Source organism: Plectropomus leopardus, chromosome 15 (assembly GCF_008729295.1).
Source record: "Plectropomus leopardus isolate mb chromosome 15, YSFRI_Pleo_2.0, whole genome shotgun sequence".
Taxonomy (NCBI): domain Eukaryota; kingdom Metazoa; phylum Chordata; class Actinopteri; order Perciformes; family Serranidae; genus Plectropomus; species Plectropomus leopardus.
Window position 1 is genome coordinate 9,491,926 of NC_056477.1, and position 288,358 is coordinate 9,780,283.

At 38.8% G+C, this 288,358-nt stretch overlaps 10 protein-coding genes across 16 annotated transcripts in view; 7 read left to right on the plus strand and 3 right to left on the minus strand.

The window, feature by feature from the left end:
- Positions 1-81,019: 81,019 nt before the first annotated feature.
- On the minus strand, positions 81,020-152,425 carry ccser2a (coiled-coil serine-rich protein 2a). 4 transcript variants are annotated; one of them, XM_042501614.1, is made up of 11 exons: positions 151,856-152,423; positions 137,433-137,566; positions 131,895-133,396; positions 131,599-131,810; positions 113,363-113,456; positions 108,990-109,095; positions 108,686-108,866; positions 106,001-106,066; positions 105,773-105,892; positions 99,954-100,100; positions 81,020-84,167 (listed from the first exon to the last, which is right to left on the minus strand). In XM_042501614.1, the coding sequence occupies exons 3-11, from the start codon at positions 133,351-133,353 to the stop codon at positions 83,433-83,435; spliced, it is 3,120 nt and encodes a 1,039-aa protein (XP_042357548.1). In that variant the 5' UTR covers positions 133,354-133,396; positions 137,433-137,566; positions 151,856-152,423; the 3' UTR covers positions 81,020-83,432. The 4 variants fall into 4 exon arrangements, with proteins under 4 accessions (XP_042357548.1, XP_042357547.1, XP_042357549.1 ...); XM_042501616.1 differs by lacking the exon at positions 137,433-137,566 and adding an exon at positions 90,204-90,288 and having other exon boundaries at positions 83,994-84,167; positions 151,856-152,425; XM_042501613.1 differs by lacking the exon at positions 137,433-137,566.
- A 16,684-nt stretch (positions 152,426-169,109) lies between these two features.
- ndnfl (neuron-derived neurotrophic factor, like) lies at positions 169,110-182,554 on the plus strand. Its single transcript, XM_042502721.1, has 4 exons — positions 169,110-169,130; positions 171,544-171,790; positions 174,692-174,816; positions 180,466-182,554. The coding sequence occupies exons 2-4, from the start codon at positions 171,612-171,614 to the stop codon at positions 181,905-181,907; spliced, it is 1,746 nt and encodes a 581-aa protein (XP_042358655.1). The 5' UTR covers positions 169,110-169,130; positions 171,544-171,611; the 3' UTR covers positions 181,908-182,554.
- A 1,291-nt stretch (positions 182,555-183,845) lies between these two features.
- Positions 183,846-186,252, plus strand: dnajc9 (DnaJ (Hsp40) homolog, subfamily C, member 9). Its single transcript, XM_042502576.1, has 6 exons — positions 183,846-183,890; positions 183,998-184,179; positions 184,907-185,047; positions 185,356-185,610; positions 185,748-185,834; positions 185,932-186,252. The coding sequence occupies exons 2-6, from the start codon at positions 184,006-184,008 to the stop codon at positions 186,040-186,042; spliced, it is 768 nt and encodes a 255-aa protein (XP_042358510.1). The 5' UTR covers positions 183,846-183,890; positions 183,998-184,005; the 3' UTR covers positions 186,043-186,252.
- On the minus strand, positions 186,003-198,115 carry fam149b1 (family with sequence similarity 149 member B1). Of its 2 annotated transcripts, XM_042502573.1 has the most exons (16): positions 197,660-198,115; positions 196,833-196,949; positions 196,120-196,264; positions 195,238-195,386; positions 194,937-195,080; positions 193,989-194,150; positions 193,719-193,900; positions 193,470-193,612; positions 192,410-192,478; positions 191,015-191,127; positions 190,523-190,747; positions 189,372-189,495; positions 188,976-189,101; positions 188,182-188,263; positions 187,408-187,545; positions 186,003-187,238 (listed from the first exon to the last, which is right to left on the minus strand). In XM_042502573.1, exons 1-16 carry the CDS (start codon positions 197,704-197,706, stop codon positions 187,156-187,158), a joined length of 2,049 nt encoding a protein of 682 aa, XP_042358507.1. In that variant the 5' UTR covers positions 197,707-198,115; the 3' UTR covers positions 186,003-187,155. The 2 variants fall into 2 exon arrangements, with proteins under 2 accessions (XP_042358507.1, XP_042358508.1); XM_042502574.1 differs by lacking the exon at positions 192,410-192,478.
- A 317-nt stretch (positions 198,116-198,432) lies between these two features.
- On the plus strand, positions 198,433-206,149 carry ecd (ecdysoneless homolog (Drosophila)). The gene is made up of 14 exons (XM_042502750.1): positions 198,433-198,636; positions 198,737-198,981; positions 199,215-199,332; positions 199,450-199,537; positions 200,356-200,534; positions 200,976-201,168; positions 201,441-201,569; positions 201,700-201,825; positions 201,978-202,063; positions 202,177-202,280; positions 202,744-203,002; positions 203,547-203,614; positions 203,698-203,897; positions 204,757-206,149. The coding sequence occupies exons 2-14, from the start codon at positions 198,777-198,779 to the stop codon at positions 204,991-204,993; spliced, it is 1,992 nt and encodes a 663-aa protein (XP_042358684.1). The 5' UTR covers positions 198,433-198,636; positions 198,737-198,776; the 3' UTR covers positions 204,994-206,149.
- si:ch211-248a14.8 lies at positions 206,147-212,698 on the minus strand. Of its 2 annotated transcripts, XM_042502751.1 has the most exons (5): positions 212,621-212,698; positions 211,545-211,594; positions 210,727-210,928; positions 207,887-208,187; positions 206,147-207,575 (listed from the first exon to the last, which is right to left on the minus strand). In XM_042502751.1, the coding sequence occupies exons 1-5, from the start codon at positions 212,621-212,623 to the stop codon at positions 207,169-207,171; spliced, it is 963 nt and encodes a 320-aa protein (XP_042358685.1). In that variant the 5' UTR covers positions 212,624-212,698; the 3' UTR covers positions 206,147-207,168. The 2 variants fall into 2 exon arrangements, with proteins under 2 accessions (XP_042358685.1, XP_042358686.1); XM_042502752.1 differs by lacking the exon at positions 211,545-211,594 and having other exon boundaries at positions 212,621-212,680.
- Positions 212,699-220,171: 7,473 nt separating this feature from the next.
- On the plus strand, positions 220,172-236,697 carry p4ha1b (prolyl 4-hydroxylase, alpha polypeptide I b). 2 transcript variants are annotated; one of them, XM_042502059.1, is made up of 15 exons: positions 220,172-220,421; positions 225,851-225,933; positions 226,361-226,457; positions 226,600-226,751; positions 227,896-228,033; positions 228,423-228,662; positions 229,146-229,363; positions 229,465-229,641; positions 230,363-230,433; positions 233,168-233,267; positions 233,429-233,482; positions 233,580-233,645; positions 234,724-234,792; positions 235,911-236,007; positions 236,223-236,697. In XM_042502059.1, the coding sequence occupies exons 1-15, from the start codon at positions 220,408-220,410 to the stop codon at positions 236,291-236,293; spliced, it is 1,647 nt and encodes a 548-aa protein (XP_042357993.1). In that variant the 5' UTR covers positions 220,172-220,407; the 3' UTR covers positions 236,294-236,697. The 2 variants fall into 2 exon arrangements, with proteins under 2 accessions (XP_042357993.1, XP_042357994.1); XM_042502060.1 differs by lacking the exon at positions 230,363-230,433 and adding an exon at positions 231,382-231,452.
- A 173-nt stretch (positions 236,698-236,870) lies between these two features.
- Positions 236,871-264,264, plus strand: actn2b (actinin, alpha 2b). Its single transcript, XM_042502057.1, has 22 exons — positions 236,871-237,042; positions 238,064-238,394; positions 244,418-244,532; positions 244,734-244,853; positions 244,960-245,046; positions 245,187-245,274; positions 245,529-245,607; positions 248,834-248,915; positions 249,185-249,270; positions 249,517-249,609; positions 249,921-250,151; positions 251,161-251,308; positions 251,698-251,848; positions 256,322-256,430; positions 258,072-258,212; positions 258,924-259,106; positions 260,771-260,905; positions 261,248-261,427; positions 261,645-261,791; positions 262,741-262,806; positions 263,337-263,495; positions 263,707-264,264. Exons 1-22 carry the CDS (start codon positions 236,963-236,965, stop codon positions 263,863-263,865), a joined length of 2,970 nt encoding a protein of 989 aa, XP_042357991.1. The 5' UTR covers positions 236,871-236,962; the 3' UTR covers positions 263,866-264,264.
- Positions 253,741-255,038, plus strand: LOC121954515 (formin-like protein 20). Its single transcript, XM_042502061.1, has 3 exons — positions 253,741-253,829; positions 253,927-253,985; positions 254,098-255,038. Exons 1-3 carry the CDS (start codon positions 253,807-253,809, stop codon positions 254,901-254,903), a joined length of 888 nt encoding a protein of 295 aa, XP_042357995.1. The 5' UTR covers positions 253,741-253,806; the 3' UTR covers positions 254,904-255,038.
- A 3,022-nt stretch (positions 264,265-267,286) lies between the features above and the next one.
- Positions 267,287-288,358, plus strand: part of ryr2b (ryanodine receptor 2b (cardiac)) — an 85,907-nt gene continuing 64,835 nt past the window's right edge. Inside the window, exons 1-26 of the mRNA XM_042502345.1 lie at positions 267,287-267,334; positions 270,362-270,481; positions 271,404-271,508; positions 272,739-272,813; positions 272,952-273,030; positions 273,180-273,292; positions 273,735-273,858; positions 274,619-274,715; positions 274,805-274,879; positions 275,354-275,510; positions 275,646-275,810; positions 275,922-276,043; positions 277,727-277,910; positions 277,988-278,123; positions 278,878-278,973; positions 279,133-279,251; positions 280,247-280,380; positions 283,131-283,372; positions 284,181-284,373; positions 284,569-284,788; positions 285,033-285,137; positions 285,328-285,431; positions 286,627-286,710; positions 287,311-287,470; positions 287,707-287,854; positions 288,147-288,355. Of these exons, the coding sequence (XP_042358279.1) occupies positions 267,287-267,334; positions 270,362-270,481; positions 271,404-271,508; positions 272,739-272,813; positions 272,952-273,030; positions 273,180-273,292; positions 273,735-273,858; positions 274,619-274,715; positions 274,805-274,879; positions 275,354-275,510; positions 275,646-275,810; positions 275,922-276,043; positions 277,727-277,910; positions 277,988-278,123; positions 278,878-278,973; positions 279,133-279,251; positions 280,247-280,380; positions 283,131-283,372; positions 284,181-284,373; positions 284,569-284,788; positions 285,033-285,137; positions 285,328-285,431; positions 286,627-286,710; positions 287,311-287,470; positions 287,707-287,854; positions 288,147-288,355 (3,414 nt within the window). The remainder of the gene's footprint in view (positions 267,335-270,361; positions 270,482-271,403; positions 271,509-272,738; positions 272,814-272,951; positions 273,031-273,179; positions 273,293-273,734; positions 273,859-274,618; positions 274,716-274,804; positions 274,880-275,353; positions 275,511-275,645; positions 275,811-275,921; positions 276,044-277,726; positions 277,911-277,987; positions 278,124-278,877; positions 278,974-279,132; positions 279,252-280,246; positions 280,381-283,130; positions 283,373-284,180; positions 284,374-284,568; positions 284,789-285,032; positions 285,138-285,327; positions 285,432-286,626; positions 286,711-287,310; positions 287,471-287,706; positions 287,855-288,146; positions 288,356-288,358) is intronic.

A 288,358-nucleotide genomic window follows, 5' to 3' on the forward strand; every position in this document is an offset into this window, starting at 1 on the left:
TTGTTTGTCATCATTGTCACGACACTAAATATCAAACAAAAGCTAGAGGCTGTATCATATTAAATTGCAATGAGCTGTAAATTTACTATTTCTCAACAGAAGGCAGAAGATAATGTTATCTTGGAGCCTGACTGAGCAAAGCCTCTCTCCCACGAGGCTGCTGCCTCCGACTCATTCAGACTCACCCTTGGTCTGGATAAGAGTGAAGATTGTCACCCTGCAGCTAAATCTGGGGACGTACACATCACCAGAAGTACACATTCAACTTAAAGGAATCTCAGTCGACTGAGGGGTCTCAGACTGATGATTCGAATCTTTGATTTTCAGAAGGCAGCCCTATGAAGTGGTTTTATTATTTTCCACTTTAAATCTAAAATTACACCTATTCTTTTCACATATTACAGGTAACAGGTGGTTAAGAGCCAAAATTCTCCATCTTTACTAGTAGTAATATCAGGAACTTGAAAATAATCTCATCACTGACCTCGTGCAGCACTGAAACACTGGTGTTTTCACTGCAACAGGATTTCTTCAACTTCAAACTTCATCATTATTTAAGAGATCAGGTTCAACAAATACACTCTGTCATTACTTATGCACGAGAAACAGATGTTGCCATCATCATCATCATCATCATCATCGTCATCCTCATTATCAATGGTACTCTGACTAAATGAGTCAGTGGGAGGTTTTGTGTTCGTGGAATTGCTGAATTCCTATTTCTTTCCTATGTACACCATCACTGCAGCCACTGACCCACACTGTTGGCCTAGCTCAGGTGTAGACTAACATCTGCCTCCTCTGATACACATGGAGTCACCATCTGCTCATTTTCACCTGAAGGCAAAGAGTTTCAGCAGGTGAAAACAATGAAAGTTCCTGGAGTCACGACTGCAGCATGATCCCTCACTGCAAACACTGCCAACTGTGTTGACTGGTGTGGCACCTGGCTGGAGGTTCATGCAAAGGTGGCAGAGTGTTTGTTCAAGTTTTCAAGTAATAACTAAGGTGGCTCCACTTGACTGCACTGTGCCCCTGAAGTTAAAAACTTCAAAAAGGACGGAGGGACTTTAAAATTGCTTCACTCGAGTTTGTGTGTGTGCATGCTCTTCAGCGTACTCGAGTTAGGAGATCTGTCTGCGCTCATATGTGTGCTGAGATTGTTGATTTGCCCTCGTCACCTTTCCCGTCCAGCAGTCCTGCCTGCCAGTCTCAAACACGATCCTGTAAAGTCTCCATGGCTGCGCTCAGAGGAACCACTGACCTTGTTCTGAGAGCTGAGCTGAGTCCTGTCAGAGAAGTACTTCCTGTTTTTGCCTAACACAAACAGTCCAATGACACTACTTTATGTCAAGACTCATCTTATGACATGGCCTTTTTCACCTTCACATCAGATACAGCACATACAGAAGCTCCGTCTCTCTTTGCACGCTTTCAAAAGAAAAAAAATCCAATTCCCCTGGAGGAGCTACTGAGATTGCTTTCATCTGAAGCGATTATTGAAGAGGTCATTTTAAAAGACAAGTCCATTTTTAAACATTGCGTAACGCAGAATAAAATGAATACATGTGTATTTCGATGTTTAAATACAGATAATGTACTGTGCATGGAGGAAAATCAACTAAGTGACTCATATTACTTGTAAAACCAAAATCTCCATCAGTTTTTCACATAGCACATTATCACAGTAACAGGGTCTTTGTAATTATACAATTCTTCCATACATGACTCGCATGAATAGTCTGTATAATTAGCACGTGTGGGCAGTGTGAGCCAATCTGCTGTAAAATAACTTCTATTCTCCCTGCGGGGAGATCACTGACCGTCTGTCCAGACTGCCACAGCAGCTTTATTATCCATTCACTGGGCCATCATACCTTAAACTACATGCAGGGCTTTGACTTTCTTGTCCTGAGGGAAGCTCTTTGCCTTTTGTGCCCCAAAACTTTAAATTTGAATGACATGAATTTGGTTTCCATATTAATTACTTGGAGTAAGAACAGCGCCCCAGTTTTACTCGATCCTAGAATGCAAAACATCCAAACATGATCTTCACAACATGGGTTAAGATAACCAATAATATATATGGCTTATGATTTTATACTATCACCCTTGCTTCAAGGCAGACCATATTTTTCAGGTGGTGAGAATATTTAAGGCCCATCTGTTACCTACAGAGCCATCTATAGACAACATAGTAATTTACTCTTTAAAGTACAAGAATAGCAGATGGGTAGATTTAATTAGGTGACATAAATTGACTCAACTACATGTCTTAAAGGGAACAGTTCAACATTTTGGGAAACACTTAATTGCGGTCTTAGCTAGATGGAGATGGATGAGAGGATTGATATCATGTCGGTAGAGTATATATGAAGATATAGCCAACAGCTGGCTACCTTAGGTTAGCATAAAGACTGGAAAAAAGAGAAAACAGCTAGGCCCTTCTACCAGCACCGCTTAAAGGTCCAGTGTGTAGAGTTTATGGGGGATATATTGTCAGAAATGGTAGAAAATACTCATAACTATGCTTCCATTAGTTATTAATACGGGATGCATGATATTGGATTTTTTTGCCAATATCTGTGTGCGAAATGTATAACAGCTCATTTGGTGATATATATCGATACATTTTACATTTTTATTATGCATATTCCTATCGAGATGGCCCACCAACAGATAGAGACATGACATGCAATGCTTTTCAATGTATGTAATATTTATTCATTGTGCAAAATAAGAAAAGCATGTTGGCTTATTCCAATCATTTTTAAGCCAATATCGCGCAATATTGATGGCGTGCTGATATTATCGTGCATCCCTTTTTATAATCCCCTGACAAAACGAATCGTTGAGTTTTCTTTACCTTAGAATTAGCAACTTACATGTATATACAGAGTGGTTTCTCTTACATCGTCTGCTGTGCAGTATCCCAGAGCGGACAAATCAAACACTTGCTCTTTATATGGTTTTATATATATAGGGTTATTTCCTTTTTTGTGTTGGCCACCCTCTTTCTCCTACATGCTTGACACAGCTCTGCAACCTCACCACTGAATGCAATTAAATCCTATACAGTAATCCTTTAACGTCTCTTATTAGGACTTGACATTGCATTTCTTAAATCCATATAAAAATTGCAAAAACAACATACATAACTTCCCGAAAAGCACAAATATTTTCTTGGCCATATTTCCCAAAAAGTCAAAGTTCTTCGTCTGATAAAATCCATTAGGTTCTCATACTGGCCACATTTGGCAGTTTTAGAATATATACATTTTAAAGCAGCAGTAAATACAACTTCCTTTGCCCTTGCTCGTCTTCTAACATCTGTAAACCAGTGAAATTTAATGCATGATTAACAATAAACTTCAACTTCTGTTCAAGTGTTGGCAGGAAAAACAAGTTGTGCTGTGCATAGTACTGTATGCAGGTGCCCCCAAGGTACATAATTGAATACAGTTTTAAATATTAGTCAATAAGCAGCAGATGTACAAGGTTAAATGAGTTTAACAACAAACAAAAAGCAAAAAAAAAACGAGTCTGGGAGTCAGAGGTTTAGACTTCAGGCTGTTCACACTGAAATAATTTAACATGCATTATTTTTAATAAACACACTAGCTGATCCAGAGGAAGGTTGAGAGGGTAAACAAACTTGGTAAATACACTGGGAGTGTATATATTTGCACAGACTATGAGTCTCCGGTGCTCTCTACCAGAGCCATTTTCATCAAAACTGCTTTTTGCTGCCTTGATATGTTATTATTAATAACTGCTTATGCTCCAGTTTCAACAACAGTTTTAAAATGGTGGCCTGAACGCAAAAAGCTGAAATTTGAGTGATGATAATAAAGAAAGTGGTAAAAACAAGACTAAGGCTAAGTGTCTATATAGCTTCTGTTTTTTTCTGGCAGAAAAGTGCTGCTGACAGGGCCATGGGGACACCAGTTTCTTTCTGACAAGTTCAGACATTTTCAACTATTCACACTCGAAGCAACCAAACAAAAAAGTCTGAGCAATCTGAGAAAAGCAAAAAAGATGCTGGTTGCATCGTTTTTTACTCTAGGCAGGCATGTACGATCTCTCCTCATTAGGCACAATTGAAAAAAGAAACTGACACTAATAAAAACATGTTTTATGTACACAGCTTAAGACTAAATTCATGCTAACAGCTCTGTGAGGCTGTACATCAAGGCCAACAAGCCGCAGTTTAGCAAATATGTTTACCATGATGACTAATTCATTAGGGTTGTCATTTGGGGACCATGAATGCCTGTACAAAGTGACCAGGAAATCTATCCAATAGTTGTTGAGATATATCGGTCTGTACCAAAATGGAGGACCAACCGACCGACTACTCAGCTGACCTCACAAGTGGAATTAATTACTCAACTGTTTCTTGAATAAGACTAAAGGCTCATTTTACTTAATGCAAGACTCGTATCGGACATGGATGAAGCCCTTTGTCTATACTCTGCGTACATTTCATTTGTGCACATTTTCTGGAAGCCTATGGATACAGACAAAACGTAGTACTACCGCTGGAGATTGTTTGGGGAATGTAGAATAGTTTGAGAGATTAAAAAAAAAGCAAATATTAAATATTTTTAAAAATTGTGGGAAGAATTGATAAGAAAGTGAAAGAAATTCTCAGTCCACACATTGCAATATATTTAAAAGACCACCGCCATCTACATGGCCTCCTTTGTTAAAAAGTACGTCTGTAGAAGAGGTCGTTACAGGTACGATCTCTTCTACAGTCAACATGTTTGTTGTCATGGAAACTTATGACTCTGCCCTCTAGCGCCATCTACCTGCTATATCTATGCCATTATAAAGGACGCATGGAAGTATGAGGGCAGCGACGTTTGATGGATAGAACAGAATAAACTTCATTGTAAAACAAAGTAGGAGAAATTGAGTTTTTATCCTCTTGCACCATTGGGACTAAAATAATCCTAAACATATTGCCTTAAACAATGGTAAAAAAAAAAAAAAAAAAAACTGCATTTCATCCCTGGCATTATAATAAGAAACACTGTTGTTTAAAATATGTTGAATTTTTCATGAAGCAAAAGGGCCTCTGCTGTGAGAGTACAGGTGTTACACAATGTTATTTCATATTGGTAAAGCTGCGTAAGTGCCTCGCTGCTAAATTATGCATTCTTCACTCCTTATTAAACTATTTGCTTGTCCACCAACAGTAGGTGTTTGTTAAACCTGACTACCTGCATAAAAATATCCAAACTTTGAAAACAATTGCTTTGTGTTAAGAGTTGTGGAAATAAAGTGTTTTCTCAAGTGCGGTACCTAAATGTGAGAGATTGCCCTTTTCTATTGAGGCAAAGACATTTGACTTCAGCATAATGTCTGCATTTTAAAAACAGCCTCCTGGCCTGTTTAGAAAGTCATCCCACAGAATAATCAGAAAAATATTCCCCAAGTGGGAGTAGAGTGAACAGAAGTGTGGTTATCTGTACACTTGACAACATACAGTGGATAGCTGAACGACAGTAGTTTAGAATTTCCTGTGTATAATAATCATAGCTTATAAGGTCAACTAGTGTCCCTGAATCAACTTAAATCAGAAAACATTGTTAAAAGCTGGTGTGGGGTTTTTCTAGCTGCTAGCCAGTAAACAGCATTTAGCAGCAGCAGGTGTATGGAGCGGAGGGGTTTAGGGATATTGCTGGCATTATATTTATCTTTTTATTATTCTGAACAGATCTGCTGAAGAGTCCAGACTAAACAATGAATTTATCCTGCTAACAAGTGCTGTCTGTAAATCCAGCACCTTATGTAGCTTCTTCCTCTGAGTCATAAACCTACACTGTTGTGTGTGGTTTAATCAGATTTGATTGGAAGTGCTGACACCATAAACAAAAACAACAAGGGATTGTCGTCACCCCTGCGGCCCAAACTGCATTTTTCCTATAGACTAACAAGACAAAAAGAGATATGCCAAACTGTTGACGTGTGTGTGTGTGTGTGTATACATTTATATTATATATATATATATATATATATATATATATATATATATATATATATATATATAAGGGAGAGAGAGAGAGAGAGAGAGAGAGAGAGAGAGAGGTAGATGTGTGTGTGTGTGTGTGTGTGTGTGTGTGTGTGTGTGTGTGTGTTTAAACAATAAGGGTTTAATCTTTGTTACACTTTTTCAAAGCCCTGAAGAGTAATTTCTTTCTGAATGATGTCACCACTGTGAGTGAACATAGTGCTATGCACATTTGTGTTACGTCCTGTAAACAAGGATGTTTGCCAAGTTTATGTCAAAGCCATACAGACAAGCAAAATGAAAAGTAAACAGAATAAATGACACTAAGGCAGGACTTCTTTTTCACACATCAGCATATTTTGATTTTTATTTATTTTTACCATGTCATTCTACACTAGAACAACTAGAAACCATCTTCCAATCTTTTAACCAAGGCAGTTTTAGGATTGATTTTAAGATATATTGCTTGCTTTTAAGGTTTTAAATTGTCAAGCACCACCTCAATTCGCAGAACTTCAGTCTCTTCATAGCCCAGTGAGAGCACTGAGGTCTAATGATCAGATGTTCCTCGATGTTCTTAAAAGAAGACAGACAAGACAACAGTGGTTACTGAGCATTTGCAGCAGCTGCCCCTATCCACATAAAAACTGCCCAGAACATAGAAACCTTTAAGTCACTGTTGAAAACCCACCTATTCTTTTGGACATGAGATTGATCTGAACATGATACCGAGATCTACTTCAAGCTCTTTTGTGCAGCAATTTGTCTTATGTTATGTTTCTTGTTATCTATTGTCCTCTCATTATAATGTCGAGCAATTTGGTCAACTGCTGTTGTTTTAAATGTGCTCTACAAATAACGTTTTAACTGAATTGAATTGAATTGATTCGAAATACAATTACATCACACCAGCAGCAACGCCAGCCTGCGACTTCAAATGAATGTGGTCTTTAATTCCTACCCTCATATTTCTGGCCCCTCGGCTTTCATGGTGATCTCAGTTACACACCTGTAATGTTTCGTCACTATATCTTGATTGATTGTGACAGTATTGTGTTGACAAAACTGTCCACAGACAGTCAGGCAGGCATATAAGTCCCCAAAACAGTTTCTTTGGTGGTTCTTGTTACATAAAGTGTCTCCAGGGACACATTTTGTCACGATGACACACTAACACTAGACCACCAAGGTGAAAAGAATACTGGCCCTGCTGTCGCGGTATTATGTTCACGTTGCTGTTCAGCTGTTCACATAGCGCGGCTGGGCCAGAGGGATTATTGGTACTGCACATATTCAGTCAGTTGCATAACCCCTGGTTTTACCCAGAAGCTAGAAACTTTTTAAGCATATGTGCCAGGCCAGCAATTCTCATTGGACTAAACAGGCGCTATGCTGGGGCCCAGTATCCAGTTCTAAACAATACATCCTTAGAACACAGCCCCCGGTCAGTTTTGTCCATTGACTGTTCCACTTAAGTGTATTCAAACAACATGGATGTGTTCTCAACAATGTCGAAAAATGTAAGAAAGACAGCATTACATTGGGAACTTCTACAATAAACAGAAAGAAAGAAGAAAATAGTAATAAAATCGTGTTAAAGTGGCCTGAAGATGTAGACATTAAGGTCCATTCTGATGTTCAGTTTTTATATCTGAGTGGTCTCCAAAACTACAGTTATAGCAACCATATGTAAAGAACTCCTCCAATAATACTACAACAAGCTCACTACATTTTATAAGAGACAGCCACCAGGAGGGAAATCTGACCTTGGAACTGCTTAAACTGCATGACAGCTGACCAGAGTTAATAATCTTCAATTGCAGCATTATTCTGAAACAACTACATGTTCAACCTCTGGAGAACAACTTCGACATGTCAAGGAGAGCTCATGAAGCACGCTCAAGGACACTACACTGTTAGTTCTAATGAGCTGTCATGCTTGTCATAATAAAGGAATGTTACCCAAACGCAGAAGTGTGGCACTTTTATGTGTTGTTAATTGTCTCTGGACAATAAACTAGATCTGTGATGGAGAAATAATTGATATAGATTCAAAATTGTAATACCACTTTTCTCTTTTCATTTGACTGCTCTGCCATCCAAAAGTCCTTAAGGAGATCAACTGATGAACTGTTTAATGGAGGTGGCTGGATGCACTCCAGGTTTTATGTTAAGGTGTCACTTTTATGTATATAGTGGTTTATGTGAGTTTAAGTGTCTGGTTTTAGCATATGTTTTATATGTGTATATCATGTATTTTATGTCTTATTTTCAGGTCTATTCTCGTCAGTGTGACCTGACTGCGATTTCCAGTTTCCAGCCTCTAACCACCTGTCTTCTATTAACTCTTGAGAGAGAGATGCTGTGGTACACAAGGGAAATACATATACAGCACACGACGCCTACACTATCTGGCTCAGGTATGAACTTCCCTAAAATAGTAGCATGCATGTGTCCACATATGACCTCAGGTCAACTGAGGAAAACAAAATCATAAATATAGCGACTACAAGAGGTATTTTTATCCTGTCATATCCTCCTCTCCTTCACATCAAGCATGACAAGCCCCATCTGTTTCTTAATTAGCTAGTGTTAATGTCAGGGAAGACGACTGCAAGGAAGTAAACATGAATGTAAACAATGGCAAAAAAAGAACTTTAAAAGCTATACAAAGGTTTCATGAAGAAAGGGATGCATTCTAAATATTTAGTAAACCTTAGGATACACAGTGTGTTTTGGTGAATAACACCAAATGTAAACAGAGACCTTTTTTTTTTCCTTTTACAAGAAAACTTCACAGGCACATATAAGGGAAGCTAGCCACATCAGTAGTTAGTATTAATGTATTTACATATCTGACATTTCTGCACGACAGCATGTTTCTGCCTAGCAGTATGGCAGCAGTAAAAAGCTTCAACTGCAAGATCAATTTGAGGTTTCCACTTACTTCACTTGATTCATTGTAAGGACTATGAACCATAGGAAAAACCAATCAGGGGCAGAATATGGCAGAGTAAGGTGGTTCAGCCTAAGAAATGCACTTTTGCAGCCAGAACTTACTGCTGAGAGAGGCTGCCTGGAGCTCTCTTCTGTAAAAATGTGTATTGGGTGAAGTTAAATTAAAATGTTCTCATGATGTGTTCAAATGTTATTTTGTAAAATGTAGTCTTTGGCAAGAAACTTAAATAAGTACAGCTGTTTGGGTTGGAAATGTGTTGTTTTTGCAGTAATATAGGCATTAGAGGGCATTATGATCTACTAAGAGAGAAAGGCTTTTGAAGCAGTGATTAAAATAATGTTTTGCATGTGAAAGATGGTTAATTTAAAGGTTGTTTCATAAATGTGCATAACTGAATTTGTGGTCATTCAAGATGATGATAGTCATGAAGGACTAGTGACTTTAAAACAGTTTCATTCTTTTTTCTATAATGAAGATTTTTTTTCCATAAATAACGAAAACAATATACACAACAACAACAAAAACATTATCAGTATTGGCTATCGGCCAAACCGTTGTTTTTTTACATCAGTATCAGACCAGATTTCACAATTGGAGCATCCCCACAGTTCACTACAAGTACAGTTGGGTCTATCAAGATCTGATGTCAATTCATGGAACTCTGTTATTTTTTATAACTGTAGCGACAACCTTAATTTTCTGATCACATCTTAGTATTCTTGCGGTGCACTGTACGCCGTGCCAAACAAAGCCTCCCAGGTGAGTCAGCACTGCAAGGGCCTCCGACCCCTCGCCCTCTCTACAACATACAGCCATCAATAACCTGTGCATGCTTTATAATGGGATTAATTAGGATGAGATAATGACTTTGTTGTAAAACCAAAACAATGCCCTTAGAGCTCAACAGGGTCAATTAGCCATGACCTATGATTACCTCAACAGACTGCTTTTGATAAGAGGAGCTCTCTCTGTTTCGTTGGGACTGTCTGTTGTTTTGGCAGCCATGTACTGTTTTGCTTGGTATTTTAGTTCTTTTTGTAGCAACTCTGTTATCTTTCACCTCAGGTGAATCACAGCGATGTACTATATCCATCCCTTATAATATCCTCATTAAATCATTCATGCCACATATGTTTTTCCAGACAACATCAAAGTAAGAACTCTCTTGCTGAGCTGCGTAGCATCCACCTTATTCCACGCTTAGGTCAAATGAATGTGGCACATCCATTTTCCTTCCTTCATGTTGCTGGAAAACATATTAATATTTATTATGAGGCCCAATATATGTGAAGTTGCCAGGTTCCTACCTGAGCAGAGCAGTATTAGCTGTGTGATAAACAACTCCTCACTATTTGATAAATAATCCAAGAGAGACACCGACAGAGCAATGAAAGTTTTATGCCCTGTGCCGCAGAGGCTCTTTCTCCTACCAGACATAACTCGGGGAGCGGGCAGAATCCCAATATTTCTCTATTTCTTTCCATCTGTTTTCTACCGCACTATGTCTGTCTGTTCAAATATGTCTAAAATGCCTCTTTCTCTCTTGCTAGTTTTGTCTTGAATGTTTGTATTCAGAGATATATTTATTTCTCCTCGTGCTTGGAAAAAAAATGTTCTCTACTTGCCAACAGGTTGCTGTGCACCCACACTGTATGAGTCCCGATATACTTCTTCTCCCCCTGCAGCCTGCCAGTTAATGAAGATGCTATTTCTAAAGCATGTCTCCAGTGCAGGGAGAGCAGAAGAGTTAACTGTCCAAATTGAGAAAAAACACACATTGTTTTGGCGGATATCTAATAAGCATGTGATGCAGACTGTTGCATATTTTGGTAAAGTTTTTTTGGGTGTTTTTTAAGAGCGGCAGCTTGTGTGACCGTCTGTTTAAAAATAAAAGAAACCAACCTGGGAGATCCATCACTTTGCTGTCTTTGTATTATTCATCATACACATTCTTCTATAAAACTACTGAACTATAACATCTGTAAATCTTATTCTCTTTTGCAGCCATACATACTTTTCTTTTTTTTTAAATATTAAAACACTTAAAATTATCATTGTGAAATCAATACACAGTTTGGCACATCTTCCTGTGCATTGACAGTTCTCATGGGCGTATTTGTATATCCTTGCTCACTTTGATTTTTGAGCCTTCTGAGGAAGTGAATTATAATCACATGATTATTGAGGGATTATTTTTAGCCACGGCTGCAGGGATGGCAATGTTGGTCTGCCAGTAGGTTGATCTACCACTTTGGGCTAAAGTTAATTGTCCCAACATGTTTGGTCTCAATATTTCAGCATTCATGACAACTCTGCTGTTGTTACTTTACAATGTATGAAGTTTAAACTTTTTACATATTACATTCAAAACAATAACATTTAATACGTAGTTCTCTGTCATGTTGATTTTCATTGTTAATTGTTTAGTTGTTGGTTATCTTACTGATTATTTTGATCACTTAAACATCATCAGTCACTTGAATGTGCTGCCATCCACCACTGCAGCCTCTGACAGCTGTCAATAAGCTGTCATCTGTCTGCTGCTCAGTCAATGTGACGTCTTGTCCCCTGCGCAGGGAATTGTGGGTCAAAAAAGCCAGAAGAGCACGTTGACTTGCATACTTAAAAACATGACCAGATGCAGTGGAAAATTCTGGTATTTTTAGCATTTGACATACTTTTATTGAACTGTGCTAAATCATTTTTTTTTCTGGCATACTACAGTATGGTAGTGTGGGTACTGAAACACAGTTAGTCTTGTTGGTGCATACATCAAAGTTACTTTATTAAACCTTCTAATATTACAGTTTTGCGGCGATAACACTAGTGGCGAGAGAAGCTAAACTCTCAGCAATCCCCGAAACACAGATGAATGATGGCAGTCATTATTGCACACTGTTGCACAGCTTGTCTGGCCCGACTGTGGGCATTTAGATTACCCAGACAGCAAATTTTGTTTGTGTCTTCACTTTAGAAAATGGTGCATTTTGAAGGCTGACTGAATGTGGCTTTATTTTCGCCTGCCAAACATCATCATGCAATAATCTGAGTAATTTTTTGTCAGTCTCAGAGCACTTGATAGATCATATTTTAAAGAAATATTTGAGATGAATTCGATTTTAAATTGTTTGAAGATATTTTCAGCATACTCTACATAGCTTCTTTTTTTCATACTGCAAGAGCATTTTAACAACATCCTGTCATTGCAAGAGATGGGCCCTGCCAACCACCCAGAGCTAAACAACTATTATCTAGCCAAAATATGCTCAACCAAAAAGTTTGCTTTTTTAGTTGGGTATTTTTCCCCAACAGCAACAGCAAACCAGAGGAGTCGTTAAATGCCATTTCAGTCTGTAGCACCAATATGTTTACCATCCTCCCACCAAATGGCCTACACAAACATGACAGTGTTGTGCTGTCGAGAAGTACCAGCCTTCTTTAACAGGCAGACAGGGTGAGTTTTACTCATCTTTTGGGACTGAGTGATGGACAGACTGCAGCCAAGTCTGTGGCCTTTACGTGTCCTGGCTACCTCAGCTTCAGGCTACATGCATTCCTAAGAGGTGAATCCAAAAACGTCCAAAGTTGCTGTTCCACAGCGATGAAACTTACCACTCAGTTGGACAAGGCTTCTATATCTACTAAATGGCTTACTTAATATTAAATTACTTCCTATTAAAATAGTAATTATCTACTACTGGGGGAACAAACAAGAGTAAAACAGAGTTACAATAAAATCTGTGACAATGAATTTGCCTCTGTCTGAATATCTTTTATTACATGAATGATATTAAATGACAAGTGGCTCACAACCTCACTCTCTAATGTCTTCAACATGTTTGAAAACACAGTTTTGTACTGGAAAATTTGTATTCCACTTTTAAAACTGGGATTGAACAATCTCTATATTACTGAAGACACATACTGTCAGCCTTTTACTAATAACGTATATTACTTTTTAGAAGTGCTGGGTTTGATTTTGTTGTGAACTTGCAGATTTTCTGCATTTGCACATTTTCTGCATTTTCTTGGACGTTTTTCAAAAGACAGTCCTTATTTTGCTTGTGTTTTTTCCTAAATGCCACATATACAGTATGTGTCGTCATTGTAAAAGCGGTGAAAATGCCTTCTACATTTGCTTCAGTTTTCTTAAGTTGCACTGCACTGAGCTCTTTCATTCATTCTAATTATTTCAATAACAACTACACATTCCATTGCCTTGGTTGTTTGGTATGAAACTGATGAAACAGTTTAAACTGAAATGACTTTTATATCATCATTAGCAGGCCTGTTTAAACTGAAGTGATTATAAAAAAAGATATCAAGAAAAGCTAGGTTTCTTTGAACAAAAATACTATTTATCATCACTGCTTATGGTCTTTGGACATATTAATCACATTTCACCTAAGATTCCAAATGTTCTTTAAATATTTACTTCAGACAAAGAAACTAACAGGTTTAACTCTTTGCTGGAAAAACAACTTTTTCGAGAATGCAATAAAAAGCATTTATTGTGGCAAAATCCTGCTGGTGGAGAGAAAATTGCGAGAACTGTCTGTATTTACTCCTCAAGTCTATTTTTGTGCAGCTCTGCCAGACAGAATGGGATTGCGGGAGACCAAAGAATCAGTTTCTTGTCTCCCTGGACTCCCTTTTTCTCATTGTCTCACTTTCTCTCTGTTTCCCTATTCTTTCTGTAATGACTATCTTTGCAAGTTTATGCATTTAATGTGTGAATATGAATTTAATGATTAAATTTTTTCATTCAAGACTGTGGCAGTTAGAAAAGAAGATATTCAGGCAATCCTCCAATTAAAATGCAGATATCTTTTTAATTTGGCTGTTTTTAGAATAGCTGCAGACATATGGCCACACATCTGGTTATTTAAATACAGCATTTCAGAGGAGCATCACTGACGCAAACAAAAAGTGTACATGTGAACATAATATTTTGATATCTTGTTCAAACATATTGACATTTGTTATGTCATGCTAGGATGTTAGCATGATGAAGTCCAATGAGGCCACTCTGTTGATGCAGGAGAGATGCAAACCTGACCTAAACCTGGTATAGTATCATTTTGGGGAGCAAATTTAGCTTTTATAGAAGGCAAGAGTAGTAGAGACAGAGAGAGGGACAGCATACAACAGAAGTTCCCGGACTGGTATAAAACCAGGGACGTAGTCATGTGTCATAAACACCAGGATACGAGGATGCCCTCATATTTCTATTTTTTACCTCGCACTAAAACATAAAACAACTGCAGCAGTGATAAATTTTCACAGTTGTTAAGTCTGCTGTCATAGTAGTACAAATGTCTGTCCAATGCTTTGGCGTCTGTTAAGTCTTTGAACTGTCAGATCTATTACTCAAACTGACCCTCCTGAATCATATTTCATTGGCTTACCCATTCCTAAAACACCCACAATCACTTATCCTGAAGATCATTTTTAAACAGAAATTTTGCCACCCTTTATGTAGATGTCCAATCATTCTTTATGGTAAAGAGGTCATTTGAAGTATTACACTTTTTAATGCGTACTACATTGATCTGTTGTTCTTCCTGCTTCCAGGCCTGTCATTAAACATGATTGTGGCATAGTTGGAAGCAGGAAAAACTACAGACTGGATTCCACCTCTGGGTAGCCAGGGGTGTGCTATAAATGCCGCTAAAAAACAGAACTTACTTGTTTTCTTTTCTTGTTTTGCAAACTAGTTAGGTTTCTAATTGCAAAAATGGCTGAGGCTGTGGCAGCTTTGCAAGAAGATGTGGTCATCAGGGGCTCTCCAGGGCCTGACCGACCAAGAGTGGGGATGAGAAAATATACTATTTTATCGCAGATTGCAATTAAAAAATTAAAATTAAAATTAAAAAAATGACTGGGAATGTCCTCACAATTGAAAAAGCTGTCTACTTCACTAACATACAGTTCTATATTGATTTCCTGATTATTTTGAATTGCCACATTACAAAATCTTAAACCTGTCACCTTTTGAAGGCTCAATTGGGATTGTTTGATTGTTTGCTTTTCACTAGAAAGTATGCAAAAAAATATTTGCTTCTTAACGACATGCGAGGTAAAGTGAGTCCACTATGTTTTAGTGCCACTTAAAGAGTTGTATACATATTTGACGACAATCTGGATAATATCATTAATTGTAATTATTTTTTCCAGGATAATCATGACATGAAATCATACTAAACCTTGCAGAGAGCAAACAACAGCTGGTGGTGCCTTTACTTAAATTGCTCTCCAATGCCAGCAGAAACTCAATCGTTTCTGCTGCAATAAATTTCAGCATGGGCAGTTTTTGTTGGGCACTGTCATGGACCCTGGGAGAGCCCTTGAGAGAGCATAAGTGCGCGTAACCAATGTTATGCATGAATGTTTTACTCCTCACTTGAAAAGAGGTGAGCTGGAGACCTTCTTCAGGATCCCGAAGGTAAACTGGAAAAGCTAACCAAGACCAGCACGGCTAAGAGGGCAGGTGACCACTGACTGAGCATTTCTGTCACCTAACGCTATTTTGTTGAGTTGCCCTCTAGCAAAATGCTCTGAGTAATATAATATGTGCAAAAGTATACATTTTGGCCAATGTAGTATTAGTTATAAGCTATAGGTCACATGTAATGCATTCTGGTACATGTAGGCACTATAAGCACCACCTTGCAAGCAGGGGAACTTGCATTCTCAGTCAATATAGTACACATTGAGAGACACTCAGTGGACATTCACATAAAAGATGGCAATTTTTTTCCTTTAATCACTGAGGTTTTCTTTCGGTCTGAAAGGTCACTACTATAAAAACAAAAACTGTACATCTAAATAAGTGAATTTTAACAGCTCCAGTCCAGTTCAATATCACCTATAACTACAACAGTAAACAAATTTTAATTGGAAAAAAAAATGTAAAACATTAGAAGCCTTTTTAGGAGGAGAATCTATGTGTACAGGTGTACCTAATATAGTGGACACAGGGTGTATGTGTTCTCTAATGAACAAAGTCAAGCATTGCCTCTGGTGGACAGTATCACTACAAAAACAGCTGCTCCCTTTGCTCCTGAGTGTCAATCTCTCTCATTATCTACTCAACGTGCAACTTCGTGTGTGAAGAATCACTCTAAGACAAATGAGTGATGGGCTCTAAATTTGTTTCCCACAGTATAAGGCCAAGTGGGACTTGACAGGGCCAGGGACAATTCAAAATATTTATTGCATATAGTCAAAGGCAATATTTGTCTTTAAGAGACTGTGTCCAATCTGACGAATTGTGTTTGGGACATAGAAGATCTAGAAATAATTGGTACATTCTTGGTGGTGCTTTTGGGCCTTGTAGTGCAAACTGTAGCACGCAGCCGTCACATGAGTAATGGAGTTAAGCAGACGACCACGTAGCTTGAATATTAATCTCAAAAATGTGGCAGATGTGGTCACTCTGTACGAAGGACGCAACAGAAATTTATTTCAGGAATGAGTCAAATGACAAAACACAGAGTTACGGACACACCCTCCCCCTATAAAAACAGGGAAAGACATATGTAATCACACACAAATGCACTCACACTCATAAAATAGACGGCACAACTTTCACATGTCGTCCTTCATCGTTACTGTCCCAAGTTCAAGTTATCTGCATTTCAAGTTCATGCTGACAGTTTGGGCGAGTCAGCCTGTCCTCTACAAAGCAGACCAGAATTGAAGAGTGCTGTATGTGTATGTGTGTGTATGTGTATGTGTATGTGTATGTGTGTGTGTGTGTGTGTGTGTGCATTGTAGCTGACGGAGGACGTGGGAGGAGGGTGCCGTGCCTGAATCCCAAGTGCCATCAGTTCCATAGTTGCACGCAAGTGTGTGCCAGCAGGGCAGAACTAAACTGCTGCAAGCTTCAGTAGCTGCTCTGCCAATTGAATTCAAAGTGGATTTAAGGTGAATTATGAGTGTCAAACTGGGATTAGCATCACAAAGTTGGTTTGCTTATTTAAACGCCTGCTCAGTAATTAAAACTCTTAACGCTCTTAACGTTCAGTGTTCACAGGTCGAACAGGGGGCACTGGGGTTTCTCCTGTTTACCTTTTTCCATTAAAGCAAGACAGACAGGTATAGATGAATAAAATGTCGAAATAAATAAAAAATAATGTGTGAACCTTCATGATATCAGTGGGTGTGTGTCATATTCTACAGGCTGAAAAGAGGATGGAGAAGGCAACAATGGAGAAGTCAAGTGAGAAATTGTCAGGAAAAAAAGAGCATGCAGTGGTCTTTTTTTGGGGGGGTACATATCTTTAAAAACAGAGCAAAAGTTTCAAGGTAATCAATGTAATCAGCAACTTTGTCTCTACTGTCTGTTTCTGCTGTGTATTGTGCAAAGCCTGTTATTGATGACACATCCTTAATTCTAATTTTTCCACTTAAAAAATGGTGTAATCATTTTATTCCTGAGGCTTCTACCCCACATGTGCCAAACTTAAGGTCTGTGGGCCAGATGAAGCCCTGGGCGTATTGTGATCCAGCCTGCACATTATTTTAGATTCTCTACATATTTTGGCCCAACTAGCTGTGGTGCTACACAGTGACATGCATTCTCTCAACCAATAGCAATACAGCAATATGTTGAGTCAAATCTCAAAGTGATGGAGCTGTAAAGGCAAGTTTAATCATGGGAGAGGAAATCAGGGAGGCCATTCACAGAGGGCGATTTTCTAAGACGCTGATTGCTGAAGCGTGCAACATTGTATGCCCCAACAAATGACAAGCATGTGCAAATATCAGTCTTGCAAGAAATACCACGGCCAGTTGAACTATGTCAATTCAAGGCACTTTGGGAGGAGGAAAATTAATAGCTCGCTAATAAATGCCATTACATAAAGAGGTAGTCTTGGTAAAGTGTTGCACAGATCTTATGAGATGTGTGAAGAATTCACCAGTTTCATGACTAGGAAGGGGAAAGCTCTCACTGAGCATGAGGATGAAAAGTGGTTGATTTTGCGTCAATGTGTGACATAGTGGAGCATCTTATCATCCTGAGCTAAAATCTGCAGTGGTGCAAACAGCTGATTGAGGATATGCACAACACAGTGAAAGCCTTTCAAACAAAACTGCATTTGTGAGAGTACCGATTACACCCAGAGTGTGGTAAAAGCGCCCATGACCATAGAGATGTGCAGTAAAACCAAAGTCAATCAAAGCAGAATTTAGCAGGAGATTTGCTGCCCTTGAGATTCAGAAATTCAGATTTGAGCTTTTTACAAAACAATTTGCAATTGAGGTGAACAGTGCTCCAGAGCACTTACACTCAGAACTGATAGAATTACAGTTCAATGGTGCACTGATGTCCAAGTTTGACTCTGTTGAGGGAGGGGAATTCACACCATTCATCCAAATGCCAAAGCTTCACATTCAGGCTGGTGCAATTACTTGTTTTGACAAATGTTCTCTGTGATGATGATCACCAAATGCTCTCACAGACCAACATCCTGCCTCAATTCTTCTAGTGGCTACTGCTCAGTACTTTAAGCCATGAATTATGAACTTGCATGAATGGAAGGATGTCAGGTGTCTGGAAATATGCCAATATTGATGCATCATGACTGTGAAATCGGCTGCATGTGATGCTTGCTTGACTGCAAAGTGAATTTTTAAGTTTGAGGGTTTTATGTGTAGCCAATTGTAAGTCAGAAGCCAAGACTGACTGGGACATGTAAACTACATGGTTAAAGATATTTTTATTTTTTTAAAGAAGTGTCGCAACTATTGAGCTGTCATACTCAGGTCTGTGAAACACGCTACGTTAGACTTGTATGCTTAGTGGACCAAATTATACTGTACGTGAAAGTCTATATGGGACATGCAACAATATAATCAAGATTATTTTTTGTTTCTTTTCTCAAAAAATAATAGCATGTCAATAAGATATCTGGCCCTTGATGTGATTCTCATTTCCCAGTGTGGCCTTCAGTGAAATTGAGTTTGACACCCCTGATGTGGACTTTTCATGTAAATGAACACAGTTATGTTTACATTCAGTGCTTCTCATTGAAAACACTTTATGAATGTGAATAGGAGGCATTGCATGTGATTTTCTTTCATAAAGCAATTTTTGTAATATCAAGAACAGGGTTATTTAGGGCAGTGTTTGTGGCTAGGAGGATAATCAACAGCAGAAGTTGTGTCACCAAGAGCTTAATTAACTACAGACCTAGCAATGGGATTGCTCCGGCCATAATACAGCGATCCACGATTTAAAACAAATACTGGCCAGGGGCATAAAGTGAGGAATGCGAATGTGCCTTTCCCTACTTCCAGCACCCTTGCTCAGACCAAGCCCATCAGCAAACTCAGCCTCTACTATAAAATCTGACAAGCTGATTTTACTTTTAAAAAATCTAGAAAGCCAATTACCCAATTAATCTTATTTTATGTTATTTCTAAGTTTACTTAAAATTTACATTTGCTTATTTTTTTGATGTTGTTGCAACTTAAAAATAACATGTTTGACTAAATAAATCTTTCTAAGTTTTAAAAATTTCAATAAGCCAAGTTTACTGTGCTATAAATCTGTATTCTGTCGGTTGCACACTAGTCAGTCATATTATTTTCCAAACACGTTAAGAAAAGAGAACCCGCAGATCTCCAAACTTCATCATTGGCAAAATCCTCTTCATCATGATCAAGTTAAGTCAGACGTAGTTGATTTACTGAAGTTGCCAACACTTAGAAAGAACAAGGTCATTTCACTTGTCATTTTAAAGTTGCAACAACTTCACAAAATAAGGTAAACACAGCTAAATTTCAAGTAACACATATAAAGTAAACACAAATTAAAATTTATAGTTTTATAAAATTTCCTTTTTCAAGGCAATCCATTTCCAAGATTATTACAAGTTAGATCAAGTTGTCAGGTTTTACAATGTTCATTGTGATCTCAACTACACAGGTGTAAAAGTTTTTCAATCTATCCTGCACGATAAGGAAGTTATTGCATTGACAAAATCTGTCTACAGACATAAACACAGGGCAAAATACTCAAAACAGCTTTTGTTGAAGTTCCTGCCACATTGGGGCCCCAGAAAATTCACTTTGATGTCGCACACAGACTCAGAAGGTGAAAACAACACATGATGATGCAACGTAGGCTGTTATTTGGTCAGTTGACAGAAAATAACTTGCAACAGTGGAAACTGACTGTAATTTTTTAAGAAGAAATGCTGGAATTTTAGTGGATCATGTACATCTTTGAAGAATTTGCAGATTTATTTTAGATAAAGTGAGTAAATAATAAACATAAATATTAATATTATTTAAATAATTAAATAAATATTATTTAACATATTTAATATTAAATATTTCTTCAGGGTTTGGATTGCAGGTCAGACAAAAAATGCAATTTAAAGACAGAAAACTGTTATGACCACAACTCTTGATTAAATTGATTAAACTGTCACAATAATTGATTGCAGTCCTTTAATTGCAGCTCTAGCATCTCTGTGAACCTTCAAGTGGAACATGACACACAAGCACAGGGATCTGCTCATCAAAACATCTCTGTAACACCTTTGGTGGTCTGAAACTCAACAAGGAACCTTTAATTATAAAATATGTATGAATTAGGATATAAAGGCATTTGTCTGTGTTTCTACATTGTTTGAAAACATTTTTCCTTGTTTTATGACGTTTTATCGACTAAAAAAAAAATCTTCAAAAGTAATCAGCAGATTATTAAACAATAAAACTGATGATTTGATAAACAATGGGCTGGGTCAGGAAATACACTCGATAGAAATTGAACAGAGGTCTGATCTAGTTCGATTTTTTTATATGGACTCATTTTCTTGGAATATTCCCAATTACTACAACTATTTTAAGTCACGCTAGTAAATTCTAGATAAGTGCATCTGATTGTTGATTCCTGACAGCTTAAACCTGACGTTTTAAATTATCTCCCACTTGGCCTAAAAAAATGTGATTTGGCATAGCTTTGCGCTCCACTCAATGAATTTACTAATTAAGTAATTGCACACAGTTCATAAAAGCCTGCAGAGAGTTCTGTCACAGCACACTGAAGAGGGCGACCTGCCAAACGTCTGTGCTTCAGCCCCCCTGTGCTATTTATAAATGTGTTGAAACAGTTTTGAACGCCTCAGCATCTTTGAGAGTTTGGACCTCCCTCTCAAGTTCTGTTTCCTCCAGCTCCAGCAGCGAAACGCAACATGTCAGGTGAGAACAGTGGAGATCCGTGTTATCCTCCTCCTATTCTCCCACACACACCCACACACACACACACACACACACACACACACACACACACACAAACACCTACTGACCGGTTTGTTCACTGCAAGACTGCTGTTATAGTGCCCACGGCAGGGCAGATGTCCCTTCATATGGACAAAACCAGAGAAGGGAGAGAGCTTAGATCTCATTAGCAAATTACTACATCAGTTCATCAGCATCCACACCACGGAGCAGCCTCGGGCTCTTCCTCCCACTCGCCATCAAAAGTTTTCATCCTCATTCAGGAACCTTTGTCTTAATGCTTCTTAGAAGGAAAAAAGCAGGACATAAATCTGAATCCAAGTGACAGGACCTTTCTGCTTGCATACTGAAAAATTCCTCTCTTGTTATGACAGGTGTCTTTATTTTTTTCCCAATGTCCACGCTGCTCTCTCTTTGCATTTATGTAAAACTGACTCCATACAGTGCCTTGCTTATTGCCTTACGAGCAGACGTTTCATGCCTTGCCTATTAATTCTTAATCCTGCACTAAATGCAACAATCTGCAGTGCATATGCTCAGAATAATTAATGTCATCATGCCTTAAACATGCATGTTGAATGTAAAAATTAGGTTAATGTATTCCTCAGGAGCTACACAAGAAACCTACTCCCTGTAAACATAACTTTATTGTTTAGGTGAAAAATAAATAAAAACAACATTATATTTTCATTCACTCAGTAAGCCCTGTACAGCATCTGAATATGAAATTATTTATAGTAGACCAAAATACTTGTTTTGTCATTAATGGATTAAGAAACAGTGTTGCATTTCTGATTAGATTGACATTTCACTTGAAATTGCTTCCTAGAATTCGTGCAGTTTCCCAATCTGAAATGAACAGAAAACCCTAAAAATGACAAAACTCTTACATAAAGCCCTTAAAGCTTAGCACAAATGTACTTGCTGTCCAAAAAAAAACATGAAAACAAGCTTAAAAAACATCAAATATAAGCCAAGCTTGTGATAATGTTTGTGCTCATGTTCCCACTGCAGAGAATAAACAGCAAACGCATCAGTCGAGTCAACATATTAAGTGAAAAATTCCGTTTTCTGACTAAACGAAGCATTTCTCAGAAACCATTTGACAACAGTCTCAACATAAAGCTTTGTGCATGAGCTCGCATGAACTAAGACACACACTCACAAGCTCCATATGCATATCAGCCATTTAAATCTCTGCAGCATGCAGTTCTCTGACTCTATTTCTCTATTTACTGGAGTTCATAATTGCATACAAAATAATCATCAATGATGCAGATCAAAACCTGTTGGTCCACAATTTATCAGGTCAGCTGTTTAACATGCACACGAGGCGGGTACAGGTACACAAAATATGATTTAGAATTTGATTAAATTCTCTCCCAGATTTCCATTTTGATTCCGTTTCAACTAATTATCTTTCTTCTCGTGAAAAAACTGGAGAGCACCATCTATGGGAAGTTGTTCCCATAGAAACTGCTCTCAACGTGTCATTTTCTAGTGAAGTCAAGTCATCAAAAATTAGTGAGTGTAGCTGCCAAGCAAATGAGAAAGGAAGAAATCTAAGTAAGTGAGGAGTAAGGTCAAGGTGTGAGGCCACTGCTGAGACGTGTCAGGGTCACTCATGCTTTAATAAAAGTTTTTAATCACATCGGCTCACTGAATGACTGGATTTTCTTTTCTTGCATATAACCTGTAACCCATGACTCTAGCAACTTGAGCGTGTTTACAGTTTTGTACTCACAATACTTATAAAGCAAAGCCTAGTTTTTCTTTTTAACACTGGTGTGAGGCTTTGTCGGCGACATTCCCTCCCTGCAGATTCCTATGGGACTCTGATCGATTTGAGATGTTTATCTTCAGTGTCCAATCAAAGCTCAACATCGATTTCTTCTCCCCGTCAATGAAGCTGTGGCAGCTCCAATCGTCCTTTCCTTTAACCAATCTGCCAGGAAAATCTAACTTGTCTCATGCTGTCAAAAAATGTCTCCAAGAGAAAACGGTCCTCATCTGAGACATGGATCTGTGGCAGCCTCTATCATTCTGCAAAACAGCCCAAAGAGGTTTCTAAAAGACTCTCATGTTATTGTGTGAATTTATCCAGGGTTGCTGGAGGGATGTCAAATGGAGACAAGAATACCTTAAAAAAAGGGGGCGTCAGGAAGTGACAGAACTATTTTATACTTTGAAAAAAATAGTTTTGCATCTATTTCACATTTTGTAGGTGAAACACCTGTCAAGAGCTGTTGTTGGTTGAAATCAAACCTCCATAGCCATAACAATGTTGGACACCAAAGGACAGTTTCTAAAAAAGGACCAAGATTATTTCTATGAGATAAACACAAGACTGATACTTGATAACACTGTTTTGTCTACAATGACATCTCTGACTTCCTCTTTTTATTTTTAATTTGATTATTTTTTTATGTTATTTTTATTTATTTAAATTTTACATTTAAATAAATTATGCATGCTCCTTGCACTAAACAATGCACATATTTGTTTAGATGGAGATTCTGTATGTATATTTTGAAAAAATCCCCCCAATAAACAGAAGTTTTAAAAAAGGACCAAACTGATGCAGCAAAACCAAGAGTTGGTCTTTTTTTATTGTTCCTCTTCTATTTCTCTTACTTCCTAAGACTAACCAGGCTTCAGTGATATGAGGCACAATATAGGCAAGAATTATGTTGCATTGTGCAACTGCTTGGATTTTTTCTGTGGTCTCATTGAAAATATTCATCTGTATTTCAATTCAAAATAGGGTCTTGTTTTTTCTTAGTCTGTGTTACTTTAATATGCAAACACTGGGCGGTAATATGTGTAAGGAACCACATATGTTGTGGCTACATACGGCCCTCAAGACAGGACTTAGCAAAGAGGATAAAGATGTAGCCACAACATATGTGGTTTTTCTTTACACGTTTGTACTTTTGCCATAGTACCAGCACCTTGACTAAAGCTGTGCACTGGCATTTTTCTATTTTTGATATACTGGACAGTAATATATTTGGCATTTGTCCTACATGTCTCTACATCCACCTTAAAATTGGGCAGCTAGCCAAAAGGCTTTAAACATTTCTTTTTTTTTTCACATGTGCAGCCATACTCCCTCAGATTAAACTGACTTTTGTTCTTGTATAAATCCCATCCAAACCTCCATGTAACAGCAGACACAATATTATAGAAAATCATCAAAGACTGGCTGTGAGGCAAGTCTCCTTTTTTTAAAAGCAAAAGTATTTAGTTGTAAGTCAAATATCTAAATTGCTTCCTTAAGGTGAACTTAAAGCTGCAAGTAGAATAAATGCTGGACCATAAAATGCGGTCAGGACAGGCAAGAGAAAAAACTGATAATGCATGCACCTCAATAAAAACTGACTAATGTTCTGGTTAAAACCATAAATAATCATAACAGTGGCAACCCCAGCGTGAATGTTAAGGCACTAACTCAGAGACTTTGTGCTGAAAACAAGAGGCTGAATTAAATTATCATTATTATAATTTGGCAATGAAAATATCAGTCCCTTCAGATGCTGGTGAATGTCTGGCCTCGGGCACCAAAATGTCCAAAAACACAATTTATCCTCCATCCAGTGCTAAAGTGATTACATAAAAACTATATACATTTCATTTGAAACTGCTCTATTTTCTCACACTCATATTAAAGTACGTGAGCAATTTCCTTGTTATGCCAACAGCATACTTTAGCACTTCAAATAAAAACTCTTATTTAAAGTGTCAGCTACACAGAAACAACCAGTTTCTCATTACACAAAATATAATTAGAATATAATTACTTTTTGATACATTCAGCTTTTCAAAAAGATTACATTAGTTCTTATTTTAAAGAATTGTTCGTTCAAGGTTCCCAGCAGTTATGACTAATTTATTCAATTAGTTAAAAGCAATTGAATCAACTGTGCAGATTAGGTGCTCTCGATCTTGCATTTCAGCTTAAATCATTGTCTCACCTTGGGTTTAAACATGTTTCCTCACTGAGAAAAAAACATAATCTTTAAAATGAATATATTTGCTGAGAACTCAAGGGCAAATCAACAACTAAACATTAAGCAGGGCTCTGAATACATTTTTTGTTGTGCGTATGAACTGCTGCACCAAAATCTTTTTTTCACTGTACAATTTGGTGTATTTGTCCTCCTTTCTCTGCAGCAAAATTTCAGCAAACCTCTGAAGGAAAAAATGTTTTTATTGTGAGAGTTTAAAAAGGACATTTTCAATCCTTTGCAACATCATTTGAGCCGACTATCCCCAGACAGAAATGTGAGGGAACATTTTGAGGTGCTTCTCAGCGACCCTCAGATGGTAATGTTTTGTTTTGTTGTCGTTTTTAATCTTCTCAGGACTTATTTGGTGACGCCACACATTTAACAAGACTCATTTATTATATGATGTGGAATGAATAATAGCTATAATGAGAGTCTTTCTTTTTCCTATTTGGCTGCTCTAAGTACCAGCATCCTTTCAACATGAAAAGATCTGCATCAAAATCCAAGCAATAGCTGGCTTGACCACAGTGTTGTACGTAATGTTGGTGCTGCGCTGTGCGACTCTGCTGAGCGTTCTGTGTATGTACTGCAACATTATCAGTTCTAAATTTTTCACTGCAAAGAAAATGGATGTGTGTCGTGAGAGCATGCAGAAAGTGAGTCTCATAATCAATACCTGAGAGTCAGCAGCTCTGCAAAACATATTTTCTGTACCGAGTTACATGCACTGGTGCATTTAGAGCTGAGAATAACGTGAAAGCTCAACTGCATTGCTATGCATTTGCACATGGCATTTCGAGCTCCATTGTGTAAATGTGCAAGGTATCCCCTAAATCATTTATCTCCCCCACACAATCTCTTTACTGTGATCGAGAGCTGGCTGGTACCTTTTTTCTTTTAATTGGACTTTGAGAAATAAATCTCAGTCATGATGAGTAACAACAGTGAGCGACTTGCTCAAGGATATCCTGAGCTATAGAAAGGTCGGTGAATTTCGTCATTTTGGATACAGAGCTGAAGGGAGATATATGCCTTTTTCAGCGCTCAAAAGAAAGGCAGTATTCTACACAGGAAATGTGCATCAGTCAAAACATGTGTCCTGTCTATTGTCAGCAAGTGTTTTTTGTCCGGTTTCATCGTTGGTCACTGGAGATTTACATTGTTTTGAAACTGTGAACAATGTATTTATTATTTTTTGGAAACAAAGAATGTCACATTTGCACATTTATTTCCACTGAAAACTATGACAAATATTAAAAAAGTAAAGCTGATTATAAAGTCTTTCCCATTTTTAAATCATACACAGGACTACTTCACAGCATTTAGAACATAACATTCTGTATGCCATGTATGTCATCTTATAAATTATGTCAAAACAAGGTTTTTACGTATTTTAATGAACAAAGGGTTGTATGGGTTGAGGGGCAGGATAATAGGCAGCGTAGGCAAAAGAAAGGAATTATGTGGCAATAATCTTAAAATCCTTACTTTTTGTAGTGTTAACCGTTTTTGTCAAGCTCACACTCAATTAAGCCCCCCACAATTCTGACATCATCTTGGCAGATTTTCAGCAGATGTCAATTTCTTGTTTTCTTATCACATTACAGGCAATAAAAAAATATTAATAAAATATATATCTGCAGACTCCCACAGATTGTGATTCTGGATTGCTACTGCAAAATGTACAATAAATAAATCAGCAGATTCGATTTGGGTTTACGGAGAAGCCTTCAAACTGAAGGCTGATAATTACAGTTTTATTACAGGTGAGGGAAGAAAACTCTAACTGCTGTTTTTAGGTACATCAGCACAGGTGAGAGGCATTATCATTAATTCATTATTAAGTGTTTGGAATAAGTACATCTGTGAGCACCTAGCTCTGTGCACTCTTCCATTTGTTTCTTATTGAAAAGGCAGTGTTTAAATGAATTATGGTATGCATGACCAAGCAGAGCCACACACACAATTCATAAATGTCAGCTGTTATTTCAAAGATGTATGTATTGTGGCAGGGTTGGAATTCATCATTTTATACTTAAGTTTGGTTCCCAGCATCCCCCCAATGCCAAATTGTCACTGTTTATATAAAATCTTCCTTTAAATACTTTAAATTCTTGCTCCTTTATCTGCACTTAATGACATCTCAGATGACATTTTACGGCTTGTGATTCGACCAAACGTCACTAACAAAAGTAAATTTAAAGAATAATGTACACAGTTTGATGCTCATTGAAAAAAAATTAGACTAACTAACTGACTTCATTTAAAAAAAACTCTGTGCACCAACTTGGCAACACCATTCTCCATTAGTGCACTACCTGACACAGACTTTCTTGCTCCAATTGACCTTTTTAAACTGTCCTAAGCTACCTTCACTAAAAGTTCAGACACTGGCAGTACATAAGAATACCAAGCAGCCAAACTTCACAATATTCTCCACTGGGCAGATTTAGCTGAGATCACGTCCAGTTAAATTAAGCCTATTAATGAAGTCTATATTAGGTGACTGTCATCAATGCACCATGGGACAATTCACAATCTGTTCTTGTTGGTGTCTCTGTGGGAATCTCTCCTTTTTCATAACAAGTAGTTTCCACGGCCAGTGATCAGTTTTCAGAAACCTCTGTCATGCTCCAAACTTCTTTTCTGGAGTTAACAGAATCTAACAAGTCATAGCAAAGTGACTAATTTGTGGGATGAAGCAATGAGGCAGCAGTAGGAAAATCATCTGTCTTCTGACAAACTGATGTTTGCAATTTTGCGTGAATAAATTCATAGTCACACAAACAAGACAACACTAGCAAAGGCCACTGACATATTGGAGACCAATCCAAGTCTATACCAAACTATTTCTATACCGTGTTATTTTAAACATAGAAAACATAGTGCCATAGTGATGGCAAAACTGCAAACACCACAATTCAACAACAGTTCGGTTACATCTACAAAGCTATTCTGCACTCGGGAAACAAAATAGCAGAAAACAGTAGGAACAACAAAAACAAGTTTCTTTTGTCTAGTACGGCACCTTGGTAAAAAAACGAACTATAATAACCCCCCCAAAAAACCACAGAGCTTCAGCTTCACGGGAGGCCAGAAACTGCCAGCTACTTAGAATGTGAGCATGCTAAGCACGCTGTCAAAACTGACTGTTGCAGACAAGAAAAAAAAGGCTTTTAGTTATGAAATTAAAAATAAAATTGTGGCTGGTGCAACTTGAAAATCACATTTATTTAAATTCTGAAATCAACCCAGTTGTCAGAAAATAAGTTGCATTGTATGTTTTCTGCCAAGCTACAATCTCAGAGGCTGAAAAATAAAGCCAATGCGGAAGTGCCAAAATCCGCAGTTCCTCTACTGGCCACTTGAGGTTTACAGCCTTGTACAAAACGCATATTTAAGGAGTGATCTGCTTAATTATCAGGCTGTCTGTGAGGCATCACAACAATCTGGGAATCAGATCCAACCTTCACTCCTTCACAGATCGAACCTTTCATCCAAATATGGTCACTTCTGGCCCCTAGTTACAAGATAGCGACAGCCAAAATGCCAAACTCAAGGCTTCAAAGTGGCATTCCACAAACCAATGGATGCCTTCATAGTAGCTACATCCCTTATCTATACAGTCTATGGTTTCGGCAGACACATACACATTACATTTCTACATTATTATGTTGCAAATATGTTGTAACTTTACGCTTTAAACATGTTGTTGTTAATGTGTGGTTACATAAAACTGTAAAATTTCATGTTTTGGCTAAAAATAACTTGTTTGGGTGACACAATCCCTACTGGAAACTCAAAAAATAACCCAGCAACAAGTTGCTAAAAAACAGACAAGTGTGTAACATATTTGTGGTTTGTAAAAAATGTAGAATGACAACATTTTTTTTTGGTGACCGGGCTGCTGCAATTTTAAATCTATTAATCATTCAGCTGTAAATACTGTATATTTTACCATTTACTACATAGAGTAAAGTAAATGTTAGTGCCCCCTGATCATTGCTACTACTTTAAGTTGCATCGTCTCTTTGTAGGTCTTTGTGATGTAATTATGAGACATTCTTGCTAGGCTTTTGTGTTGCAGCCTGTGTGAATAATGTGTCCCCTCTACAACACTGAGTGTGCTCAAATATTGGTGGCATCATTGTCAGATCAGTTTATTTTTCTTTCTGTGGTTCATCACTTGATAAGAAACAAACTGTCCAAAGAACACACACTCATGCTGACCCCTGTTGAATTTGACAGAAAGCGGAGAAGGCGGCTCAGCATGATCTCATGCTGCGATGCAGTAACTGTCCTCTTTATGTGCACATTTGAACTCAAACACAAAATGTGTGGGATGCACTGAAGTGCTTTAGAGATGTGTTTTGACGGAGTTTAAGGTAAACAGGATCACCATAATGATGCTGTGAAAAAATACATATAATTTGGCCTTCTAAACAATTTTATATGATGGTTGCTGTTAGATTGGCTCGTCTGTCGCACAGTGTTTGAGTCAGTGGATGATTCCTCTGAACAGTGGTGGGTGTTACAAACTCTGAAAGAAATGGTTTCTGGCAGTTCCAGAAGCAAACTGAGTGCACATTTGCACTTAAGCCAACATTTTGAACCTGGGTGTTCATTTGTTTAATTAAAGATATTGTAGGCTGTTCGATAAAAGACATATTGTATGTACAACCTGCTTATACAAAAATAATTTATGGTTTAAGTCTCCGAGTGATGTAATTTAGAACAGTAGATAAATGTTCTTTAATTAACGCTGACCTTACAATCTTTTGTTTAAAATAAAAAGGTATATCTGAGCACAAACTTGTGATGAACACCATGACTAAACCTCACCAGTTACAAAGCACTTTGTGGAATTAAATCAATCAAAGAATTAAAATCCATTATCATGAAAAAGGTATTCCAACTACAATTTGGCGTCATCTTAAAATTAAATATTTTGTAGAGTCATCCTTTCTGCGAACAAAAAAGTAATTTGAAAGTTAATTATGGCTCATCTTGTCTGCCTTGCACTTAAGTATAAAAGACGAGACATACCAAACTGACATCAAAGAGCAAGCAGGGGTGAAAGCTGACTCTTGCGTTGCACACATCAGCTGTTTATCAGCCAAAGAGTTGCACATGAACCACAGAGACTGCAACCGACAGTCATCCAGCCCGTACATTTTGGGCCTGCATGAGGCAAATATCTCTCCACATCAGCAGACAGCGGTAGTCTGTAATCATCATTCAAAAAAGTCATGACACTAGTTAGCACAGTAACAACACAATCTAATGTCAAAAGAAGAAAGCATTTTTTCCATGCACCAATGAAAAATAACAGCATCAGGAAATATTTCTGCTAAAGAGCTCAATGTTTAAAGAAATGCAGCCTTACCTTGAAAACAAGTTTGTATTTCACTCACTCTTGACTTGAGCCTTTTTGTTTACTTTTATCACCTCTTTTTCTACTCTGTGCTGAGCTGAAGTGCAAATCTTGATATCATTCTGCTGTCTGTGACGCTGATTTGACATACTAAATTGGCTGGGAAAAAAAGCCAACAAGGGTAAACAAGGGAAGCATGGATTTATGCATGTGTGGAAACAACTGAGAGCTTGACCCCACAGTAACCTCACAGCTTTATTACTAAATAGTATATGAACCCAATGTTTCCCAAAAGACTCACTGTCTGCCTCAGCACTGACCATTGTCAATCTTATTATTTTCAGATGATACACGTAAGAAAAAATACTTGTTACATAATATTCTACACATTATATGATATTATACTGTACTGTACTGTACTGTACTATACTATACTATACTATACTATACTATACTATACTATGCAAATATATCCCCCTAAATCCTACACATTGGACCTTTAAGGTTGGATTGTATTTAAAACCTCATTAGTTTTTAATTGTTTTTTTATTAGATAGCTTGATTTAAATTGATTTGATGAAGTTTAGAGCAAATTTTAGAGCAAATTTCTTGTAAGGCTGCATTTCATGTTTTTCTTTTGACAAAAATTAAAAAACTTACAAAAACATATTTATATTCTTCGAGTAATGTCTCAAAAAAGCTATCATTTTGGTATCTGTACCGTGCCAAGGACTTAGGTGGATGTCTGGCCTAGGGCAACAAAATAATCTGAGAGAGCTCTGGTGGCGTCATTCACTATTCAGCAACAAAGAAACAAACTCCTAAAAAAAAAAAAATCCATCTGGCAGCTCCTATTTACTGTTGGCTGCTCACTGCTCCAGACGAAAAAAACACTTTGAAGAAATTTAAATGCAGAAGACAATGTCCCAATTGGAATTAGCAAAATTAACTGATAAGGTGCACTAAGACAGGTGAAAATATTTTGTGCTTATCAATATAACCAATGTTGGTTAAACTGATAAGCCTGCTGACTCGTACAATGTCAATGATGTCAGGAACTTTAATGTTCCCTAAAATTGTGTTGCAAGTCAGATTGCACCAAAATTTAAAAGCAATCATGGAAGACAGGATGAGCATCACAGGCAATGAAACCAGTTAAGAATGCAAAGTGATTATTGTTGCAGTGTTTTGCAGTCAGATTGTTATGTCTGTGAAACAGGCAGCAGATGGAGGGAGAACAGACAAGAGGGAATTGAGCACGAGCTACTTTACTGTTGCCAAAAACTTCATAATGCCTAATGTCATCACTTTACAGATTAAAATAGGTCCCTCTCTCCCTCCTCTGGATAACTGATGGTAATGATGGCAACATCAATTATGTCCACCCACCTTCAGACAGGTGGCCCTGTGCGGCCGGAACAGACCTTTTGAACCTCATCAATAATGTTTATATTCTGTTTTTGTACCTTTTATGCAAATAATTGTTGTCCTGCAGTTTATCAAATGAAGTGATCCATCTACCAAGCAGTATAAGACACTATACGTCATTGTATGTTTTACTGCACATTGTATATATGTATAAACTTGCAGTAGTTTCTGCTTAACTTCAGTGACACAATCAGGATATTTTTAACAAAAATGGGAGCTGTGGCTCAGGAGGCAGATCTTTCATCCACTAATCAGGAGATTAATTTGATCTCTGGCCCCTGCAGTCTACATGTCAAGGTGTCCTTGGGCAAGACACTGAACCCCAAATTGCAAATGGCAGTTTTGCATGTGAATGGTTATCGCTCCTGATGAGCGGATGGCACCTTGCATTGTAGCCTCTGCCACCAATGTGAGAATGTGTTTGAAGGGGTTGTATTGTAGTTCTAAAACACTTTGAGTGGTCACTAAGACTGGAGAGTGTTTTATAATGCAGTCCATTTACCATATAAACTAACTGTCACTTTAACTATCCCCTAAAACTGGTTTCTGACTACATTATAAAATTGAAATCACCCATGCAGGCCCTGAATTATGCCTAATTTTACCTATGCAATGCCTAGTTTAAGTGGTTGTTCACAAGGGTCAGGAGTTAAGAGCCATCGGCTCAATTTAACTTCAAAATACAGCACTGCTCATTGTCGTCACTTCTAAATTGGTCGAGCCTCCAGCTGTTGGGATTTTTTGAGGTGTGAATACTTCCCAGACTTATATCTTGCAATGAAAAACTGAGTTTACAAGATTTAAGCTGGCTTTGTGATGCTGGGTATTGCTGGATATACAAAGTCCCTCACATTTAGAGATAATCCATGCAGACTGTCAATCCCAGACAAGCAGCGGCTTCCTGAACTCAAGGATTCCCCTCACAGTTGTCCGGGGTTTCATATATCGGGTTAATCAGAACAACAATCCTGTTGTGTCCACCGCCTGCGCTGTGCACCACATAACTTCGGCTGACAGATGACTGTGAGAGTACTTGCAGCTCTCAAGGGCCGTGAGCTTCCTCTCCTTTATTATAGAGTCCAGATTTTAACTGTTTCTTGTCCACATGGATGCCACCAGGATTGACTTGAGTAAAGCTTTGAGGTAAGGTGACCTGGCAAAGATTGGGCAATTACACACCTTTGCTAGAAAACAGATACTCAAGCATTGAGTCCTAGGAGTCTGTAGCCTAGACATGCATGTTTCTGGTATCACATTGACAAAATACACAGAAAATTTAAGATCACAACACCAGAAGAACACTTTTTCAGCACTAATATCTTGAACAACAGCCGTTCAAGATCAATGTGTCAAAAGCAGGGGAAGCATATGTCACAGCTGACTGCCAAACATCATTGCCTCGGGAAAACAGGAAGGTAATGTGATGGAGAAGCAATCTCTGATCACAAAGCAGCATCACCAGGGAGACATACGGTCACATCAGCGCACATTAAACATGCATTAAGTGCATTCTCCTGACACTTCTCTTCTTTTGAATGTCACTATCCTTTTTTTTTGTCACTGTTGCGGCACAGAAGTCATTTTTCTCTTCCATATGTTCCAACACAACATCTCAGGTGGCTATGACGTGCCTGCCCTACATTATGGAGGGTAATCTCTTAACAGGTGGCTGCTTTGAAAAGGTAGAGCTACAAGACCGGGAGAAGAAAATCAATGCCATTTAAATCAACAAAGCACTGGACAGTCTGCAGCCTGTGAACATCATAATGTCACAATGTGTACATCATGCCCGCTCCTGTTTAGAAGCCTGAGTTGGCAAAGTGAACGAAATCACAAGGAATTGAAAGGATTTTCTGCTTGTCTGGGTTCTGGGTTTTCATATAGGACAGACAGATGAGCCCCTGAGAGGTATTTTGTTCCCTGATAAAGAAAAAGTTGGTGTAAATCAATAAATCAACACTTTCTTTTCTGTCGCTTTGATTAGTTTAGGTTACAGAATGTTTCAGCATCATCCAAGTCATTGTTGTAGTTTTACAGTCCACAACTTTGCTGTTTTGGTTAAGTTTTGTCAGCATCCTTTACAGACTCTGCAGGCAGCTTTTTCTAGAAACAACAGTCAAAACCCGTAGTACACTAACTGCTCAACAATTAACATGAGCTGAACAAAGACTGTGTCAAAATCACACAACATACTGTTCATACTAAGTGTCACATAAAGTAGGGCATTTACACAGCATAGCATAGTATGTGTATTATTTGTGTTTGCAAGAAATGCTTAGATGTTTACTGCAATAGCAAGAATTTCTGAGTAGGAGATGAGAGTTTACTGGACGTATTTAGCTGCCCCACAAAGCATTACGTCTCTTTAGACTGTGAAACTGCTGCTAACAGCAGAGTTTTTTAGCCAAGCCAAAGGCTGTTATTATATAACTTTGTTAAGTTTGAATGTTTTTCGAATCACTTTTTTCTGACTCTACTGATGGCTAAGCAAGTCCACCATCAGTCTTGCGGTAGTCACGACGCGTCTTGCTTGAGTATGCTTCGGTGTAAATAGTCATAGTGAACATAGTGAGCCTTTCATTTAGTACACAGTATGCAGTACATACAGATTGAGTATGTAGTAGGCATTAAAATATAAAAATAATATGTAATTGCAAACACTGCTATAGTGAAGCATTTCATAGCTACACATTCGTCAGGTGTCCAGAAAAATGTCTTCAAATGAATGACAATGTTTCTCTGTAACAGCTTGATGTGTAAATAAGTAAGTTAGCCAAATCGTATTGACATTCGTCAAAGGTCTTGATATGAATTTCCATTAGGTAATATATATTTTGACCTCACTGTGCATTAGCAAAGCATTTTGTATGTTCAGTTTTTGTTTGTGGAAAAAAAACCAACTCTCAATTCAACATAACTTTCAACATTATTGATACAAATGAAGATAAAGAATAAATTAACTTCAGAAAACTAATCAAGGACTTTCAAGAGACCTATAGTAGTGTATAAAGTATGTGTCTCTAAAGTGTTTCAAAGTAGGAGTTGTATCAGCAGTGTCCCTCTGAAGAGCTCTCAAACAACAAAACATAAGCCTTATGTAGTCTTGCATATGTCCAGAGTAAAAGGCCAGTCAACAAGGGAACACATGCATGCAAAGAAGAAAAGGTAATTTTATTTAGAGAACAGTGACGAAAAAAAAGATAATAAATACTGAATAAGGAATTACCATTTGTGAGGGAGAGGAAGAAGTTGGATAACAAAAGTCTTATTCAATATTTAAATATCTATTAATACAAAATACAGAAAAACATGATTTATGCACTGCAGGCAGCACAAAGGGGATGACATTAAACGTGTTAAATCTACATTGTCCATGTTCATTTTATTTCTTTCACTTTTCTCAAGTTTTTATTCATCACTTTCTCAGACTGTAACTCAATATTTTTAGTTTTTTCTCTTAATATTTTCCTGAAGTCTTTTGGGGCTCCTTGCAGCATGACAGCACTTGATGTATGTCTCAGAACTGTGAAATCTGTGGAGTCCCCCTCTTAACTTGTTGGGGTCACATCTCTGAGTTACCCCACATATGGGACCACTTTTGTCTCCACTTTCTACATTGCCCCGAGTCTCTCTCTCAGTCTCTTTTATTTCTGTAGCTTTTCATATTCAGTCCTGTTTAATGTTGCTGCCATTTGAGGCTGCTACATCAATGATCACTGCAGTTTTCAGATTCTTGGCCAAGAACAACCATGTTCAGTTGGTTGGTCAGTGCTTGGCCATGAGATTAGATTGGACTGGAAGAGCTACAGCCCAGTTTTTCCTTTGGTTTAGGTTCAGTTATCTACACCAGAGGTTTTTAACCAGAGGTGAAAGTTAAAGGGGGTTGCAAAAGATGACACGTGTCAAAATTCTTACTCTTTCTCTAAGTTATAACTCAGTCAAAGCTTGACATGTACACGGTACACATCTTTAGATTTAGTGTGATTTACACTTTTTCTGCAATAACACAAGTATTTAGTTACACTATTCAGTATCAAAGATATCTTGTGATAGTTGTCCATGGGTTGTATTTTGGAAGGCTGCAATTAGTAGCCAATGCATCGACAAGAGTAAGGATTAAAGCGGTCCCAAACGGAGGTAGGTTGGGGCTGTGGATGGGTCAGGAAATGGAGGAATTCCCTGAGGAGTCCAGTGGTTGAAAGCATGTGAACTTTGAGTCTTTTTAAGGTACGTCCTCACCATATGTCTTTTCTTAAACCTAACCATATTAACTTTACCAGCCTAAACCTAAATACACTCAACCATGTTTCTTTTTCTAAACTTATCCACAGTAACTTTACTTGCCAAAGACTGACCTTCCTAATTACCTAACTTTGCGTTAAGGACATAACTTAATTCATGTGCCAGTAAATTAAAGGATATGATTCAAACTGTCGAGAGTTCATTTTTGTAGGATATCATACTAACCGTTGTATGAGGATACATCACATGGTTATATTGCGAACAATAATTGCCAGGGATGTAACAAAACCAAAAACAAAACGGTATGATATTATCATATTAAAATCTCCATGATATGATACTTATTACAACAACAAAAAATAAAATGATGACTTAAAAAAATGCCCTGTATTAAATAATAAATTTGATGCGATGTGACTATTTTCTCATTGGATCTGAGCCTATTTTATACACAGAGTTTACTTGCCGCCCACTGACATTTAATCAGTACAGCACAAATCTTGATTTATCAGAACAGCCTTCTTCTGACTGTTTAAACACTGGGTAACTAGTTGTCTGAAGTCATATGGAGTCATGAGATAAGACTCTTTCTTCTTATTTCTTTCATATTGGAGGTCGCTAAGCGTGTGTAGATGTTAAACGATCATGAAGGGACAGCACAAATACATCTGATAGCCGTTATGTAAATCAGCTGTTATTACTATTAATATTTCAAATTCCATTAAATACACCATGGTATATGTTTGGGTTTCGTTTACATAGGCTATGATGACTTAAAGTAATATCTTAGCTGTCGATTATCTTCTGCCCTGAACCATGTTGCATGTTAATTGGGTACGCACATCATGTCGAATGGGTTCTGTCTCTTTTTTCAAATGGTTTCAGATCACTGTTATGAAGGGACACTAGGTTGTGTATATAGGATTTTTTTTATAGTAACTGTGGTGTCTTTCATACATAGACTTTTTTTTCCATCTCTCAAATTACTTGATTAGTTTATAATTAATCTAGGTTGGCATCTATTGTAATTTAATTGTTTTTAATGACATCTATTGCACATCTATCCAGTTTTTCCTTAGTCAATGTGAGGGTCTAAGGACAGAGGGATGTCGTATGCTGTAAAGCCCTCTGAGACAAATTGTGATGTGTGATAATGTGCTTTATAAATAAAACTGACTTGACTTGACATTGACATAATTCCCATAATGTCGAGTTTGAAAGGCTTTTTACATCAAATTTAAAAAGCCTTTTGTGCATTGCGCAGTACCGATTTTGTTTAATGGTTTTGCCATAAAATAGTGAAAATAACGGGGTGGGGGGACATCCATCATTATTCAAAACACAGTCCAAAGCCCAAAGATATTGAATTTACAATCACATCAAATAAACACAATAAATAAAAGCAGCAAATTTCTATATTTGAGAAGCTGAAAGCAGGTCCATTTTTTGTTTTTGGTTGAAAAACGTTTTTTTCATAAGAACAGTCAGCTGTTATTTTACTGTGGATCAAGAAACCTGCTAATCTCACATTTCTATTATATCTAAGTAATTATTTTCCAGATTTGACTATTTGTAGCTGACTTTTTCACACTTTCTCTCATCATTGTCACCTCTTTCACTGCAATAAAGCTGGTGCCAGAACTGATTTAGGCATATATAGAAATATGTAACATTCTGATGTTTCTCCACAGTAACACACCAAAAGACCTTTAAAGGATTGTCCCTGACAGCTCTCTCTGACACACGCGAGCATGGTGACTGTAGCATTAATGATTAAAATGAATGAAAAATGGAACAGCATGGAGGACTAATCAGGGGAATGGATAGGCTGTCTGTAGCATTCTGCTCCGCTACCCACCGGTCAACTCAATCAGCTTTCAGAAGAAAAGGTGGGGGGGACACAAGCTCTCTACTGACTGCCAAGCATCGCCATGGCAACACTCAGTCTTCTTACCAATATTCTCTCTTTTTTTATCTGTGTTTCTACAAATCTTTTTAACAACCACGTTCATTTACATGGTTTTGTAATTATTCTCCTTTTTTTCCAGTGCAAAAACATTTTAATTGCAGCTTCAAATAAGGTCCTCTTTCACTTGTCTGTTTTTGTTCTTTAAGGAAAAAGAAACACCTGAACACTTACTCCTTGCAACACATGTTTAATAGAGACAAAGCTACCATCATCTTAGGCTAATTACTATAAAACTTCACACAAATATGTAACAGTATATAATGATGACGTGATGACATTTTGTATCCAAGAGGGCAATGGTTAACTGTGACATTATAAAATTTTAAATAAAATATTTTTCTGGACATTTTTCATTGTCATATCTCAGGAACAGAGGAGGACACATTTGGTCAGATACTCATTTTGTGACACTATTTTGGGTGCCCACCTTAAAACTCTGCTGATTTTATAGATCTTCTGTGATGCCAGGGTAAAGACGTGTGTAGAGCATCCATGTTTTCATTTACAGACATGGATGTAAGGTGTAAGTGTAAACTCGACCCGCAGAGGCATACAACCACAGGGTGGCAATTCTAGTTTTCTATGCATTTTCTATGTAATTCAATGAATTGCGGATTGTCCGTTGTTTTGGCACCCTGAATGGTTTAAATGGTTAACCACGCTATCCCAGAGCTTATCAGCCTATTTGTGTGCATCTGTGGATATATAGGTGTGGTTTCATCTTTTCAAACACTGGCCTGCCGAAGATCCAAATAGGACCGAAACATTGTCTCTATTAAACTTGTAAGGCCTGAAGTCCTCATGTATGCTGTTTTTAAAAGCCCAGAACTACATGATGTGTGCAATAATTCTCTTTTAACATGTTTTGTTTTTCTTAACCATACCTCACACTATCATTACTAGCTGCTAGCAGTGCTGAGTACAGTGCAATTGATACAACACGGTTTACTAAACTTTTAGGATTACACAAACACACAAAAATAAAAAAAAAAAGCTGGCATGTATATCTCTGCAATTTACAAGCTACAGTTTTGAAAAGTGCTTAATGTAGTAGTGTTCTTTGGGATTCTTAATTATAAAATTGAGATAGATGCTGCAATACTAGATCTACAATTGAAAGAAACAGATGGATAAATAACTGATGTTAGATACTGCTTTTAAGGAGTAGGAGTATCGTCTCAGTGAAAGAAAAAAGATAAAATACAAATACAATTATAGAAGCTGATGTGGGGGTAGATAACAGAATAGCAGCCTTTCAGAAATTCTAATCACCTCCCCTCCAGTCCCCTAATCTGTAAAGGAAGATTTCTCACAGGTTTTAAACATTAAAAGGTTGCCATTGTTAACTTTTCTTAATATGGGGAAAGTGCAGCAAATCAGATCTATAACAAACGAGACAAAATAGTATTTTGAGACTCGGCAGAAACAAAGGAAAGTCTAGACAACTGACTGAGCAAGACAGGAAAAGACAGCCATGTCTGCGGATATCCAAGTATAATGCTTTCTCCTAGTTTCTCGTTACCACTTAATTGGTAGTGTTTACTTAGGAACTGAGCTTCATTTGTCTGTATAATGAACCAGTAGCAATACTGCTGAATTAACACTGCAGTGCACAGAAGACATCGACACAGACTAAATATCCTGAACTGCATTTGTTACAGCATCAAAGACATGGAAAATCCTGCAGCGGTTTTATGTTTTCACCATCCATCTCACTGATTGAAGCACTTATCCCTCATGAAAATATTCATTATCCCTGGGGTCTGCAGATGTACTGCAACATGTGTTAATCAACATGTGTTGTACAGTGTCACAGAAAAGCCAGTATAAGGTGGCCAGATCAAACAAATCCAAACAAATGGAGGCAAGTCACTAATAAAGGCCAAATGTAAAACACTGAGGAAGGATTTAAACTGGCTGCTCACTGTTCTGTTTAAAGTACAGGTGGTACATCTGTTTGAGTACCAGATTGGTATTTGTAAAGGCTTATCAGCAGCAAACAGCAAAACGATTTGTCAGACTTACAGACATGTTTGTACAACTGGAAAGTTCACTACGGTTGCATGTTAAACATTAAAACTACAGCATTCACGTTACATAGTAATCTACCAGGAAAGTCTGCTGATCATGACTGCCCAACGCTATGTCTTACCGGATGACATCGTGTTGCATAATTCCTGCACTGTTTTGCCCCAGCCCCCTTTTTCTGACCAACTGATTGGTAGAGTTGGGTTGATTTTCAGTATTGCTGGTCCGGCCCAGTGTATGGGTGTTTATACCCATTTGATTTTATGCAAAATGGCTGAACTGACATTTATCATTATGACAGGTTCTGGAAAATTAGTAGCCTACATCAGCAACCTGTGTTGAAGGCATCACTGTGCTAAACCCAACTCACAATGCATTATTTATAAGCTATATGACAACGTGATTAACATAACATTATGCTTGTTTGTAGACAGACTAACAAAGCCTCTATTATCCGACAGGCCATGAGCTAAGCACATCAATGTGAAGTAAATCAAATTTCAGTAGAGGTCGGAGGTGGAGAAGTGCAGTGCACATTGTATATGTTTAATAGAAAGTTCATGTGTGGTTTTTTTTTAATTGGATTGACAAGAGCAGACACGGCAAAGTTAGTTTTTCAAGAAAACTAAAGCTGTACCAATATGGCAACAATTTGGCTTTGAAGGCAACAAATGAAGTGTTCTGACTGGATGCAAGCGAGGTGATGTACCATCTTGAGCTTAACTTTGGTGGGCACCATGTTTGTTTTTTATTTCTGTCGCTCGCTTTGAAAGCACCAAAATGGATAAGAAACAACTGATTCATCAAATTAAAATGAGGAGTTTTCTGTATGTTACCTCATGTCACTACAGAAACCTTAATAAGGTGGCAAATAGCTGAAGGGAGATCGCCAGGGAGCTAAACATTTCTGGTGAATGACCGCTAATAACAACCTACTTGCTGTTGGCTATACTTTATGTGAATTTCCAGTAAATATCACAATATAAAACCTTTGCTTTCTATTTAAAAAGTAGGAAGACCCCCCCCCCCCTACACTTGTGCTGTCCTATCAATTCAAGGCAAAAATACCTCAAATAAATATATCTAGTCATGTTTTGTAACACCTGACTGACTTTGGACACTTATTAAACAGCAGTTGAAAACTGCTTTTGATAATTGCCCCGCTAAATGCTTTCATGGCCTCTGATGGCTGAAGATAGATGTGGTGCGGTAGATGCCAGTGCCATTGTCAAGAGTCCACAGGTACACAGTAATTTCCCTTTGGCAAACATGCACAGGTTTCACTGCCAGCTGTGTAGGCGACACTCAGCCGCAATGCACCTCACTGGCCACCGAAATGGCAGAACTAAAGAATGCGGTCTCTCTGACGTGGTTGATGACTTACACTCTAAACCTCAGATGTGCCTCCCAGTTCCCAATCACCCGAGAATATATGCAGCAGCGGTGGTGTTAAACTAATGTTTTATATGCAATACCTTTGCAGTCTTGTGGCAATACGCATTTAGAGAGGTGTCAGGCAGAGAGTGTCCAGAGGGTATGCCTCCTATTTGCAGCAAAATCAATTAGATCAGCACATACTGTATTCTCTTTAGAAAGATGGGCAGCACAGAGCTCTGTCAGCAAGATTAAGCATTGCTTTTTTGGTTTTTTTTCTACACAGTTAGGAATTCTGATCATCAGTGGGAAATCGACTGTCTCTCCTGCAAAGACCAAAATGACCCATTGCTCTGTGCTTGCAGGATATTATGGATATGTATATATGTATAAATGTATACTGTCTGGAATGCACTGGTAACAGACGTGGTGGCAGACAAAACAAAGTAAATTATAGGCTTTACTGATGAGCATCTGATGAGAACATTGCATGAACTTTTCAGAGGTGTAACAGTCTATCTTCTTAGTCTTTGATGATGTAACACCGGAAGAAATATTTTCAAATATACAGCAATTATTTAAAGAAAAAAGGTTTATTGATTTATGTGTCTAGATTAAACTAAGTGGAAGTGTACAGGTCAGCTTCAAGTATTATTTAAATGTTTGATATCAACACTGAGAGAGAAAGAGGACTTTAATTTGTCACCTATTCTGACATCCTTTTGAAATGGGATCCTGTATCATGTAACAACAAAAATTGTGTCAGAGTACCTTAAACTTTTATGACTATTGACTATTGCTGAATCAATCAAACACTAACCTGAAGAGTGGAAATGATTCCAGTAATAAAAAGGCAAAATATCATTCTCAGGAGGAAGCAAGAGTGTGTTTAGTTCCTCTCCAGGAATTGACTGAAACCCAAAAACTAATCTCAGTTCATCACAATTAAATGTTTCCAAGTTTTTTTTTTCCATTAAAATAAAACTTTTATGCTTTAAAATCTCTCAGATGTACCTCTACTTCTCTGTCTCATTAGTATGTGCCAATCTACAAATATGCAAATTTGTTTGAGCCTCGATCTCCACCGGCCCCTCAGCTGCTCACCTGCAGCTCAAGCATCCTTGCTCACCTTCAACTCTGCTCAGCGCTACAAGCTAAATAACGTGATGTCAAACACAAAAAACTAATACTGTGTTGCTGATGTTAGATAAATTTTTGTCAGCTCTGACAAGTTACAGAGGTAGACAAACTTAGCTTGCAAAATACTGATACATAGCTTAACCTGGCTTCCCAAATTGACAAGATTGGTTCTTCAGGTTTTGTGACATGTCAAATCCTTGTAGTCAGAAGCCGTGTTTTTGAGACTTATCATTGGTATTGATAATTTGCCAAAATTTTGATGCAATTTATGAAAATTTGAGTCTCCCTCCCATAACAAGCATATTTCACAGCGCCTAAGCTGGAAGAACAAGAAAAAAACAATGTCACTACGTTTTGGCATCATTTCACGAGCACGCTGCTGCTGTCCTCTGCTCTCTGTGTTGATGTATCATCGCATCAGCTCCTCCACACACCTAGTGCAAGTTACATTGCCTCTTGTCTGCTGTACTCTCTGAGACTTCGGGCTGCTCTGTCGGTGTCTGTTTGAAGCTTCGACTAGTTTGACTGCAGAAAAGCAAATGACAGCTATTGACTGCAGTCATTTTTCTCGGTCAGCCAAGCTTGATCGAATCCTCCAGTGCTTTTAGCGTGTGATGTTTTTGCATCAAGCCAGCCGTCACTTGCATCTCTGTGTTCAAACCACCTGTTAAGGCATTCAAAAGGCCCTTAATACACATTTATAACTATGTCAGCTTAAAAAAAAAAAAAAAAAAAACAGTATGGAAATAAGACTCATTTGATTATATTCAAAGAAATCTAAAGCACATCACCTGCTTTCCTTATAGATAAAGAACTTCCAATAAATTGTGAGGGAAATTATACAGGAAACTGAGAAATTTAACAAAAACAGCTGGAGCAGAGCAATATCAAGCTAATTAGTGAGACACTGTCTTACAAAAGGATACAATTTTTGTTTTATAGCCGTATTAAAGAACTTCCTTTGATTTTAAAAAGTGTGAAGTTGTTTTACATCAGATTTATTGATTTTTATTTATTTATTTTGAGTTGTATTTGTTTTTAATTATTAAAACTGTATTAATCCACCACGATAAGACATTTTCTGATGGCAAAATGTGCTTAAATCATAAAACAAAGAATTCATTTTTTGGGAAACATTTAACACAATCTGGAAAAAATAAAAAATGGATTTCATAGGGCCCTACAAGTAGCACATTAAAAAATACCATATGGAGATATTAACAAGGTTAAAAACACCTTGATTGTCATTGTAGGGGATCTTACTCAAAAACCAATAAAGACTCCACTTGGTGACATGATTTGCATAGATATATTAGATATTAATAATATATTGGCACAGCTGGTGAAAGGTGCACCTGAAGAGACACTCTATCAATCGGCTCTGTATGAACTCTGACAGTTATGACATGAAGTATGGCAAAGCAATGACATCTAGAAAATCTATTGTCTTACTTTGCCCCCATGCAACTTGCAATGACACAACCCTGCAGTAAGTTACTTTTTTCCCTCTTACTTGACCATCTGTTTTATCACACCTACATGTAGATTTTCGTTTTGATGTGGTTGGCAGGTGAATTGCACAGTATAAAAAAAAGTTGCTGTCAGTAGGTGCTGCGACTGATGCCTTGTTACACAATTTATAGCTCAGCTTACAAAAGAACGGCAGAAATGTTATTTCCAGAGCAGAAATGCAAAAAGGGGGGAAAAAATGACATCCTCTGAAGATAACATCAGAAGAGTCTGTTTCTGTCTTTTTATGCTGGGCAGAAATGCTTGAAACTGTGTATACTCTCAGATTTTGTGCAAGACATTGTTGAAAGGAACATATCTGCATAATGACTGAGCCACAAATCATTAGAGGTCATCTGATGACCTTTTGATTACATAAACTCTTGTGTGCCTGAGCCTGTGGCTTAACCCCTTTTGGCTTTTGAATGATATTAATTGACTTTGCATTATACCCAATCAATTTAAATTCAGATGTTGTACACTGTCACTGCACATAATTTTTCTTTTGGCTCAGAGCAATACACAGAGCAGTACACTTCACTGACCTTTGGGATTGTAACTGAAGTGTACACATCTTAAGTGTTTTCTAATGAGGAAACAACCAGAAGACACAAACACAAATGTTACCGCAATAATGCTTATGTCAAATAATCACAGCATGAGGCTCCATTTTTTCTATTTTCACATTTAACATGAAAACTTCAAGCCAAAGTATTTTTTCCATCACAGTGAATGAATAACAGACAATCAAGTAGAATGCACCGATTTATTGGCTGCATATGTGGGCCAATATTTTGTTGACTGCTATCGGCCTATTGGCAAATAAGATGACATTCACCAATGGCAGCAGCGGATGTTTTTCTGTTGTGTCACATCAGTTTTGTGAAGGCTGAAAAGCAAGCCTCGAGACCGATGGAATCTCATCATTTGGGTACAATAGATAACATGTCTGGGATAAACGGAGATCTTCCCCAAGACACACTGGGACAAAGGACACAGTAAACTCTCTGTCGATGCGTCATTCTGCTGTTTCCCAGATAAGACTGCATTGTGAACAACAAATCTGAGTTGACATCTGCAGCTGGAGAGCTAGTTACTGTTAGCTGTTAGCAGAGGGCAGCCAGAACTAACAGCTGACAAAGGTTGCACTAAATTATTATTATGATGTGTTCCAGCTCTAATGAGTATTGGGTAAAAGTAAATTATAGCACTTTTAGAATGCAGTCCTTTAAAATGTGTTCAAGGTAATATTGTAACGTTTTTTGCAGGAAACTTGAATACTGTTTGATGAGAAATTTGTTGTTTTCACAGCAATGTAAAATAGACTTTGTAAAGAGAACTATGATACATTAGATAAATACATTATAAAAATGCGTTTGAAGCAGTTTTTTTAAATGTGAAAGGTCATTTTAAAGTTTGTTTCATAAATGTGTGAAAATGAATTTGTGCTTATTCAAAAGCAGTGTAATGACAAACTGAATGACTCTAAAACTACGCAGTTATTATTTTTAAGTGTATTGTAGTTTTGCAAAAGGGGGAGTAAAAAACAACAAAAACAAATTCCTTAATACAATGAAAAAAATGTTAGGTATCAGCTACTGGCCAAATAGTCATTTTAAACATCTTTATTGGCCAGACTTTCACATTCACATAAAGAATTAAACATTTTAATATCCAGCTAATCTGCTTTATCAGGCCTGCCTGGGTGTGTTTTGTCCATATTTGATTTACTAAATGACCCCCTACATAACCCAAACTATTTTAACTTTGGCAAAATATAAAGTAAGAAAAAAGCAGAGAAAATCACATTTAACAGCATAAAAAATTAAAAGACTTGTGTTGTGCAGTGCTGATGCTGTCATCAGATGGGCAAATGGCTGAATGTACTTGCATCTTGAAAAGTGTTTCATTAGCAACAGCGTATACCCAAAACTAAGTTCTCTGAAAGGGCTCATAGATGAAAACCACAAAAAAGAAGTGACAAGGTGTAAAAGGAAGCACATAGTGAAAGGAAAAAGACAGCACTCACAATACTCATAACTCTTCAGTGATAATGAAATGTTTGTACCTCTCCAATGTAGTGTTTATGGTGTTTAAAAATTGGTATGGTATCATGAGAACAGTCAGCAGTGGTTAATTAAAAGCGCAAAACACCTTCAGGCTTTACAAAAAAAATTCAAAAGATAAAAGTCTTTTAATCAGCAGCTTGAAACTTTGACATTGTCTTGCCTTGCTGAAAACTGAATACAGCCTTGAAGAGGTCACAGTATTTTAATTTGCACAGCACAATAACTTTTATTTAAAGATTGTAATGAATCATTAGCTTACTACAAGGATAATGTTTCTTATCACACTATGCCATCAACTTTTCTTTTCTTTCTTTTTTTCAGAACAAAAACAGCCATTAAGAGTGGATGTTTGACTTAAAATGGACAGTATATTTTTCTGCAGTTCAGAGCGACTAGTCAGGTGAAAATACAAAATAGACAAACATACATCTAAAGCACTTTGTCTCAGCCACAGGGGAAAATCCATCCATCACCTTTATTACAACTCTTCTTTCCTTTTATGCGCTTTTGAATATCAAACCAGCAGCCCATGGGACACTGTGACAACAAAATACCCCGTCACTATCCAAGATAAATACAGAATAACTACAAACGCAGGCACAGTAAAGCAGATACAGCGGGAAGTCACTGAAGATGTCATTTAAATACTTTTTTCCACATAAAGACCATTAATTTTTGTATCTTTTTAAGCTACTCACACAAAATTGCAATGCCACAGGCAGCCTTGCGACAAGAATTAAATGTTGACATTTAAGTCTCTGCAAATCACTGTCGGATAAGTGACGTTTGTGACACCTTGGTGAGATGATGCCAAACAGCAGACAGCAGCAGATCGCTGTTTGAGATCCACAAACAAAAGCAGCTATTTTCAACAAGACACCTCGACTTTTCCAGCCATGTTTGTTGAGAGAAAACTGCTTTCTTTATTGACACATTTCCAGCCATGTTTGCAGGGACCAAACTGGTATCTTCAGCCAAAGCATGATCTCCTCCAAACTCTAACCAAGTGGTTTTTGTGCTTAAAGCACATGTAAACCACAGTGCTGTCGAGACCTAAACTTCCAACATATCTGCTACATATAAAATATGAATTTACCACATTGAATGTACAAATGGAACATATCCATGGTTTGCGTTGATGCAAAAAAGTATTTTGGCAATTGGGTCTGATGTCGTGATCCATTAAAGAAGAAAGTCACAAGAATTATTCCAGGACATGATCTCCTGTTAACGTGACATTTTGATTTTGTAAAATTAAGACAGAACATGTTAATTCCTGACATTTAGAGGTGTTTGTAGCTGGATTTTATTATTTTTGGACAGAGCTGGGCTAGCTGTTTCCCCTGTGTCTAGACTTTATGTTAAGCTAAGCTAACTGACTGCCAGCTCCAGCCACATGTTACCGTACAGATGTGAGCGTGGTTTCAATCTTCTTAAACTCCCTGTGAGTACACAAATAAGTGCATTTTCAAAAATGTCAAATTATTCCTTTAACTTCCAAGCTCATTTTATCATCTGCAGTCAAAACTCTTGCTTCTGTTCTCTCCTGTATCTGCTGTATTGTTCTGTATCTGTTAAAAAGTGTGGCTCTATAAACACAAATAACACAAACAGCTGTTGTTAACAGGAAGTTGGTGCCTGGGCAGATGAGAGTGTTGTTTTTGGTGCCATGGCAACTGAGACCTTTCGAAAGAATAGCTTTCAAACAACCAATTTTCTCACTAAAAGTCAAGGTATTCTCAAAAATATCCTCATTATAAAAAAAGAACTTTAAAAGGTAACTCAACAACAAAAGTTTTCCTCTTACTTGTGTCCTTTCCAATTTAACAGACCTTAACTTTTGTTGAAACCTTACCAGTGCTTTAAAATAGCCTGTGTACACACCCAAGGGCTCATTTAGTCAACTGCTTTATCCTCTCTTAACGTCTCTTGTCTCTTGTCCCTCCGTGAGAGTTTGTCGTCTTGATTTTTGTCTCCTGTGTCTCTCCTTTGTCTAGGTCTTATTGGTGCATTTGTGGATTTGTGTTCCAGGTCTTTACAAGTTAGCAGTACCTGGACATTGCTCTCTGATCCACATTTTTCTTTTACATTATGTTCGCACCCTTTTGTAGCAATTCTGTCCTCTATTTCTCCATGTTGTAATTTTAATTTAGTATTTATGTACCAGCAATCCTAATAGCCAAATTTGTGATGCGTTAACTGGCCATTTTTTTCTTATTGATTGACAGACATTTGCACACTATGACGGATTAACTGCATCACCATGTGAGTGTCACTGGTGCCAAAAACACATTGAGCGCACATGTTGTATCTTCCAGTTTGTAAGTAAATGATGCCAGGCTGCCTGGCCAAAAGCAGTCTGACATTTGGCGTTAATTTCAGATATATTACAGAAACAAAGAGACTGTTTCCCCCTATGTATTTCTACAATAATAATTTTTGTCTTTTAAGTCCCCCCCCCCAAGATTAAATTAATCATGATTATCGGATATTAAAATAAAATTTACTTTACTAGTATATGAAGAAAATATTCATCAAATACTCCTGTATTTTCAAGTAAATTACAGTTATTAAAATGGACAATAAAGCCCCTTCTCCAGTGGGCAAAAGCAACTCACTAACACCCACTAACTTTTGTTCTTGTGTTTTAAGGGAAAGGTTGCAATATGTATTCAGTTCTGGGACAAATGACTTTGCAGAAATCACAGATATTTATTGGCTCCAGTTCTGATGGGCTCCAATCGAAATGCATGGAAGTATGCACCCTAGTAGTTGACTAATTTTTGCCGATTTGTAATTATGATGCAATGACAGGCTGCAGTAAAACACGGTCCGTCTCTGTTCAACTAGCTCTCAAACATCGCTCAAATTGTAGTCGGCAACATGTTAGGTTAAGTAACAGATATTCTGAAGAAATAATCAATGACCATAGCATTTTCACTGGCCTCCATGCTGCTTTCTTAAGTTTACTAACCATTTTTTTATGGCCCGTTAATGACATCAAATGTGACACACCAGAAAAACATACATAAAAGCATACTTGTCTGCTGCAGTCATGTACACAGCTCTGGTCTATTGGCAATTGGAAAGGAGTCGTTTCTTGCATTTAAATAAAATATGCATACATGTTTTAATTTTGATGAAAAAGAGGTATAACTAAAACTAATTCAGAAATTAACCATTTTTTTAGTAATGCTGGATACAGTGTGACAAGATGAAAAACCTTCATAGTCATTATGTTTTTCTGCACAACTCGATCATACTTATGTGCCAGCGCTCCCAGTCACCAAATTTATGACCTTTTAATTGGCCAGGTCTCCCCTACCCAGTGATTGACAGACACTTGCACACTATGATGGATTAACTGCATCATCATCATGTGAAATTCACTGGTGCCAAAAACTCATTGAGCACACATATTGAATCCTCCAGTTTGTAAATTAATGATGCCAGGCTCCCTGGCCAAAAGCCACCTGACATTTGGCTTTAATTTCACATATATTACAGAAACAAATAGACTGTAGGATGAACCGCACCTCGAGCCAGCTGTGAGCTTCACCCAGTATGAGGCCAATGTAAAGAGACTGCTGGACAAGACAGGAACTATTATAAGGATGTTTAAAAACAGGAGCTGCAGGAAGTATGCAGTTTCTCCTCAGCGACTGCACAACCAGATGGTCTATCGCTGTCAACATGGATGCCGGCTCCCTTCAGGTCAAAGAAACACTCTGTGAGTTGGCTGATGGAGAGGAATGACGCAGTCTTCTCGCCAGCAAGTGACAAAAACTAGAAGCTCTCAAAGAGCTCCTCCTGGTTCTTGCAGGGCATACAAAATGCTACAGAGTGACAGTATGTCCCTCTCCTCCACGGGCCCTGCTTTGTTTCACCTCACCAGCCACCTGTCAGATTTCTGTGGCAGCGCAAGATACAGAGGCTTAGCTGCATTATATGAAACGAAAACAGCTATGTGTCAGAAACTCTGTAGTTTCTGAACACAGCTGAAAAAAAATGTCTCTCAACTCACAGCAGCAGCATGTTTCTTTGATCCTACAGTGGCAAAGAAAACACTTGTTGTTAATGAAGACGTTTGGTCCAAGAAACCACTGCACATTTCTGAAGAGTACTTCATCCCAAGTGCTCGACAAGAAAATCTAGACAAGTCAGATACATGCCTGTCATTTAAATGTCACTTACATTCATAGAAATTGCTACCTCGAGTCCTGATAATTATTTGTGACAACTTCAGCTTGTCTGCAGTGGAGTAAATGAATGCTGCACATATACTACAGTCCTGATGCTTGGGTTTAACAGTCGGCAGCAGCTGAAGGATATTATAATGAGCATTTTTACTATTTTCTGGGTTCCTTGTGGAATAGCTATCTCAGTCTAAAGCAATGACAACTGTGTCTGGCAGCTTTTATCGGCTGTAGCTAGCTAGCTAATTAAATGTAGGTTCTTACATTAACTCCATCAGTTGGTTGAAAACAATGTCTCCTGCTTACTTTGAAAGGTTTACATGACTTCATGCTAAAAGACAGAGACTAATGTTGCATGTCCAACGCAAAAACTTAGCATCTTAACAAGCTGGTGATCCATTTAGAGGCATGGGAATAAAGCAGAGCCATTATTCTTGTTTTGCAGTGTAGAGCTATAGGTACTCCTCTTATTAAAAGTATGATGAGGAAAAATGTAACTCAGACTGTGTCACTCCAACATAACCTTGTTTGCCTGCTCACCCACATTATTTTTATATTTTTAAACAGTAGCTACATTTTACCTTACAAGCGAAAAGTCGAGTAAAGATCAAGACAGAGTCACAAAGGTTGCCCTCATATTAGGTACCATATATTTGTACTGTGGCTGAGAACAACAGCTCCACCTCTAAATTTCCCTCACTTTCACTTTAGTAGCCGAATGTTGTTCTGTATTTGAGAACTCTTCGTTGTTCTACAGTGTAGAAAAGGGTGCTGCAGATGAACACTGCTGCCCTGGGGACCAGCTGAAGGGACTGGTGGAGCAGCGAGGCCAGACTCTGCCCCTGGCCAGAGGAGGAGCCACTGGTCAACAAACTTCCCATTTTTTTAATCTTTTTTTGTGTGGGTGTGTGTGTGTGTGTCCGTTTTTATAATTCTGTGTCCCCTCTCTAAATAATATTTTTGCAGGTCTGTCAATGAATAAATTATCTGCCACCACAAAGTCATTTTTGGGGCTGGACCATTCATTTGGAGCATTATTGTAGTATATACACAGTTAGGTTACTTATAGTGCACCCGGGGCAAAGACAGCGCAGCAGAACATCAGGCACATTGAAACTGAAACTTAACCATTAATTCTGCTTGGTCTAAAAATGTACTTTCACTTACAAACTGCTCCTTTCACCCATCGATGTAATCTGATCAGCTGTGGACGGACTGACAGATCAGTTATCCACCCCACAAGTGACAAACTGCTGCTGAGGAAAAAAAGAAGTCTGCTGCGCTGTGCTCATGGACCTGCAAAAACCTCCGCCTTTAGAGAGCAGACACAGAATGATACACACCGGCATTTAAAAGATGCCAAAAAATCAAAAATAAATAGAGATTTCATATTCCAGGCCACCTGTTCAAGTGGACTGGGGCACAGATTTAAGTACTGTGCAAAGCATGGTTTAAAGTGTTCACACATATTAAACAAACTGGACTTTGTGGTTATGTGTATCCGGAGTTGGGCCCCAAGTCCTTGATGTGAAAGCCCAACATGACCCTAAACTGATAACATCCAGGACCAGCTTCCAAACAGTGAGGACGCACTACACATTGGATGTAGTTAGGGGGCTTTTTTTTAATGCAACCTGTAACTTACTGTAGATAGTGAGTGGTCTGTTCTCTGGAATTCGAAGTAAGTGTCTGTTGCTTTATAGTGAGCCGACATTTGCAGCTTGTGCTGAAGCAGATAAACAGACTGTTTAATCCATTCCTCACACATCTGCTCTTATGGAGAAACTGTGTATTAACCCCGTTTGCCCAAAATTAAATTCAGGCATTGGGTAACAAATCTGTTCTGCAAACAGAAGGTGATGAATTACAAATTTATAACTGAAATACAACGCACTCCTTCTTACAATATGGAGAAAACAATCTTCCAGAAAGAGAAAAATCAACAACACAGCAAGATCTCTCGTCTTTGCACGCTGCAGAATAAATGACGTCTGGGACTTTAAGGTCCACAAAAGCTAATTCTTGTTCAGTTATCTCTTACAACCATTTGGAGATCGCAGTGTGTGAAGCTCTCTGCTGATGAGACTAGAAATGGGAATGTCCCACACACTTCACTTGGCATTCTGAGAATCACTCTGACAGCCAAAGTACTGTTCCCTGCAACCATCTCATTACCTCTCTGGTAATTTAAAAGCAATAGTTTGGTTATAATTACCCAGTACTGTTGCAAGGCACATTATCGGAGCCAGTATTGGATGCCTAGCCCCAAGTTAAACTCCCTTGGCTGAGCGATGTTGCAACAACAGCACATTATTTCCAAGGTCTACAGCAAAACTGTCTTTTCTGGGTATCAATAATTTGTCAGGGAGCTGCGTTCTGTGTTACAGTGACTCCCAAATTATTCCTTTGAAGTGGATTGTGAGGCTGTTGCCTTCTGCCTCCCCTGACAATACCCCTCTCCGTCTCCATCTCTTATTGTCTCCCAGTTTCTCGTTCCCTCTCTTCACAGATCATTATGTTAGAATTATTGCTCGCTAGTGCTCTGCTCCACATCTGTCCCTCCGCTTAAATTCGGGTGGCCGACAACAGCCGTGTTTGAAGTCCCTGCGGGTGTGGCTGAGCTGGGGCAAAGTGGCTTATGGCTCACTAGTGTGTGTCCCCCCCTTCTCTCCTTCCCTCCCTCCCTCCTACACTGCACTCATTAGAACAAAAGGAAAAAAAACACTAGGCAAGCAGAGTTAACTGGCAAAGCATTAAATTATCAACGAGAGCCATAAGAATTGGAATTAGCTGACTTTCGCGGAGTGGTAATTAAAGCAGGAGGCTGTCATTTGAAGTTAACTATTTCATTAAACACAAACGGCAGAGTCACACAAGCTGAGGAGGTAACGAGAGGTCAGCTGAACCGGATCTGCTCTCGCACAGACCACAGACAACCACATCTGAGAGCGGATGTGCAGGTAGTATTGAGCAGCTCCAATTATTATACGCTGGTGGTTCCTTGCTACTGATTAATTAATAGATACATTCCTATATTATATACAAATATATCACTGAACTCTGTCTATTTCTATTTGCTGTTTAACATTAATATGCCCCCTGCCATGAACGCCACGCTTTTGTTTGTCTGAACGCATTTGATTTACTTGCATTTTGTTCACACCTGCATGCATGTAATGAATTTATGTACTGTATTTATGTACTGTATGCCTCTGGCAGCTCATTATTGTTGGAATTTATTATCCTGCATATAGGTAATTTGTGTAATCAAATGCTTTAACATGCAGTAAACATCACATGAACAGTACCATTATCTACATAAGAAGATAATGACAATTTCTGCAGTTGTCGTGTGTCTGCATTTCTTTTCTTTTTTTTCTAAGGTTGTGGAATATTACAGAAAGTGTTTTCTGACTGATGTTCGACAGGCAACAGAGCAAAAGCCCGTTTCTCAAAATAACCTTATTGATGTTTCGTTTGAATATTCCTCTTCATGAGGGAAGAACATTTATTTAATAAATTATTCACCAATTTAATTAGCATTTTATACACTTTGATTAAATACACAATTTTAAATGGCAATTCAATAAACGTCATGCATTTATGAGTGGAGCAGGATTCCTCACACTTGTGTTGCCTTAGACTATAGCATGCATGGTAAAGAAAGTTATTTTGATTTATCATTTTGAGTAAGTTTTCAAGTGCAGATGCCACACATTTCCTAATTCTAGCCTCTCAAATGTGAGCTGCTCTCTGTCACCTTCTATGATAATTAACTCCACAGAATATTTTGGGGGTTTGTTAGATCAACAAAAAAGGAAATCCAAATGTGACCAAAGCACTTTAACATTCACCCATTCACCCATTCACAGACACACACACACGCACACTAGTGGCCAAGACTACCGTACAAGCTGCCACCTGTTACTCACTCACACAATAAAGCAATTAGGGGTTCAGTATCTTGCCCATGGATACTTCAACATGCAGACTGGAAGAGCCAGGGACCAAACCACTGATCTTCCGATTAGAGGACAAGCTGCTCGACTTCCTGAGGCACAGCCGCCCAACACAGAAAATTATTGTCACAATAATCAACTATGAATATAAGTATTGCTGCAGCAATTAACCTTTAGTCCTCTACAACAGCAAACTGAATATAATGATGATAATATAATAATGATAATGATTGTTGGTCAGAAAAAAACAAGAAGGACAATTTTCACTATTTTCTGACATTCTATCAAGAAAACAAATAAAAATGTGCCCAACTATTTTCATGATCATGATCAGTTAACTTCTTTCAAGAAAAGCTGCCATATATATATATATATATATATATATAATATATATATATATATATATATAGAGAGAGAGAGAGAGAGAGAGAGAGAGAGAGAGAGAGAGAGAGAGAGAGAGAGACAGATGATATTTGTATTTATTTATTTTGCATAATAAAACCACAACAAAAGGTACAGAAACAGATTGTGCAGTTGAGATAAAAAACCCATAAAAGATAAACTACAGTATATGTAGTATGGAGCTGCAACAATTAGTCAGTTAATAAATTAGTTGATTAAAAGAAAATTATTAACCTATTATTTTGGTTATGGTTTTTTTTCAGTCATTTTTCAAGCAAAAGTGTCAGAATTTGCTGGTTGTATCTTTTTTAAATATGAGAATTCCCTCATTTTCCCTCATTTTCTTTGAGAATTTTTCACAATTATTTGACATATTATAGACTAAATTATTAATCGATTAATCATGAAAATAAATAAATGTGGTAGATTAATCAATAATAAAAGTAACCTTTAGTTGCAGCCCTCATGTAGTATATGCAGTATATTTTGCTTCTTGTAATGCTGTTATAGGGAAAAAAAATGATGCTCTGGGAGTTGTTTCTCCAGGGGAAATCCTTGTCTGAAGTTTTTGAAGCCCGACACAGAGGTGAGAGTCAGACCAATCAGAACCCTTTACATCAAATAAAGCACATTATTTGCTCACATTACTGTTAAGCTGTTTAGCTACTGAACTTTAGTTGAGCTGATACACAATTTTCTCTGCACATTTGAGTGTTTCTTCCCTCTTTTAGTCGCACTTTCTCTGCCAAGACAAATTACAAAAAAACTTCAAGACGATGGAGCAAAGAGTTGCTGGATCGGAACACATCATTTAATGCACATGCGGCCGCTACATTGCCCCTTTGCCCTTTGCGGGAGTGGATGAGTGTGAAAGTTAGGGAGAAGTCGTTCCCAGGCCTGTGCTGATAAATATTTCAGGGACAGAACTTCGCCTCGTCTCTCTGCATCAGTTCACTGTGCCCCTGTTCCTCTGCCACACTTGCGCTTACAGTACAGACACAAACAGGAAAACACACTCATGAGGACAAGCTGTATTAAAGAGCTGCAGTCGACAGATAACCTTTTTCTGCTGCCCGCTGCTGTTACACCGCTCCTGAGCCACAGTTACAGTCAGAGCCGGAGGGAAGAGGACAGGCAGAGTGAGGGGAAAGTGGACAACCAATGAATTTATCCTATGTGTAATGAAGGGACTGAACTGAAGACAGACAGAGAGGCTTTGACGTGTTTAAAAGCAACCATCACAGCTAACAACTTTTTATCAATTACTCTGCTAATAGTTTTCTTCAACTTATCATTTGGTCTCTAAAATGTCCATCATAAGCACACAGAGTTCTAGGTGATGTATTTAAATGTCATTTTATCTGTTTAGACACAAAACACAGATTCCAACTCTGCAAATGTGAATATCTGCAGTTATTTTCATTTTGACTTGCTGATGATAGTTGATTAATTTGTCGACTGACAGCTCTACAGATCACAATGATATCAAAATAAAGAGAGGCAGCAAACATTTTACAAGTTGGAATGAATGTCTAGTATGCTTGCCTGATTAGCATTTTAGAGTCAAAAAATATAAAAATTGTTAATGCTTGATTTTCTGTTGTATAAGCTGGTATTGGCAACTTTTGTGTCCCCCTTTGGGCAGTGAGTGTAATGATATAAACACTGTTGACGTGTTTAGAAGGTATACCTGCAGGCGAAAAATGTAACTAAAAAAAGCTCATACACGCTCAGCCCTTTTGCTCCGTCTGGTTGACGTTAAACGCATCCCTCCCGGTGTGCAAGAAAGTCTTGCAAACTTCCAATAATAAAACCCAAGCATACTGAGAAATTCTGAACTCCTTTGGTGAGGGCTTGAAAGTAACAGACATTCATTAATATGTAAAAGTCTTGCACTTTAGCTTTGAGCATTATAATGTCAAGTGCCCATTTTTAACTTAATCGCATCATCACAATTTGCATATCAAAAAATGCTCTAAGTAAAAGGGAAGATTTCTCTGAACAGAGTACAACACATCACAATTGGTCTCATCTTTTATGAAAGCTTCATCAAAAATTACCAATTCTCTCCTAATTAAAAAGAGAAAAAACTATTTACATACTAGAGTCAACAGTCAGAAAAAAGTTTGTCTTTGAAAAGTTACATTTTTTAACGATTTCTTACTGAAGGGTGAATCTGTTCTTTTCTGAGATTTTATTCAGAATGTTATAATACAGTAATACTAGATGTTGCACAGGTGCTATGGGACTTCATAGAATCTGGCCTCTGTTTGCTCAAATACTGTTCAATACCTTACTTACTTCAGAGTAAGTCTATGTCCTGTTTTTATCTTGGGATAGTCTTAAAACTCTATCTTTGCACCGAAAGTCATTTCTTCACATGCTGCACCTAAATCATATTCAGCGATGCAGAAAATAACAGCAAGAGCAACACAAATAATAACAATCTTTAGCTATCCCATCAGAATCAATCAGAAAATAACAAACTGAGATAAACCATCAAAATGCACATACTTTATTAACTCCAGAAACAACTGCAGTCCTCTCATGTATACACAAAGTGTCCACAATGATGGACTGACTGACCTGCAATCCATAGATCGGTGAGGAAGAGAAAGATTCCCACAATCACACAATCACAATTTTTTTTGTCTGATGAAGGGTCCAAAAGAAAGTATTAAAAAATAGTAAAAAGTTTTGGGGAAAAAGCAAATTCTCACATTAAAAGAGAAAGGAACTAGATGTTTGACATTTCAAACATATCAATGACGTATCAAATAGTTGCACTGGCTAAAGTTTTTTGCTTTGACTTCTATTAATGTAAATATTGATTGCACTATGGCTATAAAATAATGTCATTATGTGCATCCAGATTGGTTCCCTATAAGACTTGCTTTCTTGATGCAATTCTGTTTTCCAGCGGGTACGATCTCTCAGGAAAATGAAGGTTTGATTTACTGCATAAAGAAAGTTTAGAAACTTTGGCACTACCAAAACATGAAGGAGATAGCGCCTCAGTAACTGTCCTCAGTTACCAAAGAGTATCAATATAAGTTATCTGCAGTTACTATCACCTGTAGTAGAAACAGCTGACAATGGAACAACCAGAGAAACTGTTCAAACTGTGGTAGTTTTTAGGCTCTAAGGAAAATGGAAAGCACTCTTTGTGACAGCGGCGCCAACATTAATATCACGTAGAAAGGCTACTGGATTGCGAGAATTGCCTTCCAGGAAATGACAAAGAAAGACAGAGAAAAGAAAGAAAGAAAGAAAGAAAGAAAGAGGCTGAGATGGAGAGACACAGGTGCTGAGTCATTTTGACCTGTGCGGCGGAGGTCATATCATGAGTCACTGCGGCTGAGTGACTCCTCTGTCACTCGACATGCAGACGAGGAATATGTTGAGACATCTTAAACGGACTTGAAAGGGATTTCCTCTGCTGCCTGATGGAGTTGACACTTTTCTACCTCTGTGCCATTTCTGTGAGGGCACTTTACGCCAAGCGTCAGTCTACATCACCCCAACCTTTCCAATGTGTCCGAGACCATTGCTTGGTAATTGACAAAAATGTAGTAGGCCAAGGCCAAAGTGACAACTGAGAAAGTCTGCCTCAAATCCTAAATGGGCTATCTGGGGTGAAACGGCAAGAGGGAGCAACTGAATATCACAAATTACAGCTATTTCCCCTGAAACCAATTTCAGCGTTTTGTACCCTGAGTTGAATCCTAAATTTCGTATTCATTGAAAAGCAAAAGAACTTGCCAATACTCTGATGGACTGTTGTAGAAGAGATGAATTCAGCTGACAAGTGACTATATTTACCGTGGTGTTTGTGACATCTGTCTGACTTCCAGCCGTCCTCTAAAGCTCCGCCTTCAAGCTGTGAGCATCTCTAAATTCAGAATAATTAAAATCTGAATGTGACGTACGACTTTTCTAAAACTGATCCATGAGAAATCACTGGAGTTAAAAAAAGAAGAAAGAAAACAGTACCTTACAAGCCCTAGACCACAGCAGTGGTCTTTGTACCTGGGTGCATATTTCATTTGAATCTATCAACTCAGAAAAATTATTTTTTCTGCATTTACTTGAAACACAACCTCAGAAAACACTGAAAGAAGTATTTCCACTGATAAGAGAGACCTCACATTAAACTAGGCCATCTAAACAGTAGAAAGATGCAAATACTTTTGAAATGGATGCTACATGGCTATGGGGAATAAAGAAAAATGGACTGTGGCATTGGCTTTTACTAAAAAGATAGAAAAACTACCAGAATGCATTAGACCAATAAACTCTCCCACTACTGGGTGACGTAGTAAAATAATCTTGGTTTATATTTGATCAGCGCTGATTACTTTTACTGTTTGATCCCAGTGTTTTTGGCTTCTGTTTTCATTGTGCAGGAAGCAGTGAGGCACCCACCTCTTGGTCACAAATGCTTGAAACAAAAGCAAAACGGGGCATTAAAATAACATTACATTTACATTTCTGAAAACATTTTAGACAAGAATGTACCCAACTCAGAATGATACCAGTCAAATCTAATTTGGCTGCTCAACGATTTGTTTTGTTTTCTTTACAAAGTTTTAAAGTTTGACGGGTGTGTGACAGCTGCATCCATGTAATATAGAATGCAAGCTAATAGTGCTAAAGGCTGGTCATAAATGCGCAATATTTTCTGTCAACACTAGATATCAAACAAAAGCCAGAGACTGTATCTCTGTCTAGCCGCAGTGTGCCTGCAGATGCAAAAATGGCGTAAGTCAAGAGAAAAATCTGAGGACTCAAACATCCCCAGAGGTACACTGCACAGAAAAAAATGAAAGCGGCCCTACGAAATAGGCAATGCACAAGCATAATCTTGATTTATATTTGATCAACATTGCCTAGTTTAACTGTTTGTTTAGATTTCCTTTCAATTTTGGTGGCCAATACGAAAATGCAAAAGTACAGAGTGTAGTTCTAGTTACAACTCCAAGAGCCAAGGGGGGTTAGGCACTGGTTAGATGAAGGGAAGTTTACCACAGTACCCACACATACTAACCACATTGCTTTGATGCAAAGCAGGTTAAAAAATAGGTATCATCACGGTCTGTTTGGTCTGAAAAGCTACAAAACATTCAGTTCATAACCTTAAAAACAGTTGTCTATGTATTGATTTTGCTGTGGGATATTTACTTCAATGGATGTATTTTTCTTCCTTTAATTTTTGAGCAAACTGTAGTAAAGGCATTAATAGCCCTAATGTCAGGTTCACTGCCACAAAATAATCAAACCATGAGGAATTCAAATGAGCAGGTGAAGGCTCTTACCGCGCTGAGCTCCGTGAAAGAGGGCCAGGCAAGGTCTCTCTTTTTAAAAGACAGTTTCATGCACTTTTTACATGCCTGAAGAAATTTATTCAAAGTCTTTGTTCAAGGATGTATGAACTCTTACAATCTCAGTGTTCCACTTATTCAGGCCATTGAAGTGCGAGTTATTTTCCTTGCTGGCTCATGCAAGGAGTCATTTGCTCCCTCTCCATCTCGCTGCATTGTGTTGGCCTCCAGGGAGGCAGAGTTTCATTATAGCCAAAGCCCAGTTTAGCATGTTTGCAATGGCTCACATCGAACTGTTTGGCCCTGGCGGATCACTGTCTGGTCCTTCGCATTAGAGGGCTGCTGTTAGTAGCTAAGTGTTTGCACCTGCCAGGTAATGAGGGCAGCTTTGATGAAGCTTAACCTCGTCTCTTTTCAGGAACCTTCCATGTGTTAAAACCTTTTGATCCTGAGAACCTTTTGGGTTTCCGACTGTCTTGTTTTTGTATTTCTTCTCATTATCTCCTCCTCCATGTCGGCAACTCTCTGGATATAGATGTTTTTAGCGCAGACATTGATTTATGAGTAAATGTCAAATATGACTCAGGTACTGCAACCCACAAAAAAGTCTATAAACATGACTGTAACAAAAAAATTCTGTTACATTTTTTGTACTTTAAATACCCTCAAGAGACGTGCATTCAAAGCATCAACACTTTGTCAATAAGACTAAAAGATAATATATATTCCCTGCAAAGATATTATTCAACCAATACCCTGAGAATCTGTATCTCGTCTCCTGTCAAACAGCATACCGATGCATCCGAAAAATGGAAAAGCGCCTGACAGATGTGTACTGGCAAGAAAACGCTCTGTGATTGTGTCTGTCCATCACGCAACACCTTGTTTCCTGGTCTCACTCAGGAGAATATGGGAGAGCTACAGAGTCGGTGTCGGAGTGTGTTAGTGTGTGCCTGGGCTGACACGACAGCGTCCTGAATATTGGACAAGTCTATTATGTGTTGCGAGATAGAAGAGGATTGTGTGATGACATCCAGCGCTCGGCAGACAGAGGAGGAGGGGTTTATATCTATCTAATTTCTGTGCGAATCACATAAAGGTCTCCAATTTCTGAGCATTTATTTGAGTGCTTTTTCTTTTTGTGCAGATGCTCCCGCGTGAGCCTCGAGGCTGCAGATAAACCACCTACACTCATTCTGAGCAATGGGCCAAGTCTCCGCAGAGCTTTAAGTATAGATCTCCAGCGAGTCCCCAGTTGTTTTAAGGGTCTCTCAGGCAACAGATGTGCTTCCAGACCCCACTTAGCCAGACACAGACAGCTGATCCATGCAGGGGAGGAAAGGCCCCACAGAGGTGATGGAGATACCTGCCACCGCAGCGGCACTGGCTGATCCGTTACTGACAAACACTTTCCCCAGGACATGAATCACCTCCCCGATCCAACAGAGCCGGGGTGGACGAAGAGAGAAAAGACAAAGGGGGAACGTCCAAAAAGGATATAACATGCTGAAAAAGTATTTGAAGATGTGTCCTGCTTTATGCAAAGTTTCAAGGTTGGATTTTTTCTCTTTTTTAGTGTTACGTGGATGAAAAGAATCCAGGGCAGCTTTTCTGCTTCGAAGAGAGACATTAAAACGGCAATAACATCAGCATCCGTCTCTCCTTTTCCATAGCCCTGTTAGGCAACCTCTCTTCAATTACAATACCGAAACATCTCAAAACATTCATCTTAACTGCATTAACTGTGGTCAAGAAAATCATTTTACTCAACTGAAAAAATATTAATCACCCACTGGTACAATCTGCTAACAGAATACTCAGACTTGAAAAGTTCACATCTACCCTAAAGGCAATATGGCTCATGTCTGTCACCTTTTCTGCAATTCATTCAGAACTGATCCCTATCTACACCAACCACACTTATATTTTTCCAACCCAAAATAGCACAATACATAATACATGCTCAATATTCCCAAACGTGACCCCCCCACTTTTTAGGTTTTGTTCTTTTTTGTTTTGTCACTTGTTATGCAAGTCCGTGTCCTTTATAGTGCACCACTGTAATTTGTCCTATAATATGTTGATGAATGTTCAAAAGTAAAATAAATTTTAAAAAATGTTTAATAAAAGGGGGGGAAATGGTCAAAGCCCTATGTATCTCAACATGAATGAGTTGCCGTGTTTAGAATCTTTTTTTGAGCATGCCAAATAAAATAAGAGAATAAAATAACATAAAAGGAAAAAAAACAACACCAGAGTGCCTATAGGACTTATTCAGTAAACCATATAAATATTTCATGTCCAAAAAGAAGAAAGAGGAACTGAATACTTATCAAATTCTATCCCCTTTTTCTATATTTTGCCCTTGTCCTCCTCTGAATCACAAGGTGCATCCATGGATATCTGCAAATGCTGCAGCAATATAATTAAATTCTGTCTTTTTGCAATGTTGCATTTAGGCAAAATGTTTTTCTATCTGTCTGGCTCTCTTTTCAAGTGGATTAGAAATGGTTTCTTTTTTTTTTTTATTGCTGTCTTTCTTTAGCGGTCATCATGTTGCATCCATTTGAGTGGATGTCAAAAGGAAATCAAAGAAAGGCTTTTACAAGAAGACGCTGAATTCAAAAGTAAAGCCAGACAGACGTCATGTAACGGGGGGGGACTTTGTCTCTGCACATAATATTTAAAGCATCCTCACCTAGTTCTCCTTGTTTCAGAGGATTAAATGTGTCAAGCAGTATGTATCAGCAGTGGGGGAAGATTATAGAAGTATTTTCACTGCTGGAAACATGGTCTTTTTATAAAAACTACTTCAAAGTAGTGTTATAGCTGAACTTTAACATTCTGATTCCTAAGAAATTTAAAAACAATTGTCAAATTTTTGCTTATTACAGTGCTATAGGAAAACTAGTTCACTAAAAATAAACAAGAAAAATTTATGGTCCACTTAAAGTGATGTAGCACCTTAAGTTAAATATTTAATATATGTGTTTCTACTTATTGGAGTAGCAGCTTTATAATAAAACCTGAATACCTGCCGCAAGTTGTGCATTCCTTAAAGGTTTGACAGCGGACGTAAGCAAAAGATCAAAATGTGTACTCAAAATAAGCAATCCCAATCAGTCAAAAAAGGCATTGAATACTGATACTGATCCAATCTGGACATCCCTGGAAGAAAGACTAGAGGAAAAGTTTGTGGTCTTTTATGCGTTTCAGCCTGTGATCAGTCAATATTTTCCTCGTCTGCTCTGCAACTGGCTGAATGAACTTCCTGTGACCGATCAGACTGGATAGGAGGAGCTCAAATTAAAAACAAAAAGTTCTCTTTCTTTTTGCTAAAACTGATGGATAAATCCTACATAATGTGCTCAGTTTCAAAGCAACTGCTCAGTAAGGAGGATCAAGTTGACATATTTCTTTTCACGGTGCCAACAGATAGGACAAACACACACTCTATACCTTTGACAGCAACACCTAATCTTTGTCAGCGTGCAGACTGCTGACATCCCGCTGTCAAGGATGACATATAGTATATTGCGAAAAATCAATGAATGGAGAGTTACAAACTGTTTGTCTCTCATATTAAAGCTGGTGATGTTAACTGTTTTACTTGTAAATCAACACATACATTTTAAATACATTTTCAGTTTGTTGTATGGAAATGTATCAGTATCAGAATTCAATGTCTCAAAATTGCTTCAAGTTGTTCTTTCTATGTTTTTGAATGCTGGCTAGAAAATATGCCCGAGGCCAAATTTTAATAATTAAAAAATGGAGATAAATGATTAAAAGGCCTTTATTTTTTAATATGGATCACTTTTATATAACCCATCAATCACTGAACAGTTTATCCCTCTTACATATGTGCTAAAACAATTATTCATTTAATTGATGACTCTGTTATAGTCACTTATTCGAGGAAGAAGCCTTGTGGGTTCCAGCTGCTCAAACACGAGTATGTGCTGCTTTTCATGGTTTTCTGAGAAAGTAAACGAAAGAGCTTTTGGTTTTGGTTTTGATCTCACGCTCTGGGAACTTGTCAAAAATTCCCCTTCACAACTTTGTGACACTTTATAAACTCAACAACAGGGCTGTGCTGAATAGTTTGAAGCCTCAATGCGTAATTCATGACTTTGGCATTAAAATTCTAAACCAACATTTGCATGTTGTGCAGTTTGTTTGTTGTGGGCTTTTTTTGTTTGTTTTTTTTGTTGTTGTTATTGTTGTTTGTTTTATTGCATGTCTATTCATCCTGTAGTGGTCTTCATCAGTGGTATTCATCGGTGGTCACTGCAAAGGATCCAAACATCTCCAGTAACTCCAAAGCATTGTGAAAAAAATTATTGTAAAAAGACCGAATTTCCCAAATTCATAAGATATTTTTATTTAACAAAATAGTCTCCTTTGATCTGCAGTGGGCTTATTTGTAACATTGTTACCAAAGTTACAGCTCCTACCCGCTGCATGAGTAAGCGTCGGACAAACCAATTTTTCCTTCCTATTTTATGCCTTTATTGGATTAGCCTGCTGCCTACATGTATTTATGCTGATGAAACTGATGAGTTTCATTTTATATTTTTTTACTTTTTGGGGGATAAAATATGATGAAAGACATTTGAAGCTTCATTCCAAAACCTCAACTGAAGCTGTGATGCAAAAAGAAATTACATTTGGTACAGCCCCACTCAACAATTAATTAAATAATCAGAAAAGAAATAGTTGTCAGATGATAAAAATATTTTGTTGCAGCCCTAACTGACATGCTTTGTTCGATTTTAAGCATTTGCATTATGTAGACTCCACCTATATACTGAAAAATACTGAAGATTAGAGGTGTCGCAATATACCAAAACTGACACCAACTATGATTTTAAAAATGAAATAGTGACTATAATGTTAATAATATATATGATTATTGTGCGTAAATATTACAGAGCCTTTTCCGTTTCTTTCTGCTCTCGCTTTGTCTCCCTTACCCAATGCAATCTAGTTGCTATTCACTGTGCAGTGAGCAAAATTGTTTGCTTTTGTACAATTTTGTAAAGTTATGGTTACAGACTCTCTCTTCACCTCCCTACACTCCTAATTTAAGTGTAACTGATTTGCCAAAAAAGAGACAAAATGCACAATAAACTAAGTTAAAGATGAGTTTGACTGATGCATTTTTTATTCAAAGTTTTTATAGATATAAACAGAATATTGTTATCATGAACTCTTTTTGCCCCGATAATGATTAGTAGAAATCTAATGCTGTGCCAAGCAATTTTGCAGACTGTAGAGAAAAAAAATTTTGATAAATTTTTCAGCATCCACATTTTGAAACAATACTCTAATGAAACGACCCAAGGAGAGGAAGAGCAAGTGAGACGGCAATTTCATACACAAGATCCTATCAAAGACTCAATCGAACAAGAGCGTTATATTTCCACATCTTAAAATGGATAATAAACTAAACCCATCATGAAGTCGTCCCGGAAGACTCACATCGAGTCTCAGACTGTTTGACCCTCACAGGCAGAACTGGGACTTATTTCATGTCACTAAATGTCACAAAATCTGAAAGAACATTAAGGAAGAGCCTAAAAAAATCACCCTACAAAGAAAAACTGTGAAGCTATTCTTAAAAGAGTGCGGCACTCATCTCTGCTTTAACTAATTATTCAAGGCCTCAGCCACTTAACATAAGAAAGCCGAGCAGCTGTGCTCTGCATTCCAAATGGACTAAAATCTATGATATGACAAGGATTTTGAATCCCCCCCGAAATGAATTTATGTCATTCAGGCAAACAATGTTATTCTGAATTAAAGTATGCCATAGACTGATGACTGATTACTTTTTTCACCGCATACGCTCAAGACTGCTACATTCGGCCTGTCCTTTGGCATGAATATGTGAACCATTTTTTTTTTAAACCAGCCTTCATAGATGTGGTTATAGTGTCTGTCTCTTCATCTTGTTCGTGTCTGAATGTCTGTAATCTGAGCCTGTGTGTGCTTCACCGTCTGTGGGTGGCTGTGTGGGAGAGTTTAGCTACATTATCCTCGAAATAGAAAAGACGAGTTTAGCTTCACAAATGCAGGTTTGAAGCTTCAGATTGAACACAACAACACATTAAAGGCCAACGATTACAGCTCTGTGCAATACAGTTACTGACCTAAGACCTTTCACTGTGATTTTTTTTTTTCAGAGTTTTTTAGATTTCAAACACACTGACAACATGGGAAACGTAGCCTTTTTGGGTGGTATGGTGTTGCTTTAACCCCAGATGTTGACACTCCACTTAGATGCACTTAAATTTACAATGGGTTGGTTTAATCTTTCTTCACATTCTGACACTCTTTGCAACTGAAGGCAGCCAGGATACTGTGTGGGTTACCAGTCAGCACTCAAGGTTTTCTTGCTCTCTTTTTCTGTTGTTTTGCTTCGTTCCTGCTTGCTTTTATTCAAACTAAAGGAGAAGCTCTTGACACAAGAGCTGGAATTTTGTCCTTCATTGACTTAAAGACATTCTTAGCCAAAAGACTGTTAAAAAAGAATGTGATGTTGACAATCAAGGTCCAACTGAGGTTTAAAGAGGTGCAATCAAGTGCTTTGAGGATTTTATAAACTCATTGACAGATACAAATTTTTGGTGAAGAGTTAAATTTTGTCCTTTTTTTAAATCAAATATTAGTTTCATCGACCTTGAGCTGCAACATTATGATGCAAAAATATGTGTCAAAATTTGTCTCGTAGAAAAGCGGCAACTGCATGTCTTTTATGGGCTCATTTATGCGACATTAAGATACATTTGCGGACATGAAACATTATAACAATACCTTTTAAAATTTAATTTTGCAAGTACTCTATCTAACTTCCTTATAACCTTATTTTATTAAATGTTGTTACACCCATAGTGTATTCAGCTTTATTATATGACAGTAGCTACTTTATTTAACTTAACTGTAACTGCAGCTCTTTTTTTAATTTATTTTAGTAGTTAAAAATAGTTTAAAGGATTTTAAAAAATATTGCAATATATACCCTGTATCGCGATAGGCTGAAAATATCATGATAAAATTTTAAAGCCATATCGCCGTGCCCTAAGAGTAGCACACATCAGTTTACACAAAGGATAAGTGACACATAGCAATAGATAGAAAAAAGGAAAAAGACACAAATAAGATTAAGGGCATTGTTGTTGGCAAACCTTAATGCTGTGAGTTCTAAAGTTTAGATGATTTCTTTTAAAAAGTTCAGTTGCAAAAGAGTTCATTTAAAAAAAAAAAATTGGCAGAACAGCTCAGTGCACTAAAAGAGAAACCCTTAATGTGCTAACTGGCTAACTAGCGTCTCGAATACCTTCTGTCGGTCTTCCCTTTAAATGATGAATATGCCACCGCCGGCTCCTATGGAGAGTTATTTTGTCTCCCACAGGCGCGGAACATGTGTGACGGCTGACCATTGGCTGTAATTTTTGCAGTGAGGTCAAATACAATTTTTCAGCCCAGAGACAAGCGACGTGAGGCTTCAGCCTTCTTCGCCTCTTGTTTTTTGTTGTCTGTTTAGTGTGTCTGGGTCTTAAGGCTTGGTTTCTATCAAGCACCAGTGTTGCAGACAGGGAGGGTTTGGCAGCATCCGCGACTCTTTGTCTGCATTCATTTTGTGCAGACAGTCCTTCAGCCGCCTGTTTTTCTCTCATCCACGTCCTTCCTGAGAGGAAGAGTCTAATATGCTGCAGAACAGGATGGCTTATTTAACCATTATCAGAACGCCAAGTACCAGACACTCAATTGCTTCTTCCTCATTCAGCCAAATATGCTACATAGACATCATCATGCTTTATCAGTGCACACAGTCTGACATTAAAAAAGAAATAATCATGATTTTAAAAAAGAAGCCTCCTTATTTCCAACAAAAGGCCAGGCTGTGGCCCTCCAGAGTACTTTAAGATGATGTGAGAAACAGTCTGCGTCGAACACAGGCAACAAGTACAAACACTTACAACAGGTGTCAGTAACTAATTATAGATATAAGCATTGCTACAAATAGTGATTTTGTTATTTTGTATGTCAATTAGTAGCTTTTGCCAACTAGGTGGCAGACTTGTAGTAAAAGAGGTCTGGCACTCTCTTTCATACCCAAGTTTTCAAATTAAAATGAGACAATTGGAAGTCCAAATTGTCTGTAGAAAAAACCATGACAACAAGCCAAAAACAAACAACCTCCAACACAAGATAGTTAACAAGGATACGATGAAGTCTACAAATAGCGGGCTGATAAACAGCTCACCAAAATAACTCATATGACTGAGCTTTGTTGGGGTTAAATGTCATCAGCGTATCTCAATTTGAAGGGACTTTTGATGAGATTAATCCAGGGTCTTGTCCATTAAATTATGGTGTAACTATTCAGTCGTCAGTTTCGGATAATGTCGATTACATATTTTGTGTCATCCCACAATCTCCTTCTCTTCATGTCTTGTCAGCTATCTGCTGTCTTTTATCTGATAAGTGCAAAATTTGCTAAGAAAATTACAAACAATGTAAGTTTCTATCCAAGTCTTCAAACTTTTCTCTAAAAAGATTTAAAATTACCAGATTGTTCTGTTTTATAATTTGCCTTTCCAAACTTAGTCACCAAATCCACATTACTGACAACTGTCAAAATCTTTTTGTGTAAATAGCACCAAAACTCAACCTCACAATAGGGGTGGGTGATATATCAAACATTTTTTTAAAGCCAAAGGCATGAGACTCACTTTGGGGTTTTGGTTCTCTCGCTCTCTCCTATGGCTCGCTCTCTCTCTCTTTCACACACACACACACACACACACACACATAAAGACTAACAACACGATAAGTAACAGCAACTATGGATCACCAGTGTCACTTGCAAAAATTATTTAATATATGAACTTGAGAGCTTTAAGTTGTCCAGCTTACAGTGAATAAATCTTGACAGGCGGCACAGTAACAGTTAAACTTTCTGCCAACTACTCTTGATGGAAAGCTTCAAGTTCACAACAGTACAGTAACAGTATTTTTATTATCGTTATTATAACATTACTTTATTTAACTATATTATATGACAGTAGCTACTTCAACTTAACTGTAACTGTAGTTCATTGACTAATTTTGTGTTTTAGTAGTCAGTAGGTTAGTAGAGATTTCAAACTACAAAGATATATATCCTGTATTAGGATATAACCTAAAAGAAATTGCCCCCAGCCCTACCCCACAATATCGTAGCAATATTTATTTTGAGGAATTTGGTAAAAAAAAAATATTATGAAACTAGATTTTCTTCATACATCCCAGCCCTACTTCAGAAACAAATCTAAGATACGGTATTCTTCAGGTAAATTATCTTTCCTCCACACAGAATTAAATACTGCACCTTCAATGTATGCAAGGACATATTTTTTTCTTATCTGACATCTTGCAAAGCCAACAAATACCCCTGACAGCAGGCAGTGGTAGACGGGTGATCTGTAGGTCATTAAAAGGTGATCACCGCCGTATAGTTCAAACTGATCAGGACAGCTATGCATAGCAATGAGAATCTGTGAGTGAATTAAAGCGTCAAGAATGAGAGGGTCCTGTCCTGGAGGAGGTAGAAGTCAAACAGCTGTCAGGGGATCCAATTATGGTCATGTTCCTCTGCCATCCCACAGCGCACACTCCTGACGCTGTGTATTCCCCCCCAAACCCTTCCCTCTACACTCAAGTTAAGCCGTCTCGCCTGCAGCGTTTGTGAATATTTGAAAGTATTGCCGGAGGAGGAGAACGGGGCTGGCATTTCTCCTTCAAGAGAAGTGGCCGAGTACCCTGGTGGCAGGAAGTCTCTGTCTGAGAACAAAACACAAGTCAAAAACACAAAAGGCCCTCTGTGCCTTTGTCACAGCTTAACTGTTTAAGAAACTCTCTTCCGCTGTCACAAAAGGTTTCGACATTTTAACAGCGACAGAAAGGTGGATGAAGAGGACTTAAGAATACAAACAAATCCTTGATTAAAAATCGGCTGCCACAAGTGTCTGGTATTCATTTGGATTTTTTTGGTTCATCTCTTTGGGACAGAGCACATTAATCAACAGTGGCAACTCACTGGAGTAGATATAAAAACTCATTAAATAAGTTGCAATTAATATATTTTACCACACATGAAAATGCAGTAAAATCTTCTTGCACACTAAAACTACCTCCCACACACTACTGAGTGCAGAAAGAGCGGCCCGCAACCAAGAGGAGTTAATGCTGAACACAGGAACCTGTGACATACCAGCATACAAACTGTGCTATATTATTTCACTAACCCTGTTTAAACTGACTGAGAAGCAAAATAGCAGCTGTCAGCTTTGGCCTTAGCAAAGACGTTCTGCAGCACAAACAAGTGCAATATGAAACTACTTATTTGGTCGAGCCTCGTCCCTGCATTACCCCTGCAACGACACGCCAGGGATTAAAATCACATACTGTTCAGTAACCATTAACAGTGTCCTGTTTACCTTTTATGCACCACTCGCTGCTATAGGCACACTCTGCACTGTACAGAGGATCGTTCGCAAACTTCTTAAAGCACCCGCCTCGAGGTGTAGTGCAGCATCATCCATGTTTATCAGCCACTCAGTAGGACAGTCAGGTTTTTATGAGTTTCATAAAGCAGAGGTGAGCCACATTTGCAACAAAAACGACAACTTACACAATGAAAATTAAATAAAACATTCCTGACCCTGAATAGGGGAAGCCAAAGCTTCAAAGGGGTCATTATTATTCAAGATATAAACTCAAAAGAATTTCAAAGGCTAAGGGCACAGTGAAGACCTGAACACAAGCTATAATTATATATATATACTTACGGTTGCTAAAAACCTCATCCTGCATTAGTAAATTACGCAGTTAAACAACCAAATAATTAGCAGAAGAATGGCAAAGTGTCAGGGAGGAGAAACACTGCTTTAAAGACAAAAAAAAGAAGTACTAAAAATGTAGAAAAATGCAAATGCAGACAAAGAATCACATGAAAAAAGTTCATACAAAAATATTATGAGAAGTCATCCTGCATGCAGTATCTTACACAAACTTTCTGCAGTTATTGGGTTAATTTATCAGTAGTCCTGCACTGATATTATTATGCATATATATAAATAATTCACAGAAACTTTGCTTAATCCTTGACAACATCATTCAAACAGGTGACTCTTTTTCTGTGCTGATCCAACAGAGCAGAGGCGAGATAAGGACTGATGTGTGTGACGGCAGGAATGTGAGCTGCTGCCCTGCTAACGACAGCTGCAGTGCAGCGCTGCCATGTTTGGGAGAAGCAACCATACCGCTGTCTCGTTGTTTAGGCCGGATTGTGTGAACAGTTTAATCATTCCAAAACCAGAAACCCTGAATTACCAGAAGCATCCGGATACACAATAATAAAGCAGCAGCCAACAATGTAAGAAGACAGAAAAAATGACTGAATCAAAGTGAATAACTGAAGAATGGATCACATTTCACTTTTATAATTCCATGTGACAAATAAATGATGGATCAAAATGAAATATCCATAATATACATCACAGAGGTCATCACCTTATTCCATAATAAAAAAGGGGTCCCTTAAGGGAAAAGGTTGGGTGCCACTGATTTACACGATCATCTAAATTCATCATAATGAGGTATTTCCTGGGGTTAAATCCTAGATATGTAAATCGTAAAAAAAAATATACGCTTTATCTAAATATCAAAGAATATTAGTGTTTTTACAGTACTGCTCAGTAATGGAGACTAACTTTTTGCAGTAATTAATTTACAAAATATATGTAATTGTAATCAGTTACAGTTACTGAAAAAACAAGTTACAAATAAAAATCTAGGGATAAGAAAGGGATTACATATAAAACATATTTTCTGTAGAATGTTTATATGATGAATAAAACATTAATTCTGTTGCTTTACATCTTTTGCCATGCAGGAATGCCTTCTTTTGGCATTTTTTTTTTTTTTTTGACAACTTGGGTCAGCAAAGCTGTTGAGACAAATATGAGCGCAAAATTCATGAACTGATGTTTTTAGGTCTTTTCAGCTTTATTGGCCTGACAATAACAAACATAACAAACATTTGTTAGAAAAGTAATCAAAACATAATTAAATGTAATGAGTAGCAGTCAATTACTGGTACTGCTCACAAACTTCTTAATTGCAATTATGTACATCAGGTACCAGTAAAATATTTTCAAAATGCTTTAAAAATGACAGCATCTGGAATAGACTGCTGTGTGGTGTGAGCAGACTTCACCCAGTGACACAAAACACTGTATCACAACATCAACATACTGCAATCTTGCTTTATTTATTTACAAACTCCATCCAGATTTGCTGCCCAAATCCTTCAGTGACTCATTTAAAGCAAATTCGTAAATCCATTCTCATTACTCCTGACATTCTGATAACTTTCACCCCCCTTTTTGCTGTACCACACAAGCAAATTCTCATTCAATTAAAAAAGGGTTCCTTGCTGTGGAACCTGCGTATCGCCAAAACATCATCATCTCTCAGTCACTTCAAGCATGAACTGGGGGCCAACCAGTGACTCAAGCCCCCCGACCGCCTTCATTAGTATGTTTTACAGTCTAGCGCACATGCATGCGCACATAATTGTCTTGATCTTTTTGTTGTTTTTTGTTGACTCCATTGTATATTGTTGCATCAAAGTACTGTTATTTCTTGTATTAATTGCATTTTGTTGTATAACCTTCTGTGAGATGTTTTCATAAGTTTAATTGAGTTTGAAACCTCTTTGGCACCATGTTTTTGTTTCTTTCTTTTTTTACCTGTTTTCTGTTTTTAATGGTACAAATAAATAGTAACTAAATAATAATTATAACAAAAGGCCTACCTGTCAGACTGAGATATTTGAGATATTTGCCCCTTAAAGGTAATCTCCACCAAGCCAAAGTTTGAATCTACTATTAAATTTAAAACACGTCTATCAAACATGCAAAATTTGTTTTATTTAAGTAGGAACATATGTTTAATTAAAGGATGTTTAAGCTAAGGGTGGCAGATAATGCCATGACATTTTTGAGGCAGTGATAAGTACATGAACAGACAGTGCAGTGAATAGACTGAAAGCTTAATGCTGGCAAAGAGTGCAGCAGGAGTAAATAGAAAGCAGGAGCTCAGCGCAGAAATGTAATTATGATATGAAGAAGAGCAAAGCAAGCTGTGACATTAAACCCTTTGATTTCAGCAGATCTTTTTTTCTTGTGTACGACAAAAAGCCCCATTGATAATATATCATATATTAATATTAGTGAGAAATAACCATGCCATTGAGCTGTGTGCAGGACAACAATAATATTTACACATCTAAAGGCAATTTACATAATCATTTCAAGCCAAGTTTACAGTGAGCCTGGAGAAAATCCCCCAAAACAACAACAACAACAACAACAACAATCCAATCAAGGGGTAAAAATGCCTGAAAACAGACTCAGCCCAGAACACTTAGCCTATAATGCTCAAATCGCAAAAGAAGTAAATAAACAACATGAAAGCGTCAAAACAAAATACACACGCCAAACAACAACCAAGGAGGAAATCAGCCAGTGCAAGATAATTCACGTGTCAACATATCAACACAAACACTGCACACAGGGGCCAACAACTCGCAATATGCAGCTTAGCTTAAAACAGCAAGCCTACCTTGAAGAAGTGAAGGGTGATTTCGGACTTGGTCAGCGCCCAAACTGCAGACGTAGCGGTGAGGAAACTCTGCTTCCGGTTTGAAGTCCTGTTTGAGGCCGCAGCTGCTGTGGTTAAAGCTGACCAGCAGATCCAACTTCATCAGAAGAGGCTCCATGTTGGCGGGCGAGCGTATTCACATCCATGCGCGTGAACTGGAGCAGCAGCTGTCTGCAGAGAGGGCACAGTTAGCGGGGGCGCACAGCTGGCAGAGCAGGGCGAGGGCACAATTGGTGGACTAACGTACCGCCATTTTTTGAAAACGGTGCTTCGGACAGTGGAGTGGTTCAGGTGCAGACACGTGACATCACCACGCACACCTGATTTGCCGCTCAGGCACATCTAACGCTGCATTCACGTGGTGTCGAAATAATCGGAATAACAAGCTTCAGAGTGGGAAAATTAACGTGAACGCCCCCTCGAGTCAGAATAAGCATTAAGTATTAATGTCAGATATTATATTAATTTATGTATTAATATTTCAATAGCTGTAAGGATGCAGCAACAAGTCTGGCACAAAATCACTTTGGAATATCCTATAGGCCTCAAACTGTTTGTTTGTTTTGTTGTTTTTGTTGTTATTGCTTGTTTTGTTTTAACTATTATTTTATGTTAGTTTTTAGAACAGGCAAGTTATACACAAAGACATTATGACATGACAGTATAACACAAGGGAAGACTAAAAAAAACATTTGGGAAAAAAAAAGAATTAACCAAAAGTTCGATATAGTCCCACTTTTCACTAGAGCAAGTCTTCTTCCTTGTCATGTAATGTTGTGCTGCTTTGTGATTGTTTTTCACAATGATTTTTTCCAGAAGAAATTTACTTCAAACTGTATTTTCCAGGAATCTTAGATTGGAATTTGTTCTTGATTGAGCTTTAAATCTAGATGTTTTACATAACAGTATAATTGCATTTATTATCCGGGCCAATTTTCATTCTGAATCCCCGACATTATGTTGAAAGCAGTAAATTTCAGTCTATGGAGACACCTTTTACTTACAAATGTTATTTATTAGATTTAGTCGAGTAAAGCAATATTTTAATTGTTTAAGGGGATGCACTGATTCAACAACAGGTCTGGGACAATATCACTTTGTAATATAAATATAAAGCTGTAATATAATCACTCACAATATAAAGCTTCAAACTAATATCAAAGTGTTATTTACATACTCTGAGCAATGAAATACTGCATATCTTTTTTTGTGGCATCCTTGTTGTTTCCACATTATGACATAAAGCTCATGAATACGCCAAAGTAGGAAGAAGAATTTCTCAACTGGGAGAATGAGAACCTCCAAAGAGTACAGCAATTGTTGTTGTTTTTTTTACCACATCCAATATGTTGTTTTAAATATTTAGAGTATTTACTCACAATATAGTGTGTTTTTAATTTTTTTCTTTCTTTTGATTCATCTTATATATATATATGTGTGTGTGTGTGTGTGCGTGTAATATTTATTTTTCAAAAAAGTTGGTTAAAATATTATGAATATTTGACTAACAGCTGGAACATACAGAATATAAAGTGAAAACTAGATGTGGAGGGTTTTACCACCCTGCTGTTAGAGTGCTCACAATAAAACTGCATAATTGAAGAGCACCAATCGTAAAATTTTATATAGTTTCCATGTCACACCAGAACGTGCACTTTCCTCAATATTATACATAAAATGACTCCACCAAACCTGTATTCTCTGAGTAGCAACCTGCAGCACTTGAACACAGTGAAAATCTTCTAACACATATTTGACAGTTTATGATAAAAGAGCCTGGCTTCCTTTCAAGAGAAAACCTTTTGCACTCCATCTCCCACTTTTCTAAGTTAATGACAGTGTCACACTACTCCTTGCGCTTGGCAGGCTGTTATCGACCCATCGTCTCTGAAGCGTGTAACCTCATTAGTAAGTGGACTATATGCAAGGTGTACAGAGGCTGCATAGTTTGTAATGAATAGAGATGAGTTATGCTACTTAGTTTCATTTATTTGACAAGAAAGGAAATGCCTTTTGCTTTAAGCCCTAAAAGCAGCCTCTCGGGTGCCTGAACATTGCTTAAATTTCTGTAAAAGTGCCCCTGTGACACCACGCTAGGGCTTTGTGTCTGCCTTTGATGTCTGCTGAAATTAATAGGAAAAAAAGGGTGGTAATTATTCCAGAAAAAACAACAAAACATCAGACAAAACCACATTAGTTTCACAATCATACTTTATTTCCATAGAAATACAACCTGTAGACAGCGAAAACAAGGAAAAGAAACTGAGAATGAGGTTTCTCTTTCATCTTGAACTGAGGTCAGTGGCTTTATGTTGGCGCGTGTAAGCGTTGGCGAGGGTCTGTGATCCAGATCAATGAACAGAGTTGGCTCCCAAAGTGATTCTTTCCATCATAGGACCATGGATTTCACCTATGGCCTCTCACTGATAGCACAACACCAACTACTGCTCTGATGTTTGACATTTTGCCACTGACCTACAGCTAAGAATTTAGGGTAAACACGTCTGAAGTTATTGGTCTACATGCAAGCAATTTGAATGAAAACGACATATTAAAGTGTGACAAAGTTCCGTTTGACACTGACAGAAGATTAGCTGTAACACCCTCATCAGAACTTTTTGGTTCACCCTTTATTGCTTTCTCACATGGCTTCCTAGAAAAATATGATTACCTTTGCAAACAGAGACACACTGGGAAAGAAGAAAGAATAAAATAAATCAAAAGGTATTGTTAAAGTAAGTAGCTTTTAAATCCAGTTTAATGTTCATTCAGCATTAAAAACTAATGTCATTTAAAGTGCTTCAGATAAGAATTTTCAGAAAGCTTTATTTGCTTTTTGCATTTGCATAAAAGGTTGCTTTAGTGTAGCGTTCCCTCATGTTTTTGCTTCAAACAATATTGCACAGTATACTGGAGACAGTGCTTAACAGCCAAAAGCAGCTGATGCTTAAGATTATGTAGTGATAACTACAGTGACCTTGCATATTATGGGAAGAAAATATGTAACAATATATAACAGCTACACTATGGTATGTGCTTTATCTGTTTACACTTAAAGTGGAAATTCAGCGATGATGAAAATGACAACTGCAACTCTTGAAAGTGATGTAAAAGTACATCAATGGACTCTACGTACTGTGTCTGCAGCTGCTTTGACAACAAATATACTTAACAACGAGTCAAGTATAAGAATAGAGTTACTCTGAAAACAGACAAAGGCATATTTACAAGCTTAGGATTTTTCACTTTAAAACCATCATCAGAAGCAGGTAGTGGCTAAGGAAACGTCAGCTTCTCATGAAGGTTTTAACCCTGCATGAACTATTTTTTTGGCCACTTGGAAGCAGCAGAAAGCAGGGATACACCACAACAGATTATCACCTCATAAAGTTTATATGGGGAATGTCTTAACAAGCAGTCATTTAGCAGATATGTTACATTTGCTAAAAGTCATATTTGTGTCCACCTGTCAAGTATTTATTTTCCTTTTAGCTCTGTTTTGAAATCATCTTTATTTATTTCTTTGCAGTATGACACTGGGCAAGTGGTATAAATTGGTTTATTTATGGGCAGATTATGATGTAATGGGCCCCTAGGCTCAGATGCTTAAGAGGTCCCTTATACTCCTAGGGCAGGTGCAACATTGTGTTGATTCTCCCTACAGAAATGAAGGGCCCAAATTGCAAAGTACTCAGTGAATCTTTAGCAAAGTTCTGTAGATAAACTGAGGGGAAAGAGAAACTCTTAAAATGTACTATGATGATTTCTTGCCTGTGACATCTTCAAAGTGAATATTTAGGCTATTCCCTCAGCTTTTCTTTATTTTAGGACTTTTGGGGCTCTGTTATCAACATGATGTGAAGCCGTTTGACAAGAAATGTAAAGTTAAAAACAGCAAATTCACACAGAGGCTCTGGCTTAGGGCCCCTGAGTCCTTGGGCCCAGTAGGCCTGTTCGATAATACACCCACAAAGTTATCAGAGTTTTTTTTTTTTTGCTTTTCCTTTTCTTTTGCTGAAAGCAACTGCCTGCTGCATCCGGAAATTACATTACTGCGAGTGAACCAGAACAGTAAAGTTGTGGGCTGGAAAACAGGCCCCCAGGAGGTCAGCCAGGTTTTGAAGCCAATTTTTGTAGTGGCCAAACAGTGGATCTGCAACTCCCCGGTCTGGTCACTTCATGTCAGTGGGCCCAAAAAGTCTTTTTCTTATTGACTGACATTGGTAAGGAGACATCTGTAAATCTGTGGATACATTTAGTAAGCATAACAACTGCCTCCAAAATGAGTCGTTCCACTATGAAGATTTAATTAATTTGTTTTGATAACATTAGAAAAGTCTAGAGGAGCTGTATGGATAAGTACTGTTATCCCAATTCAAATTAGTGGAGCACTAAACCGGACGTAGCCAACCTCTGTTGTGCCTATGGGCCCAATGATACAGAAGCAACATCAATCATCTGGATAATTTCATACCGTGGAAATAGAGCTTTTTTGGCTTCATGTGCCACTAAGCAACTTTCAGATAAATGAACAGGGTCCTGCCTTCAACGCTGTATCCATTCTCTTAATACATCCATACTGTAAAACCAAAACCCCAAAACTGTTGCATGTCTAAAAATAGATACGACCTCACATTATGTCAATCACCTTTCACACTGACTCTGAAACTTGAATCTATCATTATAGTTTACAAAACTTTGATTTGATTTTCTGCATTTTTGGTATCTATCAAAAGCCTTTAGAGAGTGGTTTGACCAAGAATGTGGAAAGAAGAAAATGTGGCAGCTGGACACATCAGTGATAGGAGAGGGGAGCACAGTATCATTTTATAACTTAGATGGCTCACTTTTAACAGTTCAGACTGTGATGTTCAGGTGGATGATGATGACATGGAGGTTGATGAGGACCTCACACAGACACACAGACAGAAAGCGAAAGTGAGGCCACCAAGACGAGGACAGCTCAGTCCCTTCGTGCAACTGCAGTGCCAAATACAAGATGCAGGTAGAGAGTGGAAGCAGCCAGGGAGGTAGCTCACCTCCAGTGGGGAGAAGTAAGGGAGCAAATTTGTCTCGTATTGCGAATTTTCACAACAAATAGAGCAATAAAACCCATCAGACACAGTGTGCAAGGTTTCTGTGCAAAACAGTTTGGTTTTGTTTTTTTTTATAACAGATTAAAAATATGTGTCAGAGAAAAATGGCGTTAATGTGAAAATGCCCTTACAGTGGGTAATGATTATCTGTGTTTTTCACTATGAGCATTTTCTTTTGTACAGAAATAGTCATTTGATACATATAAAAGTATAGATTATAGCAGCTTTAAATTAAAACCAAAAGCTTGAAACCACAAATATGCCTCTGTTTGCTTGTTTTTTTGGGGGTTTTTTTTGCAGTAACTCTACTACACATTATAAATATAAGTGGATTTCTGAGTTACAAGTCAAATAATGTGTCTCAATTGATGTGCATCTTCATTACATTGCATAAAAACATCTTTACAAATAAATAATGTGTGTTGAAATGCAGTCCTGCACCGTTCAGAGTAATAATATAGAGCGACCTGGCCCCTTTTCCTGTTGCTCAATGCAGCTTAATAATTTGTGAGTCTTATCGCAAAACAAAGTGAATCAAGATCCTGCATTAGAATTGATCTGAGCTACTACAGAGAGCCCAGTTGTGGTTTTGTTATAGCATAGCTAGCAAGACTGATTGGCTTGACTGCTAAACTGAGCAGGGGACATTGATTTGGAGATAGGGAATAGAGCGTGGGGAGAGAAGGATGTCACTGCCCTGCTTTCCCTGGCATGGGTTTGCCTTTGGCCTGTGGGCAGATACATCTCCCTTTCTCTCTCTCACACACACACACTTCCAAGGGAGAAACACTGGCAGCCAGAGGTGTCTGGAGACGCACATATGCACACACACAAACACATACAGCGGGCAACATTGATTTCCTGTTTGGCATTACTAAGCAGTGAGTGCCACAGCTGAGGGGATTGGGCTATTCACCGGACCTCAGCGCACACAAACAACTTTGCTGTGTAGTGTGTGTCCTTCTCTCTTATACACACTTACCCAACATTTTATAGACAAACATTCACAAGCAGAAACCAGAAACAGCTCATCCTGATCATAGTGCTGTCACTATTTCATCTCTATGTCTATTATTCGTTGCTCTATCTCCTCCCGCTCCCTTCTTCTTGTCTCTCACCGTGCATCTTTCTCATCCTCTGTATCTGCCCGTCTCTGTATTCATTAAAAGAATGGGCTTTTCTTGGCTTTGTATCGCAGTGTTGACTGCTTAGCTGGTTTGGCACAATGTTGAACCATCCAACAGGTAAACACGTCTCATCAGCCACATGGATCCACATTTACACACACTTCCAAGGTAATCTAGGGATGGCCATATTTTCTTTTTGGGCTGCAGTGGACAGATGGATCAATGTGTACTTGGAGAGCTCATTTTGTAGGAGCTACCAAAACAACGCAAATGTACTTTTAAGCACTTTGCTACAGAATTTAAAGTGTGTGTATGTAGGTGTACTGAGAGGCGTGATCTGATGTGTGTGTGTGTTCCCTCTGAGCTTCTTGTCTCTTTGAGTTTTGTCAGAGTTCCTGTGCTCTGCCTCTATGTAACTTGTGTGTCCAGATGTGTGTGTGTGTGTGTGTGTGTGTGTGTGTCTCTCTCTCTCTCTCTCTCTCTCTCTCTCCCTCTGTCTCACTCTGTCTATGTAGGGTGCATTATTGGACGCAGTAGACCGGACAGTGCCGGAGGCGTACACCAAGTGGTCACGCGGCGTGACAGAGAAGAGAGCAGAGTTGCTGTCAGAAGGCCTTTTTAACACACTGCTGCTCTCCGTTCGGGGACATTTCGGGAGCGTTTGACTGCAAAAGGGCTCCGCAAAGGAGAGATAAACACAATTCTCAAAAACTCCCTCAGAAACACCACTAAAGCCCTGAAGGCTCCCTACCTGAAAATACTGCACTAATACCTTTGATGTTCCCAAAGAGCTGTGCAGCAGAAGAGCGAGGGGGGGGGGGGGGGGGGGGGGGACTGCTCAGACACTCAAACATACATACACACACATGCGCGCGCACACACACCAGGCAGCAACTTCACACACCTAATGAGTCCCTGTAAGCTGATGTTTCCATGTGTGGGTCATTGAGGGAGGCAGTTCAAGGAAGACGTTTTTAATTGTCTCAAAGTTTTTTAATTGACTCTCAAATTCCTTTACTTTAATGGCATTTTTCTCAACCTGACTTTAATTTTCTTCCATCAAATAATAATTTCTTCAAATTAGGTTTTTTTTTTCTTTTAAAATGTTCACAACACATTTGTTAGCACTAGAAACAAGTGACACTTACTTTTTTCACTGGCAGATTTCTTTGTGTTGTGTCTGTCTGTTAATTACAAATTACAAGACTGTACGATATTAAAGCAGCAGTGTATAAGATTTTGGAGGATTTAGTGGCATCTGGTGGTGAGAATTGCATATTGCAACAAGCTGAAATTTCTTTTGGTGAGTATTCCCTCTGTGTTAACAGTTCAGGAAGTTTATACATGGAGCCGAAATCTTCTCAGAGGTCTCTTCCTCTCCAAACAAACAGACACAGTGATTAGAACTGATAAAAACATTGTCACATGTCAGAGACAGGCCGCTAGGCTAGCAAATGTGTGCTTACTTGTTTGCTCTGATAACATCAATCTTTATACAGATGTTATAAAAACAAATTTCAAGGACTTGTGCTTTTTAAGCACTATTTTTCTTTTTCAATGACTTTACTTGAAGTAACTCATTAATTTTCAAATATATATATTTTTAAATTAAATATAAATAAATGATGTGATCAATGTCTCTCTTTTCAGTGAAGGGTGATAACGGGTTCAGACTTCATGATATCAGTGCGATTATAGCCTGACACAGCTTTCCAAAAATATCAGTTTGGGTCATAAATGCCAATGAATGCCATGTTGGACAATCAATCATTTTATCCAATATAGTGTGTCATAGCAGACAACAACCGCCGCTGCTTCTAGGACACTTTGGTCAAAATATAAGAGAGCATTAATGCAACATGAATGCAGCAGTTTTATGTTAAAAAATCTGTGTTTTTCGGACACAGCTCATTGCAGAGGGGCTGCTAACTATGGTGGCCAACATTAAAACGGCTCTGTCTAGAGCCAGTGCTTGGTTTGTCCATTCTGGGCTACTATAGAAACGGTAACATAAACTCTAGTTGTATTTTCAGCAGATTATAAACTCAAGAAAACATACTTATCATATTATATTCTATTTCTGCCCATATATCCCCGAACTCTTACAATCTAGACCTTAAAATTAGCTTTGCTGTTTCCTCACTCTCATAATGCATCATACCTCCTGTTACTCTTCACTGTTTCCTCCCTGTAAATGGACAAAATAGTCCTGAAATAACAGACACATGGAAACATGAGTGAGCCTACACTGTACCTGAGCAAAGTTTGTGAGTGCTTTATTACGCTGCTCTTTTCTGCTACATTATGAAAGCTGATTCCTCACTTGCACACTTTCTCCTAATCATATCTCCAACCCCAGCATAGTGTTACTTTTTAGAAGCCAATATTTTCGTCTGAGCTGTATATACACCAGAGGTCAGAGACCCTATTTGCTAATACGTGCAGGTTCAGGATGTAAGCAGAGCAAACTGAACTAGAAACATGTATGGACCTCACCTCTGTGTCTCTCGCCTCTCACTTTCATACACAAACACGTATTTTCATTCTGGGAGTGACAGCTGTGGAGCACTTTGACGCATTTGTTTTTTAAGTCTGCCACCCCATTCCACTTTTGCTGTTATTTTATTCTTTTTTTCTTTCTTTACCACTTTTTGTTTTTGCCTCCATCTTCCCCCTGGCCTTCTATTACACTGCAAAGGTCACATTTATGCCACCTCCATGTTTAAAACCAAATGCACCTGGGTGTCAGAGGGCACAGCTGTGTGAGGACAAGTGAACTTAAGACTTTTGAATCTGTTAACAGCCAGCGGGTCTTACAAAACAAAACTAAAGCTAACTTCTCTGAATGTTAACACATACTTTTTTCCCATCAGCAGCATTCATGTGCACGTGCAAGGCCTGTAACCTGGACAATTCTTCTTCCATAGATTCTAATCAATCTGAAAACTGTCATATGGATTGTTACGTAGATAAGATCCTGCTACATACTACATATCAATTAGTCAGTCAGGCTGGAGTTGTAGATGCTAATTTAGAAACAATACAGCAGTCACAATACCAATGTCAGCGACACAGGCAGTCCCTGAATTGTCCATATTGGTTAATGAGCTCAGTGTATGTTCCTTTGACACTCACAAATTAAAAAAATCACACTGTTATTATGGCAGGGTAGAGAAGGGGATGGATATAAATGTCAGAGTCATTCCAGTTTTAAGTTTTGATGGGTGGGAATAAGCTCCTCAGGGAATCTTTGGCTTGGGGAGGCATGAGCGACTCAGAGGGATCAGGAACTTGGTTGACCCTGGGTCTTTGGGGGTCCCCCGGTCGGGCTGCTCCAGGCTTGAGTTGGAGCACCGTGGATCCCTGCAAGGCTCCGGTGCTCTGCGATGCTCAAGCAGTGAAGTGCGACACACACTTGGAGCCTGACCCTGGGGTTCAACATTAAAGCAGGGAAGGCCTCTAGACGGAGGGGGCAGCTGCTTGGCTCGGTTAGCCAGAGGCCCTAAGAAACAGCCCGGCTTCAGAGAGGCAAAGCCACCAGTGCCCCCTGGCTTGAGTGCAGGGAGAGACACACGCTTGTGAAGGCGAGGAGGCTGCAGCATGCGAGGGCTAGTCGAACCAGCACATTTAGGAGTGACAGAACTCTGTGGTGTTGCAGCAGGAGATCTCCGGTCATGCTGTGCTGCAGACTGAGCTGCTGATGTTGGACTGTCTCTGGCAGTTACCTTCTGTGGAGCCCCGGGGCCTGGGCGACGCAGGTGGGTGCCGAGGAGATGATTCAGCTTGTCGGGGTTCGCTGGCCCAGACACATCTGCAATAAGGTCTTCAAGAGCACGATCAGTGTCTATGTGAGTTCCTTCCTCTGATCTGCTTCTTCTGAGTTCACTGTGGCCCTCGGTGGGGGGAGTTTTTGCTAGTCTTTCCTTGTGGAGGTGCTCTTTGAGGCAGGGGTTGAAAGGCTGTAGTATTTGAGGCTGCAGAGAAGAGAAAAGATGTATCAATAAGATGGAGCAGTCCGTGTATAATGAGGTACAACTCTATTTTTTTTTTCGTGTTCCAGAAATGGCTGGATTTAAAAATTCCCCAGTTTTTAGCGTCTTTGATCCCTGTGGGATTCAAGCTTTTGAATATTTTACTGCTGCAACGGAAATTTTGAATCAAAAAGCAAACTGGAAATTGTGCCTTTCTTTGACTTGTTTATTTACTCTTTAATGTCATAGCCCGTTTCCACTGCCAGTCTCTGAACTATTCCTAGAATGGGAGCAGCAAAGTCACAGAGGAAGCCCTGATTCAGCACTTAAAAACAAGCAGAGGAGAATAACCTTGCCGTGTGAGAGCCTGGGATCTACTGAAGTCTTTGACTCCTTTTGTGATTGCTGCTGCAGAGTGGCTTCAAAACACTCAAACTGAGAGTTACGATGCCAGCTGCCTATGCAGGAACGTGCTGAGCTCTTAACCACATGAAATTTAGACCAACCGTGGTGTTGTCCTCCACCAGCGGACATACAGGGTATAAACACAAAATCATGAACACCTGTACGATGCAATGCAATTCAATAGCAACCCTACAACAATTACTGTCTTGGTGAAGCTTATTGTGATCAATATTTGTTGTGTTAGAGAGCTGCTAATTATCTAGCACAACGAAAAACAACAAACTACAGCTTCAAAAGAGTCGAGTTAACATCTCTCTAACACAGACACATAATAAAAGTCATTGTGATTCAACAGTTAGCATTCATCTCAAAACTCTTGTATTGAATTGATTTCTGTTGTATAAGTGGTCATGATTTATCTGTCCACTCAATACACATAATGTATTTGTTTTAGATTGAAAAATTCATAAATACTTGTATAGTGCCAACACATTCTCACTCCCTACTCAAATATGACAGCTTGGTCAGTGGCCCTATGCTTAAAACTATAATGCTCTCGGTACCCCTCCAGCATCAGTTCTGGAAGTGCCAGTTTCTGTTTATAATATGTTACAGCATCTTTCAAAACGAACTCAAAACGAGCTTATCACAGAAAATGCAGGTTTCACCTACAAAAGGTTTTGGCAATGAAACAACTTGGTTAGGTTTGAAAAACAGTCATGGTTTGGGTTCAAATATTGTTTTAAGTACAATACATTAGGTCTATGTTCTGTGACAACTATAACCTGTTTTCTTCCAAAATTAGTGTGTGTATGCAGGCTTTTGAAACATGGGAACACCTACTAGAAAAAGGCCTGGACCACTTTCCCATTGCCAGTAGATTAAACTCAAGCTGACGTTTGGTTTCTGATGGAATAAGAACTCTTACCTAACTCGTAAGGACCACTGACCAGGCTGCTGTATTTGACTCTCTGGGAATAAGACTAGGTTGAGGGACTTAAGATTTAACCTTGTTTACAGCAACTACTCTGGACCACACTTTCAGATAAGCAGCAGAATACAAGGCCAGCAGTTTTTATTAGTCCATACAACAACCAGCAGAGTTGCTCAGATCAGATAGAAAGTCGATATTGAAGGATATGTGAATATCTTACAAAGTACATGAGTACATTTCTTCAATAGCTTATGACTTCAACATTTATAAGTCCTTTCTACCAGTTCTTATGTTAGCCTTCTTAGTTTGAGGCTGAATCTGTAAGGCATTGCTGTCAGTTTTTACCTCAAGAAATCAGAGGACTGGCCTTTTTTCAATCTACGTCCTTTGAGCAGAACTTAAAGAATCTAAATCCACCTGGACACATCTAAAGCTGCTGAAAAGCATGAACTCAGTTTTAGCAGAAACATGCCCTCTGCGAGTTGAAAGTAAAGAGATCTCAGAGGATGTGAATATATAGCTGTGCAGGTCAAGCTGCTCTGTCTGCTTCCACTATCAGTCATTTATACTGTGAGTGGGAGTGGATGTCCGAGGCCACAGCTCCATCTCCTGGTCCCCTGCCACAATGCGTCCTCTAGCCTGCCACAAAGCCCTTGTCCACCTCTCAGTGTCAGTGTGTTGCTTCATGTTTTTCAAGCAATGGCATGCTGTTTTTGATGTCAAATTATGAAATTTAAGGAAGGCAATACAAAGGAATGTTCTTGCTTCTTTTTTTTAATAGCTCTGATTGGCCTGTTTTTCAAATCACGACTATATTATTAGCTTTGACATATAGTACAGCACTTATTTTCCGATTTACAAGAGTTCAGAACAACATAAAAGGCCTCTTTCAAAAAAATCACAGGTGTTACAAGAGTAAATCAACTCATACATTGTAGCCTTGCCTTATTTTCAGTTTGAGGTTCACCGTTAAAAATACTAACTGAAATGTTCATTTTTCACAAGACTGCTGTTAATATTTGATATGTTTGATTGTGAGGTTTATATTGAGTGCACGCATTCATTTATTGGCTCATCTGGAAGACGCCTCAGACAGCAATGGCAACATGCAGCCTCTATAGGTCACAGTCAATAATTATTGGCAGCTACAGCTGTCTGCGACAGATCCTAATAATTAGCAGCAATCATTCTGAGCTTTTCGCTGCACTGCCAAAAAGCAAATATCTCAGTTCACTAATGATAGCTATCACATGAATAGACATTTGCTTTCCTACCAAGAAAGATGCCAATTTGAAGCACCTGGAAGATGTCAGGCCCCACCATAACCAATCTGTTCTCCAGCCTCTCTCACCGTGAAAAATGGCTACGGGATTAGAAAAGCAACATGCAAGAATTTGAATAAGGATGTATAAATGAGCCACATTATGTCTGCCAGAAGACAATGTGATTGCAGTGCATAAGCAGATCAGAGTGGCAATATGGTGGCACTCCATTTCAAAGCTAGATTAGACTTTGTAGAATCATTTAATATAGTTGGTTGTGAAAACGGTGATTTGGATCGTGTTTAAGCGGTGTGAGAGCAGAGGATTTGTGATTGCTTTGATTTGTCTTTTGCTTGCTGTGCTTAACTGCTTTGATAGTGGAGTTAGACTGAAGGCGATTGCTCAGGATAGCAGTAACACACATTCACGTCCCATAACACAGGGGGATTCTCAAATGTTATTCCTTTCAATACACCCCAACCAAATCCTTCAAGGTGAACACCTAGAATAATAAAGCTCCCGTTCAATGAATTAAATACAAAGAAACAAATCCACATAGAGAGATTTACCCATGCATGCCCGACAGTTCTTACAGTCTTATTTCCATAGGATGGAAAAAATTAAAGGTATACTACACATGAATTGTCAGTTACTGTTTGTAAACAGTATCACCAGAGAAAGGGAAACCCCAGATTCATTTTGAAACACATTTTCTCATTTTTTTGTGGCTTCCTCTTTAGGGCCGGGAATCTTTCAAAAAAAAAAAACAGTACCATATCAATTATCCTTAAAGTGATACCAATACCAATTGAGTGAGTCATTCATCACCCTATATGTCAACAGAGTGACATGTAGTGGACTTTCTAATGTTTTGATGGCATCTCGGCATGTTGCACTGCAATCTCTGTTAAATAAACTGTGCCCAACTTCACCACACCACAGACTTTTTGGATGGAAAATTAAGCTGCTGCTGCGGGACTATGCGCTCCACACCATATAGTCCACCCAGCCACACAGACACAGTGACAGGGCTAACTGTTAGCCATTGTTATTTAATGGTTATCAAAGTGTTTAACGGCAGAGTCGATACATTTTAGTGTGGGTATCTTTGTTGGGACCATTTAATGGCTCAGAGTTGAATGTTAGACCCCGCTGCTATGTTAGGTTGTGCTGACTAGGCAGATGTTGAACGTTTTGCTGGGAGGAGAGCAGCTCTTGAGACAGCAGCAACAGAAAGTATACTGAGTATACTGTAGTATACTGAGTTACTGAGTATACTGAGTTGGAGCGCTACAGGATGAGACTGCAGGTGCAAAAAGAATCGACTTAACCGCTTGACTGGAGATGCTTCAATACTATTTGGTACTGGGCTATTTTGGTTGATGCATGATGCTTACAGTCTGACACCTGGTCACTACCTTTTTACAAGTACTGTTCACACCCACTGTGCCAAAGAGAAAAGAAAATACAGGCAGAGTTTAGTGTCTCTGTAGATAAATACACCACCACACCCTTCAAATGGGTCTTGAGCAATGATTGACAGGATTTATTTTAGTATGAGTTTATAGATTGTATCTTAGGGAAATCCTGCACAGTATACCTTTAAAAACACCAAAGAAACGGATAAATGAAATATTAATAAAAGAATAATAAAAATGACCACCATTAAAATGTGTCACAATTAAAAAGACCAGACCAATCTTCCAAGCACAAATACACAAGACCAAAACTCAAAACCATCTGAAAATCCAAAGCAAAGCATGCACACGCAGATGTAGAAGGGCATGCTTCAGTCATGCCTCATGACACCAAACCACAGCCCAGCGTGCAGGAGGTGGTGGGGCAGCATGTATACTGCATGTTAAAACAAATGTTACTGTACCACGCTGTGTCAGTGAAGTACTGCACTAGATGCTCCACTCCTTGTCAAAGGCATTATGTGTGGGGAGACAAAGGTAGAAGAGAGAGAATATGGGAGATTCAATTTTATTTATTGAGTGAGGGAAAGCAGGGATGAGGAGAAAAAAAGAGTTAAAAGGTAGAGAGTGAGGCTGGAGTTAGATGCAGAAGAGACAGAGTTGTTTTGCTTATGAAATATTAAATCCAGAATCAACACTAAGCTCATGCTTGCGAGAAAAGGTCACATATTAGCTCAACAAACAACACATTTCAATGCAAAACATAATTACTTTATCCTTCATTTAGCGCAACCTGTGTAAAGAGTTCAATTTCTTAACTGATTGCAGAGCCAGCAATTTCTATTTTCTATTCTAAAGACATTCATTACTGACAAGAACTCTTTGCTAGTTTGTTCCCAGTCAGAGTTCCCAGTGGGAGGTCAGAGCAGTCAAATCTGTTGTTTATCATCATATATCTAAATAAAACTGACTATATTCTACTAGTATCACTACTTCTTTCCTCCAAATGTTTTTCTTCTACTGTACAGATGTTCTTCTGTGTTTTCCTTAATGAGATCATACAATCTACTGGTGAAAGGAAATGCACTGAATATTTGGCTCATATTCTGTCAAAATAGTACACCTGTGCCACATTTTTTATCACCTTCCCTCTCGCCATAAAGCTGAGCCCCACCGGGGATCAAAGGAGCACAGCGTGTGCTCTTCTCTTTGTTACTGCCTTTTTTTCCTGCTCTTCGCTCTCTCACATATGTGTATTTTCTGAAGTCTATTTACCCATTGTCTTTCCCTGCCTCCCATTCTTTCTACCTCATCAGCACAGCATAAAACAAAAGCTTTGTTGGGGGATTCACTGTTGTGACTGCATTATCATTGTTTCTGCAGGTCTGTATTTTATCAATAAAGTACAGCTGTTTTTGCTGTTTACAGAAAAAAATAGTGCTGATTTCATTTACATATCCAAAGCAAAGATCATGTTATGGCCAAATGTAGTATTTGTTCAAGAACAGGAGATACATACTCTGTTGGAACAATTATATCATTCATTCCTGTTGCTAATTTGTGCAGATACATAATTTTTTTACAAACAGCGCAGGGGATTAAAGTTAGGGTTAGAAAAGCAGGCATCTGCTGGTTTTGGAAAGCAGATAAAGTGGGCTATAGTTTCTGAGTGATCACAGCTAATAAAGGAGAACTGAAGCTATAAATGAGCAGTACAGGGAGAGGGACACCAGAAAATGAATTGCAAAGAACAAGAAGTCAGACTGTGTTTAGCAACAAACAACTGTTTTGCATGTTACTAATCTTATTCCAAATTAATCTTAAACTAGACATACAAAACAAATCCTCCCGTAATTGCACGGTGGAAAAAAAGAAAGTCTATACTACCTGGGAAAAAGATGTGTCAGTGGTTTAGAGAGTTTAAAATGGAGATAAAGTGATTTTTCAGGCTATTTAAAGACCTATGGATAAATTGTGAGAATAGATGGAGAAGAGGCTGCAAAGGATGTTAGTGACTCACTCTGTCTGCGCTGGGGCATGCTGGTACGGGTCAAGCCCTGGTGCTGTGCCTGCCACGGGGACAGCAAGGGGGCGGTCAGCACACCCTACACAGAGAAAAACACAAAGGACAAAAGGCATGACGCACTAGAACACACACACACACACACACACACACACACACACAAACATGCTCACATAGAAAACAAACACTCACAGGCATAAACACAAAGTTAATTAGTGTGGATAGCGCAATTTACACAGCACAGAAAACACACACACAGGCAGGCATTCATACTTAACATTAAGTTTAGTGATCTTATCCCACGCTGTCTGACAGTATCATAAATATTCTGCATCAACTTGTTTCAACTATTCACTAAAGCTACATACATATATATGATGTTTACACTGAGTGAATTATTCAACTCAGGATCCATTCTCACTGTGGCAGCGCTATTCCCTCAAACAGAAATATTCAATATGAAGGTCTTTATTTTTTTATTTTGACTTCAAATGAAGTTTTTGGGTCTACAATTACTGCAAACCATACATTTAGATGCATGAATAATGCAAAAAAAATTAAATGAGGACTTTTGTTATTGTTTTTACATTTATACAAGTGAAGAATTATATAATTTTTTGTCCAATATTTATTATTTGGTAGGAGTTTTGTATTTACCATACATGAGTGGTAAAAACTGCGATTCAATGGAATTTAATATATTTCTAAAAACATTTTTAAACATTTATTAAGAGCCAGTGGTATTAGAACACTGAATAACAACATACATTGTTTAAGATGTATATGGAGCTGTGTTACATCACTTTTTATAGCATAAAAGCATAGTGTTCTCTGCAGTGGACAGATACAGTATACTCTTTGTTGCATCATGCCCAGTAGAGTGAACATATGTACTTTCACTCCCAGAAATTAAAAAAATATTATTAATCTCTTGTACATGTTTTTTTCTAATGTCTTATTCATTATTCTTTTTTTTTTCTTTTCTATTTTTGCATATCTTGGTTTTTGAGAATACAATATTGAAGAATAGAAACAGTTTTGAGAATAGAAACAGTTTTTTCTTGGGTACTCAGTGCAATATCTCAAAATGACAAAGATATACAAAGATAATACTCAGTAAGTATTTTATCAAATCTTTGATGGTCTATAACCTGGTCTTTGTGACATCCTACTACAGCTTACCTCCTATACCACCCGCCATTATATTTTGTATATCTGCTAATTCATAATTTAAAAAACCCAGGAGACATTCTTTCACATAATTTGACACAATATTAAACTCAATATCCTATAAAACATTCACTATCTGGAGACCTCTAGTTGTCTTAATATTGTTTCTCTCCAGGCCAGCTGAATACCAGTTTTCCTCCTGCTGTATGATTGTTTTTACATAAATATAGTCAAATCCATTATCAGCCATTCTTAGTGCCAAAAGCCTACAATCCTTCATAGAAGAGCACTCCATCACAGCAGTGCAAAAGACAAGGTGACACTGAAAAGGACACCTTTTTCAACCATCACTCTCAAAGTCGACAGGATCACTAGTTGTGAATTTGATATATGTTAACTGAATATGCTGAAGATATTTTTTTAGTCTCTTCAGCACATCTGTCTTGGGTTGCACAGACAATTTTCCAACACTTACAGTGTAATTAGTTACAGAGGGTGACATAGGTATTTATCCCCTAGGATAACAACAGCATCTAACTAAGGCACAATGTGACAGCTGGAATCACTGTAAGTGTGGCTCGTGCATTTCTACATAAATAGTGCCTTTCAGCCCATTTTCTGTCCATGTCTGCTGTCTATATGTTCATTCACCATTGTCACATTTTGTTTGACCAGCATCTGTACCTCAGTGCACAAAGATGCACCTGAATGAACACAAGCCCTTAAATTGATACCAAGCCGATCTTCAGGTTAAGTAATTCAAAGATCCCTGGCCCCCATCGGGAGAAGAAAAGTGAAGAGGCAGCAGGGCCATCATGTTAAGCAGACAGACAGACTAAAACCTTATCAAATACTACTTTTTCCCTCAGTTGTGGAGAGGGCCACTGCTCAAAAAGCACTCTAATATATAAGAGAGAAGCAGTGAATCTGTCTGAGGGAAGAACAGATAGCGAGAGATAGAAGACGAGAAGGGAAGGTAGCAACTTCCCAGCAGGACCAACCCAAGCTATTTCAGAGCCCTCCTAGTGTGTTTGCTAGAGGGGCTAAGAATGAGTTCCCCTTAGCTGTTCTCGACCATGTCCTTCCCAGAAAACCAACAACTGCTTCAGCGGGAGGTCTTGGCAGAAGCCTCCCGTCGAGGCTTCATTTGCAGAAAAGAAAACCTTTGGCAATGAGAACAAGAGGCTATGTTGAAGGGCTCTCGAACGATTCTGACAGTGTCTGGCAGCTTTATTAGACCTCTGTAGCAGCTTAGCCCGTCAATTTTTTACAGTTTTCCATTGCCGTAAAGACTCTTCAGTGAAGGTCTGACAGAGATTTACAAGAGAAGGGAGACAGAAATTGTTAAAATATAAAAGTTTTTCATATTCTGTCAGTTTCATCAAAACTTCTTTCATTGCTCGCCCACCAGTACAGAGTGATATTTCTCTTCTTATCTGTGGCACATGCAACCCCTTCTTGAGGGTTGAACTATGGCCCTTGCACTGAGCAACAGCCGAAACCACCCACACATTACACCCTCCTGGCAAAGCCTCCGAGGTAGCGGAAGAAGCCCCTTTGGGACAACAGTGGAGTTAGCAGTGACAAGATCTGCAGTGCATGTGGAAATCTGAGGAAAACAAATGCAAAAAAAAAAAATTGAAAATATATACTATATATTCAGCTCTTTAAATGGAATACTGCACTCCCCACATGCCTCCAAATTAACCTTTCAAAACGCCAAAGTACCACAATAACTCTAACAAATGAACTGATCAAGGCATCGGCAGATCAACAGCTCCTTTGTTCAGCGAGTTAAAGTTACTGTTTTGAAGAGAGCATAAATTAAGTTTCACTTTCAGTTCAGTTGCCCATTGGAAAACTCTTTCTGTTTGGGTATTACTGAGCCTACAACTGGATAAATGGAACTTGGATTATATTGCATGAATCGTGTGAGAGTTTGTGAACAGATGTTTTGATATAGTTTTGCTGTTGTTAAACCCGGTCACCAGTGACTCCAATTCATTGAGAATTTTTTTAGTTTTTGGATTCCTTCTTTACCGTGGAGACATGTGGGGGAAAAAAAATAAACGTGTATTGTTCCCAAATTTAATGTGACACAGGATGAGTAATTGATAAACAAATGGTAATGGGGAGTGAAGTATTCCAGGTTTTGTATTCCTTAAACAAGCAGTATCCATACTGTATTGTAAGTCCTTAAGCTCACAAACTATATATTTAAAAGAACAACGCCTTGTGATTTGTAACAGTAATGCAAAAAAAAATGGGAGAATAACCATGTGTTTGTGGTTCCCTCTGTTTTAGGAATTAGTTTAGACTCCCTCCTTTCTGACTTAAACATATAGTTACTACTCAGAAAACACCTGGATCATTTGTGTAACTAAATAGGGATTAAAAGTATACTACGCAGGCTGGTTGGTTAATGTGTGTTAACAGTATTGCCAGCAAAAGTAAAAGTAAGCCAAACCCATTTTTTCTCATTTGCTATATTTGCATTTTTCTTCTGCAGTGTCTGTGACTTTTGCAGCTTCCTCATGGATGTGCGCTGCTTACGATCTGGCTTCTGCTCACTGCCTTTTTCTAAAGTCATGACTTCACTTTCATGCTGTGTCCAAGAATGTCCCAAATACAGCAAAACAAGAAGAAAATATAAAACATAGAGGGCAGATTCTCTGTAGACACATACAACACCAAACTCATATAATGAGTCAGAAGGAATGATTGATGTAGATTAACTTCTACATTAGTCTATGTTATTTTGTCAGGAAAATCCTTCATAATATACTTTTAATAATAAGAATCATTTTTCTTTCGGTATGCCATTTTCAAGCTTGTGCATAAAAAAGTATGCCATTAAAAAAAACTTTGAGCCCTGATGACATTTAGCTGACAATATAAAAAGACCTAAAGGGACAGAACAATAATAAATGACACATAAAATAGAGCAGCTGTTTTTTGAAATATCATTCGCCTTGACAGAAATAATGACACAGACGTAGCATTAGTCGAGGCTCCTCTGATAGTGATTTGTTAAGCTACTTTGTCTGTGCAGACTCCCAAAGCAGATGGCAAAACTTGGCAAAGTAGGACAAGAATTTGAAAGTCAAGTAAAAGTTGTTCTTTGTGATCCTACAACCTTTTCATCAAATCACAACAGTAATTCAAAGAAACCATGATGCTAATCCCCTAATCCACTACACAGAGTTCCTCATGGCTTGCTATGACTAATACTTCAGGTTTGGCCACAATGTCTCACTTCACAGACTTTGGCAATTAAATCCTTACCTGCCTGGGATGATTCTGCTGCGTATTGTTTATTAATGAGTATGTGTTTGTGATGGCGAGTGTTTGATGCAAGGGGGCAGACACAGGGAATGTGGGCGAAGAGGTAAAATCTGACTCTGAGAGGAGAAAAATTGTTCTTTCAACCTATAGTTTAACACTGATTACTAACCATGTTCAGCCCGCCAGCCTCTCCCTTCTCTGATCTCTCTCTCTCTCTCTTTCTCTCCCTATCATAGCAAACTGATCTGATCTGATTATATCTAAGCTAAGAAGTAGAGAGGTGACGTCGTGGAAAGAATGACAGAGACAAAAACACACAGAAAGAAAATAAATCACTGAAGCACAATGGAAAGAAAGAAAATAACGCAGTGAGAGAGCAGGGGTGATAAAAGACATGAAGGGAGGTGTGAGAGGATAGGAAGGTGAAGAAGACGATGTTTAAAAGGCACAGAGGGAGTAGGAGGGTAGCTGTAATTATCTCCTCTATCTGCCGCTGATGAAACACTGCCTATTGTGTTGCCATTGTTTCACTGCTGCCGCTCATCTGCGTGTTTGTTTATCTGGGTTATTAACAAGGTCGGCTCCCCGGTCCTCAGTCTGCTGAACTCATTGTGAAGTCACACTGAGTGTCCCCCGCACTTGAGTACAAGGGATACATGTGCCACATCCCACTGACACACAAAGAAAACACACACACACACACACACACACACACACACACACACACACACATATGCAGACAATCAGTGTAGTTTTCTATTGTGCTTCATCTGAAATCATACTGCTCATGTTTTATTTGTTGCGAAAGCAGAGACAGCAAAGAAAACATTTCTGCTGCTATGATAGCTCTAGGGAGCTATTCAAAAGGGTTATTTTTCTACAAATGACATTTAAGTAGTTTCTACTGTCACACTGCATGTGTGTCTTGCTGCGACAAGTGCATCCACTGTTTCTCTGTGTCTTGTGCATTGACAGACATACAGTATACTCATGCCATATTGTAAGATTTTGTTTTCTTTTCTTTTTTTCCGAAGCATGCTTTGGACCCAAAATTGGTTTGTAAGAAGATTAAAATGGGAAGCTGCAGGAGCTGGTGCCCAAAGCAGTTGGTTAGGATATGATGCCAAAGCCTCCCTACAGACTGAGAAGAAGTTAGATGAGTTCATCACTAATGGTGAAATTGGTTAAAGGAACAGTGTGTAAGATTTAGAAGGGCTCAGTAGCATCTAATGGTGGTCTGCAGGTTGCAACAAGCTGAAACTTCGCGATGAAGAAGATTAATTACCTACACGGGTCTTTTGCTCTCAAAAACAGAGAGTTTAGGTGATTTAAACTGGTAAAAACATTAAACTAAGTCGTTTCTCATAATAATTCAGTGTAATGCTTATGCTCTTTAGCTCATTGGAGACAGGCTGCTGGCCTAGCACCTGCTAATGAAAGCTCATCTTTTTTCTCTAGTAACTTAAGATCCCGACATGAGGAGGTTTTTACTAGAATCCGAATCATCTGCAGAGGTCTCTCTCTCTCCAAAACAAACAAGCTCACTGATTTAAGATGTTAAAAACACTCAACACTCTTGGCGGGATGGGCCTGCATAAAATGTAAAAAATTGAATGGCCCTATCTAGAGCCAGTATTTGGTTTTTCCATTCTGGGCTACTCTAGAAACATGGCGGTGCAACATGTGGGACTTTGTAGACAAGGACCCGCTCCCCGCTATGTAGATATAAACAGCTCATTCTAAGTTAAGAAAAACATGGTGATTCTTATTTCCAGGTTATTTGACACCTTATATGTATATATATATATATATATATATATATATATATATATATATATATGTATGTGTATGTGTGTGTGTGTGTGTGTGTGTGTATATATGTATATGTGTGTGTGTGTGTGTGTGTATATATATGTATATATATGTATATATACTTTTACATCATATTCCATTTTTGCCAATATATCCCCCTAGATCCTTCACACTGGACCTTTAAACTTGCCTACAAAGTAATAGACCACAATTTTTTGGTTCTTAATGAAATACAATAGGAATGAGGAGAATTTATCAATTACCTGAAGATGCTCCGTGCAGAATTAACTGTGCACCAAAAAGAAAATGTCCTTAAACAGCTATGTCCATGGATCTTTGGCCCCAAGCTTTCTTCTAATCTGAGCACAAAGCACAGCAAGATTTCTCCTAAATCCATGTTCGTGTGCTGAAAAGACAGCCAAGAACGCAACTCTAGACCTCTCACCATAAGGGTGTATGTTTTACCCCCCGTGGAGCACTGATAAAGCAACAAGATATCAGCATTAAAGTTATATAAAGATTATAGCCACTGGCCTTTGACACCAGAATTATTCTTGGTTGATCCTTCTAGCTGAGCACTCAAAAAAATACTATCAGAGGGCAAGAGCTACTCCAGTGCTCTGATACAGCGGCACTTTAAATGTCAGAGGAGCAGAAAATCAACAGGAAAGGGCATTTCAGAGAGCCAAAAAAACGATACCAGATTATGAATTGTGTGTGCGTGCTGGAAAAGTATTGAAAAGTGAAACAAAGACTCGATGAATGCGCGTGATGGGAAAAAGAATAAAATATTTGTGTAAAAAAAGAAAAATGGCAAGGGTTAGAAAGAGAATAGCTAGAAAGAGACTTGGAATAACACGTCGAAAGATTGTGTGAAAAACATGAGAGGTGAAAGAGAGGCATTGTTTGAGGAACACTGTGAACCCGGGCTCGCTGAAGGTGCTAAACCTGTCAGCGCGAAACCAAGAGCTTTGATACCATCTCAAAAGTAAGAATAATAGAGAAAGCAACATCCCTTTCTCTCTGTTATTTGTTTACTCTGTGCTCTCTTTTCTTGTTGCCTTGTCAAAAAAAATGCAACAAAAGAAATCGCAGCTAACCTTTGGAGCAATTGCATGCTCTGAGAAGTAAAATGCCACTAACATAATGTGTTTGTCCCCACAGTGCTGCAAAACAGTGGGGGAAATGGTCTCCACTCTGGTAATGACACAGCAATGTAGATTAAAGGGAGAAAAAAGGGAGGGTGGTGACAAAAAAATCTAAAGCCAGGAGTAGACAGAATAGAGAGAAGAGCATAAACTCAATCTGACCATGTTTCAGTGTGTTAATATACACCAGGCTCTTCAGGTCACAGGTAGACGGTCTCCTCATTGAGATGCTTCCCATAGAGCACAGCTAGCCCTGCTTTGATGGTTGCCATAGCAACTTTTAAACCATATGCTATAATGGTAAGCTGGGACCTACTGTAGTTACTGGGCTTGCTTGTTTTTTCCTTTATTTTTTCCCTCTGTATTTCATGTGTTCTACACTCAAATAAAATGCACTTTTAAAGAACAACCTTGGTATTTTTCAACCTTTACTATTTTCCAATGTGTTTTTGTTTCTAAGTGAAAAATAGGTACAACAATTGGTCCAGTATTGAGAGAGAGTGCTGCACTTGGCATCTGTGAAACAGCCTGCAATGTCACCATTTGGTGCATTTGTGCACCATCAGTTTACTTCATTTAAAAGTTTTTGTTTGACACTGACAGGCTCAGGATGTTATTGTCAGTGTCTGTCTGTCTTTATGAAGAGGATCCCTACAGAGATAAACCTCTTTTTTTGAGTAAGATCATTTAAGTTTTACCAGAAACATCCCTGAAATTGTCAAACTCAACAGACTCCATTTAAATAAACTGTGATTTTCACCTTTTCATCATCTTCACCTTTAAAGTTGACATAAACAGAATAAAACCCAAAAGAAGCATCCTGATTCATCTTTTCACAGGTCCAAATATCAGCAACTCTTGTTTGGCTTAACTAGACCCTTAATTCATTCAGTTAGATGTGAAAATATGCTGGCTCAATACATGCTTAAACTACCGATTATTTAACCCTTTGAAACATGAACAATCGGCTTGATTTCAAAAGCATGGGAAGAAGGCAACGGCAACAAAAGGCAACAAAAAAAATTTTAAAGGGGGGGGCAAACGAAAATAAAAGTAAAAAAATATACAAGACAAACAAGATTTGCAAGAGGTACCTAAAATTATATTAATTCTGTAACATAATTTAAAATATATAATTAAGATAATTATATTTATACTTTTTCCTTCTTTTTTTTCCTGGACATTTTTCCCTAGCTTTTTGAAAAATAAATTTTAAATCTACTAACTTCTTGCAATTTGTGAAATATTTATTACCAAATTGTGCGTTGCCTTTTTACCATGTTTTTGAAATAAATCACTCAGGATTTAAAGGTACAAATACTTGTGAAAGGCATCTGAAAGCAGCACAAAAAAAGTGATTTTGCTCCAGATTTCAAAGGGTTAAATGGAGTCTGGTGGCTTTGCCATTGGTGATTTCAGGGCTATTTCTAGATTAACAAAAAGGTCTATCTCTGTAGAAATCCTTTCCATCATGTTGTCAGAATAACAATCTGAGCCTGTGAGTGGCAAAAACAAGCACTTTTATTGGACCCAAATTAATGGTGCACAATTGCCCCTAGTGGTTACCTTGTCACCTGTTTCACAGCTACTGCACCAACAAAATATTTGACCTCCATTAGGCACTTGCTGGCACAGGGTCCAGGTTGAAAATACTTTATAGTCTGCCTTTTTTTGTGAGTGAGTGTGTGTCACACACACAGACGAGAGCAGGTCAATTAGGGGAGTGTTTACTAGGCACCCTGCCTGTGGCACTCTTGCTATTGAATCGATACTTGGCTGCCACACAGTGTGCAATTGTGCCATGATACTGAACACATTGATATCTATCCATCTTAAACTGCTCTCTCTTGATTCCTCTCATGAATCGGTCTCTCTTTTCCTCCCACCCTCCAACTGTTCATCCTCTCTGAGTCACTTGAACATTAACACCAGCCCCACAACTCCCTGTTCAGTGCGAGATCTGGGTATTAAGGGTGTGAGACAGAGTGACAAGCCCACTGACAACATAATAAATTGTATTCCATAGAGGGGACATGGTGTAGTCATCGAACAATTCAGACAGGGCTGGCTGGAGGGAGTCAGTAGATAAATGAGAAACTGGCTGAGTGAATTAGGCAGAGTGACTCAGCAACATACTGCACACATGCACTTGGTCATCAGTGAATCCCAGTGTGAGTGTGAAACTGAGATGTGCACCACTGCACCAGGCAGGGAAACACATATTAACTTGCCTTTACTTGATCATGAACTCACTTTCAAAAATCCTGCTCTGCAAAACAAATGTGGGCACTTCAGAAATGCTGTAATGGGTGCTGTGAATGTTTGGACTTACAGCATGGCTCGGTGGTCTCCAGTACGTCTGTGTGGCCTTGTCATAGTGATGCTGCATCCGTTTGTCCATCTGTCTGTCGCCCTGTCGTAGTGAAGAGGGAGCCCTCTGGTGGTGGCACTGACACCTGACCGGCCGCCCCTGAGCAGGCTGAGGGGGCAAGATTGAATGAATCAGTAAAAGAAAGCTTACTACACAATAAATAACTAACTATTGTCATAATAATGTTGTCTTTGTCCTAGGCCTCCTTTTCCTGTGTGTCCATTCATGCTGGTAACAAGCTAGTCAGTCTGTAAAGCAGTCAAATCACAGTCCAATTAGAACCAACTCAATGTAAGCATAAATGGCTTGAAATAAAAAAAAGTGTCCTTAGCAGATACCTGCTCATATACCTCAAAGAGTATGAAAACAAGGAGAATTCATTGTTGGATTTAATATCTCACATTTTGCTTTGCCAGATGTCAAAATACACAACCTATGCAATAGTAGGAAAACCACCCACATAGTTATATAATATCTAATATAATAATACCAATAAACAGAGAAAAAAAGACTACAATTGATTTTTTTGAGACAGTATCAATATCAATGCAATATCTTCTGCATGTCGCTGCTTTTAGATTCAGAAAAAAACCTGATGGCTTTTTTTTTTTTTTAAATCAATGAATATTTTTATGCCGAGGTAATGAAACATTGTTATGTATCTCATGCTTCTCCACTTCAGCAGATTATTGTGCAGTTTTGATTAGACTTGACGGAAATGATGACCGAATCAGGGAAAATCAAGCTCACACTGTAAATGGACAGAATCCCCTTTCAATGGTATCCTGCAGTAAATTCAGCTCACTGACATTTGCCTTATCCACATCACGTTCAGAGAAAATTACTTTCTTTCTCATCTGTTAGAACCACTTTGACCTCCTGATGGGCGTGATAGACAACTCAATCCAATAATGGAATAAACGTCAGAGCAACTAATGCACACAGAAACATTTTGTAAGAATCTGTTCAAGGAAGAGAATGTGAGACTTAGAAGGATTTAGTGTTTCTTCTTGTTAGGATTCCTTCAAAGTTCATTGTTCAGGAGGTTTTTACAATGAGCCATGTTATTCCCAGAGGACTCTTCCTCTCCAAAACAAACGGACCAGGTGATTAAAATCAGTAAAATCAGTGAATAAAGCAGTTTCACCTTTCAAATCAGTGTTGCTGCTCACCATGTCAGCGACGGGCTAAAAGTGCTACCATGATAAAAATGTACATATCGGTCAATATTTATAATTATTGTGCTAATTATTGTGTTTGAAAGCTGATTTTAGACCCTCAGTCACAGTTGAAGAAACCAGAGGGTAAATAGTGGTACAAACTATTATTTATTGTCAGATAATGACGATCATTTGTCAAACAGCAGAGCATTTCCCAAGTCAGAGATCAATTCAAAACAACTATAATAAAATAATGTCAATAACTTAAACAATAAATAGACAAAGAAAGGACAGTTCTGGTCAGCAGAATGTCAACCTCTTTGTGCAGACTGTTTAAAACACGAAATGTAAGACAATATCTAGTCTCATATTACGATACTGATATATAATACAAAGACATTGCCCAGCCCTACCAGCACCTGCTAATGTGTGCGCACCTTTTTTTTTTTATCTGACAACTTAAGAGCCAGACATTTAGGAGGTTTTCACAAGGAACCGAATTTTCCGCAGAGGTCTATTCCTCTAGAAAACAAATGGACCAGGAGATTGAAAGCAGTAAAAAGTTTTTTTATCTAAAAAACATTGTTTTTTTATGCTCTCGTCACTGGGCGGCTGCTAACTATGGTGGCCAATGTGAAAATGGGAAACCAGGAAAACACGAAAATGTGAATACACTGACCTAAAGCCAGGGTTTGGTTTGTAGGAACATAGCGGTGTCACAGATCTCTATCTGCATATAAATGGCTCATTCTAAGGTAACAAAAAACAATTCTTACTTTCAGGTGATTATACCCCCCAAAAAATATATATCCCTCTAAATCCTACACACTGTACGAAATCTCATATCGTTTTTCTTCTACGTGAATAAATAACAAGAGCAACTTGTAGTGAGGCTGCGGCAAAATCTGACAGAAATCACTATTTTTTTCCAGCTTTGGTGAAAACCTCAATGCAGCTCAAACAAGAGGAGCGAATAATCATGAGCAGCTTGCCTCAGCAGCGGTGGAAGCAGCATCGAAAACTGCATTCTGTCAAGTCAGACTGAGAAATCGGTTTTCTGTCTTTGATAGCTCCAGTTTTCTCTCTCCCATTATTTCATTTTCTCTCCTCTCAGCCCTGCACACACGCACGCACGCACGCACGCACGCACGCACACACACACACACACTATATATGTACTGCAACAGACTTTCTCCCTGCCACACACAGCTACTCTATTGTTTTCTTATTACTCCATTATGTTCAATTCAGTCAACTGTTCCCCCCTTCTGTCTCTCAGCAGTTTCTCTGTAACACTTCAGCTGCTTCTGTATACCTGACTCTTAACCAACTGTAATATTGTCTCTTAACCAATTTCAAGGACAGACAGCAGGTCCAGTAGCCTTTGACTTTCTAATTCTAGATATCATGTGAACCAGATGACTGGCAATCTCTACAGACTCTCAACCAGTGTTGCTCTAATTGGTAATTTCTCACAAAGAAAAAATTCAGAGCACACTGAAGCGATCCAAGCCTGATGCGTTTGTTTTTTTGGCTTCATCGTTGTTCAGTCCTGTCCTGCAGGGACATCAGAGGCCATGAGAACACAAACCATCTGCAGCATCTCTCTCTAACCTAACTTTGGGTGCCTACATAGTGCTTCCAGAGTAAATATCTCTGTGTCGCTCTTATCTTCTTTCTTCTCTCCCCAACATCCTCACTTTTTCAGCCTCTGCTCTCATTAAAGTCAAAGATGCAAAGATCTGAAAATATGTCCTAGCTCTTCCTCAATCTCCTTGCTTGCTGTTGGTGAGGGTGCAACCATATTGTGCTCGGCTGAAGGAACTGAAGTGGGCGGGTGCTAATTCTAATTGGAGGGATAGTATGCAGCAGGGCTGGTGGCCAGGCCTTGCTTTGACATTTTGATATTTTTCGATACGGCGGGGATTTGAATAATGTCAGACAAGCATACGTGTGTTTGGCTAACAAGCGAGCCTGGTCAAGACACTAATGAATGTTAGAGTGGAGATGGAGCCAGCTAAAAGCAAACAGAACAGAGGTTATTGGTAGGCAGTTGTAACCATGCAAGAACACGCACTAGAGTGCATGTGGGAGTCCAGAAATATACTCAGCAGACTGAACTCTCACCTTTGATAAAGGGTACTACAGTATGTCTTCAGTGATCACTAGAGAGCTGAACAATGAATGCATCATGTGCCGTCCACACTGTGCTTTTATCAACGCCTTTCTGTCTTCAGTATGCTGCAAAGCATGTTATCATATGTTTACAGAAAGTTATTTTTCCTTTCCTTGTTCGCTCTATTCCTTCTTTTAACGCTTTGTCTTTATGAAACCTGATAAATCTTGTATTGGTGTAAACAAAAGATAATGGAAACCTGCACCCAGACATGCTTAACCATCTCAGATCTGTGAAGAGAATTGGTGTCACAGAGGTGAACTATCAGAAGAGAAGCAACATGCACATAAAAGAAACATGACAGTAATCAACAAACAAGCGCACTGAAGCTATTATAGCCCTTCCTATACATGCTTAAGGGTATACATGCCTGGATACTGTAATACTCAACTGAATATGAACCTGTATTGATATTCTACATGTTGTTGTGCCATCCACAGTGTAGGAACCTTGATCATTTACTTGCCAGAGATAAGCATCTCTGTGGATGTCATTTGTAGGTACTTTGTGTAGAATGTTTACACGTATACAATATTTGAACATTAAGAGCAGTTGCATAAAGAGGATGCTGCTTTTTTTCCCCTTCGCTTGCGCTCCTTTATAATAGCCTTTTACAACAGCAAATATGCATTCTTTCAAGGCAACATTAAGTCCTTTCATTTGTGTCTATTTTCCATAAGTTTGTACCAGGTAGGAACCTCCAGAACAGACAGAACAACAGAAATAGGTTTCATTTGTCCCTATGTGACATATGAACAGGGGGTGAATATTTATAAAGCTCACGCATTTGCATTTTAGTTAGGCTTAAAGTTATGTATAATTAAGACCATGGTCACTTTGAGTGACAGGTGGATTCAGTCTGTTGACAAGTTGCTATCACCTCAACAACGTTGGTTAGTAGTTATGTTAAACACAGGGTAACCCTAGATTCGAAAAGTATAGGTGAAGCTATAACTATTTCAGTGTGTTTTCACCTAATTCAAGTTAAATGAACATTTTGATCACCTAAAAAATCTTTCAGATCAGTCAGATGTTCAGTTTTTCCAGTACATACAGTTTTTCACTAGCAAAGCCTAAAATTAGAATTATCATTATCACAGCTTACCATGGCCTGTAAATGGACTGCACTCACCACTTGTCACTAGCATTACGGTTAGTTTAACGTTTTAGGCTTCCTAACGAGAGACCACATTCAAAAGCGTGACATCATGGTGACTACGGCCATAGTTTTTATACAGTTTTTGGTTTGCACCATAGATTGTATAAATAATGGATGTGGCTGAAGTGGCGACAGCCATTGGTTTGTGGACTCCATTTTGAAGCCTTGAGTTCGGCATTTCGGCTGTCTCGATGTTGGTTTTTTGGAGCCAGAAGTGACCACATCGAACCGCAAGGGGTGGATCTGACCTAGAAGCCAGTAGATTATCTGCAGACAGCCTGTAAATTATGCAGCCTGCTCTTACATATGCCTAACTTTGGGCCTTAATAAAATACAAACATATGAGTTATAAAAAAGTGAATCCCCTGTACAAGTGTCATGAATGTTGAAATTAGCTACAGAGATCAAAACTGTTTTTTGTACCAGGCTTTAAACATGTTTATTTTTATTCTAAGTTATACTTTTTAAACTGGAGACTACGGGGATTCTTTTTTGGAGCCAGTCTCAAGTGGCAATTTGTTGAATTACACCATTTTTGAACTTCCACATTAACTTCACTCTCTGGCCTTGGAGGTTGACACTTGGTATCTAATATTGTCATTTAGTTTCTCCATTTTTGTTCTTTCTGTCTGCTCTGTAGACTTATATTCAACACTAATTGTATGCTACAAAGAGCAATACTTGCTCTTTTGCTCCTCCTCAAGTTTTTGTTTTTCCTTATCCAAGTCAAAGGTGTAAGAATGAAGGATGCCATCTGTTGTCCTTTAAGGTAACTTTGTGATTTACACAAGCAAGTACTCCTCTCAGTGATGATCTTGACTGTCTCATTCAAGACTCATTTTTACAACACTAAATACAATTTAAGTATCAAACATTAACAGCAGAAATAACACATACTGTACCTTATGAAAAGAGTAAAAGTCAGACACTGTACTGTTTGCTCCCAACAAATGTAATTTAACAGAGCACATTTACATTTTACATTACACTGTAATAGAGATCTTTGTCAGGTAGTGTCAAATCTATTTGTTTGCAAAAATCAGAACAATGTGCAGATCTTTTCTCAGACTTTGGCCTTCAGTCTGTTTTTTAAACCAGCATCCTCAAAGTTGTTTGGATGTGTGTGTCCTACACTCTGTTTTAATGTCTGTTACAGTCCCAAAGAGAAGACAGGGGATCATATATTCCTAAAATTGAATACACTCCAACTAAATTTTCCACCATATGGTTTACAGTCCCCTTTTCAGACTTTTTACTCGTATCGCTCCTGTTAACAACATCTCACCATTTGTTCGCGCTGATGTTGTTGTAGCTGCTGACACTGCAGTGTGAGCTGAGCAATGGTCTTGTCTCGACTCCTCAGCTCCTCTCTGAGCACCTGCACTTCCTTAATCAGCTCCTCCAACTGAGAACACACACACATACAGTATAAGGTAGAGGTAGCGCACTACCATATATATTCAGCATATCCAATCAATCACTGCTGTAAACCCGCCAAGGTGAAGCTTCTTACCTGTGATGCAGTTGTATTGTTTTCAATCTCTTCAGGAACATCTGCTGGAGAATCGGTATCCTCAAGCTGGAAACAAACAGGCACACAAAAGCACAACCGCAGGCACCCACGCACGCACACACACACACATACATGCGCACACACACACACACACACACACACACACACACACACACACACAAAGTATACAGTGAGCTAGATCAATGAAAATCGCCTTAGGCATGCCTCAAGAGCAATATTCCGCTCCGGTAGAATATCTTTACTCTTTAGCACATATACTCCACTGACCCTGAACACATATACTCTGCTGACCCTGAACCGGTATGTTAGATACCTGAGGCAGAGCTGAGAGTGTTTGTGAAAATTCAATACATTTATTTCATCAGGCGTAAAAAAAAAAAAAAAAATGTCCAGGGAGGCTGCTTAAATACGTACTGTGCAGCACCTGTGTAAGTTTTTCTCCCAAGTAGACCCAGATCTCATCTTGTATAGAAGGAATATTGGTGTGACACCTCGATTACTGTGTGATTAAGTTTTTACTGATAAATCACAGGTTATATCAGAGCCTAAAAATTACATCTGGCCAAGAGGAACACAAAATGTGTTCAATTTCTAATTACAGTTATCTGAAATGGAAAAAAAGGAAAGATTTCACATTTGAAAAGATGTATTCAGCAAATGTTTGGAAGTTTAACATGATAATATTAATTAAATTGCTGTTTTATGGAAAACTATCAAATTGTTGTTGACAAATATTCAGTCAAGTACTTAAAAAAATATGTCATTTCAACACCTCAGCTCCCCACCTGCTCCCCATTCAGGTCAGGTAAATTACTTCAGTTAGAGCCAGTATGCCTGGCTGTCTGACTGTTTGCACAATAAAGCAAAGATCAATTAGGATTCAGCAAGGCTGGAGGCTCATTTTACATTTGGTGCCTTGAGCTCAACATCATACTAAAAAAAAGAAAATGCAATTAAAAACGAGTTACTAATGGGCTGACAGAAATATTTTCCCTCTTGAGGCAATACAGCCACAGCATTTGACTAATTGCAGTGAGCACAATGAACACATCTGAAGGAGACATTTGGTATAAATGCAAACGCAAATATCACTTTTTATGCTGTAGAGGGTAAATTGAGTCGAGGCATTCAAGATAATTTCATTTCGCACAGTGTTCAGTGTGAAGTGCTTCTGCCTCTGTGCATTTGGGCGATTTTCAAGATGGGCTTGTGCGGTTGTAAGAGTGTGGCTTTTTGTGTGTTCATCTCATATGCAAGAGCGCGTATATAGCAAACATCTTTTTATTTGTCTCCCCTCCTTCTCTTTCACCCTGTCTTCTTCATTTTAAATGTATTTCGCATAGTGATGGATGGACAGAATAAGATCTATTAAGCAATCAGTTCAACACAAGCACGGATATGTATACATTCATATTAGCCTATGTGTGCAAACATGCAATCACAAATGCACAACACAAATTACATACTGTGCATTTAAAGAAAAAGAGGCCCACAGAGCATCTAATAAAAAACAAAAAGAAACCTGCTGTTACACTGCTACAGAACATTCACACCATTTGCAAGGACCTCCCTGTCTACCTTGATTCATCTGTCTTAACATCTTTCTTTGTTTACATACAGTATCTGTGTGCATAGCAGCAGCACTGTGTGATGACAGGACTTATTTAACTGATGTAATTAAACATTTAAAAATATTTTAATGCTTAAAGTGGAACCATATTAAAAATTAAAACTAACTTAGTCCAGTTTTGTTAGAAAATACTTTTCATGCCACTCACGCAGAACACCTGAGGACAGAGATGCTGTGTACTCCTGGCAAACTTAAAAAGACTATTCAAACTAACCCCTCCAGCAAACTAATATAAAACTACATCTAATGGAAACAACAGCAGCTAAAATGGAACATAAAATCCAGACAGTTTACAGTATGTGGCCTACTTTCAAGACAAAATAAATGCTTGAGATTGGAGACATGGTGTGCATGTGATTTGTGCATGACATATTCCAAGAGTGATGCAACAGCATTAGAACAATGGCAAACACACAAAGTCAGAGTTTTGTGTCACTCATCTCAGTCTCAGACAAATACGACTCTAGGTGTTATTTAAAGACCACAGCTACAGTGATATCCCCAAAGAGCCTGTGCAGTGTCTGACTTTTCTTAGTGAACATCATTACTGTCATTGGATGTAAAACTTCCTGCTTCAAGAAGATGTATAAAGACAGAATAATTAGACTATATGATGTTGTCAGGTAGAATATGTCCCCTTGTTGAAGGTTACTTATTGCATATGGCTCCTGATTCTTCTCCTATTTTTCTTATTTCTTTCTGGGTTTACTGTAAGCTTTGTTTGTTAAATTCCTGTAATTGACAGACTATCCTTTTCTTTTGTTTATATGTGTTTTGAAAAAGGGCAGGTAAAATAAGATTATTTTCTTCTCCCTGCTCCTTTTCAGTCATGAAATGTGTATTAGACTTGTTTTGAGTGTAAATTTGATTGTTGTGCATTAACATGAGTGGAACAAATAAGAATTAATTGAAATGTGTGTGTTGCTGTTCTCTAGTACTGTATGCATGCATGCATATGTGCAAGAGTGTGCATGTTTTGTTACATGCAAGTGTTTGTGTTCATTGATTCATCTTTGTGCAGATGTGGGTCTTACCTGTAGTAACGTCTTGAGCCTGAGCAGCTGTTTCTTGAGCGAGCTGCAGTCCTGAGTCATGTGTTCGAGTGTGAGATTATCCAGCATTGCCATGTAGCCATGCTGCCTGCCCTCAGGGGGGATGGGCCGCGATGTGATCCTTGAAGCCTTGAGACCATCGTAGTGCTGCACAGCATGGGCCCTAAGAAACAGTCACAGAGCGTCAGGTAGTCAGAAAAAGTGAATGATGCTGGCTTTGTGTTTTTTCATTTCTATTTTTACTTCTTTTCTAGCAACATGTTTAAAACTTTCAGGCCTAATTAACCTGTCATTGTAGAAGTGATCAGGTCCGCTCCAGCGATGGTGTCTACGCCGCTGCCCCTGCCGACCGGCCCTCTCTGAGCGCTCAAAGTGGGACATCCTATCAGCGTCTGTGTAAGAAAAAATTCAAAGCACAGTTAGCAAGTTAGCAAGTTAGTCAAAGAAGTGTATGTCTGAAACAATAAGAGATAAAACATCATAAGCACTGTGCTATCTGACTAGAAATGTATCAAACCAGTGTTTTGGATGGGCTGTAGATGCAAAGGATAAAAGTTCTCTTACTTGTGGAAGTGAAAACTAGGGTATGTTTGTGGTTGCAGATAAGCAGCATTTTGCAAAGGTTAGAATTTGTTTTTCTCTATTTTCTCTGCCAGTCTCTGTATTTTTGCTGCCACCACACAGCTACACACACACACAAAAAAATGTAAGACTCTGAGTCAATTCTTCAAACCTTGTGGTGATAAATACTGCTGCGTATATACTCTATTCTAGAATATCTGCATAAAAATCACGATCTGATCCAACTCATTCTCTATTTCTGCCAACTGTCCCCACCACCAAATGCAAACACGTGCTCACACACAGTGACAGGCCATTTCATTTTCGAGGAGGTAAAAGGACACAGTATTTGATAACACTCAATAGCATACAGCTGTGAAATGAACCGTGACCACAACAAAATTGACAACTAACAGAGCGTGACCCCCAGGAAATCAAAAGGACCTTTGACTTTCTATATTCCAGATAGTCTTTAGGTTGAGGGCAAAGAGAGAAAGAAAAAAGAGAGACAGAGAAATACTGGCAGATTGGAAAACCCAATCCTAGGAAGCAGCCATGGTGGTTAAAATACTTTACCCTGAGTGTCACCACATAGCACAGGAGCAGACAGCCTGTTTCATTCTTCACTGTTACATTCCTGGAAACTTCAGCACTCCTTAAAACTCGAAAAAAAAAAACTTGGTACCTAAACGAAAAAGTAATGCAACAGGAATATATTCCAACTTGGGGGGATAATCCACAAAGGCAGAGAAACTCAGACGGAGAGCAGAGAGAAATGACTCCTTGTCCAGTCAGCTGGTGAGCAGTTAAAGGGCCAGATAGAGAAAGTCGCCCCAGCTCCCTCCCTGCCTGTCTTTGTTGACAGCCTTGTTTTTCTGGGAACTCCCTAGGAACTGGAGCTAGGGAGAAATGACTGTGGTGGTGTTGGTGAGAGAGCAGCTGAGGTGGCTGGTTCGTGTCCAAGCTCGACAGTCACCAGCTGAAGCAGGCTAGGGAGAAAAGCCAGGGCCTCGATCCTCAAAATATAACATGAGGCCCCTTCTACCCTTGTCCTTTCCCTGTTCTGTTGCAGAGTCAGGGTGTCTTTAGGAGGGAGGAAACACCCTTTCCTATTCCATGTCTCAGGCCTGCCCCGTGTGCTGAGTCTAACTGGACTCTTCAGCTTGTCTTGCTTTCACTCTGACTCTCAGGACACTAGTCCCAGTCATGACATAGTGCGCTATAAATATGGCTGCTTCCTGAAAAGGAGTAGGAAGGGACGACACTCCAATTCACATTCCTCTGGAGTGAACACTCCCCTCCCTCTGTCTTTCTCCGACTCCTTCTCTCAAAAACAAGGAGATGACTGTTTACAAACTTCAGAATGACATCAGGGGTGTACAGCTGCCTCACTAATGTATACAGGGTTCGCGAACATTTTAATGGACACAATTTCAAAACTTTTTCATGACTTTTAAAGGACCCATAATCAGTGCTGGATGAAGTAACAGACAGCCACACTTGAGTAAAAGTACAGATATATTACCAGAATATGACTTGGGTAGAAGTTAAAGTCACCTATGAGAATATTACTTGAGTAAAAGTCTTTAAGTATCTGATATCTAATGTACTTAAGAATCAAAACTGATATTATTATGATATTAATTGTACTTAAGTATTGAAGGTAACAGCACAAGTAAATGCTGGTAGTAAAAAAGCAAGTGTGCAAAACTGTAACGAAGTATTATTACTTTGTTACATTACACAACTACCCATAATAAAATTTTGTAAAACCATGCCATTGACTGCACTCCTACCCACACACAAACACACACACAGGAGAATCTCACTACCCAAAACACATACCCACATATACACATAAACTGTCTTAACCCTTTGAAACCTGGATTGACATCACTTTACTTGTGCTGCACTCAGACTTTACTCAGTACTTGAACTTTGAACTCTAAGCAAAATAGTTTGACTTCTTTCCAAAACATGGGGGAAGAGGCAATGAGAAACTGAGAAAAAAAGTGCTGCAAATTGCATGAAATTAGTAGATTTTGATAATTATTTTAAATAAGCTAGGGACAAATGTATAGAATACTGTATTTATAAAATATTTTATTATATATATAGAAAATTATTCCACAGATTATTATTATTATTACTATTATTATTATTATCATTATTATTAATTTAAAGCACTTTTAAAAGTCATTTCCTTTTCTTTTACTTCACTTTTCTTTTTCTTTTTTTTGTGCTAATTTTCTTGTATTTTATACCCATTTCTTGATAATTTTGGGGGTATTTCTCCTAAAAAAGGAAGGCTTGGCCGATATTAGTCATGGAAAGTAAGAGCCATGAGTTTTCCATTTGTATCAAGCAGAAAATGAGTTGTTAAAGATAATTTGCCTTATCTGACATGGCACGTCCTTTGATGAATAAAAAGATATATCATGCAGCCCTATGTTGATGCATATTAGTGCTACGTTTTGTTAACAGCTCATTCAAATAAAATAATTTTGCAGTTCTGTTACATTATGTGGTAGGTCATCTCCGGATGAGTACTATAACAATTAACAGAATTACATACAAAATTCCAGATTTTTCCCAAACTTTCAATAATTTCACTTATTCCATGACTTTTCCAAGCAAGGAAAATTAGATTTTGACTGACTCCAGGTTTTCCATGACTGTGCGAACCCTGTGTTTGCCAAGTTGAAAGTTTATTAGGCACACCTATAGCTAAAATAAATGCAGTCAAATACAAAAGCCCTGCAATAGATCCTACCCCCATGAAGGTTGTAACGTTCAGTTTTTGTTGAATCTGTGTTAGAGCGGCACTGATCTACCTTTATGGTCATTTTCAAGGTTGTAATTTATATCAATGACAGTAAACTAAATAATAGAAAAACCTCTCAGTGTAACAGAATTCAATAGCGACACAATCTACAGCCTCCAATATGACCATAAAGTTGAATCCACACCTCTCTAAAACACTTTCAACAAATGCTGAACATTATGGCTTTAATAAAGGTAGGATTTACTGCAAAGCTGTTGCAGTGTAAAGGGTACCTAATGTACTGTCAACTGTATTTGTGCATGGGTCCTTGTGACTGTGGCTGTCCATGTACTTGTATGTGCACATGGAAGTACACATGCCTTATGTATCATATCAGTTATTTCACGTTATAGTGCTAGTGCATTAAAAGGAAAATTAGCTTCCTAGAATCCATTATGTTTCACGACAGGTGAAGCCAATATCCCTCAACCTTTTGCTCCCTCTCCCATTCTCCTCTCATGTATGTGACACACCATCTGGTTGATCCATAATAATGTTAACACTATTATTATGTAGTAATAATGTGACCTGATTACCTCTGACACCAACAGAGATTTTACTCAGTTCCAAAGAGATTAGCTATTGATCAGGTTTACAAATTGAAAACAGAGATAGATATGATATCAAGATAGGAGTGGGTGATGTTACATGAAATAGTTAGCTATTACACTAATCAAGTCACACCACACTGCTGTTGTCAAGGTAATCAAATAAACTCTGCCCTTGCTAAGCCTGTGTATGTGCACTGTTGAAGTGCTGGTACCATGTGTGCATCTGTTCAACAGAGCCTGACAGTTGCCTAAATGCTGCTCCCAGTAAGCTGCCTACCTGTCACTCAAGGCCAGTTTTGTGGCAGTATTGGAGTCGTAATTAAATAACTCTTCAGCAAGTAAATAATACAAGAATAATAGCACATAATAGACAACAAGGTGTCCATTAAAAAGATTTTTAATGGATGTTGCAGAGGCAACTCTTCACCCAAGGCAAGGCAGGATTCAATTTATTCAAGCCATTATATGCCATAAAAGAATATTGCTGGAAATGGAATGCTCAGACCTTGGTAATGCATTAATTTACAATTATGATCAGAACTGTTTTGCTGGAGGTGTCCACTTATACAAAAATAATGGACAACCTCCAGCCAATGAAAGTGAAGCATTTGCCATGGCCTTAGAATAACCTCACAAATTTAAATCCCGTGTTAGATACACGCAATTTGTATATGTGTGTGTGTGTGTGTGTTTGTGTGTGTGTGTGTATGTGTGTGTGCTGACCATGCAAGCCATCCTCCGGGAGGTCCACATCCAGCATGAGGTCATCATCGTCCAACTCTCCACTTCCTGGAGGGTCAAGGTTGTTCAGGATATCCTGAAAACCACGAAAATCACAGGTACCAATCTCTTCATTGTTAAGGCATTAGATGACATTACAGGCATATTATAGGCACACTGTGAGTGCATTAGAGTCATTATATCATTTTGCCTCCGGGCAGAAAGGTATTTGTTCTGTAAGAATAACTGCTGAGGGGGAAATATCGAGACACCAGGGGCTAAATTTATGTAACTCTATTGATTCAGAGAGAGAAAAAATGCATAATGCACAAAACCACAAACATACAGATGCAGTATTTTCCTGCTATTAATAAAGCCTTGCACGCATATCAATGTCACACATCATTTTGAAATTGTGTGTATGCACATAACCCTAAGTCCCAATCCTCCAATTAGCCAGAAATAAATGTTCAAAAAACTCATGCACTGTTTGTATGTATACCTCCGAAAAGTATTGCACCAGAATTCCAATATACTGTAACCCGGTGTCAGCATGAGCCAGTAGTTTATATATAAACCATGTGATTAGGCATGCTGCAATTGTGATGAATGTGCTCATGTGAGTAAAGAAGGAAGTAGTTTATAGAGCGAAAGTCTAAGGGAAGGGCGTGGTGGATGGATCAATCACACACAGGACTTTGCCCCAGGAGACCAGTGTTTGTGTCTCATGTAAAACCAGGTGAACTTTGAGTTATTTAAGATATGGTGTCACATTACATTAAATATGTAACTCTGCAGTAAGTACGTAATATGACAATGTACAACTAGGGCTGCCCCTTGAAAGTCGGAAATTATCAGTCAACTGAGATTGCCTCAAGTCGAGCAGTCGTTTTGTTTTTTGCTCGTCAGGCCAGCATGTTGTGCAGTGTACCACTGGGGACAATTTGGTTCCCAGATTTTTTTGCCGAGTGAGTACTCTTGGCTTTCATGCTACTTTTTGTTCTGTGTGATGCTCATCAGTTAAAATCTTTCTAAAAAATCTTTAAGCTTAAAATCTTTAATTTTATCCACATGCCTGAATTGAAAAATGATGTTTTTCTAATACATAAAAAAATTAAAATCTGCCTCTGATATCATAACTGTTCCCTTACTCAACAGCTAAAAATTAACATTTTTATTTCTTTGCTTCTTTTTAGGAGGAAAGAGATCAGACCTTCTGCTTAATAGTGGTACATTTACAACGCATGGCAACTTAATACAACACTCTCTGGCTTTTGTTCGATATTTAGAGTCAGCAAAAGATGTTTGACCCCTTGAAGACCCCTTGTTAGCGCTATTAGCTTGTTTACCGTATTACATTAATGCTGCTGTCACACTGCACATACCAAGGAGCCCAATCAAACTTTAAAACTTGTATGGAAAACAAAACAAATCATTGAATACTCAAATTGATTTGACTGGCATAACTGTCAGTCAGGTACAGCCCTATGCTCGACCATGTTTTAAGTTAAAGGAAAACAGCAATGAAGCTACATTTGTGCATTATTTTTTTATGTTATTTATTTATTCCTTTTTTCATTCACTGTTTTGATTAATTTAGTCATTAATAACAACAATTTATGTAGCACCATCAATTAGTTTTTTTCTGTGATATTGTTTCACATGATTTTCTCTCTCCAACCACTTGCATTATTCCATACATCAAGAGATAACAGATGCAGATAACAGAACAGGCTTCTGGAAAAATATCACTCAATTATGAATGATAATACAGAGCGCTTTGAAAAGCCAAAAAAATGCTTCTCATTACAGCCTTAGAATATATGCAGTTAGTCTGACTGCAGCGCTGCTCTCTACCGAATAATTCAAAGCATACCCAACAGCAAAGGACTGAATCAATAGTTCAAAGCTTTATTTTTCAAGGCAATTTTGTGCTTCATGAAACTAAATTGACAGGGCTTTGACTAAAAGACACAAGCATAAAATTACTCATTATGGGAAATCTCATGTGTTGCACGATAACTGGCTGGTACTCAGTGTTTCAGACTTAATGAAGAGGGAATAATGAAGGAAACAGAATAAACAAAACATACTTATGCAGTCCTCTGAATACTGTCAGCCAGGATGTGGGTGAAATCTTTGTTGTTTGAAATGCCTGTGAACAAATCAACCTGTCTAATCTGTTTTATTCTCCTTCACTTCCTCTGTCCTCAGATTTATGTCTCTCCTCCACCCTGTTGCTTACTTCTCCCTAACCTCAAATCTCCCACCTTCTGAATGTAAGCAATAAATCATGGTACATTTTTAAAAAAAACATCTATTTAACCACAGTGGATTTAGAAGAATGCTTGTTTTTTTAGAAACAGCCTACACTTGCACAGTTCTGGTGAAATGTTAGTGATATCCTGACACCAGAATTGCGACCCTGTGATACAGTACTGAGGTGTAAGTACATTTTTTCCTCTGCTCCAGACATTTTAACTGCTTCTTTTCAGCTGCCTGACAGCTCACCTGTGTGTTTGTTTGTGTGTGTGTGTGTGTGTGTGTGTGTGTGTGTGTGTTAAAAAGACTTGCACCCTCTATACAGTGCACCAGCCACACAACAAAAGCAGCAAAAAAGAAGCAAAAAATCACCAGCTGCGAGTCCTCCATCAGTGTCTCTGCTGTATTTTTCCAGTCACTGTGAGGTGTCTGACAGAACTCTCTGCTCAGTACAAAATCATACACTTAGGCGTGTAAGTGGAAAAACACTATAAAGACTCTACAGGCTAGAGTAGAGAGCTGCAGTGTTAAAATTAAATTATATCAGTTCCGTCTGAGGGATGATACCCAAACGCATCCAGTGCTGACAGCTTCTCAGACTGTTGGTGCATTATTACACATAATTTCATCACACTTGTCTGTAAAATGTGGCAAAACTTTAAATAAGGCACTAAATAAATGTAGTGTGATAAATCACAGAGTTTGAGAACAAATCGTGCCTTTTCAGGGGTTATTTATATGGTTGCAAAGTAATGCATCATCGTCATCACATTACATTTGTCTGTAACAAAGTAATGTAGCTAAATCATCACCGTTCTAAATGCAGTAATCACTTAATAGCTTGTAAGTAAACAATTATGTTGTTGCTGTGTTACAGTCCTGCATTTTCTGAATGATGGGCAGATAGAAAAATAAAATTCTCCTCCAAATATTTCAGTGCACCTGTGGAGAGGCTCGTCAGCCTGGGCTGTCTTGTGCGGACTCCGAGGAGGTAAAGGTTGTCTGACAGACAATTTGAGACTCATGAGGTATAACTGCTGGTTTAGTGATACAGAACATGTCAAAAAAGTTGGACAAGCCAACTATAAAGCCACTCACAGTTCCACCATACAGTTCATATGTCATATAAACATGTTTTCTTTCCTTTTAAGTCTATCATCATCTAATGGTTGTTCGAAGGCCAGTCTTTTTTAATTTTGCCTATTTGATTTATTATTATTATCAGGCAACTTATATTTGTTCCAGGTGTCATTAAGGGTTAACCTGTTTCACATTGTCTTATATGGTGACATCATTTTATTTTGAGGCAGTTGTAGCCTGCTGTAGTGCTATCTTGATTCTCCTGATTGTTTTTGGTTGCTGTTACGTTGCTTTATGTAAGGTGTTAAGTTGCATTGTTTACTTTTTCAGCTAAGTGACAATGCATCGCAGGCAGAGTCGTCACTTTTTTGAGTGACGACCCCAACGCTGATCATAAACGATTGCCAAAAACAGGCAATCTTGTGGGGTAATGCACAAGTTATGGTAGATAGATCTGCATTTGTATAGCATCATTCCAGTCTTCCCACCACTAAAAATGACACATGATGACACATTACATTTCATATTCATCCATTCACACACATCTATACACTGGTAGCCAAGGCGACTATAAAAGGCAGTAATGTGCAACACAGCTAACCACCCACATTCTGGAGTTTGGTATCTCTCCAAGTATACTTCGACATGCCGACTGGAGGAACATAAATTTGAATTGCTGATCATCAAATGACTTTCGGCAGTGTAATATAGTAATGCAATATTGTTTTAAAAAAGTAACAAGTAATGTGCAATTCATTATTTTTGAGTAACTACCCTAACACTGATCATGTTCCCAACTTATTGCAGAATCATCTATATCATTATACCATCATTATTGTGGGAAATGTATTGTGATAGTGTATCGTGAGTTACATTAAAGGTTTGATTGCTTTTTTTTTAACTTACATTCTTTTAACATACTGTGCACATATGTGCCTTGCTTGAGGATCCTTCAACATGTGAGCAGGAGGATCCAAGGACTGCACCACCAACCCACACCATCATCTAAGCTACAGCCAACCTGTACTCTATAAAAGAAGCACCAAATGACCATATTTTTTTCCTTTTTTTCATTCTCATCCTCACAACATTCACAACTTGCTCTGTGTCCTAGCCTTTCATTGACTGTCTTTGTGTCTTAGTGTAGCTTCAGAGGAAATGACATTTCACACAGTCTGAGGTAGTCATTTAGCAGAGCAAACCACACAACAGGAAGGACCTGTACTGAGGTTAATTATTGAAATTGCATAGCAGCAAATGTTAAGTAAGGCTGTGCTCTGTGCTATTTTGCTCTGCTTTTTTGTTCTCTTATTGTGTGACCCTACACTCTAACCTCTTCCATGGAGAGGGAGAGAAAAACAATTCTGCCACACATCAGTCCATCATATTGTTGTGGAGTAAGTCAGTAACTTAAATTCATCCTTTTATGACGAGTGTAAGGACTATTTTGTTTAATAATAAAATCCCAATAACTGCCTGAGTCGTGGACACTCTGATTCATCTGCAAAGTCAATATCTGTTATGAAGCGTTATTTAAATGCATTTGCGGCAACTTGGAGCCAATTAAATTGCAGCTGTTGTGCTTACTCCTGCTGAGAGAATAATGATTTGACTTGTAGGAGTATATGAGTTTGACACATGACATGCTCATGTTCGATTCGTCTAAGACACCCAGGGGTGCTGCATCAATCCAAAGCCTCCAGCATTAACAGCACTCAGAATCATAACAGCGGAGGAAAGGTCTTCCAACTTACCCACTTTCATATCATACACTCTGCTCCCACCGTAACATCAGATGAATTTTCAAACAAACACGGCTGGATCAAACACTGATTAAAACCTTCAAAATCACAAGGAAAGTTTTGAGGCTAAACTTCTCTCTCTTTGACAGTTTGCCCTCAGACAACCTGGGTGTCTGCATGACAGACTTGCAGAGAGAAATAAAAGCTCATTATAGGAACCCTAATTCTTTTCATTGCTTCCTGGAAAGTATCTATTTGGGATATCTGGTAGACATTTGGCTTTCGTGAGCTGAATATGGATTAGCATCATGGCATAGAATCAACCAAAAAGGCAAAGTCAGTAACTCATTTTCAATTCAAACTTCTTCAGAAAAGCTACAAACTTTGGCGTTAGGTAAGGGTGTCAAATCAATAGTACCAGGGAGAAATCTTTAGACTGACTGTACTTGTTCCCCTCAGACGTCTGTCTTTCTTGTCTATTTTGTCTCTCAAGAATTAAGCCATCTTTTCAACCCTTTTTATTAGTTTGCAATGAAATCTCAGTTGAGCTATTCTATCAAAGGGGAGGTCTAGAAAACAGCACAGATATAAAACAGATATTTTTTGCAGGATCATTACTTATTTGAAGGTCAAATACTTTCTAAAATTTCCTAAGAAATACTGAAATACTGCGAGAAAGCTTATGCATTGTCTTCACATAGGAATGGACTCTGTTTGGGGGTGATGTGCTCAGCTGCTGTTGCTGTATGTCTCTTGTGTGACATTAGCACCCCTACTTACCCCTACACTAACAGTGTAATTTGTAATACTCTATATCTTGGGACTCACTGGTGGTTTTGATGGAGGATATGTCCTCTATCCCAGTCATTTTCAGATGCAATTGTAATCCATTTACCCGACTCATTTGCAGCTCTTGAACTAAGACCGTTTTTCAACAAAAAGTCTATTTTCATTGTCTGTCTTAATGAATATAACTATTGTGAGATGTGTGAAATGTAGGATAATCCGGGACAACCACTCTAAAAGCTTTATTGGTCTTATTGGCTTTTACAGGAATAATTAGGTGTCCGCTGTGAGTGTAAGAGAAATTCATGAGTGCTGGGAGTCCAAGCATCCAAATAATGATACCAAACTAGAAAAGAAAATCTTGAAGAAACAAAAAACCAAAAAGATGAATACCAGAAAATCTTTATAAAAAAAGAGAATATCTATTTTTCATATTGAATTCTTTCTCCTTTCAACTTTGGCTAAAATAAGCTTCCTGTCAAGGTGTACTGCAGTAGAGAGAACAGTAAAATAGTATACCACATGCTGTCAAAAATACTGGTACTGGCAAGGTCTCAAAAACTGAAACAAATACTGACCTATTTAGAAAAGCTGGAGGAAAACATGGAGGAAAAAAATACAGCATAACTCATACTCCTTTGGAACAGATTGTGTGTTAAATTTGCCAATTTTCCATTAGTTATTCTGATACCACTACCAACACTGGAGATGCCTATGAAACTGTCTAAAAAGCTGGACCTGGTATCAGCAAGTATGTGAGTCTACGCACCAATCCACAACCTCTAAAACTTGAAAACAGTTTAACATACAAATAAAACGACAGTTTTTCCAAATATCATTTCCTTTCATTGTCAGTCACTGCAAGTTGTGCCTTGCAGCACCTGGCAACTACTGTTTTAGAGTGGTGATGGAAAACTGATTACCAGTAAAGAGCATTATATCAGCTGTAGTAAAATGTCAAATTTCATATTATGTACTTGTACAGGTTTTACAAAGGGTTTAACCTGAGCAACGCCATGTAACAATGATTGCAATCATTTCACATCCATACAGGGTTATAAGGAGACAGCATTTTTTTTTTAATGTAATGGTATCCAATTAGTACTTGGTATCAGCTGAAACGGAAGTTCAAATATCCTAATCAGTATCGGGAAGGACAAAATGGTAAGGGAACTTTTCTATTTAGTACAACATGCTGTAATTTCATGTGTCTTTTAATAAAAGAAAAAAAAACAAGATAGATTAATAAATTATACTTTTTTCTTTCTAAATGTTACAGATAATGACACTCAACATTTGTTTTACAGTAAAAGCTATTCAGGGATGGGAAGATACTAGATTACTGTATACCCCCTGTTCTGCCAGGTAACTTAAAATATAGATCTCATGGAGAAAATGTTTGTGTCTTACTAAAATGTGATAAAGTAAGGGAAATTCAAAATAAGAGCTAGTCTATAATTATAACTGCCTAAAATAATAGTAACGTATCTCTTCAATTGATGTGAATGAAAGTTTTTGTTATAGAATTAAAGTAAAGGGTCATAATTGCCCAAATTGACTTTATTTCACTGAGTGGCCCCAATGTTGCTGCTGGTACTAAAGTTTTAGATTGTATTGTTGTTATGCAAAAAAGTTTGATAACTTCCTCCTTCACATCTGACTAGAAATACCCAGAAAAATATTTATACACATGGCAATATCCTTTCCATTAATGGTTCATTTCTGTTGTGTTATTCTATGCACAGGCAAACATTCAGAGAAAAAAACAGACAATGCCGAGGAGGCAAGCTGAGAGAAATTGTTTTAATGAATGATGGCAGCAGCAGAACTGAGCAAAATAGAGTCGGGTAACCCTCAAATCAGCAGTGTGATTTTCTCCGCTTTATCTTTTTCCTATTTCGTTTAGTGCATAAGATGTGCATATCTTTGAAAAGGGGACAACAGTGTGCCTCCTGTGCCACAGTGTTTATACTTCAGACATAAAACCACACACTGTCAACATTGGAGTCCTGCTGCCTTCAATGCTAAACTAGAAGTCACCTAAGGTGTCTGTGCTGTTTACACACTGCAGTATTTTATAAGATGATAACAGTCTGAAAAGGGTTTGTTTCTTGAGTTTAAGGTGTAGTTACAATTATCAGAAATTTAAGTAGTTCAGTATACAATTAGTAATTTGTTCAGTTTAATTAAAGTCCTGTCCTTTGAGAGAGTGAGTTATTGCAATCTGTATGCTTGATTCAAGATTCAAGAAGGTTTACTGTCATTCCAAAACAGGAAAGTCATGAAAGAGAATGAAACTAGGTACTGAGGTCCCAGTAAGCGACAATAAAATAGTACACTCAAATCTACAACCAGCAGAAACAACAAATAAATACAATGAAATAAAACTATAGTCTCAAAACAGTAGAAATTTAAAGGTGCAAATGCATTATTAAATATAGGTATATATATTCAAGTGTTACTGATATACTATATAGAGTTTTTTTTTTAATTTCCTCATCTATAAATCATGAAATGCATCACAAAATTTTTTTTTAACTGTTTATAGACTAACTGTTTGCCAATAATGTAATCCAAATGATTTCTAAAAAAGCCACTGAAAAACCAAAGCTGTCTAGAAATAGGAGATTGTTGTGCAAAAATCTAAAGAATATTTTCTTTCTTTTTCAATCCCTCTGTATATATTTGGCTGTTAACTAAATTAAACATTCTCTCCAGAAAGATATGGTTACAGGAGTTATACTTTTACACAAGCCTTAGTGACTAAACTGACTAATACAGATACCAAACTACATCCGCCAATTAAATCACCATGCAAATAGAAGTGTGCATCTTCTGTTAACTCACCTAGCTTCACTGAGCTAGATAATGTTACAGCTCAACCGACGAGGATGTAATTAATGTTTACATCTTGTGCTGTGACAAACACGAGCCTCTTCCTACTGCATGGTGATACAGCTGGCGGGTGTAGTTTGGTAGAAAGAACATAGTTCCTACTTGAAACCTCTCACAACAAGGTCTGTGGATTATCTTAAATAACTGGGCCCTGTTTTCTGGAAAAAGTCATTGCTGTTTAGTTTTTCAAATGTATTTTTTTTTTTTTTTTTTTTGTGCTTTGGACACTACAAGCTGAGTGCCATCTGGTTCAATTATATTCCGGAGAAGGCAGACATATGGCTGACATCTCCGTTTGCCAATTTACACCAAAACTAGATGATAAATAGCACAACCTGTAAGCAGAAAAATACGTATTTTTTTTAATTTGGGCTGAACTGCTCCTTTAAGTTGTGGTATAATGCACAATGCTCCATGTATTATGCACTAGAAAGCAAAAACTGAATGAGTATTACTGAGTAATAAATAATTCAATGTGTCACTTTTCCCAGTAATTAATTGTCTGGCGGTAGTGATGCTCGTCTGTTTTGACATAGTTCAAACAGTCTCTAATGACAAACAAGAAAAAGTTAAATCTGCTGTCTTTGTTTCTGTGTTTATTTGCTTCCTTTTAATCATTTAGTAGCAGATTCCAGGATGCTAATCCACAACCTGGATAATTAATTTTTGTAAATCACGTCTAAAATGAAACTTTTGTTTGAAATAATACTGTAAAATATTCAGTGTCATGACTAATCATGTAACTGCAAATAAAATACAGTCAATAAACTGATTATGCTTAATCAGCCAAATCTTGCCAGCGAAAATATTCTGCTTTTATGTTGTCAATCAGCTAACATGTTATTGCCTTTATCTCTCATCGGGGACCAATAAGCAGCCAATTTAAGATTTACAATTTGTGAGGGCCAGTTGAGAGACAAACTGGTTATAAAAGGAAGCTCGGTAATGATCTGTAGGAAAATAATCATCTCGACTGTGGTCGGAAACTAAAGGGACTCATGATGGATAATGATGGAAGCATAGGCTGTAATTTAGGGAATGACTCAGCAGCAGTCATCACAAGCAAAAGCTTGTATCTTGCCTGTGTGAGACAGTCTCTATTGAACACACTGGATGCACCAAAAGAGGTACAGAAAAAACACTGTTTACCTGAAAGGGCCTCTGCAGTCAATTTAAAATCAAGACAAACAAAAGCAGGTAAGCTATAAGCCTCATTAATGCAACAGCATAGCCGGTTCACTGGCAGCATGTTCCATAAATGGCTAAGCACTCTGCAGACAAAAGGCTTAAGCACCTCACTCATTTAACACTAATGAATTGACCTGCCTCAACCTGGCTCCACAAAAGCCTAAAATTAGAGGAAAAATAAATAAACCAGGGATAAGAGGCAGCAGTAACTCTGCAGTTTTGGGGAAGCAAAGGGAGAAACCAAATTATAGAACCAACAGGAGTTTGGTTGGAAAATAGAAAGAGAAAAGTGGGGGTGAGAGAAGGCCAAATGGATATAGCATCCACAGAAGATACAAAAAAATGCATAAGTAAAGAAAATGGCACAAAACCATTCAGTTATCCAACAGCAGAACGGATAAGAAATGACAGAACTGTAAGAGGCAAAAGGGAAACATTCAGGCGTTTTCCAAGCAAGGTTTCATGCTGTGAGGAGGGACACTGTCTGCCAGTAACTGAGCTGTAGTGTAAAGGGAGATTTTTCTTCTAATGAGAGACACTCCAAGACACATGGATAATGAAATCAACAGAACAGTTCTTAAGGAGACAGGACCTCCCAAACCATAAACTTTTACTAAGCTTATTCTTACATTTACTTATCCATTTAAAGAAACAGTGTGAATGATTTAGTGGCCTTCAGCAGCGAGGAATTGTAGATTTCAACCAACTGAAGAATTCCTTCAGTCTTTAATGTTTAGGAGGTTTTTACCAGGAGCAGAATTAGCCGCAGAGGTCTTTACCTCTCCAAAACAGACAGACAAGATGTCCAAAATGGTAAAAATACTAAATAAAGCACTTTAAGACTACAAATCTGTTTCTCCGACACCGTTCCAGTCATTGCAGATGTCCTGCTAGCCCAGCACCTGTTACCGTGCGCTCACTTTTGTTCTCTGATAACTTCAGATGCAGACATTGAGGAGGTTTTAACCAGGGGCAGAACTGTCCCCAGAGGTCTCCTGCTATCCAAAATAAACAGACCCCATGATTTAAACTGATAAAAAAAATTGAAAAGTAGTTTCACGTTTAAAAAAACTGAACGCTGCTTATTGCAGAGGGGCTGCTAACTACAGTAACTGATGAGAAAATATTAACAGCCCTAACTAGAGCCAGTTAGTCATTTGTCCATTCTGGGCTACTGCAATGTAAATAAAAACAGCTGATTCTAAGATGACGAAAACATGACAACTCTTATTTCCAAGTGATTATACACTAAAGAAAACATACTTATTATGTTATATTCCATTTCAGCCAATATATCCCTCTAAATTATACACACTGTTCCTTTAAATTTCTGACTTCATGTAAAAATGAAGCATAGCATTTGACACTACATGTAATGCAATAAAATATAACAACTCTGCATGCAAACTGTTTATGTAGTTGATGATAATGTGGTAGAAATGTGTTGATTCTTGTCATATTGTTGACCTGGTAAATGTTTTATCTTAGGATGACTAGTGTTTGGTAACTCCTTGTGTTGAGAGGTAAATACTGAGAGGAAGGCAAAACATTACCTGTACTTAACAATTAAGCATGGGAATCAAGAAGCTGTTCCAAATTGTCTGATCCATAAGAATTGTTTGCCCAAGAGCTTTTCAGTTCCTTTCATTGACGCCTGCACGTTTTCTGACAGTTGCACACAGCAAAACAATGACATCAAACTTTTGCTCCTATGCTGCTGGAATCTTGCAACAACAAGGAGTCATGGCGAAGAGGAAAAAATAGTCCAAGGAGTGCCTTCCTTTTAAAAATAAAGATGAAAACAAAGCGCTGCTTATAAATCTATAAAGTAATATTGTCACATAAGGTTGGAACACCAACACATGCTGAAACAACTTTCTACACTATATGAGTTTAAATTATAGGAATACCATGTAACTGACACTCTTCGTGCCACTGCTTTCCAAACCGAGCAGCACGTTCGTTACAGAGGGTAAACATCCTGTTAAAATAACATTAGTGCCACACAGGCTGGCTTAGCATATTTTTCTCTGACTAAGTAATCGAAATGAAAACAAATTTTGTAAAAATGTAATTTCATCAACTGTGTTCAGACTCAGAGATAAGTAAACAGTTGCATCGGTGCTGATAACATGTGTTAGCCTACTTTTTTCCCCACATGGAAAATTGATCAGGAATCAACAACTGGATAAACTGAGATCAGACCAAATGGATAATGGCATTGGTGTCAATAAACTGCTAACTCCATCCCTCTGACACAGTTCAAACCCAAATTATACATCATATGCTTACACAGGTCGTATGCATTGTACCGCAGTGTAGCCCACTGCACAGGTGTTGCTATTATTGTGTCCACCCTTATGTAAATAGCAGAAAGCATCTATCTCACTATTTCAGCTTCAGCTCTTCTCCTTATCCTGTGCATTTAAGAAAGCTTGTGAGTTGCCACCCCAAATGAAAGTAATCTGAAATTCTCCAAAATACTTCAACCATTTAAATATAAATTGCGCCCAGATCTCCTGATGCTATTGATGAATTGCGCGGAGGCCCGGGAAACATTAACAGTCACTGAGAGAAGTGGCCCTCCATTTCACAATGCCAATTTTGTAAAGCTGGTACTGTACCGAGCTGCATGGTGCATCATGGGAATGTTATTATCAGCTCAGGTAGCCCACTCCTTGATTTTGCACAGAGGCATAAGAATGCAGATAGAGCCATATATAGCCAGAAAAATACTGGGACACACAAACTAGGAGCACTAGTGAGCACATGCACATGGTAATGTCTAAAGGATGCACAGTGCCTCCAAGTGGACTGAGGACACCACTGCAGTGTGGCAAACTAAGCCTGCTTGGAGCTGAATATCTCATCCATTCTTTCTTACAGAGAAGAAACAAACACACAGTTTTGCTTACATAAATGCTATAAACACTAGCATCTTTTCTAAATAGAAGTTTATTTATCTTTTTTTTTTGCTTAGAGTCACAATTGCAAGCCTTGCCTTTTTTTATACATCATGGGCCTAATTACCCTGCATTTCTTTTTCTCTGGCATCAGATTCAGAACGGGAGGCTTTTCAGACGCTGTAAAGCCTGGCATTTCACTCAGCTGCAAAGAAACTATGATGTACATTGTTTAATGCTTTGTCATCACTAACCACACAGATTAGGATAAATCCAAAGGAATTACAAATCATTTTTTGGATGGAGATAATGCTTTGTCTTTCAGGATTATATTCATGGTTTTCTGTTCATTAAGAGGAAGTATTTACTCTGTGAACAAGGGGGGAATGAATAAGAGAGAGAGCGAGAGACAAACAGATGGAATGAAAATAGGAGGAAAAGGGGTGGGACAGAGAGAGAGCTCAGTGCATCCAATTACAGTAAGTGGGCTCATTTCCTCTAATCAAATAGCTCGGTTAAACATCTCAAAGGCAGATTCCCCATGGAGCTGATCTTCACACATCAACAATCAGTCACTAAGTCTCTCCCATTTTCCTGCTGGTTCTATCCTTTTCCTCTTCACTCCTATTTTCCTCTCTTGCTCCCACTCACACATCAGACCTTCACTTCTCTTACAGCAAGGACTGCCAACATTCCCTTCTTTTTGTTTTCACCTCTCTAAGAGATGCTATTTCTCCTCTCATTAAGGTAATGGGAAGAATTTCTTTCCAAATGTTTCATAGAAAGGTTATACACAAGCTGCATTCATTCATTTCTCCACGGATTTCTAGTGGTGTTGGGTTTCTGTTGCATTGGCCTCAGGCAGAAATGATGGTTGCTACTGAAGTTATAAGCCTCCAGTTAAAATCACAGGGGACACACTTCCTCCAGTTAAACATGAACTAGTAGCCCTGTGGCTGTTTCATCCTGGTAGAGTAGAAAAGGATTGATTTTTTGGCTTTATATCTTTCCAATCACCCACTTTTGGCACAATAATTTCAATTACATGATTGTGTGATGAAATCATGTACAATAATAATAGCCTAATCTTGTGTAGAACTGCAGTCAAATCATGTGGAGAGTATCTTTTACTTTTGAACTGTTTGTTGTCTGATCAGTAGAGGATGCTTCTAGGACTGAGGAGGGCACTGCCATCAGGGAGTCCTGTCTGGGTGGGTGTTGCACATCAAGTGACATCAACATGAATGCCAGGATCCAAGGTTTCCCAGCAGAGCACTGCATTGTAATGAGGTGATCAGAGTTATCCAATTCACCTGTCAGTAGTTTTAATGTTTTGGCTGATCAATGTATCTAGGATACATTTTTAAAATTCTTTTAGTTATTTTTAATTCCCTAAGTGCTTTAGCTTTCTGTTGTTATGTACCAAAGGTTAAGACGAGCAACTTACTTCATTTTCGTTTCTAAGAAAGCTAGAAAATATATATATTTTTATGATCTTGCTTTTATTTTATTTCACCTTTTTCAAACATCGTCATTACTTTTTGATATTTCTTATATTCTTCTTACGTGTCTTTATTTTTATTTATTGCTTGTTTATAGCACTACTTTATTGCGAGTACTATTCTTTTTTATTAACTCTGTTGGATTCTATTGTTGTATTGTTTTTACTAATTGTGTCTCCTATTTTTAAATAATAGTGACATTGATTTATTTGTTTCTCTTGTTCAACACTTTGAGCTTTTTTTCGTTATGAAAAGTGCTACTTAAAAGTTAAGCATTATATTATATATATTATTATTATTATTATCATTATTATTATTATTATTAATTATTATTATTGTTATTATTATTATTATTTTTATTATCTAGAATATTGTGTACACATTTAGTGAAGTACACAGATTTGGGTGGACTGTGCAATGGGGTAATACACAAGCTATGGTCTGAGTTATTGTCTCCCGTCTGCTATTGTGGAAAGTCAGTCACACTTTGCCTTTTCAAAACATCAAACACGTCTACCACATGATGACAGTTCAACTAATCTGCTACACACACACATGCACGTGTACACACACACAAACTTCTTAAGACATGGTGAATGACTCTTAATCAGATACACATGGCTAAAGCACGTGTGCTTGCACTGACAGCACCAAAGAACACATACAGACAGAGCATGCACACACACATACACACACACACACACGGCTGTGTCCTCCTTTTCATGTTGCTTTGGCATGCTCTTTGGATCGATTTTATCATGAGATAAATGTTCAGTGACTTGAAGCTTGTTAAACTCACATGGAAAAAGCCATAAACACACAAAGCATATTATATCATTTCTAATCCAGCTCATTTTAAGCTCTTTACACATTCCTGAGATCAGGTGCTGTGCTTGAGGGATACGGACAGCCAAAGCGAAGGCCAGCGATGCTATTAACACACAGTTGGTGGCCAGGTCAGCATTTCTCTCGGGGAGCAAGAGGCCTTGGCATGAAACCAGCAGCTGGACGAAACCTCCCGACAGTTTTGCTTTCCTTTTCAACCTTGGTTCTGCCCGTTTAATCCCTAATTATAAAAGGAAGGAGGAATTATTTAAAAGTGGAACTGATTACTGAACTAAACTACAGTGTGTGTGTCACGCTGAAAAGGCCTGAAGTTGTAACCAGGAGGCAAGCCTAAAGTGTACAAGTACACTTTATGTGCTTGATAATGGCCTCAAAGTATATTAGCTGAACAAAGTCAATGACCTATTAAGGGAAATTAAACCTGACATAACAAATAAGGCCTGCACTACTTTACATGGCATGTCAAACACTTTGACAGAAGATGTTTAGCCTTTCTAATCACAAACCAAAGAATGACCATTTTTTACAGATAAAAGTACCATAAATGTATATAAAATAGGATAATATTGATATGGGGCATGCAAACATAAGTTTTATCACACCCACAGAAATCATTTAGAGTAAACATATTCAGTCAGTTTACAGTGTGATTAAGTGTAATCTAGGTTTGGCTCCTGAAGCTAACATAAGTACATTATGGTTTTAGAAATGTATATTGCAGGCCTACATTTTGAGTCTTTTGATGCTTAGACTCTCATCTGTAGGATCCATGGAAATGTTACAGGAAGTCAATTTGTATAATGCACATCAGACCACTCTTGCGATGTCACGCCCTTTACATTTATTTCAACCCTCTCCCTTTTTAAAACAACTGTACTCGGAAGTGGATCCACTTACTCACAAAAGCCTATTATTTGCCAACTAGAAATCAGTTTAAGCTGCAACAGCTCAAAGTGTCCTCTGAAGTTTTTAGCCTTAGTAACCGTATCATCGCTAAAGCGTTTTGGCTGCTCTCCACCCCTTTCCCGTTTCTGAAATATGCTACAGAGCAATCTGCCAGTTGACATTAAGTGAAAAGGAGCGAAGAGCATGAGGGGCTTGTTGGCAGATGCTACAACAAGAGTGCTTACTTTCCTATCAGCTTTAATATAAATGACTGAGATGTTATACTTAGAAACATATCAGAGCTGAAACTATTATGTTCACATTACAAGCAAATATGGCCTAAATCCAGTTTTTTTGCTCTCATATGACACAGATGTGATTTTTTTCAGAGCAGTGTGGGCACAGACATACCATTTTTTTCACCAATCAGATTTTCATGGACAAAATTCCAAAACTTTTCCATGGCTTTTCAAGAACCCATAATACGCATGTGATGGAAAACAAACGTCATATATCAACACATATTAAGTTACGTTGACCACTTTAGAAAATAACTTTCCCATTATGTTACATTCCATGAAAGGCTATCCACAAAAGATTACTGTAACAATTTATTTACACATGACAAAATTCCATGGCTTTTCCCAAACTTTAAATGATTTTTTTTTTTTTTTTACTAATTCCATGACTATTCCAGGCCTGAAAAATGTAACAGCGAAATTCCATTACTTTTCTCAGTTTTCCATAACCATGGGAACCCTGAGGGTTTATCGATGTCATACTTCACTGTGCAGGTGCAGATCACTCACCAGTGTCAGAAGGGTCTGTTCAAACTACAGAGTACAGGGACAGTTTTGCCTACATGCTGTGACAGTGTTGTAGTGAGGCGCCTACAGAGATACGGGAATGTAGCCCTGGAAATCCTGAGGTTTGGGAAGAACTGTTCCTCCATGAGACCCTCCACATCACAGCCCTAGCACTCCTGACTCCTCGCACAGCTGCACCCACACCTTTCTCTCCACTGAGCTACCAGGTATAGCCCGTTATTCCAAAAACAAATGCACATTGCCCTAAAAGGCTGTTTCTCTGAGTATACATTACTCACTGCCCCAAAAAGAAGCCAAAGGCTAATTGTTGTTAATATTGACATTATCCAACCTTCCTGCAATGGCAGTTTTCAGGATATAAAGCTTGCACCACTATGTCATTCATTTTTGCTGAAATGCTTATTTTGTAAATGTGTTTTTTGTTGTTCCAATGTGTGTGTGTGTGTGTGTGTGTGTGTGTGTGTGTGTGTGTGTGTGACATTATTGGTTGCATGTGAGGAGTTTCACAGGAGAGATCCGTTCGCACTGATGTCAGATATGGGTCACTTGATGACTGAACAGCCTAGGCAATACGATCGGAGAGGAAATAATGGGAACAGAGCATTAAGCCCTGTAATGTGACTACAGATTTAATCAATTTACTATCAAATAGTCAGTTTAAAGAACAATCAAGCAATATTTATCACTGTAGCTAGTTAATATCAGATATAGTTTGTATTACCTTTTCCCAAAATGTTTTGATTTCTGGGCAGCTCAAAAGACAGTGGAATAATGTGCCTTCTTCTAGGTCACATTTAATACACAGATCAAAATTTTTATTATCAAAGCAATGTAACAGAGAGGGGGTTATATATGTACGCATAATCCAATTTGCATCAACTTAAATTGGGTATTAATAAATATGGGGGCAATTTATTTAGTTTCTTGAACATCACCTACCAAGATATATGGACAAATGAGACCATGAAGTAATGCATTCAAGCAATGCAATATTACTTAACATAACTGCTACCAAAGAATCATATGAGATGTGTGTGTCTTTAATTTTTGTTTTAATCTGTTTAGTTTTCCTGCCTTGGTTGCGTTTTCGTTTATGCAAATTTTGCTTGTATGTGTATTTGTTGTATTACATTTTCCTAAAAAAATACAATAAATATAACTGGGGGGAAAAGAAGTGCAATTGTCATGATTATTTTTTTTCCCCGACAGCTTCAAATACTTTGAACGAAGACCCGATTTTAGGACCAACATTTAGCAAAGGTAATGTTTTTTACATTGTACCCATTTATATTAAAATCATCAAAGTTGGAAACTGAGACTCACCATGCTGTTGAGCTCCGAATCATCATAGCTGTCACATGGATGTGTCCCAGGGCCCCCAAGTGGCTCAAGACCATCCTCATCCCACATGTATGTCCCACCAGAGCTATTGGAGGGTGACATCTCCACAGACGAAGCCTGAAGGACGTCACCTTGCTCTGAAGACAACACCAGTGGTCCCTGGGAGTCCTGCATCGGGCTCTCTTCTTTATGCCCTGAGGAGGATATATACACTGAACAACTGACACAAATGCAACACAAAAACTTTGTTGAATTTCCTTTCAGTTCAGTTATTTTACCTGCCAGATCCATAGTGTCCCAGTCAAGGGTCTCGTTGAGAAAGCTGTGTAGGCGCGTTTGAGTACTGCTGCCAGTTTTTCTGTTGTCAGGCAGGTCCCCATCACTGAACACATCTCCCACACAGTCAAAGTCATCGAGAAACTCCTCACTGGTGTCGCCTCTGTCTAGAGATGAGGCAGAAGATACTGACATGTCCTCCAGAGTCTCTCCTGCTGTCTGGCCAGAGCTCTTTCCAAGCAACCCACTCCCTCCTCCTTTTCCTCCTCCAGAGCTCACATCACTGTCACTGTGTGAGTCCGCTTTGTCAGCCTCAACAGTCTGCTCAGAGTCTGCTGCCATCCCTAACAGCCCTCTGCATTCAGGGGCAGTTGAAGGTCTGATATCCCCCTTGACTCTACCTGGAAAAAGAGGCTTCTGCTGCTTGGCCTGCCCAGATCGAGCAAGTCTGGAAACCAGAGCTCCCCCACTGCTGCCCAGTGATTTGTTAAGCACACAACTGGGGAGCAGAGGCTTCCTCAGAGTGCTGGGAGTAGAGGGTGCTGGAGGGATTGAGAGGGCAGGCAGAGATGAGGCAGCTGAAGGAGTTTTACTGTACTCAAGTCCTTTAAGTCCTCCACTGAGACCTCCTGAACTTCCAAGGCTGCCATTTAGCCCTCCGAGTCCTAAACCCACTCTTCCATTGCTCAGCTGAGGGGGTTTGAGAAAACTACTTCGAGGAGGTCGGAGCTGAGTGTTTGCTAAAGGCTTGGCAAGCTCCACAGCGCGGTTAAAGGAGAAGGAGCGTGTCATAGGCTGGCTGGTGGGCGAGGGAATCTGCTTGAAGTGAGTGAAGCTGTTCGAACGCACCATGTTGTCCACTGTCAAGGTCTTCAGGCTGTCACTGGACTGGGACAGGCTGTCTTGAGAGCTGCTTCTGGGAGAGCTTGAGCCTAACCTTGGTCGCAAAAGGCGGGACTCTGAGCCTGTTCGAGCCGGAATGCTGGAGCCATTATTGCCAATTTTAGGACCACCATTCAGTGGGCTTTGGCCTAGCTTGGTCCCCACTTTGGGGCTCATTTTGACAGATTGCTTGGGGATCGCCTTGGGACTGGAGACAGCCACCATCAAAGCACCTGACCTCCGCATCTTGGGTGTCGCTGGAGCACCATTCTTCGCCTCCTTTGTTAGCAAGGGAAGCTGTGTCTGAGCCTTGTCTTCAACTACATCCCCAGGGCTGGTGGGGGTGGTGGGGCTCAGAGGGGTCGTCCCTTCGTCTCTCTTCCATTTCAGGGAAAAAGGAGAGGTGCGGATTATGCCATTTGGGCGTGTTCCTGGGGGAGTGGTCTTACCGTCCTGGGTAGGGGTGGTTGGCTGTGTAGAACCATTGGACAAGGGGCTAGCGCCACCAGTCGAGGAGCGTCCGCCGAACTTAGGCAGTCTAGATACCATGGCAGACCTGACAGGTGCTTTTTCTTCCATTAGATGCCAAGAAAGGCATGGAGGAACGTGGAATTATACACAACTGGGGAGAGAATACACACAGAAAGACAGTACAAGAGATTATTAGATTTAAGTAAGTATGATTTCACTTGGGACACTTATAAACAGCCTTGTGTTTTACATTGAATGGTAAATACAGAACAGTTGTTCGTTTGTTTTTTTTGACAAAAAACTACAACTAAGTCTACTATAACAAGCTCCATAACAGAAAGAAGAAAGTAAATGTAAAGAGGAACACATATAAGCAAATGAAGCCAGACACACAAACACTCACATTTGTGAACAGCCCTTATGTGTAATGGTATAATAAATACCTATAAAGATAAACACTAATAACACTAACGGTAGTCCTGTCCACTGGGCACAGTGGCTGCATGTCTGCCCTTTTAAAAGATCGGTGACTGTGAGGAGCATTAGGGATTAATCTGGCGAGCTTACAGGGTGACTTGAGACTTTGTCACGGCAGGTCTGGCTTGATGTATTCACGAGGTCATGTGAGAGAAACAAAGGCTATATTAATCTCTTTCTTTATAGAACTGATACTCAGCCATAAATTTCAATCACTCTTGGTGAATCTGATGTCTCCTAAAAAACATTACCCTCTGTTATCCATTTTTGGAAAAAATGGATATGATTTAAAATTACTTACACGAAGGTGTTTCTCTGAAAAAAGAAAAAGCTTCTTAAAAAGTTTGTTATGGTCTGTTTAAAACCATGTAATTGTTACATAAAATCTCCTGAAACTTACGGGTGAAAAAAAGGAACAGACAGCACATTCCTAAAGTGAAATTAATAGACTTGTGAACTGTTTTCAAACAGTTTCACACATGACCTGACCTGCAACTGGCACCGGTTTTGGACGATATGGCGCCAACACGCCTGGCCAACAAGAGAATGGGCAAACAGATAGACAACGCCTGGGGGACAAGGGAAAACCAATGCTGGGAAGGTGGCCAGCACACTGTGAGTGGTGAATGGAGGACGTACAGCGTGTAAAGCCAATGGAGGGAGAGCACAGGGCCGTTTCCTGTTACTCATTGTTAAATTCATTCAGTTCCAATCGGCCATGTGACAAGTGTACATGTGTTGGTGGTGCACCTGCGTGTTGCATCCATCTGGCTAGTGCTGGAAGATTATGAATAGGAAAGTTACTGAGATCCAGATGGCTGGTGCAGTTAGCAGAAAGTGATCCATCTGCACGAGGGAGCAAAGCAGTTCCTAAAAACTGTCTGTGGACCGTTGCCCCGACAGAAAATAAATGAATGTTGCATCAAATACTCACAAACACTAATTAAGAAATGCCTGCTGTACTATTGATCCACAGTAGATCAAGCAGTTTCTCCAGTGAGAGTGGATCTTTTGACAAACAGAAGGATATAAAGATATAAAGGCAGATACTGGGGCAATAATCCACTCAACTTCTGAATGGGTGGGGGAGGGGTGTTGTGTTACAATGTGGGTCTCCTATCCTGGAAAAAAAAAAGCGCTGTACCACACTGCCCCACATTCCCATGCACAGACACACGTGTCTACAATCAAAGAGATTCACTCATCACTACGGCCACAGAAGTCTGGCTGTGCCACCATCCTAATCTGCTTCATAAACACACATGGGCACAAACACAAAAAAACTCACAGTTACACACACAAAATCAGGTCAGCATGTGCAGGCAGGGCAACCAAAGCCTCTTTGCCCCGGGGAGGGGGTGGTGACTGTGTGTGTCTATGTGTATTTAATGGGTAGCAATTAGATTAGGGGCTGTCGTCACTGTGAATGGCCCCAGAACCTCTCAAGTTTCATTCATATCCAGCGTGGCAGATCACTACTACAAAGCAGCAAATCCACACGCTGCTGTGGCAAGTGTTTACTCATCTGGGTCATCTCACTCATCACCAGGCCACTGGACGATATCTGTCTGTAGTGCTGGTGTTTTATTTGATGTTTTTTTTTTACTAATATTTCCATAAAGAAATCTCACATCCACAGCTTCTATTCTTGCCACATTCTAGTTTGTTTTTAGAAATACTGGGCTGCTGCATATATACAGAGGTGCATGCAATGAAAAGTTCTAGTCTAATGTTGAGGTCTCAACTCTGCCCCTTCCTGAGCGTTCTTATTTTTTCTTATTTTGCTGTGTTTGAAGCATTATTAGGCACAGTGTCTTATGAGGTCAGGACTTCACAAAATCATAGCTATGAAAATCCCAGACACAATTCTAAAAAACACAAATATAGTGAGGCAAAACCGAAAACGGACAAAGTGATTTAACCTAGACTACAGACAGTGAAAATCTGAAAGAGCAAGACACACCAACCAATCACAGCAGATTGGGCTTTTTCGAGAGGGTGTCTTAAAGAGATAAGCCCTCAAACAGAGTGTTTCAGAGAGAGGCTGATTACAGGTATATTCATGCAGACAATATGAGAAAAATAATGTTTTTTAACATTAGAGTATCCAAACATGTTCAAGTAGAAACCCAAAATACAAGAATGAACCTGAAAATAAGTATAATGTGGGACCTTTAAAGATCCAAGATTTAGAGGGTATATTGGCAAAAATGGAATATTACATGACCTGAAACTAAGAATTGTGGCTCTTTCTTTACCTCAGAAAAAGTCTTTAATATTTGTGTATGGAGTGGCTACTTTTCCACAGAGTCCACCATGTTGTTATACAGTAGCCTAGAACGGACAGACATAACAATGGTTCTAGATAAGGCCATTTGCCCTTTCGCGTTGGCCACTTTGGTTGCTGCTACATGCTTGGCACACAGAAGACGTTTTAAATGGATGCAGCATTGCAACATTATCAATGGATGCCACTAAATGCTTCTCACAAGACCTTAAACAGCAAATGTCATACCATCTTTCTCACGGCACGTAAGAGCTTCTCTCTATAATGTCTATGTAGCTGTCTATGTTTTGTTGTTGTCCCGTCTCTGTTGATTTTTTTCTGTTTTATGAATGACTTGTCTTGTAATGTGTTTTTGTGTTGCTAAACAAGAGCCTGCTGAAAACCACTTTTAAACAGGTCAGGCCAGTTTTAACTGCAACACTTTTGATGTTACTTTTTATCCTTTTTCTGTATACATTTTTTAAAAATTAAATGAAAAACATCCACACAAGCACTTTGCCCAAATGAACACCTTTTCCCACAAAAATATTACTTGAATCAGTAAATATTTTGACAAAAATTAGAAAGCAAGACAAAGCATCTGATCAAATCTGGTTCTGTTACTCATTATTACAGACACAGTATGGTTGATCCCAAGCCCTGTATTCCTAATACTGCACCACAAATAAACAACAAGATCCTCACTGACTGACACACATTCAGAGGTAGGGCAGTAAACCGTGCAGGCCATCTGTCAAACGCTCATATCTGCAGGCCTGCCCCTCCCCCCAGAGAACAGTACTGTAAATAAATATCCCAGAGCTTCACTAACATCCAGCACAAGGCTTGGACTAGCTCCTTACAATGGCCAGAAATGTGCCTCTTGTGGCTTTGCACTGCATAGGAAACAAAACATAAAACCTTGACAGTGTAAAGGGATGAATAATTTAAAGAACGAAAACTGACGTCCAAGTTATAACCATAATTGCATACAGTGAAAACATAATGTTACAGTGAAAGTAAATTATGTGCACGGCAATAAGAAACCCTCTAACAAGCTTTGTTGATGTTATTTTAACCTGGTTTGACGTCAAGGTCTACAGAGATAGTTTAAATAATTGAGTTCATCTTTGTTTTGTGGTCTAAATTCTTAACTACACTGAGAATTGTTGAAAAGAGTTTTAACTAAAGTCCCAAATCTCAATGCAGAGAGACTGAGGATACAAACAAAAGAAAGGGAAGACAGCAAACGGACAGGGAGTGAAAGGGATTACAAAGAGACAGACAGATACTGTTAAATAGTCAGTATGGGAGAGAAAGTGAGACAAGACTTCAGGCAGACTTTTCCCACAGAGAAATCTTCTGCTAGACCTGCAACTTAGCATCTCAGCAGTAATCGCTGTGTGTGAAATGAGCAGGAAAGTAAGATGACATCTTTTCTTACTCTCTGTCGTACAGGGAATGGGAGCTCTCTGTCTGTCTGCCAGTGAGGCTATTTGGCCTTTCTTCATTTCCGACTCAGAGGACAGCCAGATGGAAAGCACCTGGCAGAGATGCAGGAAGACTGAAAAATCGGATCTGCAAGAATAAGGCCGTTCATTACTCTTCTGGCAAAGCTTTTACTTTTGAACTGCACACACACACTACAGAGATGCATTCTTCAGGAGTAACAGGATGGATGCAGATAGGATGCGACAGGCCGAGGGCTATGATCTATTGGGTCATTGGGGCTACGCATGAATGGAGGTGCTCTAATACGCACAGTAAATCCCCCATCCTACTGTGTATCCCCACAGCCGGTCTGTCCCCATCTCCCAGTGCTCATAGCTCCCTATCACTACAAAGTCTCAACACCATCTCTCAGTAGCAGAATGCCAGGCGACGTCTATCTTTCCTCTCTCACCTTTCCTTCACTCAATTCTGAAAGATTGTCAAGAGGACAATTTTTTAGACTTTATTAAGACTGTGGAAATCCCAGAGGGGATATGGAGTAGGGCATGCTTTATATCAAAACAATACCCCTTTTAATTGTATTTCAAAAAGAAAACAGTAACTAAAAAAACTGTGGGAAACAACATGAGTCCTTTACTGGTAGCAGTGAATACTAGCTGTTGATGACTTGTATAGGCTACTGCATATTATTACTATATAATATAAAACATTACTATACATTACTGCCCAATATTTTATCAAGCATTGCATCTCATTTTATCTTGTTAAAGCATTTTGCTAGAGGAGGTAGAGTGGGCACCCCATGTAGCAAGGCTACACCATTGCTGCAGTGGCCGCAGGTTCAATTCCGGCCCTGGCCCTTTGCTGCATGTCATCCTCCCTCTCTCCCCCTTTCACACTAATATCTGTCTTATCAAATCAAGTCAAAAAGCCCAAAAATAATCTTAATAAATTATAACCTCCACCAATCATGTTAAGGTTTTTAGTTTGTTTTGTCTATTTGTCAGCAGCTTTATAGAAAAACTATTAGCAATTTAATGAAACTTGGTAGAAGTGTCTAGCATAGGCCAAGGGAGAACCCTTTGAAGCTAAACCAAACCACGCGGTGAATACAATTTTTTTTTTGTCAAAGTTGGTATATACAGCTGTACCAAGATTGCCTGCACACAGCTCTCACCACAGATGTCATAAGCAAACACGGAGGGGACTAAGCAGAGTTAACATACTAACAACTGCAACAGTGCTGACAGAGCTAACAGTGTTTATTGGTGTTAGCTCACACTCACCAGGGCAGCCTGGATGGGAAGTGTGGGCGTATGCTTCTCTAATGATGTTGTCCTGCCATCATGGGTCATGTTGGAGCAGGGGGCTCAAAATCACTAATGCGCATATGCAAAAATAGTTGTTTGCCTGTATATTAATGCTCTGAATATTGTATATTTCACCTTCAACATTTGGAGATAAGGCACTTGGCCTTGGTGGAGGTCTGCAGTCTCTAAGAGCCCTTCAACTTAAGATGTATTCTCATGTAAGATTAAAACAAACTTTGACGTAATTGGTCACTAAGATTTTGTTAAAGTTATTGTGTTATAGCTATTATGTTATGGATAATGTAGTTTAAAGAAACAGATAGGTTTGAAACATTGTTTAGAAGCAGAGGTGGACCACCTCTGTTAACATCATAAAAAGGGAACACACTTACAAAGGAAAACATTAACATCAAGCTAAAATGAGCAGTGCTATTTCACACAGTACATGCCATTTATCAATGTTCCTATTGTTTAGAACGTCATATACAAACTATTTCCTGGGGGAAACCCTTAATGAGAAGATATTTTTCTTAGTTTCCTGCAAAAAAACCCTCATAGTATCAGTACTGTGAGGTACTTTTGAGGTTTCTTCATTTACTATAAGGTGAAGGGGCTGAAAGCAGCAAACAGACTGAACCATGTTTAATTTGTCTCATGAAAAAATTAAAATTAAAAAAAAACTTTATCAAAGACGATGATTACTTTTTCTCTGTGGTGGCTTTGTTGTAGCTAATATTTTCTCTGTGTGGCTTAATTGGTATCTAAAAAGCAAAGTCTTCAAAACCACTTCCCAAACACAACAGCAGTGTTTGTAACTGTAGAGGCAAACAAAAAGTAGCTTCAGCAAGACTTAATAAGCAAAGCTTCTCTTTTGAATAAGAAACAGCAATTCAAGTACATGCACTGTGATTAAGCTACATAAGGAAGAGATCTATGGAAAGGGAGAGACAGTAGGGAGACCATTAAGGGGGAGATGTGGGATGTGAGATGTGGAAGGCAGCTCCAACTGCAACTTCAATCTTTCTTTCTATATCATTCTGTCCATCTCTGTAAGTCTGTCTTTCATAGAGTTGTGACAAACAATTATATGGATCAATAGTTATTAACCCCTTTCCGAGGAGCCCAATATGTCATCCAGCTGGCTCCTCTATGAGATATTTTTTATAGGACCTCCCCAGACACACACGTAACCACTATCTCAGTCCCTGTTGTCTCACTCAGTGTGGACTCCAAACTAATCCAAAGGTTTCTTTTAACCAATCATGTTACAGATCAGTTTAAAAAAATATCCTACTGAATCTATGTGCCACTTCATTTACATATATTGACAGAGTCCAGTGTCCCAGTAGAGTAATAACTAGGCCAGTCATCTGGACAGAGTGGTACTGAGCCACAGCTCTGTCCCTGAAGAGATTAACAGAGTGCCATTAGAGCAGGCTAATAGAATGAGACAGGGATGAAAGCAACACTGACGCTAGGCTAATGTGTATTGAGTGAAAGCAAAACCGGGCTGAGCTGCACTGATGCCTACAGATGCTAATCCAATGAGACGACATAGTGGGGTTTGGTAATGCTGTATACTAACTGTGGTAGATCACATGGCAAAGATCAACTGAGGAAACAGACAGAAAGTGGAGAAAGTTAAGGTGTGGCAACATGCTATAGTAAGTCCAACAGTATGGACACATAGCTTGGACCAAAACAAACAATGACACATCATATCATGATTTTTTGCTCATAATATACCACTAACAAGTAGATTCGAAAACATTACCTTGATTCAGTGAATTAATGTTGACTAGTCCAATCATTTTCATCCCAGAGTCAAGAGCTACACCCTGCCAAGTCGCTCTGCACTCTGTTTCCTCCATCAACTAAACTGAAAGTAAGACAGCAGCCAAAAGAGAGCAGAGAGCACAGGAACAGGAAGACACTTCAGAGGTTGATCTGTCTGCTGCCTGGCTCTCTCCTTGCATGTGTGTGTAATGTGACGTGTGTGGTGTGTGGCTATGGGCGTGTGGGTGGAGAGAGCAGAGCCTTTATGGGTGTGTTTAATATTTGATAGGGCATCTTTAAGAGCCCCACCCAGTGCACTGCAAGAGGAGAGGAGAGGTTTGGAGAAATGATGTTTTGGAGGAAATGCACTAAAAGATTAAAGAAAAAAACATTACAAAGACTAATTTCCAGCACTAAAGAGATTATCTGTAGCAGGAAACATCGGATCAATTATCCACAATATGGTACAAAGTCTAAAGACTAAAGCCACATAATCCTCCCGACTCAACATTTTTTATCAATAAGCTAAAGAAACAGTTTTCAGTGCACATGCTGCAGTCTTACAATGTCATGAGATCACCAGGAGGGATAAAAAATGGGAATCAGATCCCGCATAGCACCGAGCTTTACACAAAAAGTCACTCCAGTAGAGAGGTGGTTCTCGTAAAGATTCAATGTGAGTTCAATCTCCCCTGCTCATTTCATGGTTGACGGCATACTGGTTCCACTCAGTCAACCGTTTTCTGTTTAGTGCCAGCAGTAAAACCATACAAGCATTGCCAGTTCCTCAGTATCGCCTGTTTATAAGAGTCACATGCCTTTATAAATCTCAGCATGGAGTCTGATCCAACCCACATCAACAACTATTAAATAAAACACAGGGTCTGTGAGGACTACTTCAGCTTTTAAAGTGCTTCATGTTATGCTTTTATTAACAAGCCTCGGTCAAAGTCAGCTGTTAAACATCTACATTTTATAGAGCTTGTTTGCAATCACTTCACATAAATATTATGACACGCAAAATTCATACAAAGGGCCGGAAGTGATAAATCTATATACTGCATGAACTGGATTTTGACAAAAGTGACTACATAAAAGTGTTGGATGAACCTGCAGGCAGCTGGTACTATTAGAAAATTAAAACTCATGTTGTATGGGTTCCATACAAGACCAAGAAAAGTGATTTTTTCCAAAACCTCACAGCTTTTTTCTAATGTGGACACGAGTGGCGTTACAAATTACCTCAACCTCCAAACTTAACATTACTAATATAACCTGGTGAGCAGATGAAAGCGTAAAACAATGTAGTGGACTAAGACTATTTTGTGCATGGTTGGGTCCATGATTGAAAAGACTGCTGTCCTGTTTTTGGCAGGTGAGTAAAGTTGCTTGAGTCTAACTGTCTTTATTTTTCCAATCTGTACATGCCTGAAGACTAACATTCCTAGCTAAAGTTAGCCAACTTTAGCTACTATTTTCTCCCAACTAGGTCAACCGTTCCCCGCAGGGTCAGGTAAAATGCTGTTAAAATCTGGTTTATGGGACATTGTCACAGCTCATTGTAATTGCATCCAACTTGAGGCATCTTTAACACAAAGTTATAACATTTATTTTTTTGACTTAAAGCAGCCCTTGTTTTTTTTCCCACATTTTTTATCGACTGGAACAGCTGTGAACAGCACAAATCATGCATATTTGTGTAGTGTTGGTAATTTCTGCCTCCAGTTGCCTGCCCTCCATCTGGAAAGGGAACTGACGTACAGTATGACGATTTGAGAGCTAATTCTAGACTGAAAACATTTTCTGCCACTTTGAACGGTGGAAAGTAATTTTTTTGCTGTGCAATCTTTATTTAGGATGTACGCACACAACTAAAGTCTAAACCAAAAAAAAGAGTTATTCTAACTAGTCACAACCAAGAAAAAACACTCAAAAAGTCCTCATCATCCTCCCTGACTCATCCATAAGAATAACTGCTGCTGTCTTCTCTGTGAGGTTTGACGCTAGAAGTCTTGGCAGGATTTAAATAAAATCTAATTATCTTCACTGTTATAGCAGCCCAGATGTCCTATCACCATAATCACATTTCTCCTCACACCACTCCTCTCTGCTCTATAATTCACAGCCTGAGATACATGCGAATATCTGTTCCCCTCTCATGTATGACTTTCACTTGAACCCCACAGTGAGAGGACTGCGGTGCTTTTGACAGCTCCATTTAATTCTCACCTCCTGATTGGCCAAAAGGGCTGGAAAGGCTGATAAGTGTCGCCAGGCAACAGCGCAAGTGCCAATCACTGTCAGTGAGGTCATTAGAGTCGTTTATGTAGACGGCAGCTGAAGGCAGGGCGGACAGTCAGCCGCCCGAGGCTTACACTTCTGTTTGAAGCGTAAACTTCACTGAGACCACAGGATATCATATTATTGATTGATCACACAGGTGAAACATCACACACAGCTGCTGCAAACAATGTATTAATTTTAATTGGATGATAAAACTGTTTCACCTGAACTGACTCCATGGCGCCATTGCTGAGAAAACACAATACTGGAATTTAAAACTTCGATACAATACCTTATACTAAAATATTGTTATTGACTACCATTTTTAATTTCCTGTAGAATTTTTATGCACCAATATACCCTTTTTCTGCATCAATTTTTGTTGTAAATGCCTTTAAATTTGTCAAAATAAAAGTCCTACTTTTATGATTTTATAGGGGGAAATGCACATTTAAGGTATATGCAGCCCCCTCCCTACAACTATCAAATGAGACCAGCCTTGGTTTCAACTCAAAACGTCCCATAGCGAAGATCACGATAACCTTAAAGTGCATGTGCATGTTACATAACTGTAAAGCAGCTCCATCTTGTCACTGGGGAAATGGATGTGTGAGATCACTTTATTACATTTTATCTGCAGCACAGAATTCATAGCGCAACATCAGATAAACATTACTTGATAAGCTGAAAATAGATCTATTGAAATGTTTATCTTCAGCATGCAGGAAGCCATGCTGTTGTAAAAGCACATTTTATTATCTGTTATTAAGATAGACAGTTAATTTGTCAGTATCATATCAGACACAATGAAATGAGTTAAAGCATAATATGAAGCAAAATGTCATGTTTAACTAAACTTTCATGTTTTTAATCATAAAAGCACATAATGTATAAGATTAGCCCCTTAAGAGAAAGATTAATCCTTCATAAACTCTGAGAGGGTCAAAGCTTCAGCAACACTTACAGTATATGAACCAAACTTCATTGCAGCATAATCGTGTTTAGGCTTGTGACTTTAAGGAATATTTCACCGATTTTCAGACAGTTTTTAATCAAAACAATGTGGATAGTTTGTAAACTTCCCTCCATCTAACCATTGCCCAGATGTCCTTTCTCCCCCCAAAGCAAAACTCTTCCAAATGATATGTTTTACGTCATTTCGAGGAATTTTGCCGGCTCCTGGCTGTTGCTTGAACTACAGGCTGTATTTCCACATATTCTGCCACCAATGCCGCCAGCAGTGCAGAAAAAGAGTAGCTGATCAAGGGAGTTACCTTAAACTCAGATGAAATCCCATCAAATTGTAAAACTAGGCGGTGCTGATCGAATATAAATTAAAATTATGTTACTGCACTCTCTTTCCCCACATTTTTCCAGAAACATATTTAAATGTTGTGTTTAGCTGTAAGAGTGAAAGGTTATAAACAGGAAGTGGGCACCATACTGCTTCCTACACAGTGAAAGTGGAGGCTACATGAGTGGAGATCAAAAAACGAGATCACTGGCCACCATTGTTTCACATGAACCAGTCCATATTACATCACCCGCCAGTGGGAGCATCTGGTAAGGTGTGATGCATTCTGGTAGTTGTTGGTTTTCCACATCTTGAGCAAATGTGTCCTTTTTTTCTGTTTTCTCTGCTCATGTAGCACCGATTTCAAAAGTATTTGCATCTTTCTACTGCATAGGCAACCAAGTTTTTTGTGAGGACTTTCTTTGTATTGGTGAAATACTTTACTTTAATACTTTAAAAATGTTTTCTCACATGACTCTTGAAGAGAACCACAAACATTTACATAGCAACTAGGACTCAGGATCACATGCAGAGTTTATGTCTAGTTCAGCAACCGCCTGCCTCCCAAGGAGCTGTTCTTTGCTAACAATGATATCACTTTTTTACTGTACCAACGGCTTTTCTAGACACTGACTAAAAGTTCATCTGGAACATCGCCAGCTTATCTACTAACTATGCTACTTATTGGGCATTTATTTTACTGTAACTTATGCCGACTCATTTCTTATCTCCACAAGTTACATTTCAAAACACACTCCTGTTATCAGAGGTGAGAGATGTGGCTTTCCGAGAAAGAACTTAAAGTTAAGGCCCTCAATATGTCAATATATCTCATTATATAGTCTCAGAAATAAGCTTTAAATAGATCATGTTCCTTGTGGATTAATCCTCTGTGAATGGACAATACACTGCTACTTCCTCTATGCCTAACTTCCCTATTTTCCTGTGCCTCCTTCCTTTCCACTCACTTCATCAGTCTGTCTCCTAACAAACGCTTCCCTCAAACACTACAGCACATGTTTGTACAGTAACTAGCAAACAGTCTCACATGGAACCAGGAAGAACAAGGCCTCCTCACATCAAATAAGGCCACAGTTGGTGGTAAACATCCATCAAATGCCTTTGTTTCCATTTTTTACAGAGTTTAGAGCTACTGGGTCAACTGATGAAACTAGAGAGGAATCTGTCCAAAAGAGTGTCAGATACAAAAGCGTAACCTTTCTATTCACCTCGGGAGCCGTCTGGGATAAACTGACATTGGTGTGCTGTGTAAATTGCTTTGAGCACAGAAAGGCACCCCGGCACAATGAAGTCCATTATTTGGTGCTGTTTGATGCTGCAGTTGAGCCTGCCATGCAAACACAGCATTTGAATATTTACTTAATGTCTGTGCAGGGCACTGGGACAGCATTTGTTTTTGCCTTTGAACAGGACATGAGTAATGAGTCATATGTCACTTCAGTCTCTACAACATCTCATCCATCTGATCCAGAGTTTAACTCTATAAGTGTGTCACAAGAAATTCCCTGTTATCCTGCATAACATGAATGTTTAGGAGAGACAATGATATGGTATACTGAGTGACCACAGAGACAACAGAGACAATGTGGAAAATGAAACTGGTACAGTAGCACAAGACCAAAGACTCAGACATGCTTTATAAACTAGGCAGTGGTCTGGAAACAAACCATTATGTCTGCGAAAAACACTCATTTTGAACAGCTGAATGCAGCAGATTACACACTGTGATTGAGAGTGACTCAGCAGTGTTGAAAGCAAACTTTCACCCACAAAACTAAGCTCACAGTCTAATGCACATGAGTCGTCTAATGTCTCGTCCCAAGGACAAAAAGACTGTACAATATCACATGACTCAAAGCCTCGAAGGATTACTGCATGAGATGGAAAGGTTTTCAGGAGAGCCACCCTATAGCCTGGTGTTGTGCAAGCTCAGTGTAGTTACCTTACCTGAAACTAATAAGTAACAAAGGAGCTGGATGAAGCGGGGCACACACTTAATTTTTCTGTCACATAAGTTGATATGAGCCACACTGACAGCTGGCATAATGACAAGTACAGACACCTGCTGAGGCACAGACTGAACCTGCCAACCCTCCGCCCTCAGTAAAGGAACAGCATGCAGTTCAAACATCAAATAAAGTACTCTCATTTATGACAAAAGCACTTTCCTTCGCCTTATCATAATTTTCTCTCACTCATTTTTATTCAAAGGCCTTGCACATTCACACAGGTGTTTTCACTTACAGCCGATTAGGCCCCTGTTAGAGGGCACATTCAGCCCTGACAAAACATGGGAAAACGTTTTGTCGTTTTGCTAGCAAACTATGCAGAATTTTTTATAAAACAATATATAGACTCACATAAATGTTACAGAAAACCTGTGCTCTGTCTGCATTTTGTTATTTTGCTGAGGTGAGTAAGTCATTAAATTAATATGACTGACTAACAGCTATGTATTTCATATAATATTATGACATCATGTGACTAAAGGGTACGTGAATAAAACGGTCATACATTTCCTTGTCTGTGAACATGATTTCTGCCTCAGCCATATCCAATAGCCTTTCTTTGCTTTTCTATGACCTTATCAAAATCTGTCAATCATTATTGTTTTGATTGAAAAAGGGCAGATAATACACACTGTGGGTGTGAAACTTGTACAGAAAATACTGAGTTGAGATTTTTGTCTTGTTTATTTATTATGTTTACATTGTCAGCTAAAAAACAAATATTTCAAACACTCTGTCCAAAGAGTTTGACATGCTGCTGTGCTGACCCGAATTAAGATTTTGACATCTTTTTTTTGTCTGACTTAATAACGAAATAACGAAAATAATAAAGAAAATGTTATTGTGATAACATTTTTAGCAATATCGCACAGCCAGAGTAAATCTAACTCAAAGTCTGTTGCACACTGTTTTAAAGAAACATGTCATTCAAACTGAAACAAAGCAAAACCGTGCATACCGTCATCAGATTAAACGTGCCTCGGGTAGATATTGAGCAAAGATGTAAGTTGGATAATGCCAATCATGCACAGTTTGTACACACCCAGAAAGGCTGGACAAAAATCTAATCAGGCAAATGGACCATACCTGCGTGGGTGTACCATGGTAATGAAGGAGCTTTAGATTCAGCAACTCAGATTATTATTGTTAATGTTATTTGTAACGCCTCTACCTTTCCAGCTATGAAAAGTCAAAAATGTCTGATGTGAAACAGGCATATTCCAAGTTGAGTCACATATTTCTGACATTTAAGCAACTGCTCATTGTTTCTTTGCAATACATGTCGTCATCATCAAGCCAATAATGGCACACATCTGCTGCCACCACCATGCATTGTGCTCAAAACGACACCTGTGCAAACACAATGTCTGTGGCAAAAGAACAGGGATAGGCACTCATAACATAGTAAAAAACACTCAACCCATGTTGTATATGGAGCTGTTTTCTGTGCAGACACCATATAACTTTCAATCTACTATTAAAAAAACAGTTAAAAACAGTGCCACATATCATAGCACAAACAAGAAAATTGTAAATGTATCACCCTCAATTGAAAAAACATTTTCTGAAATGTCAAAGCACTTCAACGTTGCTCTTCATCTTCTACACATTAGAGCAGGGCTTGACAGTGTGTGAAATATTCTCTTTTTTCCTTTGCCGAGCCATCTTTCACTGTCTTTTCCCTATTGACCTATTGATGCTGTAATTTCTGCCAACATTTTTCATTACAAACTTCAAAACTTTTACTACTTCAGGGTATATCAATCACCTGGCCAAAAACTCCCACAGAAACATTAAAATCAATCGTAAAGTAAACTGTGAATGAGGTAAAAAAGTACTCCTATATTAGAGGATTTTGATTTTTTTTTATTGAAAGGGCCTTTCCTGAACTCTGAAGGGCGTTTTTGCCCAAAGCACCTATCAATTTCTGACCCTGTGTCAGTGCATCTGAGATCCTGTGTCTACACTCGGCTACACACGGAGCTATTCCAGGCTCTTAACATCTGTGGTCTTACCGAGGGAACTGATAAGCGTGGCTAAGTATAGCTCTAATGATAGGCCACATACAGGGAGAGTACAGGGCAGGGAGGATCAGAGAGGGGTTAAATCGATTCACTAGGCTCTGAGCACAACAACACACATGAAAACATTCACAAAACTATGAGCACAACATCCCGGATTGATTCTGAACTTTAGTCATTAAGTTAGAGCCTGTTCAAACAAAAACTCCATGTTGTTTCAATTTTAAAAATCTCAGAGAAATGACGATGTACAGTAAATGCTAAAGCGGAAAGGATGCAGACAGCTCATGTCTGACGGTTTGAAGGGCTGTTAAAAGGATAGTTTGAATTTTGAAGAGGGGCTGTATAGAGTAAATATCCATAGTAAGTATATAAAAAAAAGAGCTGCTGTTACCTAAAAACAGGAGCCGCTGGTCTACCATGGTTTCAGTCAGTTAGTTACTTTATGTTATTGTGTGTCTGGTGAATCCAAATGAACCCTTTTGACCCTTTAAAATCCGGTTTGATATCACTTTTCATGTGCTGTGTTGAGACCCCTTTCACAAGCTATTTAACCGTTTAAAACCTGAGCAAACTGATTTGATTTCTTTCTGAAATATGTAGGAAACAGCAATGACCAACGTGGCAAGAAATGTCCCTCAAATTATAAGAAATTAGTTAAAGGTGATGAAGAAAATGACCTGAAAACAAGTTTTAAAACGGGGAGGAATTGTTAGAAAATTATCAAATAAATTAGGAAGAATATGTCCAGAACTATAACTGAAATCTATATTTAAAATCATTATAATTAAATATTTAAAATTATGTTACAGAAAAACATACATTCTTCCAAAACATTCTTTTTTTTTGGTCATCTTCCTTTTTGTCAAACTGCCAAAGTCACACAAACAAGCCAGCTGATCGAGGCAGTGATAGACCAACAGCTCCTGTGTTAAGCAGTGTTAAATCACTGTTTTTCTTAATGGAGTCTGGCTCTGAGGAGAGCAATATAACAGCTTCATTTCCTTTTGGAATCATTGTTGGACATTAAAATACTCCAAACATAGCTAAAAAATGTTTTGCTGCTGACCATGTCCACAAAAGTAGATTGCTTAGCCTCCATGTCAGACTCCAGCCTGCTTTTCCAAACTGGGGGTGTGCCGACTAACATCTACTGTATGTAAATATACTGTCTATGGATAAGAACCCAAACAATCTAACTTGACATTCACCTTGATCTATACGAACTCCATCGGTCTGGGATTTCTGACATTGCCTCACAAATGACTCAACACCTCTCTGTCCTGTAAACAGTTGCTTTTAGCATCCTGCAAGCACACTTTAACACCTTATCTTGGCCTCAAGGTCGCCCTTTAGGGGCATTACAGTGTCTTGGAATGACTAGTATGCACAGAGTAATGTGTATCCTCACACACAGCTAGACGCTGACGGTTAGAGCACACATGAAGACAGGCAGATAACAGAGACACACTTTGGGAAAACCCTCATATATTGAACTGCAATTTGGGGGGTCTTTAGCAGGCAGGCACATAGCAGAGACATTCAGCTGTTGTTGGGGGGAATCAGATTGTAAACGCACCCTCAGCCGAGGTGGCACTCGAGGACCTATGCCAACAGGTGCCTGAGGAACACACACATGGATTTGCATGTGTGTGTGTGTGTGTGTGTGTGTGTGTAAACGCAACCCCACCCTAACACTGAGGCACACCAGAGGAGCGTTCATCTCACTTACACTGAGAGCAATCAGTCATGCCTTATCCTAACGTGTGCTGGTGTGTTGATACCATGGCGCTTTGCACTGTCTGGGGCTATAGAGAGCACAGCCTAAAATGGTACACACACATAGTTATGAGACTTGACTGACAGCAACTTCAGTTGTGGTGTAAAAATATGAATATGTGAGGCTGCACTGCATGGTATAAAAACCCTGGTTAAATTTGAACTCCAGTCTTGAGTCGTGCATGAAGGCACATGAGTCATCTTATGTTACCCTTTAATCCTGACATGTGCATGAGGAACACACATCTAAGTGGTGTGTAACTCAACAACACAGTTCCCCTAACACTGCATAATCTAACAAGTTGATTTTACTTTTTTTTTTAAATCTAGAAAACCGATTGCCTTGAAAAATGTAGGTAAATATAACTATTAATCTTAATTTTTTCATCCTAATATTTAATTGCTATGTTTACTTAAAATTTAGTTACATTTATTAAACTTTGTGATGTTGTTACAACTTGAAAATGACAGATTTTATTAAATAAGTCTTTAGCAACTCAGTACCTCTGTGCTATACATCTTTATTCTGCTGGTTGCATACTAGTCAGTCATATTGGCATTTTCTTAAACACGTTAAAAAATAAAACTTCTCCTAACTTCATAATTGTAAAAATCCTCTTTGTCATGATCGAGTTACAGCAGACTTTGATGGGGTAGCATGAAGTTACAGCAGACTAACTTGGTTTACTGAAGGTGCTAACACTTAGAAAGAACAAGGTAATTTCACTTGTCATTTTTAAGTTGCAATGGCTTGACAAAATAATGTAAATACAGCTAAATTTCAAGTAGACAGATTTAGATTTCTTAGATCTAAAGTTAGCATGCATGAAGATTTACAGTTCCTTTTTTCAAGGCAATGGCTTTCCGAGATTATTTCAGTATATTCAAGATTTTACTGCGTTTAGTATTAACATCTGAGAAATACAGAGAGACGATGTGACATGGTGAGACACTTGTCAAGCACTTCAATATTTTTCCAATGTTTATCTACAATGAGACCAATGTGCACAATTATATAATAAGTAACTTTTTATAGGCTTATTACATAAAAGCCTGCTCATACTCATTCATGGTACAGTGACTCTTTCCAGGGCATGTTATGACTGTGGGGGTGATGTTGTGACGTTAGAAAACATGGCCTCTTCTGCCTCAGTGGGCATCACTGAGACATGCTACCCCATCAAAGGCATGGGTTTGTTTTTCTTAATCATTTTAATTAAAATATACATACAAAATTTGTGTAGCTGTCATGCTCTGTACCAAAACATACTCAATTATAAAAAATAAGAATATTTAACCCTTAACCACCTGAATCAAGTATTTGAATGCCTTTCATGAGCATTTAAACCTCTAAAACCTGAGAAAAACAGTTTGATTTCTTTCAAAAAATATGGGAAACAACATAATAAGCGACTTGGCAAAAAAAAATAAAGAAAGAAAGAAAAGTAAAAGGTGATAAGGAATTGATGTGAAAATTAGCAGGGGATGTTTTTTTACATATGAACAGAAAAAAAGGGAAAAATGTCCAGAATATTACATTTATGATGTATTATTAATGACCTATTGGAAAATATGTTTTTTAAAAAAGAAAAAATAACATAATTTATTTTTTAGAACTTTCTTGAGGTCATTTGCTTTTTTTCTTCTTCTATTTTCATTCCATTTTATTTTGTTTTTTATTATTTTCATTTAATTTTCTTGTAACTTTTTTTTTTCACCAATGTCTTGCTCGTTTTGGGGCCATTTCTTGTTAAGTTACTCTTCGCCCTCTTAACGTGTTTTTGACAGAAATTTGTATGGAGTTAACGCAATATAAAGGCAGCCTATATCCCTCACAGGGTAACTTTAATTGTTTTCCAATCATTTTACCATCATAACATAGCTTTTATAGCCTTGAACGTGTACAGTATGATTGCACTCACCAGAATTAAGCAGTTAAAATCATGTTTACAGTCTCGACGATGGGTCAGCAAACAGTCCACTTGTTCCTTGTCTTCATAACATGTTGTAAAGTGAGGAAGAGGCAGCCCAGTCTTTCACTATCCGTTTAAAACTGTCTTTGAGCGTTAAGATAGACTGATGAAGTGACAGTTAACGTTAGCCCCATAACCAACGCTCATTACACAAGTTCAATGAAAAGCTTTACACTTGATGTAATACGAGTCCCGTACAATCAAGACGAGCTGACTGGAAAATATACACCAAATATGTTGGGAATTTCTCGTATTTCCATGAAGTACTTCCACTTTAAGGTTACAATAGCCCGGAGCTACTGTACTACTGAGCTGTTAGTTTCACTGTCACGATGTCAACACCGACCAACTGATGATACCGAGAGCACTACCGACTGGAAAACACGGTCCGTAAAGCCACGCGAAGATACAATCCACACGTGTAAATGCTTAAAAATATCCCCATACGAAAGAGTCTTGCAATTAAAGAAATCACAGTGGAAGACCCAGTGGGAAACCACACGGTGCAGACTGACTTCCCAAAGCAGTTTATCATTCAGACATCGTCCTCTCGCTTCCAGCTGGGCGGAGCGTTTATGATGTCAGCTGGGTCTCAAAGGGTGACACCGCGTGCTAATCTCAAAGTGCTGCTTCGCGGACATCTGCGGGTTATTTTTAAAGCTGTGTCCGCGTGCTTAGTATTATTTTAATGACTTTTACGGAATAAACACGTTTCAAAACGTAGCTTAACTCACCGAAATTTAACTAGCTTGTACACTACAGCCCTCTCTTGATGTGACGTCAGACTATAATAAGAGACACGTGCACAGTTGTGGCGTGCACGCGAAAGTAATAACAGTAAAGCACTAGCAGGATGTGAAATTATTGTTATCACCGAGTGGTGGAAAAAAGTAGGCTACATGTATTCAACCAGTGGTGGAAGAAGTATTTTGATCCTTCACTTAGTAGAACCCCACAGTACAACGAATTTGTACTTAGTTACATTTCAACACTGTACTCAACTACTGTATTAAGGTACATTTTTGAGATACTTGTGCTTCCAGTGTTTCCATTGTTCCGCTGTAGGCTATACTCGAGACATTGTTTTGTTTGTCTGTTGTTGTTTTGTTTTGTTTTGACTTCACTATGCTGCATTTATCTGATAACTTTAGTTACTTTGTAAATTCTGCTGAATAATACAAAATCCAATCAGCAAATAAATGTATTTGTTTATCCCCTGGAGGGTATTTACAAGCTACCCAGAAAAGTAATTCAATGTAGTAACAGAGTATTTCTACATTGTGTTAATGCTATTTTACTGAAGTTGGAGATCAGTTGAAATAATGGTGGCACAAGTACTCAACTTGTGTCACCAGTGTTATTATTTCATGCTTGGTATTAACCCCTGATAGCACTAATAAAAATTTGATGTTAATCATATTGTAGGCCTAGTGGTAGTACCACTTTCTAAATAATTGTTTTTGAATCAAAGAAATCATTAACTAATGCTTTAGATCGTTTAGTAGCAACTGAAGTGACACATTTGGGTCATCAGGTTATGAAAAACACTTTAGGCTGGTCAAACTGTCTTAACGTTTATCCAAACAGCTAAAGGGGTTTTAACAACATGTACTGCAAACTAAAGCTGTTGTTGTTTACCTGTCTTACAGTATAAAGCTTTATAAAGAAAAATATTTATGCAGGACTCAGTTGCAACTTCTACTTCCCTTCAACTTTAGTTAGATTCATTCATGCTTGTTTGATCATTTGTGTACGATAACCAAGCATCCTTTTGGTATCTGCCTAAAATGTATTAGATTTAGGATTAGCTTTGGGCCTCTACTGACCTTCTGTTTGTGATCATTTCTGTCATGCAAACTTTACAAGACAACTGGTGAAAACAAGACCCGCCTTAAGGATGCTCTAATTTTGGGTGACATTGTGATTTGGTGGTGTTTATTCCCAAACAACTTACTATTTGTTACACTAACTGTGGGGCTTTTAAGGCCCCTGAGGGTCCTGGGCCCTGGGACAGTTGCTCGCATTTTGCCTAAATTACCCTAAATCACAACAAACAAAACACTAACAAACATGCTGCTGCTTCACCAACAGGATACACACACTTTTCTCAAGGCTATGTTTATTTTGATATTTTCCTGTTTTACTTATTCATGTATTTCTCCTCAATTTAATATTCACTGCTTCTTCCGTACTTTGAGAGACGCTTACTCTGGGAAAATGTTTAAAGCATGGTTTCATTAAATATTTTAAGAGGAAACTGAGTCAGAAAAACAACTTATGAAACTAAAAGTGTTCACATTTTTATGGCCTTCCTTAAAGAAGAAACAAACAGACGACTTGTTTGATTCAAAACACATTTTTTGATTTCTACCTATCACACACTGAAACTGTTATTGATCATTATAACCACTAGAGAGCAGTCTTATCCCTATTATTGTATTTGTCAGTTAATGTTCTCAGAGGTATCCTTCCTCCACACACATGCATTTCCTTTTCCTTCAGGTGTGTGTTTGCATGTGTCTGAAACATGAGGCGAGCTTGCATGTGAGAACGACAGAGAGAGAAGAAGACAAAGTGTGACCATATGTTCTATCTGGCTTGTAAATCTTCCTGTGGACCGGGGCCAACTTCAATGCAAACCAACCAAAGTCCTCCCAAAAAACATCCCCTCTCTCTCTCTTTGTCAGCAATTCAAGCTTCTCCTGTCCCTTCCCTCATATTCCTCCCAAGCAGCATTCAACTGCAAAATGTCTTAAACAACAGAGTTCAGCTACCTGTGCACTCACTCTGCTGCAGTCAGCAAGAAGCTAAGTGAAGGGAGGAAAGTCAGACAGATAGGGAAAAGCAGAGGAGGGGTTAGATAAGGCAAGAATGTAAAAATAAATGGATCAAATAAAAAGAAAAAAGTAAGAAGAAGGCTGTAAAAAATAAAGGATACACCCTCACAGGAGCCGGTGAGACAGAGACAAAGGTATCTGGAAACAAGGACAAGAAGAACACTAACAAGGGAATAACAACAGAAGAAAGCAGTGATAGAGGCCCAGGTAAGATGTTTTTTTTTTTCAAGCATCCGAGAGGAGACAGAATGACTTCTTAGACTGTAATAACTTCCTCAACTGAAAGCTGAATGTCCTCTCTGTGTAATTCAACCCACTTTTTCCTCCTTGATGGAAAATAATTGTTTACTTGAGGCTCAATGAGCTGTATTGTTTCCTGGTACATTATCGGAATGACTGGAAATTGAGTAATAGTCGTGTAAATGACACCACAGGAGAAATAAGCAAATAATCCATCTATTATTATTATTACCTACTATTGAAGCATCATCTGGGTAAATTGATAGTCCTTTAGTGCTATTTATCTCTCGTATTTAACTCAAACGTAACTGATATCAAGAAATGTAAACGTAGAGCTGCTGAAATTAGATCCAGATATTTCTGATATTCCTTTGTCAGTATATGTTCTACAGAAATAGCAACCACAACTCTGTCTGCATGATGAGAGTCTAATATTTTCTTCCTGCAGGAACATTTCTCAATGTCCTTTTGTAGCCTGTTGGATGTTTCAGTCATGAACCTGAGCTTGACCTTGTTTCTTCTCCTGAGTCTTCACACTTGTACATCCATGGTGAGTTTAACTTTGTGTGTGGCTTCTGTCTAAATTTTCTGGATATGCACTAAAAACTACAAACTAGTTTGGTACAAAGCTTAAAGGGACACGTCATCCTAAAATCAGAAAAACATATTTTTTCGTTTTACTTGTAGTGCTATTAATAAAACAACATAGTTTTGATATGAGATGAAGAGTGTTTGAGATATCAGCCGTAGAGATGTCCGACTTCTCTCCAATATAAAGGCATTCAAAGCGCCAAAAAATTACACTTAAAAAACAATGTCTCTTTACAGAAACAGGGCCCTGTTATTCAAGATAATCCGCAGATCTTGTTGTAAGCAGTTTTATGTTGGAACTATTTCCTTTCTATCTACCTACACCTGCCAACCGTATCACCACTTAGAAGGAAGCGTGCATCTGCCGATAGCTCATCTAGCACCACTAAGCCAGCTAATGTGCATGTGCTGTACCCCAATTGTGTGATGACATTTGAGACCGTGACTTCTCTTCTTTCCACCCTCCTTGGCATTCGGTGAACACATATTGGAACAGGCTAATGAGTGCCCAGGTTATCACTGAAGAGGCCCCACCCTCAATTCCAGCAAAGCATGCGCAAAGAATTGTGGGCACTTGGTCCTAGAAGCATCCTTGACATTGGGCCTTGAGCGGGATTCAATGACTCCTTGAACTGCAGCCATTTAAGCATCATTCCTTTACTTTGAAAAAAACCAGCTGTTGGTGGGCGCAGTTCAGTAGAACGACAGTAGTTCCAACATGAAACTGCTCACAACAAGGTCTGTGGATTATCTGAGTAAGCGGGTCATGATTTCTGTAACTAGACTGTTGAGTTTTCCAAATGAGGTTATTTTGGAGCTTTGAGCACCACAAGCTGAGTGCCATCTAGTTCAATTATATTTGAGAGAAGGCAGACATCTCTATGGCCAATTTCCCCAACACCCTGTAACTCACACCCAAACAATCTATATGTAGCACAATAGGTAAGAGGAAAAATATGCTTTTTTTCTGTCTCTAATGATAATAATTTTAAAAAGATGATCGTGGATTGTTCCATAAACAGTGCTACAACTGAAACACTTGGTAAAGGATCATTTTGCAAGACATTTAGTGCACATAGTCTTCCTTTACCTGTCTGCTGTACCGGTCATCAGGATTATTTTGTGATGGGTGTTTGAATAGCAACTCATGCGCTATGGAAGCATGGCTCGAGTAATTTAGGTCAGAGTTGCACCTGTTTCCCATCTCATCTGGTAGGACTTTGGGGGCAGATGTGGATTTGGCGCGGACTACAAAGTTTCTGGAAATACAAGTTTGGAATTGGGGCGTTTAAAGAGAGATGGATGTGATATAGAACGCATACCATTTTCATTGTGGTTTCATTTGATGTTTTTTTTTAAAAATCATGTAAAGTAAAAATGACTTCAAGAAGTTGACATTTTTTGATTGTTCTGATTGATAATAGCCTTCCTCGGCTGTGATGCATCACATTGATGAAAACACAAACTATCGCCATGTGGGGACACATCATTCTGGCTCATGATCCAAAGTTTAAGACAATAGGTTTACATTGACAAGTAAGTTTTTACCTGAGTATAGTGCATGCCTATGGAATGACATGGAAAAAAAATGTGTGTGTGTGTGTGTGTGTGTGTGTTTCAGGGAGGCAGAGCCCAGCGCAGACAGAGACAAGCAGAGGAGAGCCTGAGACCTTACATTGGCAGAGTAGAGCCAGGTAAGACTTTAATATACCGTACATTAAAGGAACGCATTCCAGTTATATAGTAAGCTCTCTCTGAGGCCATTTGCTCTCTTCCCAAAGTCCAAGATACAAAACAAGCATCATGAGCTGCAGCAAATCATTTTTTCCATGTCAAGTGAGTCAAATATGTTTAAAAAATGTACATGCTAGCACACAATAAAGTCACCTTTTAGAAACTGGCAGGGACAATTCAGAGTCAACAAAGTTAGACATATGTTAAAGATAGATATATATAACCACGTATGTAATAAAAAGAATATAATAATGCAATAATAATGAACAAAAAACATTTAGACTTTTAACCCTCAAAAATAACTAAGCCATACTTTAGAAAACATAATTTTTTACATATTTGTAAATTTGTATTGGCATTGCTCTACAATTTAACCCCAACAGTGAAAATGTATCTCCTTCAAATCTCTGTTAAGCTTTCGTATGAGAAAGTTTAAATGATGCCCTCATCCAAAACACTTTTAATCAGCGCTGAGAGCAGAGTGGTTTTTAGAGATGGTCTGTAAAGAAAACACAGACGTGAAACAGAAAAAATATGCAGTAACAGGAATGTTTCTTTATGTTTCAGAAAAACTTTGTGAGCTGCTGAAATGCCACAGTCCAGTGGGATCTTGGTGCCAGGCAGTTCAGGAAAATGGAGTCCTTGTCCCCAAGTGTGTTTGTCCTCAATCCTGTCCACGGTAAAAACAAAAACAAAAAAAAAGATAATTTCCTGTTTTTGAACAAAAGTGTACTCAGATTTATCCTATGTAAAGGTGATTAATCACTGTCTCTGGATTTGTTAACGTTACCCATAAAACTACAAAAAATATGTAGATGTGGAGATGAAATCATAAACAAGAGCGATCCATGTGCGATCCATCCTCACATAAAATTTTGCATTTGGTCACTGGCTCATGCGATCAGGCAGAGGGCACCAGTGTGCAGCGTTCTAGGAAAGACCTATGGGAATGAGTGTTTGCTGCATAAAGAAGCCTGCAGAAAGAGACGCCGCACCGGACTGGCTCACGCAGGCCCCTGTCTGGGTAAACACACACACACACACACACACACACACACACACACACACACACACACACACACACACACACACACACACACACACACACACACACAGCACTGGATATCACACACTATCTTCACTGTGTGCTGCAGCCTGCCAAATGAGCTCCTTCTTGATCAGTCCCCAAGGCTAAATGCACTGAGGAGGAGTTAGGCCAATTTCCATATCGTCTCCTGGACTGGTTTCTGCTCCTGAGTCGAATGGGGGAGTCCTACGCACCTGCAGCCCCACCTCAGAGCTGCCTCAGCCATGCCCAGAGGACACAACTAGCACAGGTAGCTGAAACTTCACACTTGAAATGAGCCTGAGCAGCAGACTTGCAGACACCAAAAGTCTGCACCCACAGGGGGAGAAGATGATGTAGTGAGCATGATGTATGATCTCAGCTTATGATGACGCAAATGAAATCAATATCCACAACAAAATGTTATGCTAAAAGAACTATCGCCGGAAGACTAGTACACCAAGGGATCACTTTCACTCCCAGCGTAACCTAACACTGAACATAAAGTTGTTTTTGACACCAGACACCATCGTCGGGCTAATATACAAACAGTGCTTCATGCAGCGTCTGGCGAGAAATCGATGCCAACAGCCCACAGTAAATGGCAAGTTCTTGTGTTGCGTGTGGTGTGGTCATCCACAGATTGAGACAGGGGCTCTCAAGAACACCTTATATAAATAGGATTTGGTCAATAATCACTAAATTATTCAATAAGATGGTGAATGGAGGGATAACTTAATACCCTCTCGTTAGTTGACTTTACCTCCTGGCCTCAAATGAATTAAGAGAGCTCATGCATTCTTTTGATGATCTGTAAATATGTTTTTATGGAATTGCACTATTTTTTGGCACCTCTTACATCTTCAACACCGTGCATACCTCCTTCATTAAAGGACTGTATTTAAATACTAACTCTAGCAAGGAAAGAACTTTTTGAGACTGTACATGCTAGCAGCTCTGTAAGGCTATGAGCTGAGAGCTAATGTCAGCAGTAGGTCAGCCCCATGTTCCCTTGGCCTTGTGATCCGTCATTAATGTTTTTTCTATCCCAATGCTAGCCTTGGCATGGCATGGTGGGAATGTCAGCTTTGTAGGAAAGTATTGGACAAATTTAAATATTGGCATGATGATGGTGCTACATAAATATTCAGTGGATTACAAAATTCAACTGTGTAACAACTTTCATGGCAATCCATTGAATGGCTGTTGAAATGTTTCAGTCTGGATCAACTGACATAGGTCAACCTAGAGCTATGTTGTAAGCATTACTTAAATTATATATCTTGAAATGTTGCTCTTTTTCAACAATTATTTTCATCTCTCTTCCTCTTCTTTCTCTTTAGCAAAGATTTACCATGCTGGACAGGAACAAGGATGGCAAGTTGAGCCGCAGGGACCTGAGGAAGCTGCGTTACAAGAGGATGCCACTGGAGCACTGTGCTGCGACGTTCTTTCAGTCAGTCCCACCTTACACGTTAATGTCCAGCACATTCTTATCCCAAGGCGTCGCATAATGCTACTTTGCAGTGGACTTTCGCATATGAATATTACTCTCTAGATATCTCTCTGCGTCTGGTCTTTATGCTCTGGGATGCTGCTACTGTGATGTCAACACAAGCATATGGTGGGACTACACTGCATGTGTTTATGTTTAGGCAACAACAGCGCATGGCAACAAATACAGAGACATCAAAAAACACTAGAATGTGTAGAATAAAAAAACACTGCATTCATGTGGGAAATGAACACAGTATTCCTGCACTAAAGTCCAGGGTTTGTTAGACCCATCCTACCTTCCACTTACTCCTCACACTCCTTATACTTATATTACATTGTTAGCGGGATTGTTTCAACCTGATGCCATCCTAGCGTGTTTCATGACGGGTTCCATCCAGCCACGTTGTTAAGTGATGCGATGAATAATAATACCGCAACCAGTTCTGTCCAGCAGCATTTCATGTGGACGTGAAAGATGGCTTCTGGCGTCAAAATCTCACACCAAAAGCACTGTCAAAGCGGCTGTCTTTTACGAGTTTGGACTGAGAACAGGCTGTAACGTCACAGTTCTGCCTCCAAAACTTTTTTATCATCCTAGCCTTTTTTCTGACAAATCAGAAACACATAACATTGTTGCATTCACACATGATTACTAATGATTCAGTTTTAGAGTTACATATATTTCTCAGGATGCCAGCAGCATGTAGGAAAAAAATATCTAGGATTACATGACCTATTTGATAAGTATGTAAAATCATACTGACCATAAGGTGACTGAGCAGTCAATAACGTGAGGGCAGTGTTGCTCAGCATGTTTATATCACCAACACCTTATGTCTCACAAAGGTTCATAATGTGCACCTTCTGTCTCTTGCAATATGTTACTTTCCAGCTAATTACTGAAACACCAAGGGTTAAAATGTCACACGGCGATGCATTTCGCCCCCGCGCTGTGACCAAGTTGCACCTCCCACCATGCTGTTCTCTCTGCACGCCATCTATCCATTCATCCTCCATGCCAGCACCCGCTTCCTGTGTCCTCCTCCCCTTCGATCTCATGACCACACCATCTCTCCATCATCTTACTCCTCCTCCACGCTCAAGCTCTTCTCTCCCCTTTCTGTGCTTTCATCTTCAAACATCCTCAGCCTCACTCTGTCAATCCTTCCTTCATTTTCACTCATTCTTTCATGCGAACATCTTTCCCCCTTTTCTCCACCATCCATACTCCCACCCAACCCCCCTTTTCTCTGCCAATCTGCAGTGACAGGTTTTTGTGGGAGTACGACTGACTGTGTCAATGTCAAGCCATTCCCAGCAATGATAATGTTTATTACCCACTGTGTCTCCCGCTGCCCATGGATTAACACAAATTGAAGGAGTACCCTTCAGAGATGCAGGGTGAACTGAAAGACAATGGCTGTTGAAGGGCCCCAGTGCAATTGTTTCCATTCATATCTGTCATGTTGTGTGTGCATGAGTGCATGGGTTTAAATGACTGAATGTGTCGTGAAGTTACTATGTGGTATGCTGTGGTGTGTTTGCAGGTCATGTGACCGCAACAGGAACAGGAAGGTGACCCTGCGAGAGTGGACAACCTGTCTGGTGGATCACTCCGAGGCCTGGTTCTACCATTTCATGTGTTAGTTAAAACTTTTGCCCAATGTTCCTGTAATTCCTCATGATGACAGACAGATGTTGATGAAGGTTAATGCTAACTGAAAGCCCCTTTTGACTGTGATTGATTAAAAGTAGTCTACTGTATTTTATGCAGTCGATGAGGAGCAAAGATTCTCACTCAGCTTAATGGGATAATTTATGATACATGTTCTTCCATACATTCTGCCTAAAGTTTCAGTCCAAAATTTGGTGTAAATCATGAACCCTCTTATTTGGAAAATAGTTTACTGGATTATGATTACGGTCAAATCAGCAATTTAGGATTGCATGTTCATGAAAGTGGTGGGCCACCTAGAAGCAGATTTTAAAAAAGAAGGTTAAAATAGATGCAGTGGAGGCCAAGACATCCTGACTTTTATTGACTTTGGGGAAAATTTGTTGGAGTGTAGCAGTGCTCATGATGAGTAAAATGTGCTCAAGCTCGATTGTTTATCCTTGGTGTCATCTCAGATGTTAAGATCAGATCTTTGTATCTTAAATTTTATTGTCTAAATTTGATCAGACGCTAAAAGTTAAGATAAGTAATTCAGATCCGTACAAAAGCATCCCACATTTGCTACTATAATTTTTAGATGCCAATTGGGCTTATTGATTTTGAGCAATTTGAATTAGAAAAATACTGTATATACACTGTAAGTTCTTGGACAAATTTCTCTACTTTATACTATTATTGACTATATAAACTCAGAAAGATGGTTGTCAATGTAAAACATTTCAGTGCTATATATAATATTGTATTTAAATTTAAAGATATACAATGTAGGATTTTCCTAAAAAAAAAAAAAAAAAACAATATATAAAAGTACAAAAGTAATCCCTCTCAATCATCACTTGTAACACATTATTAGTGTATAGCTGTGTATTTTTCTGCAGAGACTCTCCCCTCTGCCCCTTTCTTATTTTCATTTTATTTTCTGTGCTTGGGACGTGTGTTTGAAGGCGAGTATCTCCACAGCGCTCAGGTGAGGTTGGGGGCAAAACCTTAATCAGCAGGCGTTCAAGAGGCACGGTGCTGATAAAAAGCTAATATAGTGAGGCGAAATGCTAAACAAAAGTGAATCTGGAATTGGCTTTCACTTTCAGTTAAGCTGGCGAGCATGTTTACAAACAGTAACCGAAAATCCTGCATAGTATACCTTGAAAAATTCAGTAGTGATTACATTTTATGATTAGGAATCTGTTTTGTATGTCAGATTCAAATCTTTCATATTAATTTTTTGCCCCTTTAATAACATGGACATTGTCTGCCAACAAAAGACCATCACCTTCAACAAACAGAGCCTTTACTAAGCCAATAAAACTGATTGTTGATATTTCTTGGTTTTATCCACAGCAATGAAAATGGGCTCCCGCCAGCTGTGTCCTACAATCAAAGAGAACTACCTTTGACACGAGAAATGGCCATGAACTCCTTTCTGCATGTCGTTTGTACTGTAAAGAATTCGCTGAGGAAAACATCATCAAAGTTACCTGATTTAACAGCTACTGGATGGCACCTCTACACACTGCTCACGCATCTCGCTCACACCAGCATTACAGCTCGTAACACAGTGATTTACAACCTCATCAGTTCTGAAAGTCTGCTGGCTGTCTGTTCATTCATGTGTGTAAATAAATGTCTGGACGGACTGACCGGCGGCCTTGTTAATTACATTAGCTGACATTTGTACATTTGTGTTGTAAAAGAGCAGCCACAACAGCCATTATTAAGTAGCAAATTACATGGCATGCTTTGAATAACCAATTAAAAAAAAAGAGGGCGACAGCAGTGCAGACAGACAGCGTGATGTACACTGAATGACAAACTAGATGGGAAATAAAGATAAAGGGGAAGAGAAGCGCTTAGTATGGGATGACGTGACCGGAGAAGAGACAAAGAGATAATAAAGGGGGTGAAGGGGAGAAGTAGAGGAAAGTGTCATAATGCACTGAAGGAGAGTGAAGGAGGGAGGCAAAGTGACTGAAGGAAGGAGAGAGAAGTATAAAGTGTGTTTGTGAAAGATGGGAGGAGGTAATGCACTGTAAATGGGAGTTGAGAGTAATGGAGTAATGCATAAAAAATGGATCAGAAATGAGGGAAAGACTGAGAACGGAGAGTGAGAGGGGGGAAGGGATGTCTGAGAACGCGGGAGGAACTGAGGAGAAGAGAAATGCAAGAAAAAAGGTTTTGATGCTGCAAAATATTTCCTTTACAGCCGACTGTAAACAGCATCTGCGAGCATGATGCAGAAGAAACACTTGACCTCTGTCAAGGTCAAAAAACTTGCATGATGCAAGCTTGCTGACTTCTTGTACCATCTACATACATGCTGCTCTAATAACTCTTGTTGCATCTTGTTTGTTTGCCTCTGTTTGTGTGTGAATCTGTCGTTTCGCTCGTGTTGGTGCTACAAGATCAATGGGAGGATGTGTGTGTGGCCTGGGGTTGGTTCTTCTTTGGTATGACTGGTTTCTCTGGACTAATTAGCCTTCAAATTTACCATGCCTGAAGGATGAGGAGGGGGGTGAGACAGAAAGACATTGGAAAGAAGATGAAGAAAAGGGGGGTGAGATTTCAGCACTCCATGCGAGATACAGATTCAGCGTGAGGCAAATGAGGACCGCTTGCTCTACATGTCGTGCAAAAAAGAAAGTGCATCATCATGAATATCAAAACAAGATGTTTTCATTCTTTTTTTTAGTTGGTGTTTTTAACAAGGCCATCAGAACAAAACAGATATTTTCAAATCAAGAGACATGTTCACTATCCTCTCTTTTTTTAAACAAAAAGTGCAAAAAAAACTCCTATCAAACGAAACAAAACATGGGGAGATATAACTGATACAAAGACAGCCATTCAGTGTAACTTCAACATGAGACATGACCTGGACAACACAAAAACAATCCAGGAAAGACAAAGGGGAAAAAATGCCCTCACAATACCAATTACATCAGAATCTACCGCTCCATTATAACAGGTGCCAGAATCACACTAGTCAGACATTTCCTCTATAAGGGCTAAAAAGGGGCCCTGTACTTGTTCAAAAATATCTTCTCCTAGTATTCTGTATGTATCACTTCAATCCATTCCTCAAAACAAGGACTAGATAATTTACTCTCAATATTATTCTACATCCTGATAAACAGAAAGGAAATCCAGGTGCTGCAAAAATCTGAAAAGAACAAGGAGGAAATAATCTGTAAAAATGACCCAGATGATGAAATGATAGATAGATACATTGACTGTAAAGTCAATGCCCTTATTCAGACCAGAATACCTTGAAGCATCATGCTGATGGATCCAAAAAACCTTACTCTACATCCTGTAGTTGTAGCCAGACAGACCCATGACCTCCTCTGTTCATTCATAATGACATTATCCAATAACAGACCCAAAATATATAGAGCTGGAGATTTATCCAACTGCAAGTGAAACAATTTATCCAAGAGAGTAATACCATCATCCCACAGGAGCATTTTTTTCACACAGAAAACTAACATATGTGCAAGAGTACCAACTTCTTTGATGATGTTTTCATTCCATCAGAGTTTTACTTAAAAACTTTTGATAAAGTGGAGTGGGCCCAGTGGAGGGCTGCAGTTCGTCTCGGCGTACGGAGTGAAAGAAAAACAAGTCTAAACTGGGTGAAAAACATGGAAAACAAGCAAAAATGAAGAGATTAACTGTACTGAAGTGAACTGTATTTGCTAATGATGAGTGACCTGCGGAACAGCGAGCTGTCCGTCTCGTCTCTCCGCGGTGTAGAAATACAAAGTCCACGCCCCCACTACCACCTCCAACAAACACCTCTCTTCAATCGCTCACTGTTTCCCCCGGGACTACTTCCTTTCTCTGAAAAAAATAAATAAGCTGTTGGGGCCACCCCTGGAGGTCCAGCACAGCCTACACACCTCCTCCTCCTCCTCCTCCTCCTTCTTTGTGTGTCTTCATACCCCCCTCCTGTGTGCTAATAGATTCCCTCTCATTACCTCTAGACCACCATCTCCTTCCATCCCCCCATCCAAACACAGAGTTGTGGATTGATCCACCAAATCCCACTTTACCATCCTGTCTCTCTCTCTCTCTCTCACACACACACACACACACACACACACACACACACACACACGGTTCACCTCTGCTCCTACTGTCCTCCCCTGTCACACCCCATTTGGATATTAGAGGAGAGATATCTTTGTGCCACCCACCTCTCTAACCTTGTTCTCTCCCCTCCTCCTCCTCCTCCTCCTCCTCCTCCGTTTGGTGCTGATCAGAGATCTGATCTGTGATGGCTTGCTTGCATCACTCTCCCTCACACATTAACACACACACACACACACATACACACTCCCAAGGGACTCTGACAGCACAGGAGCAGATGGGCGGCTGGTGATGACATGTTGTTAAAAATAAGGATTCCTGTTAACCCGTTGTCAGCTAGAACACCCTCCATCCCTCCCTCATGTCCCCCCTTTTCATCTCTCACTGCCAATTTCTCTCTATCACTGTCAGTCCCTCTTCCTCTCTTTCCTTTTACACACTGCCCATGTAGGCAGTGGCCGTGAAAGCATGCAGACCCCCGACCCCCTGAACATGTTATTTAATACATGGTTGTCATAAAGACAGCCTCTTGCATTATGCATGGCTTGTAAGCAGACATCAATTATACATGAAAAGGCCAGTTTTGCAGTTTCTTTTCATGCAATTATGCCAATGAAATTTTTACTCTCACTTTCTGTCGCTCTCTGTGCGGATGGAGTTTGTCCGGTGACTGTATGTGTCGATAAATAATTAAATGGCAACACAAGAAGAGAGGAGCTGTACGGATCAAAAGAAATATTCAGGCCAGTCACGATGGCAGTGAAACAGAGAGAGGATGCGTGTGAGAGCTTGTGAGCGTTGTGTCACCCAAGCCCGTGCATCAACTCCGGGTCTGACAGATGTCCGACAGATGTCCAAAGTCTTAGGAAAACACACTATACCGTGTTTCTTAAATCACAATCACCCCTAAAACACAGCATAAAAGTTGCTAGAACGCAGCTCATACACAAAGTTGTATGTGTGCAGTAATCTCTTTAAGGTTAATCACCACCCAATCTTCAAAAGCAGCCGCCGTATCGTGCTCTGCCAGATTGCCGACTTTCAGAACTTCTTAGGGACTGTAAAGTGGGCCAGCGAATGGAGAGAGAGGAAAACTGGTGGCTTTGAAAGAGAGTCCAGCCGCAGCAAAGGGTCCTCACTTAAAAAAAAAAAAGACCAGTTGTGATACATTTATTAATAGTGCTCATGTGCCACATTTTTTCATTCTTCTTTGAAGTGATGTTGCAGACTGAGACAGAGAGGAAGGGAGAGAGGGGGGGGTCTCTCAGATTTTAGCCTCCGGTCAGACAATATTCCCTCTGGGTGAAGTGGGTCCCATTCAGAGCGACCTCAATAGCCCTACACTGAAGTACCTGGTGAATGAGTGAGAAAAGGCCCCATCGCAGAGTAGGAGCGGGGGAGTTTGCACACAATGTGGCGAGCCGCTTTCTATTTTCCTAATGATATTGATTAAAGAGCTCAGGAGAGAGAGCACCGTACATGAGGCCCGCCATTGTGTGGAGATGAGAGGGCTGGGTGGGGTTGGAGAGCCACTGATATGAATGCCCCCAATCCTCTGAGATCTACACTTGACCTATAGGTGCAGGACATAAAGCTTTCTATAAGGCTTTCCTGTATACAGAATTTATAGGTAGCGTCTGTCCAGTAGATTTCCAGTTTTTTACAATGTGCCCTCAGTGTGGGGTGCAGGTTTTTAATTTCAGCTCCATAGACAGGATTCACTCTGAAAGTAAGGCCCAGGCAGCTAATACAAGACACCGAGCATATGAGCCTAAATGCCGTTAAGCAATTTTCCGTAACTTCAGCTAGACTGAAATCAGGATACAAAGGCTTAGATGAGAAAAGTATGCAAGGAGAGAAAAAGTGAGGAGATTAAATGTTAAAGATCCAGTGTGTAGGATTTAGGGGCATCTTTTGGCAGAAATGGTGTACAATATTCATAACTATGTTTTCATTAGTGTCACCTGAAAATAAGAATTGTTTTTTTGTTGCCTTAAAATTAAAAAATAAAAAATTAAATTTTAACTTTTTGCCATCCTTCGTGATGGAATTTACAACCAGATGTTGTGCAGCTCCTCGACACAAGGTGAAAATACGGACGATAAGGAAATTATTGAACACATCCTGCCGTCACATTTGACTGTTGGTGTTGATGTTCCTCCGTCTACCCTATACCTGATTCCATGTGAACACAGCACAGAACTTTGCTATTTAACCTAGGGTAATTATACATTTAACGAGGATCTAATTAACTCTGTATGCAAGCGCATATACATTAATATAAAATTATAATGTGTTGTAATTATTTATTTCCAAATTATGTATACTTATTCATATGTAGATATAAAATAAACATATATAGACTCACACATATAGGCTCTGAGTACCATTAAGAGTATAGAGATCGTACATAAGGTATATAAAGATCAAATATTAGTCAGTGACACAACCAAGTGATGCTACAAGGGGTATGTGTATCTCCTTTTTCTTTTGTATCTTTAGAAAAAAAAGCAATTTTCTCATTCTATGAATGTAACTAAAAAAAAGGTTAAAACCATGTCAATTAATTTATTCAACATAGTATGGTTTTCAATCTGTTTGCAAACCAGCAAGCTCACTAGATATTTGCATAAAACCAGTCTGATAGTCTGCCCGTCCATTTAAACATTTTCATTTAGAGGCAGTCTAAGCACCTGATGGAACAAGTGATAAGGCCACAAAGACAGTGTAACCTCTAACATGCTGTATAAAGCCCTCTCCTAATAATACAGATGTTATCAGAGCAGACCAGCTGGAGAATGGTTAATGTATTTAACTTTTACATCTCCTCCCCTTTTCCCAACGCTGCTCCTCACAACACAAACTCTCTCTCTCTCTCTCTCTCTCTCTTTCCTCATCACCACCCCTATTCAGCGACCTCACCGCCAACCCCCTCACACTCACCCACTCTCTCCCTCACTCTCAGATTGCACATACAGATACACAAACACACACACAGTCACACATGAGCCCATTTGAATTGCAAGTGAGCCCCGTTCACTACTAGGTAAACAGAGGGAACAAGTGAAAAGAACAGGAGGAGGGGGAAAAGAGTGACAGAGGGAGAACGAGAAGAGAAGACACTGACTGGATGACATTCACACAGTGTTTAGCAGGACGAGCCTCCACGTGTGAAGGACTGAAAGACAGAGAGTGAGGAGAACGCCTGGGGGAGTCTCGCACTACACCAGGGCGCACAGGAGCTGGGACAGCCCCGAAGGGACACCTGAGCTGACACCTCCTGAGGTAGGGAGTGAGCAGCACCTCATGGGAGACGGAGTCAGAGGAACACCCGACAGCAACCTGCTGTCGCTCCTCCTCTCCTCGCGACCGGCTCTCATCCCCTTCTCCTCCTCCTCCTCCTCCTCCTCCTCCTCCTCTCCCATCCTCGCTCCCTCTCTCATTTGATCCCATCCCTCACTCCCTGCGCAGGAGAGGGAGAGCGTGCACTGAGAGAAGGTAAGGGGGATGCATGCATGCATGTTGTTGTCCTTGCAGAGCGTGTGAGAGTGCGTCAGCGTCTCATATTTCAGCTGGATGTGTAAAAGTCAGCAACTTGTTTCTTTGGATCTTTGTGTGTGAGTGAGGTCTCAGGAGGGTTTTTAAAAAAGCTGAGACAGATGCAGGGCACTTTTCATTTGTTGCAGGATCGTTTTCATCTTAACAGCATGTTTGAAGGCTGTGCTCATCTGTTTAACTGTGTATTTTACTGCTCTCTCTCTGACTACCAACAATTTGTTCATCATTTAAAAAGAAACTGGAGTGGGGCAGTGATCAGACATAAAGTATGCATCAAGAAAGGACATGATAGTGTGCAAAAGTGTGTGAGATGCAGGTGCAAAGGGACAGATAGAGAGAAGAAAGGTTAATATATTCAAATGTACACGCAGCGAGGTAGAAAATCAGCCGTAAAATCCTATCAAGTTCCATGGTCATTGCGTTTTTCCCTGCCATCATCTCGTCAACCCCCACCACGAACCACAGGCCGGTTCTCTGCCCACAGTAGTTTGGGGGGACAACGGATCCTGCAGGGACCACCCCATGCCATTTAATCTGTCCCTGCCCACAGATAACAGAAGGCAGATGGTCCTGCCAGAGCACAGGGAGATAGAAGATAGCAAATACAATGTGCAGACACATAGCACACAGCACTCAACCTGTCCCTCTGAAACTGAGCCTGCATCAACTTCTAAATGAGGGGGCCAAAAGCAGGCGGAGAAAAGAAGGGCAGAGGGAGAAAGGAAAAAGAACAAACAGAGCGGGGTTGAAATATCTTTAATTAAAACCCAAATTGCAGTCAGGGATAAACATAATGGAAAAACTCATCTGAAAGGGTAAAAAAAGAGCAGAGAGTGAGCGGGACCTTCAAAGTCACAGGCTCCTGTGTTTAAAGGGGAGTGTGTATTTATTTATAGAGGGCGGTGGTTAAGTTCACTAAGCTCCCTCTCTCTGTGAGACCCAGCCTTTTTGCCTTATGAAAATTCAATTGGCCATAATTTGCTGAGGAGCCGTATGCATATTTTATCAGCGGGTACGTTTTGAAGACACAAGCCCGCCAAGCTTCTTTTTTTTTTCTCCCCCGTCTTCATTTTTATCAAGACTGAATGAGGGGGGTGTGTGAGGTTGTGCAACCGTCTGGTTATATGTGACACATTAGAACCCATTCGACATGGGGGCTAAAGTAAACACCAATCAGCTTCATGTGTCTGGCTAAAAAACCGAAACAAATTCATTGCAACCTTGTTGCATGGCAATAATGTTATTCCCCCCTTCTGATTCCAACCCTCTCTTTTCCAGTTTCTCCTCTTTTCCGTCTCCTTCCCTCTAATTACTCCAGGATCCAACATCCTCCTCTTCTTGCTCTCCATTTCCACAGCCTTCTCTTCCTCTCCCTCCCTCCCATTTCAATCTCTCTTACTGCATGTCTCTCGGTTAAAGCTTTATGGGTCGTTCACTCCCCTCTTTCTTTGCAAGGATAATGAGCAGGCGCCTCAGTGCGACTTTGTAGCTGTGTGACGGTTTGTGAGTTTGGATCTCTGCGCGTCCCAGGGCCCGAAAGACTCAGATGTACCCTCTGTAGCCGCCTCCGTGGTTCCACTGTGATTGTCATCTGATCTATAGGGCACAGCACTGACATAATACACCTTGTTAGAGTAAGGCGGGGAATGTGTTTGTGAAGACTGTGACTTTGAAAAAATGTGTTTTCTCTGGGGAGCATGAGGAACGCTGGGACCTGTAATCATCCACTATCACTAAATCGCAACCGCACACACAGGAGAAAGACGGTGAAACACTAATAGAGTGTGAACGGAATAAAATAAAAGACAGAACGAAAGAGAAAAATCTGATACAAACTCGTTGAATTTATGTATGCTGATTGGATCTGACTGCATCAGAGCACCTCCAGGTGTTGTTTGTGTACCTCTATCCTCATCAGCATGGCGTCACTTTTCTCCCGATAAAATGGTTGCTAACACCCTTGATGAAAGATATTTTGGAGAACAGACTCATTTGAACTCCCCCAGACTAAAAATAGATATATAAAGGCATTGACTTCAGAGTGGTATTAGCAACCCACTTCTCACTTTGAAAAGTAGTGCGATTTTTTACAGTGAGTGTCAAGCTGTGCTATACACACACATCCCAGAGTCATATAGCATGGCAATTTCTATTCCACCGCATGAATAATTCTGTCTGAATAGGATTGGATGTTTCTTCATATCAATGAATCATCAGCCGCTACAGCTCTTTAGTGTCTGTGTGAATGGTACAGTAGGAATTTAACAAGTGTGTTTGAGTGCATGACTGTGTGTGTGCGTGTTGCTGATGGGCTTTGATTGATGTTCTTGACCTTTCCACTACTGGTTCTCAGAGCGCTGGAGATATCCAAGACACGGCGACAAGTCAAAGAGTGAAAGAGACAGACAGCAAGAAGCAGCGATGGTGCTCATGTCCCTGTCCTGGTGTATTGGTGCAACTTTGGCACTGTTTTGTGGATCTCCGTGGCCGCAGGTGCACTCGGCTCTGGCACCTGAGAATGAGGTGCCGCTTCGCCCAACCACATGGTTCCCAGAAGGAAAGATCACCTCTGTAACTCTCCCCAAAGGACGAACTCGCAGGTAGGGAAACAGATGGGATGGGGGGAAAATATGAAAAAAATATGCGTGCAGGTGGTCTGGTTATTGATTGTCATTAGGGCCGCAACTAATTGTGATTGTCAGTGTTGATCAATGTGTTGTTGTTGTTGTTTTTTTCAAGTAATCAATTAATTGTTTACTCCAGTTATTCTACACTTGATAAATATCACTGGACTTCTGCAGTTGCAGGGCCTATGTAAAAAGAGTGTTTAATAGCTAAGATAAATGATTTTAAAATAATATAAATCAGGTGGTCTCATAGTGGTATAAGAAGTACTTAGATGCACAGTTTAAAAATATTTTGTTATCAGTAAAAGTCATTTATTTAGTTTTTTACATATACTATTTTACGTTGTGTAAGTGTAATCCTTATTTCTTGTTTGGTTGCATTCTCCAGTCCTTCTAAAATTTGGTTAATAAGCAGGCTACAGTTTCTCTTGATTTAATCTTCTTTAATTTACACCAAAACAGCAAGACAGCCAACATCCATTCATTCACTCAACTCTAACACGTTAATTCAAGTCTGTTATACTCACGCCTGTCCCTGCAAACAGCAACAGGTAGGATCTAACATTACTCTTACTCTCACTTGAGGCTAAGGGGACACTAAAATAGCAACTTAAATGTACAATATATAAATAAAATAATAGTTCAAGTGCTGTTACTGAGAAACGCATAATTACTGTATGTAATAATGCAAATGAACTCTATGAGTCCAAATTAATAATGCGGAATTACTTAAAATGACCCCAAAATATAATCTAACTGGGGTTACATGAGTAAGTAAAACTTAAAAAGTATTAGCATCAAAATATACTTAAAATTATTGGCTTTGACACGGAAGTCGAAAAGCATAATTTTGTAGAGGAAAGCCGGGAAAAACAAACAATGAAAAAGAGGAGAAAAAAAAACAAAAACAAGACTGAGGCACAAAGTAAAGTGTAAAGTATGTATGAAATGTAAAGCACCAAAAAGTTATGCATGTTGTCAACGCTGGTCATGCAACTCGTTTGCCGCTTGCTAACTTGTTTGTATGTAATAAGTCAACCAGAAGAAAGGTCCAATAACAAGCAGCTAAAATGGGGCATATTGCCACCCACTTTGGCAGAGTCGGACATACTTCCAATAAATCGATTCTCCCCTGGTGCTTATTGGGACAAGGACAGTAGTCCAATAAATGGCCTTAACGAGCTATAACCGTAGGTCAACTTATCTGTGCATGTAAACGTACTGAATGTCTTAGTAAAACTCAATCGCTTTCCATTGCACATCCCTGGTGAAAAACAAGGAGGGGTCACTTAAACACAACTGGTTTTGCTGTTTGTTAGTCTGGAATAGTGGTTTACAATGGCCTGCACCTTGGCAGGTGTCTAACCAAGGTGTCACACCAACCACCATCCCCTCCAAATCCTGATGACACAGTCAGCCAATATACATCACTTTAGACACATTGATATGATATGTATGAAACCTATAAATGTAACATATCTGTAGTTTGCAGAAACGTATAATGGCAACAGTTTCTTCTGACAGCCGGCCTGGAATTTCCCCTCTGGATGATATGTTTGGATCATATTTTGTATTAATCAGAATATGCTGTGTTGGTGTAGAAGTATATGGTAGCAGAAAATGGAAAAGTTGTATTTCAGTACAGCAGTTAATTAAATGTACTTTCCACCACTGGCTGTGATTGACAGCGTATGAAAGGCAGAGATGTTTTAGAAACTCAACACCACATTAAATGATGCAGTAACAGTAAAAAAGTGAAGATTTTAACTTGTTTTGAAGAAGCATGAATAAATCTTGAGTCCTGCTCATCAGATTTGCCCTTGTTTCCACTTCAATAACAAGTCACCAGCCATCCACCAACCACCTTTGTGGAGACAGTGGCTGATTCCAGCACCACTGTAGCGAGAGCGAGAGGAAGTGGAGCCCATTTGGCCTGAACCCTTCACACCAGTGCCAGTGCTCGCTTTCTGAAACTGGGAGCCGAAAATTGCGAAATGCATCTCCCTGTGTGCTGCAGTCTGTCCACCAGTGCAGTCATGCAGAACCACACGGCAAATAATGGAGAGAAAACACTGATTCAGAAATTAATCACTCTATTAAATAAGCCGCAAAGCGCCCTTGAGAATGACAGTGTCGCACATCTGTTTGGAAACAATCGCCATCTGCACAGAATCATGAATAATGATGTTTGTAAGGAGGGAGAGCAAATATTTATTAACAAATAACTGTGCAGTTGCTTAATTTTCATGAAGGGTAACTAGCTGTGAAGAAATGACATGTTACATAACTGTTTGCGTTTAACAGAGACAGACTTCCATTCATGCGTCCTTGTGGAGGTGAACAGTTCAACATGAGTTAACAGTGACTGTTTTAAAATAAGACCAGGCCGACACAGCGTGAATGTTAAATGTCCTTTAACTGGCATTAAATATGCAAATCTGTAATCCAACATGCATTAATACTGTCCACATCCGATCCCAATAAGGGACATAATGGTTTCTATGCAAAGCACGATCCCAGATAGTTTCAGCAAACAGGCAGATATCCATCTGAACCTGTCAATGCAGCCTTATCACCTGAATCCCAGGTCACCTCTCCTGATCTGCTATCAAATGACGGATCAGCATGTAGCCAAATGGAGAGACAGCAACTGGCAACGGCTGCAACGTTGAAATTTTCAAGCTTTCAGAAAAAGAAAATTACAACCAGCCCACCGTATCTGCAGATCATCCAACAGAATGAATGGATGTTGCACAGTATGCACTGGAAGTATCTTCTCATCCCTCACCTCGCAGATAAATCAAAACAGGATGTTATCTTTTTGACTTTCCCTGTGATGAATCATCAAGTTATCTTTTTGGTGTTTCTCCACAGGCTATACTTCACGCTGAAGAAGAAGGCTCCAGCAATGTCGGTGACTGTCAGCCCCTGTGACCTCCCCATCGAGTGGAGCTTGGCAGCCCGCACCCTGAAGGACAAACCGCTCAAGAGCCTGCAGTGTGAGTGAACAGTAAGACCACAACCTGCACCTTAAGACACAAGATCATCACTGCATCAGGCAACAACGATCCACTAGATATTATCATCACTATATAACAGATAGGGAATTTAGTAAAGGGCAAACACTCTAATCTTACTAAACTTTCGTTTTTAGGAGAGTTAATTTTTTGGAACACCAAAGGTATAATACAGTCATGGATGGATTACTGAACATGCATAGTGGGCACAGGCCCACGGGCCCAAGGTATCCAGGGACGTGCTGGCCCCTACCTACAAAATGTCACTTATGCCCTTTTACAACCAAAATAAGTAACTGAACATTTTTTTTAAGCATGTGAAAACCAGTTAAAAATAGGCGATAGCATCCTTTCCCACTGCATTACATCAGAGGGACACAAAACCTCATAGAGATGCATAAACAACTATAAAGAGAAACAAAACAACCACAAAGTCTGTGTGTCTTGCTCTTATGTAGAGGAGGTGGTGGGGCCCTTTGCGTATTTGTGCCCAGGAGCCCAATGTCTTGTAATTCGCCCATGAGTACAGCAGTAACGATGATTAAACTATAAAAAAGTTTTTGCATTGCTTGTTTGTCTTTTGGTGTTTGCATCCTGGAGGTCATAGCTGCAGTTTACCACTGCTGTTAGATCACATTTATGGACCGACAGGTTCACTATGACCAATCAAATCAAAGCTGAGGCTCTTGGTTTTCTTCATCACAGTTCTCAGGGAGATAAGACATATATTCTGCATCTTCTTATCAGCACATTGTACCTGCTTGTTTAAGTTCAAAGCAGAGATAATGCTATGTATTTTTCCTAAATGCCACCCATTATCTCTGACAAGGACAGACCGTGAGTGTGATCATATCTGGTTGTCACATTGCCATAAATTTTATATGAGGCTTTGGATTTCAAAATCTCATAAAACACACACATCAACAGAAAAGGGACTGCCAACTCCTGATTCACACATTGAATAAACAATAAAATAAAAATCCTCAGTTCCTTAGTCTGCAATATTTTGTGCTTTGCAAACCAAATAAACTCAGGAGACTAAAACATACTATAGAGCAGGAGCATTCAAAAATAGCTTCAAGCTGAAAGTCAGGGCAATAAAGCTCAAAGTAAATCAAAGTAATGAAATTTCTAACCGAAAGAGTCACAGATTTCTGGGAAATAAAATATGCCTCAGGGTGATCCATGAACACTTTTCCAGGTTAACTAAACAAGCTTCTCTACATGGTAAAATAACATTATGAAGTTATAAAATGAGGCATGAATCATTCAGACCCTGAGCTCATGGGTCCCCATCACCAGCCTGAATTATTCACTTTGATTCTGTAACATTTGGTCTCATTTGAGGAGCGATTTCTCATTTCCAGAAGCGATGAACAGCGAAGATGAGCACTGACAGGTTTTTTTTGCCATGTTTATTTGCCAATTACGTCAATTAAGTGAAGAGCATGTACTTCAAAATGACAACACTTTAGGTATAAATAAAAACACTGTCAACCGTTATTGAAGTGGTCGTTGACATTGTGTTCGTCACTTATTGGGTGTTTAGGATTTTCTTTATATCCGCCAACTTCTGTGCACTTTGTTTGTTGTTCATTGTTTCATTGAATTGGCAGTGCTTATGTGTCCTGTGTCCCCAAAAATTATTTTCAAAGTGAAATGCAGCGCAAACTCCTACACATCTACATAACTGTGTTCACATACCAGGAAACAGAATAAAGAGAGAATTATGGTCTTTGTTTAATAAATCACAATACTTATTCCAACTGGACTCTAAACTGTTATTTTTTGTTGCTTTTAAAGTTTAACTACTGGATGCAGTATATCTCCTACTCCACTAAAAAGTCTATTCTCAGCACTAGGGGCTGCAAATCTCCACATCACACTTGTCTAAGTTCTATTGTAAACTATGATTGGTTTCCAAACTAGTTTTACTGCATGAAATAAGTGTTGCACTTATTTTCAGGTGAGCGAAGAGAAACTTTCCCCCTTCATCACATGAACATGAAAACAGTCTTTTAGCATCCAATCCCTTAACAGATGTCCATGTGTGTGCAGAATCTTCAGGCAAACAACAATATTTTGGTGCTGGAGGCATTCTGGTTTCCGTTTGTAGTGCAAGTAGTACTGACCAATCATGTGTGAGTCAGCTTTTCTTTTTTTTTTTTAATTATAGTGTAGAACATATTGTCACGTGATCTCCTGGTAAAGCCCACAAACAGAAAACAAAAACTAAAAGCAAGTGCAACAGCACAGCATGATAATTCACACAGTATCGTCCCTGACCTCTCCACAATACACAGCACACCATATGATTTTTTTTTGACCCTATTAATAAATCTAAGCTACCCAACATTTCGGTGAATCCTGCCTCTTAATCTTTCAGTTTGGCTAGCATGAACTAATATGAGGCTGTAACACTCAATCCAGTCCTTGTAATAATGTGTGTTTGTATTTATATCTGAGCAGGCTTTGTTTGTCTGCAGGTAAACAATTTGTGCAGAACAAAGGAGTTGACATGCATTGGCCGAAATTCCATAGATAATATATGCATTCATATACAGGAATATGTTTATAGAGATTAGCCAAAATGTTGTCTGAATATATCTAAAATTACTAATTGACAGGGTAGGCCTGGGAACAAAATTCCTTCACCGGCATCTACACAGGATTTACACTACTCAAAGCCTACGGCACAGTAGATACAGTTAAATTCACCTGCATCTCATCAACACGGGTATCACAACACAGGACCAAGGTACAAAAAATTACACAGCATATCAACAAAGACATATATTCACCTGCAAGCCAACAACACAATAAGTAGAAAAAAAAAATCACCTGTGTCTCATCAACACCGGGTTTACAACACAGGACCCAGGTACAGCACAGATATTCACCTGCATCTCAGCAGAATTTATACTACAGGAACTCGCAAAGCTAACAGCACAATAACCAGGGAATAATGTGTAGCAAAATATACAACAAACAGTTTTGACCAAGATATCTGATTGGTCCACAAGTTATATTTGTACAACCACACATTTTTCACATCACTGTGAAGATTACTCTAGCCCCTCATTTACACAATTTAATGGCTGAGGTACTATTTCAGACAGTGAGAAACAACTATTCCTCCCAACCAAGACCATTTCTATACACAAGGAAGTACAGCTCATCAAATGAAAAGTAAATGCCAACTCACTGATGGCGTAAACGATGAACTAACACAAAGATGACATGAACCAGCATAAACCACCATGTTTTGAGCAGACACATTATAACTCTGACTAAAGGTGACATTTGCATGTTTGAACATAAAACAGCAAACTTAACTGCAAATTAAAAACTACTCAGTCGAGATCTAGGCATGACGGGAAACACAGGCAGTAAAACGTTGTTTTTGAAAGGTTAAACGGCATCAAGAAGCAGAATGAAGCAGAATATTTCGTTAGATTACATGTTGTTAATGTAGACAATGAAAATAACTCTTTTTTTGAGTTAATTTTGACTTTTGGCCTTGCTCTTGAGATGATTTTTGGAAATGTTTAGCGTCCTCCAACAGCTGTGCCCTGACACAGAGCTACTATCTTAAAAGTACAGGTCAAGTTTGCGCATGTAGTAGCTAAATCTGTACACGGAGAATATTTTTTTGTCAGCAGACATAGTAGTCGTGATTGAGTAAGCAAAGCATTTCTGTGTTCATATCTCTATATTTATTAAGTTTGGGACACCCCATGATTTCTTGACAGTATAAGCACAAGTTAGCCAGCGGACTATATACAAAGTACGTCCGTTGCTAAGTCGTTACTAAGGTCCGACCTACTTGCTGGAGTATTAAACTGTTCCATTACATATAGGATTCTAACAACACAACAGATTGTTTTCCGGTTATTAGTCAGACTCCGCGTACTTCCATGGAAACTGAGAATATAATAGTGTAATATTACATTTACAGCGCAGATACACTTATAAAGAGAAAAATTTAAGCCACCGCGATGGTACAAAATTGTTAATGTACTGCTGCTAACTGGCCATTTCCGTTAACGGTCAGCTAGTTTAGCACTAGCAGTCTCACCTGTTAAGAAGTTGTCATGTCGCTGGTCCTCCGCCTCTTGTCCCTGACCTGGGACATTAATCCGCTGGTATCAGCCGGGTCCTGCCCATTCTGTCCATTCTCGTCCATATCCCGTAAGCACTGTCGCGTCATGCATCACCTGCTGGGAGGTCCTCTGCTAACGAAGATTTTCGAGCTAACGTTATTAGTCTGAACTTTTTAAACATCCTGCAGCATCAGCCTCGGGTATTTTTCCCCCTTTTTAATCTCTTCTCTGCTCCTTCTTTTCTTTTCGGTTCCTTTTCTTATCTAAATTGTGTTTTTATTCCAATTACGCCACTCTGTTAACTAACACTCAAGCTAACGGTTTGTTGATTTATTTACTTCCTGCTTGACCTCTGACATTAAATGATGGACCGATCCACTTGAAGCTTTGGGGGGAGTTGACAACTTACATAAGTAAACTATTTACATTTTGGGGGCCCTGTAACCCACAGACATATACCATAAAATTTTAATCAATAGCCCGGGCTATTCGTTGTGTAAATCACTGAACTCAACAAGCTTATCCTGTACATCACAGCTGCTGTAACATGCAAATTTCCCCACTGTGGGAGGAAAAAAGGATTATCTTATCTTATCTTATCCTATCTTATCTTATCTTATCTTATCTTAAGATAATACTATACTTGGGACAGGGTACTATATGGCATGGGCTTTTAATTCCTCTCATAAAAAACTTACCTGGCAAAGATGGAAATACAGTTAAATTTTGTTTTGTTTAACCTTTGGAGACCAGGGCAAATTGGTTAATTGTATTCTAAAACATGGGAACTAGGTAATAAGCAACAAACAGCTGTAGTGTCTTGCAGACTTTGTTCTTTTTTTTTTTATCTTAGTGATTGTCATTATTAGTACGTAAATAAATATAAATCATGGAATATAAAAACAATTCATGAGAATCAGTAAAATGTAAACGTTAGTGCTCTTAAAACAGAAAACCCCCAGTTTTCATATCTAATTGTATTTGTTTACAGGGCAGACCTGCCACATCAAATATGGCGGAAGTGCTAATGTATCGCAGCAATGTGCCAACACAGTTGATGCAGTGTCTACGTATATATTTCTATGGTGTAACCCCATAATCAATTGGACTGTCCCAGCATTAAGTGGGTTGCTGCCTGCAGATCTTTCTGGGGTTTTTTTTCTTCCTAATGTTTTTTTCAACATTTCTGGTGGTGGCTCTGCGGTCCAAAAGGTGGGCCAGGCCATATGGCATTTGTCAGAATTGCTGGACCAGCCAGTCCAAGCCTGCTAATCGAACTGTAAACAATAAAAAGCACACAGAAGAGAAAGGTTTTGCCCAGATATCCGCAGGCTACACCAGATCTCCTTAAATACAGGCCATTGCCCCCAGAGGCTTATCTTTCACAGACAATAGTCAATAGGTTCTGCGATTGTCTACTGATAAACTCTGCACAGTAGAGGTCAAACATCTAGGTGAAGCTATAATAGGTAAAACACACTGATCAATTGCATGTTTATAACTATGTTTTCATTTTATTTTCTCAAAGGGAGCACCAAAAAGAGTATGCCTGAGGTGTGGTGGCGAGGTCCTGGGACTGAGGAGAAAATGCATAGCTTCACGGGCAATGCAGTTGACACCTACAGGGGTCCTTCCATTCCCCACGCTTCAATCTACATCCTGCGGCTGCGCTCCAAACAGCAGACCACCAGAGCTACAGTGTACCTCTATGAAGGACTGGGGCCCTCAGGCGCCTTTCCTGTGCTCCCAGCTGACCCGCGAGTTCACACATTAGGTGTAGGCATGACGAGTGTCACCCTCAGCTGGGCGCCCAGTGCCTCCATAACCAGCCTCCCACTGACGCAGAAAAGTTATGAATACTGTGTCCTCGTCAACTCTCAGCAAAACCAACCCAGTCTCTGTGCTGCACAGGAGAGCACGAGGAAAAAGAAAGACCAGATACAAGAAAAGAAGGACAGGAGGAGGAGGGTGACAGCGTGGCCGATTTTAAAAGAGTGGTGGTGGCAGCAGTGGGACTCTTATCCTGAACCTCAGAGTCCACCTTCCTCCCTCGCTGATGAGTTTGCTGATCTCCAGTGTGTGTGTCAGGGGACAGAGAGTGTCTGCACCGTCTCTGAGCTCCTGCCTGACACCCAGTATTACTTTGACGTCTTTGTGATTGACAGGCTGAACGGGACCAGCATGGCATATAAGGGGACATATGCTCGGACGCATGAGGAGGCTCGCCCAGCGATCATCACGCTCAGAGAAGGGGAGCTGAGGTGGGTGACCTTTCGTGACAGAGGCTCCAACTCAGAGCAGTTCTTCAGTTTCTGTCCTCGGGGCTGGCAGCAGAGTGGCCTCCTTACCTTACAGAGCTGTGGTGGAGGTGAAAAGGTCAAGGTCACCGTGTCTAGTAAAGGTCAAGTTTTGACCTCCCAGGCTGTGGGGGGAGATTTAGTGCACATTTGGCTCCAGGGAAGTCCGTCTTATCTCATCCACTTGGAGAGAGAGGGAACAACCGCAGGCCAGAGCTCAGATCCAGCTCTGCCAGGAGGTCTGATGGCTTCAGTCAAAATGCAAACCTCCTCAGCCTACCACCGCAGAGGAGTCCCATCTCTGCCGTCCACATTGCAGATAAAATCCTTCAACCGGTTGCGTGGTTGCAACAGTGTCACCCTGGCATGGATGGGCACAGAGGAAAGAAGCCTGTTCTGTGTGTACCGCAGGAAGCTGGGAGACCGTGAAGCAGAAGCAGGGGGAGCATCGGCTCTAACTGCACCCTGTCTTGGGCCAGAGTCCCGCTCTGACACCGAGAGGGTTCTCTGCAAGTATTTCCAGGAGCTGAATCCTCGGCGGGCCGTTACTACAGCTGTGATCGGGGGCCTGGAGCCAGGGATGGCCTATGTGTTTGATGTCTATCTAATGAGACGCTGGGGGATCCCTATCAAGTACGCCAGCAAGATGGTGAAGACCAGAAAGGAATGCTGAACTGCCGCCCCCTAGGGGAGGTTTTTAGACTGTCCCAAATTAGGGGAAAATGCATCGGCCATGGACATGCTGTGAAGACTGACCATGAGAACGAAGCCATTTGACTGTTGTGGAGAGACTGTTACCATAACAAGGAAATATTCCCCCTGGAGGTGCAATGGTTTTATTCAAACGCCACTTGCACGATCCATGCAAGTGGATGGAAAGCATATGAGACGGATCTGCACACCAGCAAAAGTTCATAACATTTACAATATGACTCTTGTGCTTTTGTTCATTTTGTTTTACATTGTTGATCATGATAATGATGTGCCAGTTGTCCAAGTGCTTATTTATGTGTCTGAGTACAAAGGACAGACGAGGTTTGCGACAACAGAAAGTCAATATGAAAACAACAACAGAGACTGTGCCAAATATGCAACAGAAACAGATGGGGCAATAATTGGATAACATCTGAGACAAGGGGGGTTTGCAGTGTATATCTTCGGTGCTGCATATTGTACAGGCTTATAAACACAGATGGGTGCGATCTACAGATGCTTAGTTCAAAGTCAGTGTGTATCTTTGTGTTCTGCTTTCGCATGAAGCAGTAAAAAATACTTAGTGACTTGCCTCATTGTCTTTGATGTATTCTTGTGCTGCTTCAAACACACCAATAAATTCTAGGGTATCTGTTCGTTTTTGACTGAGTGATGCATGTATGTAAAATGGACTGTCAAATTAGATTTTCTTGCCACCTGATTGTGCTCAGATAGCTTCCACCTTTACAGCTGGTGAGACTTTGTGGATCTCTGTGCCATATAATATCTTGTATTTAATTCTGGTGAAATTAAACATGTTTTCTTTTTTCTGATAAAAAGTAAATGGGTTGAAGATGCCCTGCCATAACAGGTTATTATCTTTATTTAAGACAACTCTGTCCTTTGGCTTTCAAGTAACTATTTTTTTTGTTATATTTACCAAATAGCAACCCTGAGGCTGCATGGGACAGATTAGATATTATCACAATACATCATTACACAATTCTGGCAGTATAATTCTGATACTTTAAATGTGTACAGTGTGTCATTAATAAGTGTAAGGTGTAAAATGATGTTCAGTAAAATTCAGTTAACACAATAATAAATTAATATTAAGCGGTCAAGGTTTCCAAAAATAATAATAATGACAATGATGATAATAATAATAATAATAATAATAATAATAATAATAATAATAATAATAATAATAACGATAACAATAATAATAATAAAAATGTGCTTTCAAAACAAAGTTACAAAGTGCTTTGCATGGTTTGGACCAACCCAGATTTAACACAATGTTGATAAATGAAATCAGGCAATTTTAAGATATACAAAAAATAAAAAAAGACTGCAGTGGTGCAAAAAATAAATAAATAAATAAAATCAAACAATTATAATAATACAAAAAGAAAAGAAAAAATACCAACTGATATACAAAAGTGTGAGTTTATAGTTTAAGATTGAGTCGGGATTAGGTTTAAACTAAAATGATTTCTAAATAATTAATCATTATAAAATAATGATCAAAATGTGGGCTACTAGAGTCTGGAGACATATATTTATGCCAGGCTCTGCTGAACTTTATTACACCTCATAGAAGAATGTCGATGGATTAATCAAGTTTATTGTTACTTTGTATACCGTCATGAAATCTTCGACATTAATATCTAAAAGAGGAGATCACTAAATAAAATGAAACAATCTAAATCTGTATCTAAATCATGTATTAATTCAACTATAATCCCGGATACACCCCTATATATGTTGTATAGTAATATTTTTAAAGATTTAAAAATACAAAATCTGTCAAAACAAGTCCTCATTACATAGTCTGACGTGTTCGATCATGGGAACCAATAAGAGGGCGTTTGGGTTTGTTACGTGAGCACGTCGCTTTACGTACGGATGTGTGTGACAGGCCAGCGCGCCAAATTGATACTGCCAACAAAGAGGGGTAAAAGTAAGACGCATTTAACTTGTGATTATTCTGTCACACAGCTCAACTGTAAAACGTCGTTGAGTAGCTTGAGAGTAAATACTTTACCGGATTAACGTGCTCTGTCAAAGCCGTCAGGATGGGTTTGCTCGAGCGCTGTCAGGAGCTCTTCAAGACCTCAAACCTGTACGAGGTGCTGGGCATCAACAAGGAGGCGACCGAGGCGGAGATCCGGAGGAGCTACTACAAAGTGTCGCTGAAAGTCCATCCAGACCGGGCTCCTGAGGACCCGCTGGCCACGGAGAAATTTCAGGTAAACTGTCCTCGTTAGCAGGCCCGCACACAATAAGCATAAGCTAACATTAGCTCTGCTAGCCAGCTAACGGCTAGCTAACTGAAGAAGCTGCAGAGAGTAACGGTTGTTTCTCGTGCAGCCACTAAAGATAACACTTTCACAGCGACTTTGTTGACAATGTCTCCCCCCTTCAGCAGGACAATGCACCATGCCACACCATAAATACTACTCCCGAGGAACATGACAAAGAGCTTAAGGCATCGATCTGGCGTCCTAATTCCCCAGACCCCAATTTGATTGAGAATTTGTGGGACATGCTGGTTTCGCAGAGGTACCCTGGATCCACGTTGGGGCCCTCTTGGATCAGACTTGGCTCTGCCCTCTTGTGGCATGGACGCAGGACCTCTGGGGATGTCCTGTGGTGTGTGGCTCTGGTGCCATTGCCAGTTTTTGGATGGGTGGAGCGTGTCAGATGGCATCTATGTGAATGTCAGGGTTCCAAGCAGAACATTGCATTTTAATAAAGCGTGCTCGATGACAGCAACTCCTTAGTCTTGTCAGACTGAGACCAGGAGAAGATGTGGCTTTAGTTAAAGCTGACTTGAGTAACTCATGCCCACAGTATATCTGTAGTTCAGTGCTTCTCCACATACAATTTTATAAGTGTGTAATAATAGTAATACATACCATACTTTTAAGAATAGGGCTGCAGATGTGTGTAATATGTGTTTCGTTCCCCCTTCAGGTGTTGGGAAAGCTGTATGCGGTGCTGAGCGATAAGGAGCAGAAAGCTGTTTATGATGAGCAGGGGGTGGTGGATGAAGAGTCTGACATCCTGAGTCAAGATCGCTGCTGGGAAGACTACTGGAGACTGCTATTCCCCAAGGTAATGGAGGGCAGCAGGTGTTTTCTTTATTGTAAATAATGTGACTTAATAATGAGTCACACACTGCTTTGTCATAGTGTTAAACATGCGATGATGTCACACTTGCAGTGAGTCACTTGTATGATGTTGTGTCGCTGCACCTGCCTTAGTACAACAAATTAAAGACTATATAATAAATGCACCAGGGGATAATGGATAAACGCAAGCACGATAGCTTAAGACTAGTTTATTTGTTGCAGCATCATAAAGTTGCACATTAACATTATTTTATTGCCTGCACCAAACATGTTTTTCTCTTCATCTCCAAGATTACAGTGAAGGACATCCTTGAATTTGAGAGTAAATATAAGGGCTCTGATGAGGAGCGGCAGGATGTGATCCAGCTGTATGTGCAGCACCAGGGAAACATGGACGCCATCATGGAATCGGCCATGTGCTGCTCCCAGGAAGATGAGCCCAGGCTGTGCAGCATCATCCAGGCTGCCATCGAGAGAGGAGAAGTCGAAGCATTTCCAGCATTTACTCAGGAGAGCAACAAGAAGAAGAGGGCTCGGAGGAAGAGGGTGAGACGTGTGGTTGATAAAGAGCAGAACCCTCACAGCACTTTTTTTTTTTCTAGATTTTCTTTCACATGACTTTTAGATGGCCTATAGATGCCTCCAAAACCTTAAATTTTTTCTTCTATAAATTGACCTTCCAGGCTGACAGAGAGCGACAAGAAGCAGAAGAAATGCAGAAAGAGATGGGGCTCGGTGATGAGGATGACAGTCTTGTGATGATGCTTAAGGTGACAAATACATAGGCATATGTATAAAATTGTTTAAGTGCTGATTGTTTGGGTTTTTTTCTTTTCTCAATAACCGTCCTTTCATTCTTTCTCCCAGCAAAAACAGAAGTCCAGAGAGCAGAATTTCAACAGTTTCCTGTCTGACCTGGAAGCAAAATACTCCAAAAAAAGTGAGAAGTCCCAAAAAGGAAAAAGAGGAAAAAAGTGAAAAGCATACAGGCTCTGGTTATGGCAGATAAAATGTATATAAATGGCGGCACATGTTCTTATTTAGATAGAATAACAGCATTGAAGTTCATTCCCTCTGTGTGTCCGTCAGCAGCTTTTTATGTGACGCTTATCAAAATGTAAATGTATCTTTTATTTCTTGTCGTGTGTTTCAAAGTCTTCATAAAGCACAAATAAATACATATTTATATACATTTGTACAGTTTTTTTAATCCTTTTTGTATAAAAAAGAATAAAAGAAAATGCATCGAAGAAAAGCTTTGATTTTCAAGCTTTGTCACCTTTGAAGCATGGCTGTAATATAATAACAAATGAAAATAAAACTGCAGAAACCCTGATGTTACATGTGAAAGCATGCCCATTAGGCTGTGCTCAGGTAATACCTCAAATACAGTATTTTGTACAGAGAATAATTAATTCCTTAATTATTTACAAACAAACCAGTAGTTTAAATGACTGCTTCTTTCATTCCTACATTATCTTGAGGTGTAATAGCAAAAGCACGAGCTGCAAAGATGTTAAGCCACTACATTCCCTCGTCTGATTTATATGATTTGAACTGAGCTTTGATGGACAGAAAGGCAAAAAAAAGGTGGCATCTTTGTTCGTATGTGCAATGAGAGTTCCTGTTCATTTTCTTTTTTACACAGGGTGGTTGAAAATTGTGTCCTTATAAAAGATACAGTACCAAACTCTCTGATGTAGTATCAGAGAAGGGGAAAAAGTGCTTTTTTTATCCTCTCAATCCCTGTCTGCGTGGATGTGTTATTCCCTGCATAGTCATTCACCAGCACAACAACACACCACGGAGGATAATATTACTGTACATTCACATATAAATATATACACATTCACATCATACATATGCAATTCGAAGTCCACACATACAGCGAGTTAGTGTGTTTGGCAGCCACATAAGCTGATTTCTGAAATACAAAAATAGGCCTCTTAACAAAAATGTCACCAAAGCAGCATCATATGGAAAAAAATTCTGCTACTTTGTAAAAAAAAAAAAAAAAAAAGTTTAGTGGGCACAGATGCTGCACTTTGTTGTGGTGAGTAAAGATGAATGGCTGAAGGGTCCAGAGGAAAACTACAAGCCAGGTCTGCTGGCTCTGGATGAGATGCCTCCTCTGGTGTAAGAGCGAGGCGGGACTGACACGGGCACCAGTGGAGCTGTGGGACACAGGAGGAATAAAAACATCAAATTATTGAACATATTAGACTTAAATCACCTTACCAGCAGGTGATCTCCATTGGAGCTAGCCGCTGCAACCTCTTTCATTCATAGTTTATCTGAGAAACGAGTCTGGAAGAGTTTCATCAGCTGCTTTAATCTACTGACCTGGGACAGGGGCTTGTGGGTCTGGCTCCTCTTCATCTTTGATGGGTGAGTGCCCCAAGGGGTGATGGGAAAATGAGTCCAAGAAAGATGAGCTACTGATGCCAAGACTGATGCCGGTCACACCAATTCCAAGAGAGTCTGGTGGAATGAATGAATAAATGAATGCATAAGTGATTAACTGGGGTACTACAGAATCCTGTCTTGCACAGGCACTGGCTGTGTACAGTACAAATGCAGTAAACAATGAAGTAACATAAAACTGGTAGATGAAAATTAGGCATCTCAGTGTACAGTATCATTGATTCCTAGCCAGAGGATAAGCATTTTAAATCAGGAGCTAAAAGTAACAGATGAACGGCTGAATTAGACAATGAAAAATAATGGATGAACATTTGAAACTGAAAGCTAAAGTGCAACATGAACATGAGGGGTGGTGTGGATGAAGCGGCACGTGTTAAAGCTGTAATTGTAATTTTTGTCATATTTAATGAAATTGTCACTATATCCATACAGTAGTACATGAGACAGATACTCACTCTGTCCCCTTCATAGTGCTTCTAATGACATTTGGAAGGATCCACTGTGCCTGTACTACCGTCAGGATGTAGTCACAGTTTTATATCAAATATGTCAACTATAAGCTTTCAACTGTACATTTAATCCCACAGAGCCATCTGAAGGAATCTGTTGGAAGCCACTGTAATATACTACTTCCCTTTTGTGGTAGCATTTTGTATGATTTTTATACTGAACTAGTCAAGTTGAATTTCTGACCTGTGGCCACGGAGGCTCTGCCTGGCCGCCCCTGTCCAATGTTGTCCAATACTGTGAAGGAACGACGGTACGGAGTGTCTGACTAAAAACAAAAAACAGGGATCAGATATACCATCTCTGACACTCAAACCACTATAAATAGCATAACCATTGGTTATAAAAGACTAAATATTCCATTGCAATCTCATTAGTTGGAATATTAAGGCCCTACTGCTTTAGACCAAAAGCCAATGGGTTAAAAAAGAAAATGTCTCTCTGTAGAAAGTCACAAAATCATTGAAATGCCACTTGCAGGGTGTCTACAGGTATTAGACAATTAAATGTAATGCTTTTTAAGACCTTTTCAAGATAATTTTTAACCAAATTTAAAACTGAATTTTGAGCAAATCATCTTTTATTCTTATTCAGGCACTGCAAGCAAGTATAAAAGTAAGTGGTACAAATGTAGTCCCATGCAGAGGTAGGTTTATGTGGGGAATATGGTTATGAGATTGAGCTAGGTTAATCTACATTTCACAGTATCACGTGAAAAGTATTAGGTTCGGTGGTGGGTTTAAAGATTTGTAACATCATAAGTGTGAACTTTTACACAGAAGAGCTTGACTCCAAATTACATTAAATGGATAAATGTAATAAAATACGATGTTGTTGGCAATTAAGACCTCACTTTTTAATAACTTTTAGGGGGTAATATTTTTAAAATGTAATTTAAGACATTATAAGCACCTGCAGACACCCTTTGGCAGTGTGCTGTATGTGTACTCAGGAGTCTGTGATGATAAAGAGCATCTTACCCTGTATGTGTGGGTGGTGTTTGGGCGAGAGAAGACATCCAGTAGGTGGTGACGATCTCTTGGAATTGAACTGCCGGCTTCATCATTTATAGCACTATGGGCGCGGCTGGACGGGCCCTTCTGACGCTGGTCGGATGGATATAAAGGACAAAGACGTAGTCTGTTAAACAGCTGGTTTACTGCATTTACAGCAAAAAACTGACCACTGCATTTACCAGATGCTACAATACAATTGTCTTCAGGCTGTTTACTTTATGTGACACTTTCAGGTTACAGTACTTTTCTTAAAGCTATCATCTACTTAGACCCCTTCATTTTAATAAGCCTTTCTGTTCAGATGCTGTAACAAGTTTTTCATTGTCAATGTAGTAGTGTCTCAGTGGTGTTGCACTCTACCTGTGCAGGTTTGGACTGCTGCCCTGAGTGAGATGACTCTGGGTCTCCGGTGCTGATTGGTGGAAGGAGCGTGTTTCTGCTCAAAGGCAACAGCGGAGACGTCAGGCGGTCGCTGGCTGTGGGTCTGTGAAAGAAGACACACACCTCAATAAAGACAATGAATAAAAATATATTGTTCTATGCTGCATCTATGATGCTAACATATAACTGTTTTTTTTTAAATCCAGTGGGAGTTGTGAAAATTCACAGCTTTAGGTGTAAAGATAATTTAAAGAATTTTAAATTGTTGTGATTGCATAGATACTTTTAAATAAAGAACAGATGTGATTTGGAGATAATGTTTAATCTGTAGTGCTGCCATAAAAAGGTTATCTCTCCCCCAAAAGAATTTAATTATTAAGATGTTACGGTGAAAGCGCTGTGATATTAAAGTAATTGTGTGACATTTTGGAAAATGTGCCAATTCACTTTATTGCTGAAAGTTCGATCAGTAGTCAAGTCAAAGTGTTTATTGTCAAATGAACAGTTAAAAACAGGTTCCCCCAAACCATTACATTCTCCCTTTGCCTTCTACTCTATAATACAAAATTATAAGGAAACAATTAGACATCACACAAGATAAAGAAAAAAAAAGAGAATAATTTCAGATAGATTGATACCACTCTCATATCAGTCTGTTACAATTGTTACAACAAGTTCTACTTCCTTGGTCAGGCGCAGTCACTTGCTAGAATTAGGGCTTCACAGTGATGACAGTACACCTCAAATTACTCCTTTAAAAAGAATAATAACATGAACGTGTCACTGAGTTTAGTTAGAAATTAAGATTCAGTAGTTGCTGGATTTTGCACAAGAACTGACTTTCCACATGACAGGAAAGCTATGTGACACACTTTACACTATTACCGTCACCCGCAGTTCATGACAAGTTCATCTGTGAAGTTGGTTTCACACATGAAACTTCTATCTCCGCCCCCACCCTATTATTCTGCTGCACAGAGCCATAAGGCACAAGTTGAAAGGGAGCCTGTTTTCAAAGTAATCTCACTCTGCCTCTGCACAACTTCAGAGACCGTAGGGGAGAATGAGAGTAAAAAGCAAGATAGGAAGTTGGGTGGGACTGGCGGGTTTCCAATGATGCTAAAACTCACAAACGTGTCCCGCGGATGACCTCATCCATGGATCCTGCTGCACTAGATTGACTCAAGCCAGGAACCAGTGGCAGGAGGGTTCTGGGAGGAGGGTTTCTGCGTCTGGCGGACTGCGCCGGGCGGGACAGTGAGGAAGAGCTCTGTTCCAGGGTTCGGCGAGGGCGAGGTTTGCTGGAGGGGACCACGCTGGAGCCTGGTCTGTGAGTTGCTCGCTCTTCTGGCTCCCTGTGTGGCAAAGAGAGACAGAGCACAATGGTGTATTTCCACCTGCTGCCAACTGACTGTGTGTTCTGCCAAACAAGGTGTTAAGACCAGGGACAAAAACATGGCACGAGGGAGGCTGTCCCTCAATGTGTTTACCTGTAGATGGAAAACTACAAGGCACCTGGGCCCCCTTTCATTCCCATTGGAAGATTAAAATCACATATTACAATTTTTTCCCCTGTTTTTGCACCAATGCTCATTGATTAGAAGAGTAAAACGTGTCCATACTGGTTTCTATCCAGCACACCCAGGTTCCTCTGCTGCAGAGGGATGCTGTGGATCACGATGAGGTCATTCAGGTTGTGCTGGGTCACTGCTGCTCCTACTGGGACCCTTCCAGCCTGGGGAATGGTGTGAGATGACAGCGGAGATAGTAATGAGATAGACGGAGAGTGGGGGAGGGTAAAGGAGAAGGATAAAAGGAAAACAGTGCCAAAAAACAGAGAGAAAAAGAGAAGAAGGGACATAACATGGGAGGATACGTAGATCAGATACAAATAGTGTATTGTCTGAAGGCCAGTGGCCAAGTGGTTAGTTAATCCCATATGTACAAAACAGCATATTGTCAAAGAAACGAGGGATATCCCGATCAGATCGGATCAGAAGGATTGGTATCAGGCCCATCAATGCATTTTTTAATCAATCAGGATTGGTTATTTTGAGCAAGTGCCTCACCTGATCCTTAGTTTACGTCTGCCATCACACAGGTGTCCTAAATGGAGAGCAGGATTTGCGGCAGATATTCACGCTTTATTGTAATGCTGCTGCTCCAGTAAGTAGAAACTGTTATATTTATGTTCAGCTTAAGCGGCTAAACCACTTTGAGTGGAACTGAAATTTCTGTTCATTTTTAGTGAACTAGTTTTACTATAATGCTGTAATAAGCTGAACTGTGACTGCTTTTTATTTGTTGTGACTGGTAATGATAAAGTTAAGCTATCACACTACTTTGAAGTATAATTGTGATTATATTAAGCGTTTATAGTGTTCTGTACATTTATCACTATTCTGCACGGAGAGGATTTGAGAATTTCTCAAGACATATCAAATATTTTAAGCTTGTTTACATTTTTACTTTGTAAAAAATAAAATAAAAAACCTTTAGAAGTTGTTTGAACACAGACATTTTTCTCTTGAGTTATTAAACTGTCAAGCATATACACTGGATTGATTTTAATAACTTTAAAGAACTTGAAGTGTGCATTGTGCAGCTGATTTTCCAGGTAAATACAAGTATTGGATTGGGTATTGGCAGATACTCAGTATCAAATGACTCAGATCGGGATAAGGAGCAAAAAAAAAAACTTGATCGGGACATCCCTAAAAGAAACTGTTATTCATCATGCAGTGATGTCAGGAGGACCCCATTTCTGCTATGCCACCGACCAAAAATAACATTCACAACACTTAAAATGCAGCAAAGGCGATAACAAGCAAAACAAAAAGCATTCCAACATTCTTGTTTTGAAAGAAAAGTTAATCAAAAAGATAAACGGTGGTGACGCATTCATGTTAATCAACAGGCACAAACACATTTATTCTAGAGATAAAGATATTGAGCCGCCATGGACGGTGTGCACATGACACGCCACCATTTTGGCTCTAAATGAGGGAGTTACATACACTGGAAGGCCTTTTCTGCTTTTTGGATTTCCGTCTGGACTTGTGCTTTGAGCCCTTTGACTTAGTGTTCTTTAAGGGGGGAAAAGGCATGACCAAAGGAAGACAGTGGATATAGAATAAAGTAAGGGAAGAGGGTAAAGAACAGTGAGGGAAATAAAGAAAAAGAATGACATAAAGATGGAAAAATAGACAAGAGACAAAAGGTAGCATTGGCAAGGTGAAGGGCAGAGGAAAAGAAAGAAAACAGTGATAAAAGTTAATGAACTGGAAGCACTGAAAGACTGAAAGAACAAAAGGCTAGAGTGAGAAAAGGTGACAACCAAGTGTGAAACAGAGACTCATGACTCTAAAGCCAGTTTGGGGTACTGAGCAAATGTTATATAGTCTCCTCAGTGCCAAAATGATTCAACTTAAGTAAGACACATATTATACCACAACCATTTTTCTCCTCTTGCTATATATTGAAGTCATGAAGTCAAGAAAACTCAAGGTCAAATGTAAACTTCTCCTTAAGTGTTCTGTTGTCTTTGTTGATTTATTTTAAAAATGTGGGAAAAATGAGCAACTTGGCAAGAAATGTCCCACAAACTGCAAAAAATTGATAAAAGGTGACAAGAAGAATGACCTGAGAACAAAGAGAAAGAGAAAGAAAATTAACAGAAAAAATATATACAGTATATAATTATTAATTATGTACGTAAAATTATGTTATAGAAAAAAAAAATCAAGGTCTCAGGTCATCTCCTTACTTTATTTGTTTACTTTTTTACTTTTATACTTTTTTGCTAATTTTCAGGTGATTTTCTTGAAACTTTGACTATTTTCTTGCCAATACTTTGGGTCATTTCTTGTAATGTTACTCATTGCTTTATGTTCTTGAAAGGAATCAGGCCAATTTGCACAGGTTTCAAAGGGGTTAAAAGCCAAAACAGACAACTTTTTAGAAAGGAGAAATTTTAGATCTCGTAATTTTGAATTGGCCTCCTGAACTACTGAAGATGATCAAAGTGGAATGAGTCTACTCCCCCAGGTTCACCACAGCCCCCCTCAGACCACTGACCTGGTACTGCAGCCCGGCTGTGAGCGGGGGCACCCTGCTCTGGCCGAGTTTGGGCAGCATTGTGGGCAGCATGGAGAGCAGCATGAAGGGGTTCTGGGAGTCTTGCTGCACGGGGCTCAAGTTCCCAGAAATCTTTTCATCATCTGCCAATCACACATGCGATCACTTCCAAATACTGTGCGCAAGAACCAAAAATAATTAATGTCAGTTAGGTCTAGTGCATCCCAAAATAGTTCAATTCAGCCCTACTTGAGGTGCAGCATTCCCAATGACGTTGCACCAGCTCTTTCATCCAGCCAACCAGCTGGCGCCACACATCATCAAACAGCAGGTCGAGGACAGCTTGACGGCGACACCGGTATGGAGAGACGGGGGGCAGACAGTGGTGTCTGCGACCCGACTCCAAACAATCCTGCTCCCACTCGTCCTCCCTGCAGAAGCCAGATATAGTAAATCATTTTAAAAGCTGAGATTTAGATTTAAATTCTATAATAAGAACATTACTGTGTAGCAACTCACAAATCCCTGCTATCGAACGCTAGGTATTCCTCCATCAGACCCTCCACCTCAATCACTCTCGGCTTGTCATGACTGCTGGAGCCACTGGAGGTGCCAGGAGCCTCATCCAACTCTGCTGAGGAGGACTTGATCAGCGCTGCTTTCCTGCCCTGCACGTTCAACCTTTTCCCCAATACAAGGACACACATACTTAAACACCTTAATATATAAATAATAATAACAATAACTTCATTATAAAGCACCTTTAAAAACAGAGTTTTGACAGACAAAGCAAAGCAGAAATGGGATAAACAGGCGGCAATGCAACAACAGAAAACCAAAGAGTCCTATTGAACACAAGCGAAAAGAAACTAGGGTAGAGTTAGGATACAATTAAAACAAGAGAACCAGTTTTTTAAGATAAGGACACATAATGTTAATACAAAATAATACAAAGAAATAGACAAAAAAGAGAAATAATTAAAGCAATCAAACCACAAATAATAGTAAATAAAATAGATAAAAAATAGGTTAAAAACATAAAAGAAATAAAAAGACGACATCACATAAAAACAAGTCTATAAAAACGGGTTTTAAGAAGTTATTTAAAAGAAGTCACTGATTCTGCAAACCTCATGTCAACTTAGTTTTAAAACAGGCAGTCCTAGCAGCTTCTCATCACAGCTAACCAACATGACCCAAAAATCTGATTGGGAAGCCTGAGCATCTAGGTCACAAAACCACAGAGTCAGCCAGGACTCCTCTATAATTCATGCAGTAACACCAGTCATCTGGACAGCCGGCCAACAGCTTCTCCAGACAGAGCTGGGCATGATATTTCTGACAAATTTCTTCAAATAAAACAAAAAAAAAAAACAGTGGTTCCTTACATCAAGAAAATGTAGGTGAACTAATGTGTCCTTCTGATATCAGACAGTCAAACAGTGAGTCAGTACAGTAAAGACTTACTCTGTGCCTCTTTTATCTTTCTCCTGGGATTTCACACTGCTCTCTTTGCCTGCTGATGGGCTGCTGGCAGAGCTGCTTTTCCCTGAAGTAGCATACCACTGGAAGCCCTCATCACTGGGAGACATCAGCTGAGTCCCCAGGATCCTGAGACACACACACACAAAGAATATATTAGTAAAATATTTGGTTTTTTCATACAAGAATTGATTTTTTTTCAAGATAGTCTCAACAATCAGCATTAATCTTTGATCCCACAGCTACTCTGAAGTACAGAGATCAGGAGGTTGGGAGGGTAACATACCGAAGATGTGGGAAACGTGTGGCCCACTGTTGACATTCATCTTGCAGCCCCTGGAGTATCCCTCCCCCGCTGCCTCTCCCCTCGTACAGCTCTTTGTCGATCTCCTCAAACATTTGCTGCACCTGCCGTGACGCTGCCTTGTCGAACTCCTAAGGGACAGAAAAACAAAAAGAGACTGAGACACAGGGAGGAAAGCTAGTCAATCCTCTGTTCTCATATAGCGGCTCTATGACTGAAAGCTGCTGCTTTTCAGTCTCTTCATCAGTTATTGGCAACACATCCCCATTCTATTTTATTTTTTTTAAATCTCACAGCAAGCTTCAACCTGCATAGTAATTAGCCCCTATGGCTCTTTGGGATGTGTGTATGTATTTGTGGTCAAGCACGATTGTGCATATGCTATGACAAGAGAGAGACAGAGAGTTAGGAATGAGGTAGTTTGCGTACCTGAAGGTTTTTTTTTCTTTTTCAGAAGCAGCTTGAGGACAACAAACTAAATAAATCATTAAGTCCTGGAAAAGTTTTGAAGGACCAGCTGAGGCTAGAAAGCCCTGCATAATAACAAACCAATACCCAGTGGAATCACGCCTTGCATATACAAAGAAGTGGCAGACAAAGGAGGCATCTACCTTTCTATACAGTGACTGTCTTTATAGTTTTCCACCCATTTGCCAAAAGGTAAAAAATGTTATTAAGTAAATTAAAATCAGTAATTACAACACACATGTAAGTACACCTGTGGAGTCTTTTCCATCTTTGCTACAGAATAACAGAGAAGATGGAAAAATGCAAACAATGTGAATGTGTGTGTGTGCATGCTTTATTATGTGTCTTGTGTGACAGACATAACCAGGCATCATCAGATCTCAGGAGTAGACTTACATCGTAGCCCCAGGAGAAAACAGAGCTCCTCTCTGTGGAGATGCCAGTGCCTGTGGAGCTGTGGATACCTGACCAGGACTGGTTGGAGTCTACTGAGATGACGGTGGGACAGTCAGAGTGGCCTGAGGCAGCAGACGCCTCTGAGCTACATAGAAAAGAGAAAGAAGATTTCAGGTGCATGCACAGTTTGAGAAATAATCCTTCCCTGTTTTTCACATAGGGAATATAGTTCACTATCTATATATTCAACACTCCCTGTTTCACATACACACATGAATTTCACAAGTATATTCAAACATCTTAACTCTTTATGTCACAATATAAACATGGTCTCTCTTGTGTGGCTGCATAAAATCTTATCTGTGGTGGTTGCTGACATAATCAACGGCAAGGTTTCAAAGTGGAAAATAAAGGGCGAATGTCAAAGTAATTAAATATTCCAACAGCCTGCCTCATTATTTATTCTTTTAACTGCACTTCTGAAGGAGGCAATGTGATATCAATTAATCTGCTGCTTCTGGGTGTCTGGTTTCACATAGTGAGAGCCCTGAGAATCAGCTGTCCACTCAAGACGGTGTAACCTTACAAAACACGGAGAGCACGAGTATGTTTGTGTACTAACTAGTTGGAAGTAAATTCATCTTGACCTTACTGTGGCGTTGCCTAGGTTTATCACAGGCTGCCTGTTTGTAGAACAAGCAGGACTCAGTTACCTGTTGTGAGCAGAGACAGCTTCTTGGAGGTCATGGAGGTAACGCTGAGGAGTTTGGTTGTCGTCTGCTTCCTCTGGGAGTGGGTGGTGGTCAAGGCTGCTGCGAGACAACCCACGACTACACAAAAGACAGATTGAGAACATTTAGCTTGTCAAAAAGTGTGTAATGAAAAAAGTTAATTTATAATCATATTTTGAAGAGGACAACAATTATGTTTAATGTCACTGATGAGCTGAAGGACCATACTGAGATTGCTTTGCATGCCTTAGCCCTTTCCAATAAAAAATATACTTTTACAATTTCTACAATTTTTCTTTTTTAATTGATAAACCAAACATATACAGAACGTCAGGTAAAAGTTACAGCACAGGTGAGAATAAATAGATAAGTAAATACAAATTAAAATATCTGAAAGATGCAAGTGTAATTGTTGAATTCAAATGGTAAAAATGGTAAATAAATAAAAAAAGAAACCAAACACAGCAAAGAGAGATAAACATGGGTGCAAACATACCAATATAAAGGAACATTTAATCAGACGACGACCTCACTTTTCCAAAGCATGACATCATTAAAACAAGGACACTTTGTTAAAATGTGTCACGTGTTTTCCTGCTTAAATCAGGCGACAGATGTGACAGATGGACTATCACTAACTGGATCAATAAAAATATTATTTTACACTGTCACTCGATAGTCAATTACTCATCTCTCCCCCGGTGTATAATGCAAACATTCAGCCTCTGACCGCTGGGAAAACCTTGTTTACAGTGCTCAGCTGGTACTGTACCAAATTCAGCGCTGGCCCTTGATTTTTTTGTACTCACATCTCAAGTTTGTGCGATACAGGTCTTCTGTTGTATCGTGAAATCATCCTCCCTTGTCTCCCTTGTCTTTTACAGGCTGAAGCCCTCGTCTCTCATCCTCGCCTCCACGTCCTGGACTCGCTGTGAACAGTTCAGAGGGAGGTCTGACATTTCCTCTTGTCCTCAGATAAACACCCTCGGTGCAGGGAAGCTGGACGTGGCTTTGGCTACAAATGCTAACGCTCTTTCTAACTGTTGCAGCTAATGCTAGGAAGAGGCTAAATATAACCTAGCTAACGTTACATGGACGCACAGATTGAACAAGGCACGAAAATCATTGTAAAATCCTTCAAAAGACATTTCTTGTTGGTCTACCATTGGTACGCTAAATTAGCACATTGCATGGTCCAGAAAATGTCAACTATTTAGTTTACATTTTAAAATATAACGTAGGCTATCGCCTCCTCGGAGGATTTTCTTGCTAATGTTAGCACCACCAACAACAATAATACGGCTGTCATGGATACGCAGCTCCGTAATCCCGTGGTCTCATGGGAAATTGATTTTCGAGTACCACTAAATAGCCGTTAGCTCATTGGTGGTTTCACTACAACTCCCAGAATGCAATACGACAACGTGATTGTGTTCCTTATATGTAGCCGTTTGTCGTTTGTGGAGGAACTCAAAATGCCTATTACATATTTAATTAACTATTTGTGATAATTTTATTTCTATTTTCATGTACGTTATCTTAGTTGTAAAATTAATTTATCATAATTTTATCTTTATCGTAGAACAGCTAGAATTAGCTAATATAAAACGTAGGAACGTTTATTTTGTGGTGTTGGGGTAGTCGAGTTTAATTCACAACAGGACCTCAACAGTGACAGATGGCGTGCTAGCTAGCGTACGTAACAATGAGAAAAGTTTAGTTTTTTCTCACTTAAATGTATCCCGACCTCATCGACATAGTATCTGACCTTTTAAAATAAGACAAGGTAAGTTGGCTGATGCTGTCAAAAGATTGTCCTGCGATAAATTGTTTACGGTTAGCTGTTACCTAGCATTGTATACTAATACTTCACGTTTACTTTACAGTTGACTCCGTAGACTGTCTTATTAAAAAAAAACTGCTACAATGGACGACCTTCAGAGGACAGTTACTCAAGAGGACGCGGTTCAGTACAAACTCTTCTCGGTTCAGAAAGACGGTTTAACTTCACAGCAGAATGAGGAGCATCTCACACATCTAGTGGAGGAGATTTTGACAAAGTTTGCCCCTCTCCTGATGCAATACATCTGGCAGCATCAGTCATTCAACCTCAAGTATCATTCTGAGAAAGGTACAGTGTTCTCAACACCTCAGAGATGAGTTGATTTAAATATTGATGTAGCAGCAGGTACATACACCAAAGCCATTATTACTTCCTTAAACATACCTGGCACGTGTATTACTCAGCGTTCACTGTGTCTCAGGAATACCACACCAGTGGGCGACGCAAGCAGCAGACAGATGCCTAAGTGGCTACATTAGTACCCTTACGTAAGGCTGACATATGTTTTATTTTATTGACAGGTGGTGTCCCTGCTCACATTGGAGGGAGCACTCAGTTTGGGGACAATGTGGAGGACGAGTGGTTTATTGTTTACCTCCTGCAGCAAATCACAGAGGCTTTCCCAGAGCTTGCAGCAAGGTGAGACAAAATGTTCATATTTTCAAAGTAAAAAACAAATGACTTGAATGCCATACTACAGTGCCTAAACATGGAACAGTTTTCATTTGCTTCTCTTTTTCATGTTGGTGTGTGAAGAGTTGAAGACAATGATGGAGAGTTTCTTCTGATTGAAGCAGCAGATTATCTTCCCAAGTGGCTGAATCCAGACAACAGTGAAAACAGGGTGAGTCGACCAGATGTTGTGGCAGATATCATGATTTTATTTTTTTGTGATAGTTTATGATCTTTTGTTGTCTTTAGCACAGCTTTTATTGATATGTATGTTTGAAGGACCCTACCAGTGGGTTTACATGTCGTAGCCCTTAAAATACAAATCAGCATGCTTCTTTTTTACTACAGACCCTTACTTAAAGCACACTGTAAATTTGTGGATTGATATCTCACTTTTAAGTAGCCATTAGTTTCGGTTAATCTATGTAAGGTATAAGAACATCATTTATTTGATGTAAAACATGGTAATCATCACTATGTACCTTTCTGTTATGACTTGTCCTGGGGCCAATTTCAAAACTCTTCCTTTTGGCAGACTTCCAAAAACCAATACAGTTATGCACGGGACTTTACCTCACCAATTTAAAATAACTCATGATGATTTCTTGTGTTGGATTTCTAGTAACATATGATAATTGTCAATGGAAAGCTTCTAAGCAGTCATTAAAAATTAGCCATAATCCAAAATAAACAGAGCATGATTTTAACAAAATATTCATTTAACTGTCAGAGAAATACTTATCATTGTATGTTTTCTCAATTAGTCCTGCTCATAAATGTATAATTATTTTATTTCAAGTCTCTGATAGTTGAGATTTGTACTTAAGCCACTGCTGCTCAATTTAAAACTTTTTTGAAGTATGTTGTTAATATAAGTGTAAAGTAATCTGTAAATTTGTGGACAATGCAACATAACATGCAGAACCCCATATTGTCTGTATTCACTGTTAGTCTAAGACTTTTTTTTTCTCCTCTTCCTCTCTGATGTAGGTCTTCCTCTATAAAGGAGAACTGCACATTCTGCCCTGTCCCTCCAAATCCAGTCCAGTGGGGGTTCCAAAAGATGTGGTACCAACTGTGCCACAAGCTTTAGCGCTGCTCTCCACCCACCCAGAGGCCTGTCAGGCAAGCCCCAAGATCCGTTCAGCCCTGAGGAAGCGATTAGAGGGGTGAGAGGGCATCTTTATGTGTTAAATGTCTACTTTCACATTGACATGTGTATATTCAATTCAATTTTATTCATAAAGCCCATTATCACAAATTAAAATTTGCCTCAAAGGGCTTTACAGCGTACGACATCCCTCTGTCCTTAGACCCTCACACTGACTAAGGAAAAACTCCCCCCAAAAAGACCTATAATGGGGAAAAATTCTTACCACTGCACCTCTGACTTATTTTTACACTAAAGAAGAAAAAAATAAAATGTCAGAGCCCAAGAGATACTTTGTCACTACAAACTTGATAAAACACTTTCAGAAGCGTAAGAATAACTTCCTGAGAGTCTAAAAAATATTGTATGTAAGTGGATAAAAATATGTCCAACTGGTTTCAGCAGCTACTGAAAATCTATGAAAAATAATAAAGCATATCAATCTCTGCTTTTCACTTAGTTATCCAGAGAAGATTAAAACTGGCCTCCATCATGCCCACTGCTTCATACCCTCTAATGTCGCTATGGTGTTAGCACAACGACCAGACCTCGTTGCCCCTGCAGTGTCCGCGTTCTACTTGCGGGATCCAGTGGATCTGCAGGCGTGTCGGAGCTTCAAGACCTTTCCTCCTGACACAAGAGTCCTCACCTCGGTAAACACATTTAAAGACATAATGATTGTCGTGGCCGAGGCAACAAGAAGAGGTTGGGCCTCATTTAAGGAAATAATAATATATATAATAATATATAAATATAACTTATTTCAACATTTCGCTTCTATGTTGTGTGGCAAATGTGTTTATTTCATGCACAATGCTCTAATCACTAGGTTTGTTTTTTCATTAGTATGTTTCCGCTTTTGTGAAATTAAAAGTCTTTTATGCAAAAAACTATAACCTTGCGCTGCCATTGTATGTATTACCAGGTCACATTTACCCGTTGCCTGTACGCACAGCTGCAGCAGCAACAGTTCACCCCAGATCGGAGGAGCGGCTTCACCCTGCCTCCTCGCTCTCATCCCCAGTACAAAGCCCATGAACTTGGCATGAAACTGGTGAGCCATCACCTGTGTTTCTTTATTCTGATCCTTCTTTTGAAGTAATAATTGTGTGCATTTAAAGAATTCAACATTGCTTTTTAGTATTGTATTGGATTATATGTTTGTCTCTGTCTGTTTCTCTCAGGCCCATGGTTTTGAGATCCTGTGTTCTAAGTGCAGGTTGCCATCGTCAGAGCCCGATGCCCCCGTCAGTTGTAACCCGCAGTGGAAAGGCTTCATGGATAGTCTGAAAAGAAACGGCTACTTCAGAGTTAGTCTCACTTTTTGAATGTTGAGGTCAAGAAAAAGAGCAGCTACTAACCCACACTGGAATAATGGGCTTTAAATCATACATTGTTAAATATGCAATATCCAAAGCATTTCCCTACTGTGAAAAGTTAATGTTATTGTTGTCAAATGCAGGGAGAACTGGAAGGTTCAGCTCATCATAGAGAACTAACACGATCTGCGGAAAACTTTTTCAAACAGTCTGTCGCCTCAAAATCAAGGTACGGATTGTGGCTGTGCATGCATGTGTTGGTCACTAAGCCTGTGTGAATATGCGTGCCTTTGATATCAGAGTAAATCTGTCTGAATGCATCTATTATGTACGTTGTCTCAGTGCTTTATCCCCGGGTGAGGAAGTTCTCCAGCTGCTGCACAGCTGCAGTGCGTTCAGCCTGGAGGAGCTGAAGAAACAAGAGTCACAGCTCCCCCAAGAGGACAGTGAGTAAAAATGTAGCTTTGAAAATGATGTACTGTGCTCTTAAAAAAGTGTTTGTAAAAAGTCTGTAGATTCATTCTTGAAGAGCATATGAACTTGAATTTTTCTCATTAATGGTAATCAGTCCTCACAGCAGAATAGCGTATCAAAATGTCTGCACATAGAAACTTGGAAAGCATTCCTGCAGCATCATTTATAAGAAATGTTTGCATGTACATTGTTGGTATTTCCTGTGCAAAGGAGAGGCTTAATATTTCAAAATGGCAGCATAAACACAGTCTAGACTTTTACTTTTCTTACACATTGCTCTAAAGTAGATAATGCCTTTGTCTCTGCCATCTGGGATTTTCAGCTTCCTGCCAAATCCTTTCAGTTTCTATCCTTTTGGTGTGCATCCTCCATTCTTTACCTGTTCTCCCTTTCAACCATTTCCCAAAATCAGTTAGTCTTTGTGTCTATCTCCAGGTGACAGCTGGCTGGATATCACGACTCAGGATTTGGAGCGTATGTTGCAGGAGAGGAGCGGGGGGAGAGCTGATGTTGGCAGCCAAAACGCCAGTTCCACCAAACAGAAACAGGGTGTTGGGGGTGCAGGGGAGAGGAGGAAGGAGATGGAGAATGACAAGGAGGAAGAGGAGGCCGGTTACAGCCTGGTAGCAGTCAGTCAGGGGATGAAGAACTTCCTAAACGCCATGTCGTCACATGAGGGAGCTGAACTGCCCTGGTGAGAGAGACTGACTGACTTTCTGGCCAGCACACATTGATTTTTAGCAATATTTAGCCAAGATCATAAAAGGCAGATTTGGGTTGTTGATTAAAATGAATCCATTCAAGATAAGATAAGCTTATCCTTTATTAGTCCAACAACAGGGAAATGTGCATTGTTACAGCAGCAAAGCGACATCAAAGCAAGGTATGTCCAAGATAAATGGAGCAAAAAGAGCAATATAAATAGTAAAAAACAAGACACAAAATTCAATAATAAAAGAATGTGGGATCATTTGTGTATTTATTTTAGATATGATACAGTTTGATGAACAGAAACACCCACACATGTGCTGGAGTACAGTTAATCAAGCCAAGGTATAAATTATGATTTAAATGTGCACTTTTATGTAACATGCATTATTTTCTCTTCATGATTCCCCTGTCCTACAGATGCTAGTGCATGCACACTCTGGCCTGTTTAGTTAAAGTATTTCAATGTGCAGTGTCCCACCCATAGTCTTTTAGTTCAGGTTTCACATTATTTTTTGTTTTTATTCCAGGAGCAGTTCAACTCAGCCTTTTAGTTTGGAGCCCGATGCCATGGCCAACGCTCTGGACAGACTGCTAGGTAGCAGAAGTTATGAAACGTGGAACTGTAAAATAACTTGTCACATTTATCTCTGAAATTAATCTGTCTTTTAATATTTACAGGAACCAAAGAAGAAGAGCTAGATTCAGATGATCTAGATGATGATGATGATGATGATGATGATGAAGAAGAGAATGAAGAAGGGTCCACAGGCTACACAGAGATGAACGGGACAGAAACGTTGGACAGTCTCAGAAGATACATGGAGGAAATGGATCAGGAGCTGATGAGCACTAATATCGGACAAAGCTTCAATGTGAAGGTAAATCATGCAGTTCCAAACCCCTCTATATTGAATAAATGAATTAATGAATAAATAATTTTAATTCTGTTTCATGTGAAACAGATTATTTCACACGATCGTTTTTTAACCAGCAACCGAAAAGGAATAGGCTGAAGCCCTAAATCAACCACAGAAAAGTCCAGAATAACAGCACCACCAAAGGAACAAAAAAATGTATTAACAGCAAGACCCTATTTTACATTATAATCGTTTTTTATTATGATTTGTGATCATTTGTTGTTTTTTTTTTAATCTAAACAGAGAAAATTTTAACTCTTCATTGAGTCAATTCCATAATTTGACTCCCAAAACTGAAATAAAACTATATGTTACATTTGTCCTCACTTTACATGTTTCAAAAATGAACAACCCTCTTTAATTATAATTTCCTTATATTAAAACACAAAATGAATACAGACTGGAAGGCCTCTATTTACAACCCTAAAAAGTATTTCCAATGTTTTTAAGAACACGAGATCTACAAATGTTAAAGTGTAGGATCCTTTAAAAAATATTTGTAGAATAATAATAGCCAGCATCATGTATTATCCCGAAAACTCTTTTTTTTTTTTAAGTGTAATTATAGGGTCTAGATTTGTTTTGTATGCATTCCCCCAAATTTCAGCACAGTAAGACATATGTACAAACATTTTTTTTGCTAAACAGCTCCCTGGTTTTATAAAGAATAGCTATAGATTTAGGTCATTTCCGTTTTGATATATTGATGTTCACTCTCAGCCTGAAGATATTATTCATTTTCAAAACATATGTGAAAAAATGCACATGTATCTTCCTGAATCTAATTTTTTGACCATTTGGTTAATTTTACTTTTTGCAGAATTACAACAAGGCAGGCGTGGACAATGGCTCCCCTCATCCCGCTGCCACGGACGGTGTCCCAAGACATGAAGCTCAGGCAGAGACAGAGGAGGAGATCCAGCCTCTGGACGTCGACCTCAACCTGGTCACAAACCTGCTGGAGTCCCTCAGCTGCCAGGCCGGGCTGGCTGGACCGGCTTCGAACCTGCTGCAGAGTCTGGGTATTCACCTACCGCCCAACTCTGATCCCTCGTAAAGGACATAAAATGCCTTTATTCATATTACAGTACCTCTGTTGGCAAAGCACTCATGGATGTTGAAGATGTCACGAATTTCATAAAATATTATCAAAAATCTTTTGGAATATGGAAAAAAATGGAAAATGCTGCACTGGGTCAAGACCAGGCTGCGACATTTGAGGCTGAAAAATGAAGTGGGAAGGGCCGAAAACTGCAAATCACTAACTGGTTGCTTGATTCTGGCTCCAAAACAGAGTAACTCCCCATAGACCCCAAAAAATCAAGCAGTCTTCAAGATAAGGCAAGTACTCACATAAGAACAAGAAACGATGACTGTTCGGCTCACTGAATGTGGAAGTCCATGGTTTAGGTTGGCAGTATGAAAACCATCTGAAGCACTCTGAGCATGATAACCTTTTAGTAATACATGTATGATCAGCGTGGTTTGACTTAAAAATCTTCAACATTTTAGGATGCTCGGATGCTTTTCAGACTCCCAATCTACAGCATGAACTTCTACATTCAGAGAGCTAAACAGTCATTGTTTTTTATTGTCATGTGATCTTTTGGCATGTGTTTAAACCTGCCTTGTTTGTAGTTTACAGTTCATTTTAAATATACACAGAAAAGAAATGAAAGCTCATTCATGTGTAGAACATACATTTCAGATAGCATAAATGAAAAATACGCTAAACACTCTGAAATAACAACGCAATAATGTACAGGGTTTTACATTGTTTTTTTCCATTAGATAGTTTCTGCTTTGGTCCATATTAGTGTTGAAATAGTCGTATAAATATACAAAACTTTTTCTTCAAGGATGACCCCCTCAGTTGATTGAGGCATATACAGTATATGGCAGTGTAAAATGAGGTGCATTCATCTTCAGTTTGGTTGCAGTGTGAACACAGATTTTATCAAGTCTGTGTTGCTATGAATCTTTATGTCCGGATTTATTCATGTTCCTTCTTTGACAAACCAAGTGGCTGGATGAAGGCAGGATGAAGTGGACACAAAAAGGTCTTAGCAAATTATGATGTACATTTTTTAACAGGTTTACAAAGGATTTTTAATGCATTCTGCTTTGTGTGATGAATACCGTTTGTGATTTTTGACTGCATTACATTTGGATGTTAGAATAAATATTTTTGGAAATAAATAAGTCACATGTCAGTTTCAGTTCAGTTTATTGAATGTATACAGATGTTCTTCAGTTAAGTGCACCAGCATCAGGTAGTTCAGCTTTATTTTCACATTATTTGTTTAAGCATGTGAAATACTTATGTGTCCTAAATATAATGGACGCACTTTGAGGAAATAAAAGCACATTCTTAAAGCAGCACATAATTACAGCTTCTGATGACTCAAAGAACTTGTCATCACCACCATTTAACTCTTTCCTCATCACGATCCCTTCTCATCTGACTGACCTCAGCAGTCAGATTCATTCAAGGGCAACTTCTGCAGACCTCTGGTTAAAAATTCATTCAGGGATCTGAGCTTAAATATTTCTAACACTGTTATGCAAACAAGAGCGTAAAAGCTCTCAGAATCATTCATGGACAAACATGGAGGCTTAATTTTGTTCATCTTAAATACAGTTAAATATATGCACATTTACAGAAGGGTCCAAAAGCTATCAAGAACTTATTCAGTGAAAATCTACTGTCTTTTTAACAAATACACATATAAAAACAAGGTCCTTGTTGGTATTTGTTCAGCTCTAAATAAAAATGTGTAGTGTTTGACTCTACAGGCTGCTGATTTGAACTTTCATTGTCACTGGTTGTAAAACTGCCCCTCCCCCGCTAATGTCACGGTCTGTCTGATTGTTTTTGAAAAGTACCTAATGTTTTCTTCCTAACCGGATCAGGCTGATGTTTGTATCATGGTCAGGTGCTGTTTATACTGTGCCCCGTCCTCTACAGTTGCTCAACTGCTTCAGCCTTTTGACATTATCTCATCCTGACAGCCGTTTTACGTTTCTGAAAGGAAATGCACCAGTTTGCTCTGGCTTCAAATGTTTACATACTTGTGAGAAGTGCCTGAAGAAAAAGAGTAATCTAACTTGTTACTCTCCACAGGATAAAATGACCCCGTGGTCACTGATGTGGATTAAACTGCAATCTGTGTTTGTTGTGTTGATACATTATAAAACAGTCAATTATTTTTCTTAGTCCTTTCAAGCAAAACTACCACAGCTGCAGCAACGGCAGCATCAGCTGCCTCGCTGAGTGCAGCAGTGCGGCAGCGAGCGGTGAGACACACAGAGCCGACATACCCACCAGGAAGTTCAGCACCATCCCCAGCAGGAGAATAGAGAGCAGGTACCCATGGAAGAGCAGGGTTTGCCAGCTGCTGTGACTCAACACCTGCCAAGGACTGTTCGGGTGCAGCAGCCACAGGAGGCCCAGCACCCAGCTCTGGTTCACCAGCTGGGTGTAGTAGATGTCAAAAATGGAGGCTTGGGCATTGAGAGAGTGGCAACGCTCAGCCTCAGACACTTTAGTCAGCCAAGTCAGAGACAGACTGTGGAGGATAAGAGCCAGAGGTGCGTACATGTACTCCAGAGCATGGACACCTGACAGACCCTGTGAGGCTGCAGAGAGAGAGACAGGAAGTCCATCAGAGGTCAATTTGTTCTGAGATGAAGAATCAACACAACCTAGGCTGAATGTGTATATAATTGTATTTCTTATTTTGCTGTTAAGCACAGCATTGTTGTAAATGTGTGCATTTTTCATAATGGACATGTGCAATTGATGTAAGATGTTTTTATTGTTTTATTTTACTATATATGTTTTGTTGTTTTTGCTGTTTTTATACTGCAGAGACTGAAGTCAAAGGCAAATTTCCAAATAATAATTTATCTATATATCTATCTTTCTCAACTCTAAATAATCTTTGTACCTGTGATGGCAAAAGAGGTCCCACCCAGGATGGAAACCAGAACAGCGATGTAGGGAGGTGGAGGGGACGCCAGCTTCTGCCAGAAACTGAAGGCCACGGTTGCTATGGGCAGCAGAGGCAGCACGAGGGGGAAGAGGCCCGCGTTTGAGCTGCTGGCCTTGGCCCACATGGTCAGCACAGCGTGGATGCTGTTACAGATGGAGGGCACCAGGACCCTCTCACCCAGCGACCTGCAGTAGTGCTGCAGAGGCACCAGACCCAGGACATGGAGGAGATTTAAGACCAAGAGAGAGATCAGAACCTGGAAAAGACAATGTCAGTAAAGTTACAATATATAAAGCACACTATAAAGTACTCAAGTAGAAAGCCGAAGCATTTTAGTCATACTTTTATAACCAGCAGACTGCTGGTTGGATGCTTCATGTGGGATGGTATTGTAGTGAGTCTATATTTCCCGGGCTTCCGGTGGCGCTACAGCAAGATGGACATGTAGCCATGAGCTCCTCAAAGTCGGTTTTATAAATATAAAATAGCTTTGGAACCATTATAAGAGGAGTGAATGCGCAAAGAAGTCATAAGATAAAAAAAAGAGAGTGAATAAAATACAAGAAAACGCGGATGTGACCGTGTCAACTGAACAGAAAGACTGACTGAGAAACTATGGCAGGAGAAGCTAACGTGGCGGCTAACCAAAACGCACTGCTGGAGGGTCTGTCTCTACTCTCCAACGAGCTAAAGGACTTTAAACAAGACATGAGACGTGAACTTGGTGAATTAAAAATCGATGTCAAGAAAACTATGAAAGAGGATCTCATCGAGTTTAAAGACGAAGGTTTGCGTGAGCTGCAAAGTCACCGCGCTAGCATCGCCGAGGTACAGACCCGGATAGCAGACCTGGAGTCGGCCTGCCTGGACATGAGAGACACGCTGCTTGCGGTAGCGAAACAAAACATGCAGGACAAACTAGTGTATTTGGAAAGCCGCTCCCGGGGGGGATAATTTACGTATATATGGTGTACCGGAAGATAAGAAGAGGGCTTGGTCACCGAATTTGTAAGTGAGCTGCTTAAAAGTCATCTCACACTACCTGAAGGAGTTCAACTCCAAATCCAGCGGGCTGACACAGCGCTGATCCCCGGTGCAGGTGTACTGGCACTCCGGCCTGCGGATCCACGAGAGCGCGGACGAGGCAGCCCTTGATCTGAATAAAGGCGGAATCAAGGTGAGGGTACCCAGGGAAGGAGCACCATGACCGCAGCAGAGGAAGGACTGAATTAACTGTTGCCATGGAAACGCAGTACGCGACAGACACGCAGCCGAGCATGTGAGGGAGAGGCTCACAGTCCAGACAGTGTATGTTTTGCCTGGAAGGTGAGTTTTTTTGGGCACGTCACTAAAGGTGAGTTAATATATTCCTTCACTTCGAAAATGTTATTCTCGTCTCTGACTTGTCAGTGATCCATTACACCCTCAAAGCAGACAACGAGATTATTATATTTCACAGCAAAGGCAGACGCCGTTGTGTTAAAGGAGATGTCTCTTTTGCCTCCACAATGCCGGCATGCTATCTAAAATCACATTCTGGAGCAGCGTGATGCCGCTGTTGATTGGTTCTGTGTAAAAATGCAATGGCAGCATAAAGACGGGACTATATAACAGCCCTATAGCACAATCTCTGTGTAGAACAGATTTGGGTACAGTGGTGCTCCCATGCCCGGCCGGGGGGGGACCCTGCCACATAACTGCTCATATGTTCTGTAGTTATGTACCGTAACATATATGTCACATGACCAAAAGTAATCACATAAATGGAGGACAAAGATTTAGGATGGGTGCATATGAAGTAAAATATCCACTCAATGCTCAATGCCTGTGGCTCACTGACATTATACAACGTGCAAAAATATAACTTTAACTTATGAACTAATAACAGTGGTAACCTATGGACTAATGTCATTAAGTCCTCACACCCCCCCCCCCCCAGCAATGTCCACAACTCAGAAGTTGTAAATCACAGGTTTGAGGCTCTATTGATGTTTGTTTTTTCTACATCAGAAATCCATAGAGTCTACCTATTTCAGTGCATTTTCACTATACTCACAATCAACATATCCTAACACTCAAAGTCATTCGTTTTCAGTCTTATGCATCCTTTGGTCACCCATTTGGTTAAACATCTATCATGCACAAGTGTTAATCAACACTGAACCGCTTCTGTCACTCCCCACATGCCCTGTCCTTCAAACGAGCACACACAGACCACAAATACTGACTGAGCTACAGTAGCCAGCAGCCGGCACTTCATGGCACAGGTATGAAGTTAACTGCACCAATGATTAACAATGATCCAGTAAACGAATAATGTTTTTTTCTCAAGAATTGTCAATAAATTACACATTTTAAAAATTATTAGTCGTAGTTAAATATATTTTTCTACATAAATAGACATATGTGAGTCTTTTTAAAACATATATGGTATTTCTGTATCAACATACTGATTAACTGATTGCCTGTGTGTTTTCAGAGATGCTACAAAGCCCCCTGTTGTTCTTAAGCTTCAGATATCTTATCAGGGTGTCCAGGTTCACATATGACATATTTATTTTGTGGATTAACTTTGAATTTGTGAACAGGCCCATGTAACTGCAGTATAAGCAAATATGCTGCTGTCAGGACACACAGTGCTCTGTGTAAACTGAACAGCAGGTGAGCCCTAGTGTGCTGTGTTGTCTTTTTAATATATAATAAAATACGCAGGTGCTGGTGGCGCACAAAGATTGCTTTCATATTTGATTGGTCGTGCTGATTAAAGTGTGAAGCAGCAGACAGCAGGCACCAACCTGGGCAAAGCAGAGAGCCACTGCATAAGGGTAGTGGTACTGAGGGATAAAGATGCCGGTCACAAAGTTTCGGAGTTTATCTGCAAGGCCGTATATCACCACGACTGCCAGGCAGAGGGTGGGGACCAAGGGCTTCAGTGCATGATTAGACAAAAGTTTCTTCATCGCTGAGGCACACCATCCTCTCCTCCACCGCGCTGAACTGCACACAGGAAATTGTTGTATGAATCGTACATTATATATGATGTTTAAATGACAAAGCTGTGAATGAAGTTTGTGGAGAATTGAATTGTTAAAATTTTACTGAGCCAGAAAACCAAAATAAGAGAAGACATCAAACCTGAGCAAATTGGTGTGATTTTTTTCAAAAACTTTTGAGGAAAAAAGAATTGCCAGGAAACTGCAAAAAGTTATGAAAAGGTACAAGAAAATGAACTAAAAAAAGTTTAAAATTTTGTTTAAAGAGAGATAGAGAGTGAATAATTAGAAAATCTTTTATTTTTTATATGGTTTTAAACTTAAAATGATGCATATGAAATAATCTTTTTTTTTTTTTTTTACTTTTTTAAAATTATTATTTTCAGGTCTTTTTTGTAACTTTTTAGTAATTTCCTATTAAGTTGCTCATGGCCCTCTTTACGTGTTTCTTAAATAAATTAAGCCAATTTGCTCAGTATAACTCATGTATACTGTAGCCTATATGTATGCAAATAAAGTGTGGCTAGGTAAATACAGTTGGATTTTATTTGCCTGGTTCTCAGGATGAAAGCGATAACATAAAATATATTTAATCAAAAGACAGTTGTATTGCCTTTTACCTAAGAGCCATGCTGTCATTCTGTGCAGAGGTTGCTGTTGGATCTGTTGTCTAGAGTCAGAGAGGGGAGAAGAGAAATTCACACGACTGTAACATGCAGATCGGTGAGGTGATCAACATGTCCTCGGGAGAACAACAGAAAGATATACCTGGTTTAACTAATAACTTTTACATCATCCTCATGTGTTACTGTTGATATTTTATCATAAGTGTATCATATTCAGGACTTCATTTACAGTACTGTTACCATCAAAAACCTCCTGTATTTAGGTTTTCATATTGTCATTTTACATGTTTAATTCGTTTTGCTGTGTTTTTTAAATTTAATATTTCTTTCTATCTTTTTTTTATTTATTGTTTTTTTATTCTGTTTTACTGATGGGTGTCTGTTTTTGCCAGGTTGAAATAAACCTGAATGATAATTATAAATCAGAAAAAAAATATTTTTCAAAAAGTCATCATTTATTTAAAAATACAACAATAATGTTATGTAAATAGCTGGAAATTTGTAAAATTTAAGTGGTTTGGTTGTGTGATAATAGCATAAAGGTTAAACATTATCTTTTTTTAAATGAAAATCAAGTTGAAGACATTTTCTTATGTTCACAAAAAAATCATTCAAAAGCAAAGAGACAAAAAAAACTGAGATGATATAATAATAATAATAATAATAATAATAATAATAATAATAATAATAATATAACAACAAACTTTATGTAGAAATCGCTTTTCAAAATAAAAATTTAAAAAAATAAAATAAGTAGCCTACCACCAATTAAATATGTAAGGAATGATGGCAACTAACCTTCCACCCAGGCTTTAGCCTAGACACAATTAATGTAGCCTTATGCCTTGTATAACCCACATATAAAATCTCATTATAATGGCCTTACATCAGAAAAGTCATATGAAAAACATATAAGCTTAACTGCTGCGTCACAAATAAAAAACAAGAAAAAACAACTAAGCTTAATCACTGAAAAGATGTGCTTAAATATTCTGAATTGTGCACCTTTTCGGACAGAAGCAAAAAATCTTGAAAAAAAACAGTGCAAGAAAAACATAAACTTCACTCACCATCTGAAATTCCTCATAAAGCCATGTTTCATCTTCGGACTCCAGTTATTAAACCGATCATAGTGAAGTCAGTAATTCTGCTTTGTCTGTACAAACGTGACTCTGCTGAGTGAGCCTCTGTGCTCTCCTCCTGCTCTCTGCTGCGGGCATTCACCTCATTTGTTTTGTCACTGTGTCCAGATGGACTTTGGTCCTGGTCTGTTTATTTTCCCATAATTGAAGAAGCAATCTTGGTGGACATTTATTAAAAGTCTGTTTCTCCCGAGAAACACAGAAACAGCAACAGAGAGCATATGTGGAATCCATCAGGATGAGATCTGTTTGCTGAAACATTTTATTACACATAATGAGTGATAGTGAGAGGTAGCAGCCTTGAGAGAGCAATCTGACCTATGCATCTAAAATTCATAGTACGTGTAAGTTAATGGGGATTTTCTGCTGATAGAAGTGAAACCCACGTTGTTTTTCCAGTTCTGACACCTGTTTGTGACATTCCTGACATGTTTCCAATGCAGCTTTATGTTTCCCAGCCTGCCTCTGTCTGGCTTCATGGCTGCACAGACCACCATGGCATTTTGGAGTCCATGAGCCGCATGGCTGCATGAATGAGGGGCTGTTAAGCAAACAGACTGATGAGGCTGAGAGGTTGTGCACTCCGGAGCAGCGTGGGGGACCCTGATTGATCCACAATACTATAGCAACGAGCCTGTAAGATCCAAGATGGCTCTCAGTTCGCTTTGGGTCTCATTTAGGGCTGGATAAGCATCGAGGCACCTCACCTACGATGAAATGGATGAAAAGTGACAAACGTGTTCATGTAAGCACTCTGACATATGTACGATGTATGTGGACACGAGTGAACATACTGTGTGTGCCATACTGTATGATGAAGGCTATCCACTGATATGTGCACACGTGGATTTCAGGGGTGTGGAGGGTGAACACAGGATGTCACCCTAAGCAGAGGGCTTTTATTTTTACAAACTTTTACATAAATTGATACAGAAAAGGCACAAATTGGTGCATAAAACTTCACCAGAACGCAGGATTTTAAGTGTACATGCTCAAAATTTTCCTTCCACAATATGGGTCATTCTATGAAAACGTGCCATTTTGCATCCCTCGACCAAAACCGCTTTGTAAATCTGATTAAACAATAAATAAAAACCAAACATTTTATAAATTAGTTTTCATTATATGTCTTAAAACATAAAAAGAAGTTAATTGTTTTTTATTTCATTTTTTTAAAAGTATTTTAAACAGTTTTTTTGTGCAGAAATTCGCAGAAATTGTGAAAATGACCTGTCTTTCAGAAAGAATTTTCAACTTTTTCAAGCTATTGAGACCAAAAAAGAGTAGTTTATATATGTATATATATGAGTTTTAATATTCTTCACAGACCTTTCCCAAGTGTAGTTTGGGTTTAAGCTCACTCAGGAGTACAGCAGGGGGCAGTCATACTCTGTTTTGCATTTGTTTGACACATAACTCTCTCACAAAGCTTTGGACATACACATTTATAGGAAAACCAAGTAACAGATACAGAAAACAGGCCCTCTCATAGACTTTGAAAATCTTCACTAAGACAAAATGTTGCATTCAAAGCAATCACATGATATCAATATTAGCAATGTAATCAAACAACAAGAGATTTAAAAAATAATAACTGTATACTGTATTTGTATCTGTTGTGTTTATTGTGTTAGGCCCCTAGAGGCCAGAGAATGATGTTGTACGCTTTCACCAATACACACCTGTGGTGACTGCAACTACAATCACTCTCTTTGTCTCAGCGTGTCACTACACCCTGAAGAAGGCAACAGCCGATATGCACTGGTGTACTTTTAATGTTTCTAGCCCGATGAATTACAGGCCTTTTGTGCTTTTCAAACCATCCTGAGTACCTGGACCTGGGTCTTTTATATCACAGTTTTTTGGTTATAAGTTCCTCCTTTTTTAAAAAAGCAACATATGTTGGCAAACAAAGAATATGATTGTCAATTCAGTGTTTTTGTGTGGCAAACTCCACAGGGTCTGTGTACTTTTATGTATCCTCCCTTATTCCTTCATTCTTTCTGTTGTCTAAATACAGTAATCTTTGTGTGCCTTTACGAGCACCTTAAAACCTTGTCCGTGCCAAATTTCCATCTACACCGCAACAACTGGAGGTTAATTTGAGTGAAGTAGGATTTATCTCCAGGTCTCCCCTCCTTCACCTGTCACAACCAGTTACTGCACGTGGCCCTCTAGAGTACTTGACCGTTTCCAAGACCACCAGCTAAATTTAAGTCACGGCTGAAGTTTTTAACATTATCTCTTGGTTTCTTGGTGTAGCATGTTCTCCTGATGAAGGGCTCATGGAAACAGCTGATTCATCTGCCAAATGAATTCAACAAAATGGGCACAGTACTGTCCAGGTAAAGAGATCTGCTTCTTGTTTTTAAAAAATATCTGAAACAGTAAAAATTGGTTTTGTGTTTAATCTCCTCTAATGTTACTGTGTAACTTTCCTGAGATTGCACTTCTCTGTGAGCATGTGTCTCTGTGTTGGTGTCAGAGTGAATAACAGTTATAGAGCGGCCTCTCGACAGCCTGTCAACACATCCCAAACAGTCAGCAGCATCTGTGACAGAGAGGTCAATAGCATTGGCAGTGGCCATTCCTCTGTCATACCTACTCAGAACAAAGGTAAAGGGAGTATTTTTACTTCTCTCAGTCTTAAATGCACACACAACTACTACACACAGACACACTGAACTCTTTGCATTTCTTCCGCCTGCAAGCAGTGTGTGAACCAGAGGAGGTGCTCGTTCCTGCTCAGCCAGTAACAGCTTGTGTAGAGAGAGGCTATATCACCCCACAGCAAGTGTACAACCTGCTGAGCGCAGAGGAAGGCCAGCCCGCTCTGTATGATCCGTATTATATTCTCATCCTGGACTGTCGCAGCGCAGAGAGGTGGGTGCTGCACGGATACACCAGTGCTCTGTCATACATCATATGTATATTGGCTATTATGTTTGACCCAATAAAGGCAACTTACAGTAAAATTCAATCCATCAACAGCACAATCTGGCCACGAAAGCTCTAAATCAACATATTTAGCTCAAGAAAAACCTCACATAAATACCATTTTTTGCGAGATTTGGTACAAGATTGCATAACCTTGTACAGGTGTTGCTTTTTTGGTTGAAGAAACATGGACAGATGCTGGAAAGTTTGTTTTCTATTTAGCCATAAGAGGACCTAAAACAATGTTGCATCTAGTTACCTGAGGTATAGTTTTAGGGATAATTCACTTATTTAAAGAATAACCAGAGGCATTATATTTGGGGTTGTTCAGCAATCCGTCTAATTCTTGCGAATGTGATATCTCAAGTACGCCTACAGTGTCTGGCTCTTTTAAGAAATAATTTAGCTTTTTTTTTTTTTTTTTTAAATGAATTAAACTGTATGGTCTTTACCTGTTCTTTCCATCTTCAGGAGGAGAGATGTTTGCTGTTAATGTCCTCCATCTTTGTATGCAGTCTATGAATAAGAGCCACATGCAGACTAGGGAAGTTATTGAGAGATGAACACATTAATACTTTTAGTCTTTCCATGGAAGTTATGGAGAACAAAAAGAATATTTCCAGCCTCATTCTTTAAGAAATCTACTTTGCAATAGAAGAACAGCTGTTGCAGTTGGGATACATACGCACGTGCATAAAATAAAGGAATGTGTTTGTAAGGGACGTGGACAGGGTACAAAGGAGGTCTGCACACTTTGGGGGCTCTGTGAAATAGTTTCTTTTTCTCTAACATTTTGATCTACGAGATCTTCCTCAGGCCTTGTACATGGAAGTGTTGCCTTGAAAGGAAAAAAGAAATAACAAATTTATTGGAACCCTGCAGTGATGTCTTTTTTGTCTTGCACCTGAGTACTTGCATGTGCATACACCCCCTCTTAGGTACAAGGAAAGCCACGTAGTGACGGCGCGGGCCGCTGTGACGGTGATCCACCCTGTGCTGGGCTGTCTGATCAGCTGTATAGAACTGCAGAAGTATTCTGTAATACTGCTGTATGCAGAGGAGGGATGCAGCCCAGGTCAGTAAACCACATTCACACATTACAAACAGCTTTTAACCTCCTACTGAACTGTCTCGATGAAATGTAGGAATTTTGGTGAATTCTTCATCTAGAACCATCATCAGGTCAAAATTTTTATTAGTCCAATATTTTGTTCAATGATCTACCTGTAAAACAAACAATGCTCCCGTCGGCCTAAACTTTTAGGCTGGATTAATTTTTAAACCAGATTAAATCATGGTCTAAATTAAAATTCTGTTGCACCGTACCTTGATACTATCTTAAAATTACGAAAGACCAAATTTAAGCCTCTTTTTGAATTTCACTTTAGTTTTTACTCTAAACCTAGATTAAATTGAATTCTGTTGCACCATAAATTTAAGCTCAATTTTAAACTGTGAACCAGGGTTCACTTTAAATCCTACAGTTGAGAAGGCTTAACTTTTACAATGGCTGCCTTTTTGAGATGAATTAAACAAAACAATGAAGTTCCTTGAAGAGAGTTGAGAGACAGACTCAACCCACATAACTTTTATGATGATGATGAATTTTTAATTCTGCTGTTGGCCAACACGTTTTTCTCAAAGGAGGAAAAATTAGAGCCTCTCTGCCAAGCCATTATGAGTACCATTAAGTTAGCAGCACCTCTTAATAGGTGCAGATTACAGTGTGTTTATGTGTAAGTATTTGTTTAGCTATAATTTTAATTTCCATTTTAATGCATATCCCTATTGATTTAAGTCAGTTTAAATCTGTTTCAATAAATTAATTTGGCCAAACCAAGACTCATTTTTACTGGTGCAGCAGAGCTCTACCTAATTGCACTGGAATGCCATATGTGAATGCGGATAGTTCAGCAAATCTCAAGCTCTGTTTTTTTTCCCCAATTATTATCATTTCTCACTTTATCCCACTTTTAATCACCAACTTTTGTAAATATTACACCTTATTATTCAGTTCAGTCTTGTTATGTTCTTGGCTGTTGCTGAGGCCCATCGTAAATCTCAGAGTTTCGCTCAGGTTAAATCTGGATCATTTTAAACTTAGTTTTACTAAACTTGATAAAAGCTAATCTTAGATTAAATTAATCCTTGTTGGTGCTACCCCGCCTTGTTGACATCTGCCTGGTTATCACTATGATTTCTTCTCTCTGTCTGTGTTTTGATGCTGTGATTGTTTCTGCGTCTCTGTGGCTGCTTTAGTGGGCAGTGTGAAGGCCAGGACAGACTCCCCAGACCTCCAGCGCTGTTTCTTCCAGATTAGTGCTTTGGGAATGGACCCTGTCATCCTGCTGGGGGGATTTTCAGCCTTTCAAACCCTTTATCCTTTCCTCTGCACAACACGTATGGTCCTGCTGGAACCTGAGCGGCACACTCTCACCATCTACCCCTCAGAGATCCTGGAAGATGCTCTTTACCAGGGCTCCTACTCCCAGGCCTCTGACTACCGCATCATCAAGGATCTACACATCACACATGTGGTCAATGCCACCACCAACTGCCCTGATGCTTTCCCCAACACGCTGTGCTACCTGAGGCTGAGTCTGAGCGATGACACCCAGCAGGACCTGGTGGAGGCACTGCCGACGGCATCCAGGTTCATCAACTCGGCCCTGATGAGCGAGCCTGCCGGCCGTGTTCTTGTCCACTGTAGCACGGGCAGGAGTCGCAGCTCAGCCCTAACGCTGGCCTTCCTCATGGAGCATCGACGCTGGTCACTTCTTCACGCCCTGCGTTGGTTGAAGGAGAGGAGGCCATGCACTGCACCCAACATGAACTTCCTGCGTCAGCTCCTGACCTATGAGGAGCTGCTGTTTGGGAGCAGACTCACTTCCCTGAGCGACATCCGCCGATGACTGTTTGGAGTAGGAATAAAAATAAGGATACACTGGATGTTTTTTGGGTTTTTTTGTACAGTTCACATTGAAAAAAAAAGTTCAAAGTATGCTTAGACTGAACAAATGGAGAAGTATTTTTCTTCTGCAATAGATACCCAAAAGCACTTTTTACACAGAGATCACACTACATTGCCACTGCTAAGTCCTTTTTGAATGCAGCCTTTATGTTTTTACAAAGAACCAAACAACGGCGGCATCATGCCGTCTAAATGTGTTATTTTAGACAGCACTGAATCAAAAGAGACGTGATGGGTGTGACATGTAACAAACAGCGTCTGCCTCATGTGTGACATATGAAATGCGTAAGCAATGCTTTCTAAACAATAACAATCATTTACCATCTCTGTTGTAACGTGGCTCATCTTGTCCTCTGCTCGGAGGGTAAGGAACTCCCTAATCTCAATGTTTTCCCAGATTGCGGACATTTTTGGCTGTTCTTCTTTGAGTTAGCTGTTAACTGCTGTCAGCTACTTTTTAAATCTCCTGTGGTGTCTATGATCCCGTCCTGCTGGCTGTCTTGTTTATTCAGACCTATTTTGAGCACTGGTACCCAAGCAGCATAACAGCACAATATTCCTGCCTTGAACATGCAGTGTAAAAAGGGCTAAAGACTGGAAACTGATGTTTACCCCACAAGTTTGAATTTTTTTTTGCTTCATCATCAAGCCATAACCACATGGTGTTTGTTGTGCTATTTGCCAATAATGACAACAATGATACAGATGTTTTTCTTCATGACCTATCTCTGTCTCAGTATCATATAATCCTTGTTATTTTGCTTTATGACACTTGATAGATTAATAAAGTGTATTTTACATTACAAAGGGTTTTCAGTTCTATTTCACAAGGTGATAATATCCTGATACTCAGAGCATGCAGCCTGTTAAGCAGTTTTCATGTGAAAAATAATTTTTAAAAAAACTGAATGGAGGCTTGCAAATCGCCGGTGTTTCTCAAAGACATTCAGTAGTGTTTGTTAACATCTGAATATGCCACGAAGATTTACCTCCTTTGCCATCTTTCTCTGTCTCTGGTCTCTCGCTCTCACACACACACACACACACACACACACACACACACACACACACACACACACACACACACACACACACACACACACACACACACACATACTTAGCTCCACCCTGTTGAACTCAGTAGCTTGCAGCTTAAATTCCCTCCCTCCAGTCACACTCTTTGGTATGGGAGGGAGGAATTTTCTGGAATGTGGCAGAAAGAGGAGGAGGATTCTGCAGGTGAAAAGTGTGTTTGACCCAGTTAAAAATGGCAAAACTATTCAAAACACCAGTTTAAATGTAGCTATTGAACCAAATGTACACATGCCTTACCAAAACTTTATATCAGTGAAAATATATGGTTAAAATTTGATTTTTGTAGTAATTGGTGGATATTGAAACATGAGTAAATGAATGAATAAAGCACATCTGACTTTTGCAATTTCAACACGTGGCAAAAGGGTGACGTTACTTGGTGCACACACTTACTTTTTTCACATTAAAACCCCCAAAACTCATGACAGTCTCACCGCGGGTCAGACAGCTAGACACCTCCCCTAGCAGTTCACAAACGCCAGCCCCTAAAGTCTCTAGTAACGGCAGACTTTATGCATGTGAGAATCTGCACGTAGCATTCAGACTTTTAGGACTCCAGCGCTTCCCACCAGATGGCCAACAGCGCGTCGAAATATCACTTATAGGACGAGCTGCTGCGCTGCGTGTTCATCATCTCACCGCGGAGTTAACTGCACCGGTGGAGCTGAGATTTAGGAGGACAGGACACCCGGCGGGGACACATATCTGCAGGATGCGGTTGTTTAGGTAAATATTGACTCCTGAATCAGATAACGTAGCTAAAGCCACTCACTTTGTAGCCTTTCGGGTAGTTATCATGTCATCCTACTGTTATAAACCGTCTTTTCACCGTGTTTACCGTTTTCAGTTGCGACCGTTAAAACGCCGTTCTGTATGCTAGCGGTTATTCCACTAAAGTTCGGTTAGCTTGCTAAGCTAGTTGAAAACTAGCTAACCTGAGTGAAACTTTGAGATTTGCTATTGGTCTCGGCGGCAGCCAAGAACATAACAAGACTGAGCTGAATAATAAGGATAAATATTTACAAAGGTCGGTGAGTAAAAGTGGGGGAAAGCGAGAAATAATAGTAATATTAAAAAAAAAAAAAAAAAACAGCTTGAATTTTGCTGATGAAACTCTTAGCATCAGTGTTATGGTATTCTAGTGCAATGCAGCGTTGGATGCTGCTGCCTCCGCTCTGCTGTACATTACAAACACACAATAACAGCATTATATAGCACACATTTTATTTGTTAAGACATTCTTTACGATAAAAGTCAAACAATGTGCCATGCTACGCACTTCGGTGAGCCCTCAGTATTTGGGGATAAAAGCTGGAAACTTATAGTTTTGTCGGTTAGCTAACAAGCAATATTAGCTTGGGAGTAAACGAATAGCGCTAGCTCACTTCCAGAAATTAAAAGTGCCCCTGTTGTGCTGTTAGTGACTTTCAAAATTTATGAGGGGCTTTTCTATCTGAAATCAGTCAGGCTCCATTGGGCAGTTTTCAGTCCCTCTCATGAGTTTCACCGGCGGGGAGGGGCGAAGACGTGGCAGTCCTCTCCCATCCACATTCTGTTATCTGACCCCACAGCTTCACTCCCTGTATAACTTGGAGAAAATAGCTGAGATTAAGTCAATTTCTCACTGATTAAGTTGCTAAAATACAAAGGACACTTAGAAGAGTAGACTTATATTTGTTCAGAAATACAGTAACTACAGAAAGTCTCACGCAATGAATTGAATATTTGAAAATTCACCATAATACCAGGGTTCCCGTGGATCCGTAAAAAGTCTTTAAAGGCATTGAATTTATTCAGATAAAAATAAGGCCTTAAGTGTTATCAAAATATCTTAGATCAGTCTTAAAAATGTTAAGACATAGGAAGGAGGATTTTGTGAATTGTGTTTTTTTCTGACATTTCATTGTAAAATCTTAAAGTAAATGGTACCTTTAAAAAAACGAACAAAGTAAAACGACAACAAAAAAATTAATGCCTCTCACATTATGTCATTAAATTAACCCCAAAGTCATGCTTTATGTTCCAATAAATGTCAGGGCAAAATCGCCCCTTGTTGATATGGGTTCATTTATTTATTTTTATCATCAGTATGGTTTTTTATAAAATTGTTCTCATATTTTATTATGGTTGGTTTTTGAAAAAAAAAAGCCTTAAAAAGTCTTAAAACCTACTTGCCTTAAGCTGTAGGAACCTTGTAATACACTGTAATATCTAAAAGGGTCTTAAATGTGTGGATTCTACCCACTTTGTTAGCCCTGTAGGGATTTACACCAGGGTATCTGCAGGTCTTTAAAACATTGTAAAATGTCTAAAATACAATTCTAGATAGGTTGGATCTTAAAGGTCATTAAATAGTCTTAAATCTGAATATGTGAGGTCTAAATGGCCAAAACATTTGATCTAATTGAATGTATCCATCTTTTAATTTTGTTTTGTCAAAATAAGTCCACGCTTCTGATGTTTGAAATTTTTAAACCTACCACTGAACCTAATACTTTACTCTATACTTACACTTATCTGCTGTCAAAATTTAGATTAACCTAACTATTAAAAAACTCTAATAATAACCGGATTCCTACATTAAACCTTCCTCTGCACTGTAATTTTATACTTTCCTGCAATCTGAGAATAATTTGTCTAAAAATGTGTCTTTAATTTGATTAAAATTTAAGCTCAAAATGTCTAAAACCACATTAAATTTAACTGTCTGATAACTGTAGATATCCTGTTACACTGTAATATAATAGGCTCATTTTTTATAGGCAGTAACATACAGTACAGCAATGTAAAATATTGCAAAGTCATGATGACAAACACACATTAATGATTTTATTAATAGTTTTTGTTGGAGGTTAATTTTCCTTTGAGGATACTGTGGATACATTTTATTACAAGCAACAATTGGGTAATTTTATACAATTTCTTTTGGATTTATGTTATATCCAAAATGAAAGAGCAAAGCTTCCTTACAGGGAGAAAATAATTGGAAAAGAGATAGTAATACCAATTTATGCACCAATGGTAGCCCTAAAAGCTATTAATATAATACACTATTTTGCTTTACAAAAGAGGTTAAGCTTTTCTTTCAGGAGAAAGGACTTCACAGAAGTGCTTGTGTTGCTTTAGCTACTTTAAAGGTAACAGGTTGAGTTCTGGTCTCAGTGGTTTGTTGAAAAGTAATTTTAGGCAAAGCAAGAAACTGTAGAAGTGACAGAAAATTAGTAAAAACTTCTGGGATGCAATGGACATGCCAACTCATTATTTACCAGTGTTTTCTGTTTTCTTGAAATGAGAGAATCTTCTTTCCACACAATTAACACAAGGCTGTGAGGTAATAAAAAAAAAGTCTCCTAATGAACGTGTCTGAACAGAATGCAGCCCAATTTGCACATAGTTTGAAAAGTCAAAAAACAATGTAAACGTTTGCAAAACAGTTTTCTAAAACTGGTTTTATCAAAATGCATCACAAGTGTCCAACAAGTTAAATGCTAAATGGCCATCAGGAATGTTTTGGAGTCTTCACGTCATGTAAAAACATGTATGCAGACTAACACTCACACTTGTATGGCATGACACAGGGATCCAAATTATAACTGTAAAACTTAAAGCCTTAATCTTGACATTGCACTTCTACAGTGTTATAAGAAAAGAGACACAGTAGCTGTCGCCCTGCGATTACAATAATTATATTCTGTTGAGTTTTTATCCTGGAAGTCGCAGAGGCACATTATGGTATCTCTGCCTAAATGGCATCACAGATTCTGGAAATAGGATAATGAGTTAGGAAAATGGTAATTTGCATCTTGCCTTGGAGTTGCTAATTTAATATGCTTTAATTTAATATAATTTAATTCTGCTTTAATACATAGAGTACTGACAGATTTATTTTCCCTCTCTGCTGCTTGCAGCTGACCTAAATTGAAATTTCATGTGAAGTTATTTTTTTTATTTTCACTGAAGGCTTGTCTTTGTGGCAAAGTTTGAACCTGCCCAAACCTGTTGTCTGCTATAAGCCAAAGGCTTAAGAAATCTGCAGAGATTCTGGTTTTAATGCATGACCTTTTTGCCACTTAGTGCATGTGTGTGTATGTATATGTTTGCACAGCAAGCATGAAGGTGAGTGTTTGCATAGGTTCTTTTGTGTGCAAGTGTGGGTGTGGGTATTTAATGGGTATTTTTATTTGCACTGGGTAGTTATAGTGGCATTACCACTATTGTACCTGACAACTTTTGTGCTTATACATTATTTGAAAAAAAACTAACAATAATTCATGTCATATTCAGCTATTATAGAATCAAAAAATATTGTAGAAATTCAAAGGTCATAGTTAACGTATCTGTGTTGTATAGTAAAACCAGGTTTTCCAGTTAACATCCCACCAAGAAAGAATAACTACCAAAGTCTGTACACAGCGCTGTCTTAATTTTGGATTTTTTTGGAATCATTTCTTTCCACTACTTTCCTCCAAGTCTACTTCCTGTGTTGGAAGCATTTTATCACAATGTGCTGCATGGAAGCTGGGTCAGCTTTGGGACTATTTTCAATGCCATTTGTAAATTAGTTTGTTAACAGGATATCTCAGATATGTGCCAACATACATAATTTACGATTTGAGAAAAGTTAGGTCACTGGCCAAAGAACAAGTTGTGTGGATCCAGGAATTTTTGAAAGCAAAATTCTCACAAATGGATGTAACCCATGGTGTCTATTGTAATGCAGTTTTTGATGTAGATCTAAATCCAAATGCAAATATAAATCAAATGTTAAAAATGTTCTTTTATTAGTACAGTAGTGAAGATGTCATTATACCAGCAGTAGTGGTAGCACCTGCCTGCACATTTTGTCCTGCAGTCTGTCTCTTCTCTCTTCTAATTTCTGTCTGAATGGGTAGAAAGATCGCAGTGCCACTCCTCACAGACCTGACGCCATGTAGTAGTTATGGTAGTGCCAACTCCAAAACCAAACCGGACACAGTGACAGTAACCACAGACTTATATTTGGCTTTGTGTGGTGGTTGGGAGGCTGCACTTCTAAAGCAATGAAAGAGTCTCTTAGTTCAAGGGTTTGATAACTTATTTTGCTTAACCCTTTGTTGCATACGAATAAATATTTTTTGTCTGCGTTTCCTAAATGGATAGTTTCCACAAAAAACAAATAACATCTTCCAACTTACCCCTAATAATATTTAACAATGCAAATAGGTTTTCTCTGGTTTTGAGATAACTGCTGCTGAGACTTCTCCTCATTCAGCAGCAACACCTGTCTGAAAATATGTCTGAGTTACTTTGCACAATCCACAGACCGTGCTGCCATTAGTTTTTATTTTGAATTAATTTCTGTTAAAGAAAAAAAATGTACACAGTCACTTAAATGGTGCAGGTTTTGCACCATTTATGACCAGACAATCAGGTTTTGCATAAAGATGGAACAAAACTGGAAAGAGTAAAGGAATGCAACAGTATGATAAATCTTGGAGGTTTAGGACGATGGGGGAATTCTGGATGAGTTTTAAGGTCAGGAATGTTTGACGGGGCTCACTGGAAATAAGCTAAAGCAATCAAGACAGTAAATGACTAAAACTCAAAACATCTGATCAATTTTAGAGATGTTTTGGATTGTGACACAAACCTGCAATATTAAGTAATATGGGCCTGACATGACAGCCACTTGTCAGAAGTGATGGATGGCTGTATTTTCTAGTCGAGTTCCAATTTTTGTGTTCTCAGTGTACATACTTATTGTTGAGTTTGTGTTTTGTACTGTCTGTCTCTTGTGTATTTGTTGTTCAGTTTTATGTCTTTTAAAGGCCCATCTATGGATAGGCATTGCAAAATAGCTTAGTCTATAAATGCTGTGGTGTGTGTGTGGCATAGTTTCATACTAACTTGTCCCTCTACAAATAAACATTAAATAAAGTAAATGGAGACATCTTTTGGAGGACAGTGTTTAGCTCACTTTTGGTAGCAGTGAGTTTGATATAGTTACCTGACATCTAGCTGGCATTGTGACATTTGAGATAAATATTCAGCAGAGTGTCATTTGTCATGTACAGTATAACACAGTCAATTCTGTCATTTTGACATTATTTTTTAACATGCATGCTTCAGTTGTTGAGTGAATCTATTGAACAATAATTCTCTCACTCTTTCTTCAGGATGGAGCTGCCATGTTGGTGTTTGTTTTTGCTGAGCTCTCTGCAGTCGCTCTCAGCCCACAATGACTTCTTCACCTCAATAGGTAAAACCTTCAAGCCATGTATGATACTCATGTTAGAAATATTTCTCTCTCTGGTGACTTGTGCTCCAACATATGTAAGCAAAAGATTTCACATGTGGGATCCTGAAATGATCTGCTAAGATTAGTGATTCCCCTTTGTTCTTTATTATTGCAAAACTTGAATGTGCAGGTTCCTGCTCACCCTCAAAAAGTTGTGGACAGATGCGTAGGAGGAAATTGCCCATAGATGAAGAAAAGAGAATTCCCGCACACGATCCTATCACTTATAACAAACTTTATAATAAAGTAAACACTTTTGCAGTTGTCAGACCTTCATCATATTGAGACTCAGTTTATTGCAAGTAATAGGACAGTGTGTGGAAATTTTCTTTTCTTTATTTATCATTAGCAGTATTACTGATGAAGTATTTCTGATTTGTATCCTCAGGCCAGATGACAGATTTGTTATACACAGAAAAAGACCTTGTCACCTCTCTAAAGGACTACATCAAAGCAGAGGAGAACAAGCTTGAGCAGGTCAAACGGTGAGTTTGTGTACAAGAGCACTCAAAAAATGGTGACTTAACTGACGCACAATTCTTAATATTTCTTGTTAATAGTTTATTATTGCGTGTGGATTCAATTGTAAGCAATGGATCTAACTCTGTATGACCATCATCATGACAGGTGGGCTGATAAGTTGGATTCCTTGTCCAACACAGCCATACAGGACCCAGAGGGCTTCCTGGGACACCCTGTCAACGCCTTCAAACTGATGAAGAGGCTGAACACAGAGTGGGGGAATCTGGAAAGTCTTGTACTCAGTGACACCACTGATGGTAGGACTAAAGCAGATCTGGTTCAATTCGTGACTTAAGAGAATACTTCACCCACAAAATAACAATTCGTATGTCAAGTATTCACCGCGTTTCCTTGACTTCATAAAGAAAACATAGTTTTTCTTGCATGACTCCATGCTCCAAAAAAGGCAAACATTGTTTTTAAACTAAACAAAGTCTGCTTTTAACAACAGCAAAAAATTACTAAGACAGCCCTTTATAAACTTTTGCTTGACTCGTGCAGTAAAATACAAGTCTCATTTATCCAGTAGTATGTTGAGTACAAACACATGCATTTTTACTAAAGCATTACTTTCTAAAACACCTCCAAACAGTCTAGTGCACGGCGGAGTAGCGTGCCTGGGCATGCACACGCTTGAACTTGGCTCAAGTGGAGCTCATGCATTCACATGCTCACGGCCACTGCTCATAGGCGGAAATGTTTTAAATCATAATGTTTTAGTGAAATTGCAGTGTAAGACAGAGTATATAACTGATACACAAAACTTCATTTTGTGGGAGAAGTTTTCCCTTAAGTGTCAGAAGTTTGGAATATTGCAGAAAAGTATTAGAGTATGTTTAACATATATTTCAGAAGTGAGCTTAAGAAGATATTAACAAACAAAAAAACAAGCAAGTACTTTGAAAATGCTCTATATTATTAATTTATTTACTTAAAAAAAGATTTTCCAATAATATTTGAAATCGGTCTGAGCCAGGGTTTGCTATAAATTTTCCTTGGATTGGCTGATCTCAGCAGTGCAGCAGTGTCTTTTAGAGTGCAGGGATGTTTAATTTGACTTTTAAAAGACACTTGTGTAAATGTAGGGAAATCTGTATATGTTTTCTTGTTTAGAGATGTACATTGTTGCTCATTTATAATTGATGTGTTTTAGTAGAAATTGGGTACCTTGCTCAGTCACCTTAACATGAGTTACTGAGATAGAAAAGAACATTACTCACTCATTTTTGCCACATGTCTGGCATGATACAACTGCAAATCTCTCACTCAAAATCAGAATCACTCTGAGCAGTCTCACTGGCTATCAGAAAAGAGTTTTTATTCTCCATTTGGCTGTTATGTATCTCATACATAATCATCCCACTATGTCTCTCTCTGTTGTCTCCTGTCCATCTCTCTCAGGATTTATTACCAACCTGACCATCCAGAGACAGTACTTCCCCACAGATGAGGACCAGACCGGGGCAGCTAAAGCTCTCCTCCGGTTACAAGACACTTACAGACTGGATGCAAACACCATCTCTACAGGAGACTTACCTGGTAAGGGCTTTAAATCTATGCACGAATCTCTAGTTTATCTTTTTATTAAGCGTTTAAATAAAGAGGCATAAACAGACATATCACAACTTCTTATTGTTTTTATTTTTATTTTATGTTATTATTTTAGGATACCCATTAACATCAGGCAAGGGACTGCCAATAAAAAATAGCTCTCCAGCTAACTCGGTTGCATTTCCATTTATTTAAATGTGGACTGATGTACGCTGTCCCTTCTTAAATAAGTAAATTACAAATTATTAAGTGCTATTAAAATCACAGTAAACAGAGGACCATACGAGGATGGAAGGTTTTCTTGGTTCTGGTCACTTGCATTATAAAGGAGATGGTTTAGTTTTCTTCAGTGCCAATGCTCTCCCTCTGCAAACTAGGAGTGAAACACAAGAGTCATATGACAGTGGAGGACTGCTACGAGCTGGGGAAAATCGCCTACTCTGATGTGGATTACTACCACACAGAGCTGTGGATGGCTCAGGCCCTGAAGCAGCTTGAAGAGGGAGAGGAGTCTGTTATAGATAAGGTGACAGTGATCGACTACCTCAGCTATGCCATCTACCAGCAGGGGGAGATTGAGCGAGCCCTGGAGTACACCAAGAAGCTGCTTGAAATTGGTGAGTTCCTCCACACTGTAGTGTATTTACAATTTTCAAAAGTATCCGGAGAAGCAAGTCCCTGCTTAAGGTATATTTTGTCACATAAACATAAGGTAGATTAGGAGTTGATGCACTTTTTTATCAGTTTTTGTCTTGTATAGACACCGGACGGAAATAGCCTTCATTTTACCAAACAGACTAAGACAATAGTAAGAAAGTTAAGCACATTAGGATCAGTCTAAATTTCAAGAATCAAGAATTATCTTGTTATGTCACATTTTCCTTGAAATGAGCCTCTGAATTAATTTATCGTGTTTGCAAATCTTGCTTCTGAGAACTGAATAAGGTCATACTGAATAAATAGCATATAATTATGTTGTGTTGGAAGCTTAGTTATTTTGATTGCAGAATGTGTGATATTTTTGGGTGACATGGCTGCAGCCATCACTATTTGTAATCACCACTGTTATGTCTGTCGGTCTCTCATTTTCCCATTTTTAGACCCAGAGCATCAGCGCGCCAAGGGCAACCTGAAGTACTTTGAGTTCCAGTTGGAGAAGCAGAGGAAGGCTGCGGAGAATGAAGCTCCAAATGAGAAAGAGCGAGTAAAAAGAGAAACAAGTAAAAAGAAGGAGAAATCCAAAAAGAATGCAACTTTTTCACTCATCCCAGAGAGGAAGAAGTATGAGATGCTTTGTCGTGGGGAGGGCATTAGAATGGTAAGGAGGACAAAAAGACACACAAAAACACAATTTCTAACTTAAAAGATGCACATCAGTTTCATCTCCTTTGTTGCCTGCTTTCCTATTCTCTCAATCAGACCCCCCGCAGACAGAGCCGGCTGTTCTGTCGTTACTTCGACAACAATCGCAACCCCATGTACGTGCTGGCGCCTGTGAAACAACAAGATGAGTGGGACAGCCCCTACATTGTACGCTACCTTGACATCATCTCTGACAAAGAAATGGAGAGGATCAAGCAACTTGCAAAGCCACGAGTAAGAGATTTTCAGTAGTTTAAGTGATCCCATGATGCCATATGATGCATATTTGAAGCTATAATGGTTGCTTTACAGTTACAGGGTTTATAGAAGGTCTTAAGGTGCTTGAAATTTTGAGGGGTAAAAAATCTGTCACAGGAATACCTTGAATACCCCCTTTTTAACAAAGTACTAGAAAAATTCTTGAAGTTAAAATTAACCCCATAACATAGACTTGTATCTGCACTAACCAAAGCATCTTAGGCGCAGCGGCAGTTGTCGTCTGATATGACACACTAAATGAGATTAAATGATTGCTTGACGCATTGTCACGATTCAGGCCAAGATCGTAGGAAAGCTTGGCTGTAATTGGGCTGACAAGGTGTAGTCTGAACCCCGCATAATCCTTCACTGAAAAGAGTCATTGATCACATCATTTATTTATATTTAATTGAAAATTATTATTGAAAATTAGTTACTTCAAGTATATTCTTTGAAAATGAAAAATACTGATTGAAAAGTCCTTGAATTTCATTTTATAATGTCTATATGAACCCTGTAGTTAATTGTGCTGTAGAAGGATTTTTCAGTGTCTGTTTTGTGATTTAGTGTGTTGAGAGGTGGGAGGTCAAAGCTGTGAGGCTGGTTGATGTGATTCTGCTAGTTAGGCAAGCACACAGGCACACACATACAAAGATGTGTGTCTGTGTGTGGGTAAATCATGTCCATGGCTTCACAGCTACGCAGGGCCACCATCTCCAACCCCATCACAGGAGTGCTGGAGACAGCGTCATACCGGATCAGCAAGAGGTAAGGCATAGCCAGGATCCGCCAAGAGCTGGGGGTGTAGGAGAGAGCTGAGAGGGAGAAAGTGAGATTTTCTCCTCCATTTTTCCCTTAATACCTCATCCCATTCCTCCTCTGCGCTCTCGCCCGCATCACTTCATTTCTCCATCCTTCCAAAGTTTCAAGGGTCTTGAGCTGAAGCACAGGATCCAGCTTTAAACAACATAAAGAATCATTCAGGGTTCCCATGGTCATGCTGATCACAGCCAGAAACTGTAAAAGCAGAGATTATTGTTGGATATTATAATTTCTGACAGTCTTTGAACACATAATTTGGGACGCTGAAAGTATGTTTGAATAGAGTTTGAATCTTATACGTTTGAAAAAAGGCTGGGCGAGTGGGGCAAGGGAAAAAAAGTTTTGAAATTGAATTCATAAAAATGTGTGGGAACCCAGAACATTCGTTGACCATTATTGGTCAATAGCTTTATTGACCAATAATAGTCAACGAATGTTCTGAATGAATAATGAAAGAAAAAATGAAAAATGCATTCTTATAGCCAATGACTATTTGGAAAAATAACATGGTTTTCTGAGGATCTGTTGTGGATATATTTCTGCACAGTTTGCCACAGAAAGGGGAAAAATGTTTTGCTTTTTCTGCTAGTAAATATTAACATAGATGCTTTTTTTTGAGTCAGGAGAATTATCAGAGGCACTCACTGATAAATCTTTTGACGTGGAAAATTTGGTTCTTAGTATTGCCTTGTGGAACACTCTCTTTGCTCCTCTTAAGAATAACATTGACAACTAGTGACCGAATCTGCTTTTCTTTTCTCTCCCTCTTCCCTCCACTTACTTTCCTCTCGTCCACTTGTCCGGATCACATTCCATCACCTTTTTTTTTCTCCTTCCTTCATTCATCTGCTTTTCCTCGGCCGCCGTGTCCTTGTGCTGTGGAAACTACTGTAGTTAAGGCGAGCCACGGTGCATGACCCCCTAACTGGGAAACTTACCACGGCCCAGTACAGAGTCTCCAAGAGGTAAGGGGTCACAGGTTACCAGGAGGGCCACGATGCGTCCTCCAGCATCCTTCTCTTTGTCTTTATCTCTTGGCCTGGCTGAAACACTAATTTAGCCCTGCACCCAGTTAACACCATGGTAACAATAAAAATGCTTAGCTACACCTGGAAACTAGGCTAAAAAAGTCCTCTGTTGTTGTTTTTTGGTGTAGCTGAAATTTTTGTTGTTCTTTCAGTTTACCCGGTCATTAAAAGATTTTCATGGAACTGCACAGTTGTGACAGATTGTTTTTTTCCCCCAGCCATCTTTTTCAGGTTATATGAGATCCTGAGCACTGAACCTCTATTCCCCATTGCGCTTTACAGGAATGAATCTGTAGCACGTTCTCGTATGAACTCACTGCAGCTGCTGCGGTTTTACTATGCTTCCTCAACTAACATATCAGCAAGAAACTTCTGGATAAGGTCTGAGTCTGGATACACATAAACACACAGATAGATGTTTGCTGCTTATGTGTGAAGAGATTATTCTCCTTCCATTGCTGATGTTAAGAAAGTGTCACCCTGTAGTTGAAATGTCTGCTCCACTTCACTGGATATGTTGCTGCCTGTTGTAGGTTACATTTAAACATCTCACCCTTAAAAATAGCAGGCTTAGGTGACCACCATAACCCCCAAGTTTCTGTGGTTTTACTGTTCCTGGTAATTAATGTTTGGGTATGTGTGCATGCGCACATGGGCACAAGGGTGTGGTGTTTCTTTGATGTTTTTCTATGTGTACGTGTTAGCCAGCATGCATTTCCAGAGTCAGTGAACTTCTAGTGATAGAGGGAACAGACGGATGAACTCAGAAAAGTTTCACCGCTCACTGAACTGGATGCTTCAGGAAAAATGTGTTGGCTTGCATCATCCCTTCAAGAATATAACTTACTATAAACACAAATTTAATAAAAAAAAAGATGACTCATTTCATTTGTTTCTTCATCTTCTGCAAATTTTTTTTAGAGACATAGCCATGAGACAGTGGGGGTGGGAGTAATCCCATAGGCTTTGTGATGTCTTAAAAAGTCCCCTAAATTTGAGTGTGTTGAGAGCAGATGCTGGAATTCTGTTACGTCGCATATATGTTGGTAACTTTTGAATTCTATCACAATATTTTTTATGTGGATACTGTGGCTTTTTAATACAGTAACTAAAAAAAGGCCTGTTTGAATTTTATGATGTGGTCTGTGGAGCTGCCATTGTGTCATGTTTTAATATTCCACAAGAAAGAGTTCATTGCAACACGCGGTCAAGGGCTTATTTTATCGGTGACCTTCTGTTAGACTGGGGTGTGAGAGTAAACATGAAAGGCAGGTTGTTTCAGGAAATCCATAAACATATTTTCCTGTAGTCCTCAACCAGACTCTTATGCGAAATACACATTCTCAAATGCACACGTTTGCAACCAGAGCAACCCTGAACCCTGAGCTGATTGGAGATTCTGAATCTCGGGCCAGTATTCTGTTTTTTTCGTCATACCTTCACTTCTCTTTTCTATCACCCGATTGCAATGCCAGACTTCAATTTCTTTTTTATGCTTTTCATGGCTACTTATCAGCATGACAGTCTCTCAGTCGCCTGTTTCAGAAGAAGTGTTTACTGCCATCTAGTGGACATTTATGTGCTTCACTGGCATACTGTATAGCACATCTGTCTTCTTTCTCAATTGATCTGCTTTCCCTCCTGTATTCCAGTGCTTGGCTCACTGGCTATGAGGATCCAATGATTGACACGATCAACCAGAGAATTGAAGATCTCACAGGACTGGAAATGGACACTGCAGAAGAGTTGCAGGTAAACCATTAAAAAAACATTCTCCTTCTTTTTAAATATCTTTTATATAAAGTAAAACCTTACTGAATCAACGTAGTTGTTATATACATGTCATATAAACTGCTATTGTCATGTCTGTGTAGAGCTGTGAGGCTGAAATCACATTTTGTTGATCTCTGCAGGTTGCAAATTATGGCGTTGGAGGTCAGTACGAACCTCATTTTGACTTCGGGAGGGTAAGACCCTTTTTGATTCACAAAGTTAATATCTATTAAAGTACAGTAGTGGTAATATGGCAGGGCATTAAACCTGACATTGATTCTCTCTTCACAGAAAGATGAGCCAGATGCCTTTAAAGAGCTGGGTACTGGCAATCGCATAGCAACATGGCTCTTCTATGTGAGTAAACTCTTCCCAAATACACCAATAAACCAATGTTGTTAACTTTAAATTCAACTTACACTGTGGCCAAACTATCTTAAACTCTGTGTCGAAAATGCTGCAGGGTCCATCTTCACAAATGCAGAACATCATTTTAAACTCTAGTCAAGATCCTAATGTCAAGACACTGAGTATATAATGAACTATGCGTATAGAATGACATAATGAAGTAATGGTGCAGCCATAAAAGCATTGTGCCATAGATTTAAATATTCCACTCATCAAAGAAATCTTCAATGAAGCGTTTCAAAAGTGTTAAACAAGCGTTCAAAATTTTATATAAAATATTGTGAAAGATTGGATTTATGGATCACAATTACAGGATTATTCCAGTCGAAAAAAGTTGTTTTTTTTTCCCCAAAAAATAAGGTTTTATTGACCTTTGCTACACTACAGTAAGTGCCTGTTCTAGTACAATCAGCGGACAATAACAAACTCACTATTCACATGGATTTACATTTTAACAGTGTGGGACACAAATTGCAATCTCGTTAGGTTAACTTCAAAAAGTTTGGGGTAGTGTTAATAAAAAGAAGCCTTAACCAGGCAGGCCAACTAACTCTCACCCCACATGGTGCAGAGCGAAGTTTAGTCCCTGGCTTTAAAAAGCGAGTTATAAACTGAGCAGTTGCATAGTCAATGAAATGAGTTAGTTTTTCATCTTTTTACCCATGGTGACAGCTTGGTATTATAAGTTAAGGATTTTGTTATCTTTGATTACGGACTTTTCCAGCAAGTTTTTGCTGTCACAAAAGTTAACATCAATGTAATTCATGACTTGCTATGCTGGTGCAATAATGAGAATGTAACATTTGCTGGCAGGAGGAAACATGGGACAGAGATACAACCAGTGATATTTTCTGTAAATAGTGCCTCAGAATACAATTTCAGTATTTTTGTGAAGCAGTTGAACAATTAAATGTATTCTAACCATGCAGAAAGCGTTAAATATGAGTTTCTGAAAATGTACTTGTAGCGCTGTAGAATTCTTTGTTTTCACAGATGAAGACTGATCTCTTTTGCCTCTCTGTTGTAGATGAGTGATGTAGCAGCAGGTGGAGCTACAGTATTCCCAGATGTTGGTGCAGCAGTTTGGCCCCAAAAGGTAACCGCTTGTGTTCTATCATTTCTCACGACATTATTACTGACTCAGTAGCTCTGTCTGAATTGATCATATTATATAGCCAACATTACGCTCTAACAAATCCTCAGGCATTTTTCTTCATTTTGAAGTATAGAACAAGCTAAAAATATTAGTTACTGAAAAAATAAAAATCAAGCAAAATGCTGTGAATGTTGTGTTTTCCACCCAGTGAAACAGGACCAGTTAGTCGGCACATTCACGCAATATCTCTTGCTCACCCAAAGGTCCCAATCAGACAGAACACGTTAGCAACGTGGGGTGGCTTTTTGTAATAGCATTTTCTGCTGCTTTGAAATTGCTGCACGCCTCGTGTTTTCCGCTCCACAGCCCTGAGTTTTTGCAGGAGCAGGAACTCAGCAGAATAATGCCCAGTGCCATTGCTCTTTTTTCCCATTGTCCAATCAGTCAAATATAAGTTTTGGTTGTGACCAAAAGGCACTATGTGAGGCCACTGAGAAGGATTGGGACCATTAATGCAACAAATTAATATCTTTTTTTAAATTCAAAGTTAATAGAGTATGGGCACACCTCACAAAGATACATAAATCACATATGAATGTGAGTTTCAATAACATGTTTTATTAAATTCAAGCATGTTGTAATAAGTATTTCTAGGGCTTAAAATCGACACAGATTTTGCATTATATGCAGATTTTAGGGCACAGATCTGTGAGTTTACTTCACAACAAAACAGCAGTTAAGCTAAAGACAGGAGAGTAGTTGATTGCTTAGAAATAATCACAAAAAAGATGCAGCAAGCTGCGGAAAACTCTCTGTCTGATTGGAGCCTAAAAAGGGCAACATTAACATGCAAAACATGGTCAGTTACTATAAGCAAATGTCTGTTTTTTTTATCCCGTCATCAAAATAACGTTTCAAAATTCCCCATCCGCCTCTGAGCATTTTTAACTGTCACTTTAACAATCACACAAACATGTATTTACATTTCACTTTCTAATTATAATTCCACCCGTCAGTAATTTTTAAGAATTAATTTAGGAGATTGAAGGTGACTTTCTGTTATTCCTTAAGTGTTTGCAACACTACTAACTACTGCTTCCTGTTAATGTGTATCACAGGGCAGTGCAGTGTTCTGGTACAATCTGTTTCCCAGTGGGGAGGGAGACTACAGCACCCGACATGCAGCTTGTCCAGTGCTGGTTGGCAACAAGTGGGGTGAGTTCCTCTTTGTCTGGTTCCTTATAAAACCATTTATAAAGACATGAGTAAATATCTTGTAGGAGATCATAGTATTTGCTGAAGAGAAAGTTAACTTGAAAAGCAATTTACTTGAGTTTATAAGCGAGAAGGGTAAACATTTGAGCTGTATTTTTAAGTAAAGGGCTTTTTTAAGGTTATGATGATTATCTTTTTATTGTTTCCATTTTAAGTATCAAACAAATGGATCCATGAACGAGGCCAGGAGTGGCGGCGACCTTGTGGCCTAAATGAAACTGAATAATGGAAAAAGAAAACTTCTTTGCCTCCCTGGCCCTCTTGCTCCTTCCTTGTGAAACGACCCAGGACCAAAGAACACTGCTGAAGATCACCAATGATACATACAGATACAGTGGCTCATTCCCTCACTACAAACACTCGTTTTTTTTCCCCCCAGCTGTTTGGGTTTGAGATTGTTCGGGTTAATGTCGAGCCCCTGGACAGTATAAGCATCGCTGTGACAGAGAACACGTTCTTCAGGTTGTCGAATGGTTTGGAGAAACACTTGTGCCCTTTTTCACTCCCGTGTGGTTGTCTTTGCACTCTGTATGAACTCTAGCTCTGTGGTGAGGTTATTCTTCAGTGGTGACTGGAGAGACCAGCGTCCTCCTTGTCAGTTTGAACCTTAAAGTTTCAGTTCACGTTTTTAAGAAGCTTGTCTCATTTGTTGAATTTCTTTAATTTTTGTTGTTTTAGAGAAAATGAATGGATTTTTATAAACATTTTTTAACAATGGGAATTCACAAAGGCTGTACACTTTTCCTTTCCATGCACCACCTTTAAAACAATTTAATATTTTTCTTTGTCTATTATTCAGAGGGACTAAATTGGCATGTAGTAGATTCACAGAATTTCTCTCTTCTCTTTTTTACAGTCTCTGCTTCCAATAACTTCGATTTAAATACCAAAGTAGATGCTCGGTGGAAGGAATGAAAAGACTCTCACGGCACATAAGAAAATGGTCAAACTCCAAACAACAGACCACAATCCAGGGTAGGGTTTTAGTTGAAAGGAACACTTTATTCCCTGTAAGTTGTGCAACTGATCAGACATGTTTCAAGTTGCATGGCTACATCTATGCAGTACAATTTGACATATCACATAACTTGTTGGTCTGCCTGAAAGCCAAGTGTAGTTAACCCTTTGAAACTGTAGCAAATTGCCTCAGTGTCTTTCAAAAACATGGCAAATAGCAACTTAACAAGAAATGCACCAAAAATTAGCACAATAAATGCCAGAATAAAATAAAAACTCATATAAATACACAATCTAATTTTAAATATATAATCTTAATAAATATAGTTTTAGAATATAGGTCATTTTCTCATCAGGTTTTAGTTTTTTTTGCAATTTGCCCTTTGATCCATGTTTTTCAAAGAAATCGTGTTTCAAAGATTTAAATACTTGCACAAGGCATCTGAACTCTGTACAAGAAAACTGATGTTGATCCAGGTTTCTAAGGGCTAAATTTGAATGATCACACCATTAGATAATGTGTTGTTTACAAATGCATGGACACACACAACACCAGTTATGTGCACCCCAGCGTTTCATAGAATTTAATATTTGTTCATCCTCTATGTCCCAGTGTTGTGTGAGGACCCAAAGCAACAAAGGAACAATGTTACATGAACATTAGGTTAAGAAAGTGGGCTGTGTAAACAACTTTGTGCCATGACAGGTTAAAATACCCAGTTTTTTTTTATGGAGTGAATGATTCTGGCAGGTTTTTAACAATGTCCAGTGCTTTTTCCAGTGAGAGATTTTATAGGTTTTCAAGGAAAGAAACATTTTATTTATATGTCCCAAACCAATTTTGTGTTGTTTGTGTCTTAAATCAAATTCTGTTTTTTCTATAATAAAGACAGTTTTATTGATCTCAAATTAAACTGTCCTGCGGCAGTCTGTGTGGGTGGGTGGGTATGATGGGGTTTTTTTAGGGGAAGGTATGAAGGCAGATCACGTGACTGTCCAGTACTAATGATACCGTCGCTTGTTCATCTGTGGCAACCAGGGCCAGACGTCTGTCAGGTCGGGAGGACAAGGGCAAGCGTGAGAGAGAGAGAGAGAGAGAGACAAGAGGCAGCAGCAGCTCAGAGAGAAGAAAGTCAGGGAGCTATCCCGTCCTCAGCAGTACAGTCAGTCCAGCTGTCCGTCCTCAAGGACAACACGCAGTTGAGTTTCGGGGGAACAGAAAGTTTGACCGCGTAAAGATGATGATGATGACCCAGGTGGAAACCACGGTGCACTATGATAACGGCTACGAGGATGAGTACATGATCCAGGAGGATGAGTGGGACAGGGACATGTTACTGGACCCGGCCTGGGAGCAACAGCAGAGGAAAGTAAGTCAGAAAAAAACCCGATTGTTTCAAGTGAATAAGTGAATTCTAGCTTTATTTATGCTACGCACAGTGTGATGAATACAATGGAGAAAATTATGTCATTATGTTACTCACATCGACCACAATGCAAATTCTTTTTTAAAGTTCAAATAGTTTATTTGATATTTTCACATAACGCTAATTTACTTGTACAGTCGCGGTAAAAATATTTTCAGGCAGCTCTGTTGGGTTAACGTCAAGCACAAGTAAAGAGGCAAACATCCGGTTTCAGAATAAAGCGCCTGATAACGAATCTAATATTTTCAGGAGCTAAAGGGGAACACACTTTATATAACAATAAGTCATTTCCATTGCATACAAAAGTTTAATCAGTGTCTAAATAACACGTTTATGAGGCTTAATCCCGATTATGATTATATTAGGGTTATGGCATTTTCATGAGCACAAAGATATATAGTTATTTTTATACCCCTGGTATACATTCTGGTTTCTTTCAGAGTGCTCCAGCTAGCATATTTGGGTTATGGTGTTATGACAAATATGATGTTTACATGCTCAAACATAAATAAAAATAAATGGGATACTCCAAAAACCCAATCATAAATGGGTTATTCATGTCCATGTAAACGTGTCATCTAGATCATCTTTTGCAATTTATTGTCGATGGAGCAGCTTCTGACTTTATATCCTATGACATCACAAATTTAAGGCTATACTATAGTTTGGGGATTTTTGAGAGTTGTAAATGTTTATGAATACTTCTGAATTGTCTCAGACCATAGGAATAACTCATATGAATTTTGAAAATGGGTGTAGTTCCTCTTAAAGTGCAGGCCCGAATCATCAAGTTATAGACAACTGGGCACAAATGTGCGATGGGCCACCAGCATAGACTTTTAATAATTACTAGATAGCAGACCTCAAGTTAGTGTCTAATCATTCCAGAGAAGTTACTCACCTGGTACATTTGCCAAAAAAGTTGACTTCCAAAGTATGAAGCCCACTAAATATGCACAGCAGTGTTTCTCCTCCTGGCCGCACCTGCATGCTCCCTTTTGATATCACATTGTGATGATGTCACAGATTTTATATTGCTTGTCTCAGTTTGAGGAAAGTTTTACAAACATGAAGCCAGAATTCTTAAATGACAGAATTCTTAAAGATTCTTAATGACAGTGTTTACAGTTCAAGGTGCTTTGTCAACACTACAGGGTTTCCACGGCCATGTGGAAAACCTGGAAAAGTCATAGAATTTCACAGATATATTTTCCAGGCCTGGAAAAGTCATGGCAACAGTAAAAAAAAAATCTTTTAAAGTTCTGGAAAAGTCATGGCATTTTGTTTGTGTAAAGAAATTGTTACAATAATCTCACATGGATGTGTACCAAAGTGCATAATGGCATTTTTTTTTCGCCAATAGCTGGTGATGTAACTTAAATTCATTCAGAGTCACCATTACATACGTTTCCTCATTTTCTGCACTAGCCAAAATTACTTCTGAATCGATTTTAACTCTATGTTTTGTTTTGTTTTAAAATGCAAGCAAGAAAAAATGATCATGGGTCCTTGAACAGTCATGGAAAAGTTTTGAAATGTTGTCCATGAATATCTGTTGGAACCTTGGTTTTATGCTGGTGGGGAAATAGCTTTTTGGGTTACAGGGGTTTCTTTGGTATAATACCAAGAGTGGCCACTGGAAAAAAAATGTCTTCAAGGCTGAGCAGCTTTCCAGAGGGGCTGGCAATTTCATGTTTAGTTTTATTTTAAAAGGACAGCATCATTGCATTTCCGGTTACATGCCAAGACTTGACCCAGCCGGGGGTCCAGGGAGGGCGGCTTGACGGACGGATGCGGTGGGTACCAGCTAACAATAGCTCTGCCTTCCAGCGGCTCTGCAGACTGCTGCCTCTCCACTGATACGCGCGGAATGCGAGCTGTCAACAGATGCTTCTAACACATGATGACGCTCTTGGGATTAGAATGGACGCTGCATCTAAATTTAACCTGGGGACCAAAAGGCATTATAGTAGGGCTAATCCAGTGTCCTTGGTGCGGAATTCTTTTGTTTATAGAAACCACGGAGGAATATTGTACAAGCAGCACCAGCTCAACTCAATATAGCCTCGACCTCCCGCACTGTCAGTTGGTTTTAGGGCTTTAAAAGTTGGCCTGGGCCTTAAACTGCAGCCCTTTGCACAACTGGAGGCCATCATGCCCCTAGCCTCCTTTGGCCCTCACAGGGATGACAAAACTGTGTATTTTTGGTAACACAAGGCAGCAACAGATAGCCAGGCTTTATATGCACAGCTATGTTCCCAGTGTTTATCTTTTTACTTATTATAATTTGGAGATGACAAGTTGCTCATTGGAGTGGTTTGGTTCTTGGAGCAGCTGTTTAAAGTGATCAGAATTAATAAAGTGCCAGTGATGGTTGCATATAGTAACACTGGTGTAGTGTTTCTTTTTGGCTCAGAGGGAGATGATAAAGTCGCTCTGTGCCTGACCTGCTTGACACTCACATTGTTGCCGAAAAACTTTTGTTTGCTTCATTAGGGGCCACTTTTAGTCTCTTTTTCAAACTAATTTCTCCTATGTTGCCTGAAATCATTTAGCTCATGCCAGTGGCCTTATTTTAAATCCTATCAGCAGCTGTGGTAGCGCTCTTTTAGTGGACATTAATGCGACCTTTTTGACTCGCACAGGTACGCCTCCAGTGCTCAAATGCTACAAAGGCTCTTTTTTTTCAATTTGTAGAACATTCAGTTTTCATTCATTTTCCATTCTCCTGGACAAAGCCTCTGACTCAGTGAGGCCCTGAAGGCGACAGCCAGTTCAGTGACTGTGGGTTGGTCCTTGCTGTATGTGATTCATAAATATTTTTAGCTTTAATCGTCACTGGTCAGTAGTGCTGGAGAGAGGGAGGTGGGGGACTTGGAAAGTGGGCAACAGGGGTCTACGACAGTATGGCTGGGTCAAATTTGGAGAACCAGCAGCCCACGTTTTTTAACAAGGAGGGCAGGAGTTCAATGTCACAAACACCATGGGGACTCACTCAGTGGGGAAAGCAATGGCCTTTACTCTCAAGCCTGTAATATTCTGTTCTTGCAAAGGCACTCAGAGGGGAAGACTGAGTGGCTGGCTGAGCAGTCATACAGTATACAGCTCTATCTTTTGCCTCTATATTCTAACAAATCATTGCACTATTTACTAAAATGGCCAAGTAAAGTGCCCAAAAACTGAATAATGAAGTTAAATGTGAAAATACAAAAGTAAAACCAGCGTAGGGGTGCACAAGGATGGTTGTAAAAAAAAAAAAGACATTTCTGTCTGTATCTTGAAGCTCTTTTCAGATACTGCATTCAAAATGTGATACAAACATAGGCTCTATAAAATAATGGATGTAGCTACCCTGGCATCAAACATGAGGTGACCATATCTGGGCAAGGGGGGGGAATCTAACTGAGAAGCTGAGGACACTATCTGGAGAAAGTTTGTTAAAACTTCTCTAAATTATGCATAATTTTAGGCCCCTCCCCCCATTTTAACATGGGGGTCTATGTATATTGAGTCACTTCTGGAGTCAGCCTCAAGGGGCCATTCGAATGAACTGCAGTTTTTGGCACTTTGTGTTGGCTTCATTTTTTTTTAGCCCTGGAGGTTGCTGCTTGGTTTTAGAGTAGTTAGATTTGTCTGCTACAAAGTGCTAAAGCTGTTATCTCTGTAACACAAACAGAAAATGAATAGTTTAGTTCTGAACAGAAGGAGTGAAGTGTTACAGTTCACCCTACAGTCCAGGTTAGTTGTATCCAAGCAGCAACCTCTGAGGCTGAAAAATGAAGCCAATGTGTAAGTGCCACAGACTGCAGTCAAGACTAGCATCCATATAGCTCAATTGAAGTACCTATAAACATAAAAAAGTAATTTCTAGTACACAATTTAAATGTAATTCTTATTGTGGCCGGAGTAACCACAATCATTTGCCTTTAAGGTGTGTCCATTAAATTGTTTTAAAATAGAATATTTGTGCTCTCATGATTTATCCACACATTCCTGTCTTCATACCTCAGCATAGTAATGAGTGTGAACAGTTACATGTACTGTGATAAAGCTATCTCCTTGCAGCTGGAAGCAATCACTTCATAAGTGGCAAAATGGTGACAGAAAGTGACGTGAGAGGGGGGAAAACTCTCCTTGTATCCACGTGACATTTTCACTCATGTTGACACGGCAAGATGTTTTGACGTTTTTTCGTCTCTTATCGTGAGGCACAGCAGAGCGGTCTAAATTTAACGCCTTATATCGGTCGGAATGTGCTCTGTGGTCGGCTCCCAGCTTTCATCCGTACAGTGTTGAGCGCCCGTGAACCCTGTGGCTCGCTATTGACAGACTTCATAAAAATAGGAGGAGAAGGACAATGATCCTGTCTTAACTTGATTTACACAGTATTTCAGTGCCCTGCTCATTGTATGTTTGTTCTGATGGTTGTTAGCTGTGGAACTACAGGAGGAAAAAGGTGAAATTGGACACTAATGGGTCTTTGAAGGTTAATCTGCAAATATAGTAGTGGTCAAAAAGGTTAACATAGATATAGTCTTGTGTGAAGTGAAGACTTTTTAAGCTGTTAGCTGCTTCAGTTTTTTTCAGGTCTACTGCAGAGAGGAATTAAAAAAAAGTAATAACGGTCACTTATTAAATCGGTCCACACGTTCAAGATGGCATTGTAGTACAACTTCCCCACAGAGGAAAGCAGGAAACTCACAGAAATCATCAAGCATGCAACCAAAATCACCAACCCCACTTAAACCCAGCTCTTAGATCTTTACAGTCATGCAGTAAAAAGACAGGCAGACTTTATCACCAGGGCCGTAATCACCTATTTAACATGGTGGGGGGGGCTGTATTAAATCAGCACGGTCTGTGACCCAACACTTCAGGGGGTTTGGAGGGAATTCCTGCAGGAGACATTTTTAGAAACTTAAAGTTATACTGCCAATTTTGTATGACTTAGGGCTGCATGAAATGTGCACACACTATGATTTTTTTAATGACTTTTTTATAGAGTATTATACTCATTTTTGACATTTTTATAACATAGGCTAATATACTTTAAATTACATCGTTATGACATAATATACTCTGAGTTTTTAAGACATTTTTATGACATAACACAGTGTTTGACATTGATTGTACCTACCCACAGCAGTCGATCACCAGCTTCTGCTGGAGTGCAGCAACACCACTTTGACAAACCACATACAAAACTGCAGTACATCATAATAATACAACCAATTGTAAAAATAAAGGCAGTTTATTCAATTTATTTTTGATTATGATTACATTTTTAATGGATATTTTGCAAAGTGGTAAATGGTTTCTTTTTAATTTTGTTTTTTAAATTTTTATCTAGATATTTTTTATTGATACATTTTTTTTTACCATATTTGAATATTTGGGAGGGTATCCCTCACTTTATATTTATTAAAATTATGGCCTAGTTCATCAGGACCCTTTATATTCCTCTCACCACCACTTTGAGTAACTCCCATCAGGCTGAACACCTTCAGCCAAAGAGAGAACCAACAAAGTCTGTTTTTTTACACTGTAATATCCATTTTAAACAAGACCACATTTATGGCTACTTTTTAAAGCAGTTTTGCATACCTATTCTTATTTATTTATGGAATTGTTTGTGTTTTACTGTAATTTTATGTGAATGTTTATTTTCCGTCATAATGCGGTAGACAATAAAACTTCTTAAAGCTTAAATCATGTTTGTAGCAAAATCCATATAATTTGATGGTATTTTAATTTAAGTTAAATGTAATGTGTTAAAGCTTTAACTGAACTCAAAATATATGACTGTGCCATTTGCATTCTCGTCAATGTTCTGCATTCATTTATTTATTTATTTATTCTGTGGTGCATCAGAGCCTCACAGAAAGTGAAGAAATTACTACAGTTTCCATCCACAGATGTTTTATCAAATCTCGTTTTAATTGCCTTTGGTTTCCCTTTGCTGTTAGACCTTCACAGCCTGGTGTAACTCCCACTTGAGGAAAGCTGGCACTCAAATTGAAAATATTGAGGAGGACTTCAGGAATGGACTAAAACTCATGCTGCTTCTGGAAGTTATCTCAGGTGAGATCACTAAAGGAAGATGTTACTTTTATAACAATGTTTTCTTGATTTATTCTTTGTGATGCAACATCATTTGCACACTTTTAGTCACTGCATTTCATCAATGTAATATTAATCTTGTGGTTTATTTTGTTTTTAACGTGATATAATTGTTCCAGTTAGAGCACAATTAGTTTTAGTTTCATAATGTTCTCTTTGCAGGAGAGCGGTTACCCAAGCCAGACAGAGGGAAGATGAGGTTTCATAAGATTGCAAATGTCAACAAAGCGCTGGACTTCATCACAAGCAAAGGAGTGAAACTGGTCTCCATTGGAGCTGAAGGTATGCAAAACCTTTCTGTATATATGAGCATACTACAGGGCACCAGGTGATTTTATTATTCACTCTAGCAGTGCAAACTGATTGCAACAGGGTGTTTACCTTACAGAGATTGTGGACGGTAATGTAAAGATGACTCTTGGAATGATCTGGACTATCATCCTCCGCTTCGCCATTCAGGACATTTCTGTGGAAGGTAAGAAAAGAACATTTTAGAGTCTAAAGCTAGTTAATTTTCTATAGACATCGTTTTCACAGAATGTGGAAATGGAAAATTATACTGTGTTACAACTGACTGCTATGTAACCAATGCCTACAAATTCACTTTCTTCTCAGAAACATCTGCCAAAGAGGGTCTTCTCCTGTGGTGTCAGAGAAAGACTGCCCCCTACAGGAATGTCAACGTCCAAAACTTCCATGTCAGGTAAGTGTTTAACACATCAAATACTGTTTATTAAGTGTTACAGTGATATTTTGTATAGCGAATAAGTTAACCTGATAGCTCTTGTCAGCACAAATTATTCTGGAGGCTTTAAACAATACACGATATCTACGCTTGAGTATGGCATCAGCAAACTGCTGCCCCTAGTGCTGTTGCACCTTTAAATGTTAATGCTGGAGCTGGACTCCAGCATCTGAACTGACATGTCGGATCTCTCTGCTCTTCGGCTTGTGAAGCTGGAAGGATGGCCTGGCCTTCTGCGCCCTGATTCATAGACACAGACCCGACCTCCTCGACTACTCTAAGCTCAACAAGGTGTCGTGTGGTTTCACTTGTAACCAGGATGCTGTGTTTCAGCCCTGAACACTAACATGACTGATTTCCACAAAATTAACACATCTTTCACAGTGTGAACTGATTAAAACAAATACACACTGAAATCAGAATAATGGCACTTCTTATGACGTGTTGAATGAGGGATGCTATATCAAGGACGAGAGGTGTATCTTTCGAGCCGTTTTCTCTGCTAACACGTTACTCACAGACCATATGTGGTTGCTTTTTGTGATTGAGTTGTCTGGGAACAGGGAAGTGTTTGTGCCAGAGACAATTACAAAATAAAGCAATTTGAGCTTGAAATAGTTTGTTGACACTGTTGGTACTATTTATGGCACTGTTGGGTGCTTTTTGTGACATTTCACAGCACAGGGTCCATGTTGTTTACAGTGTAAATTATTTGAGATGAAGTGAGCTGTCTAGGGGAAGTCCACTGGGCTGTCTTAGGCAGTGGCACTGTGCAGGAATGTTTGCTGTAGATAAACAGTGTTATTTGGCTAATGGATATGATGCAGTGGATGTTTCTTCCTCACCGCTGAATGTTTTTATCCTTAGTGCATTCATTTAGTCGCACCTCATGCTTCATTATTCTCAACTAAAGCAGTTTAATTAGCGTGAATAGACTGAAATATGTTGCCTCTCTTGTATCACAAACCCCTGGAGTGATAAATATGCAAACAAAGGTATATCTACTTTTAAATTATGTCAAATGAGAACAGAGTTTGACTTCTCTCATCCAGCACATCAGTATGTGCATACCACTTGAGCTTGGATGTTTTTCGGGCAAGCAAATTCACAGCTGAGTTAAATGTTCTTGGTTTAAAGGATGCCTGGGATTCTCAGAGTATAAACAGACGAGGGCCTCAGTGAGCCGTGCTGCTTATTTCCAGAGCTGAAGAGCCCAGCTGACAGCCCTCCCATGATCGTTGAGTAACAAGTACTGCACCCTTTCCCTGCTGGAAGACGTTAAGGCTGTCTGACTGTTAAGAGAATATTTAAGACTTCTCTCTCACTGCAAAGTCTGTTTTGATATAAAACTGCAAGTTGGGGGGGGGGGCTGGGGGCTGGGGACGGGACACACAAGATGTTGACCATGAGGTTTTATTGTGATTTTATTATTTTATACTGCAAATGAATTGTTCATGAACTTAAAAACCAGATCATGTATTCATGAGAAATTGAATTGTTGAGCTCAAATAGGAACATTTGCTTTACAGATTCGGCCCAACGCTGTGTATATGTATAGTAGGGGAAACACCACGGCTGATTAGGAAGAGTGACATTTCCATTTGTTTTGGTAACAGCACACAACTCACTGGCCCTGGCTCGCCGTTGACCCTGAATAGCCACAGAAACATGAGCCTAGTCCCTGCAGAGCTCAGGCTTAGATTTACCTCTGCTATTGTCCATGATGTCACGTCGTGTTCCCCAGTTAGAGGCTGCCGGTCCTCATGAAAGGCAGGAAGATGTCTGTTAGATGTGCACTGTGATATTTAGCAGTTAAATCTTAAGTAATGATGGTGTCAATTTTCATTATTATTAGGAGAGGGCACTCAGGGCAAATGCGAGTGATGAGGCACCGTATCTATTTCTCTTTACTGCTTTTTCTCAGTATTTAGATCTCTTTGGTGCACATATTCACACACTCGTTCACACCTGGACTTTTTAGTTCTTCTCATACTGCCAGGACGAGTTGCATTTTGCGCCAGGCAGCTGTTGAGTCTGGCTCCAGGTGAGCGGCTTTGTTAAGCAGAGACAGCTCTGGTCAGGGGCGCACATACAGGCCTTGGGGTATCCTTCTATCCATTCATCCACCACCCCTCCATCTCGTCATCAGTTTACCATCCATTTATGTGTCCTGTGCTGGATCTGTAAGCAGCTGGCCCTGTCATGTAGAGTACCAGCCCCCAACCCCCCTACCTTTATGGAGTGGCGGTACAGAGATAGGGACAGAGATAGGGACAATAGCAGCAGCATGATAGCATGATCCCTTTACCCCATTGCACTCTCACTGACTGTCCCATTAGAGGGGAAGGGTTCACCGTCAGCTGTTGATTTCATGCAGAACTCCCATTCTTGTAAAATACCTGTTTTCTCCTATTAAGGATTTTTTAAAAATTAAATCAGTCATTTTAAGAAATATATAATGTATAATGTTGTCAAGTCAGATTTATTTATAGAGCACATTTAAAAACAACAAATGTTGAATTAAAAAAAACAAGAGAAATGATCAAATAAAAACAGTCATAAAAACAGAATTAGTACAGAAAAGTACATTTTTAAAAGCACACAGTTTCTTCACAAATTCATAACAAAAAGATGGCATGGCACAAGCAACAAATTTAAAATACAGGGAATAATATAAATATAAAAAAGATTTTGGGGTGAAATGTTGTCTTGAGTATTTGCTGGTGGACTAATTAACTAACTTATTTATAGTATTTTAATGATTTAGAGATAAAATTGAACATGGGATTATATATATATAAATATTGATACATACATACATACATATATATATTATATATATATATATATATATATATATGGTAAGGTTACTTTACAGAGACATACATATTCAGTACAATATTCATTGGAACATATAAATATTAATATACATAGTATTTATTAAATGAAAAAGTTGAAAGTATATTTTCCTCTTTATTTTGTCTCACTTTAAAAATAAAGTCATATTATACTATTACTTCTCCTACAGTCCAGTTCCTTTCTTAGTAAATAATCCTTTTAGTAATTAGTAAATATAACAATCATCTGCTGGTTACTGATTCATAAATATGAAGATTTGCATCACTTTTGTTTCAGACTAAAAGATCAATTACAAAAATAATTAGTAAAATCAATTATTTTATGTTAGCTGTAGTTGTTGTTAAACAATTTGTGTCATAAATTTGAGAAAAAAATAATCGTATTGCCATTGAGACTGTTGTCATGGTATTGATCAAACTGCAATCATGGACACATGGACACAAGTTTATGTGAAAACTAGAAACCATACAAGTCAGGTCTATGCTTTTGTGCAGCAGCTCTCAAGTATGAATTTAAAACCAGTGCTATTAATTTAATGTGCATGTCCAGTAGGTGATCAGGGAGTATGATGTGTCCACCATAGCATGGAGGTCAGCGCGGTGGCATTTTAAGTCCAGCATTGCTGCTCAGTGATGCAGAATTGTGCTTCTTTATTTAGGATGATCCTCTGGGGAACCTGAACCTGGCTTTTGACATAGCTGAGAAACACCTGGACATTCCCAAAATGCTGGATGCAGAAGGTAATGTTTTCTGGAATAGAAGCGTCCAATATGTATTTTCTGAAAAGAAAAAATGTACTTTCTCATACACTGGTCTTTGAAATATGTGCTTGCAACATGAACTTCACCGTGTGTGTATAAGGACATTTTATCTGTGGAAGGTCTTTTTTTGTTTGCAGTGTTTCAGTCTTAACATCACACTTGGAGTGTTTTTTTCTCTTTCCATTTTTCCACAATCATTTTCTGCTTTTTAATTTTTTTTCACTCTTCTCTTCCTCTTCCTGCAATAGATATCATCAACACCCCCAAGCCCGATGAAAGAGCTATCATGACCTATGTGTCCTGTTTTTACCATGCTTTTGCTGGAGCTGAGCAGGTATCCTGGTAGAACTTACCACCTTACTAATTTCTATTTTGAGACGAGTTAGCTATCACTATCCACAAGCATTTTGAGAACAGGTGCACAAATCCATTGTCAGTTTGATTCTGACATGTCATTTTGATCATCAAATTTATTGCGAGCATCGTGCTATTCGAGAATTTGAAAGGATCAATGGGGAGCATGGGCCGCTGTGTTACTTCACTGATGTAATTACATTATTGCTGTGCCCTGTGCTCTCAGGCAGAGACGGCTGCCAACAGGATCTGTAAGGTGCTTGGCGTAAACCAGGAGAATGAAAAACTGATGGAGGAGTATGAGAGACTGGCCAGTGAGGTAATGCATGAAATTTAATTAAAAGACACTCTCTTGTATGATGATGACACACTGTGCAATGAAATATTTGAGTTTTCAAAGCGAAATTAACCTTTGGAGCCTTTGTGGCTATACAGCACATGTTACACTAAAGTTTGCTCTCTGCCTATTACGTGAAACTAGTTCATCTTTCATTCTTTCACTGCTGTGATAAGCTAAGACCTATCTGCTGAAAAAATGAATATTCATCACAGCTTTCCTGACACACTTATATCTTAACATGGAGTTCTCCTGCCTCTACACTTACATTACCATATCCTTTTGTTTCCCAGCTGCTGGAGTGGATCCGCCGCACCACTCCCTGGCTCGAGAACCGGACCCCAGAGAAGACCATGGCAGAGATGCAGCGGAAGCTAGAGGACTTCAGGGACTACCGACGCCAGCACAAACCCCCTAAGGTGCAGGAGAAGTGCCAACTGGAAATTAACTTCAACACCCTGCAGACCAAGCTGCGCATCAGCAATCGTCCCGCCTTCATGCCCTCTGAGGGGAAGATGGTATCCGTAAGTGACAACTCCAAATTCTTCCACTGCTTCTAATATAAGAGCCAAGACGTGTTCGGGGTTGTGTGCACCACTGTTCACTTTAGAGGTTAGCGTTACACAAGATGAAGGATAAAGTTCTGACAGTCTACCTAGAGGGTTATTTTTGTTCTTTTTTTTGTAGCTTCAAATAATATTTATGTACATTTTTTATTTGCCCAGGTGGAATCATTTGAAAACATCTTAAAACAAGCACTGTGTAAGATTAAAGGGGAATTAGTTGCATCTAGAGGCAAAGATTACAAATTGCAACCAGCTGAAACTGTTCCCTGTTAGGATTCCTTCAGTGTTCATTTTTCAGGAGGTTCTCAGCAGGAGCTGAATTATCTGCAAAGGTCTCCTCTACCCCAAAACGAACGGATGTGGTGTTATAAACCGGTAAAAACACATAATAAAGCAGTTTCACGTTAAAAATCAGTGTTTTTCCAATGCTACTTGTCGCAGAGGGGCTGCTAACTACAGTGGCTGAAGGCCTGTTAATATATTCCCCTAAATCCTACACAATGGCACCCTAAGAAAGTTTAAACCTTTGAAACCTGGAGCGGCATCAATTTTCTTGTGTTGCATTCAGAGGCCTTTCACTATCATTTTAACCTTTAAGCCCTGGGCAAATTGTTTTTCTTGAAAAAACGTGGGGAAAAATGTAATTAGCAACTTGGTAAGAAATGTTCCACAAATAGCAAGAAATTAGCAAATTGTTAAAATTAAAATTTAAAAAAATGTTTAGGGGAAAAAAGGAGAAAGGTAGGGAAAACTGTTATTCGAATTATCACAATTACATATTTATTTATTTATTTTTAATGATTTTTAGGTAATTTTCTTTTACTTTTTACTAATTTCTTGCTCATTTTTGGGCCATTTCTTTTTTTCCTGTCTTATTGCCTTCCTCCCATGTTTTTAAAAGAAATCAAGCCAATTTGCTCAAGTTTCAAAGGGTTAAACTGTGACGTTGTATTTTCTCTGTGTGCAGGACATAGCCAGTGCATGGCAGGGACTGGAGCAGGCAGAGAAAGGCTACGAGGAGTGGCTTCTTACAGAGATCCGTAGGCTGGAGAGGCTGGACCACCTGGCTGAAAAGTTTCGCCAAAAGGCCACCAATCATGAGAACTGGGCCAGCGGTCAGTTGTAGTTGTACATGTGGCATTTTAACTGCTTGCATTGTCTCTCTATCTCTCAGTGCTATCTATAAAGGTCTCTGTGTTAATCTGTTTACTTTTTAGATCCCTATTTATCTCCAGACATCTGTACTCTGCTCTACTAGCTGATTTTCAGTGTTTTCTCTAAGCTCAGGGTTTATTTAGACTTGTTCCTAATAAGACCTGATTGGAGGTTTTAGAATCTGTCCAATGCAATCAGCCTGTAGTGAAGTGTAGCAGGTCGTTTTCTCCATCTGCAATGACCAAATAAGGCCTGTGTTCAGAGCTAACATACTTATCATCTCATTGTTCCCCTCTCTTACCTCTTCTCTCTCCATTTCTCTTTCTCTTTGCACATGTGTGATATTCAGGTAAAGAGCTGATCCTCTCCCAGAAGGACTATGAAAAAGCCACCCTGACAGAAGTCAGAGCATTGCTCCGAAAACACGAGGCCTTTGAGAGTGACTTGGCAGCCCACCAGGACAGAGTGGAGCAGATTGCCGCCATTGCACAGGAATTAAAGTACGCACTCCCTATAGCAGACATTTGCAGTCATGTGTCGCGAAATCCCAGGAGTATGTTTTCTATGTTACCAAACACAACACTACAGAGGGGGGTTGTATTTGTCAAATATTGCTTTAATAGCATTTTGGCTTACACGGGTGATTGTCTGGATAGATTATGGATGACAAGCAACAAAGAACAAGTGCACAATACAGAGCATGCTGTCGTTCAGTAGTCCCATAAACATCTGGGGTGCATTCAGCACCGACAAAACATCACACATTCCACATTCCAACTCCATATGCACGCCTTTTTATTCAGATGACGGTTCTTAAAGATCAACAATCACTGATTGTTTGTCAACTAGGGAAACTGCCATGGCTTCCTGCTGACAGATTACACTTCATTTAAATGGCTTTCTCAGCCCACATCATCATGTGTTAAGAAGTGCTCTGGTGCACTGAAATGGAGCACACCCAGTCAGACACATGCACTTATCTGTCATATAGGCCAAGCCTTTGTCAGGCACCATTAGGATGAACAAAAAACAATCAAGAGGCCTTTAGCAAGTCAAAAAATTTAAACATAACAGTGACAGAAGCTACAGTCAATCAGATTTTTTTAAAATTTTAATTGTTAGTCCTTTCAACATATTGACTTTAAACACTTGACAGATGATACAGATATCAGAGTATTCACAGTCAAGAGGAAAAAAAACACCCAACTTAAAAGACAGCCACAAGGACCCACCCTACCACCCCAATAACTCTTACACATGTATGCATACGCTGTATACATATGCATTCACAGTAAAGCATATGCATACATGCTGTCCTGTGGTATCCTGTACCCTCTCTAACATGTTGTAGATGTTGCATGTGAGAAAAAAAAAAAAAAAAAAAGAAATTTTTTTGGCTAGTTTTGCTTGGGACATCATTTACTCTGGGTATGTTTTTTATCAAAGGCAGCGACCTCTGTCACGTGTTTGAGACACTCTTTAAACTGTGGCCTATGTAGGCTCTTCCAGTGGTGTAGAATAAGCACTGGCAGCTACAATAAAACCTGTTACTGTCAGTCCAAACTCTGCTTCAGTAAGGCCTGGTGGCACAAGACATTTGTCTCCTACCAGACATAGTTAGACATTTTCAGTACCACCTGACAAAAGGATAATGCCATGGTGCAATCTCAGAGCATGGAGAAATGTGCCCCCATCCTTGTTACATTTTCAACATTTGTTGTCCTAGGTTAAGCTCAGTTAAACAATTTCAGGGATTCAGCCAATCAAATTACTTTAAAACAACATAACAACAGCCAATATGTCTTATGTTATATATATACATTTCAGTTTTACATGCTTTTTTTTGTTTGACATATTAAAAATGTTAAAATACAGAAATATGAAGTATATTTTAACAAAAAGTAAAACATTGGCTCTACATGAACATCAAAGACAACTTTATCCACCACACACACCAAACACTACAAAACGTACCCCAAAGCCTGTTTAACACAGTTTTGAAACATGTCGTTTAAATCTAAAACTCTAGCAAAATATTGCAGATTGAATGTGCCCCTTTTGTCTCTGTGCACATTTGAACCAGTAGAGGAGGTAAAAAAGAGTCAAGCAGTGCGAAAAAAAAAGCAAACCCAGAACAATGTAGAATAATATAAACTCATTGCCCCTTAAATGTGATTTGCATGTGACATGATTTGAAATCTTTTTGGAAATTAAGTATTTATGAAAACAACTTAAACCTACATCTCTTTAGTGAGAAACATGTCGCTCTATCTCAGTAGAAGCAGGGTGAAGGGTGTGGTTCACCCCTTCACAGGTATGCTGACATTTCCAATCAGCAGTCAATGATGAACACCTGTCCATCGTTACCTTCTCAGTCTGGAATCGGCCAGAGTACTTTCTGTTTCATATTTAATCAGTGCTCTGAGAGAGGAAGATATCATTTCAGCGGACAAGCAGAATGGCTACTTGGGTTTCTGTGAGGTATGTAATGGTTAATCTGCTGTTTTTGCTTGTTCATTTTCTATTTACAGCTTGTTTATTTTATTGAAGTTTTTGATTATGCTGTTTTCTTTTACAGTAAGTTGCTCATTGTTGCACTGTTGAGCTGGAATGTTCTTTGCTTTCCTGCGAACAAAGGTAAGACTATCACTTCACTGGTACAAGTGTACTCAAATGCTTACAAGTAAAAATGAATTTTAAATCTTATCACATGTTCTTGGTTTACTGAATTCTACATTTTCTTCTTTAGGCCGCAGCCAACATGGTCTTCATGAGGGCAGTGTCCCTAACATGGGGGCGCCTCCTGGCCTCCATTATGGCACAGGTGCATCCAAAGGTGCTCCTGCTCAGCCTTCCAGAGTGAATCACCCTGCTGTCTCATTCCTTTATGACCCTGAGGAGGAGGGAGTGTATGCTAGCCCTGGAAACTATCCAGAGAGCTCCAGCCCTACTCCTGACATGTCCAGTGAGGTTCCTATGGAAGAGTCTACGACAGACTACATTGCGTCCAGAACATCTCAGCCCCTACCAGTCATTGGCCTTCCCGCTCCACCTTACTTTGAAGCAGGCGAACTTGACCACTATGAAGCAAACATGGAGCATGGTAATTCAGAAGCAGAAACTGAGGAGCTGAGCTTTCCTCCACCTCCTCCACCGCCAGTTCCTCCATATCCAGATTTTGGATACCAGGCTGGTGAGTTGAATCATTATGCATCCATCTATGAGCATGGAAATGAGGAGCGGGAGACAGAAGAACAAGGTTTCCTCCCTCCGCCTCCACCACCTCCCTATGCTGCTAAGCCAGAGGAGGAGCCAGCTGCTTTGGCGCCGGAAGAAGCCATCGAGCAGCCTGTGGCACAGCTGATGCCGCCCAAACCAAACCTTCGCTACCTCTTCTTGACTGGTCAGTTTCCTCCTGGCACCTACACACACTACCAGTCCAACTACGAGACAGGCCGTGATCACTGGGATGAAGCCCATTATGAGAAATACCACTACCCTGATGTTCAAAGTCCAGCCATCCCTCAGACTCAGCAGGACTATTCCAAAATCTAACCAGGACTGTCGTTCTCTCAAACAACTTGAAGCAGATCATAGTAAAGGGAACTCCAGCAGTCTCTGAATTTTACTCTAACATGTATCTGTCTATGCTCAAGTTGCTTTTGAAATTAAAAATAAAATGCAAATTGATTCTGTCTTTTCTATGGGTTGGGTTGATTTGACTTAAGGTGGTTTATTCTAAGGAAACATGGGTATTGTTGGATGCTGATGAGGTTAACAGCTTAAATGCTACATTTTCAGCTACAGCAAGAAATCATAATGTGCTCTGTTCAAAATCGTTGGGACTTTTCAGCGTCCACAAGTTAAGCTGCTCCACTTAAAATCAGATGAGGCCATGTGCTTATGTATGGGAATTAGTTTTTCCAATTTTTGCCTGAAGTTTGGCTTTGCAAAGTGGTGGAAATCTGGAAATTTCTGGAATCTCACACAAATGGCTTCACTTAACCAGTGCACAGGCTGGCAAAAGTTCAAAGGTCCTGGAATGACCTTCATACCAAGCTCAAACTTTAGGCCTTTAACTCTAAATCATCAAATTTGAAGTGGTCAAAACCAGCAATACTATTAAACAGTGCTGTATGACCAGGTAAATTGATTTGCAGTCTCCATCAAGGTCCTCATGTGTCTCAAGCCAAAATTTAATGGCCTTAAACTGTCAAGTGCAAATGTTGCTGGAGCTTTGAGCTCTTATTTTCCTTCTCTGTGCATCGTGGTGGTAGATTAATTATGCCAGAAACCCTCACCCTACTTCAACAATTTTGACCTTCAGAGTAAAAGTGCTCTCTGCTCACTGGAGCTGCTTCAATGGCTAAAACTCTACACAAAATATTACTGTGTGATTTTTTTATTTTTTTTTTTAATGTCCTGATTGGGTCTGATGCTATGTGACCATGTCATGACTATGCCTCACAAGAGAAGCTTTAATTTCTTTAGTACTAATCTCTCCAAATCTACCTTCTTGTCTGGCCTTTGTTCTGCATTATAGTCTGACTTCTATTATATTGCCTCTGGGGTTTCTTGCCTTTGCTTTATCAAAGCACTTTGAACTCTTTTTCTAAAGCTGCTATATATACTTTTCTATATAGCTTACCTTGTCATATTTAAAAAGTTTTCAGGCCTGTTTTGAATTGATCTACTTTTTAAATATTACACTTAATACAACTTCCCTGTGGAGATGCATTTGTAAATGTAATTTGTCAAAGTCTGGGTTAACAGTTCACATTTCATTTTACGCCTTTCAACTTTCTGAGTTCCTAAATGACCAGACTGTCAAACCTGCCACTATAGTTGCAGTCTTTGTGCTGATCTTAGTTTCCAGTACTTTTTTTGTTAATAAGGCCTAAATGCCTGGGAACTATAATACAGTAAAGCTCTTTTCCACAACTGAAACAGCTGCTCATGCTTTGTTTTTCCAGTGAGCTGGACTACCATGACGTGGCAGCTGTGAACCTGCGCTGCCAGAGCATCTGCGACTTGTGGGACAAGCTGGGAACCCTGACTCAGAAAAGAAGAGAGGCGCTGGAGGTGAGAGCAACATTCATGTCTGGTATCAATGATTTAATATGTGAGACTATGACTGAAAGCAGATAAAAAGGTATTTATATCCGCCTAACCCATTTTCACATAAGCTTGAGTGTTTGTTCAAGACAGTTTTTGAGTTCCTAAAGATTTAGGATTATATTCAATGCATACCTTAGAATAAGTAAGTGACACCAGAAGTACCCTTTACTGAAGTAACAGTACTAATACCAAACTGTGAAAAAAAAACTACAAGTAAAAACTCTGCATTCTAAACCTTAAGTGAAAGTATGGAAGTGTTATCAAAATTAATTGAAAATACTAAGTAATGTATTTATTGTAGTGTAAAATATTCCCTGACAGTGTTATAGAATTCTGTTTTTGGATTAATCATAAGGGTGCATAAATGTTGTTGCATTTTACTACTGTCAATGTTTAAGGTTGTGATCATTTTAACAACTTTTATATACTGCTGGATAGTTTAATCTACAGTAATGCGTCATATTCTATAAGATCATCACTGATTGTAATGTGGCTGTCCTGTGAGAACCATGCATCTCAAAAAAGTTTACTTTTTATGGAGTCAGAAAAAACAGCCATGTTTTCAGGTGTGACAATACATTTTCCAGCTGATCCGAGAGGGTTTTTAAATTGTTAATATAGCGTGAGATAGTCTCTTATCATGTAAAGGAACACTTCATCCTTCAGTTAAACACAAATATTCAAAATGAGCACATCTGGGGATACGTGGGTTTTCACAAAACAGGAAGGAGAAACCAAATTGTAATCTAAAAAAGTAACTAAGGCTGCCAGACGAATGAAGTGGAGTTAAATGTACAATATATAAGTCTTATTTGTGGTGTGGAGTCAAAGTATAAAGTAACAGAAAATTTAAATGCTCAAAGTACAAGTGCCCTCAATTTGTACTTAAGTACAGTACTTGAGGAAATGTTCTTAGTTACTTTCCACCACTGTAAGTTGGTTATTCTCCACAAGAGTGCACTAATGTTCCACTCAGACCCTGATGGACACATAATGAAGATGCATCCAAAACCAGCTTAATCAAAATGTCAGTGTAAGCATATTTAGGTGTCCGTCAATGACATCTCAACAGACATGACTGATTGATGAGGAGAGATAATTGGATCCCCTTTAAAATCCCTGACCCAGATAGGATGGTAAAATGGGAGGGTCCAGGGGATAAAGGAGAAATAGATGTAAGAGTCCTATCCAGGAAGTGACTGGCTGAGAGCCCACCAGCCACTTCCTCTGATCCACGCTGGCCGTTCCAGACCTGCAAATGTGTGAGGGCGTTGGAAAAAGGCCAAGGATTAAGTCTGAATGACAGGGACAGGGGTCTGTTTTCTGTCCATCTCCCACTCCCCGCCATTCGCTGGCTGCTGAGGGGAAGGAGCGACCAAGCCAGAGTTGGAGGTTAACAAGGCCGTGCCAGTGTTATGCACCCTCGGATTAGTCATCAAAACAGGTGAAGGGTTGTTTGTTTGGGATTTGTATGTGAGACATGAAGATGATGACTCCTCTTTAGTTCAAGGCAGAGCCTAAAGCTTAGCTATAGGTCGGATGTTTTGGGGTTTCAGGATTTAGAAATATACAAAACAGGCATATAATATCTTTTAATCCTCTCAGCGAGCAGAGAAGTTGCTGGAGACTATTGATCAGTTGTTCCTGGAGTTTGCCAAGAGGTCGGCTCCTTTCAACAACTGGATGGAGGGAGCCATGGAGGACCTGCAGGACATGTTTATAGTGCATACTATTGAAGAGGTCCAGGTAGGCTCACTCACAGCACTGTGCTGCCATTTGTCAATATCTAGTTTCATTTCACAGCATTGCTGCTGTTTAACCCTTTGAAACCTGGGAAAATTGGCTTGACTTCATTCAAAAACACGGAAAGAAGGCAATGAGCAACTGAACAAGAAATTACCCAAAATTAGCAAGTCAGTCATAAAAGAAATTGCAAGAAAATTACAAAAAATTAGCAGAAAAAAAGGGAAACAAAAATAGCATAAAAAATTAGCAAATGACCTGAAAAATGTGCTAAAATATAATAAAAATAATAAATATACACATTTCTGTCCTGTAATCTAAATAAATATAGTTTTCTTTATTTTTCCCTAGTCATTTGATAATTTTCTGTTTTTTGGGTCATTTTTCTTGTCACCTTTTGAATTTTTTCTTATTTGCAATTGAACACCTCATAATAATAAAATCTCATAATAAATAAAAACTTTCGTATGGCATCTAAATGCTGTACAAGAAGACAGATTTCCATCCAGGTTTTAAAGGTTTAAGAAGTCCAGTTAGGCTGGACCTGCTCAAATTTTTCCCATGATTCATGTTTTGATGCCTCATGGTATATAGTGAATAATGTTGGTAGACCTGTCACACCCAAAAGAAACATACATAATACCCATAATGTTATCACTTTTGACAAAATTTTAATTTTAATAAAATTTCAGGACTTCCCTTTTCCCTTTCCAGAGTCTAATCGCAGCTCATGAGCAGTTCAAAGCGACTCTACCCGAGGCAGATGCAGAGAGACAGGCCATCTTGGGAATCCACAATGAGGTGCAGAAAATTTCCCAGAGCTATGGGATCAAGGCCAACATTATCAACCCGTACAGCACCCTCACAACTGAGGAGCTTCTCAACAAGTGGGAAAAGGTACGCTTTAAAACGCACTTACAGAATCATACATCGAGGGATAAAGACTTTATTCAGACAGTGGCTGTCTGGCCGTATAAAAGCATTACTTATGACAGGAGCAAGTCCAACATCTACATTCCACTGTTAAAGTGAAGAAGTCCTCCCTTAGTGTTTTATCACTGAGTTGATGGACTTAACACCCAGTAGGAATCTAAAACATGATACTGTATGGATATAATTAACATACAGTGGGGTAAATTATTATTCAACACATCAAAAATGTTTTCATTCGGGGTTCCCACTAGCTCAGTCGGTAGAGCGGGCACCCCATGTACAGAGGCTATGCCCCCCCACCTTTCACATTTAAGCTGTCCTATGAAATAAAGACAAGAAATGTTTTCATTTTACATATTTGCAGTGCAGCTAATCACATGAAATTGAGACCAGACATTGGTATTAACTCAATAATACTACTCAGATAAGGACATTGTAACATTTCAATCTATTAAAGTTTATCGGCAATAAAATGGAATTTTTGAACACACTTATTGAAATTCAATTCATAATTGGAAAATCCTTTGTTTGCAATGCCAGCTTCAACACACTTCTGTATGGAACTAATATCCTAGTGTTCAAATGGGATTTTGGACAATTCTTCCACACAGATAGTCTTAAAATCTTGAAGATGAGAAAGAAATTTCACTTTGAAAACTTAAACAGTTGGTGTCCTCAGTTCCCAAACGTTTACTGAGTTTATCAAAAGAAAAGGTGATGTTACACTGAGGTAAACATGCCCCTAAACAATGAAGTTTATCAGTTTGAACATTAAATATCTGGTCGCTGTACCATATTTAATTGAATATTAAAAAAAGGGTTGCATATCAATCCCATATTTTGTACAGCGTCCTAGCTTTTTTTGAATTTAGGTATTTATACAACAAAATTGCTGCATAGACACAAAATAGAATTTAAAAAAAAACAAACCTCAAATCAAGAGTGATCCACCAGTTTTAATAAAAGGTAGTCTATACAAAATGAAGTATATTAATCTCAAAATATAGCAAACATTCATGAGAAAAATAAAAGTTCTGCATGCGTGATTCTCCATTTATTCTTTAATATATGCTGTTTTGCCTTTATTATGTAAGTTATCCTTTCAAGGCTTGATGACATCTGTCTTATTCACTGAGTAAAGCTCAGTCTGTGAGTCTTTTTCTATAACTCTGCAATGCATTGTTTGGAGTAAAGCAAGCTGAGGTCTGTTCATTTTACTATAATTATGTTTCTCTGGATAAAAGATAAGATTTGTTTTGAAATAATCTTCTTGATTATGACTCTTTCCTTCTCCAGAACATTTTATGCTTTCGACATTGCCAAATACAGTGAAGTAATGCTCCTTTAGTCCTCCCGTACATTTTGTGCATATGTCTGGCATGTTTTTGTTATTGATTTAATTCCACCGGTGTCACATACTGTATGTCAGCATTAATCATTTATACTGTATTAGTTTAAGGTGTGTATTTATAGACTCGGTATGAGCATCAGCACAAACTGCTCTCCAATCTTTATCAGAAATTTCAGATTACAAAAGCATAATAGTGTTTTATTTTAATTGCTCTTTAGAGGGGGAGCCAGCTTCTTACATCATATCTGAGGCCTTTTTGCATGTGTGTGTTTTCTAGGTGAAGAAGCTGGTTCCTCAGAGAGACGGTGCCCTCCAGGAGGAGATGGCACGTCAGCATGCCCATGAAAGGCTGAGACGACAGTTTGCTGCCCAGGCTAATCTCATTGGACCCTGGATCCAGGCCAGAATGGAGGTTAGACATACAGGCTTCATAAGCAGTTTGACAGTTATCTCCATCTAATCAAATCACGACCTGAAATGGAAGATGATTACATTCACATGCATTCTACGTAAAGGGGGTACAATGATGATGGCTGCCCTGATAATGATGATAATTGAAAAATGCGCAGTATTATTATTTTCATACACAAAATATTTCTTCATCAAATGCTGTGTGTCCTGACAGAATTTACTCTTAGCTACAGGTAAATGACTCCCTGCAGTACTAGTGAACAAACTATCTGATCTTCAAAACAGCACTGTGTCATCTAAATTGGTCCCAAAAATTAAGGTGACCTCTTTGCTATTCCAACAGGAAATTGGGCGCTGCTCCCTGGAAATAGGAGGCGCCCTGGAGGACCAGATGACCCAGCTGAAGCAGTGCGAGCACGTCATTGTTGCTTACAAGCCCAACATCGACAAGCTGGAGGGTGACCACCAGCTCATCCAAGAGTCCCTGGTGTTTGATAACAAACACACCAACTACACTATGGAGGTACAGGCAGTGGCAAACAGTGTGACACCACTATTTAGTGACACGAAAAAAAAATTTGAAGCAAGGCTGGTTAGCATTCCTGGCAGCCTGCTGTAAAACTGGTTAATCCACTTTTTTTAGACGGTCAGTTAATCAGACATTCACACATCCAGTTTTCATGTAACTGCTCAAGGTGTATTTTCTCTGTACTATCATGTCTGCTCTGTCACATCAACAGCATATCCGTGTCGGATGGGAGCTGCTCCTCACGACCATCGCCCGAACCATCAACGAGATTGAGACCCAGATCCTGACCCGCGATGCTAAAGGCATCAGCCAGCAGCAGATGAACGAGTTCAGATCCTCTTTCAATCACTTTGACAGGGTACAGCTCGCCACCATCTCTCATTTTGTGTGATTTCAGTGAAGCAATCAGAGCAATTCAGAAGCAGAGCAGGAGGGAGGGGTAGCCCTGTGTATAGAGACTGTTTTGTAGTTGAGCGTACCATGACCAAAATGTCCTCCCTAGAGAGGGCTTTGTGTGCAAGATGCTCAGTCTTAACCTACCCAGGAGCAGTGTTCAGCAGCTGACATTGCATTTTGCCTGAAGTAATTCCTGGTTGAGAGTTGATGAAAATCTCCTTACAGATAACCACGCTATGAACAGTAGCTGCTCTTCTGCTCTGAAATGTTAGGACATATTTAACTGTATTTATGGCTCATAAGAATCCCATGGCTAACATAGTTTTGATGAAAGTGCAGCAATGAATGGCTTATTCAAGTGTCATTTATTCAAGCTACATCTGCACTGTAGGAGCTCCACAGACTGGCTTTGTCTCACAGTGCCAGAGTAACAGCATGGATAATACACCTTCCAAATACAACCTAAAAAAACATTGCTGTGTACTGATGTCCCAGACATTTGGTGTCTGTGTATACAACTTACATATGCACAGTTTTGGTGTGAGCGTTCAAATATGTGTCTGTGCAATATTGCGATGACTTCCTTTTAAGCTTTTTAAACTCTCAGACATCAATCATGAAATATTCAGCATCTTCAATATCTCACTGCAAAAGAAAAAGATTTGGTGCTTTCCTATTTAACTTACTTTATTTTTTATTTTTTTAAATTTATTTTATGGTGCAGAACATCTGATTTGGATAAAAGTTTGCATATGTGTTTAGGATTTAGTCATTGTTAAATGCTATATTGACAAGCACTGAATATGATGCACTTGGTTTGTGTATGTCATGCTTCAGTCTGCTCTGTAATCTCTGAATCTACTCTCCTTATTTCCTGTTTGATGAACCTGAAATTTGGCCTCTGACTGTAGAAGAAGAACGGAGCTATGGAAACCGATGACTTCAGAGCCTGCCTCATCTCTATGGGTTATGACTTGGTATGATGTTTCAAATTTGGTTGCGTGGGTGTCAGAGCTGCAATAATTAGTTGATTAATTGATTGTAAGAAAATGAATCACCAACTATTTTGATGTTCTGTCAATCATTAGACATTTTTCAAGCTAAGATGTCAAACATTTCCTGGTTCTAGTTTTTTTTTAAATGTGAGAGTTTGCTGCTTTTCTTTGTCATTTCTGAAAGTAAAAATAGTTTTTCAGGTTTTCAAAACAGTTGGCTGGACTAAAGAAGCTATTTAAATGCATCTGTCTGGGCTTTGGAAAATTGTGATGAGTGTTTTTTACTTTTTTGACATTTTATATAATCAGATTTCTTGGACCTTGTTGATGAGGTCCACCACAGCCGGAAAGAAACTGTTTTTTTTTTGGCATGAGGTTTTTAAATTATTAATTGTGATAATAATTAGCAGATTAACTTATAACGAAAAATAATAATTAGTTGCATCCTAGTTGATGGGCTACACACACAAACTGTACAAACTCTCCTTATTCTCCTCCCGTGCTTTTCTCAGGGGGAGGTGGAGTTTGCCCGTATAATGATGCTGGTGGACCCCAACGGTACTGGAAATGTCTCTTTCCAGTCTTTCATTGACTTTATGACCAGAGAGACCGCCGACACGGACACTGCCGAGCAGGTTGTGGCATCCTTCCGGATCCTGGCAGCTGATAAGGTATCTGTTTGTGTTAGTGTGGCTCAGTGGCATGCGGGCAGATATTCTTAGCCAACACTAATCTATTCTATTCCAGTCATTATTTCCAAGTATTTGCCGTGCCATGTTGATTTATGATCTGCAATTTTGTTCATGAGCTCAAAATGGAAAAGAGGGGGTATCAGCATGAATGTTTCTGGAAACATGTTTGAGACACGTTTTCTCTCCACAGCCGTACATACTAGTGGAGGAGCTGAGGAGAGAGCTTCCCCCCGAACAAGCGGAGTATTGCATCATGAGGATGCCGCCTTACAAGGGCCAGGGAGCACCACCAGGGGCGCTGGACTACACCGCCTTCTCCACTGCGCTCTACGGAGAGAGCGACCTTTAACCAACTAGAAACACCCTTCATTTACTGACCTTATCCCTAACCAACCCCTCCCTGCCTTCCATCTCTTCATGAAATTAAGGAATCTATAAGACAGTTGGATCAAATTTGTTGATTTGTATGTGTTTGTTGGTTAGCTCTCTGACATTAGATTGTCTACAATCATGCTGAGCATCGTCATGTGTCTTGCTACTCTTATTCTGATAAAAACTGACCCCTAAACATCTAGAAATTGCCATGTTCTTGTACATTTTATCTTGTGTGCAATGGTGTTTTGTGCAGAGAGTAGGGTTCTGCGATGACGATAAATGTACTCACACTTGGTGATACGCCAACAGGATCATGGTGTTTTCGTAGTTTATCAGTTGAAGAAATTAGGCATAAAAGTCTTGTTTTATCTCACAGTGTCATGTAGTGTTTTCATGTTTCTTCACAGTGCCTTCGTTTTGGGAATACAATCTTCTGATAAGGCATTTCGAGTTGCTTTAAACCGAATTGCAGTTTGCAAAAGCAATTTTAGACCTGCCATTCAGCAATAAACAGTGTAGAAAATGGGTTCCCAAAAAGTCTAAAAATATACAGAACCAACAGAGGAAAATAAGTGGGAGACCACATGAATGCAAAAGTAAATGTTTACAATTGCTCACTGGTTTAAAGGCAGAGAACACAGAAGATTAAAGGTGCAGTATTCATGAGTTTTGTGTTTCAAGATGAAACGTTCTCTCAGGCGGCAGCAAACACATTAATGCTTACATGTGCCCTGAAATAATACCAATAAGATCGGAAAAATAAATACACAAATAAGAAAATAAAGATCAAATGAAGCACAACAAAAACTGCTCTCTACCAGCTAGGAAAAAAACCCAGAATACAAATACAGTTGTCCATGGATCTAAAGCTTTTGTTTTGTGTTGGAGGTTCCATTTTTATTCTGTTTCTTTTTGTTCTATGCGATCGGCTTCATATTATACATGTGGAGACTGTGTTTTGCCTCAGTGTAGTGTGATTGGAGGCTATTGTACGGCACACACAACACCTTTGTGTTGTGATTATGTTTGTGAAATGTGTGTTAGATGTCTCAATAACACATTTAATTCATTTTATAAATTATAGCACCATTTCATAGACATTTTTCTTTTTTGTCTTGGCTTCCAAAGTTTTTTTTCTGACATTCTTCTGTCTTTAACTTTCTCCAGAGACATGTAAGCATTTTCGCTTGATGCTGCTTGAAATTTTGGCTCAAAGAGCAACTAAATATTTAGCCATCTTTGTGTTATATGCCCTTAATTTCCTTTGTTGACAAATTTAAGAAATATTGTTTGCAGAAATATTTGGCAATTCCTGATTTGTCCAAGTTAGTTAAGCTGTTTGGTTAGCTTTCCATATACTCATGTTCTATACTGTTTGAGAATTAAATAAATTGTATTTAAAGAATTTCAATACTTTCATACACAAATGGAGTATATAGATATACATTAGTAGCAATTATTTAACCAAAATGTGCTGGTTATGCGTATTCTCATTACATTCGTTGCTAACTCTGTGCATATTACTGTCTTTTAAAACAATCTATGCAATGCTCATGATGAAAAGAATGATAAAACATTTTGTGTCCTTGATTTCACAACCATTGGCAATTTGTGTGTGCTAAAATACTTTGGACATCATCAAAGTGATGAAACTTCCTGTGAAGAGGATTATTGGCCGCTTTACATAAACTGTGCCTGTGGCACTGGAGCACACTAATAATTTAAATTAATTTAGATGCAAGCAACACCCTTTAAAAAAAGTACACTTTCACTGTAACAAATGAACATAACCTTAGACACAAGTCTTTATAGGTCCAAGAGATTTTCTCATTTTTGCTGAAAGCTTTGATTTGTTACAACTAAAGATACTCAGGCAGGGCTGACAGTTTGAAAACATTTGCTGGCTTTGTCATCAGTTAATCCAGTGAGTCAAACTTTCTGTTTGAGGGTAATGGATTAATTGAACTGTTTGTGACTAATTAAAAACAAATATTTCAATAAAATAAATCATTGCTTACACTAGGCATATGTCTTTTAGCTGCGATGTGTCACCACATTGGAAAATATTTCAAGTTGCTAACCACATGTAAATAATAGCTTCAACCCTAAAATTCCCAAGACTGAAACCTGCTGTTGCACATTAATTGAGAGGCCCTTTAATACAGGGCGAACACTACTTAAAAAGCATTTAAAATGTGTTCTCTGTCAGCAATCAGATAGTCTGGTAGATTTATTTGGCTCAGAAGTGGTTGAGGTTTTAGTTGCAGAAAAATTATATCTGCAGTGATATCTTCAGGGATTGCAATTTCACAATCCCTTCCTTATTTCTGTGTGATTTATTCATGTTACTACAACATAATACGTCGTGTCTACATGATAACCCATTTTCGTCGCTCTTTTTCAAATTCGGATGTACAGTCCTCTGCATTTGATTGGCTCCTTCTCGTAGGTTTTCCTCGAAGGAAAGGTTGTGATTGGAGCGGCGTTTCGTGTGCGTCCTCCAATCAATGGGTGTCTGGCCGCTGTACCTTTTATTCTAGTCAGAGACATCTGGCCTCATTCTAACTGTTCTTAAGAAGAAATTTACTCTTAAAACCCACTTAATAAGTTTTTATGAAGATTCTGACTTTTCGCTGTTTTCTTATTCAAGATTTGTTCTGAGAATCAGAATCAGAATCAGAAATACTCTCATGCCGATACAGTGAATTATAGCAAGTAAATAAAGTGCCAGCGCAAAGTATGCAAAAACATAAATGTAAAAATAGAAATACAGTAATATTAACCAATTCACATATTATGTAAATATTTAAATATATTTTACAAAAGTGTGTTTGATATAGGCAACTGAGTGTGTAAAAATATAAATATACAGAAATACAGTAATAGACAATTAGCACTTATATGTGAATATTTAAAATACAATATGGATAATGTGCTGAGTGTGGTAAGTGTGTAAAATATTAAAAAAGTGTGTACAATATAAAACTGTGTCCTATGCTACGATAAAATGTTCAAATATAAAAATGTAAATGTGCGTGCAAGAAAAGGTGCTACACACTTGGTTGGTATTTAATGAAAGTTTGCTTTCAAAATGATGCATTAACTCTTTATATATGGATAAACAAAAATATGACTCAAATCTCATGTGTAATCTAAATAAATTTAGATAAAATGACTAGACATGAAGCTCTCCGGCATAAAAAGGGAATCCTGTTTAAAAAAAAAAGGGTCACGAGACCGTTGGGCTCCTGACGGCAGACTCCGCCCTCACGTCACCGGCTACCCACCTTAGCTCGTGCTGAATCCCTGGCTTAACTTCACCCAGTTCTCCCAGTTCAGCCTTAAAGTAAAAGTCTACCTCAAGGCTGTCTAATGTGGCTGGTTTGCTTCAAGTAATGGCTGACACCGGCGAGGGCGACGACGAATTCCAGTTTCTACGAACAGTGAGTCCGCCATTTTTCAGACTGACGGTAGTTTAATTGTAACTTTTTCGTCATGCTAAATAACGATGTCTCGGCTAGCTAAGCTAGGAGTCAACAAGTAGTAACCTAATTTATCTCTTTGGAGAGTAGAAGGTGCTTTATTGTTTATTTTTTTCTTAAAACTTGTTAATTCAGATTTTAAAAATGTTGATTTGTGTATCAAGTCCTAAGGAGTGTTTTGTCTCAGGATAAAAACAAACAAAATGCTGGTAAAAGTGTCCATGTTTGTTGCATCCACAGACTGAAGTTTAACTGTGGCTACATTGTTGACACTTTAAAACCTGATTTATCAGTAGTTTTCTTGTGCAGCGTTCAGATGCCTTTCACAAGCTGTTTAACCCTCAAAAACATGGGGGGAAAACGGATGAGCAACTTGGCAAGAAATTAACCAAAAATTAGCTAGAAATTAGTAAAAAGTATAAGAAAAATACCTGAAAGTTAGTAAGAACAAATAGACAAGCATAAACAAATTAAAAAGAAAAAAGAGAAAGGGAAAACAAACATGGTGCAATTAAAAATATGTAGTTATGATAACTACGAATATAGTTTTTTATTTTTCCCTTAAGCATTTTCTCTAGCTTTTTTAAAAATAATTTTAGAAACCTACTAATTTATTGCAATTTGTTGGATATTACTTGCAGGCAGCACAAGAAAAGTGATGTTGCACTTAATAAAATCAAGTGTGACCTTATGGTGCAATTAAGAGTTGTTCATTTTATTATTTTAATTTTGTAAAAAGTAATGGTTTATTTATAAGTTGTATGAAATGTACAAACTAAAGCAATAATATAGTATTTATGCTTTACTTTTACTGCACAGCTCCCAGCAGCATTTTTGCTATTTTCATCACCTTGCTTAGTTCAGTCACTGACAATAAAAGACCACAAATGGCTTTTTTTTCTTTTTCACTGCAAGATGCTATCATTGTTCCCGAGTTGTAAGTTGTCCTCTCACAGCTTGTTATCTTTACCCTCTGATAAGGGCATGTCACAGGGCGAGTGTCTGTTTTGTATATGAGACAAACGCATTCTCACACAGGCAGTGATGTGGATGGTTACTAAAGCCAGCATCCAGATTCGGATAAAGTAATTTATGCATGATTGATCCACAGTATGAACTGTTGATATCTGTGTCATACGTTATTACATGAAATGCAGGGTTTCCCTTGGAAATGATGTAACCCAGGTTGGAAGCCATCCAGATCTTGACAAATCCTCTAGCATGATAAGTTAGTTAGCAGATAACTGCAAAAACTAGTCACACTGGTTAATTTAATCATATTTGTGAAATAGTACTTTGGGCTTTTTGTCCCTTTATGTTAAGTCACTTCTGCCATATGTACAGGACATAGATGGCACTAAAATACAGTTTTTCTTAGACGCCTAGTGTAAACATTCAGTACTCACAAAAAAATAGAAAAAAATCTAAAAATTAAGTATGTACTAAATAAAATTAATACAATTACAGTCAAAGGGAGGAACACATGACAACACACAAGCACCAACCTCACTATAGTGCAGCAAGTTAAAGTCTAAACTTGAAATGAGTGATTATTTCCATTATGCATTAAATGATTATTGTTCAAATGATGATAATAAAAGGTCCAGATGTAATAAGTACTACAATACAGCTTGTGGATGTGTGAGTAATGTGAAAAGAGGGATTTGCCCAAAAGGGGTTTCAGAGGTCAAACACGATAAAAGCTAAACAATGTTTATGTCATAAAAATGTTTTTATTTTTTATGACGTTAATTGGTTTTTGTTTGATGCATGGTGTTCTTTTAAAACATCTGGAAATTGGGGATACATGGACCAGCCTAAGTTTTACATCCAAAACTAGACTTTTCACATTTAGTTGCAGCTGACTGAACATGCATTTCCAGTTGTCATCCAAGACTTTTGACATTGGATTAATTCTTGTGGCGCAGTGAATTTTACTTACTCAACGTATCTTGAAGAAGAGCTGAGTCCTTTAGCCATGTGAATGCCCCACAGTGCCTCAGCATTGGGCAGTGTGTTTGACTGATTGCAGAGTGCTGCTGATATGAAGAGTGGAAAGAAGGGTGAATCGGGGGTCAGACAGTGTATATCAGCCGAATATGGAGGTATGCATTCTGGGTATGGAGAGGTGTTGGTAGTCCTTGCTGGACTTTGGAGACAAGTCGTCTGTGGTCCCTCTCTGGTGTTCCTTAAATAGATCTGAAAAGCCAAATTGCTTTGACGTGGTCCATTTGGCATTTAAATGAAGATAAGATACATTTTAGGTGAAAGAGGTCCACTGTATGTGCATTTACAGTAGGGCTTTGCTGATATAGGCACTATGCTTACATTTACTTTTTGGGGCACTTATAAAACCTCAAATGACAACTCATCTTTACACTGTATATTTTCATGTAATTTGATCTGGAGTTTTGTCCTTTATTTCTTAGATATTTGCAGTGTTGGATGAAGTACCTGAAAGCCATACTTAAAGTAAAAGCACAGTACCCCGCCCCCCCCAAACAAACAAACAAACAAACAAACAAACAAACAAACAAACAGACAAGGCAAAAAAGACTTGGTAAAAATGCTTAAAATGTGTAATTCTTTAACATAATTTTAAGTGTGTAATTATGATAATCATAATTATGATAATAATAATAATTATGATTTTAATCTGTCTATCATTTTTCTTTTTTTCCCAGACATTATTCTCTAGCTTTCAAAAAATAATTTTCTAAATCTACTCATTTTGATTAATTAATTACATTACATAACTGGATATTTGTGGGATGGTTGGTGTGATTGTTAATGGCCAGATTCAGGCTAACACTAAAAGCATCTGTAATGGATCTGCTTTTGCCTTTACAAAAAAATTAGTTGAATCTTAATTTGCACTCATTCTGTGTTCTTTTTTCTGTGTGGGGATCTGTAACTCCTTCACACATCAGAGTTTGCGCTTACTGCTCCCATCTGTGTGTGTGTGGTTTTTTTTTTTTTTCCTCTCAGGGAGATGAGGTGGTGTTGCAGAGTACCTTCACCTCCCAGGAGGAACATGTGAAACTCTGTCTAGCAGCAGAGGGATTTGGCAGCAGGCTCTGCAGGCTTGAGCCGACCTCTAATTGCAAGGTAAAGAGTTCCACCTCAATGATTTCACAGTATTTCCTCATTGCCAGAGCAGACTATTTGTCCATTATCGTCACATCTCATCCCTCTTTAAACTTGTGATAAAAAAGTTTAATATTTGAGCTGTACAGAAATACTGTGTCTCCTGTATTTTTAACACAGATATTTATAGAAATAAAATCATTTAAACTATATCAGACAATTACAAAACACAACAGCTTGTAAGATAAGTTGACCACTCTTCTACATTTTCTACATTAGGGTTCTGGTATGAGATTTTCATGGTATGATAACCGTCTCAGAAGATATCTTGGTATCACAATATTGTATAATTATTATTGTTATTATTATTATTATTAATTAAGACTTGAAACTTTTTTTTTTAAATGGAAGCATGTGTGTAAATGTAAGTTAACTAAAATAAAGGTGAGGTTTTCCATCTAATTGCATTTTTCCCAATATTGTAGACAAGAAAATGCATGCCGGATTTTAATTGTCAACTTTCTTATTATTTTGATTTCCTTTCACCTTAAAAGCTGTATATTGCTGCAGCCCTATTCCACATTCAGTTTTAATAAGTGTTTGCTTATTGTGTCTGCGAAGTGTTTTTCTAAAGTATTCAAAAGTTTCATTTTTATAGCCTCCTACAACAACAAAAAACTTACCACATTTAATATTTCACAACATTTCATTCAAGTTTAATGCCTCTTACTTACTAATTCAGCATCTTTTTTTATAATTTATGTATTTGTCTTTTATTTGATGTGCCAGAGTTTTCTCCTTCTGTCTTAAATTTGGACCACACAATTCCCAATTTGCTGTGGTCCATGTTACTTTGCACCGTTGGCCTGTGGAGCGAGTAGATAGATGTGGAGCTTACCTCAATGACCCATGCTTTACTGTCTTTTAATTTTTTTTTTACCAGAATGTACCACCAGACCTGTCTGTGTGTGGCTTCGTCGTGGCCCAGTGTCTCTCTGTTCGAGCCCTGCAGGAGATGCTAGCCCACAGTGAGCACCTGGCTGCGGACGTGAGTGTCTTTTCTTTTCTTTCTTTTCCAACACATCACAACACTCCTGAAACAGATATTATTTGCCATTTCTCAGTATCCTTATGACATTCTTACAAAAATGTTGGTATAAATGGGATTTAATTACCATGAGTAACTCATAGGAATTTGAAGATACTAGAACCACAATAAGTTGCCAAGTTAAACTGACCTCACATCAGCCTTACTTGTAATTGAAAGTGTTATTATACTTAATAAAGTTATTAGCTTTTCTGTAAATAACTTTGTGTCATATTTGCTGAAACTGTCACTATATGAGACAGACTCCTACTATCTCTAATGGAAGTAGCTTGAATCAAACCATGTGGTAAGCAACAACCAATCAGAGCTGGGGAGTCTCTAACTGCAGCTGTCAATCACGTCAATCCTGTACTACGGTCAAGCTGTCAAACTACGCAGCACTGATCAAATATAATTCAAAACTTCTCTTACTGCATTGCCTGTCTCTCACCTCAAATGTTTTCATAGCATATTTTAGTGCATTTTTAGGTGTAAAATGATAAAGTCCGTCTGGCTGGTGGGTCATGCTTGGTACTCATGTTTAAATATATTCAGTATTGTAGCCGTGTCTCAAAATGTCTGATTTTACAGCTAAATAGTACACTAAAATTTGTTCAGCAGTCACAGAATACTGATTCATAATTGATCAGCGCTGCCTTGTTTGACAGTTTGACGTCATTTGCGAGGAGTGACTGACATCACTCACATCTGCATTAGAGACTCCATGGCTCAACGCAGTAGAGTCAGCAGAAGACTGATTTTTATTTCCCCACAGATTAATTGTCTCATTTAGGGCTGTGTGAATAAAATGTATAATAAAACTTACCAAATGCAGCTTTAACTGTACCATTGTGAAAGCTGTTGACCATAATATAGACCATGATTTTATGATAGACTTCATTTGAGAGGTATTTGGACTGTTTTTATTCCAACTCCCTAAACAAGGTCAATACAATCTTACAGCACCGACAAGTAAAGCTGGACCAAAATGAATCACACATCCCATGGTTGTTTGTTTGTTTTTATTTGCTCTAGTCTGCTTGATTAGTTGCCATTGTTAAAAGAGATAGTTATACCTTTTCAGGTAGACTTTGTATCTATTCATTTCATTTTTGTAGTTTATTCATTTTTCACACTGTTGTTACTGTGTTTTCCTCATTATATGACTTCAGTGATGTGTGTGATATACAGGTGGGAGCTGGAGGAAACCATCGCACCCTTCTATATGGCCAGGCCGTGTTGTTCCTGCACTCATATAGTGGCATGGTGAGTCACTGTGATAAAATGCAGATATAAATCAGATGGAGTTGGTCTTACTATACCAAAAGTTTTATTAGTTTTTTAAAAAAAAAAAAAAATGTTTACATCTTCACTGAAATATATCAATGCTTGTTTCACTCCCAGTATCTCAGCTGCTTGTCTTCATCTCAGTCTTCAAGTGACAAGCTGGCTTTTGATGTTGGTCTACAAGAGGAAAAAGCTGGTATTTGCTGTTTGCTGCTGTTGGACCCCTTTTATAATCAGATGAAAATAGCTTTTATTCTTCTTTGAGACATTTACATTTTTACCACACTGTATATATCATGTGAAGCAGCAAAAACTTTGTATAGATTCTCCTTGTGTGTGACTCAGGTGAGGCATGTTGGTGGACTGTCCACCCAGCATCCAGACAGAGGTCAGAGGGTGAGAAAGTTCGGGTTGGAGATGACCTCATATTGGTCAATGTTTCCTCAGAGAGATATCTGGTGAGAAAGAAAATATTTTCTTTTATGATTAGAAAATAGAAAGCAGTTATCGTCATTATGCAGTGTATAATAAAATAAAAACTGTTACGCCTATAGGTGCATGACAAACAATCTGCTGTAAATATTCCAGACAGCATCCAATGTCAAACAACCTTATCTGTCGAAAGTAAAAGTGAACCACTAATTAAACATTTGAAGTTGGTAAATTGGATGTGTTTTTTTTCCCTCTGTATTTCTTCTGTAGATTCCCTCTGAGCTTTGCAGAATCAGAAAACACTATTTAAATGTCATTGGTTTCATTTTCTTTGACTTCACTCAGTAGTTGGCAATCCGTGTTCTCTCTGCCTCCTGTTTAGCATAATTGTTCCTGATAACAGCTTTTGTAGTTGAAAAATCAAAAGTTGTATTCATTGTTGATGAGCCCAGTTTTGTTTCTTCCCAGCACCTGTCCTTGGGCGCTGTATTTGACAACAAAAGCTGGAGTGACAGCCTGATTGTTAATGCAGCCTTCCAGCAGACACTCTGGCGTGTTGCTCCCATTTGCTCTGGAGGTGGAGTTGCTCAAGGAAAGTCTCTTTTCTTTTTGCTTTCTAAGAATATTGAAAAAAACAAACTCAATCTCTAAAAATCATATAAGCCAACTGCGTATTGTGTCCAAGAAACATGATTGGTCACCGAGGTATTCCAGCCACATGGGATGTCCCCTATTGTTGGAAATGACTCATAATCAAGTTGCAAATGCACATTTTTAAACATGTCACAGCTGTTCCTATAATAACAGTAAATCATACATACATACATACTCACTCTATTTTTCTGTTCAGTAATTTAATAAATTCCTTTTCCTAAAATTGTCATGATGGGAATCCAAATAGTGGAATCTGTCATGCAGATTGAGAAACACAAAATTGCACAGAAAACTGTCCAGAAATGCCAGATATTTTCCACTTCTGTTGGAAAACTAAATAGATACCTTTATGATAATATAATATGTTCATTGTCTTCCATGTATTCCACTCTAAAAAAGGTTTGTTTTTTCAACATTTGACCTAGATAATCCAACTTTTGATTTCCAAAAGTCATATGTTCTGATACAATAAACATTTGGGCAAAATAAAGCCGTCCTTGAAGTTTAGCTATTAGAAAATTGGCCTTAAACTCAATTCCAAGTCTTAAAAAGTCTTAAATTAACCTCGCCTTAAGCTGCAGGAACCCTGCTTGGAGCAGTTACCCTGGTTTAAATACCAGTTATAGTCTGTTTCAAAAATCCATTAAAGTGTCTCTTTCAGTGTAAAATATGTCTGGTGTTGGTTGTGCTAATTGTAGGTTACCTGAATGGCGGCGACACATTGCGGCTCCTCCACAGCCACAGTGACGCATGTCTGACTGTTCCGTCCACTGAGCAGGGAGAGGAACTGCAAAGGTCAGTTGAAAAAATACCAGTTTTCTATCATGTTAGCAAGACAAAATGTCCTTTACTCCCTGTGGTCATGTTTATTTTTTTTAATCTAGGATGATGCATTATGAGATTGGCTCAGTCTCCAGTCATGCCCGCTCTCTCTGGAGGCTGGAAATTCTGCGTGTTGTGTAAGTGTACACAGGGTGTGATGAGCTGCTCACTTTCAGTTCAAAGAAGTATTTACTCTTATTTAAAAGAATAGTATTTTATGCTCTGGAGTTTAAAACTCATTATTGGAAAAAGAAACCCCACAACATATTTTGGAAATATTTTTATAGTCTTAGTCTCTGAAAAAAGAAAAAAAATACACACATACACATAGTTGTGGATTGTTGGTAACTCCATGTAGGGAGTTGGTATTATTTGATGCTGTTCATTGCTAGAGCAGGGCCCAGAATTTCTGTTTGCTGTCCTGCTGTTTTTGTGCACAAAAGCAGAAACCATATCTGATATCACTGGCCCAAAATTGAATTAGGGTTGTGTATCCCTTGTTCGCTCCCCTTCCATTGAAACAATAAAGAGAGAAAAATAAATGGTGTGGACTGTCAGTTTCCTTTGAAGCGAAAACAAAATAAAATCAAAATTCTCATGATATTCCCCAGGTGGAGTGGTAGGCATACATGCTGGGGGCAGCCTTTCCGACTTTGCCATGTGACTACTGGAAGGTACCTGGGTCTTACAGAGGAGAAAGGCCTGCATCTGGTTGACCGAGACAAAGCTGACATCAACACAACCTCCTTCTGCTTTCGATCATCAAAGGTCAGAAGTCACACAATTAACTTTTTTAAGGCTGCTATGATCAATTCATAATCAGAAAGGCTCTTTAGAGTTAAAACTTGTAGGTCATTAGTGTAGTTGATCAATTTGTGATCAGATGAACACATTGGCCTACAGGAGAAGCTCGACACTGGCACAAAGGCTGATGTCGATGGCATGGGCTTCCCAGAGATCAAATATGGAGACTCCATTTGTTATGTTCAGCATGTCGACTCTGGGCTCTGGCTCACCTACCAAGCTATCGATGCCCAGTCTACACGCATGGGAGGGACTCAGCGGAAGGTAAACCTCCAGGTTCAAAATTATCATTATAAGAGAATTTTTATTGATTAAACACAAGGGTAAGGCTCATTTTATAAACTGAGGAAATGATTGCAAATGATATTTTTCCAGGCCATTTTGCACAGTGAGGGTCATATGGACGATGGGCTGACACTGTCTCGCTCTCAGAGGGAAGAATCTCACACTGCCAGACTCATCCGGAGTGCTACTCTCCTCTTCACCTGCTTTATCAGGTACTAGATGCCACGTCTAGACCATCAGTCAGTGGAGCAATGTTCCACAATGAGTGTAGTATCCATGAATGACTGAGTGAAGATTGTTGTTTCCAAGCGTGGTAGCCCAGGGTTCCCGCAGATCCTTAAAAAGTCTTAAAATGCATTTAATTCATTATTCTAAATATAAGGCCTGAATTGATGTTAAAATGATTTAAACTGATCCGTCAAAAGTTTAAAAAATGAATTACCATCACGCAGATAAGAATAGAGCAACACATATACCACATCCAATCAAAGACAAATTAATATATTTTTTTCAATGCAAACCAAATGCATACTTTTATAATAATATACAGTATGTTTCCCAGGTGCTCCACTTTAGAAGGTTTTATTTTTTGGCATTTTAAGAAGTTGATCCAGCTTTTTAATTTGACTAAAAATGTTGAATTTATGTACCATAAACATTTGGACTAAGTTGTTCCTAACCCTATGTAATTGATGTGATGTGATGTGTTTTTCTTAAATGTCTGTTATTGTAAAATTGGACTTAAATTTCATCAGAATGGCATTAAAAATAATTTGTCTTAAGATGTAGGAACCCTGGGTAGACCAATAAGTGGTCTGGTATTACCTTTTTGCAGATGTATCAGTATCAGGTTTGATATGAAACAAGAAATTGCAGTACAGAAATGCCAAACTGGGTTTAAAGTAATTAAGATACACCATCTACATAGTTTGACTACCAAAGAGCACTGATGGTCACATTTCTTCAGAAAACAAATCTAATTGATGCATATTAGAATTGTTTATGTTATGTTTTTTAATCACAGTTGGCTGATTTAATGAACTCTATTTATTTGCGAAAGGACAGTGTCTATTAAATCACATTCAGATAAATGTAAACTGAGTTAGGTGGAGAGCTGGTTTGCATTGGTAGTCCCTTTGCCTAATGTCGATAGGCATCCTAGACTAATGAAACAAATACAATGTCAGGATTACAATATGTACAATGGTTAAAAACATACTACATAGAGGTAAAACAAACCCCCAATACTGTTAAACATGTTCAAGTTAAGGATAAACAACACAATTAAATAAAATCCAAACAGCAGGTGTTGCAGGTATAGTATGAGTATAGTATTATCAGATTTTTGAAACCTCATATTTCAAGTAGACCTTAAAACTTCATAATCTGTCAGGCTTAAATCCTTGACGTATGTGAGTGGAACTTGATTTAGGTACCACAAAACATTCAAATTCTGTGACCATATAAGTTGTGATACACACAGGCACAGACACACACACACACGCACCAGTTACATCACCACAGACTTTGGCTATCTTGGAATATTTAAATAAAATTTCTTGTGGTACACAGTATCCTAGCAATACCCGAAGAAAATCTCAAATTACCATGGGAATACTACCATACTTTTAAAAAGCTGCAACTGCATAATTAAGCAGAGAAAACTCAGGAAGATGCAATAACTTGCGGCTCAGATACTCAGACTGTCTGTTTTCTTTTTTTAAAAACAAAAATAAATACCCTTAGACCCTGAATGATGATAACATATCAGTATCTTAGAAAATTCTTGTGGCCAGTCATATTCATCAACTTCAAACCCGAGCTTCTTTTAATGATAGATTTAAAAGTCTGGTAGTTTGCGTTAGGCCAGTCACTAACAATCTATCTATATTTAGGAAACTGGATGGTTTTAGTCAACAAGGAAACCTCACGACTGTCAGCCTGCCAATGGAGACAGTGACATGTAGTCTGCAGGATCTAATAAACTATTTCCAGCCTCTGCCAGATGGGCTAGGCCATGAGGCAAAACAGAACAACATGACAGCGCTAAAGAATCGACAAAACATGTTTCAAGAAGAGGTAAGTCTGTGTGAGTTAATACATTGGCCCTATATGTGATATGTTTGTTTCATAAGAATACCTCCTCTTCTTCACAGGGTGTGATAGATTTGGTCCTAGATTGTATTGACCGTTTACACCAGTGTAGCAGTGGCTCTCATTTTGCTGAGGTGGCTCAGAGTGACACAGGAGAAGAGTGGGAGACCATCCTCAACCGTTTCTATGAGCTGTTGGGTAAGAATGAACACTATGGGTCGACCAATATTGTTTTTTTCAGGGCCAATAATTATAATAATAACTTTATTTGTGTAGCCCTTATCTAAACAAAGTTACAGAGTGCTTCACAAGTGCATAAGAACAAAACACAGTTACAATAAATAAAACAATATTAAGAGCTAAGACAAAAACATGCGCTGGAGCAAAATAGAGCAAAAGGACATAAAACACAAAATATTAGTAGTTAATATTTGGAACCATTGTGCATTTACAATAAAAATGAAAATCTTTCTGGCAGTATTTAGAATTTGAAATATAACAAACTCCAACACAAAACTTTGTATAAATGCCTTTAGCAAATGTTTAATCAAAGATGAAACCAATATCATATGCAGCAAGTTCCCACCTTTCTTTATTAAGTCAAGTAAAAATGTAAATAAAAAATGAACAAATAAAAGTAGCTCCCTGAGGTTTTAAAAAAGTCAAAGTTCCTCCAATGCTGACACTTTCTTTACACTTTTTAATTAGTTAATTTTATCTGCAATCATTAAAAAACAAATAATAATTGGCCGGGCCAGTAACCTCTGTACCCCTCATTAACACATATCCTCATAGTAAAGATGACTCAATACCACTACACACAAATACATATTTTACTCTTTAATATTTGCTATGCTTTTTATTACTTTTTAATTGAAATGATCCACAAATTGCCAAAATTATTGTCTTGAGTATCCTCTTCTGATAAAGTCCTTCTCTTTTCCTCCTTCAGCTGCTCTGATCCGTGGAAACCGTGTGAACTGTGCACATTTCTCAGGGTCTTTCGACTGGCTGATTAGCAGGCTAGACCGCTTGGAGGCCTCTTGTGGTTGGTTGGATTTTGGAATTTCATTCAGACTTCAGTTTTTGATTTGCTAAACATTAAAAAAAATTAACTGTCGATCTTATACTTTTTGGTACAGCAGTAGTTAGACATTAAATACAGGGTATTTTCCCTGTGGTAATGATTCATTGCATACATGTACAGGAGTCTTGGAGGTTCTGCACTGTGTCCTTGTGGAAAGTCCTGAAGCACTCAACGTCATCAAAGAAGGACACATTCGATCTATCATCTCTTTCCTAGACAAGCATGGATGCAACCACAAGGTAATGCTTTTTGTGTGTGTTTGAAATACAAATCTTGAGAAGTAATATGTATGCTTTATTTGTAATTGAAAAAAAGCTTATTGTCATTATTGTCATATTATTTCTGCATTTGTTAGCTGAAATGCAATAGCTTGTTTAAATTTAGATTTTTGGGGAAAATCACCCCAATTGCCAGAAAAAACATGTTGGCATTGTATGTTTCCGTAAACTTCGGATTTGTTACATTTGTACATTTTATATTTATTACATCAACATTTCTGTACGCCAAATTTCTCATCAGGAGGAGGATGGCAAGAAACAGCAAGACAGCAGCACACTAATGTTTGAGACCAACAAAAGCATTTTTTTCCTAATTAGTTTGGGACGTTTCCAGCCACATTTGTAGCAACAAAGTGGTTATCTTTCAACAGAATTGGGGACATTTTTAGCCGTGTTTGAGTGACGAAAGTGGTTGCTTTTTAACAAGATTTCTGGACATTTCCAGCTGTATTTGTAGCAACAAAAGTAGGTATTCTTTAATAAGAGTTCTGGACGTTTCCATCTGTGTCTGTAGCGACCAAATCAGATATTAAGCCAAAACATGATGTTCTTTTAACCCTAAGCAGGGGATTTTTGTGCCTAAGCCTATACCCACACTGTTGTCACAGCATGAAATTGAAACATGTTGATTGACATATCCGCTACAAATGAAACATAAAAATGTAACATAATTATGGTTTGCAGAAACATACAATGTCAACATCTATTCTGGCAGTACGGTTAGGAAAAACAGATCGGTTGTTATCATTGAAACATTCTGAGAGCACATTTGCACTGTTTTGTATGCATTTGCGACATTTGTTTGGAAATGAAATTAACTCAGTATTTCACCAATATAAAAACACAGAAACAAGTATTGCAGCTGTAACAGCAGGTTTCGATCTAATGTGGGATCATTTCCACGTGTGTATTTATTGAGCCGTTGCTGGATGAAATGCTGACGGGTTGTGTTCCAGGTGCTGGAGGTGCTGTGCTCTGTGTGTGTGTGTCATGGTGTTGCTGTGCGGTCCAATCAGAACCTCATCTGTGACAATCTGCTGCCAGACAGAGACTTGCTGCTCCAAACACGTCTGGCTAATCAGGTCACCAGGTACAATTTAGGATGTTTTCTCTAAATACGGCTACTTTGGTTTGTCTCTGAGTCATTCCTCTGCATTTGAATTTGTTTCTAACTTTGTTTGTTTGTCATTTACTATACAAAAACAACAGAAATACAGAAGTTGCACAAAATATATCAAAATTAAAATTATAACCAGTTGTTATTTCTGTTTATATAAAAGAACAAATTTTAAAATGATGTGTTTTATGAAGTTCCTGTTCTCATATTCTGTTCTTATTTTTGTTTACTCTCAGAGAATCACTGAATGACTGTTTTCTTTCCCTTGGCTCTTTTCATATTTGATCATGCATTTCTTAGCTGAGCACCATTCATTCGTGTCTAAATCTATTTCTTATTTTGTCCACATCCTTGATAAAAGAAATACTTCAGATTTCTCCACAGTGCAGCACCCATCTTTCCTCTGGTGCACTTGAGATATTTGAAAAGAATTATTTGCCTCCGTAAGTGTTGTCTCTTCAGTCTCTGAACAATATTTTTTCTTTAAATAGATCAGACCAGTAATGTATATATCTGAGGACAGATGTCTTCGTCTGAGCCTCTTCCGGTGAGAGTTTGGAAAAGTTGTTTGCTGCCTAAGGTTGTATGGCTCATGGATTTAATCTTTGGACATTTTTTTTTAATCCAGTTTCATCATATTTCATCTCTGAATATTGCAGTGTACTGGCCAGTCTGAGCTTGTAGGCAGTTTCCATTTCCCTTTTAGCTTGTTTTTTTCTTCATCTGCCCTTTCTTTCTCAGCAGCTGCCTTCTTTTATCATGCCTTTCTCTATCAGTAGCCTATTTTGTTCCTCAGGCCTTATAGCTTATTTTGTTTCATATCCTCTGCACCTGCTCAGTCCATTCCCCGGCTTTCTCTCCCTCCTCAAGCCATTTCTCATTCCATCACTTTTACTTCTTATTCAACTAAATGCCTTGTTTGCACATCTGCTTTCACTCTTATTTCCTTTTTCTCATCAATATTTCTTTACTCTTTTCCATCGCCTCCTCCTTGCCCATCATGTTTTGTCAATTCTTCCAGATCCTCTTTTTCCCGTTTTTTTTTTCTTTATCTTCTCTTGTGATCCATTTTATCCAATCTCTTTTAACATCTTATCCAGGTCACACATTTTTCCCTGCGCCCCTTTTCCATTCTCTCAATTCCCTCCATTTCTCCTTGTGTCTTTACTGTCATGAGAACTCAGTCAAGGGCAAGGTTAGCGTCACCATATGAACTGGCATTTAATCTCAAGACACCGGCCAGGCTTAATTCCAGCAACATATTGGTGATTTTCTCCCCCACATACCTCTCCAGCTTACTGTGAGTCATACTCTGCTTCTAAATGATCTCTGGTAATTTAGTTTCAGCATCGATATTGAAGAGAACTTCTGCAAGAGCTCGGCTCTGTATTTGTTCATTTATATATATTTATAACGGTGCAATGTGCTTTGCCAGTGAGAGTTGAGTTATGCTCTGTGTGCACTGCAGAGAGTACCAAATGCTCTGCAAAAGGAAAATGCAGTGTGCGGTCCTATACAGGGCAGTGAGTTAAAAAGCAAACAAGCATCTAGAAGAGACTGTCTCTCTACACATTCATTAATTATTCAGTTTGGTAATTCTGTATGATTCAACAAAAATAGTCATTGTTGTTTAACTCACTCCGGTCGTGTTTTCTAACCTGAATTTTTCACAGGTATTTTTATATATCTCCAGGATTTTATGCGCTTCATAATTCCTCTCTTTTTGCATGTAGTAGTCGTAATCATATAGAGTGATGTAGGAATGAGTCCTAAAACCCAGAAATCAATAATTTTAACACTTCAGGATCCCTTGTCTTAATGCCATTTGGTTTTTTTTTTAATGGTGTTTTGGCTAGATATCTGAAAAACATGCATGGTTAAGACAAGCTAAAGAGATTAAAATTATTTATTTTTTCTACAACCTAAAATATGTCCGTAATTACCCCGCTTGTGACTTTGGAAGCTCTTGCATGTATTAAATTAAAAAAAAAACCATAAAAGTGGTTGATTTGTGGAGATTATCTCGGTGAACAATATATGTAAGCATCATAAACCAGGGTTCCTGTGGATCCTTACAAAGTCTTAAAAGGCATTTAATTCAGTAATCTGAAATAAGGCCTTAATTTATATTGAAATGTCTTAAATCAGTCTTTCAAAAGTCTTAAAATGCAAAGAAGGACTTCTTTTCTGACCAATTGCAAAACTGCAAAATCATTTCAATTATTATTATTTTTTAATATATATAATTTACCAAATTAATAATAACCAACCAAAATATCAGGGTAACAGTAAGTGATTTTTCTTCAGTTTTGATTATTGTAAAATTGTTCTTAAATTTAATTCCAAATGGCAGGAAAAAAAAGTCTTAAGTCTTAAATCTTGCATGCATTAAACTAAAGGAACCCTGTAAACTTCTGTTTGCCACAGAGCTTGTTTTGTTGCAATAATCCAAAATCCAACAGGAAAATCGGATTGTTTTTGTCAAGGAAACCAGGGCGGTGTTAACCCAAGGTTGGCCTACAAAAAAGCGTCAACCTTGCAGCACTCTATAGAATTTTGTAACTTTTCTTGAAATTTCAAAGACTTTTTCATGTCTTTAAAATTAATGCTATACTAAAAAACATAATCAAATCAAATATAACAAATCTTACCAATAAAAGGCACCACTCTCTCCTGTCTTTTTTTGCTCTCTTCGATACTCTCTGCACACCACTCCATCACAGCATGAGACCAAACATCTTTTTGGCTTTGGGGGAAGATTCAGCCCAGCATCGGAGGTGGTACTACGAGCTTGTTGTGGATCATGTCGACTCCTTTCTAACATCTGAGCCCACACACCTGCGTGTCGGCTGGGCTCGCACTGAGGGCTATCAGCCCAGGCCGACAGGAGGTGAAGGCTGGGGGGGCAACGGAGTGGGAGACGACCTCTGCTCGTACGGCTTTGATGGGCTTCACCTGTGGTCAGGTGAGGATGAAATCAAATGAGATACTGTACAAGATTCAGTCTACTGTATAAGTTCTACTTGGGAAACTCACTCACATACTGCAACATACACACGCACTTACCAAAAAAGGATAAAACTTAGGGTGCGATATCACTTCAGCAGAAATGCTTAAAAGAAACATCAAAAAGTGATAAAAGACCCCTCAGAGTTTTGTATTTTGTAATCCTTTAACAAACTAAGGTAAAGAAATTGTATAATAGAAAAAATGTTATGTTGATCCACATATTATAGGGTACTATTTAGACAAACACCAGCATCTAGAGATTTTGCAAAATGGTACAAATTCATCTGAGTGCATTTAATTAAGTGCCATTAAGGACGTGCATGGGAGATTTAGCAGGCCTAAATAAAAGGAGCAACTAAGAAATTCAATAAAAAAGATGCTTTTTAATTTGCCTGCTTAGAAGAAGTGAAATCTCAGCAGCTACTGAAATAACAGACTGCCATTGTTTACATATTACTGGCTGTTGCTCTAAGCCTGCAGAGAGAAAGAAAGCGTGTAATGATAATAAATCAGCGGCAGCACTGATGCTTGCAGTGCTGTTCAACAATGCTGTTGATTTTGACAAAGATGTGCTTATGCCGCATTTGGATCAATTCAGAAAACAAGAAAACTTGCACTTTATTTGCTTGAGTTTCATTCTTGTAAAGCATGATAAATCGTTCAGTCTTCGTTGCAGCACTTGAATGCTGTCTGATTGGGGTTGAGGGAAAAGAAAGAAATCTGAACACAGATGACTTCAAAAGGCTTTGTCTCCTGAATTTCAGGCTGTGTGGGCCGCAGGGTGAGCTCTCCCTTCCGTCACCTGCTGAAAGATGATGATGTGGTCAGCTGCTGTCTAGACCTCAGCGCTCCCTGCATCTCCTTCAGGGTCAATGGTCTACCTGTGCAGGGCATGTTGGAGAACTTCAGCTGTGATGGACTTCTTTATCCGGTGGTCAGCTTCTCTGCTGGAGTCCAGTCAGTGGTGGAGATTTTTTCACATACTGTATTCTATAACACTTGTTATTTGTTGTCGGTAGATTGTAGTTTTGTATAGTACAGAGTAATATTTGTTGAAAGTTTTTATGTATTTTATCTTACTTCATGCCTCTGTCTCTCTGTGAGGACCTCAGTGCATACAGTAAATTTTTTTGTCCTGTTTCTGGAAATCAGGGTTCGTTTTCTGTTCGGGGGACGGCATGGAGAGTTTCGCTTCTTGCCCCCGCCAGGTTTTGCTCCGTGCTCTGAGGCTCTGCTCCCGAGAGTCAAGCTGAAGTTAGAGCCATGTCAGAAATACATCTTGGATAATGGAGAGGGGAGACAAGAGCTCATTGGACCATTAGTACCTTCCACTCCAGTGACTTTTACTCCCACACCAGTAGACATCAGCAAGGTGAAAAAAATCAGCACAGTCAAACAGATTTTATTGAAAATTTCAATTTATATATTATTTTTAAAAAATCTTTATTTTATTTAACAAAATTGTATTTGCTTACTTATAGTTCAAGTAGTGATTTAAAATAATGTCAAATTGGACATAAATATATTCATATCTACTTAATTGTTAGTGTTTAAATATATACCATATTGGTATAGTTTAATTAACTGTACTGTTATATTTCATATAACCCTTATAGATGGTATTGCCCCCACAACTTGAGGATATTCGGGAAAAAATGGCTGAGAATATCCATGAGCTCTGGGCAGTGGACAAGATTGATCTTGGATGGACACATGGATCCGTAAGAAAAGAGAAACAACATAAATAATTGAAATACATTGCATGAACAAAATAATGAATAATGTGTATTACCTTGTCACATAGTATGTGGGACAATGGCACCATCTGAGGCTTGACTTTAGACTTGACTGTTCCAGCTCTCTTCAGTTTTTCTAGAGTGGCTTAAATAAATATCTGCTTTGGTCAAACAGGTGAGGGATGAGGCTAAGAAACATGATCCCTGTCTGGTGGAGTTCTCTAAGCTGCCAGAACAGGAGAGGAACCAGAACCTTCAGATGGCTCAGGACACCCTCAGGTGAGCTCTGCTACCTGCACTATACTATTATATTATATCAATTCTAAATATTCAAAATGTTTTCTACTCATTTCATGCAGTATTGATTCACTGACACCAGCTTTGTTTGTTGCTCTTCACTTATTTCATTCTGCTGTTCTTTGCTAATAACCAAGACAAGAAAAGCCATGGCAGTCATTTTATAGCCTTTTCACTTTTTTCTGTTAAAAGAATAGAATATTGTGCCCTCAATGTCAATTTTTCCCTGTGGCATTGATAATGGTATTGAATATCAATAATTATCAAGGTGTTCTATTAAACTTAGAAACTACAGTATTGGGACAACACTACATATGGACACAAAACATTGATTGGTATTGTGAGAAAATTAGGAGAACTTGGGATGATACTGAAAAATAAATTTCAAGAAGCTGCAATTCTGTAGTATTTTTGTCACCAAGAATTTGTCTTTTTCAAAGTGTTTGGAAAATACAATACCCAACAGCACGACAAATTATTTTTTCATCTTTAGTATATAAGAAGCTCCAATTGCAAAACTGAGAAAATAAGGAAGCACCCACACTTCAAAAATGGAAAACTTTTATGAAATGTTACTTTGTATTGAAAGGACAATGACAGAAGACTGCAACAAAGAGAAGCAATTGGACAAGATCTGGAGCTCAATCTATGAGGCGCTAAAGATTTGAGTCTCAAATGCTCACCCAGCACCCAAAAACTCTAAGGAACACGTGTGGCGAATTCATCCTGTCTTGTTCATCGTGTGTCTGTGTTTGGGTGTGTCTGTGTGTGTATGCCTTTGGGTATACGTATGTACGTGTCTGTGGGTGGGGAACAGGCAGGGGTATGTGTTTGTGTCTTGTTTGTGTGTCAGTGTTTTTGTGTGTGCATAATAAGTATATATAAATTTGTGTGGGTGGGGATACAATATCTTGTGTGATGACAACTGTACAAGACTGCAGTGTATTTGTGGATAGTACCTTAGACATGATGAGGTCACAAAGTTTGATTTCTTGAAGAAACAATGATTATGTAACATACTAAAGCTGAAATCCACTGTATTCAAACCATGTTCACTCAATGAAATAAATCATTGTTCAAAAACAAACAAACAAAAAGCCCCACAAAACACTGAAACTTTTGGCATTTTTAGTTTTTTAAACTTTTGTTCATGAGTGTTGAATGTTTTTGTTTGAAGGACTCTCCTTGCCCTTGGTTTCCACATTGGTTTGACTGATGACCACGCTGAGGAGAGAGTCATATACATGAGACTAGCAACAAAGTATGTACATGTTTAATATTATGTTGAATTGCATTTTGTTTGCAGCACAGACTATATCAAAGATTTAGACTTAGCTGTGTGAAGCCAATGCAGAAGTGCCGTAAACTTGCATTCTATCTACTGGCCAGCAGGAGCCAGGAGTCAAAATATGTCAAACTCTGAGAAAATTACCCTACTTCTCCCTGCATTTTTTACCTAGATAAACATTTTTTCGAGTGAGTTTATGGTCTTAATCACCAGTTTCAAGTCTTCAATATAACAGCATGACCGTTGTTTTGCAAATTGTGGTCTGTATGATGTCACGTTAGCCACGACCTCTTCATTAATGCAGTCTGTTGTTTGGAGCCCTGCACACGTGAATTTATTTTGGGGGTTTTAGTTTGTCACAATGGGGCACTGTTGTTTGTAGCCCTACATTTGCGTCATGTTTAATTTTTCATAAAGAGTTTGTCCAGGGAAGCTCTATTTCTCCTGATCTTATTCATGAATACTTTAAAAGCACAACTACATCATAACCACTCATTTTACAATCATTAAAAAAAAAAAAAAAGTTATTTTCCAATCTGGACATACTCACGTCCATTTTTCCATCTTTCTCAGGTATGAGCAGCCCAGTGGCTACAGACCGGCTCCAGTAGAGTTAAGCAAGGTTTTCCTGAGCTCAGCCCACGAAGAGGTGGTTAACTTGCTGGCAGAGAATGATCACAATGTATGGGCCAGAGAGCGAATCAAGCAGGGATGGACCTATGGAGCCCAACAGGTATATGCTCTGTGCTGCATTACTGCATTGTGCAGACACTTCTAAGGAGAAATTGCATTTGCATTTTTAAGATAATAATATCAAGAATATAGTATATGAAAAAATATTCTTTACTTTTTTCTCAGTTACAACATTGAAAAGCATGCAGTAGAAACATGCCCAGGCAATACAAACACTGATACTGTTCCCCGACAAATGTTGTTTCCCACTTTTGCTCTTTGCATCTGTATTTTTAGGATGTGAAAGCAAAGCGGAGCCCGTACCTCGTGCCCTACAGCCTTCTTGATGAAAGGAGAAGGAGAGTGGGCAGAGAGAGTGTCAGAGAGGCTGTCTGCACCCTGCTGGCCTACGGTTACACCCTCGAGTCTCTCAACCAGGAACGCAGTATGTCTGAAAATACTGTTGTCAATCTGATAATTTGTACCTCAGTTCATTTCAGTTTTGTTTATTGTAATCTGCATAAGATAATGCACGTTAGTTAAACTAAGATAAGGCTCAGTTTGCTATCAGCTAGACCACAAGAGAGTATTAGTTGCACCGTTTTACTGAATATTCACAACACTGCAGAATTTGTCAACGTTTTACTGCAAAGATACACTATTTAATGGGAACTAAATGCAAATCAGGTAGTATTTTAGCAGATAACCATGTTTTTTTCTGTTTCTTGGATTTACAGCCACATTATCAAATCCATGTCTCTTCTCTGCGGAGAAATGCAGAGTGTTCCGACCAGATAAATCATACTCTGTGACCAAGGGGAAGTGGTATTTTGAATTTGAGATAGTGACAGCTGGGAAAATGAGAGTGGGCTGGGCCCGACTGGGCTGTACCCCAGACAAAGAGCTCGGCTCAGATGATCAGGCATACGTATTCGATGGATCTGAGGTG

Bases quoted from the DNA above. Each gene is read 5' to 3' on its own strand.
- ccser2a (XM_042501613.1), bottom strand. From the start codon at position 133,353: ATGGAAGAAAAAGCACCTGTCAGGTCTGCCATGGTATCTAGACTGCCT. The intron at 131,811-131,894 runs GTAAAATAACTG...TATCCTCCTCAG, and splicing joins GGACACTATGGATCTGGCAG to GGCATAAAGAAGAGAGCCCG. The intron at 109,096-113,362 runs GTCAGCACACAC...TTTCTTACACAG, and splicing joins CCCGGAGGATGGCTTGCATG to ACGCTGATAGGATGTCCCAC.
- ndnfl (XM_042502721.1), top strand. From the start codon at position 171,612: ATGGTGCTCATGTCCCTGTCCTGGTGTATTGGTGCAACTTTGGCACTG. The intron at 171,791-174,691 runs GTAGGGAAACAG...GTTTCTCCACAG, and splicing joins CCCAAAGGACGAACTCGCAG to GCTATACTTCACGCTGAAGA. The intron at 174,817-180,465 runs GTGAGTGAACAG...ATTTTCTCAAAG, and splicing joins ACCGCTCAAGAGCCTGCAGT to GGAGCACCAAAAAGAGTATG.
- dnajc9 (XM_042502576.1), top strand. From the start codon at position 184,006: ATGGGTTTGCTCGAGCGCTGTCAGGAGCTCTTCAAGACCTCAAACCTG. The intron at 184,180-184,906 runs GTAAACTGTCCT...TTCCCCCTTCAG, and splicing joins TGGCCACGGAGAAATTTCAG to GTGTTGGGAAAGCTGTATGC. The intron at 185,048-185,355 runs GTAATGGAGGGC...TTCATCTCCAAG, and splicing joins GGAGACTGCTATTCCCCAAG to ATTACAGTGAAGGACATCCT.
- fam149b1 (XM_042502573.1), bottom strand. From the start codon at position 197,706: ATGATTTCACGATACAACAGAAGACCTGTATCGCACAAACTTGAGAT. The intron at 196,950-197,659 runs GTGAGTACAAAA...TCTTTTGTGTAG, and splicing joins GTATCGCACAAACTTGAGAT to TCGTGGGTTGTCTCGCAGCA. The intron at 193,613-193,718 runs GTAGGGCTGAAT...TGTGATTGGCAG, and splicing joins TTGGGAATGCTGCACCTCAA to ATGATGAAAAGATTTCTGGG.
- ecd (XM_042502750.1), top strand. From the start codon at position 198,777: ATGGACGACCTTCAGAGGACAGTTACTCAAGAGGACGCGGTTCAGTAC. The intron at 199,333-199,449 runs GTGAGACAAAAT...TGGTGTGTGAAG, and splicing joins TTCCCAGAGCTTGCAGCAAG to AGTTGAAGACAATGATGGAG. The intron at 201,169-201,440 runs GTAAACACATTT...ATGTATTACCAG, and splicing joins ACACAAGAGTCCTCACCTCG to GTCACATTTACCCGTTGCCT.
- si:ch211-248a14.8 (XM_042502751.1), bottom strand. The intron at 208,188-210,726 runs GTTGGTGCCTGC...TGTCTTTTCCAG, and splicing joins TGGCTCTCTGCTTTGCCCAG to GTTCTGATCTCTCTCTTGGT. The intron at 207,576-207,886 runs GTACAAAGATTA...CTCTCTCTGCAG, and splicing joins GACCTCTTTTGCCATCACAG to CCTCACAGGGTCTGTCAGGT.
- p4ha1b (XM_042502059.1), top strand. The intron at 228,663-229,145 runs GTGAGTTCCTCC...TCCCATTTTTAG, and splicing joins CAAGAAGCTGCTTGAAATTG to ACCCAGAGCATCAGCGCGCC. The intron at 233,646-234,723 runs GTGAGTAAACTC...TCTCTGTTGTAG, and splicing joins TAGCAACATGGCTCTTCTAT to ATGAGTGATGTAGCAGCAGG.
- actn2b (XM_042502057.1), top strand. From the start codon at position 236,963: ATGCTCGGTGGAAGGAATGAAAAGACTCTCACGGCACATAAGAAAATG. The intron at 245,608-248,833 runs GTGTCGTGTGGT...TTCTTTATTTAG, and splicing joins ACTACTCTAAGCTCAACAAG to GATGATCCTCTGGGGAACCT. The intron at 260,906-261,247 runs GTTAGACATACA...CTATTCCAACAG, and splicing joins GGATCCAGGCCAGAATGGAG to GAAATTGGGCGCTGCTCCCT.
- LOC121954515 (XM_042502061.1), top strand. From the start codon at position 253,807: ATGGCTACTTGGGTTTCTGTGAG. The intron at 253,830-253,926 runs GTATGTAATGGT...TTTCTTTTACAG, and splicing joins GCTACTTGGGTTTCTGTGAG to TAAGTTGCTCATTGTTGCAC. The intron at 253,986-254,097 runs GTAAGACTATCA...TTTCTTCTTTAG, and splicing joins TTGCTTTCCTGCGAACAAAG to GCCGCAGCCAACATGGTCTT.